General features: G+C 39.1%; 3 protein-coding genes and 1 non-coding gene across 4 annotated transcripts; 2 read left to right on the forward strand and 2 right to left on the reverse strand.

The window, feature by feature from the left end:
• The first annotated feature begins 11,299 nt into the window (after positions 1 to 11,299).
• Trnav-uac lies at positions 11,300 to 11,372 on the forward strand. Its single transcript has one exon. It is a non-coding gene; the product is annotated as a tRNA-Val (tRNA).
• A 1,828-nt stretch (positions 11,373 to 13,200) lies between these two features.
• On the forward strand, positions 13,201 to 38,407 carry Rs1 (retinoschisin 1). Its single transcript, XM_027432703.2, has 6 exons — positions 13,201 to 13,252; positions 23,939 to 24,030; positions 26,463 to 26,568; positions 35,142 to 35,283; positions 35,747 to 35,942; positions 38,255 to 38,407. Exons 1-6 carry the CDS (start codon positions 13,201 to 13,203, stop codon positions 38,405 to 38,407), a joined length of 741 nt encoding a protein of 246 aa, XP_027288504.1.
• A 12,736-nt stretch (positions 38,408 to 51,143) lies between these two features.
• Cdkl5 (cyclin dependent kinase like 5) lies at positions 51,144 to 237,994 on the reverse strand. The gene is made up of 19 exons (XM_027432769.2): positions 237,901 to 237,994; positions 235,449 to 235,501; positions 175,712 to 175,932; positions 172,598 to 172,632; positions 125,335 to 125,380; positions 115,018 to 115,154; positions 110,732 to 110,852; positions 107,167 to 107,226; positions 104,298 to 104,388; positions 100,258 to 100,447; positions 92,531 to 92,611; positions 87,373 to 87,524; positions 80,864 to 81,830; positions 77,153 to 77,254; positions 76,600 to 76,705; positions 70,459 to 70,582; positions 64,701 to 64,800; positions 58,975 to 59,094; positions 51,144 to 51,541 (listed from the first exon to the last, which is right to left on the reverse strand). The coding sequence occupies exons 3-19, from the start codon at positions 175,773 to 175,775 to the stop codon at positions 51,155 to 51,157; spliced, it is 2,883 nt and encodes a 960-aa protein (XP_027288570.1). The 5' UTR covers positions 175,776 to 175,932; positions 235,449 to 235,501; positions 237,901 to 237,994; the 3' UTR covers positions 51,144 to 51,154.
• On the reverse strand, positions 149,957 to 152,894 carry LOC113837663 (gap junction alpha-6 protein-like). The gene has a single exon (XM_027432767.2). It carries the CDS (start codon positions 152,386 to 152,388, stop codon positions 151,432 to 151,434), a length of 957 nt encoding a protein of 318 aa, XP_027288568.2. The 5' UTR covers positions 152,389 to 152,894; the 3' UTR covers positions 149,957 to 151,431.
• Positions 237,995 to 288,358: the final 50,364 nt, after the last annotated feature.

Raw genomic sequence — 288,358 nt, forward strand, 5'->3', positions numbered from 1 at the left:
CTCCGTGGATAGAGGCATACGCTGCCAAACCTGATGATCTGAGTTTGATTCCCAAGATCTACATGGTAAAAAGAGACAGCCAACTCCCACAAGTTGTCCTCTGACCTCATGTGCTATATACCACATATACCAAAACATGAACTTCACAAGAGTTGAACCAAATTAACCAAAGAGAGGAAGCAGATTAAAAGCCTAAATGGTCCTTGCCAAGCCAGTGCTCACTAGATCCATCTATCCACTAAGGGCTCTTACCTGTTCCTTCTAGGTTTTCTGTTTCACACAGGCTCAAGGAAGCTAGACTCCCTAGATCTTCATTTTACTGGTGGCTGAGTCTTTCAGCCTGACCTGCAGGCTCAGGACACAGCCCATCTTCAAGTTTACAGACCTTACTCAGCTTTCCCTGGCCTTGTCTGGAATCTTGCAGAGAAAAAATTCTAGAATGACTCTTTAATAGGTTGCCTTGACAACCTCACAATGTAGGAGATATGACAGTATCTGTCAATGAAATGTGGGCAATGTAACCCAGATGAGAGAACTACTTCTGGCTTATGAAAAGGTTCTTTAAGCCTTATTTGATCATCATTACCTCCTTTACAACCGTGTGTGTGTGTGTGTGTGTGTGTGTGTGTGTGTGTGTGAGAGAGAGAGAGAGAGAGAGAGAGAGAGAGAGAGAGAGAGAGAGAGAGAGAGAGAAAGAGAGAGAGAGGTGGGGGGAGAGAGAGTTCATGAACATGGGAAAATAAAGAACAGTTTCTTAGGGAAATGTCAAAATTATTAGTTAAAACATGCCCTGTGGAAGAGCCATAGCTTTGTTTTAAAAATTCTTTCTACTTCTTCAGACGACTAAGAGTCTATGACAAGGTCTTTGAGAAAGTTTTTAAAGCATTTTCTTTTTAGAGCACTTATTCTTATCTTGGTATAATTCATGTATTCATTCAACAAGTATTTGTTGAGGATCTATTGTATGCCACACACTTTTGTAGCCCCAAGAATAGAACAGCTGATAAAATTAACAACGTCTCTTCCCTCTTGACGTTTAAAGTCTTGTGGGGAAATATATATTAAATAATTAAAACTTTCAGTTGCAAAACAAACAAATCAGGGATGCATATCGCAAGAACAAATTAAGAGGTAAGGGAAAGCTGGGCATGATGGCATACACCTTTAATCCCAGAACTTTCCAGGCAGAAGCAGGCGGATCTCTAACCTGGAGCAGGTAAATGGAGTCTCTAATCTGAGGTCTTTAAAAGTAGGATGTTTCCTAAAGCTGAATTTTTTTTTCCAATACAGGGGTATAAACCTAGGGCCTCACACATGCTAGGTTAGCACTCTACCAGTACCTCCACCACCTCCACCACCACCACCACCACCACCACCAGTACTTGCTTGCACTTTCCCTTCCCCAATGGATCTTTGAGACAGGGTCTCTGTTGTTTTCAGAGTGTTGAACACTCAATGTTCTCTGAGTTCACTCAGGCTCTTCTGAGACTCACTAAGTAGCACAGGCTTGCCTTGAACTCACGGTGATTCTCCTGTCCTTATCTCCCTAGCTGGGACTGCATTTCAGAAGTGCATAACCATGTCTGTCTCTTTCATGACTTTTGAAGTCAAACTATATTATGCAATTGCCTTGAGAATTGTTATGTTGCATAGTCAGTAATATCACCAAAATAAGTTATTAGTCATGTAGCGAAACTTGGTTAATTTGTCCCAGGGAGGTGGGCTGTCATTCTTATTCAGTGAAAGGCCTAATTTACAAAACAGTTTTAAGGAAATGGAGCATAAAGTAATCTGATGTCATTTACTTCTAGAAAGTTCCTTATATTTAACGACCCATTCCCCTTAACAGGTAATTAGAACTTTCATTTTCTGAATGAAGCTCTGCATTTATGAAGCTAAAAAATGACCTTTTATATTGTTTTGTTTAATAAGGGTCTTGCTATGTAGGCCTGGCTAGCCTGAAATACACATGTAGCCTGCTACTGACTGAGACTCATTGCAATTTTCCTGCTTCAGTCCAGCTAGGACGCATGTGAGCCACAAGGCCTGGCTCCCTCTAAACATTGTTACGCTTATTTAGGTGGGGACATGTGCCACAGCATGAGTGTGGAGGTCAGAAGACAACTTGCCAGAGTGTGTTCTCTCCTACAATGTGGTTCCCTGGGATCAAACCTAGGTCTTCAGGCTTGTAGGGAGGCAACTTAACTCACTGAGCCATCTCTTGGGCCCTTCACTTCCCTTTTGAATCTCTGTTGCTTACTACTGAACACAATTCCCGCTGATATGCCATGTTCCTGCTAGTGTGGTGACAACAAAAGAACACTATGCAATCAAGTTGGTAAGAAATTCAAGATGTTTTTCTTAATTTTTTTTTATTAAGAAAATAAGAAGATCGTGAAGTTAATGTAGGGCCTAGAACAAAATATAGTCTTTCTAAAAGTTAAAAATGATATTACAGCATCGACCCCAGATGCTACCTGGGAGGCCAGTACAAGACTGATCCAGCCCCCTGAACATGGATGCCAATAAGGAGGCCTCTGCACTCCAGGGAGCCCCTGGTGGTGGATTAGTATTTTTCCCTGGTGCAAGAAGGGATTTGAGATCCCATCCCACATGAAGGGTTACACTGTGACCCTGGAATCATGGGGAAGGGCCCAGGCCCAGCCCAGGAAGATTTGGTGGACTTTGCAGAGCCCCCATTGAGGGCCCTACCCTGCCTGGGGAGTGGTGGGTGGATGGGGTGGGGGTAGGTTGGAGGAGGAGGAGGGATGGGGGTGAGGGGAGGGAGAGGGAGAACGGACTTACATGTGAAACAAGCTTGTTCCCTAACTTGAATTAATAAAAAAAAAAAAAGAAAAAAATGAAATGACAGATTTTGAAGATCCCACATGGAAGGCCTCACCCTCCCTGGGGAGCTGGAAGGGGATGAGATAGTGGGTTAGTAGGGGGCAGGGGAGGAAGGGAGGGAGAAGGAACTGGGATTGAAATGTAAAACAAGCTTGTTTCTAATTTAAATAAAAAATAAATAAATAAAAATTAAAAATGAAGTTCTCACTACATGAAAAATAGGATGTAGGATGATTAAGAAAGAGAACTAGGATTAAGTTCTTTATAATTTTAAGAAAGTATCAGTTCTGCCACTTACAACCTTTAGCAATTTATATAATCCCCTCTGGGCCTCAGCTTCTTCTTTTTATAAATGAACACTAGCTGTCCATGCAGAGGACTTAGGTTCTATTTCCAGCATCCACATGGCAGTTCAAAACAGTCTGTAACTCCAGTTCTAGGGGATGCAGCACCCTCTTTTGGCTTCTGCAGGCACTGCATGCACATGGTACACAGATGTTCAGGGAAACCTCCCATACACATAAAATAAAAATATTTTTAAATGAAGATAATATTTAAAGAGAAAAATTTCAGTAGAAAATTATTATAAGTTATAAAGTGTTACATATGCTTGAGAGATAGAGGACAAAGTTAAGCTGCATATTTCTTGGTTTCATATCCCATAGCATCTTAAAAAAACAACCCTTTAGTGTTCGACTTTGGCTATTTTATTAATTAAAGCTATATACTTCCTCTAACCAATATACTTGTAAAATGGTATAAGTAGTACTTGGTTTATATTAGTCCACAAATATAATTATTCCCTTGCCTTCTTGACTAGAACCTCAATTTTCCCTTTTGAAATCAACCTTCTTCAGATTCTCAGATGTGTGTTTTTGCATGAGATTGATACCATGCCACACTAGCTGTGGGTTCTGATGACTTATGTCAATTAATATAGTCCACTTCCCAAGAAATGGCGATTGTTCAGGGTTGGGCATATATCTCAGACTCTTCTCCTGCTAGAGGATTTGGACAAAATACATAACTAGAGAGGGAACATGAGTGAATCTCAGGGCTCCTAGAAAGACAATTGGGACCAAGACTCAACATACTCACCCAAGTATGGTGCTCTGAACAATGCTGTCACTATGAGGACAGTCTACTGAGAGGGTGAACTTAATACATGGAGAAGGGAAGATCTAAAAAGGTCAGAGAAATGGAACAGGATCATAAATCTCTATCAAATCTTACCTTGGGAATTTTAAGTCAGATTTGTTTGAAACTTGTTTTGCAAAGTCAGTTTGGATGGGATGTCCTATCATTTGGAACTACAGAAATTGCTGTGTTTGTATGTGTAATAGTGTGCGTGTGCACATGTGTAAATGAGGGTCAAAGTTGGGTGTCTTAATCATTTCTCCACCTTCTTACTTTGTGTGTGTGTGTGTGTGTGTGTGTGTGTGTGTGGTGAGTGTATGTGGTAAATGTGTGTTGTAAGTGTATGTGGTGAGTGGGGGGGCTTCTATGTGCCATGGTGCACGTGTAGAGATCACAAGACAACTGTGTGGAGTTATTCTTCTTCCACCTTTATATGGGTTCCAGGGATCAAACTCAAGTTGTCAGGCTTACATGGCAAGTGCCTTTGCCTTTTACACTATCTCACCAGCCCTTCACCTTATCTTTTGAGACTGTTTCTCTCTGTCTTTTGTCTCCCCAGCACTGACTTTACAGGTGCATACTACTATACCAGCTGTTTACATAGGTGCTAGGAATACAAACTCAGGTCCTCATGCTTGCATAGTAGCAAATACTTTACCAACTGGGCCATCTCCTTATCCCCCAAAATACATTTTTAAAACATGGGCTGCTTATTTAAAAGGAAACTTCCTTAACTCTGATCCAGTGCATTTACTTAATGAGATCTACAGTTGAGCTCAATATAAATGTATGTGCAAATCTCCTTTTTTCAGCAGAAAGGTAAAAATATCAGTGATAAAAATCCATAATATATTTGCAATTATGTATATTCATTCAAATTTCTATTTGAAAAGACAGAGTCAGCCAGTTGAAAGTGTGGTTCTGTTTTTTGTAAACATGTCCAGGAGAACTCCATTAAGAACGGTTTTAGAGTGAACATTCAACCCAGAGGCAGCTACTGGAAACTAATGACGAATAGTAAAATAATATTCATAGACAGTTGTCATGGCAGCTGGCTCATTTTGTACAAAATAGAACCCATTGCATTTTAGCAGGCTTTAGCCCTGGAAAACTGCTAGCCTGAAGACAGCCTTTACCTGAGTTTTTGTTGTTGTTGTTTTTAATCTATTCATTGATCTTGGTTTTATTATTGTACATAGCCTTCAGACTATAATTGTATTTTTAAATCCCAAATATTTTAAATCACCAATAAAAAATATACATATGATTTGGGTTGAAGAACATGTGCACCACTGTTGAAATCTTTCCATCAGGCTATGGGGACTAGCTTAGCAGCAGCTTCGATTGTGTACACAGCTGAATTCATGTGGACACTTGAACAAGACAGTAAGTGTCGAGGAAGTAGAAGGACCTGCATATTTCACTGGATGCTTTCAGATGTTGTGCTTTAAGATATGCACTATGGAAGTGGGGAGTAGCTGATTTTTCTTGTATCTACTTACGTGGTCCCAGGAGAGTGACCTTAGGAATTAGGGGTAGCTTGACAACTGAGAAAAGGGGTGATAAGGTATTTAGGGCTGATATATTTCTATAATGGCTGTTTATATATAATCTCATCTCATTGAATGTGATTGTAGATAATTTGGAAGATTATAAATAGCTAGTCTCGAGAGGAATATGATACAGAGTATTTCAATATTAAGACAGGCTCTTGTCTATCAGTCACACTGTCTCCTATCCCATCTGCCTTTTTCTCTTTGCATTTCCTCTCTAAGATAAAGGACACATGGCCATAATCATTATAAAAATCAATTTATCATCCTAAATTAGGAAATTCATACAAGCCATTATCTTCCATTGACACTAGTTCTTTGAGTTAACTATTGTTCATTAAACTTCTCGAGATGGGACATGTCTTAGGCTTTAAAAAAAACCTCCAACACCATCCAACACTGTGATCCAAGACACATTAGCCACATAAGCAGAGACACGGAACAGTCCATCAGCAGATCGTGAGCAGATTAAAGACATCGTCAAAGTGATATAGGAAACAGCTACCAGTGGGAAATATGGGAATCATCAATCAGTAGGGTTTGGATTTCCCTCATATAACTGAAACTCCCACTAAAAAGTTTTATTTTTATCATATAACAAGAAGTCTGATAGTAGGAAATGCAGCTGTTTTCCTTCTTTCTACCAAACTATGTAGTTTTCTTCTAATACTTGCCCACTCATGATCACAACAGCCCATCTACTGCTAGCATGCCACAAAAATTCTGGACAGAAAGAGAATGGCCAGTGTTAGTAGGATAATGTTGTAGTTCACAGCAGTTCTCAAATACAGCAAGGTCAAGGTATAGAACTAATGCAAAAATGGCACATGCCAACAGTCTACTTCCTTTTCAAGAAAATGTTTTGGATGCCCACAGACCTCTGATTGGCCAGAATTATGTCACATCATCTCTCCCAGCTGTGAGGGACTTGGGAAATCAAACTGTTTTAATGAAACATTACAAAATCAAAATTAAGCTGTGTAATGCAGTTAAATACAGTTTAGGGAGTTTAAACACGGCCTGATTTTCAAATCCTGCTCCTTTAATGTACTAGCTGTGTGACTGAGTTGAGTTGCCCAGTTATTCTATGCTTTAGTTTTCTCCCCTGTAAACTAGGCATAATAGTTTTTCCCCCCTTAGGGCTGTTGTGAGGATTAAAGGAGTTAATTCATTCTCTAACTTCTGCCCCACCCCCTTCTCTCAATAAATGTTTCTTTTTTAAAAAAATAATGAATATAATTTATCTAGAGCAGGGTTTTTCAACCACAACACTTGTTTTGTTTTCAAGACAGGGTTTCTCTGTGTAGCTTTGGAGCCTGTCCTAGAACTAGCTCTGTGACACTTCTGTCATTGAGGCCAAGTAATTCTTTCTAGTGAGGAAATCTTCTGTGCTTTGGGGGGTATTAAACAGCATCCTTGCCCTTTATCCACTAGATGTCAACAGCATTCTTCTCCCACTCATGACAAAGGGAAGGATCCCAGGCATTGTCAAAGAAGCCTTATAAGACATGCCCTCCCCCAAGGCACTTTGAATTGTCACAACTAGGTGCTAAGGGTGGGTGCTGTAGGCATTTAGTAAATAGAGGCTAGGGATGCTGCAAAACACATTAATGCTTATTACACAGTCCAGTCCACAGGGCTGTGATGAGAAAACACTAAATAAAGAAGTATACTAGACCAAAGACAGGGGCAGGTGGTCCTTGGAGTTCTCTTCAGATTGCTTTCATTTTTTCTCTCCAGATTTGGGGAGGAGATACAGGTGGTATTGGGAGAGGAGACTAAAACTGTCTTGTGGAGGAGTGTCTTAGTTACTATTCTATTGCCATGAAGAGACACCATAATCAAGGCAAATATTATAAAAGAAAGCATTTAATTGGGGGCTTGTTTACAGTTTTAGAAGGTTAGTCCATGATCATCATGGTGGGGAACAGACAGGTTTGGCTCTGGAGCAGTAGCTGAGAGCTTCGAATCCTGATCTACGGGTAGCAGGGAGTGAGTGAGAAAGAGACACTGGGCCTGGCATTGGCTTTGGAAACCTCAAAGCCCACACCCAGTGATAGACCTCTTCCAACAAGGCCACACCTCCTAATCCTCCTCAAATAGTTCCACTAACCAGAGACCAAGAATTCAAACATATAAGCCTTTGGGGGCCGTTCTCATTCAAACCACCATAGGGAAGTAGAGAGCAAATGCCTAAAGTAGCCACCAAGCTGGCTACTCAAGTTCACTTGAGATATGTAGCAATGAGTTTAATATAAAACCACTCATCCTGGGTTTATGTTTTCCTTGGGCCAGAGGCAGTATATCAAGTTGAATTGAAGAGATTCTACTTTTGCCAACAGTTCAAGGAAGCAGCCTGGTATAGTGGTACACTCCTGTAATCTCAAAATTCTGGAGGCAGAGGCATATATATTAGTTCAAGTTCAAGGCCAAATGGTCTCCATGTCAAGTTTCAGGCCAGACATAGCTTCAAGGTGAGACCCTGTCTTAAAAAAATAAAAAAACATCCAGGCATGGTGGCACATGCCTTTGGTCCCAGTACTCAGGAGGCAGAGTCAGGTGGTCTCTAAGTTCAAGGCCAGCCTGGTCTACACAGCAAGTTTCAGGCCAGCCAAGTTTACATAGAGAGACCCAGTCTCAAAATACTAATAAGACGAACATGAACACACACAAACACATACACACACACACACACACACACACACACACACACACACCCCTGGAAGCAATAAACCAGACAAAAAGTGATAAAAATGGCTAGAGAATCTGAGCTGAATGAGAGAACAGATATAAGGAACTATGGAAAAATAAGACTCAAAAGCAATAAGAGTGTGTTGCAGAAGGTAGTTTCAAAGTATTTTGAACATGGTGGGCTAGACGAGGTAAAGTAAGCTATGCCATTTTGTAGTAGTGATTTGCTTTCCCTACTAAATACTCAGTTCTCATTAAGAACAGTGAGACATTCTGCAAAGGCAATCAGATAAACTAGGATTCCTAACTGTGGCTAGGGTTTCTTAAATGAAATTGCTTTCCATCAATAAAGGCAAACACCAGGGAAGCAACACAAACCATCTGAGAAATCAGGGAACACCAAACCTCTAGTCTTCATTATTAATTTATTTGCATATCTTTCCTATAGTTGTTCAGACACACAGGGGTGTCAGGCCTCACACATTTAACTTAGAAAATGGAAACTCCAGGCAGAACCATCATTGGAGACCTCACCAAGTTGAAAGTCATCAGCAATTGTTTTTAGCATGCTCATAGCTCCTACATTTGAGAATCTTGTTTAAAAAATGCAAAAGAGTACTTGAGAGGTAGAGGCAGGCAGATCTCTGTGAGTTTGAGGTCAGCCTGGTTTACAAAATGGGTTTCAGGACAGCCAGAGCCACATAGAGAAACCCTGTCTTAAAAAACAAAACAAAAAATGCAAAATATTAAAATATGCATATCTACTTCCCTACTTTCACACGGAGAAAATACACAAGAAGTCAAACCACTCTTAGGAGAACATGTAGCCTTTACGGACTTGATCCTTGTACATTCTCTTAAGTGTCGGCAGTTTGAGTACCAATCCAGCCCCACCACTCGTCAGCTGAAAGGTCATGGATAAGGTACTTCAACCCCTCCACTTCAATTCCTTCAACTTAAAAACTGGAGATAATAATGCGTGGCTACCTCACAGGGCTATTACCCAAGAGTAATGTGAGAGTACTTTGTAAGCTAGCTTGTTCTTGACTAAAAATAGTCATTGTGACTATACTTTGAGAAAGACAAGGAGAGTCTTCCCTTCCAGTTAGAATGAAGAAAAGGAAAAGAAAAAACAAATTTCTTCAAAGGCAGAAATCTCTGTTGCATGCATTAGTGGAGCTCCAGTTTCATTTGTACATTAAGTCTAAGTGCAGAGACTTGGCTAAAATTTGTACCTGGCAAATGACCTTTATAGCCAAGGGCAGAGTTGGAAATCTGGGGGGTGGGGAAACAAAGAGGCACAAACCAAAGCACAACTGGCATGTATAATTTTAGGGCCAATTCTTGGCCATCTTCTTTTAAATTAATAGAGGGTTTGGAAATAGGTGGGTTATAGCCACTGATGAGTAGGAAGCACAGCTTCTGTGAATTCATTTCTCAGCTGATGGCCGGCCACTCATGACTATTTCATAGCTAACAACTAGGCATCAAGTATTCAGAAGGCCTTACAAAAATGTGTCAAAGAAAAGGGAGGCTGGAGTGGGAGACATAGCTCAGCTGGTAAAATGCTTGCCTAACATACATAAAGCCCTGGGTTCAATCTTCAGACCTCATAAAACTGACCATGGTGACATCTGCCTATAATCATAGACCTTGGGAGGTAGAGGCAGGAGGATATGAAGTTATCCTTGTCTACACAGTCAGTTTGAGAGCAATTTGGACTACATGAGATCTAGCTTTAAAAACAACAAACTCACTAAGTTTGCCTTTAACTAGGTCTGTGAGAAAACAAAAGCTAACAACTGTCTGGAAATTGAAGTGCATATTTAGATCCAGCATGAAAGTAGCGATGTCTAGTCCAACCACTGTGTTTCAGAAAGGAGATGAGAAATAGCATGTTGAGCTGACCAGCTTGAGTTCATAGTTGATAAATAGCAACAGTGGAACTAAAATTCCACTCACCCCCACATTTGTGTTCCCTCCATCCTCCTCCTCACCCTACCCTGTTTCTTCCCTCAGCATTATCAGCAAAACAGGGTTTGGTGGAAGGGTGTTATTTACAATCAGTACCATATCTCCGTTATCCTGCCAGCCTCAAAGGAAGATGCCAGGAGAAGGGATAACTGCCAGCCCCCAGGTCATGTCCACCAGGATGGTTAAAGACCTCCCCACAATGGTTTTTAGTAGGTTTTCAAGCTTGAGAGTGGTGAGCAATCCTAGTATGGCGACAAAGACCCATTCAGAAACCCCAGAGAAGGCAAAATGACACAATATAAAGCAAGCCAAGCCCTTGGTGATGGAGAGTCCCAACATTTTACATTTCTTGCAGAGCGCTGGCTATCATTTGAATTCTTCATAACCTAACAGACACTGGACAATCATTTTCATTTTGCACCAGGCCTCTCAAGTTATGTGATGCGGCTGGTGCTATTTCCTCTGTGACAACCACACAACCCCTACTTCTAGCCCTAGACAAATGGGACTGAGAATTTTATCCCTTAGGTGACTTCACGGAGGGAATGTTAGGAAAGGTAAGAGGGCTGCAGCCTTGGACCTTTTCCACTCCTGGCAAGTCAGATGCCATCATAAACATGAGCCCAACCACACTGTGCAGTACCTGATTCTTCAGCTTGGGCAGCTGCTTTCTAGTCCTCGATGGCCAGAGCTAAGAGCCTAGACGCTGCCGCAAGCGGCGAGCTTGTAATGACTTCCTTCCAACAGGGTAACTCAGTCCCTTCGCTCTAAGTGGGAAAGGAAGGCACAGCTGAGGGAAGGTGCCAGGGGCAGCGGTGCCTAAACAGGGTAAACCTCGACCCTTCGAAGGGCCTTGCCACTGCTGAGGGAAAGTTTGGACTCAGGAAGTTAGAGTGACCCGGGTTTCGGGAGGCCACGACTCTGGGGCCACAAGGTGGCCTATCTGCCAGAACTCCTGAGGCAACGGCTCAAAATCCACTTTGAATTCCGCGCCTTTGAGAAGGGGCGGGGCCACGGCGGAAGGCAGGGTTTCCTGTGGAACGTCTGCGTCTGATTGTCTGCTATGAATAGACTTATAAGCAGAAAGGTAGCCGTGCGGTTCCATAGTGTAGCGGTTATCACGTCTGCTTTACACGCAGAAGGTCCTGGGTTCGAGCCCCAGTGGAACCACGTTTTCTCAGACGCAGCCAGTCTGAAACAATTTCTTTTCTTTCTTCTACCTGTATTTTTCCTGTCACTTTTATATCACCTCTTCTCCACCAAGACTGCAGCCACTATCTCCAGATCCAAGAATTAACTCAGAGTGGAGGCAGGGCGATTTGGAACTTTAGCTGCTGTTTACCCCACCTCCCAGGTTCTCAGGGACACCCGACAATGAGCGCCTCGCAGCATCCATTCCTCCAGAGACAGAACAAGTTGACCCTCAAAACTTCCCACGAAAATACGTCAACATAGCCACGCTTTCATGGCAGCTGAAGTTTTTAAAGGCTGATTATGATTAAGGATTTAATATCTTATTCAACTCTGTAATATCTTATTCAACTCTAAAATACAGAGCCAGAACAAAAGCATAGTCCTTTTCAATGTAGCTGGAGGGTTAGTGGAATGAATATTCTTTTTTAAATAAGAATTCATATACAAAAGTGTCATGATTTTAAACGTATTAATTAAATGTCGTCTTTGACAGTTTCATACATGTATATAACGCATCCTGATTACTCTCACTCCTCACCTATTTGTTGACTGATGACTGAAGGGTTTTGCTCATATTATTACAGTTCTGTTGCAGGGAGGAGTACTTCTTTCGAGGGGGTGAAGAGACGTTTTTATCTTTGACAAAAGTATGAGTGAAAGGTTTCTGGGGTCCCGGGGATCAAGGGTAAGATGATGGCAGCAGAGAACGAATTAAACGGGGAAAGAGAAACTTTAGGGTTTTCTGTTTGTTTGTTTGTTTGTTTCTTGGCTTCTCCCATCCCCAGTTTTGATTATACAGTGTATAAATTTACATCTTTTTCTAACTCAAAAAAATATACTGTGATTTTCCGGTTAACAGTCAATTTACTCTTTTTAAAACCTCAACCATTAAAATGCACAGTTAGTACTGTTAAGTATTCATGTGGCTGGGAACACATTTCCAGAAATTTTTCATGCAAAACTGAAACTCTACATCCATTCACCTTGTTTCTCCATCAATTTTACTTTCAATGGCCATGTAATAATGGTAGCTGAGTTTGCCAGACATTGACCAGTACTTTGTTTTGTTTTGTGAGGCGGAGAATCAAGCAAGGCTCTCCATCTTAAGCTAAGCCACATCTCCAGCCTTGCTATGTGTTTTGTGACATCATCCCATTTCAACCTCAACAGGATCCTGTGAAGTAGCTATTATTATCATCATTTTACAGACAAAAAAAATTGCCTTGAGGTCACACCATTGTGTGCAAGTGGGATTTCCTCCCAGATCAATTTGGAAATCTGTGCGTTTAGCCAGCTTCCTAACTTTGGACATTCTGATTGTTACCATGTTGTCATGAACATAAGTAATTCAACACTGCACATCCTTGTGTATAAATGAGCCACCGGCACCAAATACAGTGCTTTCCTGAGAGAGCAGATGTCCACATAACGCCAAGTTCTGGGAGAGAACACTATGACACTTTCTACAAACAGGCTGTGAGTTCAAGGTCACTCCCTGGAAAATGATGCTAGAGAAAGAATTAGGGACCCAGGTCCGAACTCCAGTTTCTGTTGTTGATTTACATTTAAAGGGACTAGCACCAGTCTCTTCTTTGCTAAACCAACCTACGGGTCAACAATATCTTCTGAGACTTCCTGTTGAGGCAGGGAACTGTGTGGGTTAACTAGAGGAGGGCTGAGTGGAAGACCTAAGAACTAACTGGAATAAGATGCTTAGTGGGGCCAGTGGCTCAAGTTAATCACCTGCTCCTAGGCCAGCTCCCCACTTCAGTTAGACAGAGCTGTGGCCAAGGACAAGGGGAAAATGACACGCAAGATCGAAGGCTTCTTCTTATTACTTCTCTTTGGCTATGAAGGTATGTGCTATTCTGCCATTGACATTTATTAAATATTTAATAATGTGATTAATTAAGAAAATGACAGAAATAAAACCTGACTAATAAAAATTATTGGATAACAACATGACAATTTTCTAACAGGTTATTAATTTCAAAAGTAATTTTTGTGTGGCTATGTTTGTCACTGTCTTGCTGCTGGCTTCCTGGTTCCATGAGGAGCCTTCTAAAGTTCAAATGACGCTTGTAATCCAACAGAAAGAAAGAAAAGCATTGAAATTTGTATAAAGCAAGTGTAAATTGCAGCAATTAATGAGAAATCATGTATTCTTGGAAAGTTAGGAGGCAAAGTTAGAGCAATTATAGAATATAATATTCTAAACCTATTACTGAGGGTTAAGGATGAAGCTATTAATAGTTCCGCTGGGATAAGTGTAAACTAGGACTGTCCCAGGCAAATCAGGACAAAGGGTCACCGTAGTTTAAATATGGATTAGCATAAGGCCAAGTACCACTGGAGTCTGATAGAAGTCTAATAAAATAATTCAAAGAGAGTCAATAAAGCCCAAAGACTCAATATACTCCGTGACTTTTAAATTTCTAAATGTGGACCTGGCAGGCATGATCTACTTAAATAAGAACAGATTAAAGCCAAATCTCTAAAATGTCAATCAAATAAACTTAAAATTCTCTCTCAATCTTAGAAATAATACTTTCATGCCTCTCTCAACTCTCAAGCACCTATCAATTCAGAATTCCTTTTAAAGTTCATACTTTCAAATATTAAAATTGGTTGAAGGGCTGGGGATGTAGCTCAGTGGTACAGCCCTGCCCAGTCTTCATGAGTCCCTGGGTTCAATCCCCATAAGTATTAAAACAAACAAACAAACAAACAAACAAAAGCCCTGCTTTATCCTTTATGGGGGGTAGCTACACATATCTGCAATCCTAGTAAAGGGCAAACTAAAGCAGTACGGTCATGAGTTCAATGCCAACCACAGCTACTTAAGTTTGAGGTCAGCCTGGGCAACCTGAGACCCTATATCAAAACAGGGAGGAAGTCTAGGCTACATAGGAAGGTCTTGTCTGGGATGGAGAAAAAAAAAAGGAAGGAGGGAAGGAAGGGAGAGGGAGGAGGGAGGGAGGGAGGGAGGAGGGAGGGGGAGGGAGGGAGGGAGGGAGGGAGGGAGGGAGGGAGGGTGTTGATTGAATTACTTTTTGTGGACATTGTGTATTTATGACTGTTCCAGGGAAGAGGAGTCCTCTCTCCTCTTCAAGTGTCAATCAGACAAGAGGAATACACATAAGGGTCAGAATTCTTGGCTTATACCATTCTCTTCCATTTTCTCCAATATAAATAAATAAATACATGTAATATATTAGAATTGCATAGTATAATTATAACTGTAATTATATAATCATAATATAATAGTTATATAATTATGATATATGATAGATAGTAAAGTACTCATTTTCATGAACTAGTAGTCATGAAATAAAAAAATTTTCTCATGAAAATAAAAATCTCAAGGTCATACTGCAAACCCTAAGATATGGGGCTTTTTCTTAGTTTTCTTTTTAAATTCTTATCGTTATTTTGATGCAGGGTCCCATACTGAAGCCCAGGATAGCCTTCAACTCACCATGTGGTCCAGGCTGGATGTGACTGCATAGCAATCAGCCTGCTTCCACCTCCTGAGTGCTGAGATTACAGGCATGAACCACCACACCCAATTTCTAAGATATGTTTTTAAGGAAGGTTCATGCAACCAGGTATCTGAGTTCCATCCTGGCCCTTTGTAATTAAGAGTCAGAAATTTGTGTCTTTTGTTTGTTTATTTATTTATTCATTTGTTTTTTCATACCTGGAGATGGAGCCCATGGTCCTGTGCATTCTAAACAATGGCTCTATCCCTGAGATACATACCCACTTTTCCCAGGAGCTTTTCCAGGCTTTCTGATATTTACAGGTTTTGTTGCTTCTCTTTGTTCCTTGTCCATTTCTCACAAAACAAGCTCTAAGCAAAGTCTTTGATCCAGAGACCCCTGGATCTCAGACAGAAATTCACAGTGCTCACACTTAATTTCTCTTTCACATGGTTGGCATTGAGATTCATCTGTTTGTTACTCTGTTCTTTCAATAGTCTTTTGTCTGGGGTTGGAGAGACAGATTAGTCTGTAAAGTGCTTACAGCTCATGCACGAAGGGTTCGATCCCCAGAACCCTTGTTAAAAAAGCTCCCCTAGACATGGGAGCTGAAGAGGTGGCTTAGCAGGTAAGAACACCTCAGGAGAGGACCTGAGTTTGATTCCCAGTGCTCTGGAACTGCAGTTCCAGGAGCTCAAACAGCTCCTTCTAACCTCCTCAGGCCCCAAGCATGGTGCATATGAATGCTGATAAAACACAAATACACATAAAATGAAAAATAAATAATTCAGAAAAAAGCCAAACATAATAATACATGCTTAAACGCCAGTGCTAGAGAATCAGATGTCTGAGCCTTGTTGGCCTGCTAGCCTAGCCTACTGGGTAAGCTCCAAGCCACCCTGGAAAGTCCCTCTCTCCAAAAAGGGGATGGAAAGTAAAAGATGACTCTTGAGGAATGACATCCATGGTTATCCCTGGCCTCAACAGGTGCAATACAAACCCATGTCTGAATATCTGCAACACAGTAAATGTTAGAAATTGGCACTCAGAATCAGAATAAGTCCCCACATCTAACAATGTTGTCCATTGGCCCTCCTTGCCTGTCTAAGTTACTTTTCTATTGCTGTTCTAATGCACCATGACCAAGGCAACTTATAGAAGAAACAGTTTATTAGGACCTTACAGTTATGGAGGTTGAGGCAATGACTGTCATAGCAAGGAGTTGGCAGCAGTTAGGCAGAGTGCTGGAGTGTATATCTTTTTTTTCCTCTTTTTTTTTTTATTAATTCATGTTAGGGAACAAGCTTGTTTCACATGTAAGTCCCTTCTACCTTTCCCTCCCCTCACCCCCATCTCTCCTCCCCCACGAGAGTGTATATCTTGAGACAGTCACAAAACTGAGAGACACCTAACTGGGCCTGGTGTGAGCTTGTCTCCAATGACACATCTGCTCCAACAAGGCCACATCTCCTAATCCTTCCCAAACAATTCCACCAACTGGGAACCAAGTATTCAAATATATAAGCCTATGGGGGCCATTTTTATTCAAATCAGTACACTGCCCCATGGATAGAAGTCCTCTAAACACGTGTGTGTGTGTGTGTGTGTGTGTGTGTGTGTGTGTGTGTGTGTGTGTGTGTGTGTGTGAAAGTCCCAGTGATCTGATCCTCCTGTGTGTGTGAGAGAGTGTGTGTGTGTCCCACTCATCTGATCCTCCTGTGTGTATATGTGTGTGTGTGTTAGACAGAGAGAGAGAGAGAGAGAGAGAGAGAGAGAGAGAGAGAGAGAGAGAGAGAGAGTCAGAGTCCCACTGATCTGATCCTCCTACCTCCATCTATCCCCACAGCACTGGTGCTGCAGGTTCAGCTTTTTACATAGGTACAAGGATCCAAACTCCAGTCCTCATGGCTGCACAGCAAATACTCTTAACCACTAATCCATTTCTTTAGCCCCTAATACATCTTTAAATTAGACCATCCTCTCATCATCAATAACAAAAGACAAACTGTTGAAAGCAGAAGAGGGCAGGACTTTTTGCTATCCTACAATTTACTAAACCTTATGCATGGCCGAGGAGCTCCAGAGGCCATACATACCATCTGTCCAAGTAGAAGGGTTGAGTGGGAAGAGTTGGGACGTATACATTCTCTTACCCACCTAACCCAGGCCCTCCACCCCTCACCCTACTTAGAAGGAAACAAACCAGCCCAAAATGGACAGTGTGACTTGGTGGCCTTCTGTGTACTCCACCCAGAGCCAACATAGATATTTGGGAAACAGAGCAAATACAAGACACAATGGCTGCACTTAATCAGTTTATAATCCAGATGGAGGCACACACATGGGAAAGACACATTCGGTTGAACAGTGGGAACCCAAGCACAAAGGTTACTTGGCTCATTTATTCTTTTCTGTTTCTATTCTTTGATGTTAGCAGCTTCTTATCATTGTAAAATAAGATTAGTGAATGGTCTTCATTTCTGCACTGGATGAAGGTTCATTTGGGAGCACACATACAATCACATTAAGACAACCACTGATGACATAGAACCAAGTTGAGGTTCTATTTATCTTCCACTGTGCATTGTGGCTCCTATGCAATTTGATTATCAAAACATCCATCCTATTAAAATATGTTAGTCCATTCTTTGATTATATTTATTGTATAAAAGCAGAGGGAGTTATCCAGCCTCATCTTACAGGTAACTGTCCCTTTTGTGTGTGTGTGTGACAGCCATCGGACATTGCAGGTTTTTGTAAAAAGCAACTTTTTAAGACTTATTTTATTTGTTTTTTTTGAGACAAGGTTTCTCTGCTTTTAATTATGTGTATGGGGAGCAGTATGTGCATCATCTGCACGCAGATGCTTTTGGATGCAAGAGGCATCAGATCCCATTGAGCCAGAGTGACAGGCAGTCGTGAGCCACCAGAAATAGGTGCTGAGAATAGAGCTGGGATTCCTGCAAAAGCAGAAATGCTCTCTTAACCTCTGAGTCATCTCTCCAGCCAAAAGCAACTTTCTTTTGAGGTGTGGTTTATGTGCCATTTAATTCATCCACTTAAAGGGTACAATTCAATAGTTTTTCACATACTTACAGGTTTGTAGCACATAAGATCTAAATTTTAGAACATTTTCATCACTACAGATATTGAATAAATATTTACTCCCTATTCTCCCCATCCCCCAACCCCAGCCCCTGGCATCCACAAATTCCCTTTCTGTCTATAGATTTGCCTTTTCTAGACTTCACACTGAAATGGTATTACACGACATGTGGTCTTTTGTCTTTTGCTTGCAGTGTGTCTGTGAGGTTCATCTGTGTTGAAGCATGAAAGGATAACAGATTTACCCATGAATGTGCCTGTCGCTTAAAATAGCAACACTTTCACACCAGAAGCAATTTCCTTCTTTCTTCTTCCCAAGAGGGACATTATTGCAGCCTGTTGGTTTTCTCCCCTGTCTTTATTCGTGTTTCTAAAGCAGATTAAGGGGATGGTTGTTTTTTTTTTTTTAATCATTCATAGTTTTATGCCTTTCTCCAGTGCTTTGTCTGATTCTATGGGAGTGAATATTGTATTTGGTAAGACTCAATCAAAAAAAAAACAACAAAATAATCTCTTCTTTGTGTCTCTTTCCTCTTGGGCTTGCAGGATTCAGAGGTGTGCAGAGAAATAAGCATGCCTTGATTTACTTTTTTTTTTTTGCTGTGGTAACAAGGGTTTCCTCTTTGGATAAAAAGGGCACACACGCCCATACTGCACAAACCTAGGATGAACATGTGTCAGACATCACCTTTGAACATGCTCTGGGGGCATGAGAACAACCTGAGTATGTAGAAAATGATGCAACCACATGATAGAAATCTTTGATGATTTTTCTTCTAACGGTGGCCTCCCCCTTTCTCTCTTTCCAAACACTGTTATATTCTGTTATATGCTGTAGACAAAAAGAGAAAGCTTTATGCTTTTATTCCCCAGTTGTTTTGGTGATTAAATCATTTTGGGGATTTGCAACAGCTACAGCTACTTTCGTTCCCTGCTCCCTTGGTGACAGCGTTTTCTGTAAAATGCCTGCTGTTCCTTCTTTCTCTGCTCATTTTCATAGGAATTTGGCACCTTAGAATCCCAGGCTGCCTGCAGACAAATGCTTGCTAGGGAGGGGAGCCAGTGGGTGGGGGAACCTGCAAGAAATCAGAACCAAATTTAATGAAGCATAGGAATAAACTCTGACACCATGCCTGCCTAATGGCTAGAAGGATGTGGAAGTACCTGAAGGCCATTTGTTGAACCTCTTGTGACTGTGGGTTGGCTCACCTGAGGTTTAGTAGATGTTCTTTGGTGACAGATTTGGATTTTGATCCCCTCTCTTTTATTTCTCCACAAAAGTCTTGACAAATTGATGTTTATGCAATCAGTAGGACTTCTGGGAAGCCGTCTTTTGGCTATCCCAGCTTGATTTGAGGGTGAGAGGTAGAGCATAGTGCCTTCTCATTAATATCTCCCAAGTAGACAGGTGCTAATCACTCATTCTCTGGGGCTAGGGATATGTATATCATATAGTTCAGGCTGGCTACAAGCTGGGTTTGAACTCACTATGAGGTGGGGGAAGGCCCTGAGCTTCATGGTCTTCCTGCTTCCGTTTCTCAAGTGCTGGAATTATGGCTGTGAATGCCATAATGTCCAGTTTATGTGGTGCTAAGGATCAAACTCAAGTGGTATCTAGTTTTTTGGGACTTCATATTAAAGCACTCCCATTGTTGAAGACAGACAGCCTAACCACAGCCCAGGAATGATTTAATCACCTCCCAAATCCTCCATCTCCTGATGCTATCACATTGGTGAACAGATTTCAATATAGGAATTGAGCAGGTGGGGAGGGGAATCCAAACAATTAGAACACAGTGAGTACTCTGGTGAACTCCTACAAAAATGGCCTTCCCAAACTCAGCATGGAGCCAAATGTCTGTAATCTCAGCACTCAGTAGGGTAGATGTTGAGTAATTAAGACCCCCAAGACCAGCAGTGGTTCCATAATAAGTCTGATACCACCATAGCCTATATGAGACCCTGTATCAAAAAACTCAACACAGAAACAACAAAAATGGCATTCCTCCACATTCATTGCTACCCTACAGGGGTAATTCTGCCTGTAACAGGTGACTAGCAGTGGAAGATTTGAAGACCTGGAAGAAGATAGACTTCTGGGCTGTGCCCATGGTGTGTACTTCAACTCTTAGGCTGTAATGGAAGCTAAGGAAACGTATCTCTTTAATCTAGTAAGATTCAGGGTCAGTGACTTCATTGGCAGCCACCACATGGCTAACTCTTCTAGGACCTTGTTCCTCTGTATCAGACTTATTATATTCCAGTTCAAGGTCACAGTGAGTACACCGAGATGGCCATAGAACAAGGAAATATGTGTTTGTTAACTGGTAGCTTTTATAATCATGATGAAAAAGATGAGTGTCTACTCTCAAGCTATAAGCTTTTTCATGGGCATCAGATTATCTTTTTAAATAACAAAGAGGTTAAAGGAGGGCCTTATGGTTCCCATTGTCTACACTCAGGCTTCTTTTGAAAAGGTTTACAGTAGGTATGCATTGTTTTCTAGTCAGAACAGAAATAAAGGGATTTGTTTTGTTGAAAAGAAGTAGAGCTTTGGTACTAACGAGGAGAATATGAATATATTTTACTTATTCATTCTAAGGTTCATGGTTCAGACTTCTTATGACAAATGACAGATTAATAAAAGCATGCAAATTTGGGCTAATGAGAGAGCTCAGCCGGGAAAGTTCCTGACATGCAAGTATGAAGACTTCCCCAGAAATCAAATAAGAAATCTGTGCACAGTGTGGAAGAGGAGACAGGAGGTTCCCTGGGGTTTACTGAACAGCTAAACTAGCCTATTTGTCCATTTCCAGGCCACCAAGAGAACTATCTTTTAAAAAGTGTGTGTGTGTGGGGGGCGGTAGATGGCTCTTGAGGAATATCTGAGGCATGCAAATTTACTTATTAAGTAAGCAGAGGTGGGAGAAAAGAACAATTATTCACTGTTGCTGGGTGTGTAAACTGGTGTAGCCACTATGGAAATCAATATAGATGTCTCTCTCCCCTACCAAAAAACAAAACAACGTCCCCCCCAAAAAAAACCCTTAAACTGGAACTACAATATGATCCAGGAAACAGGAAACATTCCTGTTTCCTAAAGGACTCTAAGTCAACCTGTGACAGAGACACCATACACAAGCAGGGTGCACACCTTTAATCCCAGCACTTCGGAGACAGCGACAGGCAGACATCTGTGAGTTCAGGGGTAGCCTTGGTGTGTTCCAGGATAGCCATGGCTACATAGGGAAACCCTGTCTCAAAGACGGTGGCCGGGTGGATGCTGCTACTTACAATTTACTTTAGCCACCACAGTTGAAGGACTTAAACCTGTTACTGCTAAATTTTACACCTTCAGTGTTCCCAGATTACTTCCATGGAATTTATATTTTGTTGTATTTTAATATCTCTTGTATACTATACAAAAACCTCAAAAAGAACTTCCAACCAATAGCTCAACCCAAAATAACCTTTTGGTCATTGTTTTAATTCTTTTTTATGTGCATGTGTGTTTTGTCTGTCTGTATGTCTGTGTGTTACTTGTATGCCTGGTGTCCTCAGAAGCCAGAAGAAGGTCTCCTGGAACAAGAGTTATAGATGACTGTATGCCACCATGTGGGTGCTGGGAATTGAACCCGGGTCCTTAGGAAGAGTGCTCAGTGTTCTTAATTCCAGCCCTAGTTGTTTGTTTATGAGGCAGGATTTTGCTAGGTAGTCCAGGCTGGTTTTAAACTTTCTCTTTTAATGAGACAGGATCTCATGTGTCCCAGGCTTGCCTCAAACTTTCCATGCAGCAGAAGATGGCTTTAGACTCCTGACCATCCTGCTTCTTTCTCTTAGAGTGCTGAGATTACAGTCATGTGCCACCACGCCAGACTTTTCTTAACATGAATGTGGCACAGCAAGGAAACTGGAAATCAATCCCTAGGTAGCATGTTTAGGCAGACAGTAGAAGGAGGAGGAAAAGGAAGAGGTGGAAGGGGAGGAAAGGCAACAGGAAGAGAAAGAGGGGGGGGGGAAACAAAGGCGGAAGACAAAGACTTAATCAGTAAAGGAAAAGGTTAAAAAGAAAAGGAAAATGGAGTACACCGCTGTTTAGAGAAGAGGTTCTCACCACCCTTCTGAGGGGTCAAATGACTTTCACAGGGGTCATTCATCTAAGACCATCAGAAAACACAGATATTTATATTATAATTTACAACTGTAGCAAAATTATAGTTAAGTTATGAAATATCAACACAAATAATTTTATGGTTGGGGTCACTACAACATGAGGAACTGTACTAAAGGATCAAAGCATTAAACAGGTTTAGAGAATAAACTCCCAAATGTATTTTTAATGTTGTAGCTTCATTCTTTATTGTGCATACATGCCACATTTGCTTTATCCATTTCTCTGTTGATGACCATTTAGACCACTTCTTTATCATGGCTACTGTAACTAGTGCTCAATAAACATGGGTGTGCAAGTGTCTGTGGTATGTGGTATGACCAGCTGCCTCAGGATCCTGCTACCACAGCTATGCTGCTCTTACCACCATTGCACCCCGCTGGCCATGATAGACTGCTCCCTCAAACTATTAGCCAAAAGAAAGCCTGCCTTAGGTTGCTTTCTGCAGAGGGTTAGTCACAACATGGAGAAAGTAACAAATGCTGATCATTTTGTTAAATGACAGGTCTATACCACTAAAGAAGAAGAATCAAATTTTCTTCCTTTCCCATATGTCTCCTGAGACTGTGTTGATTCTGATCCACCATTTAATTCCTGACACCAAATCTGTTTTTTAAAATGCACACAGAAAACTGACTGAAGGGCTGGGTGGGGGATGTAGTTCAGTTCATAGAAGGTTTGCCTAGCTTCAATGAATTAAACCTACAGTACCACATAAACAGGTTTGGGGGTGCATGCCTTTAATCCTAGCAATTGGAAGGTGGAAGCAGGAAGATCTAGATTTCAATGTCATTCTTGACAAAAGAGCAAATTGGAGGCAATCCATGACATGTGATACATAAGACTCTGTCTTTCAAAAAAAGAATGAAGGAAGAGAGAAAGAGAATAAGGAGGAAGAGGAAGAGGAGGAGGAGGGTGACTGAGGGGCTGGGGATGTAATTCAGTGATAAATTTGAGGATTAGCATGTTCCAGGCTCTGGATTCCCCTAAACAAATCTAGCAAACAAAACTGACTGGAGGCAGCTGAGGAAGGCTGGGAGTGAGGTGATCTGCCTCAGGGACAGTCCAGTACCAAACAATTGGCCCTGAAAAATACATAAAAATGCCATTATGTGATATATATATATATATATAATATATATATATATTATATTTATATTGTACTAACATGCAATAAACATTAGTGGAAAAAACGCCATGAATTTGAAGGAGAGTGGGGAGGTGTAAATGGGAGGGTTTGGAGAGAGGAAAGGGAAGGAAGCAATGTAATTATATTATCATCTTAAAAATTAAAAAAAGGCTTTTCTGAAAAAAGGAGGATACTGGAAAGGTTTATGTTGGAATGCTAATGGTGTTGACAATGGCAGTGAGAAATAAAGGCGTGCTGGGGCTATTAGGCAGCTCTGCAAATAAAGCCAAGGCCAATGGGCTGAATTCAATCCTTGGAATCCACATGGTAGGAGAGAACCAGACTTCTGTAAGTTGTCATCTGGTCTTCACACTGGTGCAATGGTCCCCTTACTCCCCCACTTCACCCACCCCTCCCACATAAACAAATGAACAAATGTAGTTTAAAAAAGAAAGGTATATTGTGTCCTGCTTTGTCATATTGATGTATCTTCCATAATTTTATAAGGAACAAAAATAATAATTGCCATCCTTTTTTACATCATTTCCCAGCATTTGTGGAAGCATCTCTTGGTGAACGTGTCCTGAGCTGGACTTCTTCCATAATGAGCTTCTTACCTTTCATGGCATTGTTTTCATTTCGCTTTTCCATGCAGTCAATGATTCTATGGAATTTCTCTCTTTTTGTAATTTCATTTTTCCTCTCCTGTTCTTTTGCTCAGCCACATTGGGATTATCATCGACAGAGGTATGTTATAGTAAGAAGGCTAGAATTCCCATCATTATTGTTTTTGAAGTAAAACTAATGTACGAGTCTAGCACTATTTGGGGGAGAGTGATGAGATGAAATCTAGGGTCCTGTACATGCTAAGCAAGTGATTTGCATTGAACTACATACACATGAAGCCTGAGAGTTTTTTTTTCAAATGTATATTATTTTATGTGTGTGTGGGGTATGAGGAGTGTGTACATGATTACATGCATTTGAAGGTGAGAGAAATACTTCAAATGTCTTCCTCTATTGTTCTATCCCTTGAGACAGGCTCTCTCACTAAACTGGAAGCTTCCTTTTTTGGCTAGGTTGGCTGGTCATGAGCTACCTAAATCACCGGTCTTTATCCCCCCTACACTGGAGCCACGCCCAGCTTTCTACCTGGGTGCTGCAGATTTGAACTCAGGTCCTTGGATTCACACAGCAAATCCTCTTACCCACTGAGGCATCTTCCCAACCCCTTCTCAAATGTATTTTAAAAAAGTTTTAGACTGAGATTAGGCCTATCATTCCAGCACTCAGTAAGTGGAGACACTCAAGGCTAGCCTGGCTGCACAGTGAGTTCCAAGCAAGCCTGGGCTACAAAGTGAGTCTCTGACTAAAAAAAGAAGAAAGGCAGGAAGGGTGGGGGAGAAGCTAACAACCTAACTCAGTTGTTAGTGCTTATCTAGCATCCGTGGTCCAGCACTACATTAAACTGGATGTGGTGGTGGCTGTCGGTAATCCCAGAACTCTAGAAATAGAAGCAGGTGTCAAGGTCTTCTTTGACTACATAGAGAGTTCAAGGCCAGTCTGGAATATGTGAGAACCCGTCTCAAGAAAATAAGAAAAACAAAACCAAAATCAAAAATCTAAAAAACACCCACACAGACCTATTTTAGGTACTTTTGCTCATGCTAGGCAATCGATTTAACACTTAATCACACCCTTAGTAAGATTGGTGGGGCTTCTTTGTTCTTGGTATAAGATTTTTCTATGTAGCCCAGATACCACACCAAGTTAGGTTGGCATCTGTTTTACTGTTGTTATTGTTGCTTTTTGTTTTTTTGAGGCAGATTTTCATGTAGCCCAGGCTGGCCTGAAACTTGATATATATCTGATGATAATCTTGAACTCTTGATCCTCCTATCTCTATCTCCCAAGTGTTGGGATTACAGTCATGTACTACCACAGATAGTTTTAAAATCAGGTGCCTAGATAGGACCTTCCAGGGAGCATGAAGAGTCCAACCTTGTACTTGAACTCCATCCCCAAGAAGGTGAATGTTAACCTTGTGTGCAGAGGTAGCCCTGGGAGATAATTAGCTGGTTATCTATAGTGACAGACATTTACTTATTTAGAATCAAAGATGAGAAGGGCATAGTAGAACATGTCTTTGATCTCAGCGTTTGGGATATAGAGGCAAGGGTATCAGGAGGTTCAAAGCCATCCTTGGCTACACAGAAAGTTGGAGGTCAGTCAGTCTGTGCTGAATGAGATACTGCCTTGAAACAAAACAAAAGGTGAATGGGAGGATGGCTCATTTGGTAAGTTGATTGCCTTTTGTACACAAGAACGTGTGTTCAATCGGTAGAACTCGTAAAAAGCTTCTGGGGGCAGGGAAGTGGTGGTGGACTCCTTTAATCCCAGCACTTGGGAGGCAGAGGCAGGTGGATCTCTGTGAATCCAAGGCCAGCCTGGACTACAAAGAGAGTTCCAGGACAGTCTCCAAAGCTATAGAGAAACCCTGTCTCAAAAAACAATTCTGGGCATGTTGACAGGAGCTTGCAATTCCAGTGCTGGGGAGGTGGAGACAGGAGAATCCTAGAGCATGCTGGCCAACCAGTCTTGCCTAATTGGAGAGCTCCAGACAGATAAAAGACCCTGCCTCAAAGGAAGTAGATGGAATTCCTGAGAAAGACATCCAAAGTTGTTCTCTAGCCTCCAAACAATGAATATAACAAGCACACATGTACCCGAACATGTGCCCATGAACATACACATTTTTTTTTAAAAAAAGAATATAGAGCTGGGCTGTATGTCAGTAGGTACAATGTTTGCTTAGCATGCATGAAGAAGCTCTTGATTTGATCCCAAACACCATATAAACTGGGCAAGGTGGCACCTGTCTATAAGCCCAGCACTCAGGGGTAGAGACAGGAGGATTGGGAGTTCAAGGTCAAGGTCAAGGTCATCCTCTGCTAGATAGTGAATTTAAAGTCAGCCTGGGATACATGAGAGACCTTGTCTAAAAACAGCAACAACCCAAGCAGAAAAAGTAACATGGAATCAAAGTGGCCACTGCGTGTGTTCAGAGCTACACACCTTAAGGAGTGAGTCTGACCTTTGCAAATAAACTACTTGTGGTACATTGGCCAATCGTCTTTGACTATGACTTTTGTGACTTGTGCCACTCTGACTGGCTGCAGGATGAGGGCGAGGACCCCTGGTACCACAAAGCATGCAAGTGTGACTGCCAGGGAGGAGCCAATGCTCTGTGGTCTGCTGGAGCTGCCTCTTTAGACTGTATTCCAGGTGAGTGGCTCAACACCCTAGCAGTCCTCCGTCCACAGCCTAATCCGTCGGCTCTGTTTGTGCTTTCCCCCTGCTCACTTGTGAGCACTGGCCACTGCTTCAACACACTTCCTTCCCCTGGCTTGCCTGAGATGGTCAGGTAAGATCCAACTGTCAATGCAATCTGAAAATAACTCAAGAGTAGAGGGGAGTCTCCTTCTTAGGGGTATCAGAAGAAGGGGCAGGTTCAGTGTCCTGCGATCGATGAGTAGTCCACAGTATGTACTTGCAGTCAGGCTGCCTCCGAGTCAGCTTGGAGGATAGGGAGGGGAAGAATCTGGAAAAACAAGTTGCTTCAGTTCAGAAACCAAATTACTATTGTTTCATGGATTTTCAGAGTTCAGCCAAAATGGAGGAACTCTGCAAAATGGTATGGTCTTGGCTGATATTTAATTCTGACATTGTGGGTTTGGAAGTAGCCACAGACATTACGTAAACACATAAGCATGGCTGTGTCCCAGTAACATTTTATAATAAAGCAGGCAATGGTGAACCCAGGTATAGTGGTACAAACCTGTGGTCCCAACACTTGGGAGGAAGAGGCAGGAGGATCAAGAGTTTGAGAGCAGCCTGGACTACATAGTGAGACACTGTCACTAACAAACAAAACAAATAGGTGATGAGTCATACTTGATTTAGAGTTACAGTTTGGTGACTCTGCTCTGTGGGGCTGTTAGGAGGAATAAATAGGACAAGGCATCATTGTGTTGAACTTGGCCAACTGCAGCCTTTAATAGACATTAGTTCTTTTGTTTGGTTGCCTCCTAGGAGTTCACACTAAGAAATTAGAGCAGACTTGCAGAGGCTTGCACTGTCCCTGCAAATATTTGCAAGGCTTAATCCTTTCCATGGCCCAGGGCCAATTGTTCATGAAACTGGCCTGGCCATCCCTCTCCTGGTTATGACAGGGCCCTTCAGTCTCATTTTCTCAACAGAAACTTAGTCTCTTCGAGAACTGTGAGGTCAAGATGGGGAACAGGAAGGCTGTTCGGTGACATGGGGCTTTCCCCAGGGATGCTGTCCATTACGTTTGATGTCAGGGGCTCCTGCAGCTGTTAAATGTTGGTCTGATCTGTCCAGTCTTAAGGGACCTTTGCTAGTGATGCATGGATAAATCTGTTCAATGACTTCAGCCACACACTTACCATGTGCTGGGCATTGATAAAGTCAGGAACAAAGGCTTTGGCTTCACCATCGTGAGATTTACCATTTAGTGGAAATGGCTACATTTTTTTCTGCTGTGGATGGGGAGATATGCCTCCTCCCAAATGGAAGACCCTCTAACCCAGTGGTTTTTAACCTTCCTAAGGCTGCAATCCTTTAATACAGTTCCTCGTGTTGTGGTGATCCCCCAACCATAAATTATTTCATTGCTCTTTATAACTGTAATTTTGCTACTGTTATGAATCATAATGTAAATATCTCATATGCAGGATATCTGATATGCAACCCCGTGAAAAGGTCATTTGATCCTCCAAAGAAGTCAAGACTCACAGGTTGAGAACTGCTGGACTAATCCTACCTGCACCAGCACTCTTTACTCTTATGCCCAAAGGGGAAGAATCACAATGGGGTACAGGTCAAGGGTGCAGGTGTCACTGTTTTTGTTAGGAAGCAAAAGGATTTGAGAGGGCCAGGAAGCAAAGCATCGAGTGAGTCCACCCTCCACAATCTCCTGTGGTGACAAAGAGCCATCTCTCCCAGCTAGACTGCTAAGTCTGGGCCTACTGTTTTCTTGCCCTTGCCAACCTGTGGGGGCAGTCTGAGGTAGTTCTTTTCTCCTGCAATAAAGATGGAGGCTTTATTAGAACAGTCTTTCTGCACAATTCAATCTGCTACACTTAGAAACAGGAATACATATAAAGGTATGCCCACCCATAAAGTAAGAAGCTGACTAGGGGAAAGGGCTTTCTTTGTTGGAAGCCAGCTGGAGCCTGCCAAGACTAGCTTTGTTGTTTTCCTCAGAGCCCTGTCTTCTCTTACCTGGTCAGCTTGACTATTACACCTGCTGCTGTAAACACTTTTTCATTCTCTCTCAGGGTGTCTGACCTTGCCATTTGGAGCCTAACATTTGTTTTAACTAAAACATCTTCAGTAGGGACATGAGATCTACTGGAACTTCACTCCAAAGAAGCTTCTTGGGAAGTAGACAGAGGGCTGGGGATGTGGCTCTGTTGGCAGAGTGCCTGCATAGCACATACAAAGCCCTGGGTTCCAACTTTAGGCTCATGATCCCAGCACTCTGGAGGTAGAAGCAGGAGGACCATTATTTCAAGACCATAGTCAGTGCTACAGAGTGTTTTGAAGCCAGCCTGGATTACATAAGACACTGTGTCAAAAAATAAATGCAGAGGGCCAAGGTGCCTGCTGACTGGACTCATACAACAGAAGGAGAGGGCAACTGTTTCAAGTTGTTGGCCTCTGACCTCCACATATGCACTGGCATCCAAACGAGTGCTAGGGCACACTCTCTTCAACCCTCTACCCAAATAAATAAATACATTAAAATACAGAAGTAAAAACCAGAAAAGAAATTGGGCAAGGACTTTTTATGGGGATTGGCTTTATTAAATCAATCAACTGAGGAGCTGAGAAAGTCCTACTTTAGCTCTTTGGTCCCATACGCAGTTGCCATGAACTTGAGTTTCTAACATGATACTGTATCTTAGTGTAAGTGTCCTCTTCATAGTGTTTATTTTTCTAACTACACAGATACTTTCAGAGAGAAAGAAAAAAACACATCAGTGTGAAATAATTGATTCATTGTGTTAACTGGCTGTTCTGTGAATGAAAAGATTCAAGGTAGCAGGACTAGTCTCAAGCTTCCAGAAGTCATTTGTTGGTCACTGTTTCAGTTTCTCATGGAATGCCAAGAACACCACTTCATCTGTCTGGATCTTGATATTGAGTGCTTCCATCAGGGCTTGCCTTAGGAGGGAAGATTCTAGAAAGCACAGAAGTATGGGTACTGTCACTCAGAGATGCCCAGAAAGCCCACAGGGGTACTTAGGTTAAAGTCTAGGGGCTCCACCCACAGACCAGAAGGCCAGGGACTTTTAGCTTCAGCTAAAACTATTACAAATACCAATTCTGCCTTTTTCACAGCTGAGCTAAGATTTTCCTGGCCTCCTGAAGATGGGGTACAGCAGGGTGGGGGCATGCAAAAGCCTAAGAAATCCAAGGGGTCAGGCTAGGGATCGAGCTCAGGGGTAGAACAGTTGCCTCACATGTGTGAAGTCCCAGGTTCAATCCTCACCACTACAAAAAAAACAAAAACAAAAACAAAATAATCCAATGGTTCCTTACTAATTTACTTTCACTCAGATTTATATTCTACGCAAATGCACATGTATAGTCTTTTACAAATATTATTCTGTTTTACTATTCTACCTTCTGTTATTGTTATATGTTTTCCATTCTAAGACACACAGAGTAATATTCACAGTTCTTAGCAATTTCCTGTTAGAAATGTTCCTGAGCTGCCATGCCCTCTGTTTTTTAAGACAGGATCTCATCGGGCCAAGGATGACCTTGAACTCTTGATTGTCCTGAGAGGTGGAATAGTAGGCATGTCCCAACAGGATTAGTTTTCTTTGGGTTTCTTTAGGCTAACTTTGTTTTCTTTTGTGGTGCTGGGGACTGACCCTAGAGCCTCACACATGCTAGGCAAGAACACAATCAGTGAGCGACACACCAGGACCCTGTACATGTGAAAAAAGGACTCTACCACTGAGCAACATCCCTACTTTTACTTTGGCCCTCAATGGTCTTTATAAATGAGGCTGGACCTCGTGTTTACAGACCCATAAAATATAGACTGAATACAGCAACTAACATGTTAAGTATGTTAGTAACCCATTCCACATATACCCGTACATATAAAGGGTCACTCGAGCCAAAAAAAAATGTAAGTTTTTCCTTTAAGAATAAAATGACCACAGAAAGCAATGCAATAGAGGCTGGTGATTTGAGATGGGTCAGTGCATGAATGTTTTCTGTGCAAGCTTGAGGACCTGGGTTTCAGTTCCCAGCATCCACATTGAAAAATGTGTTGTACACCTTTAATCCTCAGCCCTCAGCAGGCAGAGGCTGGTGGATCTCTGTGAGTTCCAGGACAGATTCCAAAGCTACACAGAGAAACCCTGAGTCAAACAAACAAACAAACAACAAAAAACACCACCAGCAACAAAACTGGGCGTCACAAGGTAAGTGTGGAGGCACACACTTTCAATTCCAGCACCCAGGAGGTAGAAATAGGCAGGTTTATGAGCTTTAGGCCATACATAGTGAGTTGCAGGCTAGCCAGCACTACAAAGTGAAACCTGATCAAAACAACAAACCCCCTAAACAAACAAAAACTAGGCATTACTGTATACGTAACCTTAGCATTGGTGAATGGAGACAGATTCTGGGAGCTTGGTGGCTAGCCAGCCAGCTAAAACAAAACACCAAGCTTCAGTTCAGTGAGAGACACTGTCTTAAGGGAATAAGGCAGAGAGTGATAAAGAAATTCACCCAACATCTTCTGCTCTCCACATGGGCACGTGCACTTGTGGCACACATGCATACATACAACACACACACACACACACACACACACACACACACACACACACACTCCAGTGTAGTAGCTGTTTACAATAAAATAACTGCAGAAATTTGGGGAGGTAATGTTCTTTGTGGGTCCAACAAGGATCTGCCCTTTGAAGCTTGCAAGAACTGCCTGGGGGTGAGGTCTGGGCCCTACAGGAAGTGTATAGCTGCTTATGGTGGAACCTCTCCCCACACCACATTTCCCTAGAATCCCCAGATGGTTTCCTGAGGGTGTCCAGAGGGCTAACTCATCCTTGGTCCCATTCCTCAGTGGAACCATGTCTCCAGTGAACTCAGGCCTCCACATGGTCCCTTTTGCCTCAACTGTGGCTGTCACCTCATCATTTAACTTCCTGATTGTGAAAGATGCTGTCAGTTGGGTAGGTGGAGGGGAGGACAGACAAGTACAGGGGTGTTGGATTTCTGCCATGGTAAGTCCAAAGAAAAACACAAAAAGCTGAGAAAGAATCCATCTAGCGTCATAAATTTACCCCACTACACCAACCAGTATTACAGCCTGCTCTTTTTTCGCTCAGCACTGTACTCTTCAAAGTCTACAGTTGCCAAACATGACTTCACTTTATCTTTTCCCAAATGACTCAAGGCAATATTGCTATGATGCCCATTCACAGGTGAGGATCAGGCTCAGAGGGCATTAAGAACTAAGTTCACTGGCACTGGGCAGGCCTCCTTAGTCTTGACTGCTCATTATAATCACCTGTGGCTCTGGGGTCCTACTCTACTCTAATCCCAGCAAGAGAATCTACAGGAATGTGCTGGAGCACTGGTATGCCTGAAGCTCCCTGGGTGACTACAGGGTGCAGATCAGACTGAGCCCTCTTGGTCTGTAGTCTTTGCTGTGTGCCTTCTTGAAGGTGTCAAAGCCCGAGACCCAGAGCACTAGACAGGAAGTAGTGTGACACAGAGCCAGCATGGATTATAAAGGACACCAAGTTTCTTTGGTCCGTCCAGGTGGCATTATTCGAGGGGTAGCAAGACAAGGCTTAGAGCCTAGCAGTTAGGCACAGGATCCTGGAGGCCACATGAAGCCCAGTTACTTGCCCTGGAGAATGAGTACAGCCTAGATAAATGTGTCTTTCTTTTATTTCTTTCTTTCTTCTTTTTCATTTCTTTCTCTTAGTTTTTTTTTGAGACAGGGTCTCAAGTATTCCAGGCTGGCCTTGGAACTCACTATGTAGCCAAGGATGTCTTTGAACTCCTCTGTCCTCCTGCTCTAACTCCCATACAGGTGTGTCCAACTACTCCCAGGCTCTGAGGATGGAACCAGGTAAGCTCTCTACCAACCAAGCTATATCCCAGGTCTCCAAACAAGTGAACCACACAATCTCGGTAGCTGCACCAGCCCTTCCAGGTCTGAGGGCACTGCCACTGTAAGTCTTTAGCTTACTCCTGTCACCTGATTGATGTGGAAAACAAAGCAAGAGAGTCACTGAGAGGTAAATGGAAAGAGCAAAGTGCCACAAACAGGGACTGGAAAGTGGTTTCCTTTTTTTTCTGCCAGCCCCCCTTCCCGCCCCCCCCCCCCCGCTAGTACATGGCCCTGAAGAGAAAGGGTGAAAAAGCAAAGGAATGTGGTCATTAGATGTTCAAAGCAGAGCTGACGGGAGATATCTGGTTAGAATTTGACAGAGAAAGGCTGGAAATGCCGCTCATTTGGTAATGTGCTTGGCATGTTTTCCTTCATAGTTAACAAAGAAAAAAAACCTGACAAACTAAAGAACCAGAGGAGGCAGGTGGGTGTACACCTATAATTTCAGCATTTTTGAGGTGAAGGAAGAAAGATCAAGGCCAGACTTAACTACATAGCAAGTGTTCATAGTGAGTTTGAGGCCAGCCTGGGCTACATAAGATCTTGTCCTCCCCAAACCAAACTAAAACAGATTGACAGGTGAAGGCCCAATAAAACCCTGTTTTCTGCCATTGGGATCTTCCCCCACCTTTTGGTACCTTGACCCTGTCTTGGAGGCTGGAAGGGTGTTGGGGGCTGGGTGTTTGGCTCTCTCAGTCCACCAGCCCACAAAATGCCTTCCTTGGCAAGCCAAAGCTTTTTAAATGCACTTTGAAAATATGCTTGTTAAAAATACTCCACTCTGGGAGTGGAGTCCTAGACACCGCATTCCTAATAAGCTCCCCTAATGATTTGGCCACACCAGGTGGTGATTGAGTGCCTCATAAAAGCACCGATCCTCTCTCCTGAAAACTGGCATGATTTTAATAGACTCCAAGGCCTTGAGTACTTGATAAACTACAAATGCTGTCCCCTCAGCCCTGGCCCCACTGAGATGCACATACAGGTAGAAAGGAAGCTAAGCTATCCTAGCCTGAAGCCTGCTGCTATTCTGTCTATGGTATCTCAGGGCAGGGCCATTTCTGAAGGTGGTGTGTGTGTGTGTGTGTGTGTGTGTGTGTGTGTGTGTGTGTGTGTGTGTGTGTATGTGTGTTGGAGATGGAGCCTTGTGCATGCTACCACTGATCTACAGCCCCAGTCTGTTTTACTGCATTTGGGAAGTTCATCCCCAAAGGAGACTCAAACATTCCCTGTTAGTTAATGTTCCAGCAAATATACATCTTTAGCTTGAACTTAGATTTATACATGGAGAGCATAATTTCATTTCCCTTATTTGGAATTCATCATTCTTGAGTAGGAAATGAGGTAAGTGGGGGTGAATACATGTATACAAGGTTATCTTTTGTTTTCTATAGGATTTCAGTTAGGAACTGGATTAGGATTCAAGTAAGAGATTGCCTACGTAAGTGGCTTATCGAATTACTTTTGCACTGACATGCAGTAAAAGGACTAGGGGTTAGAGAGTTAAATAAGGATAGTCAGGCTAGGGATCCTGCAGGTCCCCCCAGAATGCAAGTGACCTGCAGTTGCACCAGCTATCATGACTACCTTTTGTAGGGGACAAAGAGAAAACTTGACCAGACAACTCTTATATTCTCTTACATTTCCCCAGTCAGAAGTTATGTCATGTAGTCACTTCTAACTTTGAGAAACTCTGGGAAAGATGTTAAAATTTGTGGATGTGTTTCACCTATTATTTATTTATTTATTTATTTATTTATTTATTTAGAAGGCAAGAGATGTTGCTGAGAACAGATGCTCTGTTGTCAATTGGCAAGGAACCCAATGCTGGTTTTAATGTGAGGACTTACGTAAAAAGGGAAGGGATCAGCAGGCAACTGGGCTATAAGGACCACTTTGGCTGTTCCCATTTGGAAGAAAGTAGTCCCTTCCAGCTGTTGCCTATTCATAGTCATCCTTTATTTTTCTTCAGACAGTGAGAAAATGACAATTTACAAGAAGTCAGTCTCTGTATGTAATTGCCATTTTTGTTGCTCACCATTGTTTTCTTCCTATAATTGGCTTCATCTGCTGCTCAAGAACAATTAGAGACCCTAATGTTCTTATTCGGCACAGTTCAACCTGTGATAATGAGGGAACTAAAGCTGGACGCCTGGCATTTCAATGTGCTATTTCACTGAGCACCTCTTGGCATTTAGGTCTCTAAGTTGATGAGGGAGGTGATGCATTTCTCACACACCCCCAATGAGGTTGCCATAGAACCAGCTCCCCATGCTTTTCTGGATGGTGAGAGAATGTCTCTATGGCAATCCCTTTACTTCAGCTCAACATTATCCCATGTGAGCACTTAATAGGGGCAGGTCCAGCTCTCTGCATCCAGTACTATGCTGAGAAATGAAGTGTCTTCCACTTGCAAACTGTCAATGTTTCTGCTTTGTTCTTTAAGCCATTTCTTGTTGGAGTTCTGGGATAGGGAGTTCATTCCTTCTTTGAGATGAGATTTCAATACTTTCTCAGGGCAGCCCAGAGAAGCAGGGACTCCACACATACACATGCCACCACTCTGGCTAGAGATTTGGGTGTTTGAGTGTGTGTTGTTTTTCCTCCTCAGAATGCCCATATCACAAGCCCTTGGGTTTCGAGTCAGGGGAGGTCACGCCAGATCAGATCACCTGCTCCAACCCAGAGCAGTATGTGGGCTGGTATTCCTCATGGACAGCAAACAAGGCCCGGCTCAACAGCCAAGGCTTCGGGTAAGTAGGGCAGTCAGCCTAGGTGGAGTCATTTTTTTTTTAAAGATGTGCTTTGAAAAATTAGGTCTGTCTTATAATGGATGGCACAGAGAGCACTTATTCAATAAACCTTGACCGAGTGCCTTGCTGTGCCAAGGACTGTGAGTACAGTGGTGGCAGGATGGGTGAGTTCCTTGGCATTGGAGGCACACAGAGAAGAGGGGAGACAGATCATTAGCACATCCCCGAACACCTGATTATTCAGCTCAAGGGATGAATACTATTGGGGGGGGGGATGAAGAAGGAAAGAAAGACCTCATCTATTGAACATGCCAGGGAAATCTTTCCTAAGGAAAAGACATGAGGGTTCCCAGAGTTGGGATGATTCTCTTAGTCCTAGTAGCCCCTCAAAATCTGGTACCTGCTAGCTTTTTCCAGACATTTATAGAGGATGGATCCTGGTAATTTGGTGTGTTCTTGGCAGGTGTGCTTGGCTTTCCAAGTATCAGGATAGTAGCCAGTGGCTACAGATAGATTTGAAGGAGATCAAGGTGATTTCGGGGATCCTTACCCAAGGACGCTGTGATATAGATGAGTGGATGACAAAGTACAGTGTGCAATATAGGACTGATGAACGCCTGAACTGGATTTACTATAAGGATCAGACTGGAAACAATCGGGTAAGTGGGACTCACTCCAAGTCATCTTCAGCTCACACCCCTTGAGATTTGTCCCAGCCTTATGCTCCTGCTGCCCATGTCTGTGTCAGAGCACTGACCTCTCTGCGTGTTGGGTCATCTGTGTCCATCTCCACTGTGTGATCTGCTCTCTTTCCCAGATATAGCCTGGGTGACTAGCAGTTTGTAAATAGATGCTGCTCCTTTGTGCAAAAGAGCTATTTTTCTAGTTCTCAGTGTCAGCCTATAGTCACTTGAAAACACTACCCTGGCTATTTGGTCTGTTCCAAACTCACTGGATCATTGACTGTGGGTCTTCATGGGCCTGACTTACCTGTTATCACTCATTTGTATAGTCATGGCCTCTTCTTACTATTGACTGAGACTGACAGCTGCAAAGGACACCCAGAACGTTAGCCTCTTTGAGGCTAGAGAGATGGCTTAGCAGAGTCCAGTTCCCAGCACCCAGATCATAACGTTCCAGGGGATCAGATGCTTCTGGCTTCCAAAGACATCTGCATTCCCTTGCACATAGCCACACAGAGACACATATGCATACACATAATAGTAAAAGAAATACTAAAAAAGTTTGAAAATGCTAGTAATGGCTAACATTAAGATGAACTAATATTAATAGCCTAAATGGCTACTTAAAAGATGGCATCAGTCCAGACACACTTAACCTATTAATCCTTGCAGACTGAGCTCTAGATCTTCATTGTGAACTAAACACATTAAGCACCTGGCTGTCTTTACAATCAGTAAAAATGAATTTAAAACTTACTAGCTGTTTGGAATTGTTAACCCATTTTTTTTGCCCAACAGCAAGGAGCTCTTCAGGCTATTTCCTAACTCTCTCCTTCCCTCTCAATGTGTAGCCCAGGCTGGTCCTGATCCTTTAGCCTCACTCTCCTGGATGCTGGGATTATAGGTACATACCACCACTTCTAGTTCTCCTCAGATTACTTTAGACATTTAATCAGATTAGGTAGATATGTATGACTAATAATTAGAATGTCTTATAGTTCATGGTAACAATTTGCATAGTCAGTCAGTCACAGGCTGAAGTTTTGAGGAGTTTGACATAATGGGAAAAACCATTTTGATGCTTATTTTTTTGAGATAGGGTTTCATGTATCCCACACTGGTCTCCAATTTGCTATGTGGCTGGGGATAATCTTAAACTTCTGCTCCTCCTGCCTCTAGCCATCATGGACAGTTTATGAGGTAATGGGGATCAGAACCCAGAATTTTGTGTTTGGTAGTCAAGCACACTACCAATTGGGCTACATCTCCAGCACCTCCAAATTTCATTTTCTGGCCTTACCAGTTAGTGGTATTTTCCAAAAGACATTAAAATTCCTTTTTAAGCCTTGTGCTTCTGGAGGCCTTGCTGGTGCTCCGAAGATGGCACTCCACTCCATTCACAAAGTCTCAGGTCCTAGTCCATCAACTCCTCTTCACCTCCTTCTGACTTGACTATGCTCAAGGACAAACCACTTCAAGAGAAGGCAGCTCAGGCCTTGTTGCTAGGAAGAAAGGCAAGATCATCACAAACAAGGCCCGCCTATTTTGAGGCTGGATAAAGCTAAGTGCAGCAGTTAAATATTTTTAGGAGAAAGTTACAGGAGGAGATGAAATGCTCTTATGTCATGGAGCAGAACACTGTGACCCTGGAAAGAGGATGAAGAATTCAGAAATAGTGTTAAGTACCCGAAACATTTTATGTTGCTTCCTGAAAAACATTAAGCAAGCCTTTTATCTCTTTATATCAACACCACCTTCTCCTTTCCAGAGATTTTCCTCTAGTTTTTGTCTGTTTGTAAAAATATATTTTTCCAAGCCTAAAAGGCACTTGTCACTTGGAATAGAGTAGAAACACATTAAGCTTTGCCTTCCAACTTCAGAGCCAGGCACAGGTTTGACTTGAGTGCATCTGGATATCTTTGGAACATGTGAACATCTCTCTTGTGTTGGACGGATCCTTTCGAACCTTTTTTTTTGTCAAAGTGCAAAGGATTAAAATGGAAAATTGGTGAAGAGTCAAGAGACATATTCTAGCAACCATACAATTGGTCTATCTGTGATGACAGAAATATTCATATCTACACTGGCCATCATCTACTGGTCATATATAGCTGCTGACCACTTTAAATGTAGCTAATATGGGCTGGGCAGGTGGTACTGTGGTAGAAACTTGCTTGCACATACAAGGCCATGGCAACACACACACACACACACACACACACACACACACACACACACACACACTTGTGTGTGGCTAATATATGATCAGATTTGCTCCCTCTGTTTAGGTCTTCTATGGAAACTCGGACCGGAGTTCTACAGTCCAGAATTTACTGCGCCCCCCCATCATTTCCCGCTTCATCCGACTGATCCCTCTAGGCTGGCATGTCCGAATTGCCATCCGGATGGAGCTACTTGAGTGTGCCAGCAAGTGTGCCTGATGCCCATTTCAGCTCAGTCCTTCCACAATGGGAAGAGCTTGGTGGGGGTTGGGAGAGCACCTGGCATACCACTGTGGTGAACAGGGAGGGCTATATCTTATAAGCACTTTAAAATGTAGATCTGGATAGAGAATATTTCATTTTTTAAAAAGATATAGTTTCCAATTTCAATGGAAGAAAGAGAAAAAAAAATGAGCATTTCCACAACGTGGCCAAAGAAAATAAGAACAAAGAAATTATCTCTCAAAGCAATTTTCTTACATAAACCTAAATAGCAGGGATAATTTCTGCTCTTGTTCCCTCTTTTTCTTTTTCTCTCAGTGACACTGTCAAAGGTGCAGACCCAGGGGAACACAAAGCAGCTCTGATCATTTGAAAATTCTCTTTGGCTCGTACCTCATTCAGAACAGGAGAATATGATTTTGCAAAGCCTCACATAAATGCTGAAGGCTTGTCCTTAAAACTTTCATTAAATATTGACGAGAGAGGCCTGGAAACAAGTATGAAGGCATGAATAAAGCAGAGGGGAGCCTGTAGCATAGCCCAGGAGTCTGTAAACAGCAACTGACCAACCAACCAACCAACCCAACTAACCAGCCAGCCAGCCAGCCAAGGCTCTGCCTCTTGGAATTGGTTTTTGCCTGGAAGGGGTTTGGGCTTTTAGCCACAGGCCTGAGGGGTTTAGGGCTGGCTGGAGTTCCTTTTACATATAGCTCCATTCTACAACCCATTCAGCTAGCTGTCAATCTATGGTTACCAGGAAATGAATACAAGGAACAGGCTGCATGTGTGTGGGTAGTGAGGTTTCCTTTACATAGAGGAAGCCCAAATGACTAGACTATATCACACCTTCTTTACCTATGGCTACAACAAGAAATTGAACACACTTTGAAACAGCTGAGGCAAGACATATCTCTGGCTACTGAGAGGAGACCATGCTTTGTGGGAAGGGGTCAGAGCATGGTCATAGAGGACTGTGTGGTGATGGCTCAGTCAGTAAAGTGCTTGCTGTACTAGCATAAGGACTTGAGTTTATATTCCTAGAATCCATGTAAAAAGCTAGGCATGGACAGTATGGTGGAGCATGCCTTTAATCTCAGCATTTGGAAAGGCAGAGGCAGGCAGATCTCTGTGAGTTCAAGGCCAGCCTGGTCTACATAGCAGTTCCAAGCCAGTCAAGGCTACACAGTGAGACCCTGTCTCTAGGGAAAAAAAAACTAGACATAGCGGGCCATACCTGTAAATTTTAGGACTAGGAGGCAGATAGAGATGGAAGGATTCCTAGAGCTTGCTGGCCAGTCAGTCTAGCCTAATCAATAAATAAGCTCCAGGTTCACTAACAGACCCTGTCTCAAAAAATAAAAGTGAGGAACAATTGAGATACCAGATGTGAACCTCTGTCCCAAATGCTCGCGCGCACGCACGCACGCACGCGCGCGCGCGCGCGCGCGCGCGCACACACACACACACACACACACACACACACACACACACATACGAGCAGAAGAGCCTACAGCTTCTCTGTGAGATGCTTCTCCCCTCCAGCCTCTGTCTGGCCCACTCAAACATGCTTGCTCCCACATGGTATTTGAAACCTCTTTGGGTAGGAATGGGCTTGGCTCGTCATTCTTTGGCTGGAGTAGCTCATTTAACAGGGAGCTTTGGAACCTGAGAGAATAACTACTGGTTTGGGTCTCATTTCCCACCTGTATCTCATGCTGTGTTTGAGGCCCTTCTCTGGGAGAGGCATGTGGGGAGAAGCTGCCAATCCAGAGCATAAGGACCCTCCAAAGACAAGGGCCTGGCCTCACACACACAGTGTAGCCTTGGTTAGCTGCTCTTTTCTCTGTGATAACCTTTCATTTCTAGATATTAAAGGGATTTCATGGACTCCCACTAACATGGCCTGGGATGGCTGGACTTGGTGGCTTACATCTTTAATCCCAGCACTTGGGAGACACAGACATGTGGATCTCTGTGAGTTCAAGGTCAGTTCTACAGAGCAAGCTCCAGGCCAGCCAAGGCTACAAACTGATCAATCAGTCAATCAATCAAATGACCTTGCATGTCACATTCTTCTCAGTGAATGGAGCAACTTCTCCAATTTCCTACCTAATATTTTGGAGTTCCACAGGTATGTGTGTGTGTGGAGGGGGTGGCATTGCACAATGACATTCCTAGTGTTACAACATATGTACAAATCCATTTTGGATGAAATTCCTGAATGCAGACTCTTATTTGGAAAACTGAACTACTTTTTTCATCACACTGAGTAACTGTTAGAGAGAAAATGGCAATAACTTAAGAGTACTGATCAGGGAAAAGGGTGTGAGGCATGGATAAAGACTCATCAAATAACAGTTCATATCATAAATTTGTTTGATAGTAGTTTTATTAAGTTTACATAAACAGCCCTTATCCACTTGAGGTGTATAATTCAATGACAGTATATTCAGACTTGTGCAGTCATTACAAGTAACTTTAGACTATTCTTGTCACCCCAGAGAGAATCCTCTGCCATGAGCCATCATCCACCCCAGCCTTAGGTTACTTGTAATTCATTTGCTACCTGAATGTAGATTTTCCCTATTCTGGGCATTTTCCCACATAAATGGAATCCTATATTTATGGAATGTGACTGGTTTCTTGTACATCATGTTTGTAAAATCCATGTGTTGGAGAAGTACTTTTTCCCTTTTTGCTACTATCATTCCATGTAGGGATATTCAATTATTATCTATCCATTCATCTGGGTGGTTTCCACTTTGGGGCTGTTATGCATAATGCTGCTATATGTACATTTATGTGTAAATTTTTGTGTGGACATGTTTTATCTTCAGTAAACATACACTGGGAATTGTTGGGTCACTTGGTGACTCCATGCTTATGAAGAACTACTTTCCCAGGTGGCTGCATCATTTTGTTTCCACTAGTAATGTATGAAGGTTCCAATCTCTCCACATCTTCAGAAATGCTTCCTGTCTTCCATTAGCTCCATTCTAGGATGCATGAGGTGGCATTCCATTGTGATTTTGATTTGCATTTCCCTAATAACCAATGGTATTGAGCATCTTTTCAAGTGACCATTTGCATATCTTTGGAGAAATGTCTATTCAGACCCTTTGCCCTTTTTAAAATTTCAATTCATCTATCCATTAAGAGTTCTTTGTATATTCTACATATAATTCTCTCATGCAAACATTTCTTCCATCTTGTTTTTGTTGTTGAGACAGGATCTCACTGTGTAGCCCTGGCTAGCCTGGAACTCACGATGTAGACCAGGATGACCTGGAACTCACAGAGATCCTTCTGCCTCTGCCTCCCAAGTTCTGGGATTATGGGTCACCACATATGGCTTTTCTTTTTTAAAACTCTCTTGGTGAAATCCTTTGAAGCACAACAAACTCTAAATTTTAAGGAAGTCCAACTTTCCTGTTGCTTCTTTTGGTGTATTATCTGAGAAACTACTTCCAAGTCTAGGGTCAAGAAGGTTTTGAAATTATTTAAAAACATCTCCTTCCATCCTCGGCATGTCAATATGCAGTTGTGCTGGTCTCTTTGTGGAAATCCTTTCCCCTGAAAATGGTCTTTGTACCCTTGCCAAAACCAACTGGCCCAGAATATGAGGGTTTTCTTTGGGCTTAATAATTCTATTACTTCATAGTTTGCATTACTGTAGCATTGTAGGAAGTTATGAAATTAAGATATGTGAGTCTTTCAATTTGTCTTTTTCAAGATTGTCCTTGCTATTCTGGGTTCCTTATATTTCTAAATAAATATATCTGAAGCCAGCCAGGGGTTTCACAATGGGAAATGCTTACAATCTCAGAATTGAATAGACAATGGGACACTAAGATCTGTAAAACATGTATCTTATGTACTTTGCTTTCAACAGAACACAGATTATTTACTTCATTAAATTTGTGACAGGATATATTAAAAACTATTATTGAAAGAAACCTGGAGCCCCGATAAATGGTCTTTGTACACTAACAATCATGCTATTAAACCAAAAAATGTTTGTAATATCATTTCTCTTAGGGGGTGAGCAATTCAATAAAATTATATAATGGAGAAAACCCACTCATATCATGGCATATTTTGTGTATTTTTAATACTAAATTTTGGGTTATACATGGAAGATTTTGTATTTTATGGTTTTGATGACCTAATCAAGGGTCTCATACATGCTAGGTAAATGCTCTAGTACTAAGTTCCATCTGCAGCCTTCAGATTAAAACAAAACAAAGTAGTGAAACACTCAACATTTTGCATACTTTTAATTATGAAGCATTAAATAATGTTATTAAGAAAAAATTGGAAGTGATTCTGGTACTTGATGTGGGAGGTTATATAGACAAAGGTATTTCGAAGTAGAGAAACTGCTATGAATCAGGTCTCAGAGCCAAGAAGACTATATCCCTTAAGTAAGCTTTTGAATGATTGCTGACAGATGTACACCTCTCTGACCACATGAAGTGCAGTGGTAGAGGACAGCTGAAGAATACCTTATAAGGGCTTCTGCTTCCCCCTGCAAGTCTAAGAACAGTCCCAAGTTGAATTTATTTTTTATATGAAGAGCAAATAGAATACATGTCCCTAATGTACTAACCACAAAGCTCACCATAGCCTCCTTTCCATAGTCAGTGAAATTTCTTTCTAGTTTGTAAGATTGATGATTGATTGGAGTGTGTGTGTGTCCATACAGCCACCCAATGTGGGTACTAGGATCTGAACTCAGGCCCTCTAGAGCAGCAGCAGCAAAGCTCTTAACTAGCAAGCCATCTCTCCAGCCTCCCTTCTCAACTTTGGGAAATGTCAACTAAGGCACAAATACAAAGCATGATGTTATGCTAGTCAGCATTTACCAAATTTCTGTTAAATGTCTGGCAGCATCTCGTTTAGATGTTTACAACAACCTTATGTTATAGATACTAGCAGTGTTTCCATTTAAAGGCAAAGAAACTAAGACACAGGGAAGCTAAGTACGTATGTTACCTCAAGTTATGTCAGTGTTAAGCGATAAATCCACTAAGTCTAACTGTCAATTTAACCACTTTGTCAGCATCCCTAGATGTTAAATCAGTCACTGGGAGATGTGAAGATGATACATGAATTGGTGTGAGCTTTTAGAAAAAAGTTGTTATACTATAAAAGTTGTTATTGGCATGGTGGCTCATGCCTATAAACATAGGAGGTGGAGGCAGGATTACCAGGAGTTCAAGATTATTCTCAGATAATTGTGAGTTGGAAGCTAGACTGAGCTACGTAAGATTTTTCCAAGATGAAACAGAACAAACAAAAACCCCATACACTTGATTTAGTCTCCATTTCTTACGAAACAGGGTCCTCTGACCTCCATACACTTGCTGTGGCACATACATGCCTACACTCAGTGACAGACAAACACATAGAATATGAAGTTCTGAGTTTTAGCTCTCACCTCCTTTAGAGATATATAAAACTAGAGAATAACTGACATATAAAATACCATGAATTTGAAGTTTCTGTCTCCCTACTGAACAGTACACAGTTATGCCTCCACCTGGACTATAAAGTGAAAAGATGTAGCCATTGTGCCTGTATTTATCCTGTCTCCAGGAGCATTCCCCCTTGGCTCAAGATAGTATGCACAGTTGGCCTAAACCAGTCAACTCTGTCTGTGCATATTATCTAGCTATTTCTGTGGCTGTATACACAGAGTTCTGTGGAAGTAACAAAGCTCTTATGACCCACAGAGCCTATTTACTATTTGACCTTTCTGGAAGAGGTCAAACCCTGTCAACCCCGGCTCCTCTAAAAAAAAAATGCAATCTTTCAGAGCTGACCATCTTTTCTTCATAGCACTAAGCATACCAGGTTAGTATCTCTCTTCATCCTCAAATTACAAAGTGAGCACCAAATGATACAGATGACAACACTCAAGTGTGAAAGAAACCAAAGTTTTCACAATACCATAAGGGGAAAAGAACTTTATAAATAGAAAAAAATCATTAGGTAACAGGATTTGCTTTACTTTACATTAATTTCTCTCCTTTAAACTGATTACAGCTTCAAAGGCCCATTGCCTCTCATTTGAATTTGAACACATTCTTGTTTACAAAGAAAGAATTAAAATGGAACCGCTTGCTTGTTCAAAGGCAAGAAGGACCACAGTGCTCAAGATTGGGAAAGCCTGGCAGTCACATCAGTCAGTGCAAAATCTGCATTTTATTAAAGACATGTGGGAAGATCCATTCAAAAATACATTGTGCTCAGTAAAAATTAACCATTTCATGCTGTTAATGAAGGTTACCATGGAGTAGATATTTGTAGAATATGTACAGCAACAATAGAAATTTTACAGAAGTTTAGAATGGAATACATGCCAGAAAAAACTTGATAAGATGTACCAACACATGATACAAAGAGTTATAGAAACACTTTACAAATGATTCATAATTAGCTTGTGAGGAATTTTAAGTATTCAACACTTTAAATTCAGTTTGAATTCAAAAATTAAAAAGATTAACAACCACATCACACCCTTGCCACAGTAAAAATTATGGAATACACTTTATATAATGGATTATAAAGTCTGTGCAATTAAGAATGTCCACTGATTCTTTATCTACCACACCTCAGATGGCATATCCCTCTGGCTTATCCCTATTTATGTTTTTAAGAATGAACAGGGGTCTCAATGTCACCCTGTCCTGTGCCTTCCCAGATTACCCCCTTCAAACTTAGTAAAGATTGAAGAAGTTCTGATAATTGTCTAAGTATATACAGAATAACTACCTGAATTCAGAATGGCACAAAGCAATTCTTGGAGACTGAACTCTAGAGTAACTATTTTGTTTGGCTTAATTGTCTCTGTTCATCATTGCAAATTTGTAGTGAGAATTTACTTCTTTCTATCACCACATCACCGCTCCTCCCCCAGCCCAACTCCATCACTGCCCAAAGAGTAAACAAGGAGAGGGAGAGGGACTAGTGACTAGAACCCACTGAGCATTCCTAGGGAAAATGGATTTTCTGCGAACTTTACTTTCCACTTTAGGAAAATTGAAGCCAGTGTGGAGAATATACATTCTCCAGAAGGAAAAGCATCGTCTTTCTCATGAAACTCTACTGAGTTGAACCAGAGCTTTTGATGATTCTGGCAAGAAACACTTTAATCCCCAAACAGGGACCAAAGTCAAGGCATCTACCTTTCGATTCCTGGGTTTCTTCGGATTAGACCTGAAGCACAGCACTAGGACAAGCTTGTCTATGCCTGAAACGACTCACAACAGCCTTCTGGGAAGGGAAATCCCTAAGTCAAGGAAGTCCTGAAGGATTCTCAGCGGGTCTGCCAAACAGGAGGGGACACGGAGGGACAGATAAGGCCTCTTTCTCCCTGATACTCTGCCTGGGAAGAGCAGCAAACAAGGCAACTTCTAATCTGCATACAACACGGAGACTGATTTCAGATTCCCAAGGAGGACCAATTGGACCGAGGATCAAAGGGGCTGGCTGGAGAGAGCTTACCCTTGTGAGAAATGAAGGGCCTTAGAAGTGAAACCAGTTTCACTCCTGGAAGTTCCGCTGGCCCTACAAATCCAGCATACATACTATGACAATTTTATTTTTTCTGGCAAAACAAGAGACAAACCTCCCTTAAATGTGGGAGTAAACAGTTGAATGAAAATACAAGGCAGGTCAAGATCATATTTAACAGCCTACAGTAAATAGAAAGAAAGGTGGGTCATGCCCAGAGAGGATAAAGATGGAGTAGGGACCAGGCCAAATGCTGATGAATTAACAAAGCACTGTGGGCAACAATGATTTATGTAAGTAACTGATTTGCACAAAGTCTACCATCTTGTATAGTACATTCAATTAAAAAAAAATCGCATGGGCAATAGGCCCAGAGTTTCCTAGCCACCTGACTTTTCCCTTTGGGTATATACAAACAGATAAGGGGCTTCATTTTCTTGCATGGCTCCTCATTCATGGTTTCCAAGACTGAATATTAATCAGTTGAACCAGACCTCAAGATAGTCTAGATTTCAGCTGGTCAAGAAGCAAAAGAGGAAACCACAACCACTTACAGGTTTGGATATTTTGTTTGATTGATTTTTATTTTCTGTTAATCTGCCCTTTTATAATTTGGTAGGGACCTTCTCCTAAGAGTCTGGTCCCAGAGATTAATGACATTTGTACTATCTTTTCTGCAGTCTCTTTTAAAGAAACCGGAACTGTTAATTCTTAAACCATAAATGAGCTTCAATGAACTTTTATTGGTGATGAAATGAAGGCAAGGAAATATCCCATTGCTTTCTGACTTGAATTAGTTAAACATGCCACAGTCCCAGTTCATAGAAGTAGGCATCTATGGATCTTCATACCCACATAGTGGAGTTCAATAGCCCACTCTAATGAAGCAGGTAATGAACTTCTAGATGCAAAAGCAATGGTGTCCAGAACAGGTTCTGAGCGTAAGAGATACGCAGTTTTGCTGAGTCCAAGCTCAGCCCCAGCAGTGACTTCCAATGAGCTACTTATTGTCCTTGCCAAAAGTTCTGTTACCAAGAACTAGGTGAACAGAATGGACAAAGCCTTCTACACACTGGAAAAGTAATCCTCTGGCCTTTAAAAAAATTATACACATATGAGTTATTCTCAATACATGGCTAGAAGAAAATAAATGGCTTTTTTCCTTATTTACTCTAAAGACTAGTTTAAGTGAGGATACTATGATATCAACTAAGAGGTACTGGGAAGGGAAAATGGGATAGCATTTCCTAGTGGAGTCCACTAATTTTCTGATTAGGAACATGCTAAACTGGCTAAATCTACAACCACAACATACTTTTATAATACACAGCATGACTAGAGACTGACCAGCATAGGTCTTCTTAGAATTAAAGTATACAACTGCATATGGTGAGTCTTAAAGCATGTTTTAAAACAGATTTAACCAAAGCATACAGCACAATACTTCTAGAATAGCCACATCACAACCACCAATAAAGAGTTTTGCTTCTAATCGGTCTGCCATATGCTAATATTTGTAAAGAGCTATTAAATGACTTGAATAAAAACAAAGACATTTTCTTTCGGTAGACACAGCTGAAAGCCATGATGCCTTTGAGCAGTTGGTAAAAATCATGCCAATCTGCCAGGCTGTTGCTTGCTTCTAAATATAAGCCTCATGGCTAAGAAAGATTTCCTAAGGCGGCTAACCTAGAATTTAAGTTCTCAAACATATATAAAGTAACTCTGGTTTCCTCCCAAAGTATGCACCTTTTAGCAGGTCCAAGACAATGGAAACGAACAATAGGATTGCAAGGATTTGAGAACAGTGGTAGAGGATTTGTAAAGACAATTCGATGTTGAGGAATTCACTTCTGCAGTTATATAGCCTGGAAAGCCTGGGGCCAGAGGCAAGTTCTGCAGAGTGGTTGACCTGGAATGGTCTCGGGCAGGACTTCTAAACAATGGCACTAGTTTTGGGCCGGGACACTCCGAAGAATGTCTAGCAACATCCCTGGCCTCTACTCACTAGATGCTAGTAGCAGCCCAAGACAACCAAATGCCTCCAGACATTGCCAATTGTGCCCTGGGGGACAAAACTACCCTTGGCTGAGAAGTGCTGCTGTAAAGACAGCTCACTTGAGCCTCTTGGCATGGGGCACTCTCTTCTGGTCTGGGGCTCTGGAGAGGGTCCTTAATTTCAGTCAAGACTGAACAAAGATCAGTTAAAGTTTACGTAGAACTTCAGAGAAGAAAGAGAGGATGGTAGAGAAGTGAAAATAGAAAAACAGTGGAGCCAAGGTTCTTTTCAAAAGGAGATCAGCAGTAACTTCCTAACACAAAGTACCTCATAAGCCTTCAATTCAACCTTTGTGTCCTTTAGGGTGTCAGGGCAGATAATAGAACATGGATGTCATCAATTCCCCCTTCTAAAGAAAATGTGGGGGTTTGTGACTTTCAGTCAACTGCTTCCTGCCATGGATGGCATCTTTTTGAGGCCAATGAATGACCTACCAGAGGGGGAAGTGACAGTTAAAAGCTAAGAGAGGGCCTATTAGATCTGAGAGGAAATGTTCCTGCCCCTATCTGTGAGCAGGAAGAGAATGAATGGGATTGTAGATTCACTTACAGCTTATTGAGGATCAAGGAAAAGTCAGAACAGACAAGAGCTAAGAAGAAGATAAAAGAGCTAGCTCAGAAACAGTAGTTGAAAACATTGTAGCTATTTTCTGGCTCAAATCTGGGAATGTAGGAAAAATAACTTATTGACTTCATCAGTTAGGATTAGTTTGCTCTAGGTAGAAGGCAATTATTCTAGCCCTTCTTGGAAGAACCACCATGAATATAAATGTTCTGCAAACATTTGAGATCCCAGTGTTAGCAAAGATGACAACATGGGAAACCAGCCCCTTGGTGATGACAAGCCACTAATGCCACAGCATGGCAATGGGACCTCACAGTTCCTAAGCACACAGCACAGTGAGAAGTCTTTCCAGAGGAAACAAAATGTAATTTCTGATTTGCAGGGGGAAGGGGAGAAAGGGATACAAGTTACGGATCTGGTATGAAAAAGAAGAAGATTAAATATATACATTTTAGTGTTACTATATCCAGGCAAAAACTGCTGAGGGTCTACCTCACTTGGATAACCAAAGAGTTGCCTGGGAAAAGCCAGGATTCAGAGCTACCCAGACAGTACTGAACTGGTAAGAAAAACGAGATAGGAAAAGAACTCAAGAGCATGCAAAATTAATAAAATTGTTTCCATGATAGTACCCAGTTGAGTTTCATTTTAGTGCCTATTATACTTATTAAAATTAAATAAAAGCACCTTAAAATGACCTCTATATATAATCAATACACATCATTATAGTATTTATATAAATATGCAATATGCACACAATTTAAGCTTCAAAGAATCTAAGACCTTTATAATCTTCATAATCATCAGTGCTATGATTCTCAAAATCCCAGGGAAGGGTTGACAGTAACTCAGCATATTTCAGTGACAGCTGACTTTATTTGGGACTGACACTCTCAGAATTCTGGAACAAGTAGTAAATACTGAAAAGTTACCGCTTTGAGGGATGGGAGTGATCTCTAAAAGTCTTATTGCTAAGAGACTACTTTAAAAACTCTATGACTATTGATAGACGATGGTGTTGAGGTGTTTATCTTTTTCAAAGATGGTCAAGACAGGTGGGTATAATGCTTGCTGGCCAGAGGCCTTTATGATATTAATACTAACTTGGGAGTTGGAAGTGATCAAATGAGGGAAGGATAGGTCCTGTTATGATGGATGGGGTGTATGTATATACAGGTATACATGATGACCTTGATATAAATGGACAGTCCCAGGAAGGAAAAAAGGATATAGCAATTTTCTCTACATCTGGAATTGCTTCAGGAGCCTTTTAAATATATTAGAAGAGCAACAACAATAACAACAACAACAACAACAACAAAAAAGCATTTAGAAGAAGAAATGCCATACACATAGCTCATATCCCACCTGGAGGCAAGAATCTCCAGGAGGGCAGACAGCATTCAGGAGCATAGAGCTGGTTTGCAAGATCCGCAGACAGGTGCCTCTTACAACCTCACAACAAGGCAAATCTTTGGTCTACACTCTAACACTAATGCTAAGTGGAAGAGCACATTCTCTGCAAAGACCCATGCGTACCACTTCTGTCTATCCTCTCCTGTGCAAGTTAATATCCCTGGACATATATGAGAGCCACGTGTCTGAGGACAGAAGTGAGGCTTGCTGGGATCCTTATTGGCTTATCTAACGTTCTTCTGTAGGCCTGAAAAGAGATGCTGCATTTGTCTGCTACCAAGGATCATGTCTAGAGGCTACTGCTGGGGCCAAAAAGTTGAGCAAAGTTCATACTGTTACAGTCACATGTAGCCACAATTCAACTCCCTTTATTTTAAGTATAATACTCACTTCATATCACAAATGTATAAAAATATGGCAGATAGTGTCATAACGATACTTTCTTTAAATGAATATATTTATAAAACAGACAGTTATTTACTGTATATATATTTATATATAGAATAAAATACTCCTGATGCAATATATAAATGTTACTGTTTAGTTTTTATAGAAACTACTGTAGCTGTCCCACTGCTTCACAATGTTTCAAACAGCTCAAAATAACTTTACGTTATAACATAAAAGGTATGATTATAACAGTACAATATTAATTATAAATAAATGTTACAAATCCTATCAAATATGGAAGCTTAGAAAACAATTTAAGACATACAGTTCATCTGCTAACCCTTCAAAGGGGTACTCCTAGATTACAATAAACCCCACATTTAGTCTAGTCAGAAAAAAATATGTGGTAAGGGCATCGGTCAACATGAATTTTCTATCCCTCACAGCCAGGACAAAACCTGGCTTCCCCAAGTTCAACAGAGATTGCACAAAAGCTGGAATGTAACGGGGAAAAACTGGCAAGAATTTCTTCTTCCTCAATGGCACAATCTATCCATTTTCACACAAGACCTATGGGGAGTGGTGATCCCTAAGGAACTCCCTAGGCTCTAAGATCCCTGACTAGCATTTGTGACTGTGAGGAGCCAAACAGCCCCCCTCAACACAATATTGCACACACCTTCATAAAGCTGAAAATACTGGCTTACTACCCTGGCCCAGCCCATTTCCCAGCCCACCCTGAACCCCCCTCCCAACTGGCTTCTCTCCCCCCACCCCTGCCCCCATCCCAGCATAAATTACAAGGCTGTCTCTTTTAAATCATTCAGATTTGGCATTCGTGAGCGATTTGTTCTGTTATAAGGGTGCCCATTTGGCCCACTCTTGGCACCCAGCTGTTCGGAATAGGAAGGCCCTTCTGTGGCACTCCTGGTCACAGAGGACACATGCCATCCAGGATCCATCTGACCTGGCAGCTGAAGGGCTGGCCTGCCCTTTGGCGTAGGCTCCTGCCGGATGTTGCTGCTCCCACCAGAGGCCTGGCTCAGGGGGTGAATCCGAATTTCTGAGAAGGAATTTTTGGTTTGTTGAGCTGTTAAGGGCTGGAAACGAGGATCTGAAGAAGCCGGGTGATTGGTCGATGAAGAGAGATGTAACAGCTTTCGAAGGGATTTTAGTGGTTGGCTCTGAAAGGAAGATTAAGGTGTACACAAGGTTTAATTTAGAGTAGGTGAGGGAGCTGGGAGGACATGGAGTTTGGGTACAAGATAACTAAACAGAGGCAGGAAGGGAGAACATATGGCTGGAGAGGCAAGTCCAGCTCTATCTGGTCTCTAGGTTTCCTCAAACAAGATTTTAGTAACTACCTTTTAAATCAGGCCTAAAAATCTAGAGAAAATAACTAGAACTACTCAAAGGTAGCACCTGAAAGTCAGGGCTCCTTTGATCTGGCTGCATCCTGTCTTTACCCAGAAAGCAGAAGGAACAAGAGATAGAGGCATGTCTCTCCTTTTTCAGAAGACTTCCCAAGTAAGTGTTTCATTTGTATTTTATCAGTGTTAGGATTAATTTCAATTGTCAACTGACTAGATTTAGAATCCCTGTGGAAGGGATGGAGAGATAGCTCAGCGGTTAAGAGCATTGGCTGTTCTTCCAGAGGACCTAAGTTCAATTCCCAGCACCCACGAGGCAGCTCACAACTGTCTGTAACTCCAGTTCTAGGGGATCCAGCATCCTCACACAGACATATATGCAGGCAAAACTCAAATGTACATAAACAAAAAATAAAAATAAATTTGGGATCCCTGAATGTGGATGGCACAATCCCATGGGCTGGTGTCCTCGATTACATACAAGGAAAAAGTAGGTTGAACACTGGTATTCATGACTCTCTTTTTCTTGATTGCGGATACCATGTGATCTGTTGTCATACCTTCTTCACTGTGATGGACTGTACCCTCAATCTGTGAAGGTATTTTGTCACAGCAATGGGAAAAGTAATTAATACAATTCGATAGAACTTGGACATCAAACCACATTTAGCTGCAAGAGAAGCTGGGAAATGTAGTGTTTTAGGTAGCACCGAAGCTAGTTAAAAGTTATATAGCACTTCTTTCTTATTTGTTGGATGTTTCCTTTCTCTTGATACTATCTTCATGTTCTATGTTGTACTTTTACTTTTACTTTTTCATTTTCATCTTTTGGGATGGGAATGGGAACAGTTTGGGCACTAAAAATACAGAGCATTTATTTCAACTGCTCACAGAAACACTGGTTAATGGACTTCCTGCCTGAAGAATGGCTGCTGGTCAAAGGCGTTACTGGGTACAGTGGAGGGAGACTGGTGTGAAAGCAGAAGGCTAGGTTCTGCCCCTCACTGGCCAACTATCTCCAGGTAACTCCTGAGCTTTAAGTTTCTCAATTGTGAAAGATAATGCTTTTTCCTCTTCCTCTATCTTTAGCACGAGGTGCAGGAGAGCCACTAGCAGAAGAGGCTTAGAAAGTCAGGTATGGCAGCATATGATTGCAGTCGCTGATAGATACTTGGGAGGGTGAGAGAAGAGAATTATACATTTGAGGATAATTTGGGTAACTTCTCAAGAGACTCTAAAAAACAAAACAAAACAAACAAACCAACCACCACCACCACCACCACCACCACAACCACCACCACCACCACCACCACCACCACCCGCCCCCCTCCACACACATGAAAAACAACCCATAAAGAAACCAACCTGCCATTGAAGTTCCTCTAGCTGGTAAACCTCAGAGTACTTTTATCCTGAGTGCCATGGTATAAGCCACATGCATTATAGCTATCAGTCAACTCTGAATAACACTGATAATCTCTAGGAAAACTGTGAAATTTGAAGAAACAGGGTACTAACAACAAAGGTAATTGAACTGAGAATCAACTCAAGGACAATGAGCTTCCAGAGAAACACCATCCATGGTTGTTCCAAAGAAAGCTGTAGGGTCCCCCCAGGAGGTGGCAGAGTATTCTACACATCAGACACTCAAAGGAGCTCTTTCTCTACAATCATCCCTTTTATATTGCCCAGGGTAGCCTCCAACTCTTGATCATCTCTGCTCCTTGTCTTTATGTAGCCCAGTCTGGCCTGGATCTCTGTATTTAGCCCACGATACTCTCAAACTGTTCATACTCCTGTCTCCAACTCCCATGTTGACCATGTTGTTCGGCACCATTCCTGACTACTTTTTCTTTTTTATTAAAATGAAAAAATGAGTCTTTCCTTGCTGGGAGCCATGGCAAAGGTAACCTTAGACCTGTAAGAGACTTAGCAACCCTTCCTCCCATGCACTCTCCAACATAGCTAGCCTCCTGCCTTATCTATACCTGTATTCTCCAACCTTGCTAGCATCCTGCACTCTCCTCTTCCTTTCAAGGACTCATGCTTCCTTTCAAGGGACATTCTGGGGTTTGATTATCAGGCAAACGGCCTCTTCCTGCCAGGTTCCCGCCCTGCCAAGCTTCCGGCTTCAACCACTATATAAGGTCTCTGAGAAAAATAAAATTTTGCAGCTTGATCAGAAAGCCTGTCTTGCTGTTGTTTCTTGTGTCTCTTTTGCCCATCATTTCAGGTACTCTGGTGATGCAGCACATCGGGGTGTGAGCTCGAGTGGTGCCCCAATGACTGGGGCATTTCCTAGTGAATTTTATAAAGTTATCAAACAATCATAACAATCCAGAATCAGCTGGAGATGTGAAGTTACTAGAAAAGGGCTCCTTAGCATCAGGCCCTCAGACATTTGTGTTCTTAGTTTGAATAATCCAAAACAATTAGAATATCTGATTCTCTATGCCCCCTTAACCCTCAGAATAGATTATTCTCTAAGTGCAAAATATAAATGACCAGGCAAAGAGAATGGCAATTTTGGGGAACTCCTTTTTATAGCTCCAAGTAAAAGATTATAGTGAAACAAGTCAGACCTATGATCTTGCAGTGGGACATAAAGGAGGGAGGATTGTTCCAGAACAGTTTGGGTTACACAGCAAATTGCAGGGCAACCTGAACTAACTGGTGAAATATTTTGTTAAGAACAAAAGAACAGATTTCTGCAGGATCCAACATACCCAGAGACTCCCAAGTCCCTGGTATCAGTCCTGTCTCCATTCACCGGACCAGGTAGTCCAGGGGCTGTTTCCAGTCTGGCTTCTGCTGCCCTGCTTGGGGACACCTGAGGCCAGGGGACTGCTCACAAGATTCGAATTCGGCAGGATCCAACATACCCAGAGACTGCCAAGGCCCCAGTACTAGTCTTGCCTCCATCCATGAGAAGAGTACAGACATCAGAGTATTGGATCTGTTTGCACCTACCAGAAGGGAAACTTGGTCCCATACCCACCAGGAGAGGAAGAGACTCCTGCTACACCCACCAGAAGAAAGGATGGGAAAAAGACAATATAAAAGCACATTCAACAACAGAAAATCCAATATGACAACACTGGAGACTAGAAACCATACACCACCAAGACCTGAATATCACAATGCAGATGAACCAGAAGAGAATGACCTTAAAAACATCTTCATGAAAATTATAGAGGGTCTCAAAGAGGATATGAGAAAATCCCTTAAAGAAATGGAAGAAAAAACAAACAAAAAATACAAGATATCAACAAATCATTCAAGGCAACACTTCAAGACCTAAAAACTTAAATAGAGACAATAAAGAAAGCACAATCTGAAGGAATGCTGGAAATAGAAAAGCTGGATAAATGATCAGAAACTATAGATGCAAGCATAGCCAACAGAATACAAGAGAAGGAAGAGAGAATCTCAGGAATTGAAGACACACTAGGAGAAATAGACTCATCAACTAAAGAAAATCTTAAGTCCAACAAATCCCTAACCCAAAATTCCTAGGAAATATGGGATACCATGAAAAGACCGAACCTAAGAATAATAGGTGTAGAAGAAGGTGAAGAAACCCAACTCAAAGGCGCAGAAAACATATTCAACAAAATTATAGAAGAAAACTTTCCCAACTTAAAGAAAGACATGCCAATGAAAGTACAAGAAGCCTACAGAACACCAAATAGAGTGGACCACAAAAGAAAGTCCCCTTGCCACATAATAATTAAAACACCAAGCGTACAGAATAAGAAAGAATATTAAGAGCAGCAAAGGAAAAAGGCCAAGTAACATATAAAGGCAAACCTATCAAAATTACACCTGACATTTTCATGGAAACTCTGAAAGCCAGAAGGTCCTGGATAGATATTCTATCTACAATAAGAGACCATGGATGCCAGCCCAGACTACTATACCCAGCAAAGCTTTCAATCAATATAGATGGAGAAAACAAGATATTCCATGACAAAACCATATTCAAACAATACATATCCACCAATCCAGCCACATAGAAAGTTCTGGAAGGAAAACTGCAACCCAAGGCAGTTAACTACAACCAGAAAAATATAGGCAATAGATAATCCCACTTTACCAACAGCCAAAAGATAAAAGAAATGGAAACCTACACAAAATTTTACCACCATCACCAAATCCAAAACAAACAAGCATGAACAATCAGTGGTCATTAATATCCCTCAATATTAATGGTCTTAACTCGCTTATAAAAAGACACAAGTTAGCAGAATGGATAAGAAGACAGAATGCATCCTTTTGTTACACATAATAAATACACCTCAACTTCAAAGATAGACCCAAGAATTAAGGGTTGGGAAAAGATTTTCCAATCAAATGGACCCAAGAAGCAAGCAGGGGTAGCAATCCTAATATCCAACAAATTGGACTTTAAACTAAAATCAATCAAAAGAGATGAAGGAGGTCACTTCTTACTCATCACAGGAGAAATCCATCAGGATGAAGTCTCAATTCTGAACATTTATACCCCAAATACAAAGGCATTCACATTCATAAAAGAAACATTACTAAAACTCAAATCATACATAAAACCTCACACACTTACAGTGGTAGACTTCAACACTACACTCTCACCACTAGACAGGAGCACCAGACAGAAACTTAACAAAGAAACAAAGGAACTAATAGAAGTTACGGCCCAATTGGGTTTAACAGACATCTATAGAACATTCCCTCCAAATACAAAAGTACGTACCTAATTCTCAGCACCACATGGAACCTTCTCTAAAATCAAACACATACTTGGCAACATAGCAAACCTTAACAGGTACAAAAAAGTTAAAATAACCCCCTGTATCTTATCAGACTACTATGCTTTAAAGTTAGAATTCAACAACAACAACTCATTGCTGAAAACCTACAAACTCATGGAAATTAAATAACGCCCAATTGCACAATTCCTGGGTCAAGGAAGAAATAAAAAAAAAATAAAGATTTCCTAGAATTCAACGAGAATGTGGACACCACATACCCAAACTTATGGGACACTTTGAAAGCAGTACTAACAGGAAAGTTCATAGTGCTAAGTGCCCACATGAAGAAACAGGAGAATAGTCACACTAGAGAATTAATAGCACAACTGAAAGCTCTAGAAACACAAAGAAGGCAATGTACCCCAGAGGAGTAGACACCAGGAAGTAATCAAACTGAGAGCTGATATCAATAAAGTGGAAACAAGGAGAACAATACAAAGAATCAATATAATGAAGAGTTGGTTCTTCGAGAAAAGATAGACAAATCTTTATCCAAACTTACCAAATGGCAGAGAGTGAACATGCAAATTAATAAAATCAGGATTGAAAAGAGGGACATAACAACAGACACAGAGGAAATCCAGAGAATCATCAGGTCATACTTTGAAAAACCTGTATTCCTCAAAATTCGAAAATTTAAAGAAATGGACAACTTTCTTGATAGATTTCACTTACCAAAGTTAAATCAAGGACAGATAAGCAACTTATATAGACCTATAAACCCTAATGAAATAGAAGCAGTCATCAAAAGTCTCCCAAGGAAAAGAAGCCCAGGGCCAGATGGCTTCAGTGCAGAATTCTACCAGAAATTCAAGGAACAGCTAATACTAATTTTCCTCAAAGTATTCCACACAATAGAAGCAGAAGGGTCATTGCCATACTCTTCTTATGAGGCTTCAATAACCTTGGTACCCAAGCCACACAAAGACACAACTAAGAAAGAGAACTACAGACCAATATCCCTCAAGAACATTGATACGAAACTTAGACAGGCAAGGAGGGAGCAGAAAGGTAGAGTCTGGGGAAGAATAGAAGAAAACAAGAAAAGAGATACCATAACAGAGGGAGACATTTAAGTTTAAAGAGAAATAAGGCACTAGGGAAATGTCTGGAGAACTACAAAGATGACACCAACTAACAATCTAAGCAACAGAGGAGAGGTCACCTTAAATGCCCTCCCCTAATAATTAGTTTGTTATATGTCATCCTATAGCCTTCATCCAGCAGCTGGTGGAAGTAGAAGTAGACACCCACAGCTAATCACTGAACTGAACTGGATCCAGTTGCAGAGGACGAGTGATGAGCAAAGGGGTCCAGACTAGGCTGGTGAAACACACAGAACCAGCTGATCTGAACAATGGGGAGCCCTTGTTCCCTAAGCTGATAGCTAGTAAACCAGTACAGGACTGATTCAGACCCCAGGAATGTGGGCGTCAGTGAGGAGACCTCGGAAATCCATGGGGCCTCCTGTAGTAGATCAGTACTAGGTGTGGACTTTGGAGGCTCATTTGACATAGAGGGATACTTCCTGAGCCAAGACACATGGGGATGGTCCTAGGCCCTATCCCAAAGGATATGACATACTCTGAAGACCCCCCCCCCATGGAAGGCCTCATTCTCCCTGTGGAGCAGAAAGGGTACGTGATAAGTAGGGTTTTAGTTGGGGGGGTAGTAGGGGAGGAGGGGAGGGAAAGGGAACTGGGATTGACATGTAAAACAATCTTGTTCCTAATTCAAATAAAAAAGAACAAAAGAATAAAACAAAGCTATTAAAAGTAGAGCCACTGTTTCTAAATTGCAAAAATTTGGTTAAAATAAACATGGTAGATTATGTTACTATGTTTATTATTATTGGGTACTGGAGAGATACTGAAATATTGCCAATTAGAGTAACTTTTTAAAAGAGATATGTTACTTGAAAAAAAATTTTAAGTTCTCCATTATGGCAAGGAAATGTAACCCCATGTTACTATGTAATATGCAATTCCTAATGTAAGTGTTTGACTGCTTTTATAAAACACAGTTTGGATTCCAGAATTTGAAATATTCTTTCAAGAAATCTCTCTACTATCTGGTTTTCAAGGCCCAATTTATATGCTAGCATCTTAAAGTTTATCTTAATCCTCTTACAACCTGGATTTGACTTTCCCCAATATTTTGTAACACACCTTACTTTTTACTAAGATCCTCACGAATCTTTGTCTTCTGAGCTGTAACCTATTTGTGGGCTAGGACTATTTCTTCTTCATCTCTCTACATTTCCCCCCTGTCTTCCACAGCTATATAGTGGGGGCTAACTCTGTTCCCAATGGGAAAGGAATCACTGACAAAATCATCCCGACTTCCAAAATGCATCAAGGCTACTCGTTAGGGTCTTTGCAGGAGGCTAAAATTTTTCTTCTTTGCCTTTACATCACAAGACATACTGTAACCTGAAAATTGGTGAGCTGAACTCACCTGGGTCTGTAGATCTGAGAGCTTCTCAGGTCGCCACTCCTTTGGTCTGCTGCTTGCAGTGCTAGAAGAATGAATGGCTTTCTGTAAAGTCAGAAGATCAGGACCATCAGTATTGGGTACCTAGAGGGAAAAACGGAGGATTCAACAAGCATACCAATAACCCTAATTAAGATATACAACCACACCCAAGAGGATACCCAAACCAAAAATTAAATTGAACTAAACCAAAATTCAAAAGAGGGAGAAAGAACCAAACAGACCCAGTAAGTAAACCAAAACTCTTCAAATGTTCATAATGCAAATGGTTCTAGTTAAATTCTGCTGCCTTCTTAATAATTTTCCCTTCATCAGGAAAAATTGGCAGATGTCATGCACTTGGTTAAAACCTTAACCCTAAAGCATTCCCATGCTGTTAGTTTCAGTAGCTGTAAGAGAGAGCAATTAAAGTGGACTGGACCAGGAACTGCTGTAGTATCCTCATTCCATACTGTAGTTAGGTTATGAACCAGTTCAATAAAAAAAATCATGCTGGGAATATGATGCAAACTCTGTATTTGATGTTGCCAAAGAAGTCTAGGGAACTTTCAGGGAGAGATATGGTTTGAATCATAGTCCCAAACTGCCCAGTAAATCTGGGTCTGGCATTGTACACTTAGAAACTGCTGGAAATTTATGCCACAAATTCTGAATGAATGCAATTTGTCTATTCAATGACTTTGGTGGACAAAGGAGAGTTGTGCCAAATGCCAAACAAAAGCCATGGCTTTACACTTATTGACCAGTAAAAGCTAGAGGTAGGTAAGGAAAGAGCAGGTTATCAACTAGTACAAGCTGCTTTTTTTTCATGGAGCCTGCTAGGTCAATTAATTTGGTCAGTTCAAACTTGGTTTCAAAGAGACAAACTGCCAACCAAATGGTAACAAGGTCCATGCAGTAAGTCAAGTGCAAAGACATTTGTTGACTGTAAATGTTAATTGGATTCTTTACAGGAATTAAAGGACTTCATGAATGCTGTCTGCCAACAATTGGCTAATCAGTACATCCAAAACAGCCTTACTAGTTTGTTTAATAGGCTATGCTTCAACATCTTTAACCAATGCAGAAAACCCAGACTAGATACAGATATATAATACATATATAATATATATATATGTATTATATATATCCATATATCCCAGTGAATTTATGGAACTGGCTCAGGTACTTAACTAGCACAAAGAGAATATGACCCCATGAAAATAAGACATGCTGTTGTCATCAGTAAAACAAGTTTACTGGAGCAGTTTTCAGGGCTACTATACGTAAAAACGGGTACCATGGGTGGAGTGACTACAGGAAGCTTTTTCAAAGAAGAACTATGCTTTAAATGATTCTTTGAATTAAAAAGAGGAAAGAGGGATTTCTTGATGGTTGGATTCTCCCCGTTGGTGGACTCAGTCTGTAATATAAGATACAAATGAGCTAATTGCAAAAAGAAAAAAAATAAGTAAAATAAATAGGTGCTTTAATTGAAGCTACTAGCCCTTGGTAGTCCTCAAATGATTAAATATTAACACTCATGAAAAAAATCTCTGTGCTATGCATCTAGAGAGACTATTTGTTATTTTTCGAATGGAAACAATAATGTAAGTTTAGGAATGTACAAAAATTTTCATAGCCTATACCATGGTTATGAGCAATAGTCAAGGAATGCCTAGAGATCTTTAGGCATCTGCTTACATTATGCTTACTAAAGAACATATTTATTATCAAAATAAGACTATTATGAAGAATTGTGTTTAATGAGTTACTGATGAACTTCGGTCATTTCCTAATTGTTAGGGCTTCAGTAACTAAGAGATGGCTTGTTGATTGTAAAAGAAAATATGCTTTAAGTCATTTTGAACTTCTTGGTCAATTATCTTGAGCCAATAAATATCACTTGGAAGGGGATTACCACTGTTGTGGGATACTAAGATTAAGTAAGTAGCCCTAGTCTACACTGTTAGAAATATATACCTCATTTAAAACATCTGGCACAATTCTGAATTCTGGTTTTCAAGCAAAGAGACAAAAGTTTATCTTCAGGGTTGGTAAGGTGGATCAGTGGGGCACTTGGCAACCTGAGTTTGATTCCCAGAACCCACACAAAGGTCAAAACAGAGAAGGGACTCCACAAAGTTGTGCTCTGATCTCTATATACTGTAGATCCTTTGTACCCTCCACCCCTCTCTCTCTCTCTCTCTCTCTCTCTCTCTCTCTCTTTCTCTCTCTCTCTCTCTCACACACACACACACACACACACACACACACACACTTACTCACTCATACTAAATTCTTTTTTTCAAAGATTTATTCATTTACAGTGTTCTACCTGCTGTTGTCCTTGCAGGCTAGAAGATGGCACCAGATCTCATCACATTTATTTGTGAGCCACCATGTGGTTGCTGGGAATTGAACTCAGGTCCTCTGGAAGGGCAGTCAGTGCTCTTAACCTCTGAGCCATCTCTCTAGCCCCACAATAAATTCTTTTAAAAGTTCAATATTTAAATTGAAGTGTCATTTCAAGTTGAGATACTAAGTAAGATACAATTACAAAATTGGCAAAGGCATCATATACTCTGAGGGCTTATGTAACTCCCTGCTTATACATGTGAAGCTAGATTCTCCAAGGCACTCTCCAGACTTGCTTGAGTCTAAGCAGGCACCTTTACAACACAGAATTATCTTGGGCACCTCTTTTCTCTCTTTTTGCTGCCTCAATGGTCAGAGAACAAAAATGTATAAAGCAATCTGTGTAAATACCTGAGTTTTCCTGCTTTAATGACAAAAGCCCTGTACAGGAGTTTAACATGGATTGCCAAGAAGACTAGCAGGGAGCTCTCAGAGGCCTTTCACAGGGAACCCAGTTTTAGTCCTTCCAACTCATTGTGTGACTTTGGACAGGTCACCACTTGCCTGGTGAGCCTCCTATACTAGTAAACTAGATTTATGATACACCTACATGGTATCCTATGTTCATCTGGCATTGGATTTCGACTTCTTGGAATCTTATGTAAAAGTTTCAATGCCTTCAATTTTTTGGTTTGTTCTACTTAGTTTTCTTTTTACTACACGTTAGAAAGTAAAAACAAGTTTCCTTTAGTTACATTTGAATGTTTATTCAAAGGAAGCAGAGTTAATTCAATGCCAGGCTTCAGTGCCTGAAGTCTGGCACTCTGTATGTAGTGCTCTTTGAAAATCTGACTCTAGATTCCAAAGCCCTTACACGTTTTTTCTTAATTAAAAAATGGAGAGGTATAAAAACTTTTGGCTTGGAAAACTTAAGGCATTATAATCTGTGGAAAGCTATTCCGCAGTTAATATAAATATCTAATCAAAAGTTTAAGGGGAGAGAATGCTAGAGAATGATAATTTTTCTATTACCCTAACTTATATAACTAACTACTCAAATATCAAATCTTGAAAAATCTAGTTACGCAAGAATTATATACTTTGCTTAGCCAGTCAGGCAAGGGCTTTAGGTTTAAAGTTGATCTAAGGCAGACAAGCATTAAAATCTAAACTTATACACAAAACAGCCTCAATTCTTCTATCTTTCCTATTTTCTACAACTTAATCACATCACTGGACTGTAGGCACGTAGTTAACAAAACCCCCACAATTTGTAACAGTGGCCAAGAAGAAGTATCTGAAGGGTAATGTATGACGGAAATATGTTTTATAGACAATGGCAGTTTAAATTTTTTTAGCACTTAAGATATTTTAAGCATGCTGAAGCAAATCAAGCCTATTTCTTCATTTCTTAATCCAGTTTCAGCAACAAGTGTAGTTGAGTGGCATTTTGATTTGACATTTCAATCTAGGCAAGTTTCAGTTAGAGATATAGGTGCCCTTTTCCACCCCCATGAACATTTCAGAAATACCATGTAACCATTAAAATGAAGAGGTAAAACACACACACACACACACACACACACACACACACACAGAGAGAGAGAGAGAGAGAGAGAGAGAGAGAGAGAGAGAGACAGAGACAGAGACAGAGAGAGACAGAGAGACAGAGACAGAGACAGAGACAGAGGGGAGAATGAGTTAAATGCCAGAATAAAAAATTGCACTAGGATGGGTACTATTATTTAAGACAAGTCACACTCATGATCACACACACAACACACCCCTTTCCTTCACAAATGTATGCACAGGCTAAAAAGCTACAGGGAAATACTGAAATCCTAATATTATTTGTGGTAGGTTGGACAAGATTAAGAATGATGTTTTCTTTTTTCACATTTTTTCCATAATGAAATATTTTGTTGCTGTGGGTAGTGATGGCTCTGGCTACCCTGAAGCTCACTATGCAGACCAGGCTGGTCACAAATGCTCTCAGGGATCTATCTGCCTGCTTATGCCTCCTGAGTGCTGGGATTAAATACTTGAAATACCATGGCCCAGCCCACTTCTGGCTTGAAGTCTTTTATTTTGAATGAAATACTTACATTTAATAAGCAAGTGAAAGAATGCTTTATAGAGGTCTAAATTTAAAGGGGACTTAAAATATTGTTAGGGGATGGAGAGAGATGGCTCGGGTTTTAAGAGGAATTAGCTGCTCTTCCAGAGGGCCTACGTCCGAGTCCTAGAACCCATCTGGCAGTTCACAAAGGCTTCTAACTCTAATTTTGGAGAATCCTATGCCCTCTTCTGGTTTCCATGGGCACCAAGTAGTGAACAAACATATATAGGTAAAACAGTAGTAACACATGTAGTAAAAACAAACAAAAACCACTTTTAACATCTTTCAAACATCTGAGACAAATACCCGTACTATGAGTTACAAACTTTCCTACTATAACTAAAGAAGACATCTTTAGTTACCACTAAGCTATAATTTCTAATTTTCATGTCTTGAAGGGTCTCAGAAGCATTTAGTTTATTCATAAAGTCAATGAAGCCTATGTGACAGGCCATTTTGATTAGTCAATTTTCTTTAAATGAATGAGAGTAAATCTTGTGTGAAGTAAAGCTAAGACTAAGACCCAAGTCCAAACCATTGAAAATGGCTAACTCAATGTTACTTAGTCGTGAGGGTACCATAGAAGGGAACCAGGCTTCTTTTGAGTGAACTGCCCTTACTGCTCTCCTGGAGGCTTGTTCCTCCTCCCTGCTTCGCTCATGTAGGTCCAAACACTGATGAGTACAATCAAGTGGAGCTGGGCTGCTGTTCAGATGCGGAATTCTCCAGTGTCTCAGGTGTAGCCTGTTTCCCAATGCCCTCATAAGTGAAGCACCTTTTCTTACTAAAGCAAGCCCCAAAATGTCAGATGAAATTGCATCTCTGTAGCTAGATAAGCTAGGGAAGGATAAGGGATGATGGTTATTTATGAATTTCATGATTTAAATGTGAACCAAAACCACTTCGTAAGTTTTTGTATATCTTTATCCTCACAGAGAGAAACAAATCCCATGTCCCCAGTTTTTACAGGAATCTAAATTCACATGGATAAGAAACTCATTGAGAGAGGCTTGAAGCATTTTCTCACCCAGATTAAATTTCTTCTACTTTCTGAGATTCTTCTGAATCTAGAAAAGGCTTTCTGAGAGGACGGTAGTGTAAGACGTCAGACAAAAGCATCTACAACATATTCACATTAAGAAATCAAATCTGATTGCTCCTTGTAGACTGTAAAATGTATCTACAGAATAATACAGAAACCGATGTCATATACAGAAATTAGTCATGTACTTACTGCTTGAGATTTCTTCTTTTTCTTTTTCATTGACCTGAAAAAGCCTTGCTTCTCCTTTTCTTTGAGTTGATCAGAATGACTAATATTTTCAGGACTTTTCCTAAATGAGAAGACATTTTTATCATTTGGATATTTGAATCTCTTGCCACTGTATGACAAACATAATGAAGACTGAAAATGTGTGATACCAGATTCAATCAGCCATGAAAAATTGAGCCCACAGGTAAAGGTCCTCTAAAAGGCATAGGAGGAACTCAATCTAATCAGCATGGAGAATGGCTGTTCATTGGCACAGGCTTGATCACACTAGCAATTTGAGCACTATTACAAATGATCTGTAACTGCACTTTGGGACCATTTTCCTGCTGCTGGAAGTCTCTGAATTAGAGATTCTCTAAAATGCATGGCTTAGAGGATGCCTCCTCGGTAACCCTCCAAGGTAAAGAACAGAAACATTTTCAATACCTTCAGTTTTCTATTTACCGTTTAAAAACAAGCTCAACAAGCTTATTATTAGTAGCTTGCCAAGTTACTAAACAAAAAAATCAATGCTGCTATAGAAACATTATAAACAGAAGTAAAATTTGCACCAGACTGGAAAATTCATATTTATTTATTAAACCTTTAACCTATTACACCTAAATAAAATAAAAGTACTCAAGAAAAACATGTATACACAATGAATGCTCTAACAGAGTATGTTGGGGAGGGGAGGAGAACACTTCTACCTGAAAATACTGATGTTAAAATTGATACCACAGGTAACACTAGGCATTTTAATAAAAATAGAATATATTCAAAATAGGAAACAAGGCAGGTGTGGTGGCATATGCCTGTAACCCCAGCACTTAGGAGGCTGACACAGAAAGAGCAAATTGAAGGCCAGCCAGGCTATCTGCTAAGACTGACTCTGAAACAAAAACGCACTTTCCAAAAAAAAAAAAAATCCTAAAAGAGGAGAAAGAAGAAAAAGAGGGGTGGGGTGTGCAGAGAACATTCTTGATTTTGGCTCATACTCTTTAAAAAGCAACTGAACTGGTATTATTCTTGAACAAAAACACATATTTACATATTCCCTAAAAGCAAGAGTGGTAGCATTGTTAAAAATCAGTTAATTTATATTCATGGTTTCAGAATACCTAACAGTGTTGAAGTGATTATAATATCTAAGAAAATATGAGCAAAGCAGCACCCAGCTTATTTTATTAAAATATGTAAGTCAGAAAACTTCTAAATAAACCATTACTGTTTGCATGGCAGAAAACACAATGAAGCTATTAAAAATAAATCACATCTTCAAAGAATATTCACTGACATGAAAGAATATTTAAACTACGATATTAAGTAAAAATATAATGATTTCAAGTTTTCTACATCAGATAAGTCCAAGTACATGACAAGAAAGTATATAGGTTATGCACATGAACTTTTAATATTATTTGTTTATTTAATTTTTGAAGATGTATTTATTTTATGTGTTTGAATATTTATTCTGTTTGTATTTATGTGTACTACGGGTGTGCCTGGAGCCCACGGAGGTCAGAAGAGGGTAAAAGATTCCTTGGAATTGGGGTCATGGATAATTGTGAACCACCATTTGTACTGGGAACCAAACCAGGATCCTTTGCAGGAACAATAGGTGTTCTTAACTCCTGAGCCATTCCTCCAGCCCCTAAATGCACTTTTTAAAATGCAGGAAGAAATTATAATAAAAATCTTGGCTAGAGATGTGGCTCTGTGGAAGAGCACTTGTGCAACATTCACAAGACCCTGGATTTCCATTGCAAGCACTGGGGAACAAAAATAGGCCCAGCCTTATGGCATATGCTTGTATTCCTAACTATGACCAATGTGGGAGGATTGCTGTAGCACATGTGTTTGAGAACAGTGGGTAACAAAGCAATATCCCCCCTTCTCAAAAAGAACCCCCAAAACCTTTAAAAGCTCTATGTAATAAAATTATTGATATTCTTTTTAATTTGAGAACAAATACATACTATAAGTCATTAACAAAGTGTTATACAGCACGGATTATTTTAGGGTTGGGAATATAGCTCAATTGGTGCTGATGTAGCTAAATTGGTGGAATGTGTACCTAGCATACACAAAGCCCTGTAATTGACCCCAGAATCATAAAACTCACACATGATGGCACACACCTGTAATCCTGGCACCCAGGAGCACCACAGGTGCTCTTGAAATCCACTATAACTTGCGATTGTAAGCATCACTTAATAAGTTCCAAGTTCTGAAGCACAAGTTCTACGATTCAATTCAGCCATACTGTAACTAATTTGGGAACTCAGACAGTGCATTCTAACTTAGAAAGCTAGAAGGTTTAGATGTGGTTGCATGGGTGCGAATGGGATGGTAGAAAGTTACAGGTTTTCTAAATGCAGTTGGTGTATTGTTGGGGAAAATACTCTTTTCATGAATGAAATTTCAGGGGCCAAATGGCATTAGAGTAGAATTTTAGTGCTAACAGGAATGGAAAGAAGGCTGGAGATGCCACTTCTAGGAGGAAGTAGACTTCTGCCTGGAAAGATAAAAGTCTAGCCAGGATGAAGTAGAGAATATGCAAGTGAGACACTGGAGAAGTTGAGAGTAAGAAGAGGAAGGGGGCAGGAAACAATTCAGAATTTGCACTTTGGCACTGAAAAGTTGGTTCTGGGAAACAGAAGATGGATCAAAGACCCTTCCCAGGGCCTTTAAGGCAGTGGATAAACTGCAGTCCAGGTGGGGCAGGAGGAATGAAGACTTAAACATTTTCAAGCTGAAGCAGAGCAGGCACTAGTATTGAGATCTAGGCAGGGAAAGATTCTAGGGTACAAAAGAAAAAGGGAAAGAAATTACCATTGAACAAGATGAAAACTAGGACTGGAGCATAAGTATGTTTGCATCACGACAGATAGAAGAAATTAAGCCTGAGCAAAAAAGGGGAGACACAAAGAAAGAACAAAGCAAAACTACAGAAACATACACAGAAAAGCCAAAGTGATCAGCCTGAGAGAGGAAGAGAAAGAAAGGGAGAGAGAGTGGCTATGGGGAACACAGGCAGGCACTTGGAAAGCTGGGTGGGTGCACCTAGAAGAAGGCACCTAAACAAGCAGCATTGGGCCAACCAGGCAAGACTGGTGACTATTTCCCTATCTGGATTTGTAGCCCCTCTAATTTCACCCCAGTACAGTGGGCCGCTTTGGGTGTCACATGAATTTCAGAGAAGGAAGCTTTGAGAAGGGGAGTGCATCCAGTGACCTAGCTCATCCCCTTAAGTAGTAGCTCTAGTCAAAGTAGTATCGGGGAGGACATACGACAAAGGATGAACAGGCATCTGTTCTTACACAAAACTGTGACTCCTATGTCATCCAGCCCAAGAATTATTCCCATTAAGGGAGTCAAGACAAATGAGGAAAGTTCAAAAATTCATTGTAATCAAGGAAGGGAGGAATTAAAACAAAAGCTGACTTAAAGTTAATCAAAGTTTATTTAGTATTGTATTAGATATTAGAGATACCGAGAAATCAATCAAGGAGCTGATGTCTCACTCACACTGCTCCCAGACTTATGGTGCAAAGACAGTGGGGCTTTTGGACTTCAGTATAATCCCTCTGGAAGCAGCGCATGGAGAGCCAATGAAGAGGTGGGGAGCATTGCTCTGTCACTTCCTCTGCCTTATCCCCTTCCCTAGGAGTAACTAGAGTAGTCACCTCTTGTGTGAACAAGAAAGTCAGTGAATGATTCTCTGAGAAAAACTGACTGACAAGCTATAATGGACACAATATATTCATAACCCTGTAAAAAAAAAAGCCCCATCACTATTCAAGTGAGTTTCACAGTTCTTTACTTTACCAGTTAGATTTTGAATGAACTCAGTTAATCAATTTTTAACCCAATTTTGGTGGCAGTTTTCTATTTATTTATTTATAGTAAAGGAAATGTCATTTATTTCATGAGCATGCACTCTAAATGGATACCTATGATGCACAAAATTTTCACATGTCCATGAAATGATAAACACACCTGCTTTTGCCCCATAGCTATTGCTTGTGATCTTTCTCCCCTCTGCACAGTGTATTGTTAGTTGGAACCACATCTCATCCTAATGACCTCAGTACTAACCGATAAAACTGGGCATGAGGAGGAATAAATAGCTTCCAAGTGAGGATTGAAGTGTCATCCTATTAGTAAAGATGATGCATCTGGCTGTATTGTTTATTTTTCTTGTTCTGAGTTATTTTGGCTTATCTCCCATTTCTTAAGTGGCTTCGAGACAACCGAGATGGCCAGAGTAACAGCTCTGGGTGTTAAACTACAGTAACTATTTATTGCTTTTTAGTATGAATGACATAGTACCTTGATCTTTCCATTGCAGAGAAATATGTATACTGTACAAATATTCTCTTCCCAGAAGAAATTTAAAGTGGTATTATCACAGAAACAGATTAGCCTGAGGATATGTGATGATGTAAGAACAGGATTTTACCATGTTTGTCTAATAAGACTTTTATGTTTGTGTTATCAAATGCATAGTTCTCTCAGATATGAAGAATATGGCAAACCAAAGAGATCTTGGTCAAGAAAAAAATCAAGATGAGTTAAGCTTCATTAAAGACTACATCATGTTAGATGTGATGCATAAAGGAGGTGTGCCATAGAAGCATTATCAGAAGGAGTAGAGAGTCAATTCACAGCTGCGAATTCTGGAATCTTCTTGGACCACATAATAGTAATATTAGAGTAAGAATGACTTGATGACATCTTGGCTAAAGATTAACATCCCAGCTATACTTCTGATTCTTTTCAAAACAACATATATATATATATATGTATATATATACAAATATACATACATATATATATATATATATATATATATATATATATATATCTTCTTATATTTCCACACTTTATCCACTCTAAGAATATTCATCCTCTCCCAAAAATCAAAAACTCCACGCACACACACACACACACACACACACACCACACACACACACACAGAAAAACCACACTGACACTTGGATTTTTTTTGGATTTTTCTTTTTTGCGGATTAGCACAGATCAGACTTTTAAAGTTTTAAAGGCACAGCAAGGGAATTTTACCAGCAGTTTTGAAGTCAGTCTATACCTTTTATTTATAACTCTATTTAAAGAGATTGTTTGATTCTTATTTTAATGAACAACCAAGTGTTCTCTCAGTACTATTTTCTTTATCTTTTCTCCTTCTAAAAGTGGTCTTGTCAACCAAAAAAACAAAAAATATAGTTTAATATTACACACACTACACAAAGACACACAAGTAGGCACATTTTTTGCTAGAAAGCAGTTGGTTTAAATGACATTTATAAAATGTAAAAATAATCCTAAATATGATAGATTAGACATTTTTAATTTTTTGACACATTTTTTGTATTTTTTATAATAATTCTATAATATGCTGTATTCTGTGTTAATGGTGCAAGGTCATTTAGGTACAATTTTAGTGTGTGTTTTACTTATAAGTGAGAGCAGAGTTTTCATGTACTTGATATATGATGAAACACTTATTGGAATAATTGAGTTTTTCTTTTACATGCTATTTAGTAGAAATTTTGAACTTAAAAAGAAACTATAAAATCCAACATATAATGTTTTCCTTATTCTTAACAAAGAAAGGCCTAGTAGGAAAAAGAACACTAAAAAGTTTACCCTGAATGTCTTTGAATGCACAAATCTACAGGCAGTAAAACAACGAGTAAGAACAAATCAAAACGCTCACCATGGATCAAATCCTGGTTGTCGTTTTGAATGATTGGTACCAGAGCTGCTATCAGATGGCAGAGAAGAAACTCGGGTAGATACATTATTTTCATGGAAGGAATTGTCTGGTCGTGGAGATGGCACTGAATGAAGAAGAACAAAAAGTTACTGAGGTACTTTCCTGCTTGAAGTACCTGTAATGTTATTTCACTGCATTTTCTTTCACACAAAGTCATAGTCCGGAACTGCTTTTCTGGAACTTCTGTTTCTTGAGAGTGGAGGTGGTCCAGGCAAGTTTCCCTCCTCAGCTCCTTACATGGTAACCTGCAGGGGTCAGTTATAAAGATTTCCAAACAGAAACCTGGGATGTCAGCTGATACACTGCAAAGCATTTGTTCACATTGTAAAATGGGACATCATCTAAAGTATGAGCTACCCCATCCCTACACCATGTTCTTTGACATTATTTGAAGTTGAGTCTTTTGTTGTTGTTGTTTTTCAATACGGGGTTTCTCTGTGGCTTTGGAGGCTGTCCTAGAACTCACTCTGTAGACCAGGCTGGTCTCGAACTCACAGAGATTCGCCTACTTCTGCCTCCCAAGTGCTGGGATTAAAGGCGTGAGCCACCACCACTCAGCTGAGTCTTCTTTATTATTACACATCCAACTATGCAAAATCTATTCTTAGCCCAATATCATCCTTAACAATTTGTGTACCAGGTCACATAAATTACAGTCTAAGCCCTGACAATGCAATGGTATGCCACTTAGATCTTTAGATTATTAGGAAATTTGGTCATTTGCACAAAACTAATTTGATATACATTCTCATGCAAAAATGAACAAAAATATAAACTATAATGTATTGAGTGATTTTTGCTTTGGGGAAAGGGGTAACCAAATTTTGTCAATTTTTAAAGTTGGCTGTTCTATAAATTTCATCACAAATGTAATATGCACATTGTATATCAAGATCAGTGACACCAACCAAGCAAGTGCTATATGTAATGACAGTGCTGAAGAGGCTGAGCCAGGAGAACTGACATGAGTTCAAGGCCAAACTAGGTTAGAGTGAGTTCTAGGTCATCCTGGCTGGGTTACAATATGGGATGTTGTCCCAAAACAACAATATATTTGTGTATTTATACAGTGAATTACACACATGTATTATAGTTTTTAGGTAAATAGTATGATTCCTTGTCACTTTTTCAGATGTTATTATTGCTATTTTACCCACCTTCTTCTTCTTTTTTTTATTTCAACTCTCCCTCCTTAAAGAGGCCCCCTCTTACATTTCCCTGATCAGATCACTTATACCCTGCTATTACCTTCTCCACTGCTCCCTAACCCCTTATCTTGACAATGCTTCCATTTTAGTTTCCTGGTTGCGGAACAGAGCACAAAGATCCGTGAGTTGGAAATGAACTAAATGCCCCCTCCCTGAGGACTAGCTCTCATGGTACCAGAAGGTGCCATACAAGCTTCCAAAGGAGGGAGTTGGAGAACCAACAGTTCTACTGTAGTGGTTTGAAGAAGAATGGCTCATAGATTTGAATGCTTGGTCACCAGGGAGTGGAACTATTAGGAGGTGTGGCTTTGGAGTAAGTATGGCTTTGTTGGATGAATTGTGTCATTGGGGGATGAACTTTGAGGTTTTCAGATACTCAAGCCAGGCCCATTCCTTTCTATTCCTGCTGCATACAGATCTGGATGTATAACTCTTAACTGCCTCTCCAGTACCATGTCTGCCCTTTGTGCCACCATGCTTCCAGCCACAATGACAATGAACTAACCTTAGAAATGTAAACAAGTTCCAATGAAATGTTTTCCTTTATGAGAGTTGCTGTTTTCATGGTATCTCTTCATAGCAATAGAAACCCTAAGACCCATAGGTATTACCACAGCGGTAATACCTATGAACCAGCATGGCACAATAACCCCAAGGATGCAGTAGTGTCATGCATACCTTGGCAGTAACCAACAGCTCTCTAATTACACTGAAGACTGGCTCAATAAGAGTAAAACCATCCCTGGTACTAGAAACCTACCTAACTACTCAGTGCTAGTGAAGTCATGGTTATTGGAGGAGAATCTACAGCTACTAATTCAATAAATCATCACAACCCCTAACAACAATCTATAAACATTTGTCCTTATACCCACAGATAAGTGTAGTCCCCACCCCTCATCAAGGAAACATCTCTTTTCAATAGATGGAGACCTCTACAGAAAACCACAACCAATCAAAATACACAGGAGTGGAGCCTAGTCTTAATGGATACATCTATAATACATTCCTGAACCTGATGTTTTGGAAATATTGTGGAAGAATGGGTAAATAGATTTTAAGAGGTACAGAAGTTGGAAATTTGCTGTGAGATTGTATCTCCTAGGAACATAAGACACTACATCCATAAAATCTCACCAACACACCCAAATGTGAGTTGAACAATGACAACATCAAAGGATATGCCAAAGTGGACATGGAAAAGCCCAGAAGGCCTCAATCATACACAAAGAACTATAGTCAATTGAGGAAAGCTAGGAGCAAGAGAGGTGTCAAAAGGGCAGCCCTGAAAACATACATACAAGTAACATTATATGAGCTGAGCATGTTTTATTTAGGAATATATATTATATATATACACACACATACATATACACAATAAAATTAATGGAAAAAAATGGAACATGAATTTGAATGAGAACAAGGTAGAACATATGGGAGGGTTTGGAGGGAAGAAAGGGAAGGGAAAATTTTGTAATTATAATCTCAAAAATAAAATTAAAACAACAAAAAGTGACACCATTTCATTTGCTTCTGAATAAGAAAGAATGAGCCTATTTTAGAAACATCTGTTTAGATATATCTAGAAACATCTTTCATTTTTTAAAAAAACACTAGTTTTCTCTAGGACTTCCCAGTATCATTGAAATAACACATGTTTCCAGGTGTTTCATTTAGTTGAAACTTTCCCTTATATTTCTGAACTTTTAAAAATTAAAACATTCTACTTGCCAAATCTCCAAGAAGATTATGTGTGGTAGAATATTATTTTAAGGTGTGCTACTTTTGTTTATGCTGTGGAACATCTGTTTAATGATGTAAAATGTGTTACTTTTGTTTATGCTGCATTTGTTTAACTGTGTGAAGCTGTGATTCTTTGCCTTTTTAAAACACCTGATGGTTTAATAAACAGCTGAACAGCCAGTAGTGAGACAGGAGCAAGGACAGGTAGGGCTGGCAGGCAGACAGTATAAATAGAAGGAGAAACACACACGAATGAGAAGATCAAGGAGAGAACAAGGAGAGGAGCACATCAGGGGCCAGCCACCCAACCACTCAGCCACTCAGTCACCCAGCCAACCATGGAGTAAGAAAGGAAAGTAAGACATACAGAAGTAAGATAAAAGATAAAAGCCCAGAAGGAAATGGTAGATGGGTTAATTTAATTTTTTTGAGACAGGGTATCTTTGTGTAGCTTTGGAGCCTATACTGGCACTCACTCTATAGACCAGGCTGGCCTTGAACTCACAGAAATCCACCTGCCTCTGCCTCGGGTTAATTTAAGAAAAGCTGGCAAGCAAGAAGCCAAGCTAAGACCAGGTACTCTAAGTAATAATAAGACTCTGTGTGATTTATTTGGGAGCTGGGTGGTGAGCCCCTCAAAAAGCCAAAAGAGAAAAAACAACCACTACAATTATGAGATAAAGGAGGTGTTTTTTCCATATTAATTAATTCAATCCATTTGTAACCAAAATAGTATTTCCAAAAGTCAAAGACTAATTCATTGATTTTAAACTCTACTTCCATTTTATTTTAAAGTATTTCATCTACTGAGCATGATAGCACACACCTATAATTCCAGCACTTGAAACATAGAGACAGGAGGATAGAAGTCAGCTGGAAGCCAACCTGGTCTACAGTGTTAGACCCTTTCCACTCCCAAAGACAGGTATTTTCTACAGTCATCGGTAGAAACAACAAAGAATATGACATTTTAGAAGAAAAACTTATACTGAAGATGTTCTTACATACAAGACAAAGATTTTTAACTTTAATCTGAATTAAAAGCCATCATGGAATGGGGGAAATCATAAGAAGCATATTTGATGCCTAGTGCTTTTCCAAAGGTAGAGCTGGGAGGGGCCATAGTAGCCTAATCATATATACATATATTCCTGAATAACACTTCTATGTATTCTTTCGGCTTAGATTCCTAATTTTAACAAGCAAACAATTGTCTGTGTCCCCTCTGACCCTAATTTCTGAACTTCTCCAGCTGTCTTTCTAAAACAACAGAAGGAGCAGGAAGTCAGGCAATGTGAACTTAAAAAGTCAAGACTGTGGTTGAGTCTTACAGGCTTTGTACACTGAGCCTCCTGTCCACTTCTCCACCAAGACACTGGGATTCTCAAATATTTGGTACTTTATCATCACATGATTACAACATAAAGAGGTTGCCTTTTTCCATTAACTTTCTCCTAAATTCACAGAACCTCAAAAACATCTGTCTTAGTCATCTGTTCAACAACAAAGAATATTTTTAAAGCTATGTAAATATTCTTGAATGTTTCCTTTAATTCAATTAATAAATATTTATGAAGCTGTGTGAGGCAGTCCCTGCCTCCCTCTTTCCTTTCCTCCTTTTCTCCCTCTGGGGATCAAACCCAGAGTTCCACACATGCTAGGCAAGGACTCTATCACTGATCTCCATCTCCATCCTGAGAATTCAGAATATTCAGGACATTCAGAACCTTGCAGAGAAACTAGTGCAATGTGGTCTGCATTGTATCACAGACATAGACAAGGGACCACGAACTGAACAGAGAAGAAACACTTCTGGAGTGGGACAGGGAAGACTGTCACAGTGGAGAGGATCTTAAAGAAAATAGAAAAAACAACTGGTGCCAACAAGAGAGTAGTGTGTTTCAGGCCATGAGAAATCCAGGTATGACTGGGAACTTGTGGGTGGAGGTAGGTAGGTGGCAGCCAGAATGGACTACAAGAATATGACCATAAACAGCCTGGAATGTCATCACAGAGAATTCAGATTTTATTCTGCTGTCAAGAGAAGGGCATTGAAAGGTCTCTCAAGTTAGAGCTAAGGTATTGGAGCACAAGTTAGAGCTAAGGTATTTGGAGCACAATTATGGGGTAATATAGTGCCATTATCTGACTGCTCCACAGAATAATTACACTTACTGGTGATCTGTGTTGTCAAAGTGAGAAGGAGGGTAGATATTATTATCTACCACATTCTAGGCATGTCCAAATTTTTGGTATTACAACAGCACATTATGATGTATAAAGTTAACACTCTAGAAATGCACAATCAATTATTTTTAAAAATTTCAAACTGGGTGTGTTGGCATACACTTTTACATACAACAGCAGGAGGCAGAGATAGGCAAATTTCTTTGAGTTTAAGGTCAGTTTGGTCTACATATATAGTTCCAGGCCAACCCAGGTCTACAAAGTGAGACCCAGGTCTACAAAGTGAGACCCTGCTGCAAAATAAAAATTAAAAATTTCCTCATATATGGGGCTGGCAAGATAGCAGGATAAAGATGATTGTCACCAGGCCTCATAGCCTGAGACTGACCCCCAGCACCCTACATGGTGAAAAAAAAAGAACTGAGTACTACAAGTTGTCCTCTGACCTCCACAGTTATACCATGACATTTGTATCCCCAGTTCAAAAATAAATACATAGAATTTTTCAAATTCTCATGTTTTATGTATGTTTATAGTTTAGTGCTGAGCTGTGTTCATCCTATCAGCTACATGTTGCGACACTATGCATATGGGTGGCAGGTTAGGGCTGTTTTGGAGGCCAAACTGTGCTGGACACAAAGAGACATAGGTAAATGTCAAATGAATGAATGGGTATGGTCAATATCTACCTTCAGAGGAGCATTATGAGGACCGTTTGGATGGATGTCCTGGAGACAGACCCCAGTCAGGGGCTCAAACAGAAGACACAAGGGACCGAATGAAGATGTTGAAAACAGTGGCAAAGAGAACTGTTAGATGGTGGCAATGCACGGAAGAATGCTGTTGGTCTGAAGTCCACTAGTGAAAACATAGTGGTGGACAATGAAAGGATGTGCTCAGCAGAAAATAGAGGAGGATTCTAGTAAATACGGGGTTAGCTTACCTCTATAAAAGCTACCAACTCTCCTTGGGACAGGATCATTGTACAGATGCCGATTTTCTTTGGGAGCGGTGCCATCGTCAGAGTGTGGGTCATGGTACACTCCACCCTGAGGCAGGAAACAAGGTTATAAAAGTTAAACCATGGATTGATGGTGATTAAAGCTCAGAACAAAGTCTAACCAGTGTCTTTTTTTTATAATTTTAAAGGAAAACTCGAGCTTATGTCATGAAGAAAACTACTAACCAAGTCAGTACAATTTATTCAGGGGAAAATTGGGTACAGATAAACTTCAAAAGCTAGGGTGTAATGCTGCCCAGTGAATGGTCCTTACAGACCACCATAAGATGTAGCAACTCTGGTCCTGCCTCAGTGTGATGTGACAGACTTTGTTGATTCCCCATGGGAGGCCTCACTGTCTCTGGGGAGTGGGATAGGGGGAAGGTGGGGGCGGGGTTGGGGGGAAGCTGGAAGAGGGTGAACTAGGATTGGTATGTAAAATAAAAAAGAATGTTTTAACAAAGAAAAAAAGATATAGAAACTTGAGAGCTCAAACCTCAGACTTCTGACGGGTGTGGAATGAAGAGGTGCCTTCTCTGGAGGATTCTTTAACAGAAGGTCTCGCCACAGTCATCTCTGGAGGAAGCTGTTCTCCAGGCTGCAAGTCAAACACAAAAAGATTTGTAGAAGCTTCCTACCCTTACGGAAGCAAACTCATCATGGTCTTCATTTAGTTAGGACCTTAACCAGCTACAATAAAGATCATGGAGTGGCTTCAACGTAACTCATTCCATGAAACGTAAAGTATTTGATGGGTGTAAAATAAGGCCAACAAATATTGACAGGCCGAAAGTGAGATTTTTCATTAAAGTTAAGGCAAGTAAGGAATGCATTAGTCTGAAAATAGTTAAATTAATTCTTTAAACAAAAGAAATCACCTTTCTATCTAGACAGTAACAGCTCTAAGCAGCATTATGCTTAGAGATTCTATCAGTCACTCTAAAAGTGCGTTTACAGATTTTAGGCTGTGTTCTCTGAAAGGAAAGATGCAGAGGCAAAAGTATTTTTCTAGGAGACTAACAGTATATACAAATGAAAGTAAATGTTTTGTGAATGCAAAAAAGAAAAAGAATAACCCCTCTTAATGATTTTTGTCTTAAGAGTCCTCAACTCCTATAGTCTATGGTTCTTCTTACTCCTTCATCTTCTTCAGGACAGCAGCTCATCTGATTAGTGCATTTCTTAGGAATGACCATGAGGGTGCCTATCTCTAGAGACGCTCCCACTACCTAGCTCCCTCTCAAGTCACTGAGTCATAACCCCAGCACTGTAGAGTTCTTAACAGTGCCCGAGGTGAAGGAAAATACATCACATTTTCTACCCTGGGTAGGAGGATTAAGGAACACAATTAGAAGGAGTTAGATGCATCCAGCTTCTATATATTATGCATAAAAGTATCTCAAGCCTAGATGATATACAGAAAAATGTTTTAATTTAAAAACTGAAATAAGATTTGGTATTTCTCCCCCTTCCTTCCCACCACCATATTTAGAGTATTCTGGAAAGAAATTCATTTGGTATAGCCTTTCTTCTTTCTACTTTGCCACCTGCACTGTTGATAAAGGCCCAGAGAAAGATTTTTTAAGGAAATGAGTTATTTACATTTAAACTAAATTCAGTGAGGGTCCCCATGGTTTTGAAAGTGGCTATAATACTTTACATAAGAATGAGTGTCATGATTTACTCACCACTCTTGTTACCTTGCAAGTCAACCAGCCCCCTTCTAGTCTTTAATTGTTGCCTTTCTCAAGTCTTGGCACTGCACCTCCTGAACTGGACTTAAGTAACAGCTGGATCTGTGCTGAGCCCCAGCAATTGTTTATAATTAGCTTATGATCACTATGTTCACAGAAATTCTTTTTTCTGAATTCTCAGAGAGCCAGTGATTTATCCATTTTCCAAGGGAGACTGCCTTTTGTTTTTCTTTTCTGTTTGACACTTGCCTTGATGCCAACACAGTCTGCTTGGTTTTGACTTCCAATTCCCTTCTATGGGCAGTGGCCAGGTCCTAGAGTTCTTTCTAGACACTCTAGATTATCTTATCTCTACAGGGGGTTCTCAAGGCCACACTGTCCATTCCCATAACTCCATTTAAAGCCCCTGCAAATACTCACCTCCTGCCCCACCCTTAACTGGCACCAGGCCATCCTGCCAACATTTTTATACTTGGGGACCTGGAGACTCTCAGAATCCCAGTTTGACTTTGAACTACTAGTTAGGGAAAGTTGGGCAGCTCACCCACCTCCTGTGAGCCTCATCTGAGAGGAAAAATGTTGGATTAAGAAGTTTATAAATCCCCATTCCAACTCTGAAAAGGCATTCCTAGGACAGAAACCCTGAAGGCTTCCTTCACTGCTGCAGTGGGGTAGTCCTGTTGTGTCTACTTTTGCACAGTCCTTGAGATTCACTCTGCTTCCATACTGGCACTCAATTTTGAATACCCTCTTCACCCCATGTGACAATTGTTCAACTCTTACATTTTCATTCTAATAATGTGAAGCCAGTTGGGATCTATGTGGCGCCAAGTCTTCTTGGAATATCTTTCCTCTTTTCAATCCTCTTTCCTGCTACTTTTCTCCCCACGTGAAATCTCAACCTTCCTCAAAGCACCTCATCAGATTCTACCTCCTCTGGGAGCCTCCAACAGGGCCCAGGCTGGACAGACAGAATTGCTTCCACTTTTCCTTTGACACACAAGTACACTTCTGTGTGGCTACTGGAATGAAGTTCTACAATATTAGAACAAATCATTTGTTGCCAAATGTCCCCTGCCATTTAACATACTTCAAAATAATAGGGACACTTTAATTTCATCTTTCCAATCAGGGCAGCTTCACTCTTTTTTTTTATTTTTATAAACTTTATTTTGTGTGCATTGGTGTGAAGATGTCAGATCCCCTGGAACTGGAGTTACAAACAGTTGTGAGCTGCCATGTGGGTGCTGAGAATTGGAACCGGGCCCTCAAAAAGAGCTTCCAGTGCTCTTAGCCACTGAGCCACCTCTCCAGCCCCTCAGCTTCACTCTTCAGCCATTTATCTGTCTACACAGAAGCCATTTCTGTGTAGCTGCACTGAAGCCATTTCTAACTGTTCCTGCTCACAGTGATTTCTCCCTGTTTTCTATGCCTATTCGTAGCCAGGGCTCTATTAATATAGGCCTTAGTGATTTCATAATTTAGCAGGTAAAATGCTTCCCTGCAAACCCAATGACCTGAGTTAGATCCCTAGAATCTACATAAAAATGGTCAGAGAGAACCAACTTGACAAACTTATCCTATGGCTTTCTCATGCATATCATATGTACATTCCTTGTCCCATTCCATATACATATACATGATAATGAAAAATACATAATTAGGAAAAAAACAGGGGCCAGAGAGATGGTGCAGTAATTAAGAGCATGAACTTCCCTTGCAGAGGACCTGAGTTTTATTCCTAGGTCCCATGATGGGCAGCTCACCAACTTCCTGTTACTTCAGCTACAAAGGTGTATGATATCTCTGGCCTCTGCAGGTACCTGCACTTATGTGTACATACCTAGACACAAATATACACATAAACACATCGTTTAAAAACCTTTTAAAATCCAAAAGACTGGGGAATTTTCATTTACCCTGGCCAGAAGTTAAATTTATCTAGTTTAAGCTAAATAAAATTCAGTCAAGACACTTGGTATTAGCAAAAAGAAGTTTAAACAAATATGGTTTAGAAAGATACCCAAAAACACACCCAAAATTTTGAAGTAACTAAAAGGGAATTCATATTTCAGTAAAAAATAGCAAAATGTCAGAAAGGAACATTTAAAAATAGATTACTAAAACCAAACTTGAGATGTCTTGAGCACTCAATAACTGATTTAAACATTTAAACAATAAATATTATTTTTGAGACAGGGTTTCACTGTGTAGTTCTGGCTGGCTTGTGACTCTCAATGTAGATTAGGCTAGCCTCAAACTCACAAAGATCTACCTGTCTATGCCTCCCAAGTTCTTAAGTGTTGGGATGTGCCTTTGTATCTGCCACTACACACACTATCTATACACAGCTAAATTATTACTATTTTTAACAGAAATAATCCAAAGATTGCTTTCATTCACTGTCCCAATGAAAGCAAGGGTGATTGCAGTAGGAAAACTGCATAGCAACCTTATAAATATTTCTTGTAACACTTTCCAAAGATAAACCACCAGACAGATCAAAGTGATACCTGGGGTGATAAGAGCTGCAAGCTGTTTGCTCTGGCCGCCATCCCTTGCCCTATGCTCAAGCTTCCATCAAGGCCTTTAGCTCTCACTTTGTCTCGGGTCACATACATGGAATGCCTGTGAGGTCGTTGCTGAGAGGAGAAGGGGCTGGTGTAGCCTAGCCCATAAGAAAATGATTCATGGGGTGCCGACAGAGAATGTGAATGGCTGCTGTCCATGTGTTCAGGCAGCTTCAACTCTTCCATGGTTTTTGAGTGTCTGGTGGCAGTTCGGCGTGAGTCCAGAGTGCCCTCATTTCGGTTATTTCTACCTGAAGGGCTGAGCAAAGTTCTCGTGTCACTGTGCCTGGTAGGGGTTGGGCTGGTGGGAGAGTTCAAGTCCAAGCAACTGGATGGGAAGTAGCGACTGGTATTAGTGTCTGTGATTTGGGCTCTGGCTTCTGAAAGGTTGCTCACAGACTTAGAGTCACTCAATGCCCCATGGCTTTTGGCCTTCGTCCTGTAAGATGGACTCCTGGAGGACTGGGGGATGGTGTCAATGTAGCTGTGTCGACTCTGCTTCTCACTAGGCTGCAGCGTCCCAGCTTTGCTCTGGGAGCTTTCCATGAATGAGTGCCTGTTCTGCTGAGATCTGCTGCTGGACTTGAGGTACTTGGTGCCTGGACCTTCTGAAGGCTTTGGGTCAATACTGAAGTCAAACTCGGTTTTAGACTTGGCTTCTTTGGGGCTGAGAAGGTGTGGTATGTTGTTGTTTGTGTGATCTTTGCTGGAGGACCCTGGCTGGGTGCTTGCTTGGTAGGTTTTGGTGTGCATCGGACTGAGAGTAGCTCCAGCAAGGTTTCCATTCAGGAAGCTTTCATTTGCAGGAAGGCCTTCATCAGCCCGGGGCAGACCCACACTTAGGTTCTGAATGTCCTTGCTGTTGGATCTGTGATGAGTCTGTAAAGCAGCTCCCTTGCTGGATTGGTTTCTATGTTTAAAACAAAAGAGGCAGATCAGTTTCCTTCAATAGGGGGCAAACAGTATAATGCTGAAAACAAATAAATAAGAAATCAGTAAAGCAAAAAGAACATACTAAAGATACTGGGAAGGCACAGGAACACTGTGAAGGAAGGAGTGGAAAGAATTAAGAGCTGGAGGATGGGGAAGGAATGCTACTTTCCAGATCTGACATGGCTGCTGAACTATAATCTTTACCCAGAGAGGTAAAGGGAGAGGGGGGTCATAGTCTTTGGTGGTGTAACCACTGATGCATTGCTCCCACTCAAGCTAACAATCCCTTACATGTTCATGAAGGCAACCATAATTAAATGCTGTAGGCTGGGCACACACAGAGCATGAAAGTCACACAGGGACTTGGGAAGAAGGAATTTGTTGGAAGAGTAAGAGGATGAGAAGATAATAGGAACATTTTAATCAGAGAATAGTGTGTGCGTGAGAGAGAGAGATTGTAAAAGTAATTTTTCTAAAGAGGTGAAAAATGACTATAATCACTAACCCTCTCAAATATGTCTCTATCAATAACAAGTAAGTTTCTCAGACTAAGTCACTCAGCAATAAAGCACTTTCTGATGAAGTTGTTTTGGCATCCTTAAATGCTTGTCTAACTTGCTGGCTGCCAACATAGTCACTGAGAGTCAGGTAAAATATGCTTTGGCTATGACTGTCTGGATCAGCATAGCTAGTAAGAAGAAGACAGCTAGCAGACTGTTGAAAACCCTTCCTTCTGCTTCAATGGCAGAAGGCAACACTTAGACTTGAAGGTTACTGTGTTCCTTGAACTTCATTTTGTTTGTAAAAGCTGTAGGCTGCCTCAGATACACACTCACAGTAACTACACACACTTGCCAACAGCTCATCGTCAGCCTGTATGGTCAATGAGTGAGAATTTGAATGATGTAGAAGAAAATGACACCCTGAAAGAAATGTGACCTGACTAGTGAGGCTTGTTGGAAAACATGATGATCTGTGTTTATGTTTTAGAGAAGTAGCAATTACTTGGGACTCTTGAGATAGTTCCTTGTACATTAAACAGAAATGCATCACTAACTGTTCAGATATTTCTGTGTAAACTAAACAGGAATCCTATATTGGAACACGGGGTCTTAAGTGATAATTGCTTGGTAAAAGACACAATTTAGTCTCTTCTTCATTTTACACCTCATTATTCCAAAGTGACTGAGCCCTTCTTTAGGACTCAAAGCTTCATTTCCTACCTAGTGTAATATACAAATAGCCACCCAGAGAGAACCCTTGTCTTCTGTTTGAAAGCTGAAATTGACATTCAAGAAGTCAGCTTGTTCCATTATAACTAATCAAAGAATGAGACTGTCGGCTTGAGATAGGTTCAGAAGTTAGTAATAATTTACACAATTCCACTTTTTCTTACTGTGAATTAAGAAAACATTGCAAATATTACTACTGGTGAAGATGGATCATTCTGGACGAATTTATTTCCATCAGATACTAATTGGAAGAAAAGTCCTTTTGGACTGCTGTTGCTATTTTATAAGAATGGCAACCCTTAAAATTATGCCTTCCCATTTCCCCAGATTTAGAAAGGAATTACAAAGGAAACTTAAGTTTTGTTTTCTGTTAAATGATGTATAGAACATATCTCCAGTTTAATAAACTATGGTTCCATACACAATAGTGTCATTTGCAAGACTGATTACAGGGATGGTAAAAGAATTTAACACACATACATGCATGCACTCACACATACATGCTCACGTGCACATGTACGCACACACACCCAGCATTGGGATAGAAAGAAAGAAATGGGAGGATTTATTGAAATACATTACAGATGGTACCCTGGGCAAGCTCTGGGACAGAGAGGAACTAGTGTTAGGATGAAGGACAAGTTCTTTTTTGTGATAGTCCAAAGGAAACTGACTAGCTCTTATTGGATGACGCATCTGTGTCATATCTAGATGACTAGTAGACATTTTATTAATTTTCTAAGAAATAAATTGTGCTTTTTTATTTTCAGCCTAGCTCTTAATGGCTGAGTCCTCTCTCTAGCCCAGCTGTTTCTTCTCCTTCATATTAGTTACCTGTGTACAGACATTGAGAGTTACTAGGAGCCAGGCTCTAGATAATTTGCTCTAAGACACAGTGTAACTAGGAATTATTATGCTTATTATGGTTAATGCTGACAAGATAATGGTCCTGCTTGTAGACAGACAGTAGCCCTTTTCTGAGATCCACCTGCTCTGATATTATAAAGGCTCAGCAGTGCACTCCATCCAACAGCAGCATCCAGCCAGTCTATATATCCTAAAGGCATCAGGTTTTAAACCACCAGAATACCCTGATTACTTACATCTTGGTAACTGAAAAATATCTCAGCAACTTTCCAAAGACTGAATTATGATATATGGTTTTATTCACAGATATTATCTGGGTAAGTATGTTGGCTCTTCTCCACTCCTCTATCCATTCCTAGGCCTCAAGAGCACAGCACTAGAGACTAGGTCCCTCAGGCTCCTACCATCTGGTAGGACTGAGCTGGAGAAGGAAGTATCACAGGAAAAGGGAGATGGAGGCTGGGGGTGGAGACAGACTTCCCTGTTTCTTCCTGGCCAGGCACCCTGACTCAAGTCCTAGTTCAATCCTTCCACAGGACTCTTTGTGCCAAACTCTAGCTCTCCCTGGAATCATATTTTCTCCATTTTTCTACAGATGAAGATACAACAATGACAGAAGTTCTTTAACTTCAAAAGAGGACCAGGGAGGGATAAAGAACAGTGAAGAAATCCGTTAGATCTGCTAGAACCCTTAGATTTATTACTATAGAAGTCTACATGTGATCTTATACACATTCACAGCAATATAAGAGAAAGAAAGCTATAATGTTAAGGTGGAAATAATTGTCAAAGATCCAGATTTGTCATAAATAAACAACTACTCTTCATGTTTCCATCTCAGAATTAATTGGAAGCTACTGAACTCTAGACAGAATAATTTCTATGTAGAAAGGGCATCGCATTATCTCCACATTGGAGCTCTGCCAAAGCACAACAATGAAAAGCAGCTTTGAAAATTCCATAGATCTCTTCCATACACAACTCCAAAAAATCTGTATTAAACTGCCAACCATTTACAAAGATTTAATGTATAAATCACTCCATCACTTGTTTGTTTTCAAGACGGGGCCTCATGTTGTCTACATTAGCCTCAAACTGCTCAAGGCTAGCATTGAATTCACAATTCTTCTTCTTCCACTTCCTGAGTGCTGGAATTACATGTGTGCACTACTGTCTGGCTATAAATCACTCTCAAATGGTTGGCAGAGTAGATAAATGGATAGACAGTTAGTGTGTTTACGTAAAATAAGTTTAAAAACAAAGATAGCCAGGCATGATGATACAAATCTATAACCCCAGCATTTAGGAGGCTGAAGGATAGCTACAAGTTCAAGGCCATACTGGCACATCCCATAAACAAACAAGCAAGCAGAGACAGAGGCACAAACTATATTAATAGGGGGCAGGTGATAAAGCAGGACTATTGAGATGACTGGCACAGTCAAAATGACAACATACCATGCACAAGGTGAAAGGAACCTGAGAAGAGCCTGAAGGTGACAAGCAGTGGCTGAATAATGACTGAGTCCACTACCTCCTAGAGACAAAATGGCTTGGGATGTGGGGTGACAGTGCATCTCCAGGGACAGAGCAGAAGAGTATGTGAGTGACAACCAACAGATATAAGTTATGGACACATCTAAAATGCTCCGAAGGCCTGTGTTGAGACACCATCTAGAATTCCTATATCTGGCAAGATAGGCTTCCATGGAGTAAGTATGGACCACAGACAAGAGTGGCATCAGATGATGTAAGATTACTAAAAGAAAAACCACTTAGGACTTCCCCCTTCGATATATTCAATATAATATCAAGACATGAAAATGAACTCTTACAGAAAATTTTATCTACTAACAATTCCTACTGTCAAAGTTAGTCTTTGCTAGACTAATATACAGGCCTCCTTTCAGACTACAGATTATACCAATGATGACTACAGAACAAGTCACAAATTTATCATTGGTCAACCAAACTTTACATCATTGGGATAATTTTCTTTGTAAACGTAAATTATGGAAGTCATGTGTTGTTTCAAATAGCAGGGAGACTAAAAGCCATAAACCAAGCCAGGCATGATCCCAGAGAAGATACAATAATAATGTTAACCAGCCAAGTACAAAGGAGTAACCAAATCATGACAGTTACTTCAAGGCTTAGTATACTAAAAGCTTGTGGATGGGAACAGTGAACAAACCAGCTAAGTAAGAATGGCTGAAAGCTGTGCCAGAATAAGTAGCTGTCTTGAAGAGTAAACAGCTCTGCAACAGTTACACTTTCACAGCTAAGCAGAGCAAATTCAGGACCAATGCTTCTCTTAACCTATGGAAGCCCTCCAAGGCCTCAAAGTGCTAGGTCTTGACCTTTCAAAATTCCAGTCTATTAAGAATAGTTTTCCATATACAGAAGGAATTTGTGCATGTGTGGTAGTATTAAAATTTTAAAAGCTTCATTGTTTTTGATTTCTTAAGTGAAACAAATTATGTCTATGTCCCATATCTAAAAATCCTCAGATGTCAAAATCGGGTTCTAGAGGAAGTAGGAAGATAGGGAGGTTGTGCAGAACACCATTTTCCTGGAAATGCAGTGACAGAATTGGGGAGTGTCAGGGCATGGAAGGTATCTGACTGATTCAATAGAGGGGAAGAGAAAGAAGAAGGGAGAGGAAGAGAGGGAGAAGAGGGGGAGGGGAGGAGAAGGAGAGGAAGAGACAAGTTTTCAGTCAGATGTGGTGACAAGTCTGTAATCCTGGTACTCAGGAAGGGCAGGTAGGAGGAACTCAGCAAGCCCGAAGCATGTTTGACTACCTAATGAGTTTCTCAGGGCCAGGAATACAGGTATGCCCAAGCAAGAAAAACATATTTTAAAATTATGTTCAAAAACCGATTTTATAATGTACTACTTTTAATTATTGACTTCACTCTTTTCATATGCTTATTTTTATTAACAAAAAACCAACACTTAATTTCTCAACTCAATGATTGAAAGGCAAGAACAATAAAATCACAAAACCCTTCTAAAGAGGCTGCCTATTTGATTCAGTTGCAGTGTTCCCACATATGTGTTCAGTGTCTTCTTTTCCTTCCAGGAACCCCTTTCACCTGTCATTTACACAAAATCTTCTAGGTTAATGCTTAATGCTGTCTGTGATTCTGGAAACCTCCTGAGTTGCTAACTCAATGCTATCTTTCCAAGGGAATGCATAGGTTTTCATCATATACTTGTTAAGTACAAGAAAGTCTTTAAGAGTCCCACACAACTCTTTAATTATAGTTCTGAATCACGTAATAGGCATGCAGAAGATATTTTTGAATAAAGAGGGCTTTCCTTCTTTTCTCTAATTGCATAATTTTAGCAGCCACCTCTTCCACCTACTTATAAGACCATGACTGCATTTGTATTTCCTTAGAAGGGCATATTTACCTATTAGACAGTGTGCTGCTTTCCACATGATAAGGTTTCCTTTTCGTTGACCTTGAAGGAGAGCGATCCAAAAGTCTCTGGGTTTGAAATGTAGGGTGATTCAAACACTGCTCTGTCAAGTATCTGTCAGCTGGGTCCAACTTCAGTAAATTCTTAGAAGAGTGTAGGAATAGAAAGAACAAAGTTGAATATAAAGTTTTCTAATTATCTTATCTTTTCTTCCTAGAAAAGAAATATGTGGTCACTGCAAAATACCTAGCAACAAGGAAAGAAACAAAATCATCCAAATCACCCACAGTCTCACAATTATAGTCCTCCTGGTAGAAATCATTCTAGCCCTGCTTGGGAATACCATATATAGTCTTCTGCTATAATACTTGGCTCATGATATACACTTGTTTTTAGATCCCATTCTTTTCATCTACTTATAAAAACATATAACTTAAACATTTAAAAATATTTTAATAAGCATATGTTTGCATTATTCATATTTCTACTGTCTTCAAGACACCCAGTTATTCTCTCTGGAGACAGCTCACATCACTAGTTCCCTGTGCATTATACATGAGGTATATTCTGCACATACTTTCATCTGATTCTTTACATATTACCCCAATAGCTGTAAGCATGCAACTGTATGTATTTAGTTTCCCTTCCACTTAGCATACAATGTTGAGATCATTCTGTAAAGTGCAGAGCTTTAACTGTGTATGTTTTATAGTTTGTTTCCAGAATTCCCAAATGACAAATAGTGACATTGTTTCCTTTTTACAATATGCTTTTTGGGAAGGGTGGGGATTGAAGGCAAGGCCTTGTGCATGCTAAGCAACTGCATTACAACTAAGCTACATCCTCAGACCTTACATCAAGGCTTTAAATGATTGCGTGGAAGCTTGTGTTATAGGTCTATTATGATTTACTTATCAGGCATCCTACTACTAGACATTTGAATGATAGCCACTTATGGCTAATACTATGACAAAAACAAAAAACACTTGAAGTTGGATTCTTTTTTCTTTTCTTCTTATTTTCTGAGACAGGGTTTCTCTGTGGCTTTGGAGGCTGTCCTGGAACTAGCTCTTGCAGACCAGGCTGGTCTCAAACTCATAGAGATCCGCCTGTCTCTGCCTCCCCAGTGCTGGGATTAAAGGCGTGCACCACCATTGCCCAGCTGAAGTCTGATGGATTCTTAAAGGTGGCAATGGTAGGTATGCAAAGCTTTAAAGTATCTTTTCTTCATTCTGATAAATTACCACTTAGGAAGGTTGTTTCAAATTATACTCTTCTCACAAAGAATAGGAGTCTATCACTTTCTAGGTACTCTCACCAACAATAGGTATTCTCATTCTTCTTAGTAGTTGTAAATTGGATATTTAAAAGATGCTAGTTCATAGCTTTTTGTTTAAAATTACGTGTGTGTGTGTGTGTGTGTGTGTGTGTGTGTGAGAGAGAGAGAGAGAGAGAGAGAGAGAGAGAGAGAGAGAGAGAGAGAGAGAAAGAGAGAGAGAGAGAGAGAGAGAAGAGAGAGAGAGAGAGAGAGAGAGAGAGAGACAGCATGCAAACCACATGTGTGCAATTGCCCTCAGAGGCTGGACCACTTGGAACTGAAGTTACAGATGGTTGTGAGTTGTTCAATATAGGTGCTAGGAAACAAACATGGGTCCACTGCAAGAGCAACAAGTGCCTTTAGCCACTGAATCACTAGTTACTTACATATTCTCTTCATTCATTTTGCTGTTTCTGTAGCCATCCTTACTTAGTTCTAAGTGTTCTTTGTTCAGTAAGACACTAACCCTCTGTTTTATGTTGAATGCACTGGAATTTTCACAACTGAAATGTGTTCACCCAAAATTATTTATCCTAGCTGGACACGATTTTTTATTTTGATTTATAAAATTATCAAATATCTAAAAACAATAACCAACATACCCCAACACAACATAATAAAGTACTTAAGTTCACTCTTCTAGGTATTTGTTATTTTCTCTCAGAAAAAGGAAGAAGGGTAAAATTCCAACATTCACAAATTCACTTCTAGTTCAGTTTTGTCTTATCCATAACTAATATCTTTAGTTAACTACTGAGAGCAAATTTGCTTCTACTAAGCCAGACTTCAATTTCAACCTAGCACTACAGAACATTTCAATTCTGGTCCTACCAGACACTGACATATCTATTTTGATCCAAAGATTCTAATTATTGAAACTCAACCACTAATTACATGCAAGTGAATTTATATCCATATTAATTCAGACACAATTGCAAACTTATTTCAATTCTTTTTTCCCTTATTATAGAACAAAAACCGTAATGGTTTTAACTAGTATTTCCAACAGTTTACCACTAAAATGGTTTCAAGTATAAGATGCTCATTAAAAAGAAAATCAGCCCCTAAGAAGTCTTTTTAAATTCAAAACACGTATGATGTTTTGTAAGTGTTGGTGCTGTTTTAACTTCTTCAATATCATATAGAAGTTACTGTACACACAAAAGCTATGTTCATATGCTATGGATGTAATTACTTTAAAGCATGAAGACCATATCAGGACAGTATGAAATTTACCTAGCTAATGGTTTAAAAAATTTAGCATGTGTGTGTGGGGAGGCCTCATCATTTTTTAAAACTAACATGAAATGAATACAATTATTATAGTTATTTTTAAATTATTAAGGGCATGGATGTGCATTAATTTTAGTGATTTTTATCTCTACTAAAATGGCAGCTATAAAGATGAGATAAACATTTTAAGTATTAGATGTGGACACAATTAACATACATTTAGGGAGCAGTAAAGAGACCAACTAAAAGGACAATGGAGGCTTTTCATTTTTAAAAGAATGGTGGTGGTGGTGGTGGTGGTGGTGGTGGTGGTGGTGGTGGTGGTGTGTGTGTGTGTGTGTGTGTGTATGTAAATCAATAATAATTAGGCAATGTTAATCAGTGACAGAAATCAAAATTATGGATTCTGAGTGGGCCAGGAGGGTAAGGCCTAGGAAGGATCCAAAGGAGGCTTCTAAGATATTAACTAAGTTTCTATGTCTCAATCCAGGTAAGGTAACAAAAATATGTTTACATTTATAAAATCTCAGAGATGTAGACCTAATTTGAGTACTTTTGAATGGGTAGTACATGTATGCATGTGTGTGTTTTGCATGAATGTATGTCTATATGCCTATTCATATAGTGCCTGCCATGGTCAGAAGAGGGCATCTGATCCTCCAGAACTGGAGTTAAAAATGGTTGTGAGCTGCCATGTGGATGCTGGAAACTGAACCTGGGTCCTCTGGAAGGGTAGCCAGTGCACTGAGTCATGTCTCCAGGCTACTAACTTTGTATTTCAATAAAACACTTACTTACTTTTAGAGAACAGTGACAATAAATATATTAAATATTAGGAATTGGAATGTTTACTTGCCAAGCCCTTTCCTCCCTCCAAACCCTTCCATATAGCCCTCTCCACTCTCTTTCAAATTCATGGCCTCTTTTTCTCAGTAATCATCATTGAATTTTTAACTAAAGGAAAAAAAAGACAAAAGTCAGAAAACATAAAATTGTATTTAATTCAATTTTCTACTCTGTTACATTTATATTTTAAAAGTTACTTGATGAGTAAAGCCCAAATTGACAAGCATTGGGTACATGAAAGAAGGTATTGGCAAAACCCACTGATTTACCCAATACTTTATGTCTAATTAAATTGAGTGTTGAGGGTTCATTAGAAAAAATAGCAGTTCTCAATCTGTGTTAATAACATCAGTGCTTTATTAGAGTTTCACACAACACAGTATTTGGTATTTAATTAAATTTGGGAAATGTTGAGACAGAAATGCTTTACTGTGAGATTTCTGAAATCCATTATAGGTTAATGAATGCTGTGTATCTCTAGAAAGGGTGCATGGTATGTGGCCTCTCCCAAATGCCAAAGGCCCTCCTCCACACTTCCCCCACACCTACTTACACTGCTCCCTGGGACAGAGGTGAACATACCCTAAAACACAGCAAAGTTCTAAGAACACAGCTCAGCAACTTGCCACTGCACTAAGTATGTCTTTTACAGATTTTAACACAGTGTAGCCCCCACATTTTGACAGCTGAATGAAGGAGCATAAAACAAAACTGATTCATAATCAAGCATTGAAGTTCTACTCTGAAACAATCAATGTTTGCCTATACATTTACTACCTGAAATGAAAACTGGGAAAATATGAAAAATAGTTTTTACTCAAGGGACTACAGTCTACTGAGGTGGAAAAATCTCTGCTTGCTTATTTTTGAGACAGGGTCTTTGTAGCTCAAGCTAGCCTCAAACTTAGAGCAGTCCCCCTGTCTCACCCTCCAAAATTCTGACACTATAAGCATGTGCTACCATGACCAGCAAGAAAATCTTTAATAATTTGGGGGCTGGATAGGTGGCTTAGTGGTTAAGAGCACTGGAACCTCTTACAGAAGACCTGGATTTGATTCCTAGCACCCACATCGGCTACTCACAATTTTTCCACCTCCAGTTCCAAGAGACCTGATGCCTTCTTTTGGCCTCTGTAGGCACTGCATGACATGGTATAAAGACAGGCATGCAGACAAAATACACACACAATAAAACTTAATCCTAAAAATAGAATTTTGAGGATATTTTAGTAGTTTGGAGTAGGCTATCTTTTGATAGGAGGAACATCAAGTCATGATATTAGTAGTCCCTCTGATACATCTAAAGAAATGTCAGAAAGAGCAATCTACCTAGGGGAGAAGAGGCCCAGTCAGAGGAAACAAAAGAATTAGATTCACCGATTAAATCTACATAAACCATGAATAGCCTTCAATGTTGTATAAAAATAATTGTAGGATCTTTTGTCTTACAACATTCACTTTATGATTTGTTTTAAAACGTAAATGTGAGTAGTTCTTGAGTGCCAACAAATTTTCATTTTTCTGCCCATTTTAGGAAAATAATTTTACTTGCTCTTCTCTAGATGGACTAAGACAACACCAGATTCCTGTTGCAATTATAAATAAATTACATGCCTTTTAACATGACATACTCCCCATTAAACATCTATTAGCAAAACATTTAATTCATAAAAGCAGGCTATGGTCCCAAGTAGGCAAAGGAGAATACACAAACCAAAGGACTTTTATTTTGTAGAAACATACTTTTCTTACCTTCATAAGGTCAAGTAAAACACTATTTAAAATTCCAAGGTATCTTCTCTCTAAAGACTGAGGATGGTTAACAGCTGGAAACTGGAAGGACAACAGAGCATGGATGTTAGCATTTGGGGAAGGATATGTGTACATACATTTGTGGGGGTTACACAAGGCAGTGTTTGGACAGAAATCATTGGCCTAGTATCAATCCAAAGTCAAATTACTATTTGTATATAGATGTTTACAAAGTGTAGTCAGAAATAGGTTGATAACCGGTAGTTTATTGGGGGAAAGTACTCTTTTCATGTCTATATATTTAGATATGAATTAATAGGACCAAATATTAAATATTGGGAAAACTTACAGGTGAAAGACGATACTTAAAACTAGACAGACAATATTGAAGCTCACAAAATGAATAAAAGTCCGAGCCTGTGTATTTAATAGAATCTTGTCCGCTTATACAACTTGCTTCTAAAACAATTTATAGACAAACTGTCTGGTTCAACAGACAATTCTCACTACTGACAGAACTAACAGAAGGGCCATAATGTGATATCATATAAAGATGCCTTGGCCTTTCCACAAGAATGTGTAATTGACTTCTGAAAATGGAGACATAAGAAAGGAAAAAAGGAAGCAAGAGGCTAGAACTCAAAAGGCTCCATTTGAAATTGTGAATTTAGGCACCTGTCCTATTATTGCTTTTAGTATACTCTTTTAATGATCTATTTTAAAAATCTTATTTTAAAACTGTAACTGAAGGCAAATATAGGCACATAGATCAACAAATTCATTTCTAAATAAAGTAAGAGGAGTTAAAGCTTTTGATGTTGTATATCCTTTCTTCTACCAATCCACACCTGGCAATTTCTTGAGTGGTATTGAAGCACTTAGTAAGACACTGGCAGAACCCAAGCATTTATACACCTTCCAAATGTTGAGTGCTAGTTTTCTTGTAATATACATTTCCTTTATACCAACATATGAACATTTAAAAGTATAAACATTCTTAAACATGCTGAATAAAAGGACAGAGGGACTACTATATAGGATAATCAAACAAAATACTAAGAAATATTTATGCTACCATCACTGTCTTATATTCTGTAGGGCAAGAGACATACTTGAAAAAAGAAGGAATTGATTAACTGTGCATCTGTAAATGAGAGGCAAAAGCCAGGCATGGTGTCATACACCTGTAGTCTCCGCACTCAAAGAGTTTGAGGCCAGTCTGGGATACATAGTGAGAACCTGTGGCTGTAGAAGATCCTGTGGCTATCTTGAGCTCAACTTTGAAAGAAAGACAGGGAAAGCATTTTAAGTATTATTATCCTTTCATTTTAGAGATAAGGAAAATGATCAGAAAGTTCAAATAACTGGTTCAAGGAAAGCTACATAATTAATTAACAGAAGTACTATTTGCATCCCAGCCTGTGATTCAAACCCTCATTCTTTCTAAAATGAAGTACCTCTCCCAAGGGAGTTGAAGTTCCTTTTGATGCTACTTAAGCATTATCAGCCTAAAGGGTGATGCACCTCTCACACCATGATAGAAGACTCTCTACCAGTACATTTTAATAAAGACTTTTCTTCTAAGGTCTGTATTATTGTACCACATACCATCCTGTTCTTTCCCCAAGAATGACATTTCACTGATAAGACAATTAATTCTGAAAGCTAAAAGATCTTAGAAAGATCACAATAAATAAAACTGACCAGGACAGGGAGTTCTCTGTGAGATTGTGTCTCCTAGTAATGTCAGGCGCTACATGCATAAAGTCTCACCAACATGGACATCTAAACATCTGAACAAGGAGGACATAAATAAACATGCTAATGTGGACAAGGAAAGTTAACATGGCTTCAACCCTGCACAAGGAACTACAGACAACTAAGGAATGTTGAGAGCAGGAGAGATAGCTTTTCCCAGAGAAGAGCACACAAATTAGTTATACCAGACCAAACTCTGGTCAGCTCTGAAAATATACATATAAGTAACAATATATAGATTGAAAAGGTTATAAGAACACACACTCACATCGTGAATTTGAAAAAAAGAGCAAGGACTGGTACACAGGAGGGTTTGGAGGGAAGAAAGGGAAGGGGGAATTACATTATAATGCAATTACATTATAACCTTCAAATATATAAAAATTAAAATAAAAAAGACCAGGCAAACTCCCAACTTAAAAAACATAATGTATATTCTGTTGAATGAAATGTTATTCTAATATGAGATCATTCAACATATAGCCAAAGCTGGAGCATACAATTTAAAACTATATCCTAGGTTTTCTAGTTTCTTAATCATTTGGTTAATAAAATACAATGTGAGTACCTCTTTACTGAGCACTGGCTATACACAATGTCCTGGTCTGGGCCTTTTGTTCATTTGCAGTGCTAGTGATGGAACCCAGGGCTATGGGGCTGCAGGCATGCTAGGCAAACACTCTACTGTGTAGATATACCCTGAACCTTAGGGCACTTCTCATAGATAATTTCATCATCATCATAATCTATCACTATTTCACATGAGAAGAAAAGAGAGTCACAAGAATTAAATAGCTTCTGGAAGTTACCAATGGTAGTAAATACAGGGACTCTAATGGTCTACTTCCACTATGGTACAATGTAATTATTTTTCCAAATAATGAATATAATTAGAATGGCATGTTGTGGATTTTCCAGTCTCTATCTATGTGGATCCAAATACACATATGCTGGATTTGTTACTGGTTTGTTCATGGTTTGCAGCAAATGTAGTTCATGGGCCCTATGTGCTTAGCTATCTGTCACAGACAGTCTCAAAATGTAAAGGACAACTTTTCCCTTTAAAGACATTAAACCTCTAAATTGACTGCACTAATTTCGTTAAGACACCATGAACACTTCAGAATAAAATACAAATGTAGTAAAGTCTATAAAAATCAAACTGTCTCAGAAGCAGCAATCTTCTCGAAGGATATTTACAAATAGAGCTGTCACATGTTACTTAGCATTCTATAGACACCTTTGTTTAGTGAGGAGGTCTGTGAACAGACAGTACCACATACAAAAGAGAAAAAGATGATTTTGTGGGTCCTCTAAATTTGAATGTGGCCTCCAATTCAAAAGTGATTTATTCTTCAAATACCCACCTTAAATTTTAAATCTGCTATAAACTGTTCTAATGAAATGCCAGATATGATTTCTAACTTTCCAGAATGTGTGACATGCTCATGGTCCAAATCACAATGAAATATGTTAGCAGCAGAACAATGGAGTGCAATGCAGTGCATTATGCTTTCTTATAAATTTATAGTTTACTCATTAATTTAGTAAGAAATTAATTTTGTGTTTTATACCAGTAGTTTTGGTTTGGTTTTGTTTTCCTCTGTGAAATTCCCATATCTATGTGGCATAAGCATAGCTTATAATACCTGCACTGGAGATGTTGAAATCATGAGGGCAAGGCAATATGGATTACATAGTTTCAGGCCAGTCCTGGAAATCTAGTAAGACTCTGTCTCCAAAAATCTAGCTTCTATGAAGAACTAAAACAACAAAAACAAAACAAAAAACACCAGACACCCAAACTCCAGATCATTCATTCAATCAACAAATGGGTAAATGAACTGAATATATTTCTCAAAAGAAGATACACAAAAAGCCAATAAATATTTGAAAAAAAAAGTTCAACAACCTTAGCCATGAGCGAACTGCCAATTAAAACTGTCTTGAGATTCTATCTTATTTGAGGCAAGCTTAAGAAAACAACAGCAAATGCTGGTGAGATGTGGGGAAAGAGGAACCCTCATTTACTGCTAATAGGAATGTAAACTTGTGCAGCTACTATAGAACTTAATATGGAGGGTCCTCAAAAAAGCAGAAAACTACCATCTGACCTATCAGCTACACCATTCTTGGGTATCTGCTCAAAAGGAATTGACAGTGGCACACCACAGAGTTACCAGAATATCCATATTTAATGCAGCACTAGTCACAATAGCTAAGATACAGATCCAGCCTAGATGCCTACCAAAGATGAATAGATAAAACATGACATATATGCACAATGGAATCTTATTTGGTCATTAAGCAAATTGAAATTATGCCAGCTGTAGAGAAATGGATGAATGGAAGATAATCATGTGGAATAAAATAAGCCACATTCAAGAAAGCAAATATAACCTTTCCTTTCATATGTGGAATGTAGATTTCATTATGAGGCAGAAGAGAGAGGTCTGACAGAGAGGGAGATGAGACAAGCCAGGATATTGGGAGACAAAGAATGTATCATGTTTCTTTTCATATGCAGAATCTAGTTGTGTGTGTGTGTGTGTGTGTGTGTGTGTGTGTGTGTGTGTGTGTGTAGAAAGCAAGAAGAGGACTATCTGGGGGAGGGTTAGGTCAAAGGGACCAGCAAGAGAAGGGAGGAGGAAGGATGGGGGAGGGCAATGAGGGTGATGAATAAGAGCAAGATCACAGAGAAAATTATTTTGCATGCTAATAGAAAAAAGAAAGTTGGGGGGACAAAGAAAAGAAAATGTCTTTTAAATAATAATTCCTTATTTTCTAAGTTATTGAGCAGGTCTAGAAATGTCAAAATCTGCTCACCATTCAGATTCTGCGGCATAGACCTTCCAATCAGGCCTGTAATAAATCAACTAGTAGACCAAGTTTAAATGACATTATGATCCTTCAGCCAACTATTTATTCAACACTAGGTGTACTATTATGAATGGAGCAGTTTCCTTCCTCAAGAAATTCATGAGTCTGGTAAGGAGGCATATTTGCAATGAGTGTGCAATGGGTACGACAGAAAAGATCAAAGTGCTATAGGAGCTTCAAACAGCCTAGATGAATACTCTAGAAGGGATTCACAGGTGTCTAGGTCAGTGCTTGGAGCACTAGAGATGTGACAGTACAGCACTACAGAAGACGCATGCCATACCAAACAAATGGTGGGAGATTCTCGGTGGCCTGAGACTATAGCACAGAGATCAGGACAGGTGATGATGAGGCCAGAGGGCCTTTAATGCTATTCGAATGAATCTAACTTTTAACAGAAATCACAGGAAGTTCTAAGCAAAGGGAGACATTTAAATGTGTGGTTTGAGAGAAAGTTGAAGAGATCAGTTTGAAAATAACTCAGGTAAGGATGATGGGGTAAATGAAGCATTAGCAGCAGAGAGAAAGGAAATGCAATTGAATTTGAGTGCTGATGGCACAGGCTCATCCATTCAGGCAGTGAGCGTCTACTGCACACGTGATGGTTAAGTGTTAATTGTCATCTTGACAGAAAACTAGAATTTCCTGGCAGAGGGGCCTCCAGGCATGTCTGTGTGGGTTATCTTGATTACCTCAATTGATGTGGAAAGGCCCTGGACTATATAACATGGAGAAAGGGAACTGAGCAATAGTTTGTCTCTCTGCTTCTTGACTGAAGACACAGTGTGACCTGCTCCCTCAATCAAGTTCCTCCAGTTGTGACTTCCCTACCACAACTGACTGTAATCAAAACTCTGAGCCAAAATAAACCCTCTCTCCCTTAAGTTGCTTTTGTCAGGGTATTTTATCACAGCAACAGGAAAAGAAACCAAGACAATGTGTACTAGGTTCTATGTTTATTGTTCTAGCATCTAGTATAACATTAAGCACTAAACTGACAACATAGGCAATTTCTGTCCTTGGAAACTTACAAACAGATGAAATAATTCCACGTAGGACAGTCATGGTAGCACATGCCTTTAATCCCAGCACTTGGGAGGCAGGGGCAGGAGGCTCTCCGTGAGTTCGAGGCCACCATGGTCTACAAAGAGAGTTCCAGGACATCAAGGGTTACACAGAGAATCCCTGTCTTGAAAAACTTTTAAAAAAAACTAAAAAAAGAAATAATTCCATGTTATGTTCAGTGGTATGATGGGGGGAAAGAGAGGTACTATAGGGGAAACCATGGAGAGCCATCAGAGAGAGGAGAGACTCTTTGGGTTGAAATTACAGAACTCAAAGAGGATATGCAAGGCAAGAATGTTTCCAGAAGAAGAAACCACTAGTCCCAAGTTCATAAGTACCAGACCCTTGGGATGCCTACAGAGGTCTAAGAATAGGCAAGTGTGTTGAGAATCTAGAGGGAGGTGAATGGAGACAGGTATGAGACAAGGTCAGAGAACCAATCATGCAAGGCCTCACAGACTATGACAGAGCGCATGGACTGATTCTCGGTGAAAACAGTAATTCAGTAATTATGACTACCTTTATTTTATTTGTGAATATAGTATTTGCCTTTCTGTTAGACCAAGAGCAGGTCCTAATTTATTGTCACATTTTCAGCATCTGGTATGAGAAATAACTGTTGAGCTAATTTGTTGAACTATATACTATCTGTAAACTAATCAGTGGTCTCAATTTGGCTAATACAAGCAAACATAAAAGGAGAAAAACTAGTCTAAAGTAACTTAGGAACATTTGGAAGAGGAAGTGAAAGGAAAAAGGAGAGAGAGGAATGAAAAAGTATATACACCTCACTTTGTTCATTTCTTTCAAGAGTGCTGATCTAAGTAGGAGCTGGAGCTGTGTTGTATATTCACATGTGAGCAGTAGTTTTCTCAAACAGAGCCTAACTGAGGTCCAGAAAGTCAAAGATAAAAAACAAAGTGCTTTACAAATGGCAAATGACATCATGAAATTTGTCATACCATGATAGTTGATGGTTGCTGAGGGAAGAAGAGTCATTTTCCTTTGGGGCAAAGCTGCTAGTGGGTCACTCATATACACATGGGAAGCACTAACTTGACTCATGGGGTTATCAATAACAACAAGGACAAAAATAACGGAGGACATGAAGTTTAGAGGGAGATGATGTGGGGAGACACTAGGGAGGTAATGTTGGAGGGAGGTAATGATAGTTGGACATGGTTGAAATACGTTGTATGAATATGCAATATTTTCAAAGGATAAAAAATTTAAAACATAATAGCATTGTTTGAGAATTATACATCTGCAGTGGAAAAGAAGATAAAAGAAGGTATGATGAAATTGTTTAGTAGTTTCTACAATGACTGCAAATTGACACATTGGCTCAAAGGAGTACTTAAAAACTTAAGCTGCTTTTGGGGATAGATGGAAATGAATAGTCCATAAATCACTCGTCATTCTGATAAGGTACCTCTGGCAGTTATATGTTCCTTATTTGGGAAAAGTTCATGGTTTGGAAAATGTTTTTCATTGTATTATCAGCAAATAAGTCTTGCACAAAGGTAGTAAGTCTAAGAAAATCTGTCCAAGACTCTGACTTCTACAGAGATTTGATGTTCCACTGTCAATGTGCAAGAAATATCTGTGGAGCAGACCCTCTAAATTTGTAGAATGCAAGTACTCATGGCCATCTTCAAGTCACCACAAATGCACTCACCTAAGTAAACAACAGCACATTCCTATATTTCAGAGATGCTTAAAATTTTGAATGAAGAAACAGTGTAAGAAAGGTTTGGAATAAAATAATGTACATGCTAAATAGATTTTGAAAAATCAAACTTTACAGGTAAGAAAAAAAGACATTAGCAGCTCCTGCTTTCCAAATTTGCCATTTTAAAATTTAACAAATACTATATAGGCTTCAGAAATAAAATATTATAGTGAGAATTAAAAAGACTGTGATAAGATTGTGCAATGTGTAGCTTAGCATTCCATTGTGCAACGAACAGCACATTAAATACTGCCAGATTGATTCCATTTTGGATTTTAGCAAAGCCTCTTACCCGGAGCCCATGGAAACGAGGATTACTATAGAAGAGCTTCATCTGCTCAGATGGAAGTGGTCCTAGCACCTTCTGAATAGTAAAGAGTTGGTCGATTTCACTTTCTCCAGGAAATAAGGGCTGTCCATCACTAAGCTCCCCAAGAATACAGCCCACTGACCACATGTCCACGGACTTTCCATAGGGAGCTCTGAAAAGCAAAAGAAGAGACAGTCTTAGCAATTGAAGATACAAAATGGTCTAATAATTCCCAACTTATTTTGGAACAATATATGATTTAAAACATGCATGCATGTACTTAAGGAATTTAAAGGGGTCACTAGCAAAAGTAAAACTGGAAAGAAGGAATTAGAGCTATCTGAATAAAAATTCAGAACACAAGTCCATAACCCACACTCAAAAAGAAATCAATTTAAACACAATTGAGTTAGTACATACTAATTTGAAATCTAGGTATATCTTGAACACAAATGGCTTTAATAAACTCTAATGGAGTGTACACATTGGATAAGAACACCTTGCTTAGGGAATGTAATGTTCCCAAGAAATGTATTTCCAAACAATAACACTTTAAGCTTTAGTCTGGTAGAACATGTCATTACTTAGAATGTGACATTCGCCTTATATATCTTAAACAAATACTGAATGTTATTTAACTTCTGATTGCTTGGTATCACAATTTCCAACAGCTAAGATGATTACTTGACTATAACTGTATTTTAAATGAGGCATTCTGATAGCTACTTCTATCAAATAATGTTTTAATGTACTTAAGGGTTTATAGCTCTCTTTTAGGAACTAAATCACTACAGAGCTTTAAAAGGAGAGTTTGCTACAAATGGAGGCCATAAATGAAAATCTAAGGCTCCCCAAAACAGCCTTATGGCTTGGTACCTAAAACCTAAAACAAAATTATTTATGACAGTTTAAACACAAACTATATATACAGTTTCAAACATAAATAATCCAAATGAAATTCTAGAATGCCATAATGATAATATAAAAATTTAAATCTAAAGCACTATTAGCATACAGAATATATTTAGGTTAATATAAGTTACTGCAACAATAACTCAGTATTTCATTAATCTCATTGCCTTCCCCCTGACACACAAAAAATCTAAAACCATGAGGAAAGATCATTTCAACATTTTGGTAGCTTTCTGGACAATTGAGCATATTTAAAAATACTATTTGAGATAAAAAACTTGTCTTAATAGCAGTAGACTGAGAAACCTATGGAAGAAAATTTCATGCTTGTGACAAGCTATTTTAATCCTATCATCTAATTTGAATACTTTATAATGAAACTAGTTTTGGACATTAAGGACAAAGTCTTTGGAATGTGTAAACATGTAGACTCTTAATATTAAACCAAATACCAACTGATTTCAATGAAATTTCCACACAAATATGGAACTTAAGTATGGAACTTAAACTACAACATAACAATTCAACTGAACTCAAGTTGGCTGTACTGTGCTTATCTACTTTTAGCAACTATCAAATATATCTAAACATAACCTTGGTTTTCCAATGGGTACCATTAGAGAACAAATGTTCTCTAAAGATTCATAATAAAGCTATCCTCATAATACATTCCGTGGGTCTACTTTATAGACAAAAATCACATTTTAAAGACTTCTGCAACACATGGGCTCTTGGTTGCAGTTCTAAGAATGATCTACTTCCTACTCTTCATTGGCAAACAATGTCCTGTAAATTCAAATTACAAATCCCTCAAAAGAATATGATACAGTCCAGTGAGCCACAAAAGTACACAGGAGAAATGCAGATAGATACAAAGAAAACCAATCCTAAGTCAAAGGTCAAAAATTAGGACAAGAAGCTGGGGAGATGGCTCAGTGGGTAAAGGGCTTGCTAAGCAAGCATGAGAACCTGAGTTTTGATCTCTAGTACCCACATAAACATCTGCATGTGGTAGTAGATACTTGTAATGCCAGCATTGGGAAACAGAGACAAAAGGATCCCGGGAGCTCACTGGCCAGCCAGTCTAGCCAGCCAAATGAGCTCCAGGTTCAGCAAAAGACCCTGTCTCAAAGAAATAATGAGAATAATACAGGAAGATACCCAATGCCAACCTCTGACCTGCCCATATGCATTCATGGTGGCACACACACACACACACACACACACACACACACACACACACACACACACACACACACACACACACACTAACACAGAAATTTAATTTATAACTTGGTTCATTCAAATGATGAGACAATATGGTGACTAACTATGATTAATTTTCAGGATAAAGCAAGCTTTTGATTTAAGAGAATAATAAAGGATTTTAAAACATCAATAGTATTTATTGACTCTAGATCAGGAATAAATCAAGAATTGCCTCAGATAGTGGCTGGTAAACGTTAGAAAATGAATAGTTAACATCCAATAAACTCTCAGTGAGCAATACATATAGTCACTAGTGGTATTAAGAAGGACTACAGAAATTTATATTATTATTACATAAAAGGTATCTTTTAGGAATTAAATTTCTCATATTCTTCCAGATACAAATGTGTTACATGAAAGAAATGTGGTAAAACCTACAATTTGTGTAGTTTTCATTATTTACCAACATGACTAATTTTATTTGTTAGAGGGTGTTTCCTTTCTCTGTTATTGGTTTCCAAAAAAGAAACTATGGCTATGAAAAATGAGAAAATACTACAACTAGAATAGGTAGAAAATTAATAATGAGAATATGTGATGGAGATGCAGACTTCAAGCTCCTTGGCTGTAAAGTTAAAATACACAAAACAGATGAATGACAGGACACTGATAGCAGAAAGGTGAGCAAAGTGGATGAATGTGGAGATGTGGCTGACAGGAATCTGAAATGTAGGTCTAATATGAATACCCATTTATCATCAAACAAAGTTTACATCATTCAGAAGAATACTAAAAATTGGTTCAGTATTTACCCCATATCTAGCCAAAAGGCTGAATGTAAACTTAAACGTGTGTCTAATGTATCAACAGATAAGCCAGAAGGTTAAACCATCCTCTTGTAAGTCTTTAATACTTCTTTTAAGAGGTAGTGGGGCTGGAGAGATGGCTCAGTGGTTAAGAGCACTGGTTACTCTTCCAGAGGATCCAGGTTCGGTTCCCAGCATCCACATGGCAGCTAAAATTGTCTGTAACTCCAGTTCCAGGGGACCCAATGGACATAAAATTTTAAAAAATAATTTAAAAAGAGGTAAGATTTGTTTATCCATACTTTGAATTAGGGCTTGGTCATGAGACTTGCCTTGTCCAATAAGGCAAATGAAGTACAAACAGGGGCTTGGAAAGCACCTTTGCTTTAGGGCTGAACACCATGTTACACATAATTCTCGTATCACATTTAGAAACCTGGACTAGCTTACTGAAAGATAAGTCCTGATGGATACATGATGTTCTGTCAGGGGCTAGGAGTTAGTATAGTGCCTGCCTTGCAAAAACTAAGGACCTGAATTCAGTCTCTAGAATACACATAAAAATGCCAGGCATGCTGCTGCATGCACACTTGTAATCCCAGCACTGGCAAGGCAGAGACAGCAGGATCCCCAGGGTTCACTGTCCAGGCAGCCTACCCTAACTGACACATTACAGGCCAGCAAGATACCTTGTCTCAGAAGTGACTGGATGCCTGAAGAATGACATTCTGGCCTCTATGTGCACATACAACCCCCTCCACTGACACACACATGTAGAGAAAAACAAAAGGTCTATCAGACACCAACCAAAGCCCTCTCCAACAACTAGCTCCCAGTCCATCTGCCAGCTAACTAGCTACCATCAGAGTGAATCCAAGAGAGTCAGGTCATAGGTACTTAGAACTGTGATAAATAAAATGAAGCTTGTTTCTTAGCATTAAGTTCTTAGTTCTCTGTCTCTGTGTGTATTTTTTAATAGTGAATATGCAACTCATATATTTAAGTAACCCAATTTTTTATTTTCCATAAGTGATCCCAATACAAATGATAAAGAAACAATGAATGTGTATAGCCCTATTTAGGAAGGTAACTCACCCAAGTAATAGCTCTGGTGACCGGTACCACCTTGTAGCCACATACTCTGTGTAATTCGCATTATTGCCTTCTGAGAGATTTCGAGCAAAACCTGAAAAAAAAATAGCAATTTCCTGTTGGCTAGTTCACCTCTAGTAATACTTTCAAAGAATACCAAAAGAACATAGTGACTAACATTAAACAGACTGTTTATTAAGAATGTCTTTATTTGAACTAGTTAATAATTAATAGTGTTCATGTGTTAAAGCACATGATGAATTTGCTATAGACTCAATTTTTCCTCCATGCCAAAGAGATCCATGTTTTCAAATACACCCTGTGATTTTGTAAGCATTTGAAGCCGTATTTTTAAATAGGCTCTCCTAAAATTTTCAATTTAAAATTGAGTCCTCATTAGGGCCAGAAGTCAGTCACACAAGCATTAATTCTATGTGAGACCTACATAGTATTGTGTATTTACTGTTGTTGAGCAGTTCCAGTCATTAAGTAAACAATTAACAGTTGGCACTGATAGAAACATGTAGGCTGAAAATTACTCTCAGCCCTTGATGTTGTAGAAGCAACTTAGGGGTATCTTAATTACCTTTTAGATGGTTAGCATTGTTTTTGTTCCTCACTCTTTCCAAAGGTTTAAGACCAAAAAATGAAACAGTAGGATAAATTAATAACCCATCTAACTCACCAAATGAAACAGAGTTTCACCACCAGGGGTTATAGAGAATGAAAACATTAAGAGTGAAGTAAAAAATTAAGGTTAGTGTCAATGTGAGAAGCAAAAATTAGTGTTTCTTAAAGTCAAACAGTAAAAAATGAAATGAAACAAGAGCAGAAGACAAAGCCCCTAACTTCAGCTAATCAATTCTTCTTACTGAAGCATTTGCTGAATAACTATGTGCAATTCTGAATGAGGCTCTTCAAGCCAGACAAAGGAGTTGCCTCTCTTCTAGGGAAGGCAATTAATTAGGAAGTCCTTGATGGGACCCACAGGACATAGGATGCCACATGGAGTGCTGCCAGAAGGAACTTTCTGACCACTTTTTAAAGCAATAATGCTAGAGAAACAGTACTCTTTCCCCATTATTAACCATTCTGCAGGCATTTCTTTTGTATTTATACCTGTTTTTTAATCTTCAGTCATCTTGAACCTTAATGTGGAATCATAGAGGCCTAGTAAATAGAGTACAGGGGACAGAGAGTCTTCTGACCCTTTGGGAGGTAATCCCAATTATAGACAGGAACTCATAAATAGACAGTATTCTTGGAAACCAGTGGAGGCCAGAAGAGGGAAGTCACATACCCTGAAACTGGAGTTATAGGTAGTCCTGAGCTGCCTTGTGGAAGCTGCCTTGGGAACTGAACCCAGGTCTTTTTCAAGAGCAAGAAGCGCTTTTAATCACCGAGCCATTTCTCCAGTTCCCAATAATATTTTAAAGAGTTGCCATTTTTCACAATGTAGATCAGGTCAAAGGACAATTGCAAAAGCTGACCTCCTGGGACTGGGAATTATATTCAGCTGGTAGTCTCTTCCTAGCATGGAGGAATCCCTGGGTTCTACCTCCAACATTGCATAAACTGGGTGTGGCAGCACATGATTATAATCTCAAGACTCAAGAAGTGAAGGCAGATGGATCAGAAGTTCAGGGCCACCCTTAGTTACATAGTGAGCTGAGGTCATTCTGGGATACATGCGATCCTATTTCATAATAAAATAATGATTTAAGTATTTAAATCAACTGTTGAAAACTAAAGATAACTCAAAAATTTTAGTTGTCTGTTTCTTTTTGTAAATGCTGCTTTCTGGCATTTTTCGAGACATGACCTAAACACTATTAACTCAGGATTTTAAAACTTTTCTAAATTATTTAAAATATTTAACACCATTTAAAATAGAATTATCCACATGAGAAACAATACAGATTTTCACTAGCAGTATAGTTTTTAGAAGTTTTCCTATATATTTGATAAATAAGAGTTTTGTACACAATTAGCCATTTTACTCATTGAACATTTAACAGAAACAAATGGATGTGTTCTAAAAACGGCTTCAATCTTATAAATACAAATACTGTATACATACCATACATAAGTGTGAATACATATGTACATGTATCTAGTGGTTATGACTAAATGTAGAATAATTTCTATCAGTATACAAAATATTTTATCCTGTTCTAACCAGGAATCTATACTGATGGTTTAAAGAAAACTCTTAATTCTAGGGTCATTTGGTAAATTACTCTCTTTTTTCATCTTTTAAAAATTTATTTTACATACCAACCATAGTTTCCCCTCCCTCCTCCCCTCCTGTTCCCCCTGCCATCCACTCCTCCTTATTCACTTAGATGGGGTAAGGCTTCCCATGGGAATCAACAAAGCATGACATATCAAGTTGAGGCAGGACCAAATCCTTCCCCTTGCATCAAGGCTGGGTGAGGTGTCCCACCATAGGGAATAGATACCAAAGAGCTAGCTCATGAATCAGGGAAAGGTCATGGTCACACTGTTGGGGGACCCAGAAAATACCAAGCTGTACAACTGTCACCCAGATGCAGAAGACCTAGGTTGGTCCCATGCCAGCTCCCTAGCTGTTGGTACATCACTCTTATATGACACACAAATATTTGCTTCAAACTATTTTCCATTAAACAAATAACTGCATATTTTGTTAAAATTGTAGATAATATACCATACAACAAAGAGAACGCAAAGCCATCCCAGCCATCAACTGTCAGCATATGACCAAAATGAATGCTTTTCTACTAATTTTATTCAAAATATAAGATAAATTTTAATATATCTTTAAAAGCTACCCATGTAGTACATTAAATTAACCCTGTCAATACTGGGGTTCAATTTCTTTTTGACTCACCAAAGTCGCATAGTTTCAGGACATCATTGTGGCTGATTAAGAGATTTTCAGGCTTTATATCTAGAATACCAAGATTAAAAACCAGTAAGTAAAAATGTTTTATTTTCTGCTGATTGATACTTACAGTGCTACAATGGCATCTATTTAAAATCATCCAAGCAGGATTAGAAAGCTGGGCAGTGTAAAGAAGAGGAAGACATTTTATGCTGCTACAAAAAAGTTTCAATTTCTTTTTAAGAGATACGCAGACTACAATTACCAAGAAGATCCCTAAAATTTAAGAAACTTAGCTCCCTTTTTCTGCTTAGGATTGAACCTAGAGCCTAAAGTATCCTAGAGCCTTCATCCAGTAGCTGATGGAAGCAGAGGTAGACACCCACAGCTAAACACTGAGCTGAACTTTGGAACATAGTTGCAGAGAGGGAGGAGTGAAGAGCAAAGAGGTCTGGACCAGGCTGGTGCAACCCACAGAAACAGCTGACCTGAACAAGGGGAGCACATGGACCCCAGACTGCTGTCTGGGAGGCCAGCATGGGAATGATCCAGACCCCTGAACGTGGATGTCAATGAGGAGGCCTCGGCACTCTATGGGGTCCCTGTAAGTGAACCAGTATTTATCCCTGGTGTAAGAAGGGATTTTGGGAGCCCATCCCACATGAAGGGATACTCTCTCAGCCTGGAAACTTGGGGGAGGGCTTAGGCCCTGCCCAGGATGATATGACAGACTTTGGGGAACCCCCATGAGGGCCTTACCCTCCCTGGGGAGCAGAGGGGGGATGAGGTTGGGAGCTGGTGAGGGGTTGGGGGAGAGGGGAGGGAGAGGGAGAAGGGATTGACATGTGAAGCAAGCTTGTTCCTAATTTGAACTAATAAAAAATAGAAAAAGAAAACATTTTAGGTTCAATCTCCACAAATTTGTATTATTATATTTTATGAAACAAAAATAGTTCCATTAACTATATTAGCATAAATTTAACTATTTAAAAATTCCTTACAGAATTAAGGTGTTTTTTTCCCCAAGAGATTATTTTTTGTTAGTTCAAATTAGAAACAATCTTGCTTCACATGTCAATCCCTTCTCCGGCTCCCTTCCCTCCCCCCCAGAAACCTCCTACCAGTCCCCACCCCATCCCCCTCCACTCCCCAGGGAGGTAGGACCCTCCATGGGGGCTCCCCAAAGTCTACCACATCATCCTGGGCCAGGCCTAGGTCCTTCCCCATGTGTCCAGGCCAAGAGAGCATCTCTTCACATGGGATGGTCTCTTAAGGTCCCTTCTTAACACCCGGGAAAAATACTGATCCACTACCAGGGGCCCCATAGAGTGCCGAGGCCTCCTCATTGACATCAACTGACATCAATGTGTACTGGCCCCCCAGACAGCAGTCTGGGGTCCATGTGCTCCCTCTTGTTCAGGACAGCTGTTTCTGTTGGTTTTACCAGCCTGGTCCTGACCCCTTTGATCTTCATTCCTCCCTCTCTGCAACTAGGTTCCAGAGTTCAGTGTATATCTGTGGGTGTCTGCCTCTGCTTCCATCAGCCACTGGATGAGGGACCTATGATGGCATATAAAGTAGTCATCAGTCTCATTATAGGGGAATGGCATTTACGGTAGCCTCTCCACCATTGCCTAGATTGTCAGTTGGTGTCATCCTTGTAGATCCCTGGAAATCTCCCTAGTGCCAGATCTCTCCTCAGACCTATAATGACTCCCTCTGTTATGGTATCTCTCATGCTGCTCTCCTCTATTCTTCCCCGACTCAACCTTTCTGCTCCTCCATTTCCTAAAATGTTTAAATCCAAGTGTTATCTTAAAAAATATACACACCAGTAGTTCAACCGTATAATATTATATTGGAGGAAAACTATTAAAAAAAGTTTTCTGTATACTTCCTATATTCACATTTAGCTTTTCCATATTTAGCTTTTCCATGTGGCTTACAACTAACAGTCAAGATTTCAGTTCTTTTCCCAATGGATCATGTAAAGATGTGATAGGAGTTGAAGAGCAGAAATTTTCAGAAAATGATGTTTAACTATCCCACTGAGAGGCATCTTACAATTTTATTTGTTGACATATAGTCTCATGTATCTCAGAATTGCCTCCAACTCCTATGTATTCAAAGATGACGTTGAATTTCCAATCCTGTCTCTACTTCCCAAATGCTGAGAATATAGGTATACTGCCATGCTCAGCTACAACTTTGTTTTTATAGTACAGTAGTTACCATTTATATTACATGGTAGACGTAAAAATGAGGTGAATACACAGGTAGTGGAATGTAAAGATTTCCCAATCATGGAATTGTGTTTTCCAGTACTGGAGATCAAAGCAAAATACACATGCTGGTCAAGAAGCACTTTACCATTTACAGTCCCAGCTCAGAATTATTTTTCCTACCATTTAATCAATCACAGTTCTATAACGGGGATCCACTTGATTTGGCTCTTCATTAACATACTAAACTGTAACACAGACTGTCTTTAGAACCACTACCTAAGACACTAGATGCCCAGTTCACTTGGGGATTTATCCACAACATACAATCTTGATAATAGGGTAACTACTATCATAGTCAAATAGTAGAAGTTGAAAATTTTCATAATAACTTTCAGCTACTTTTAAAAGTAAGACTACTTTAAAGGTGATTATTCTTCCATATTTGTACAGATAAATTAGTATACTACTACTAATAAGAAGTAGATATATCAACATTTTCTGATGACCATTTTAGCTTCATTATTATCAAATTGTGTCTCATTGCTGTAAAGTTTCCAGTGTAAATGAGATTATTAGAAAACAGATATTAAACAAAATGCCACCAAGCAAATAATTTTCCTTATTGCTGAAATCACTGACTTTGTGGTGCTTAAGTAATAGTGATATAGTTTAGAGAAGTATATAATCATGGTCCATACAAGAACAATTATACCTTCAATCTAGAGACCAGGGGCACTTTCTATCAACAGGGAGCAGAAATCAGTAGGTGAAGATACATACTAGAGATTACTGATCTAAGACAGAATGAAAGGAAAGCTGTACTGGAGGGTCAGTGACTTAAGACCACTTATACAGCCTTCTTTTGAATTGGTTCAATTCTCTGGTCTATCTGTAAGACACAAAGGCTATGGAAATTGTCCATCTGCCTCTGGATTCCACCCAGAGAAAGCTTCAAAATTTGCATCTGCTGACTCAGTATTGCCACAGTCACAGCAGACTCAGTTATACAAATAGAGATAGCACCACAATATCCAAATAAAACCTGTATGCTGCTGGGCGTTGGTGGCACACACCTTTAATTCCAGCACTTGGGAGGCAGAGGCAGATGGATCTCTGTGAGTTCGAGGCCAGCCTGGTCTCCAGAGTGAGTGCCAGGATAGGCTCCAAAGCTACACAGAAAAAACACTGTCTCGAAAAACGAAAGAAAAAAAAGAGTGAAGGGCTTCCCATATCTTTACTTATAAAAATGCCTAACTTAAATTTAAATAGTAATATTCTTAAAACAGTAAGTCTTTAACTTTAGCTGATTTATTTAGTACTTTTTATTTCAAAAGTCCTACACTCACCTCTATGGACAATATCATTCTTGTGGCACCAGTGAATAGCTTTGATTAGTTGGTAGATATAACTTTTCACTTTTTCAGGTGGAACTCCATTTGGCATTTCTTCCAGCAATTCAAGCATATTCTAAAAGTAAATACAGAGCCATTCATCTTCAAAATTAGGCAAGCCTATCAATTATGTACTAATAATCTATAGCCCTTAGATAAGGATTCATCCAATATACAGCATGCATTTTTTGTTTTGCAATTAATATACAACTTAGTTTGTGGTGGACCAGGATAGTGCATTAAATAAGTTTTCCTTTAAGAGAAATTACATTTTTTTACTCCTTACTGCTGCCTCTAACACTGAGAGGGGGAAGGGAGAAAGAGAAAGGTGGGAGAAAGAGAGAGAAGAATTAATAGATTTATATATTTGGTATAAAAATTGAAACAGGGTAGAAAATAACCATTGAGGGCCAGTGGGATATCTCAGCAGGTGAAGACACTTGATGCCTAATTGATGCAAACCTGACAACTTGAATTTGATCCTGAAATTCAAGTAAATGTGGAAGGTGACAACTAACTCCACAAAATTGTCCTTGGGCCTTTACATGTGTACTGTTGCAACCCCCAAATACATAAATTAAATAAATATTTTAAAGGAGAAAATATTGTTAAAGTAACACACAAATCCCAAATAATTCAAAATTGTCAATCCGGAGTCAGAGACTATTTTGTATAAAGTTCATGCAAAATTTTCTGGTAAGTCAGATATTGTGGTGCATGTCTATCACTCCAGCACTTAGAAGACATTACATAGTGAGACCCTGTCTCCAAAAACAACAGAAATGCTAACCCAAAACTTCATTTAGCCAGCCATCATTGTATTACCATATTATCCAAATATTCTCCATCTCTTCTGCAAAACACAATCAATAGGGCTCACAGTACAACCATAGCTTACTGTTGTGAGGTACCCATATAGAGAAGGAGCTTAAAAAGGGTAACCTGGGGATACACAGAGGCACAGATACTGCTCCTAGGCTCAGGAAGTCACATCATCTTCATCACAATGCTCAGATGTTTGCCTTTTTCACTACTGGCATGTACACTGATGGCACATAGTAACAATGGGTAAATTGCTGGAACATTAATAGGAATCAAGGCAATGTAATTTTCAATTCAAATGGCCCTTGACACTCCATTAAAGAACAAAATATCAGTTAGCTAAGGATTCCCTTTATGAAGCAGTAGAAAAGCATTGCTTTTATGAAATTTTATTGTATATGTTGTAATAGTTAATTTTTGACTGCCAAGTTGACACGATTGAGAAGGGAGTCTCAGTGAGGGATTGCCTAGTTATGGACGGCCTGTGAGCAGGTCTGTAGGGGATTGTCATGACTACTTTCAGTGATGTGGAAAGACCCAGCTTGAATGTGCACGACACTATTCCTGGGTTTGGGGCTCTGAACTATAGAAAAAGTACAGAAAGCTAGCTTAGCACTTAGTTATGCATTAGAATGCATGAATTCATTTCTTTCTACACCTGATTGTGGATATGATATGACTAGTTGCTTCAAGCTTTTGTTGCTGTGACTTCCCTCCACTGACAGAATATAACTTGGACTTCTATGTGAAAATAAACCTCTTTAATGTTTCTTTAAAAAGAGCGTTGCTGCACATATGAAAAACATGTTTAATCATTCAGAAATACCTAACAAAGGAGAGCTACAAAACACATTACTGTCTAGTCAATGGTGACAGACACGCATAAAGCATGGGTAAGGAACAGGTGCTGGCAACCGATAATCATAAATACTGACAGGTTCTGCACAAAGATTGCTTTCTAGTTTTTTGAGCCTTTGCTTCCATTTAAAGATGCATTTATGGGCATGTTGTATGCAACAAAGACCAGCGAGAAATTTAATCAGAAGATCAATATGCAAAACACCTCAACCTACCTCTATAGAGGATTCAATATATATTTATGGTTTCAGTTAAAATATCAAAAGATATTTGCAGCTTTTTAAACATCTCTCTGCAAATTGTCTTTTTCCAATGAACAAATACATAGGAGATGCCAAGAACAAGGAGGCACAGGAAGGCTGAATAGTACAGAAAGGATGTTTATCTCTCAGTTTGTGTTCTATTCAAGGTTCCTAAGCAGCAGAGATACTATCATTCTCCACAGCCATTTTTCCTTACTCTATAGGGAATGCAGTTTTCAACCACAGACTTAGATACTCTGAATGACAAGTACATTTCCTCTCTGCCTTGCAGTAAGTGTGACCATGTAACTATATACAAGCTAACAGGATGTGACAGCTGGAGTTGACACTAAAGACAAGGGAGCAGAGCTGCCCCTCGGTCCTATGCTATCTCCCATTGCATGTTTGTGAGGAAAAAAGAGATTCTCGTTTTGTTTAAGGCATTGTAATTGTGTCTCGGCCAACAGCTTCCTATCTGGTTTGAGCATCTTTCTCTTTATGCTCCTGAGAATCACTGTAGATTTCCAGGCACTGTCACTGCTGGGCAGGTATAATGGTTAATAGGGGCAGGGAAGGAAACCCAGGTCTCAGTGTCAGAAGGTTGCAATACTGGTCGCAGCACTGTCACTTGGGAGCAGAGAGATCTCAGGCATGTCAACTTGCTTCTCCCAGAGAAAAAACAGATATGCAGAAGAGATATCTCTATTTGATAAATTGTTATTTATCATAAACTACTACCATGAATACAACAGAAATAGAGAGAGACTGAAATACTAGATGTGTCAAATTTTATTATTATTTGGCAGTGAAAGCTAAAATTTGCACAAGCATTTGTAATAACTAGAAAATAAACAATCTGTTTGTTTTTTCTATAACCCTAATACAGCAATATTTCTCTTAAAACACAAAATTTTTAGTTTTATTTTGATAGAGAAATACCAAAATTAACACAGCAAAAAAGATTTTGGAAAGCAACATACAATAACTGATTTAAAAAGGCAAAGCCTTCACTGGGTATATTAACCACACTGAATGGTGGCCAGCAGTAGATGGTCAACATAAAATAAACTCTATATTTTGGTAAACTTTTTGTCTCATATTGCTTTGGCTATTCTTTGTCTTACTAGTCATTTGCTTGTATATTGTGGTTTCCAATTTTGTTTTGGGGGATCTTATTTTGTGTGTGAGTGTGTGTGTGTGTGTGTGTACACTTCTTTTTTAATTCTATTTTTATTGTTGTCACTTGCCTGTTTGTTTTCTAAAGAGAAAGAAGAGGCATGGAGTTGGGTGGACCAGGAGGTGGGAAGGAGCTAGGAGGAGTTGGGGAGGGAAAACCCATAATCAGAACATATATGAAAAACTTATTTTACATAAATATATATAAATAAGATGAGAATAAGTCTTGTATATTTTAAATTGTGCTAATAACTATTATTTTGATATGGTTTATTTAAAAAATACTTTGTAAATGCTCAACTCAATGTCACATTAGCAGGTCAGGTCTTGAAAACATTGCTTTCTTGTCACTTACATCATAATAAACACCAGGGAATTGACCGAACAGCAAACAGCAGCCTCTACAGTTTTAATTTGTGTTAGGTAACAGCCCATGAAATCATTAGAAGCCACCTATTCACACATCAACAAAACCTTCAACAGGCTCCTGTGCTTCCAATTTTTCCTACTGTAATCAGCTGAAACCAACTGCTCAATCCGTAGCTCTCTAAGAAATTCAGAGACAGCTAACATTTTGCCCTTAGGTCACAATATGAAAACATTCATTAATGAGTTAACATTCTTTACAAAGTGCTACTAGTGATCTTAACAGCAGCTTCAGGCCTTACCTTACAATTCCCTCAAGAAAGGCAGAGTACTGGCAGTTCAAAAAAGACTGTCTCTGCTTTGGTCATTCATCATCCTATGTCTGACGGAAGGACCCAGGTCCTGCTTGCATGGATCTGGTCTGTGCCTCTACCATCCGTTATCATTCTGTCCATTCGCCCATTTCTCTCACAGAGCTTTTGTTTATATTTAATTGAAATAAAACTAATCTGAAAACCACTTGCTGTACATAGACTAAGACTTCAGGAACCATACCACTACACTGTTTAAACTTAAGATCATTTGAATGCCTCTACATCGTACAAAATCCCTAAATCTATTTCAGGACATCTAGTGACTGTGGGAGCTATTCTCATTTTTAAGACCCTCAGATTATGAACCCACTGATAGGTCATACTAAGTAACACTAGTTTCTTCAATGGTGTCAAAAACAAACAAAAATAACGTGAATCTGCACACTGGAGATTCATGACTTACTTTCTCAACATATTCAAACACCAGGTAGAGTTTCCCTCTCCGACGAAAGGCCTCCTTCAGCTCCACGATGTTTTCCTGCTTGAGAGTGCGAAGCATTTTAAGCTCTCGTAAAGTCGTTTCCTTGACTTCTTCATTTTCTAGATTCCAGGCAATGGTGAAGAGAAAATACATTAAAGCTTTCAAAGCTACCATTCAAAGAATTTTAAGAGCATTGACAACATCTTCTACTTAAGAAGTCCACAGATAGAACATCAACATGTTTTCTTGGTGAGAGAAAGAAAATGAGAAACTTAAAGAAAAGGCTGAGTTGGATCTGGTGGTGCACAGTTATAGTCCCAGCACTTAGGAAGCTGAGGCTGGAGGATGGAAAATTCCAGGCCAGCCTGGGCTATAAGGTACCAAAAAAGCCCCAAACCAAATGAACGACAAAGAAAAGGCTTCTTCAAACAGCTCAAACCCATTTTTTTGCTTGTATTTTCTTTTTGTTATACCAAACCATAGATTTACAGATATAGTATATGAATTCATCATCATTTCAGCCCTAACATACTATATTGGGGAAGAAAATGTTTAAAAGGGTTCTGAGATTCAACCCCATCAATGTACAGAGGAGACTCTGTGTCCAGTTCGTGTAGCACTTGATATCTTATGGTTGGCTTCAAGTTTTAGCTTAAAAGAGCATTTTATTCTCCAGGCTGCGTGTGAATCACCTCAGTGAGCACAGGTTGTGCATCAGACATTCATGATGCAGTGTCATGGCCAAATCACAGGGAATTCTTAAGAGTGTCTATTTCTCTGAACAGCTGCTGCCGTGGGCTCCTACTGCCTTCCCATGGCATATCCATCTGTACATCCCAGATGGTGTAGCTGTTCTGGGATAGAGAACTTATGCTGTACCAGTACCTGCCCTTCCATACCATCAACTTCCACTTGTGATAACCTCCATAGATAAGGACGAAGGACAGAAGTCACGTTAGTGGTAATGGATTAATGGGCAGGCAAACAAGAGCCTAATATTTCACTTTAAATATGTGCTTATGATAGCTTCAGAGGTAACTGGGAAATTCTAAGTAGTGTGTTTTCAATAATTATGTTCAAGAATGCAGGTTCCTAATTCCCAAGTCTCTAGTTGGAAAACTGAACCTGTTTTAAATTTGTGACAAATTCATTCAGAGGCAAACGGAATTGATATGAGACTCTTTATGGTCTTTGTTTAACCCACTTAATATGAATATTCATAGTCTATGCTATAGAAATATGCCTTGACTACAGGGTGCTATATAACATGCCATATTTCCACCCTAAAACTTTGAAATTATGAATTCAAAACACATTTAGTCTCAAGGCTTTGGCTAGGAGCCAGAATCCAGACTTGTGAGATTATGTTGTGGGGACCTCAATCTCAAGCATATCTTTAAATCTTAAGAGAAAGAAACTGAAATTCTGGGGCAGGTACAGGAAAACCTATGGCTTTCAGGAAGGCATGCTGTGTATACAAGACACCCAACAGGGAAAAAGCTGACTGGGGGATGGGATGGGGAAAGGGAAAGATTCTAAATGCAGAGTGAAATACATATCATCTGATTTTCTGTCCAACCTCCTCATCCAGCCCTTCTCCAAAATGAGTTTAAAGAAGAGGCTGGTAAAAAAAAAGAGGCTGGTAGAAATGGCTTTGTGGAATTGCTGAATCCATGACAATCAGGAAACATAGTCAATATTTCTCTGTGCCCTGGTTATATAAGTAAGGTACTCTTCAGCTGGAAAACTGTTGGAGATTGCTGGAACCCAGGTTAGTAAAGGACATTAATGCTGCCTGTGCAGATAAGAAGCAACAGTAGAGAAGGCCAACAGTAGCAGAAGCAGTGACCCATCCCCGAGTGAGGGAGAACTGGACAGTGAATCCCACATGGCAGGAAGTATGGGAGACATGCAACTGGAGACTTGGTGAATTTGTGAAGGGGCAAAACACTAGCTGTTGTATAAGTCAGTGGTCTTCATTACTGCAGAGTACTACAGCGGCCCCAGCTACTAAGGCCTAGGGACAACCACCAGCCTCCACAAGAAACTTTATCAGGGTCTCCAATTTCATGTCCTCTGCATCTTAGTCTTTTAGTTGCCCAAACAGCTCTAACCTTTGTCAGCATGGGGCCATTTTACCTGTTCTCTAGGCCCAGAATGTTCAGTTTTCTACCCTGGCTCTTGGCAGCACTGATTCTTTCAGGAGTTTTAGTAAAATTTCATTCCTCAAGGGGATTCCCCAGATCCTAAAGTAGGATGACTCCCCTCATGCTACTGGCTTTCTTCTCACAGATCAGCTCATGTTTCTTGATGTAAGTGTAGTGTCCCTGACCTGGAATGCTTAGGACCAAGAAGTATTTCAAATTTTATATATTTCTGATTCATGTGTATTTTTGTGTGTGTACGCATGTATGTGTGTGTGTAGGGTGTCTTTGTTGTGTGGTGTGTGTGTGTGTGTGTGTGTGTGTGTGTGTGTGTGTGTGTGTGTGTGTGTGTTGAGATATCTTGGGATTTGAACTCAACTTCCAATGCAAAATTCATTTACCTTTCATCTATCTGTATCCTGAAGGCAGCTTTATACCATGTTTTCAGTGTGCTTATGTTTTGACTCAAACATATCACATGAGGTTAAGTAGGAAATTTCCCACTTGTAGCATCAGACAAGCACTCAATGAGTTGTATATCTGAATACATTTCACATTTTGGACTTTGGGACTGAGGCTGCTCAACATGCTACCTATTGCTTCCTGATTAAGCTCTTCTGTCCAATATGTACTCAACTTTGCAGAACTGTGAACAATGAGAGCTTCCTAATAGAGACGCTCAAGCTGGGCCTGTGAGGAGATCTTTGTGCATATATGCCTAGCTCTCCCGGACTTCAGATATAGGCAGAAGACAAGGAAGGGGTAGCCAACAATTAAAACACTTTGTCCCCTCAATTTTGAGTAGAGTGCTTTCACCTTTTATTTTGAAGACTTTGAAAGGGCTGCTTGTGAGATAATGTGTAAGACAGAATTTATTTTTCCTTACTCTTCTCTGACCCTGATTTTTTCTAGAATATGAAAAATGGGGACTCCAGAAAACTAACAGTACTTAGGGTCAATAGTGGGTATGTCTGTATACAAAATCCTTAAGAGGATCAACAAGCTATACTGGAGCTGAGCACAAAGTTTCTAAGTAAACAGAGCTGGTATCTCTTCCCTAATCAAGTGCTCAGGCATTTAAAAAGCAAGCAAAAAGAGGGTGTTGTGCACTATTATGAAGTTGGGGCAGTTTCATTGTGCTAATAGAAAAAGTGACTGATAAATGTCCAAATTAAAATAGCAATGATAGAAGGAACATTGGAATAGAATTATGGAGATCTGGATTTAGATTCTGCCTTTTAAGCAATTTACGCTGTTACATGCAACCATGAGCAAGGCACTTACATTTTCATCAGTAAATAAATCTAGTACTTTGTGATTTTTTTCATTAAAGTATTTCTGATTATAGACCTTTCGTAAAAAATAAATCTAATAATATGTGTTTTTATTAAAGTTTTTCTTACTATTTTTGGTTGTGAGTCTAGCCTTTAATGGCTGAGCCATCTCTCCAGCCAAAGCCTTTCTGATGATAAACCTCACTGAATTTTGGTAATTGAAAAATACATCATTCATTTATACTTTCTCCACCTAAGTGGAGTTATAAAAAGATAAAGGTTATATTCTGAAAGTCTATAAAGAGAGAAAGAAGATAAATCATTTTTCAAAAAGAAGCACATACTAAACCAGGCCTGGTGGCACAAGCTTGTAATCCTGGGTAATTGGAAGGCTAAAGCAGGAGGATTTCAAGTTTAAGGCCAGTATAGGCAACTTCCTGAGACCTTGTCTCTAAATAAAAAGTAAAACAAACAAACAAACAAACAAATAAATAAATAAATAAATAGTAAAAAAGAAGGCCTGGGATATAGCTTGGTGGTATAGCTTTTTGAGCATTGCAAGCCATTAGTTCAATTCTCAGTACTAACAGGAGGGGGGGGGTGAGGCACATGGGAACATCACTTAGGACGTAATATGCAAAAATAACCTCATTTGAGCTGCCTTTTAAGGAAATGAGGCTCCTTTATGCCAGCCATAAGCAAGCAGCAAAGCGTCAGACTGTAATGACTGGGAACAGGCAGGAAATGGAATTATTAATTCCTGAAGTGCGAGCAAACTATGCACCTGTCATTATTTGGAATGTCCTATAATTTTGTTTCTGTGAGTACTTTTAAGGTTTCTAGCCTGCTCTACACGTGATAGTGAAAATTGTAGTACTAAATGATGAGATGATGGAGAAAGTTAATGTACACTCCACCAACACATGCCCTTCTTCTAAAACACCACTAGCTAAGATAATTCTTTTTTTTTTTTTTGGTTTTTTGAGACAGGGTTTCTCTGTGGCTTTGGAGGCTGTCTTAGACCTAGCTCTTGTAGACCAAGCTGGTCTACAACTCACAGAGAGCCTCCTGCCTCTGCCTCATGAGTGCTGGGGATAAAGGCGTGCGCCACCACTGCCCGGCTCCTAAGATAATTCTTATGTGCTATGTATGCTATTTTCTCCAGTTTATAAATAAAGAATTGAACCCTAAAAAGGATAACTAACTTCCTAGGGTGTATGGTCTCAGAGATACATTCAACCTCATGTTTTGAGTTGAACATCAGGACTTTGGTGGCAAGGTATATCACAGTGAAGTGTGGAGAGTGAGTCACAACATCTAGGTTGATACCTAGATTTTGTAAGTCACAAAGCCAAAGAACATAGTCTAGCCAGGAGAAATAAATAGTCAGTGAAGCTCTGAGGTCTTCAGAAACAGACCAGCTCTTCATCTATAAACTGGAACTGCAGTTATGTTGGTTTATTCTAAAGGCCTCTCCTAGTTCTAAAAGTCAATGTTTCTGTACCTAATAATGAGAATGCTTAACCAATCTCATCATAAGGCACCACCGAAGAAAGTCAAGAACATCTATAAAGCTAGCACTCAGAAGGCTGAGACAGGAGGACTGCTACAAGTTCAAAAGCACCCTTGGCTAAACAGTGAGTTCTAGACCAGCATTGACTTTAGAGAAAGATTCTTTTTCAAAATATAGAGAAGAGGGAAGAGGCAGGGATAGGAAAGAGAGAGGGAGAGAGCGAGGAAGAAAGAAAGAAAGAAAGAAAGGAAAGAAAGAAAGAAAGAAAGAAAGAAAGAAAGAAAGAAAGAAAGAAAGAAAGAAAATTTAATTTCAGGCTATCCTGGGCTACAAAGCAATATTTTGTATTGTTTTCTTTCAAACAAAACAAAAATAGTTACCATCGGAGGGGGCTGTCAAAGTCAAAAGCAACTATGGAAAAGTTATGTGCAGTAAGCATACAATCCAACCTAGTAAGGACAAAGTGACAGGAACAAAAAAAAAGATGCCAAGTAAGAACAAACAAAAATCTGACCTACTTCTGTAGGCTAACCATTGAGTCAAGTTAACACACCTAAAACACTGAGAGATTCACTAAAATAAAAGATAGCAGTTTTTAAGAAGAAAGCTCACAGGAGCAAAAGAAATTCAAAGATAAGTCAGCGATGAAAAGAAAAATTCAAAGATCAGCAGAAACTCTATTGTAACCCTATTTTTACAGAACCGTGGGTTTGGAAAAGAAATCCAGGAATAGCTGTAACCTACTTTATGAAATCACAAACCTGACATCTTTGTATAGCCAAAGAGGCCCCCCAAACAGACCTTTAAACAGATATAATGAAAAAGAAAAGCCAATCCATCCTTGAACAAAACCATAGGGGTACCATGTTTGATTTTGGTTGCTCTGATTGAAGAAGACAGGATAGCAGCAGCAGGGCAATCAGTGTGGCCATGGAGGCTTGAATGGTGATGTTACTGTTTTATGTACCAAAAAAGACAGAGACGCTTCAATCTTTAGAGATGAAGGACAAGGTAGAGAGAAAATTTATGAACTCACAAAAGGTGCAGAAATGTCACCAAATCTTACAGGAATCCCTGAGGTTTGAAAGAGATCTGGTTTGGGCATAAAAAGTGTGATAGTAGCAGGAGTAGCTAGGGTGTACAGCTCATTTCATCGAATTATTTATGCAATAAAGGTTGGAAATTTTGTTTCAAGGCCACTGTTACACAGAATTCAGGTTCTTGAATTTTAGAATTCATGACTTCTTGTTTTATAGCATCATACAAAGTGAAGAGATCAGCGTTGAGTTTTCTAATCTCTAGGTAAAAGAATGGAATCACTAGAAGGAAAACTAAATGATTAAACATTTCATAATAATTAAATAAATAAATATACTCATTTCAAGAGAAAACTATTTGTCTATAGAAAAAAAGCAACAAAAATAAAATGCCAGCAATTTTATTTGATATAAAAGCAGAGAAATGACCTAGCACCACCCCACCCTGACCCACAATTAAACATGAGGCCATGTGCTACATAAGAAGTTTTCATTCATCAAAGAAACGTAACAGCCCAAAGAATTAAAAGGAGGGTCAAAATATAAGTAAAAAATAAATTCTGACTACAAATTCTCCTAAAGGTTTAATAGACCCTATTTTTAATTATTGCTATTCCACAACCACCAAATTTAAATTGGCATTCCTAGATTATTCAATAAATTTGGCTTATGTCTTTATAGAGGAATGATGACCCAAGGCCAGTGAGATGGCTCAGGGCCTCTAAGATTTGGTGATCTGAGTTTGATCCTAGGACAAGGAGAAAACTGACAGCCAAAGTTGTCCTATGATCTCCAGACACCAGATATGGCACAAATTCACTAAACACATACAAAAAACCAACAAATGGAACTAAGAACTATGATATGACAGCAATATATTACCAGCTGATTACCAAATGTCAATGTTCAAGACTGCAGTTATAGAAGGGTAAAGAGAATTTAGCTAAAATAATTATTATACACAACCTGAAAAATATCTTTTAACCAAAGAATCCCCCATATCTTTGGAGTTTATGGTTAGTTTTTGTTCTCAGAAGATCCAAATAATGAAAAGAATTAATTCAGTAGGACCTCTGACTGGTTAGATATTTGACATTTAATTTTCTCTATGGAAACATACATGAAAAGACAAATTGATACCATCATTCAGACTATTGTTAACAATTCTCTTTGAAATGCCAGATTTATGATGTGTCAAGAAGCAGAAACCATTAAAAAAACTAATAAAGGAAGTGGTCTCAGATAAAAATTTGTTGTTACTTAAACATATCTTTTATTTGGGGGTGGCAGCGGTAGCTGGGAATTGAATCCAAGACTACCACTGAGCCACACACCCACTCTATACTCTTTCACTTAACAAAAGTTTCTGTCTTTATCCAGAGTACTAAAGTCAGGGATACTCCTAGGCAAAGACACTGATAAATGATTTGACAGAATGAATTGCATCAGTTGATAATCAGGGAACAAAAACTTAAAAGTGTGTGTGTGGTAAAGGGAGTGGAGAGATAGTTCAGAGCTTAAGAGTACTTGCTGTTCTTGAAGGACGCTAGTTTGATTCCCAGCACCCACATGGTGTTTCACAACTACCCATAACTCAGTTCTAGGGAAGTCAATGCTCTGTTCTTACCTCAATGTTCAGCAGACACATACATGGTATACATACACACATGTAGACAAAACACTCATAGATACAAAATAAAAGTAATTCTAAAACACTTTTTAAAACTTAAACATGAAGACAGACATGTTAAAAGAGAAAACTGACAGCCTTTTGCTGTATTTTGAGTTAGTATGAAAATTTAGTGTAAAAATTGACTTCCTTCTTAAAAGGTAATACCCAGTCCTCCTAAGAACCAATCTAGCACACAGTTGCTACTATGATCAAAATTGCATTTATTTGAAATCAAATTTCAAAATTGAAATTTCAAAATTGAAATTCAAAATTGAAATTGAAAATCAAACTTATTTTCATAATTTCAGCCTTTTATTTACTATGAAAATTTGGGTCTTATTTTAAACAGTAATCAGTTATTCTTGGATAATAAAAATATTTTTCACTAAAAAGTGGTCCACTTGAAAACATTTTAAAATAAAATAATAATATACTTCATTTAAGTTAAATTAATTTTAATCTAAATTTGAAATTAAAATTTTTATTTAAATTAACTTTAAAAATACAATATTTCAAAAAAATTATATAATTTTTAGATCCGTATCATCTCAACAGGACAGTAGGACATTATTATAATCTTTTAAAGCTACCAGAATATAGTATATATTCTCAAACACACTCCCCACATATCATCAGTTAGAGACTATTAAGAAACATTAATGTGAATGGCAGTCAGATCAAGCACAGGTCCCATTTCAACTTAAGTTTAACATTGCTTTTATAGAATTATTTCATTTATTTTCTCAAAGATTTTGGAATGTTTGATTTAGAATAATCACCACTATAATATTAATTTTCTAATAACTAATAAAAAGAGTCATTAAGGGCTACTAGACAATGAGAATACTATTATCAGAACACTTATTTTTATTATAATAGACCTGGTTGAAATTTAGATAATAAAAGATATTTTGAATTATAATAGTTTACAAAGGAGCTCAATAGACAACTTCATCTATATGAAACTATTCACGTATAATTCACACTCCAAAAGAGTTGGTCACCAGACATGTATCATTTCTTTCTTTTAAGTAAGACAGTATTCTTGCTAGGGTATCAGGTTAAAGATACAGAGGACAGTATTAGATCTCTTGGGGTTTTAAGCAAGCTTAGGCTATATGAGACCCTATGACAGAAAAAACAATTGAAGATCTGCCGACAATTATTACTTTTGAGCTTGCCAATGTGGCCTTAGAGGTAAATACAGACTCAAATGTCTCTATACACATACAAGGGCAGTGCTTTGATCTTCTGCTGCAATCACTCTTTTTAGATCATCATATGTCTCTGGATCACTTGTCATTTGTCTAAAGTCAGTGCTCAATGAGCCTATTTCCAATGGTCTCATAGTGGGTTTGCCAAGGGCAACTACTTCCATTAGATCACAGGCACATAGGCACATAGGCACATAGTTCCAAGATACAACCTGCCAGAATAAACTAAAAAGTTTTCCCAGTGCCTTCCTTTAAGATTGTCCTTACAATGGCTGCTCAGGGTCCTGAGTAATATGCACGTGCTCCACATAAGTAGTGCATCATAGTTGAGTTATATCAAATGTTGTGGAAGCTTTCCTAGGCTTTCATTAGCAAGCCCTCCTTATTATGCCACATTTTCTAAGTATCTGAGGTGAGGATCATGTGACTCTTCGTAAATATAAAAGCTGGTGTGTTAAAGTGCTTAGTCAATGTGCACCAAGGAAGCCAGGATATGTTGCTGTCCCAGGCTTCACATTAGATGGAGGCTGATACAGATACCTGCCCATTTTCATGTGGCAGGCTGCAATTCAATGTCATGATCCACTATTTTTAAATGTTTTATTTATTTATTTTTTATTTTTAAGGCTTTACATAAACCAGGCAAAGCAGAAAACAGTACCTCATTAACACAAGAGTTTGTGAGACTTTTTGCTTCACTATAGTATAGTATGTGTATGGAAACTGGGTTAGCATTTAGAAAGTATTCTTACTGGGGTCTCTGTACTAAGAATTATGAAAAACTTCTGCCTAAAGCTCTATAAAAACCATATACACTTTCATTGCCATCCTTCTTTGTCTGGGTAAAAGATAACAGCTAAGGTTTCTAAGCAAATGCACTAGTAAAATATTTTATTTGAAACTTTCTGGCCCAGCAGAGAATTTTAATACTCCATTTGAAACAGTCTAGAAGTGTGTTCAAGACCCCCAAATATGGTATTTCTTATTGAAACGCTTTTATTCTCTCAATAAATGACTCTAAATATAAAAATTTCCCATCTCTATACTGCCTCCCACTTATCCTTGTATTTCTTGCTATGACTAGGAGCTGGAGAACACAAATGCCCAATCTCTCTCAGCACCCACTACTTGTGGGAACTACAGATGCATTTGCTTTTAATCAGCTTTTCCATTGTAATCTACATAGATTTCATGGAAACATGTAGTTAAGGAGACATTTATCTAGCCTTTGGAGCACAAAATGCCACCCTTGATTCCAAATTAAAATAGATGCTCTAGTATCATGAGGTATTGTATATTTCAAAGTAAAGCATGAAAATAAATAAGTTACATTTACTCCCTGAGATAATGATTTTAAAATCACAGGGCTAGGATCTAACCAACTAAACCCTACCTGTCTCACATTTTAGTTACAAAAAATTACAGAAGTAAAAGTGCATATATACCTTCACTGTCCTTGAATTTCTTGATTGCCACAATTTCATGTGTTTCCTGGAAAGGAAAAAAAGCAGAGTGAAAATCATTCTTCAATCCCAACTGGGGACCCAATTATCTGGGACAGCAGAGCAAAGACACAGATCACCATCTCCATCCACCATTTCTTTGTTTCAAAATCTTCCCTTATGACCCTGAAGACATTGCCAAGGATGGAGAACAGGGAAGTGGCAAGAGGCAAAGAACAGACACTGCCATTATACACATGAAACATAAATCTGAACTGTCAATATCTTCAAAAGTACAGAGGCTGTAAAAGAAATAAAACAAAGACACCTAGAACTATTCATATAACAGTGTGGTATATTTTCTTCAGTAATTTTTATCAACTTGGAATCATAATATTATATGCTCTATTTTATACTGTTGTGTATGTCACCTCATATTTAGTAAGCAAAATTTATTCCTATTGGTAAATAACTGTTTAAAGTTCCATTCGTAATAGATGATCATTTAAACAGTCTATCAATGAATATCCTCCAACAGGGACATTTTCATTTCCAGAGCAAATGCTGTAGATGGTTCAAATGCCAGGAATGCTGAAGGCTACTAAGACATAACGCCAAGCTGACGTACCTGAACACACCACTTTCATAGTTCCCTTGAGCAGTGTATAATAAATATCCAGTTCATGATCAGTGCCAAAACAACGTATCATTACTTAAAAGAATATTTTTAATTCACTGATAATAGCAGATAAGGTTTTTTTCTAAAAATTTTTGCTTACATTTGGTTATTTATTGGGGGATTGGGGATGCCTGCCACAGTGCAAGTGAAGAGGTCAGAGAAAAATTGATGGGGGCTGGTTCTTTATTTCCATCATGGAAGTCCCAAGGATCAAACTCAGGTTGTTCTGTTTGGCAGCAAGTATCTTTATCCATTAGGCCATCTTGCTGGCCCTGACTAGAGAAGTTTTTCTATTACCTGGCAAATAAAATGAACTCTACCAGGGTTGTTTGTTTGTTCATTTGTTTTTAGTGATACATGAGTGAAAACTTGTTGGCAAACTGAACTACTTAAGGTTATTATTGTAGAGTATAATACAAGACCAAATTTGATATAAAGGGCCTTTGTAATTAATGCTCATCATTTTTGTGCCCCAAGACCTTACTTGAACATGGTTATTTATTCATATTTATGCATTTTGATATTTTAGTGATTTCATTCCTTAAATATTTATCCAATTATAATTTACTTTAGTACATGAAAAAGTGAGCAACTTCATATTTAATATAATTTCTAAATGTTGAACCCATTTTCCCAGGCCCTTTAGTGATAATTTGTAACTGTTACGTCTTAGCATTCTTATAGACACATTCTAGAATTACTTTCAGAGCTTTTTTTGTCTGGTGTAGGCTACTTACTATCTATTCTTACACCAGACCACTTTAAGTTACTGGTACCTTAAACTTTTACATTAACCTGGAGTTCCAGATTCTGGTTTTCTTGTCACTTTACTGAATCAAACTAAGAACAGGTTTTGGCTGTTAAACTAACTATAGGTATATGGACTATTATGTCAACTTCATTTACATATTCAGTGACTTCATCATTTCCTAAAAGTCCTTTTTCTCCAATGGTTTTCATATATTTAAATGCTTCATTTGCATTAGTTTTTGTTCCATCACAAATGCATCTCTGAATAGTTTTCTGAGGCACTTCCCTATTTTCCTATCATGTGAACACCTTCACCCATGCAGCAAGTGAGCAGGTTCAGAATTTATGGAATGGCTTGACATGCAGAGTAGTGGCAGAAGGCATGCTTACCATGTGTGAGGCTAAAAAGAAAATGTGAGAAAGGAGGGAAGGAGGGAGGGAGTGAGGGAGAGAGGAAAGGAAGTTTAATTAGTTTGGGGGAGGGGAACCTTACATTCTTACAATTTTCTGTATGCTTGTAGCAAAACCCTGGAAGTGCCACTCACATCAGGAACACTGGAAATCTAGATGCTTATTAGGAATGAAATGTCTTGCAAGAAATCCATATAGTAGCTATTTTTTTTCAAGAGGAAAAGAATTAAAGGGTTTAAAAGAAGGCGTAGTCATGCTGGGGAGATAGTTTAGTTGGTAAAGTGCTTTGCCACTCAAACATGAGTCTTTGAATTCGATCCCCATAATCCATGTTAAAAAAAAGTAAGGTGTAGTGGCATGAGTTTGTAAGCTCAGCACCAGGGAGGTGGAGACAGGCATAACCCTGAGGCCAGCCTAGCCTACTTGATGAGCTTCATGCCAGTGAGAGACCCTGTCTAAAATAAACAAGGTGTTTGGCACCTGATGAATGACATCTGAGGTTGTCACCTGGCCACCCTCCTACCCCAAACATGTGCATCTCTCCTATCCCACAAAGGCCTGCTGTTTTCTAACATAAATTATACTGACCACACAGAAGGCTCCAAACAGAGAGCAAAGAATGCCATAATGGTCTCTGGTTTTTAGAAAAGAAGTCTGGGTCCACTATGTTTTTATTCCAAAGTAGATAACTTGTTTTTTAACTTACTTATTTTTTTACACCTGGATTATCTTAGGTCATTTCTTTTCCTTGAAATATATTGAAATCATCTGCCTATATTGGAGAAGAAATCCACGTGTTTGTGTTCTGAAATAATAGCTGAAAAGTATTCATGTTCATAAGAGTTTCTTCTAATAGCCTTAAAATTTGTTTCTACTTCAATTTTCTAAGTAATTTCCACTATACCTTTCATAACTGCTTAATCTGTTTTTCTCAGTATTACATCACCAATTCCTACTGTATCAGGTACACGGTAGATATTTGATATTTAGTGACCATTCAATGAGTGATTTATTCAAAAATCAGTGAATTATTCAAATGTAACCAATTTTGTTCTTCATATGTTCTATTTTAGGTTTCTTCATCTTCCTTTATGTCAGTCAAGTCCTGAATTTGTCGCCTTGGTTCAGTTTATTCTACATTTTACAGGGCAAATCTCCACTGTTCCCTTTCAGGTGACAAAGCAGATGTCTTGAAATCATCTGTTTGTTAGACAAAAGCTGTTTGCAAGACTGGGTGCTGCTTCTCAATCTCAAGGCAACATTTTATTTGACTCCTCTTTTCATAGTCCTCCTGTACCCACACCCTGTTTTTTACCTCATGCTTATTACCAAGATAGAAAGAAATTCATCATGAATGGTACCTGGCAACAAACAAACTGGATAGATTGAGTTTTCAGCCACCTGAACTTGAAATAAAGATGGGTGTACTCAGAGCCTGATTTCAAAATTGATGCCTAACAAATACCCTCCTCATTGCTCTTGACTGGTTTGAACTTAGACTATCTAGGAAGGGTTCTGCATACAACAAGCCAAATGAACACATGCCATTTGCTCTTTCCTGTGTAGGCTCTAGAGAACCTTGGTATTGGTGGCTCCCACATTTCTCTATGGATGCTATACATCTCTTCCAAGCCGCCTTCTCTATATTTGCCTTACTTTATGTATTTGGGACACATTAGTCTCTGAAATGATCTGGGAATATGGATGTTAAATGGGCTAGTGGGAAACTGAGAACTCCAGTTGCTTGCTGGCCAGCCTCTCTAAACATTGGTGCAGGTCTTTTCCTGCTCCTTTTGGCTATTTTTTTCTTTTTTTTGCCTCAGCGGGTTTCACAAAGCATAATAAATAACATGACATTCAAGACTGCTTTTTAATCTACTCTTACTAATGAAATTCTCCCTGGAGTTTGTCACCAATCTTTGTATTTTTTTTTTCAATTTGCAGAACTATTTAAAGTTTCTGTTTTTTTCTTTAAATTACCTTCATGGGTTCTTAATGGAGAGGCAGGAAGTGACATGCCAAATGTTATTACTAGTTCTACCACTATCCTGTGATGGTATACATAATATCAGTGTGGGCAAGTAAGAAAATACATGAAAATGACTGAAGAACGTGTGGTTTAAATTCAGTTTATTCCCCCAAGCATGCCATTGCCCCCACAACGTCTGCAACAGAATGTCACCAGCTGTAGTTAGCAAGATAGACATAATCTGTTTCTTGTTTCAGTGTCCTGCTTTATTTTTAAAATGAAGCACTTCAAAGCAGACAGACATTTTAAGCAGTAAACTAAGAATGAGATAAAATATATCTACAATTCATTAATGGTAATTCCATATCTCATCCTTTATTCTACCTCAAAATTGGACTTAAGATTACTTTAGAATGCAAAGAAACAAAGATACTTTTTATTTATTTTATTTATTTTTTTTTTTGATTTTTCGAGACAGAGTTTCTCTGTGTAGCTTTGGAGCCTATCCTGGCACTCGCTCTGGAGACCAGGCTGGCCTCGAACTCACAGAGATCTGCCTGCCTCTTCCTCCCTAGTGCTGGGATTAAAGGCGTGCACCACCAACGCCTGGTGAGATAATTTATGGATAAAGATTTCTGGATTATACTATCTCTGTTGAGGCATTTCATGTTTCTTAGGATAAGTTTTCTTCAGTGAAAGGCAAAAAATTCAAGCAGGGTGTGGTGCCACAGGCTTGTAATTTCAGCATTCAGGACTTAGAGGTACGAGTTTGGAGACCAATGTGGCTTACATGAGACTGCCTCAAAAAAGAAAAAAAGGCAAGGAAAGGGAGGGGGAGGAGAAAAATGAAAAAAATGTATGTTATGAGTAGTAACTAACAGAAAATATGTGGAAGGCCTTTAGTTATTCTTTAATCAAATCTCAACTCCAGAAAAGAAGAGTTAGGCCACACACAGCAGTGTACACCTGTGACCCCTAGCACTCAGCAGGCTGAGGGACAGCAGTGCAAAGCTCCACAGTGAGTTCTAGGCCACAGTGAAACTCCGTCTTTTAAAAGCTACAAGTTGGTTAATGTATTATCAACTTGGGCAACCATAACAAACTACCACAAGTTGTGCAACTTTAAAAATAAAAATTTTATTTCTTACATTTCTGGAAAAAAGATCTTAACTCCATTCAAAAAACAAACAAGCCTCCAGTCATAGTGGATAGATACTTGTGAATATAATTCACTCCTGTTGCTGAGTATCTAAAGCTCCCAAGTCATTTTGCTTTCTAGGTTAAAACATGCAGCATGCTGCATAATACAGCAGGAGAAAGAAATCACCAATCCTATTTTAGTCCAGTAGTCAGGGATTAAGCTATTTCAAAGGTTATACTCAATAATTAAATTTCTAATTATTCTCCAAGGAAGTCCTTTCTTAGGAGAAATGCTTTTCTTCATCTAAATGTAAAGAATACAATTTGATAACCAAGGTATATTAAGTCATTCTACATTTATATGTAAAGTTCTCCAACAGTCTGTGTTCACACATTCACATGCCCATTCAGGAGAAACAAAACCTTACAGTCATAGACTTACTTAATTGTCCAGTATGAGACCTGAAAAGGCAAATTTACTTACTCTTTTTTAAAGGCAGGAGATCATGTAGCCAAGGCTAGCCTTCAACACCTGATCATCCTGCTTTTGCCTCTCATAATACAAGGCCACGATAAGCTTTATTTTAGATTGTCATTTTTAAGATTTCTTTTTTGTGTCAGGACCCATGCTAAATACTTCCCATTGATTATTTCATGCAATCCTCAAATTACTACTCTGAGGATGTTGCCCTACCCCTTTTAGAGATGAGGATGCTAAAGGGAACAAATGAGAAAAAAAAGACACATAAGCAGGAAGAGGCCATTCTGAAATCTGTTAACTATGTATGCTGACCTAAAGCAGAGAAATAAAGATGCTGAGTTTCATGGTATAAAAGTATAAGCTAAGAGTACCAAGATCACATAGCTAAGAGATAGAAGAAATGTGATTTCAAATCAAATTGATTCTGGATGTCATTTAACAAGCGTGTTATGATGCCTTTTCAAACAACAACATGTGTTGTAAAATAAACTCTCTCTCTCTCTCTCTCTCTCTCTCTCTCTCTCTCTCTCTCTCTCTCTCACACACACACACACACACCAGTACACCTACCACTTACCAAGGAGGGACATTACTTCAATTCTATGGTTTTTTTTGAAATGCATCTTAACACTAACAAATATTTCCAGATAGTTTTCCAATCATGCTGTTATTATCTTATTAAAGTATTTATATTAAAATATATTTCTATTAAAGAAAATATACAAATACTTCATTATTTCCATTATTATTCTTTCACTTTTATGAAAACCTTCAAAAATAACAGACTGAAATTGTGTTTTACATAATGAACAAAACTATAAAATCAAAGTAATCTCAAGCACGAGATGAATTCTACAGCACATGGACTGCATGTGCACTGTCTCCTCCACAGAGATACAAGACATTATTTATTATATACAATAATAAAAGCTAGAGTATGTGGCCTATATTGGCTTCCTACCATTGTTTGTTTGTTTACATGGATTGTTTAGCTGGAGTTACCACTAAGTTAAAGTATTTGAGACTAAATCAGGAAGGAAACAATAGAGTATAGACGGGAAGAAAGACATCTGAATCTGTCAATTAACAAATGCCCGCTGGGTCTCTGCTATTGGTAAGGTTGTCTGCTGCATCAGTGTTTGACATGAGGGAGTAAATGAAGCTGGCGCGTGTACACAGAAGCTTATAACATGCTGTTTAACAGTGCATGAGAGTTAGTTGAAAATGCATGAGAGAAGCTGAAAAGTGCAACGGATGCTGTATGAGAGATACCACAGGACTGAAAACGGGGTAATCATGCAAATGTACAAAAAGGCTTGCACACTCCTTTCACACTTGGCACTTGACCACATCTTTGGGTTCTTTGCTTTTCATTTCACCCTTGCTTTTTGAAATGTAAAACATCACAAATTTAGCTTTGTTCATTCCCACTTGCCTCTTTCAATAGGCAATTTTTAAAGCAAAACAAAAGGTTTTTGTTGTTCATTTATTTCTTTATTGCGGTAGTGGTAGTGAGGATGGGGGTGGAGTTGGAGGTGGTGATGGTGGAGGGGGTGGTGGTGGGGGGGTGCTAAGAGGTGGGAGTTGGTAGAGGTAGTGGTGATGGGGGTGGGTGGTAGGGTGGTGGTGGTGGGAACGTGGTGGTGGTGGTGCTGACTGTGTAGAAGTCAGAACACAACCCGGAGGACTCAGTTTTCTCCTTCCACCAAGTGAGTCCTGAATATTGAACTCAAAGGATCAGGCTTGGTAGCAGGTGCTTTTGTCTACTGAGTTACAAAACTGGTCCTCTCCAGAGGTAACTTATCCTGAGATTGGGATGCATCATTTACTACCACAGATTTTTTCTACAACTTTTGTCTCTACAATAAAAAAAAAAGTACTCCTTTCCCAGAACATCTTGGACTGCTTCTAGTAATCATATAGGAGAAGATATACACAGGTGCTGCTATTCATCCTACAGTGCATAGGATAGTCCCTACAACACGAAATTATCCAGCACCAAATGCCAATACTGTTGCTACTCACTTTAAATATTCATTTTAAAATAGTTAATTCATAACTTTTGTTCATTCATTTTTAACAATTTTGTGGTGTTCCCTTGTAGATATTGTCCCTTTAAAAACAATTTAAAAAAAAAAACCAAAAAACTCAGTCTAGATACACGGAAGAGGGCCTAGGCCCTGCCCCAAATGGGAGGCCTCACCCTCCCTGGGGAGTGGACAGGGGTGGAGTGGAGTGGGATGGGGGTTAGGGAGCATGGAAAGACAGGAGGCAGAGGGAACTGAGATTGGTATGTAAACTAAGATTGTTTTTAATTTAAATAAAACACTGGTCACCTAGCAGATGTGGTGGTGTACACCTTCAATTCCAGCACTTGGGAAGTAGAGGCAGGTGGATCTCTGTGAGTTTGAGGCCAGCCAGATCTACACAGTGGGTTCATGACACTCATGACTACACAGTGAGACCAAGTCTCAAAAAAACAAAACAAAACAAAGCCCTAAACCCCAAACCAACCAACGAAACCAAAAGCCCCTACTCTACCCTACTTTTTAAACTGATTACTCTTTAAGGGCCTGCCTGTCACCTGGAAAGGGTTAGAATCATCTGATATCAGGCAAAGTTTTCCTGACAGATTTAATATATTAATTACTATATTTAATATAATATAATTAATTAATATGCTATAAAAGAATTTTAAATGTTTTAATTTTATTTTTCAATGTTTTAATTGAAATAGAATTATATAACTTCCCCTCCAACCCCTCCCTCAAAATCCTCCTCCATCTTCCTATTCTCAATTTGATAGCCTTTTTTCTTATGTTAGCATATATATATATATTATATAATATATATATATATATATATATAGTGTGTGTGTGTGTGTGTGTGTGTGTGTGTGTGTGTGTGTGTGTGTGTGCATGTGGTTTCAAGGCTGACTACCCCATACTGGATAACCAATAAAGGGACTTATCTCTGGAAGATGATAATACTCCTTCTCCCAACAGTCAATAGTTACCTATAGTTCTTTGTTTAAGGATGAGACGCCATGAAACATCTTCACTCATTTAAATAAAATAATAGTTACTTTTACAATGACTCCATTAAAATATTGTATGACAAAATATACCATAAGTGAGGCTGCAGAGAGAGCTCAGTGGGTGAGAACTCTTCCAGAGGACCAGAGCTTGGTTCCCAGCACCCACATGAATGGCTTACAATTACCTAAAACACTAGTTCCAAGGGATCCAAAGCCCTCTTCTGGTGTCCATGGGTACTGCATACATGTGGTGCACATACATGAACATGGAACATACATATACACTCAAGAACACACACACACACACACACACATATATGTGTGTGTGTGTGTGTGTGTGTGTGTGTGTATCAAAAGCTGTTAAAATGTATTATTTACTTTTCTGTTGAAAATTCAGAGATGCTTTTCATTTGGCCAAATCAATTTAACTAAGAACCACCACCTACACCAAGAGCCAGCAAAATAGCTAATAAGGATAACATTGTTGAGATAGTCCCACAAGTACTGGTATAAACTTGGAACTGCTCTCAATCTGAATTTATTTATACACCAAGAATAATTTCAGGAAAACTTTGATATTTAGTAAGAAATATAAGGAAAAATCAATATATTTATGACTTCATGCTCAGACTCTAAAATGAGCAATTTTATGAAAATATTAATACTTTATTAAGAACATAACCAAAATAGATATGAAGAATACTTTCCATGTTTTTTCTTGTTTTGTTTTGTTTTTCTTTTCTTTTTGACACCTGCAGGAAAGGTCTCATGTACCCTAGGCAGACCTCAAACATGCTGTGTAGCTGAGTATAACTTCGAACTTTTGATCCTCCAGCCTCTACCTTCACAGTTCAAGGATCACAGACATGTACTACTACACTTGTGTACAGTGCCTATGGATGCCACAAGAAGGCATCAGATCACCTGAAACTGGAGTTATATACAGTTGTAAGTCACCATGTGGATACTGGTAACTGAACTAGAGCTCTCTGTAAGAGCAAGTGCTCTTAACTATTGAGCTGTCTCTCTAGCTCCCCTCCCCACCATTTTTAAAGACAGGGTCTGTCACAGAAATTGAAACTCATCAATTTGGCTGGGCTGACTGGCCAAAAAGCTTCAGGGTTACAACTGTCTCTGCTCTCTGAGCCTACCCCCAGTGCTGAGGTTACAGGCAGTCACTAAGCCCTTCATTTTTATGTAGGTTCTGAGGACCCAAACTCAGGTCTTCATGACTCCATGACAGGTACCTCATCAACTGGCTGACTAAACCATCTCCACATCACAATACCCATGCTCTTTTTTTCTGATGAGGTGCTGGGGATGAGACCCAGAGCTCTGTACATGCTAAACAAGCACTCTATCAACTGAAACATATCTCAGGCTGAGAAATGGCATTTTAAAGTGACACTTTCTCCAGAGAAAAGAAAAACTGTCTTCAAGCTAAGTCAGTGATAAAATTCCTATGTAACATTTTCTATTTTTTCTTTTAGTTCCATAAAACATAGACTACCTTCTACCCTCAATAAGCCATATAGGCCCTCCATGAATATTTAGTTGAGACATAAAATGGGAGTACAAAAGTATAATTTATTCAGACAGAATGCCTAATCATTCTCAAAATGTTCCTCTACTAAACCTGGACCTGTTCCCAATTCCAAATCTCAGTGAATGCTAGCCAGAAATTTTAGGATCCCTCTTCCTGTCTCCTACATCTGCATCTCCAAATATATCTAGTTTATCATCAAATGACAGTGGCTTTTATCAAATACATCTTTCCAAATGTATATGAACACTCCCATTATAGGTCAATCCTTTAGCACCCTCACTCCTGAATGCTCACCCCCAGCAAACAGGACCTTGTTTGGAAAAAGAATTCCAATTTAGTGATATCCCCTTAAAATGCTCCCCAACCCACATTGACTTAAAAAAACGTTATCATCACCACCACCACCCCGCCCTCGGGGCAACATTTGGTGGCAATACCATTTGGTGATCAGAACATGGGACAACCCTCTATTCTCCCTTCTCCAGTCACAAATGCTTGCCAAGCTGCAGATATTTTCTCCCTGCTCTCCCAATACCTGGCTGTTCCTCTTGCCCCAACCCCACTCAAGTTCTCATGCATGTTTCACAGCCCCTAAAAAGGCTGAAACCCAGGTGTTCTCTTGGAACATGCCTTTTATTCATCACCCATTTGAAATGTTTGCTTTAACAGGCTTCTAGTACATTATCAAGGCCTGATTCTTCACTAGAGCAATTTTGTAAGTGATAAATGACTGCACGACTCTTCTTTTTTGTTGGTGCATGACTCTTCTTTACAGACATTCAGTAGCAAAAGGCAAATGTTTACAGACTACAAATGTTTAACTGTACTGAGTGTATTGAAAACACAGATCCTGATGACCCAGGTCATCCTTCTCATTGGGTTTCATTTACTAGTTTAACAAAGAATTGCCTTTTCCTGCAATAATTAAAAAAGAAAAAGAAAAGAGCTATGTCTTGGCACACAAGGAAAGGCAAACCAACACTAAAGAAATATACACATTTCTGGATTGGTTTTCTTTTCTTTCTTTTCCTTTTCTTGTTGTTGCTGAGGATCAAACCCAGGAGCTTGAACACACTAAATAAATTTCCTACCACCAATGCCATTTCTGGCTTTGTTTGTTTTGGCTTTTAAGACACAGTACTCCCTAGGAAAAACAGGAGAACAAATCTGTTCTTCTGACTTTTATAATGTTTTAAAAAATGAAGATAATTCAAAGAGACATAATATAATATTCCTCATATTTGGCCCTGGTCCTCACCTATCCTTTAGAGGGCAGGAATTTAAATTAGCTCTTAAAGTGAAGAAAAAAAAAAATGATGTCCTTTGCTACTACTTGACTGCCCTGACCTCCTGAAGGTCTTTCAAATGCACTTCAAAACTGTCATTGTTTTCCTCTGTCAATATTGCTTTCACATCAGGGCTGTGAAATGGCTGAATGTGCTGTTTCCAATATATCAGGTTTATTAATTAGAAATTATTACTCAAACCCTGGTGGTGGTGGCGCACGCCTTTAATCCCAGCACTCAGGAGGCAGAGGCAGGTCAATCTCTGAGTTTGAGGCCAGCCTGGTTTACAGAGCTAGTTCCAAACAGCCAAAGTGACATAGTGAGACTGCTTTAAAATAAAAATAAAATCATAAATTGAGACTTTTGGCTGGGCATGGTGGCTTATGCCTTTAATCCCCATACTCAGGAGACAGAGACAGGCAGATCTCTGAGTTTGAGGCCAGCTTAGTCTACAAAGTGAGTTCCCGGACAGCCAGGGCTACACAGAGAAACCTTGTCTGAAATACCCCCCCCACACACACACCAAAAATATATTATTCAATTATGTACTTTTCTCCCTGAGACAATAAAATGGTTCTTTTTTGAGTTAGTGAGCTGACTTAGCAGGTAAAGGTACTTGCTACACAAGCATAGTGACCTGATTTCAATCCTGATGTAAAAGTGTAAGGAGACAAACTAACTCCACAAAGTGGCTCTTTGACCTTCACATCAGTACCATGGCACACAAGCAACCCCCCCATATACTCCCACACAAATAAAAAATTGAAAATATTTTTTTAAGGACAGGGCTTCTCTATATATCTCTGACTGTCATGGAACTTGCTATGTAGACAAGGCTGTCCTGGAACTCACATAGATCTACCTGCCTCTGCCTCTGCCTCTCAAGTGCTGTGATTAAAGGCATCTGTCACCCTATCAGGATTAATTTTTTAAAGGTTTTCTTCCACAGTCACCTGTATTCTAATCTGTGGTAAAGTTGTGAAATTTGCTTTAGTCTGGCAAAATGAAAAACAAATAACTATTGATATCATACATTTGTACCATCTGAGACATTACCAGTATTGGAACAGTCATAAGATTGCTAGCTGGCTAATAGTTACGGAGCTTATGTAGTATAGCATCTCTTAAGTTCTTGGGGTATTTGGCATCTCACAGTACTGAGAATGAAGTTGAACTATTTTTATTTCTACAACAAAAATCAAAGTTTCTGAGAAAGCTGGCTGACATTTAAGTGCCCAAAACTATCAGATCAAAATAGATAAAACATATAAAAGATAGACTGCTTAATTGAAAGACACACACAAACCCACACACCAAAGTAAGCTTCTGTGAGCATTGCTACTATGACCCAGTGTTCACTGTCACAGTGGGTCAGAATCAACCTGACCCGACACTGCCTTGTAATGGCAAAGGATGACATAAGGAGACATGTTTACAGGGAAACAAGGAACTAAAAACAGATTCACCTTGTTGTGTATAAATACATAGACATGTTGTTTTTTGTTGTTTTGTGGGCTATGATGAAACTTGGGACCTTTCACAAGCTAGGCAACTGCTCTACCACTGAGCTACAGCCACAGCTCTAGTGGGTACACTTTTGTATATAGATTATACCGCAAAAAAGGTAGATTTAAGATGTATGGCTTACGGTGGGAGATGCAGCTCACTAGTAGAGTGCTTCCCCAGCATGTACAAGGCTGTAGGTCCAATCTCTAGTACAATTAAAATAAACAAACAAACAAAAGGTTTAAAAAGAATACACCTAATAGCTACAGATTAATGTAAACTTACCAACATGGTTATATAGAGAAGGTAATAAAATGTTCAAAAACTGAAATCTAGCTATCAAGATGAAAAATAAAATACACAAACAGTTTTCACTACCCCCCCCAAAGAAAAGAGCATATCTTTAAAGAGAAAGAGAAAGAGACAAACTAGGTGTGGTAGCCTATAATCCCAGCTAGTCTGGAGGCTGAGGAGGAAGGATTGACAGCTTGAAGTCAGCCTGAGATTCACAGAAAACACCCCATCTGAGGAGAGAATGGTGATGAAGAGAAACAAACGTCCTTTCAAAATAATCTAGCTCTATATTAAAAGATTGTGCAAAGAGAGATATTTGATCTTCATATGATCCACACCTTTATACACTATATACAGATGTCCTCAAACAACCTTGGATATAGCAAATACAGATTTTAATGTCAGCAAATGAATGAAAATTTCAGAGACTATGAGGTAGTGATGCCTGTCAGGTTGCCTTCAGTTAAGTGGTATTAACCACCTCTGCCTGAACTGCAGCAATCATGCAATTGCATGAACATTTCATTGCACCCTTATTTTATAACAATAAGGAGGTAATGAGAAAATGAAAGTCCCACTTTGAGTGATCAAATAATTGAAACCAAGATGGCATTAATTAGGCAAACCCAACAAGGCAGTCTATAACCTCAATCAAACAATCACCAGACTTAAATGACATTCAATTGTGATAGGTGAATACAAAATTTAAATTTAAATGCAGAATATATTTCATCAAAGACTACCTTGCTGTGGCAGCAACAGTAGCTTATAACATACTAAATCCAAGTTGTACCAAGAAAATGTAGTTTTTCAGTTTTCTGTAAGTAGTTTAATTTGGTTTTTAAAAGTACCATACCTTACCTTGAACTAGTGAATTACTCCTTCCTAGTTATAGAGTCTTTTGGGTAAATATTCAGACTTTTTAGATCTTTCTCCCTGCTTCTATTAAGACACGAACTTGGTTATATGGAGTGGTGAGGAAAAGGAAACTCACTGTAATAAATCAGGGGCTTTCTGGTCCCTAAGAAGTTCTTTCTGGGCTTCAACCCCTGATGCCTCTGTTGAGCTCCAAGGGATACATATCAACTCTGGAGAGCTCTTAGCTCAAAGCATGGGAGTATGGCCCAGTTGGTTAAGGTCCCTCTCAGTTTTGTTGGTGCTAAAGACATCTAGACTAGAATCTCATTTGCATTTACCTTTGGTCACCAATGTGATGTTGCTATCAGCCTGTGCCTCAAATACAATTTCCCCACTGATGGTACCACTAGCTTTCAACCCAACTACATGAGATACATGTTCTTTTGAGATCCTTAGAAACTGCTCACAAGCTAAAGGAACACCAGGAGGCCTCTACTAGACTTTTTTTTCTGCTGTCGCTGCTCCAGTTGTGATGAGGCAACTTTGGAGAGTACACTTTCCAAGAGGGGAATGAGAGATATGCTTCCTTCACTTTTGGCAATAACTTCAACATATTCAATTTTCTGAAGTGGGAATACTGGAAATGTCAGCATATACTTACCTACTCTAACTTGTCCTTTTCTTTCTATATATTTGAAAGGACAATCTTTCACTTCTCCTTTAATTTGCAAATGGAATCCTCCTAGAAAGTAGCATCCATGCTTCCCCCCCTACCATGGTTATGATAAAGCAAAGGTCAGGAGAGAAATTCCAATATATTGTCTATCTTAGTTAGGGTTTCTATTACTGTGAAGAGAAACCGTGAAAATGGTAACTCTTATAAAGGAAAACATCTAATGAGGCTGGCTTACAGTACAGAGGTTTAGTCCATTATCAATATGGTAGGAGATAGCTGCATATAGGCAGACATGATGTTAGAGAAGGAGCTGCTACGTGTTGATCTGCAGGTAAAGGAAATAGACTAATACACTGGGCAGTATCTTGAGCATAGAGACCTTAAAGCCCCCAACACAGTGAGACACTTCCTCCACACCTACTCCAACAAAGCCACATCTCCTAATAGTACTATTCCCTTTTGGGGCCATTTTCTTTCAGACCACTACATTGACCATGGATATATTAGCAGGTTATCTGAAAATTACTATATTAGATGCAGAAATTTTTAGGTATATTGATAGAAGAACAACCAAATTCCTTTGAAATCTTAAAATTATGGACAGATGATCAACATAGAAAATACATGGTCCTTGGGGTGGAGAGATGATTCCGTGGTTAAGAGATTGTGCTGTTCTTGCAAAGGACCTAAGGTTGGTTCACAATTGCCTGTAACTCCAGCTCCAGAGGATTTGATACTCTCTCCTGACCTCTTCGGGCACTATACTCGTGGGCATATTTTACATAGACAGGTACACACACATACACACAATTTAAAATAAAGGAAATTAAAAATGGTTCAAATAAAGAGAAAATGTTATTTCTCACTTACTATAGTAAGAATATCTTTCTACAGATTCCTTTATAAGGGGCACTCACTGTCTAATTTTCTTGTGATGCTTCTCCTGTACATTGTGGAGGTAACACTGAAGTCTTAATATCTGCAGCTATTTGTGGGTAAACAATGTATAGAAAGCTAGCAACAGCTATGGAGCAAGTGTCTGACTGTTTCTGGGGGAACACTAGCAACAAAAAAATATCCAGGGGTACCCACACATTTACACCTTCTGCTAAAGTTAGAGGCAGAAGAGCTAAAATGGTTACAAATTAATGTATGTTTTGCAATTGTTCATCAACACTCCGATAAATCCCCCCCCCCTCTCTCTCTCTCTCTCTCTCTCTCTCTCTGTGTGTGTGTGTGTGTGTGTGTGTGTGTGTGTGTGTGTGTGTGTGATCTATTCAGTCTGGATTTGGGAAAATGTCAAACTACCCTAGGTTTATATTCTCCTATAAAATATGACAAGTGGACTCTCTTAAACAAGGCCAACATGTCATTGGTTATTTTTCTCCAATTCATTGGAAATATGTGTGGCTTGGGAGGTCATAGACCCAAGGTAGTTAGATATTGCTATTGTTCCACAAAATAAACAGGATTTGGCGATGAAACTGTCCTCTAAAGAATTTTATTTATACCCATGGATTAGTGCTGCCATCAACTCTTGTCAGAGAAGCTCCATTTACAGTGGGCAGTGATCATTATAGAGACTCAAAAGTGGTCAAAGTAGTAAGAACAAAGGACTCAGCCATAAGTGACATCAATAACACCCCTCCAAGGCTCAAAGAACACAGCAAAAAGAGGATGGAAATATAAGAGCCAAATGAAGGAGTGGAATTAGGTGAAAGCTGTCTTTGGAACACAACAATGCAGTTGAACTTGACCTCACAATAGTTGTGCTTACATGTGCAAGGCTGGGCCTGTCAACATCCTGCTACAGGCAGCAAACACAAAAGGCCAAGGCCCCATATAGAAGGACCTATAGGCAGATAATGGTAGCTGCTTAGGGGGGTGTCAAGAAGACTCACCTCTACCTGAGTATATATAGATAGTAAATAGTCTCTGGGGGAGGAAGAGACATTTTTTGGTGGTATAATCATTGGTAGAGAGCCCATGCTCTTAAAAATAGTCCCCTACCCAGGATCTTATAAGAAATCCTAAGAAAATGCAATGGGTCAAAAAGAAAATGAAACAGAAAGAAGGCTAGCTGGAAAGGGGGATCAGCTAGGACTAGAAGGAGAATAAAAGAGAGTAATGGGAGTATAAATGATAAAAATATATTACATATGCATATGAAAATATCTTACTGAAGCCCCTTCCTTTTTTCCCTTCATTGAAAACAGATATTTTTTCTCACACAATATATCTTGATTATTGTTTTGCCTTCCTCTATTCTTCCCAGTTCCTCCCCACCTTCCCTCTCTATCTGGATCTGCTCCCTTTCTGTCTCTCATTAGTAAACAACAGGCTTCTAAGGGATGATAATAAAAAACCAAATGAAAATATAATAAGATTTTTAAAAAACTATCACAATAAACATAACGAAAACAGCCCAAGAGAGGACTCAAGAACCAGAGACCCACTCATTCACACACTCAGGAATCCCACAAAAACATTAAACTGGAAGCCACAGAGGATCTGGATTCAATTTCTAGTACTCACTGGTGGCTCACTTCCAGTTCCAGGCCCTATGCACTCTTCTGATCTCCTCATGTCCGTTCTGATCTCCTCAGGTACTAGCACTCATGTGGATATATATATATATATATATATATATGCAAAACACACATACACATTAAAGAAAGACACTGTTCAAAGTGTCTCATTTAGCGAAGATTCCTCATGCCTTATTATGCATTGTTTAAAAACTAGAAAATCCCATCTTTGTGTTCTCTTACCATAAAAAGAGTATCAAATATAAAGCAACAGATTGTGGTATTTTTAAAAAAGCATTTGGTTTTCATATTCAATCCCCCATTATCTTACATATGAACTACATCACATTAAAAATCTAGAAAATGAACTACTTATTATAATCACATATGGATGCTTAATGACCTAGTCATGTCACTGTAAGCACTAAAGATAAACAGAAGACAAATTCCCCAATGTGGCAATACCAACAGAACAATAGTGGCCTGTAAGTATTTATTAGTTCAATGATATTAGAGAAATAGCCAAATAACAGTATAAATTTGAATCAAAATTTTGTGTCTGGTTATCTAATGTCAACAAAATCACTGAATATAAAGAATTCAAACCAACAACAAAACAAAAAGTAACAATACACCCAAACAAATAATTGAACTTTAAAATATGGACAATAGACTTTGACAGACATCTCTCAAAAGGCGGGATATAAATAGTAAAAAGGAATATGAAAAAAATGCTCAACAGCACTACTCTCCAGGGAAATGCAAATCAAAATTACACTTAGAAATGGTTCAGTGGTTAAGAATGCTGTGGTTACTTTTCTAGAGAACCCAGGTTTGATTCCTGGTGCCTTTAGAGGCCAGAAGAGGGCAATGGATTCCACTGGAGCTGGAATGTTGGACAGCTGTGAGCCACCATGTGGGTGCTGGGAATCAAGCCTTATTCAAGTAAGAATGACTATCATCAAAAAGACAATGGACATGAAGTGCTAGGGGAACACACAGAAAAGGGAAAACATACACAATGTTGCTATAAATGTAAATTAGCATAGGCATCATAGAAAAACAGAATGAAGATTCCCCATAAAAAGTAGATCTTCCACATGGTCTAGCAGCCCCACTGCTGACTACATATATAAAAGAAATGAAATCAATAAGGAATATAGACATCTGCAACATTATTCATAATAGTGAAGGTAAGCATGCATAAATGGATGAACAGAAAATAGACATGTACATATACATAATAAAATACTATGTTGCCATAAAGAGAAGGAATCATGGCATTCGAGACAACATATAAGGAATTAAAAGTCATTGTGCTAGGTGAAATAAGAGAAGCATAGAAAGTACCATATTATTTCATTCATATTTGGATATAAAAGTGTGGACTTTATAGGATAAAAACAATATCAGTGAGTAATATGTTTAAAATCCTCTTCAAACACCATTATCAAAGGCCTCAATGAGATCACAAATTTTTATCTTTTAAAGTGCCCCTTCTGACACATCTAATTACATGCAGTTTCTCAACTGAGTCTTTATATATACTTGTTTCCATCTGTTCATACTTTGCTTCAAGTATTTATTCATTCTCCATTCATTCATTCATTCATTGACAATTTGTAAGCTTCTACTGTGTGATAGGCACTGTGCTAACAGTGCAAGGGGACTCTTCTCATGGAGGTCACATTCTGGAAGGAAAAGCAAAAGACAAAACAAGAACACCAGGGTTGGGTATGTGGCTCAGTGGTAGAATGTTTGTCTAGAATGCATGATTTGACCCTTAATATAGATGATGGTAACAGCTTATGAGAGAAAACAGAGATGGGACAATTTCACAGTATCTGTGGAGGGGATTTCAAGGAAGTAACACATTTTAGCTTTATTTAAATAATAGTAAGTCATCTACACTGCTAGTTCATTCCTCTTTGACCTTCAAATCCTTTGGGAAGCATTTTCAGGGCCTTCTATCTTGTTCTGTGACTTCTTTTTTCATGATCTCCAGCACTCAGTCTACGCTTCCAGCAAAGAACTTCCCTATGGCTGAGATGTGGCCTCACTTCCTAAGCTAGACAACAACTAACATTTGTGAGAATAGGAGCCTTATTTTACCAAATCTGGACCACAATGCCTAGCAGAAAGGCCCTCTAAAAGGATGAGATGGGCCAGTTGGACATGCCAGTTTTGTTGTTATTTTGTTTTGCTTTTTTTGGAGACAGAGGCCTACTTTGTAATCCAGGCAGACCCCCACTTTGTTGCAATCACCCTGCCTCAGCCTCCCACATGTTGGGATTGCAGGTATGAGCCACTGTGATTGGCTAGTATACTCGCTTTAAGTATCTCTGATGAAATTTTCAGTGATCACGAAGAAATGAGAAAAAGGACATCCTAGACAAGGAAATGAGACAAGAAATTTTAACTAAAAACTCCGAGAAAAGTAAAGACTGAAATACTACTTTGTTAAAAGGATGAACTAAATCTAAGCTTTAAAAACAATAACTTATTTTTGTACATTGTTCATTCTCTGGCAGACTGAATTCCTCAAGGACACAGAGAAGAAGCCATGGCTGTATTGTTTGAGCCTTTTTCTCCCATAAGTAAGCTCTCTATAGTTGCTGATCATGCCCTTCACATCCTTTGTCCCAAAAGCACAGCAAAGTGTCTGCTTAGTAAATTAATTTGAAGTTTTAAGATTCATCCTTGTGGTTTGTCTTTAACTAGGACAAAGACTCTCCTTACATCAAGAAATTACATTCAAATTGTGTGGTCAATGAAGTCATATGAATTTGAAAAATTCCTCCTTCAGTTATCACAATGGGTTAAGTGCTTCAAGAGATTTAAGAGAAAAATGAGAAATTTTGGAAAAAATGTAAATTAACAGAAGACTTTGGAGAAAAATATACATTATTTTGTAACAAAACAGCAGAAAATTTATATTCAGTACTCTGTATTTTTGTGGCATAGAACAAACTGTTAAGACATAGTACCAAGTACATGGGGTTGTATGTAAATGGGGGAAAATGAAATGTTTTTTGCTGAAAAGACAAGGTAAAGGGAAGCTTGGATCTTTTCTAATAGAGGAACATGACTGACTTATAATTGCTTCACAGAAGTCCTTGAGTTAGAGTCTAAAATCATCATGTATAATATTAACATACTAGCTTTGAATTATGTCCTTCTAGTTATTCTGTATTTGGACAAAAATGAAGCTGAAGTATTAGAATTGATCAGAAGACATAAAAATATGATATAGAATAAATATACATGTCAGAAACCATATGTTAAAATTTCTATCAATTAATAAACAGTCATACATCACATTTCTTTCTTTCTTTCTTTCTTTCTTTCTTTCTTTCTTTCTTTCTTTCTTTTTTTGGTTTTTCGAGACAGGGTTTCTCTGTGTAGCTTTGAAGCCTATCCTGGCATTCGCTCTGGAAACCAGGCTGGCCTCGAACTCACAGAGATCTGCCTGCCTCTGCCTCCTGAGTGCTGGAATTAAAGGTGTGTACCACCAACGCCCGGCCACACATCACATTTCTAACAAAATTTTGTTTTCTACTTTCAAAACAAACCAGGTCCTTTCTCCTACTAAGGCTGCCAAGTCTATCTACATGGTTTCTTGGGAGGCTGGGGAAAACCAAGCCCAGTCTTTCTTATTGGAAACATTCTTTAAGAATAGTTGACTGTGGCCGGGTGTTGGTCGCACCCGCCTTTAATCCCAGCACTCTGGAGGCAGAGGCAGGCAGATCTCTGTGAGTTCGAGGCCAGCCTGGTCTCCAGAGTGAGTGCCAGGATAGGCTCCAAAGCTATATAGAGAAACCATGTCTCTCGAAAAAAAAAACCAAGGAGAGAGGAGGAGGAGGAGGAGGAGGAGGAGGGAGGAGGAGGAGGAGGAGGAGGAGGAGGAGGAGGAGGAGGAGGAAGAAGAAGAAGAAGAAGAAGAAGAAGAAGAAGAAGAAGAAGAAGAAGAAGAAGAAGAAGAAGAAGAAGAAGAAGAGTTGACTGTGTGGCCTCTTCTTTCAGACATATCTACCACTCCTGATTTCAAGCTAATGAAAATGGTGACATAAAACTCAAAGGCCATCACACCTCCAGAAAGGGACAAGAACTTCAGCTTGATTGCCAGACTGCAGGAATTTAAATCCTGGCTCTAGCACATACTACTAAACTGAGGGGCCTGAAGGGCATTAATCACCTCTTGGTACCTCAATCTGCTTGTCAAGAAAACTGGGTCTAAACTGGATGGTGGTAGCATATGGATTTAATCCCAGTAGTCAGGAGGCAGAGGCAGGCAGATGTCTGTGAATTCAAGGCCAGCCTGGTCTACAGAGTGAGTTCCAGGACAGCGAAGTCTACACAGAGAAATCCTGTCTCAACAAACAAAAAAAAAAGAGAAAGAAAGAGGGGGTAGGGATGGAGGGAGGGAGGGAGAGAAGGAAGGAAGGAAGGAAGGAAGGAAGGAAGGAAGGAAGGAAGGAAGGAAGGAAGGAAGGAAGGAAGGAGGAACACAGGGTCTAATTGATGGTTCATATTCCTGGGGGTACTATTAGTATTAAATGACCTAAGTTAAATAAAATTCTCTGCTTATAAGCATTCACAAACACCAAAAGTGAGTTCCCAAGTATGTCCATAGGACCTGGTGCTACATCCTAAGGTCTGGGTCCTCTTCCCCTTAGGGAGACTGCTAACCCTTGCTGTTATTTGTAAGCTAAACCTCACTATGGTGGTGGAACTGAACATCCCTGTCCAACAGACCACAGAACTGAGAGCTACACCAGGATTGGCAGACCACTGGGCTATAACACTTCCACGCCATACCTGTGAGCCATGGTAGGGCTCTAGGACTACTGACTGGAGGTACTTGCAGAGACTTTTGCCATCTGATCTCTAAGTACATCGCCTGAGGAGCTGAAGCTAGTGATGCTCTGTTTGCTAGACAGCAGCTCTCTCAAAGGGCTTAATAGCAACCCAAGTAAAACATAATGATAACCAAGATAACTACATGTCACTAAGCACAAGACCCCTTAGTGTGTGTCTAACACCTTGCCAGCCAGCAAGAAGGGAAAGATCTTCAATAACATCACAAGCCAGGGAGTTCAAACCTAGTTTTATTTTAAAACTATAGAACTGTAAACTGAATGTGGCAGTGCATGCCTGTAATATTAGCACTTGGGAAAGTGAGAAGGCAGCTTGAGAGTTTAATACCAGCTCAGGACACAAGCAACACTTTGTCACAAGCAAACAATCAGTTGTGTATGTGTTCAATCATGACACAAAAAACAAACAAACAAAAAAGAAAACAAAAGTTGTTCACTAGGGTCAAGGAACAAATTAAATTTATTTCACAGGTTTCTGAACTTCACAAAACTATGAGCTATTTCCAAACCAGGACTATAGATAGCCAAGGGTCTACTGCAGTTTCCCGATAAAAGTAAGTTTGAAGAATAAACTAACATTATCATATAAAATATTCCTTATAGCCAGGTATGCTAGTGTACACCTGTAATTTCAGCACTTGGGAGGCTGGGGCAATGGGATTATGAGTTTGAAGCCACTCTGTGCTACACAGTACATTCAAGGTAAACCTGAGCCACACAGATATACAGACCCTATTTCAAAAATAATTTTTAAAGTGTTGCTTATAGACTTTATTTGGGGATCTTTATTATAACACACAGACACATACACACACAGACACACACAGACACACACACACACACACACACACACACACACACACACACACACACACACACTTCTAGCTCTGGCCCAGAAAGAATGACCACATTCCTCCCGGGTTCTCCAGCTGGTAACAACCTCTGGCCTCCACATGTGCCAGCTTATATAATTTGTTTAAATAGCATCCTTGAAATTACAAAACTATACTGGTTTAATAAAGATTAGGAATTTCCAAGGGCCGGGGATAAGGAAAAGATGTGGCTATGACTATAAAAAGGTAGTATTGCTAAAACTACTGTGTATTTTGACTGTAGTGGACACACAGCTCTAGACAAGTTATAAACCACTCTACACAAATTATAAAGTCATACATAACTAAACTCAATGAGTGTATATAAAATTGCTGAAATCTGAAAGTTAATGGATTATGTCAATGTTAATTTTCTACCTATGAAATTATGCTAAAAGTTAACAGGTATAATGGTGCACACTTCTAATTCTAGTAGATGGGAGGTAGAAGCAGAAAAAATTAGAAGTTCAAAGTCACCCTTAGCTACATACTGAGTTCAAGACCATCAGGAGGCTACAAACACAAACAAAAAATAAACAGTAAAAGTTGGTGGTGTAGCTCAGTGGCAGAGTGCTAGCCTGGCATACACAAAGCCATGGGAAAAATCTGCAGCACTGTATAAACCAAGCATGGTGGCATACAGTATTAATATCAGCACTAAGGAGGGAAAGGCAAGAGGATCAGAAGTTCAAGGTCATCTTCAGCTTCATAGTAAAGCATCACAGCTTCAAGACCAGATTGGCATACATGACACCCAGTTCTATAACATTCTTAAAAACACTTATTTGGCCAGATGTGATAGTACACACTTTTAATCCCAACACTATGGAGGCAAAATCAGGTGGATCTCTGTGAGTTCAAAGCCAGTCTTATCTACATAGCAAGTTCCTTAAAGGCAAAATCCAAACCAAACAGGGCTACAAAGAGAGACCTTGTCTCCAAAAAAGCTACTATTGAATATAACGATACGCAGAACCTGTTATTTCTTACAATTATGTTTGAATCTGCAATTATCTCAGAGTAAAATGTGTAAAGAAAACAAGCAAGCTACAAGTGAAAATGAATGAAACAGGTATAAGGGGTGGCAGTGGCAGTGCCCAATCTGATTCTAAGGCTTCAGAAGTTTTGCAGTGTCCGAAGGCACAAGGCCCATTACTAAGTAACTGATTAATCTTCACAAACCACTTCTAAAAAGAAAATCTGAAACTCATCATTTAACTAGGAGGCTAGGTTTTCCAAATAAATCTGTGTCAGTTGTCAGAAGCAGAAGTTATAAACTACAGGTTTGATGGTCTGTTCCTGTGTTCTCCATTTCCCCCAGTTGCCTAGAGTGGGAAGATGCTTAATGATGAGAGTACATCCCTTAAAAAGGAAGGGAAAAAACCCAACTACATTCTTTTTGCATATCTGGAAGTCTTGGATATACCCATGATTCTATTACATAAAATGAAGAATGCTGATCCTAGAATCATGTCACAAGAGTCACTCCACCTGAATTTCAAAAACTGTGATTACATCCTATTTTGGTTCATGGGCAGGAGGTGGGGGAAATGTCTCACACTGTAGTCCAAGCTAGCCTAGAACACTCTGCAATTGCCTTTGCCCTCATGAGCCACCACACCCAGCTTAGTTTGCTTAAATTAAGATACACCAATGAAGAGTTCAAAAGACCAGTCAGAAGCTATCAGAGGAGGAATACAAATGGACCACTCTCTCACAACTTTATTGAATAAAGAATTCTCTAGAATAAGATATGATAGGCCTGTATTGCATGAAACAAAGCTGAACATGACAGCAGTTTAACATCAAATGATAAGCAAATTAATATTTCTTGAATAAAATTGTGTGTGGAGCAAGAACAAAAGTCAAATCACCTGTGGAATATTTTAAAAGGCATTAGAAGAAATGGTTAGCATTTATTTTACATGTTCCAAATCAATTACACAGGTATTTCACAAACCTCCCTCACCCTCTCCTGCCTTCCAAAAAAACTCTTAATATGAATATGAAAAATGCCAGTCATCCCAGGAGACTGCCAAACTCACAGCACAAGTTTACATCTGAATTAATAGGCATTATTTAGAACAAAGCCAAGAATGACCATTATTGCCAAATTCATGTAGGCACATTTCATAGTTCACCTCTAAGCATTTCTTTAAGTTTGTAGTATTCACAAGTGTTGTTTTCTGTACAACTGTTACATTTCAGGGCTCTGACTCTATCTTGGAATGGAAAAATAAATTGTGTCAGCAATAGGATTGCTGCTAGAATATACAAGAGAAAAACAAAACTCATTACAATTAATAGAATTATTACATATTATTCAATAAATTGGGGGATGCATCTTAAGGGAAAGGATCATTTACTTTTACATAGGAATTAAACAGTTTAAACATAGTACGGGCCCAAACAATAAAATCCAAGAGAAAGGCTCAACTTTCAATGGTATATATGTATTATTTTAAAATGTAGGTTTGTGAATTTACACTGTATCTGCTTCTACAGACAAATAATAAGTCACTCTTCCCCATACACAGAACAATTCTAGGGTAACATGGGAGATGAAAGGCCCTTTTACATTACTTAATACAAGTTAAATTTGGACTAAAAGTTCTTTGAGTCAACCATTTTATTTAGTTCATTTGTTTAAGTGACTATTTCTTTATTCTTCTGCTACTGGAGGTCTCACAAATGCTAGACAAATCATCTACCACTGGGCTAGATTTCTAAGCCTCCAGAGTCAAGCACTTTATAAATACTAACACATGTCTTGGTTACAAGTTTCTTCCACTCCCTATCGCAGACTCTTTCGGTCTAATGCCTTTGTATCTGCTAGTTCTCACAATTGAGGCCATTGAACATCATCCGTACTGAAGCTTGGGTACACTTTCTACTACACTTTGATTGTCTTCAGCAACTAAGCAAAATCACAATGTATTTAAGCATAAATCGCAGTACCTAGGATATCAGGCTGCTGTTGTTGTGACCCCCGCTACTGCTGGATAGCTGCTACTCTACAGCGTTAGTGTTCAGTATCTTTGTTTTGCTTTTCTCTCCACCCAAACCCTCTGAGAATTCTACTTATCATCAGGGCGAAGAAAAGGCTGAGTGCAAGCCAAAAGGTTACTTCCTGCTTATCCTTCCCCCTTTCACTCTGTTATGCACCGTAACTGACATGATTTTGCTCACTTTAAATATAGACTGAAGAATGATCCTCAGGAATCACCTGATCCTTAGGAAGCATGTTAGGGAGAACTCTTGTTGAGGACACATGGGAAACGCTCTGTAGGTCAGTTGTACCACAGTAAACCTCATCATGATTTCTCACACAATTCTTAATGGCCTTAAGTAAAACATAGAACAGCTCAATGACATTCAAGACTAAAGACACCAGGGACACTACCAGCATGAAGATGATGAAGATGTTTTTTTCTGTGGGTCGAGAGAGGAAGCAGTCCACCTGATGAGGGCAAGGAGGGTATTCACAAATGTAAATTTCCTTCAGGGTAAAACCATAAACGTACCACTGGATCAGCAAGAAGGACACCTCAAAGACAGACTTGAAGAAGATACTGAGTATGTAGGTTAGCAGCAACCTGCCTCTAATTTTCATGTTACTCTGTTCTTCACTGCCACACTTGAACTTCTTTACTTCAGTTTTCCTCGAGTGCATTTCCACACTGGTGCCATTCAAATGAACAACTCCAAGTTCCTTCTCTTGCTTGTTCAACTTCTCTTTCTGACGAATCGCATAGAACACATGTGCCAGGTATAAGAGTGTAGGCACAGACACGAATATGATCTGTAGGACCCAGAGGCGCACATGAGAGATCGGAAAAGCTTCGTCGTAGCAGACATTTTCACAACCAGGCTGTTGAGTGTTGCAATGGAACTTAAGCTGCTCATCACTCCAGGCTGACTCGATGGCAGTCCCCAGGAGTAGGATTCGGAAAATGAAAAGGACCTTGAGCCATACCTTTCCTCCAGCTGTGGAGTAGGGTTGGACCTTTTCTAGGAGCTGGTCTAAGGCACTCCAGTTACCCATGTTGAGCATTCCTTGTTCTTGCATTTGAAAGGGAAGTAGGCACGCCAAGTGATTGCACGCCTTGGAGGATGAAGTAAATGACAAAGTAAGTTCAAGAGTCATACCTGCCTAAACTTTAAAAGCCTGCTGCTGTTTGGTACCTTCCTCATACCTTCTCCTAATAAAAGAAAATTGCTGACACCAGGTAAAAGCTTATGTGAATTCATGTTTATAAATGGAACGTGTTCCTACAACAGAACATATGTGTATCTATAATGAAACAAGTTACATAATTGGGGAAACAGATAAATGTAAAGGTCTTCCTCATTTCAATATAAAACAATCTCTAAAAATAATGGGTCAACTCTTTGGCATATTAACAATTCATACTCATATACTGATTGATGCAGCTTCAGAAGTTGGACCAACATTTCTCAAAGAGAGACAATGATATTCATTCATCCATTATTTATTGTCTACTAGGTAAAATGTACTATAATAGGCATGGGCTCTTACTGGTGAGTAAAGCAGAATATACTTGTGGAATGTGCAATCAACTGGTGAAAAGCAGATCATTTCAAATATGGTGTTTTGCTGGTACATGACAGTAATCTCCAGCCCTCAGAAGACTAAAGTGGAAGGAACACTCAGAGTTCTAGGCCTACCTCTGCTACCTAGTGAATTCCAGACCAGCCTGGGATACCTATTGAGTTATCCTGAGCTACAGAGTGAGTGAAAGCTTGTCTCAAAAAGTATAACATTTTATTAAATATATGATATAATTTATTACAAGTCATTTTATAATTCCAAAAGGAATCAAGAAACCTAGTGTAAGCTATATCTTACACCTTAATTTCAGAAACAGCTGTATGTGATATCTTATAATCAAAGGATGTCTCAGTGAACAAGTGAATATACAATAGTTGCAAATGTAAATGGATGCTGAGAAGATAACAACCAGGAGGCACTGACAAAGAGTAAGGTAAGAAAGCCCCAGCCAGAATGATTAGAGGTAGCAAGACACGAAATAAGAAAATTATTGCCAGATGTGAAAGAAACAGCAGAGATTTGAAAGGTAAAGAATTTGCTATATTCAAAGAATTAAAAGGCAGGAAGTTAAGGTAGCTGTTGAACAAGTGGGTAGTGTAAGGGATGAGAGTCACAGAACAGTTATGTCAGATACCACTTATCAGCAGAAAAGCCTGAATGCTGATACAAAGATTACACTGTGAAACTAGGACAAGACCAAGGCCATTGAAGAAATTACAAATGGGTTTCCAAGGCTTGCAGGGCAAGCGGGAAGGTTGGCAGGACAGGATTAGAGCAAGGAACATGGAGATTAGTAAAAGGATGAGGACTTGGTACTAATAATGTTGAAGTGAGCTTTGGTGGAAACACAATGTAAAGAGGGTGTCAAAAATGGTGGGGACCTGGAGAGATGGCACAGCAGTCAGGAGGATGTAATTATGCTATATGAAGAGTTTAAGATGAAAGCATTTTCAGGAGGAGCATTGAGACCATCCCTAGCGTGGGTGAAAACTAGTATGAGGCAAAATATGAGCTGAGCAGTTCTGAAGACTTGCTAGTCTTCAACCATTTCCTCCCTAGAGCCCCTACTCTTTTGTGACAAAGTCCTCAAAGCAAAAGCAGAGTGCAGGGCTTTCTGCCTCCAATTCAGAGAATAATAAATGAGTCTCACCATGATTGGGCCACAGATAATTTTTACATAACAAATAACTAATATTTTAATTACCCCGCAATGTAGCAAATCATTTATAAAGTAATTTTATCTGCTGAGTTAAAAACTATATTCATCATAGTTAACATTTTAATTCATCTCCTTCAAAAAACATTTTTTCCAAGATACAGATAGTTATGTAAACAATTGGGTATAATAAAACAGGGAAAAAATTTCTCAACACTAACACAGTAAGACTTTGCCAATTAATAACCAATTTTAGACACTATACAACTAATTTGTGTCTTGGTTTAATCACCATTCCTCACAGTACTTTCTGTGGGAAAACCAAAATTTAAAATAAACCCTAGAAAAGGGGTGGGGTTAACAAAATTTACAGCGTGTCAATCACCCGAGATTTGTTGCAACTGTTACCCAAGAATAAGAACTGAAGCTTCCCCAAATTAAAATTATTAGCAAGTTATCAAATTATAAGGCTTCAAAGTATGCAAAGTACTTTCTCAGCTGGATAAATAACACATTTTAGATGAACTGTGCTCTGTTGCACAGATTATAAAAGTAGTCCTATTAAGCTAAAGTCACCAAGATCTAGAGTTTATAATTAGTTCATTCCTCAGGGCTAATTGAAAACAAGTCATTGGCAGTATAAGATTTCCACATTTATTCTCATTCATTTGTCACATTTAAACAGGGCTGAGTCTCTAGAGATTTGGAAGTGCCTTAGAAATTGAGTTACTTTTGCAAAAACAAATAGGGTGAAATAGTAAAGAAAAATCCCCAGAACTACTTTAGCATATTCTATAAAAGGTAGCTGACAAATCAAAAACAATGCTGGGGGGTAATCAAGAGTCATAATATTTTTAATTAATTCAGGGCACATTTCTTAGCAATTTTCAAGAACTGTGTGAAGTTCTTAAGCTTTTCACATATTTTGTTCTGAAAAAGTTCTTACTAAACATATGAAAATAGAGATCTAAGATTCAAAAGGATGAAAATAACTGAGGATGAGTCATCTTAGCTAAGCAAATGGTTCACAGCAAAATTGAAAACCCTCTTGCAGAACATTATTTTTAAACTGGACAAGATCTTTCTAATTTTAAAATATAAACGTAGGACTTCCAGTTTCAGCTCCAACACATGCAGTGCTTAGATATATCACCATTCCTGCCATTACAGCAAGAAAAACCCTAAGAAATTGAAAATTGGCAAATTTGCTCCAACCCACCAGAGAACCGAGGACACAAAACAGCCCCCTACCTCAAGATGGGCAAATACATGCAATCACACCCAAGACACTTACCTGAGGCACAAGACTCTAAGGGAAAGTATTAGCAAAGCAAATAACCCTGAAAATGCCAAGTGAGAGAAGCTCCTGCAGTGAGAGTTCCAAAAGACCCTCCTACTCCAGAGCTTTGCCTCCAACAATCTCACCACTCTCTGACTCTGAAATCTCCTCCCCTTCGTAGGAGAGGAAAAGTAACCATTCTAAAACATTCCCAGAAGTAAGAGCCAATAAGAATTTCTACACGAATGGACTTTGGGGGCCCGTTCTCCATGCAGGGATACTCCCTCAGCCTACATGCTCAGGGGAGGGCCTAGGCCCTGCCCCAAATGATGTGACAGACTTGATGATCTCCCATGGGAGGTCTCACCCTCCCTGGGGAGTGCATAGCTAGCGGGGTGGGATGGGGATGTTGCTGGGGAGCATGGGAGGGAGAGGGAACTGGGATTGTATGTAAAATGAGATTGTTTCTAATTTAAATGAAAATTTATATAAAAAGTTCTTCCTTGCTAGGCATGGTGGTGCCTGCCTTTAATGCCAGCACTTGAGACACAGAGGCAGTTTTAGGCCAGCCTGGGAGTTCCAGGACAGCCACAGCTACACAGAGACCCTGTCTCAAAACAAAAACAAAAACAAACAAACAAAAACCCACAAAACTCCCCTTTGTGGAAGGAGAATGTAAGCATTTTTTAAATGCACACTGGAGAAAGCAACAGTTTTCAAGTAAATTCACTCTTGTTGCCCAGGCACACTTGTGCTTGGAATCTCCTGCCTCAGCCTCTCAAATAGCCAGGATTGCAAGTCTGTCCATCTGGCCCAGTTCAAATACATTCAGAATGTTCTTCAATAACAAGGGCCAAAACCCCCAACAAAATATATCAGAAGCTTAGGTCCCCTGGAAGAAGGGGAATTAATTAGCTCTAGTCCACGTGTTCCTTGTTTCACCAACACAAGGGGAAAAGAGAAGCAGCAGCCCTAACAATACAGCCAAGGGCTTGTGCCCAACTGAAGCCCTACATTACAAAGCACTTTCCCCATCTTATTCTCTCCCACCATTTCAACAGGAATCCAGTACAGAACAATGGATCATCACCAAAAAGTGGTGCAAGCAAGACACCTATTTAAAGCTCTTAGGGAAAGGAAAGGGCCTAAGGGTAGAAAAAAACCAAAAAGGCACTAGAACAGTGGTCCTCAACCTGTGGATCTCAACCCCTTCAGGGGCCGCATATCAGATATCCTGCATATCAGATATTTACATTGATTCATAACAGTAGCAAAATTAATTATGAAGTGGAAATGAAAATCATTTTATGGTTGGGGTCAGCACAACATGAGGAACTGTATTAACTGTTCACAGCATTAGGAAGGTTGAGAGACACTGCAGTAGCAACTAAATGTCTACCATTAGAAATGGGCCAGGGAAGTGACATAGCTCAGCAGGTAAGGGTGGTTGCTGCTAACCCTGAGAACCCGAGTCACATTCCCAGAACTCACATGTTCTTTTAATTATTTTTATGTGCAATGGTGTTTTGCCTGCATGCATGTCTGTGTGAAGGTGTCAGATCCTCTGGAACTGGAATTACAGACAGTTGTGAGCTGCCATGTGGGTGCTGGGGACTGAACCAGGGTCCCGTGGAAGAGTAGCTAGTGCTCTTAATGCTGAGCCATCTCTCTAAGCTGAATTCACTTGTTTGAAGTCAGGTTCAATCCCTGCAAACTGCCCTCTGACCTCATCATGTGCAGCCACACACTTGCATGCATGCACATATACAAAGTGAATGAATGAAGGAATGAAAGAATGAATGAAAAAATTTTAATGGCTCAGTTCCTGACTGAGGAACATAAACCCTTTACTAAAGGCCTATTTATTTCAGTTTGTATCACCCAATATACCATATCCAGTGTGCGAACACACACAACACAAGGTATGCAAAAGGGGAAGAAAACCTATCTGAATAGAAAAATAAGCATCAGAACCAGATGAAGATGAGGCACAGACTTGAGGATTATCACATAAGGAATTTAAAATAACTAAGAATAAACCAAGTATTATGGTACATGCCTGGGCACTCAGAAAGCTGATGCAGGAGGACCACTAGTTTTTTTTCTATTTTTTAATTTAAATTAGAAACAAGCTTCATTTACATGTCAATCCCAGTTCCCCTCTCCCCTCCTCCCTTGCCCCCCACTGACCCTCTATCCCATTCCCCTTTCTGCTCCCCAGGGAGGGTGAGGCCTTCCATGTCTGTCACATCATTTGGAGCAGGGCCTAGGCTCTCCCCTGTGTGTCTAGGCTGAGAGAGTATCTCTCTATGTGGAATGGGCTTCCAAAGTCCATTCGTATAGTTTAAGGCCAACCAAAGCTACATAGTGAGACACTATGTCAAACAAAACCAAAACTATGATTAATGTATTAAGAACTCAAAAGTATGCCTTTAATTCCAGCACTTGAGAGGGAAATGTAGGCAGATGGCTCTCCGAGTTTAAGGCCAGCTTGGGATACACAGTAAGACCCTATACCTCAAAAAGAAATATGAATGTATCGAAAGAAAGGAGAGGGATCAACTTTCCTAACCCTCTATAACTACCCAAAGGCTTACAGCAACAGAAAAAGCTTGTTGAAGGAGCTGATTGTGATAAGAAAGCACTGTGCTTTCAACTCCCCCACCTCACACTATAGCTCACAAAGAGAAGAGAAACAGAACAGCATATTCTTCTGTCTGATAAAAGGCCTTTTATTTTAGAAGGATCTTTGCTATGTTATCCAGGCTGGTCTGAAACTCAAAAGTTCTTTTCACCTTGGCCTCCAGAGTAGCTGGGCCTTGAGTGTGAACTGGACAACAAGCATTCATTGCCATGCCTGCTTAAGGTTATTTTTGAACACTGTAGCTAACATTATGCACTAGAAAGGTAATGGTAATGGAAAGCCTTTCTCTGAACACTGGGAACAAGACAAGACAACCTGTTTTGCTTACTTTCACAAGTTTGTACTTGAAGTTCTAGCTATATCAAATGGGCTAGACAAAGAAATAAAAACATCCAACTTGGAAATGAATAAGGAAAACTATCCATTTTTACAAATGAAAATCCCAAAGAATCTATAAAACAAAAAAATCTATTAGAACTAATAAAGTTGGCAAAGTTGCAGAAAATAAGATCAAAACACAAAACCCAGAAAGCCTCAAAGCGTTAAACATGTAGTTACCATATGACCCAGGAATTCTGCTACTAAGTATACATCCCAAAGTACTGAGAACAAGTACTTGGATCCTTGTATGTAAATCAGTGTTCATAATAGCCAAAGATGGAAACAACTTAAGTGTCTATCAGCAAATGTATAGATTGGAAAATGTGAGACATACATATACAATACATACATGATAATACAATGCAGCACTACAAGAATGAAGATCTCATATGTACAACATGAATGAAATATATGATCAAATGGAAGAAACCAGGTAAAAAATATTGTACTATTCCAGAAACACAAAATATCTACAATAAGCAAAAGTCACTGAAAAGGAAAAGAAGCTTGAAGAAGTTACTAAGTGCCGGGGTAGAGTAGGAAAAAATATGGGAGATAGTGCTTAATTAGCTCCACTTATCTATTTAGGCTTGTGAAAAAGATTGAAAACAGACAGTGGTGCTGTTTTCATATCACTGAGAATGAAATAAGTGTCACTGAATTGTACACCCAACTTAAAATCGTAAATTTTGTTATATAACTTTCACCACAATTAAAAATAAACAGGAGTATTGCTATATACTACAAACAATCTTAAACAGAAATTAAGAGATCAATTTCAGTTACAAAAGCATGAAAATTAATAAATGAATAAATAAAATACTTGGGGATAAATTTCAGATTCCATGCAACCTCTATCAAAATTCCAATAGTTTCCCCATCTCCAATAATGGAAAAGCTGATCTTAAAATCAATATGGCAGCACAAGGTGTTTCAATATACAAAAGAGTATTGAAGTGATGAGTTGGAAGACTCAGACTTTCTGATTTCAAATTTTATTACACAGTTGTGATAATCAAGATAATTTGGCATTGGCATGAAGACAGGCACAAAGCCCAATGGACAAAAATTCATGAAATTCAACACCCACCCCCACTACTACACATACACATCTATGGCCAAGTGATTTTCAACAAAGGTGCCAATACAAGTAAATGGAAGAAAACTGTCTGTTCAACAAAAGGTACTAGTACAACTGGATATTTACATGTAAAAGAATGAAAATAAGAGCCAGATGTAGTGGCTCATGACTGTAATCCCAGCACTTAGGATGTGGAAACTAGGAGATTAGACATTCAAAGTCAAATCTTAGTCAAAGTTGAGTTGGAAGGCAGCCTGGACTATTTGAGACCCAGTCTGAAAGAAACCAAAAGCAGGGGCTTGGCACTTTACATTGTAAATAAAGTGCCTGCCACAGAAATATAAGGACAGTCCTACTTCAGATCTTCAACACTCACATAAAGTCAGACCTAGCTGCACAAATACATAACAGTACATGCAAACATGTACATGGGGTATAGGGGTATTCCGGAAGCTTGCTGGCTAGCCAGTTTAGCCAACTGCTGAACACCAAGTTCAGTAAGAGACAATGTCTCAAGAAGTAAGGTGGAGCTGGGCATGGTGATGCATACCTTTAATCTCAGTACTGGGGAGGCAGTGGCAGGCAGATCTCTGTAAATTTCAGAGCATCCTGGTCTATATAGGGAGTTCTAGGACAGCCACGGATTCATATTGAGACCCCGTCTCAAAAAAAGTAAGTAGATGCTATAGAGGAACACACCTGGCATGTACACATACACAAGCACACAAAATATATACAGTACAGCACACACACACACACACACACACACACACACACACACGGTCTAGAGGGGTGGCTCAGTAGTTAGGAGCACTAGCAGCTCTTCTAGAAGTTCAGGGTTGGATTCCCAACACCCACATGATGGCTCACAACCATCTATATCTCCCATTCCAGAGGAGCCAATGCTCTCTTTTGGCCTCTGTGTGGACTGCATGCATGTGGTAGATAGACACATGCACATTAAATTAATTAACTAATTAATTAAAAATGAAATTAAGGTTGGACCTCTACATTACACTATAGAAAAATCATACAAACATTAACTCAAAATAGATCAAGTACCCAATAAATAGAATAGCTAAAATTACACTAGTATTCAATTAAATAGATAAAAGCACATCTAAAATTTCACATCCTTGGATTTCAGTGTTTTTTATGCAATAAATAAAGGAAAAGTAAATAATATATTATCAAAATTAAAATCTTTTGTACATCAATGATATTCACAAGAATATAAAAAGACCACCTACAGAATGAGAGAAAATACCTGCAAACCACATACCTGATGAGAAACTTAAACTCAACAAAAAAGACAAATCAATTTAAAAATGGGCTTTTACAGGCAGATTTCTGTAAGTTCCAGCACAGCCTGGGCTACATAGTGATCTTATAGAGCTCTTGCCTTTAAAAATGGTTGAAGAGACAATTCTATAAAGAAAATATACAAATGACTGGACAGATGGCTCAGTGGTTAAGAGTACTTGCTGTGCAATCATAAGGACCAGAGATCAGATTCCTACAACCATGTAACAAACAGGTGTCCCTGCAAAAGCCTATAACAGTCCAGCTCTAGGGAGACAGAAACAGGAGGATTTGCCGGCTTCCAGCCTAGCTAAGACACAAGTTCAGGAAGGGATCCGGTCTTAAATAACAGATAGAGAATGATTAAGGAAGATGCCTGATACCTTCTCCAGGCTCTTTCATGTAATAGACAAGAATACATGCACATGCATACATTTATATGCATACATAAATTCACACACACAAATAAATCTTTTTGAAAAAGAAGATGGTATACAAATGACCAATAAGTTCATGAAAAGATGTTCAACATGACCAACCATAGGGAAGAGTAAATCAAAACAACAAGAAGTACTACTTTACATCCAGTGGGATTGGCAACAATGTTTAAAAAGGGAAATAAAGTGAAGATGTGGAAAAACTGGAGCCTGCCTACATTGCTGGTGGGAATATAGAGTGGTGCTGCTGCTATGGAAACCAGTTAGGCAGTTCCTCAGAAAAGTTAAACATAGACTTTCCATATGATAGTGTCTCCAATACTAGGTATACACCCTAGAGAACTGAAAACAGAACCTCTAATACTTGCACAGGACTGTTCACAGCAGCATTATTCATAATAGCCAACAGGAAGAAATGACCAAACATCCATACACTAAAAATACATAAACAAAACATAGTAGATGCAAACAATATAGCGAAATGTCAATCAGGCATGATAAAGAATGGAGCATTGATTCATGGTACAATGTGGATGAACCTCAAAAAACTTTGTTAAGCAAAGGAAATCAAATTCAAAAGTCACATGCCATACAATTTCTCATATATCAAATATTCAGAATATCTAAACCCATAAACACAAAAAGCATATCCAACTGCTAGGAGGAGAGTTGAAACAGGGAGTTTACACTTACATATAGAGTATTCTTTTAGGGATACAAAAAATAATTTGAAGCTTGAAAGACTGTGAATATACTAAATGTCACGAAAATGTGCATTTGAAAATGGCTAAATTATGTAATGTGAATTGTGTATTAACTGGGGGTGGGCTGTGTCTTAACTACCAGTTCTACCAAGATTCAAACTTGCTTTGGGACTTAGGAAATTAAACTACTTAAGACTCATTGTCCCCCACATAAAAGATAATTCTTTCTAACTTAGTTAAGAGGTAAAGCGGCTAACATAATACATGGATGAGAGACTTTAAACAAGAGTTATTGTTGTCTTATTAATGTATTTGTTTTTACTTGACTTAAACAAGAAAGATTTTCAATTGTTTTTTTCTCAAATGAATTTTATTTATTTATTCAGAACGTCCTTTTAAACCAAAGAGACTGCTCATCGTTCTCAAGAAGAGTGTATTGTGCTTTGTTCATCTTTGGGTTGAACAACAGCTATTACATGGAACTGATTGGACAAGCATGAATAGTTTGTATATGCCTATATGCCTGATTCCCAGAACACTCTACTTCTCTGTTTGATGTTAATATATGAAAGAGGTAACTACACCAAACTTTCCTAGTAACTACTTAAATAATTTACCCAAATCCAAATAAAAGGAAAAGTAATTTTCAATGGAAATCCACCATCTTATTAGCATTAATTCCTTAGGCTCCAAGAAACGAATAGAAATTGAGATTGGTGGTTCACTGAGACCACTATGCTATTCCTGCCATATTCTCCTAGTTAAGGGTTGCTTAACAATAGACATAAGCAAATTCCTCTGTAAAAGCCACATGATAAGTATTTTGAGCTTCATGGGTCACATAATACATCTACTCAGTTCTTTAACTGTATCACAAAAGCATCCACAGAAATAACACATATGAGTGAGTAAGGCTGTGTTCCAACAAAGCATAATGTATTTATCAAGTAGATTGTTGGCCTGATTTGGCCCATGTGTGGTAGTTTGCAAACCCCAGATCTACACTCTTGGGGCAAATTCTCTTACCCATCCTAATACAGTGGCCTTAAACTTGAAGGAAATGACTAGGGCCTATGGCTCAAGTTTCCACTGTGTCATCTGAGTTCAATAACCCATCATTACCTACAAGGACTCTAAGCCCTTGGATTTTGTAAACAGAGGCTCTCACTATACTATTCTCACTCAGAGTGCCATCAGCTAATGGTGCTACTTCCTAATTCTATTCTCAACTGGGTGGCAGTCGTCTTATGGGGCACTGGGAAATACTATAATAACCTTTGGTTTTATTACTGACAAGAGTTTTTCATAAGCAGTCTTAAATAGAGAACTTGGGGGGGCGGGGTTCACACTATCCTTTCAATTGCCATCTTAGATTCTTTAAGACAGACCTCCAGATTCTCTGGATCCCCCATGGAGGGCCTCACCCTCCCTGGGGAGCAGAAGGGGGATGGGGTGGGGGGGTTGGTGGAGGGGGGAGGAGGAGGGGAGGGAGAGGGAGCTGGGATTGACATGTGAAGCAGGCTTGTTTCTAATTTAAATAATAAAAAAAGACCGACCTCCCTAAACTATATTTGAAGCTCCCTGGCAATGGAAAAGGTAATCTTTTATGTGTTAATTCAGCTAGGCTAGACTAATGTTCTCACAAGAATTAATTCTTACTGAATTTAGAACAGTACCTTTCTAGCTAAGTAGCTGATATTTTGTTATCACTCAATAGATTTGTTTTCTTAAGCAGATATTTGTTCAATTTTGCCTCATAATGTCAAGCCTAGAACACACTGCTTTGAGTACAGAAGGTAGATTTGAAAAAAAAGTTGGATCAGTGAGACAGCTCAGCAGGTGAAGGTATTTACCTACCAAGCCTAGCAACTTGAGTTCAATTCTTAGAACCTATACAATGCTAGAAAGAAAAAACGGACTCCATAGTTGCCCTCTGATCCTTATACATTCATGTGACACAAGACACCCCAACATGTGTGTCCATGCATGCATATATGAAGGGTATGTTTTTAAGTTCTTGATTTTTTCCAAATGAAAACACTTTAGTATATGAAATCTTTAAATTAAGAAATATTAAAGTTCAAAAGTATCAGAATATAAATGATAGCTACTAATTATAAGTATTTGGAGCTAGATTTTTTTTTGTAGGAATACATCTACCCTGCATTACTTTTTCCAGTCATTGGTTTCAACAACTGATGGACTATACTTATTAAGAATATCCACTAAATGGTCATTTGTTAATTATCTTTTTCTTATATTATCAATGTATTTCAAGCCTTGGGAAAAATAATTCATACTGACTTTTTTTTTTGATTTTTCGAGACAGGGTTTCTCTGTGTATCTTTGGAGCCTATCCTGTCACTCGCTCTGGAGACCAGGCTGGCCTCGAACTCACAGAGATCCGCCTGCCTCTACCTCCGAGTGCTGGGATTAAAGGCATGCGCCACCAAAGCCCGGCATAAACTACTAAAGTTTTGAAGAAAAGCAGCATTAAGAGATGTATAAATTATTTAATCATAGACCTTTATCAGAGATAAGAAATCATTTTTTTTCACTAAAATGGGTGCTTGTTTGTTTTGTTCTCTTCTCCCTCCCTCCCTCCCTTCCTTCCTTTGTTTCTTTCTTTCCAAGACAGAGTTTCTATGTGTATCCCTGGCTGTCCTGGAACTTGATTTGTAGACCAGGCTGGTCTCAAACTCACAGATAATCCACTTGTCTCTGCCTTCCAAGTGCTGGGATTAAAAGTGCGTCTCCACCATTACTCAGCTTGAAATTACTCATCTTAAGGAGATGTAGAATGAATGTTCTTGTCTTTGAATTAATTATGATTTGCATAAAAGGATATTTAAAACTCAACCTATATATGCTCAATAAAGAGTAACTTTGATTGAAATGAGAAAACTGAAACAAAGCATATAGAAGATCAGTGATACAAATAAAGCGGGATATGGTCCCAAACAAGAGACCCAACATGATCCTGATGATTTGAATTTGGTTAACTGGAAAATCAGCCTAGAGAACAAATCCTCTATGGAGCGGGCAGGGGTAGAAGTGATACTTTAGAAATGGAGTCAGGGCCAGGCATGTTGGTGTAGGCCTCAATACCAGCACATGGGAGGCAGGAACAGGCAGAGTCTATATATCAGGTTCCAGGCCAGTCAGCACTAAATAGCAAATACTTACCTGACAGACAGATAGAAAAGGAAGAAAGAGATCAAGATCTGCTAAGCAAATTGGGAGCATGGGAAGAGGGGAAGGGAGCTAGGAGAATGAGAAGGGGAGAAGAAGAGGGATGCAGAGGACATGAGGGAGCAAAAAGTTTGAGGCAGGGGAAGAATCGATGATAACAAGAATAGAGATATCATAATAGAGGGAGACATTTTTGGTTTACAGAGAAATCAGGCACTAGGGAAATGTCTGGAGATCTACAAAGATGACACCAGCTAACAATCTAAGCAACGGAGGAGAGGCTACCTTAAATGCCCTCCTATGATTATGAGATTGATGACTGACTTATATGCCATCGTATAGCCTTCATCCAGCAGCTGGTGGAAGTAGAAGCAGACACCCACAACTAATCACCGAACTGAACTGGAACCCAGATGCAGAGAAGGAAGAGTGAAGAGCACAGGGGTCCAGACCAGGCTGGTGAAACCCACAGAAACAGCTGACCTGAACATCTGGGAACTCTTGCTCCCCAGACTGATACCTGGAATACCAGCATGGAACTGACACAGACCCCAGGAACATGGGTTTCTGTGAGGAAACCTCAGAAATCTACAGGACCTCCTGTAGAAGTTCAGTACTTATCCTTGGCATAGGTGTGGACTTTGGGAGCCCATTCCATATAGAGGGATACTCCCTGAGCCAAGACACATGGGGGGTGGGCCTAGGCCCTATCCCAAAGGATACAATAGACACTGATGACACCCTATGGAAGGCCTCACCATCCAGGGGGAGCAGAAAGGATATGTGATAGATAGGGTTTTAGTGGGGGGAGGGCGTAGGGGAGGACGAGTGGGAGAAGGGAACTGGGATTATCATATAAAACAATTCTGTTTCTAACTCAAATAAAAAAAGTTGAAAAAAAGGAAGAAAGATAGAAAAGGAAAGATAAAGCAAGCAAGCAAACAAAAACCTGAGACAATGAGACAAAATCTTCAGTATAGACAGAACTAGTACTGGGTAATTCTAATGTGAGTATTTTTTATTAACTAAGAAATAAACATAAAACCAAATCTAGATGAGGCTAAAGAAGATTAAAGCAACTAGGAAGCAAGAGAAGGTCCAAATTTTTCTAGTTCCCTAAAGATGTCAGATCTATATGGAAAATAATACACAACTCATTATTCCTTTTGTTAATAAGATAATGGAAATAAGGGTAGCTTTTCCTATCAATAGATTAGTAGAAGGGCTTGGTGGCTCATGTTTGTAATTCTTATACATCAGCAACTAGAGCAGAAAGAAGCCACAAGTCCAAGGCCATTCTGTACTATATAGTGAGTTCCAGTATATTACATTGTCTCAAAAAGAAATAAGTAAATAAATAAAAACTAGCAGGTTCTGAAATATAAGACATAACTACAAAGAAATAAGAGTTTAATGAATGTCTGACAGTATTTCAGAAAATTAATTAGATCAGCACAAAAAAAAAAAAAAAAAAAACAGGTCAAGAGCAGAAACCAAATGAACTAATGGATCTATATGAGTGCCTCTGTAAAAGAGGACAAAAGATATTTTTCTTTATTAATGATTCCTATTATCTTTGCTCTGAACTTGAAGCCCAGTGATGTCTCATTAATCTTCATAACCTGTAGTAAATTAATGTCATTTAAGAGAATAAATCCTTTAAAATTGATTATGATGAAAAAATGCAAAATTATTTCCAGCTTTTTACAATCTTTATTACAACCCTAAGCATCTTTGTGATTTTAATTAATAAAACTTTTGCACACAAGAAGCAGGAACTTTGATATTATTTAAACAAAGAGGAAAGCAATGATGGGGAAAATAATAAAACAAACTTCTATTCTACCTGACTGTCTTATCTCTTTGATCTTTGTTTTAAAATTGTAATTCACATATGAAGCTTAAAACTAAAACTTAAAGGAAAAGATTTGCTTTATTTAATGTAGTTTTAAAAAACAAGTTAGTTTTGTTTTAGTAGAAAATACTGCATGGCTTCAGATGGCAGCCATTTACCCAAAGTAAATATATCCCCCTAAAGTATAAAGAAGCTGTTAAACTGGAGATTGGTCATTGGCTTTTCCTCAAATATTGCTTTAATATAGTTTGATGTTTAAAAAGGCTACAGATTCTTTTGTTTTGGAGAAAGGCAAAAAGAATCACTACATATGCTCCTGTAAGGTGTAATAGTTCATACCTGAATTCTAGCTCTTAGAAGGATAATGTAGAAGGATTGCTACATCTTTGAGGCCAACTTAATCTACACAACAAATTCCAGGGCATCCTAGGCTACAGAGTGAGACACTATCTTTAAAAAAAGAAAGAAAAGAAAAGTAAAAGTATGCTGTTAAACAATTAAGTCTGGTAGGCACGATGGCTCAAGCCTATATTTCTAGCACTCAGGTAGCTGAGGCAGGAGGACCAAGGCTATCCAGGGTTCATAATGAGTTTCTGGAAAGCCTGGATTACATTATGAGGACAGCTCCTATCTAAAAAAAAGCAAATTTTAAAAAAGACCAATGAAGCCTTACAACAAAAGATAAACCATAACAATTGAGTAATAACCACGAATGTCTCCTCAGTACAGAGAAATAAAGGTATTTGTTACTAGTGTCTTAGTTAGGGTTACTATTGCTGTGATGAAACACCGTGACAAAAAGCAGTTTAGGCAAGAAAGGGTTTATTCACTCACAGTCCCATATAACAGTTCACTATCAAAAGCAGTGAGGACAGGCACTCAGAGGCAGGAGCTGATGCAGAGGCCATGGAGGGGAGCTGCTTACTGGCTTGTTCCTCATAGCTTGTTCAGCCTTCTTTCTTATAGAACCCAAGAATACCAGCCCAGGAGTGGCATCAAACATAGTGAGCTGGACTCTCACACATTAATCATCAATCAAGAAAAGGCCTCACAAGCTTGTCTAAATCTGATATTATGGAGAAATATCAATTGAGATTCCCTCCTCTCAATGAATCTAGCTTGTGTCAAGTTGATGTAAAACTAGCCAGCACAACTAGTGAATAATTAATTCTATACTGCCTACCACAATCTCACTTTTTCAACACTCAAAGGAGAAAAATGGCACATTCTAGATTGCCTATCTACTAAAAAAGAGAAAGAAAAAGAAAAAATATCTTGTGACCATTTCACTTAGAGATTATTTAATAAATGGCTCATTGCAATACATGCATTTGTTCATCTGTCAATCCTCGTCATCATAGGTCCTGCTATAACGTTTAGACTACTGATGAATACTGTTTCAAGACCTTCCTTCTTAGTTTCCTTTAGACTTACCAGTTTCAATAGCCCATTCATTCAGCTCCGCACTCCCTCATGTAAGCATCTTATCATTCAAAACTCCATCTCCCTCTCAATTTCCCTACTTTTGGGGGTAGAACAAAGCCTGGTTTCACCACTTCACAGATAACTGATTATGGGCTTCCTAGGGCCCATTTATTACTGATTTCCTATCTGTAAAATGGGAACAAGGACAGAATTGTGGAGACTGAAGCATTTGCAGAGTGTCTAATACATGACAGTGCTTAATATGTGGTATCTATTACTGGGCTTATTTTTAACATTTGTAATATACTTTAGAGTAAGTGTGTGTGTGTGTGTGCACTTACGTACATGAATGCAGGTGCCTACAGAGGCTAGAAACGTCGGATGCACCTGGAGCTAGAGTTACAGACTTGTAAGCCTTCTGATTTGGATACTGGGAAACAAACTCAGGTCTTCACGAAGAGCAGAGGGGTGGGAGGGATCACACACATATGAATAAAAAGAAAACCACCAAGGTATCTGTATAGAGTAAAAGTAAAAAACACTGTGTCTTCCAAATATGAGTAGTCATAAGGCATAATAAACATAAGCTTGGTACTCATTGCTAATACCTTTTCAGATACATGCCAATGTGTACACATAACAACAAACAGAAGCTATAAGAAAGCACAAGCTGTATATTTTTAATTGGGCACCATTTATCTGAATAAACAAAAAAGGGAGTGTGAGATAGCACAACATATAAAACCACTTGCCACCAAACCTAACTTTAATCCCCAGAACCCATGTTGTAGAAAGAGAAAACCCACTCCTGCAAATTGCCCTTTGGCCTCCACATTTATACTGTGTTATGCCACACAACGATCAATCAATCAGTCAGTCATTCAGTCAATCAATCAATCAATCAATCAAGTAAGCATGCATGGTCTCCTGTAAGTCACCTACAAGAGCCTTAGGTGCTGGAGTCAAGAGACGAACACACCGATTTGCTATTAAATATTAATTGGTTAGCCCTGAAAACATATATACAATAAACATACAAACTAAGCAGGTTGTATTTATGTGTATATGTACATGTATGTATGTATGTATGTATGTATGTATGTATGTATGTATGTAAAATAATTAATGAAAAAAAGACACCATAAATTTGAAAGAGAAAGAAGAGGGATATATGGGAGGGTTTGAAGGGAGGAAAAAGAAGGTGGGAAATGATGCAATTATAATCTCTAAAAGAAATAGTTTTTAAAAAAAAACAAGTAGACCCTTTGGCATGGAATAGCCTATCATATTATGTTTAAAAAAGACAAGGCATACGTGACCTCTAAACCTCTTACCAGCGCACATATCTAAAGTGACTTTTTTCATACTTGCTTAGATATACAATATATTATGAATTATTTAATTACATAGAACATATTATTATGATGTTTATTATAATAATTATGTATATATTTATACCTAACAATAGCTGATATATGCTTAAGAAACAGGCCTACTGTATAAAAAAATCATATAGATGTAATGCATAAACTTTTAAGCATCTCACTAACATGTTAGCTATGCAAATATATTAGCACAGTTATTTTTCATATAATGAACACAATAAAGAGGATCACATATTTTAACTATAACATGAACTCCATAGTAATCTGTTCATTTGATTCTAAAGTATAAATCCTATGAGGCGCATCAGATTCTCTATTTTTATATAATGGAGCATGATTTGAAGGTCTGATTTTAGCTAGGAAAGGATATACTCTAACAAGTCAAGCGACTAAACAGCTGCTGATGCTAAAAGAGTTTCATATTATTCTTAGTTAGGCACTAATTTATGCTTTAAATTTTCCATCCTGCGATAATCTTTTTAGATGCATGAAAAGGAAAAGCAACAATACTTTGAATGCTGATCTGAGTCTCTCGTTTAGTAAAGAGCAGGAGAAAATAAATTTTAGATCCAAGTCCAGGCTGCCTGGCTTGAACCTGGAATCCCTTATCTTCCTACCTCCATCTCCCAAGTTCTGGGACTACAGGTGTGTGCCATCATGCCTGCTTTGTGCTATACTGTGGATTGAATCTAGGTGTTCCTGTGTGCCAGGCAATTATAAGCACTCTACCATATGAGCTACACCTCCAGCTGGACTATTTTGTTTTTATCTTTCCATTTACTTGTTTGTTAGAACATTGTCTTTACATATACTTGGTTTTGATAACATATAGTACCAGCAAGATGGGCCTTAAGGAAAGTGGATGGGAGTAGGCATCCTCTGCTATTGGGAAAGCCACTTTGAATGTAAACTATGATTCCTCGTAACTGTATGTATAGCATTTTGAATTACAAGGGTAAAAATACCATGGTTTTCTTGCCCTTATGGTCTATATGAAAAGTTACTTTAAAAACTATTTTTAGTTTTCTGCAATAAAATTGCATCTTGCTGAGTGTGATGGTGCATACTTTGTAGCCTAATTGAAGGTAGAGGCAGGAGGATTAAGAATTACAACCTACGTATGAAGTTTGATGATAGTTTGGACTACATGAGACCCTCTCTCAAACCACCCCTCCCCCCAAAAGTCAAAAGACAAAGAAAGGCTGAAGGTCAATGGGTAATAAAAACTAGCAGAAAATATTTATAGTACATATATATATATACATATATATATAATGCATTAGAAAAACAAATGATACATATGTATGTACACACATGCTAGACATGCCTGTATGGTTCAAAACCTACCACTAGGACTGAGTACAGATGTAGCTCACTTATACAGTACTTGTCTCATATTCACAAGAGCCCTGGGTTCAATCCCTAACACTGCATAACCCGGCTTCCATGGCACACAACTGTTAATCCTAGCACTCTACTGGTAGAGACAAGAGATTAGAAGTTCAATGTCATCCATTCTGGCCTGGGAATTTTGAGGCCATGTCTCAAAAGATAATAATAAAAAAGTAAAACCCACAGATGAGAACTAAATCTTCTATTTACAATGTTGTACAAAATAGAGCCACTACAGAAAGTATTACATTTACAAGACTCAAATTGAACTTGGAGACTAACTCCCTATTTTTCACAAGTAATACCTCCCTCACCCAGGCATTCTGTTTTGAAGCTTTGGAAATGTATTATAAGTCAAGGAAACTCATTAAAAGAAGAGCATTTCACTAGGGAACTTTCCATTTGTTTAATTTCAAACTATAGTAATACTTCTTAACAAGGTATTCAAGGTACTAAATTTATTTTGATTGCATTTATTTTAAATTCTTAATCATCCTTAATCAAGAGCCAGTAGCATTCAGTTTTTGAGGATTAGTTACTGACAAAGAGCTACAGATAACTTTTCAACATAAAAGTAATTCAAACATCCAAATCCAAGAATTGAGAAGTCATTATATCAAAATAGATCCATGATGTATAACAAAAACCATACTGTCATGGATCCTAAAACCAAAAGGTAGCAAGTATTTATAAGAAAAAGCCAACGTAAAAGCTTTTATTAATATTGATGGGTGATAGATTCAAATGTTAAATGTTTTGAGTCCAATAGTTGAACTCATTTCAAACCCAAAGTAAAAAATAAATCACAAAATAGTTAAGCTTTGATCTTAAAATTAAAACAAAATAACATGATGCCAAATACTAATATTTTGACTGGATACATTCATATAGAAAAACATTTTACATATTTAAAATTGTTGCAATTTCAATACTTAGCATCTTAAATTTAGCCTCTGAGCAAGACACATTCACTAAATAATAGCTATGAAACTTCAAGTGACTTTATTAATAAACTTACAATTGCTGCGTTCAAACACCTTTAATAAGATTGATTTTGAAAGTGATCAACTAACTATAGGCAGTACTCATAACCATATACTATTATTCCAAATCCCAGTACACAGCCAAACATCTACCCACTCACTACCTTTCAAAACCTAGATGGGAATCCATCAAATAATCAACTGGGTCTGCATGAAAATCACACAAGATTCCTCCTCCTCACTTCTGAGTAGCTGAATATAAATTTAATATGCCACTGTCTTGCTTCCTTGTTTCCATCCAACCTCATTCTTCCCATTATATAACATTTCATAAATATACTGGCTTAAAAATAAGATGTAACTGGATAAAAAAGCTAACAATCACTTACCATGATCATGTTTACGCCCGAAATTGCCTTTTCTCTGGGTTCACATATCAATTCTATTTCATTGAGTCACTACTGAACCAGACAATTTTAATTACATGCCCATATATAAAGAACACTGTGTTAGTTTCAAAACAGCTGAAATAATACATATTTTTCCTTGTGAAAATCATGTACTTGCCTTGTGTCTGCATTTAAGTACAACTCCATAGGCTCCTATAATTAAAAAGAAGTAAGCAATCAGAGACATGCATACAAACTGTACTTCTATATTTATCTTGTTTATGAGCATATGTTAGAATAACAACACCTATGACAATATTCTAGAATGATAAAATCATGAGACACATACAAACAGAGCATGGATCCGTTAGTATGTTTTTTATAAACCAAGGGTATAGACAAGTCATTGCTTCCAATAAATACTTTGAAATGTTTCTTTTTAAAAAGATATCTTCACTATACACATTTATTATTTTAGGCAAAGGGGGTCAAATAAATACATAGATTACAGGGCTATGAGACTGTGTGAATTTGGAGTCTAAGGCAAGATGACAGCCATCAGCATGAGGCCATCCTGGACCACACAGTGAGTACCAAGTTAACCAGGGGTACACAACAAGACAGCATCCCCCCAAAAAAGGTATACAACAAGACAACATGTCAAAAATAAAAAGACTTTTTGAACAAATAAAAATCACCTCAACAGGTTCTAGGGAACTTAAAACTTAAAAGCTACTAATTTCCCCAAGAGCAAAGTCAAACGAAGAGCCTACCCAAATAAGCTCTCTCTCCTAGGAGTCACATAGGGTCCTATGTCCAGTCTCTCTCTCTCTCTCTCTCTCTCTCTCTCTCTCTCTCTCTCTCTCTCTCTCTCTCTCTCTCTCTCTCTCTCACACACACACACACACACACATACACACACAACCAGCCTCAGTAATCCCATTAAATAGTAAGAGTTTTACCCTTCTAACCACAAAAGCTCAGTTTATGGGCATAGGCCCAGGGAACTCCCACTTTCTTTGGTTTATTCTGACATGATCTCTTCTTATCTCTTGAGTTAGTCATCCTACTATGTAGGTGGTAAACTCGACTGGTTAGTGGCAGAACAAAGAAACAATACCTTAGCAGGAAAGTTCCTAGAAAATTGAGATGAAAGCTACAATGTGAACAATTCCAATTAAAAGAATCAAAGCATCTGGGTGTTGGTGATATATGCCTTTAGTTCCAACACTTGGGAGGCAGAGGCAGGCAGATCTCTTGAGTCAGCCTGATCTACAGAGTGAGTTCCAGGACAGCCAGGGTTACAGACAGAGAAACCCTGTCTCAAAAAATAAAACAATAACAAGCAAAAATAATCAAGACATAACATATATAATGGAGCTCTACAGAAACATCACAAACATTTTTGTTTCCACAAAGGTACATCCTAAATGCAACTATGAGAAGGGGGTGGACTTGAGTGAGATGAAACTAGTAAATATGTCTCTAAGAGTCTAAGCCACCTTAAAGTGGCTCCTTCATTTTGGTGGAGAGGCATGAATCTTAGACTCATAGTTAAGGTGGATCCAGCAATTACAATCATCCAAACTAACTCCACAATCATCAGGAATCAGCCAATCTACAGAAACTTTTCTATGAGGCAAAAATGCATCATCTAGGTCATAGGAACATATACCTGACAGAATGCACTTCCTACCCCCAAACCAACTGAGTTAGTTTACAAAGAAAAAGGAACAACAATGCCTGACTATAACTTAAACAAACAGCCTTGCAATTTTGGCTAATCTAAACCAATACTTAAGATTTTTATTAATAGATACTTAGAAAAAGAAGGTTATAATCTACACAGTCAGACCCAAACTTTGGAACATTCTAATAGTGTTCCGTCTACCTGCCCTTCTCCCTGTATCGCGTAAGTCTTTAACTGCAATAGCTTTGAAAAATAAAATTGGAAAAAGCAGCATTTAAAACTTATATTTTACATTTGTTTACATATAGGGGAGTGCATGCATGCCACAGTGCATGTGGAGGTGAGAGGACACTCTGTGGAGTCAGTTTTCGCCTTTCCTCTTGTGGGTCCTGGGATAGAACTCAGGTTCTCAGGATTGGTGGCAAAAACCTTTACTGGCTAAGCAAGCTTGCTGGCCCAAAAAGGCAAATTTTATAAAACAGGTAAGCAATTGCGAATGAATTTTCATTACATAACATCAATGAAGGGAAGAAAAGGAGTTGACTAGTGAAGGAAGAAGGACCATTTCTCTTTGGTGTGGTTTGAACTTTAGACCTTGAAACAAGCATCTAATTAATAATCAGACTCTCATTGGCTCTATTTATTTGAGAAGGATTTGGTAACCTAATATTAAAATCTTGAAGAGCTCTGTAAAATGTTTAAATTTTTGAAATTCAAATCTTCTTTTTAAAACTAAAATATAAAATTTTGTAATAACTGTTTTTTATAAATACTAAGAAACCACATTTTCACTGATATTCTAATTTTTAGAAATTTCTGTAAAGTTATCTAAGAGTTAAAATGACTAAGCAAGAAAATTAGGGTAATTACCTTTATCTAGGATTCTAGTTTTGAAAAATGAATTACACTTTATCAAATCAATAGTATCTTTGGTCATAAAGCATCATGCTATGAACTACAAGGAAGAAAAATTAATAGCATTAAAACCATAACATGCATACTGATTTAAGATGTTAAACAATATAACCAAACTGTGTCCCTAAAAGCTTATAAACTATGGTCTGTCATTCTCAAAGAAATGGAAGTCATTTATCTATTTGTTTGCCATATAGTAAATTAAAGTTGGCATACACTAATAAAATTTAAGTTATCTAAAATAAGCCTAAATGATATAAAATGTAAAAATAATAAAGATACATAGACTAAAGAAACTATACTAGTGAAAAGAATATAGTTTTAAAATATCCCTGATTGCCAGGTATGCTGGCATACATCTTTAATCCCAGCACTCCAGAGGCAGAGGCAGGCAGATCTCTGAGTTCAAGACCAGCCTATTCTACAGAGTGAGTTTCAGGACATCAAAGGCTACATAGAGAGACTTGGTCTCAAAAAATATCTATTAAACTTTAAGGAGTTTTTAACTGTTACTGGTTTTCACTTGGAGAATAAGACCCAGATAGTTGAAGAACAGTTTTATTTTTATTACTGTACACATAGGTGCACATCTGAACTGATATGCTAAATTAACGGAATCTAAATAAGATTTGGTGACAGATAAAATGATATAATGCTCCAAAGTTCAAAGGTGAAATTCCAACTTACCTTCACCTACAACCCCAAGGATCTCAAATTTATTCATCACATTACCAATGTTAGGAATCTTCATGAAGACAAACTCCTCTTTTGATGTAAGCCACAAAACATGGCATCAAAAAAGGATCTTTAGAAAAAAGTTATTCAGTAAGCAGAAAAAAATGTCCTGACGAATAATGCTTGGCAAGGAACTCTCACATTTGTGCAATGGTGAAGTAATAAGTGAATCTCTGAAAGAACAAACACAATGAAACACCATTAGTATTATGTTATAATACTCAACATATTATATCCTTTCTAAATGTTTTTAAATCCATGTTAATATTTCATATGCTATTTAAGAAGTAGGAAGAGAGAAGCTCAAATAAAATGAATCTCTCATAACCACAATTAAGAGGAAACCAGTTAACTATTGAAATTGGTACTTTGCCCAATGTCCTCACTCTAAAACCAAAAACAAACATTGTACCCAACCACGTAGATCTTAGACATTTTCTTTAACAGTGACAGGACATTTTTTAAAGACAAGAGTCTCACCATGTAGCCCTGGCTGGAACTCGGAGATTCACATGCTTCTGACATACCTGTGCTGGAGTTCTGAGACTCAGGAGCCAAGCTAAACTGACTCATATTGGCCATATGGGTAATATCTCAACAATAAAAAATAATATATTGACAAATTATAATCTGTAGACTAAAATAAAAATGTAGTTATAAATAAATGCAGAGGAAGCTTTTTATGAAGTTTTATAACAAATAATAAAGGTAGTGATAGAATTACAAATCTCCATTTGGCAATCACTCTGGTAATAATTGCTTCGGGCAAGTGTCATCAATATGTGTTAAAACTTATAGTTGAAGTTATAGGAAAAGCAATATATCTTGTCTCAAACTATCTACCCACAAGGCACCTATTACTTACAAAAAGACAAAGTATAATTTTAATAGTGAAGAATCCTGCCAGGCACAGCCATAATTAAGTAATCAAAGTCAATATGGTCAATAGTGGAAGAAACCAACATTATGTCTCCCGATAGAACAGATCACAGCACAACTTCTGTGGCAATTCTACCAGAAATGTAAAGTCTAAATCTAGCCAGATGTGGTGGTAAATGACTGTCATTTCAGCACTTGGGATGCTGAAGAAGGAGGATCAGGAGTTCATACCTAGCCTCAGACAAATTGCGAGTTCAAGATCAAAACCAAACAGACAAAATTTAAATGCTTACAGATTAGACAGTACTGAGTTTGATAATACTAAGGTTATAGAAAACAATGTGCTAGTTTTTGTTTGTTTGTGGTAGTGCTTTTATTTAAAAAATAACTTTCCCTGCTTCTACAAACAATAACTGAGTTTAAAAGAAGACAATGTTATAAAAGAAAGAAATCTAAACTAAGAAATTTTTGTTGCCTGTAGAATCTCAACCTTAAAAAAATATAAGAGTACCCCATGTAATATGTAGACAGGAAGTATCCTCTCAAACATGATGGTGGAAATGTAAACTAGGACAAGACTTCCAAAGAATTAGAATGTCCATAATTAAATGATTTAAATATTCTTACCCTGATAAAGATATGTGACCATACAGAACCTGCAATAGCTAGCTAGCCATTGTGAAATACCACTTTAATCTGAACACTCAGGAGGCAGAGACAAAGGCAGGAGGATCTCTGTGTGTTCAAGGATAGTCAGGTCTATACAGTGAGATGCTGTCTCAAACAAAACCAAACAAAACAAAAAGCATAAAACAAGCAAAACACACACAATCAAAAGCAAAAAACCTGCAACCAATAGTCTTAAATGTGAATTATCACACACAAGTTTTGCTTTAATTAAATACACTGGGCTCAGTAGTTTAGAGAACTTTGTTCTTGCAAAGGATCCAAGTTTGGTTCCCAGCACCTACACAGGCTGCCCACAAGTGCATACAACCCCAGCTCAATGGGATCCACTGCCATCTTCTGGCCTTCTGGAGCACTACACTCATTTGTACAATGAAAACAAATAAAAATAAAATCTTTAAAAATAAATATTAAGTTAGCCCAGTCTCAAAAAGAAAAAAATGGCATGTACTCACTCATATATGGATTTTAGATCTAGAGCAAAGAAGTAGCAGCCTACAATCCACACTGCCAGAGAAGTTAAGAAAGAAGGAGGACCCTAAGAGAGACACACAGGGTCCCCTGGAGAAGAGGAAAGGGACAAGATCTCCTAAGCTAATGGGGATCATGGGGGGGGAGAGGGAGTTAGAAGAAAGAGAAGGGAAGAAGGGGAGGGAAGAGGAGGACAGGAGGGAGAAGGAAGATCTAGTCAGGGGAAGAATGGAGGAGAGTAAGAAAAGGGATACCAGCATAGAGGGAGCCATTTTAGTTTTAAAGAGAATTCTGGCACTAGGGAAATGTCCAGAGATCTACAAGGTGGACCCCAACTAACAATCTAAGCAACAGTCGAGAGGCTACCTTAAAAGCCCTTCTCCAGGGAAAAGGGTTACCATCCCCTGAGCAAATTGAGAACATGGGAAGAGGGGGGAGGAAGCTACGAGAGTGAGAAGGGAAGAAAAGGAAGGATGCAGAGGTCATGAGGAAGCAGAAATTTTGAGTCAGGTGTAGATTAGAAGAAAGGACATATGATAGGTAGGATTTTAGTTGGGGGGTGGTAGAGGAGGAAGGGAGGGAGAAGGGAACTGGGATCGTCATGTAATTCAATCTTGTTTGTAATTCAAATATATAAAAAATAAATAAAAATAAAAAACCCTTCTCCAATAATGAGATTGATGACTACCTTATATGCCATCCTAGAGCCTTCATCCAGTAGCTGATGGAAGCAGAAGCAGACACCCACAGCAAAACACTGAGCTGAACTCCTGGAATCCAGTTGCAGAGAGGAAGGGGTGATGAGCAAAGGGGTCAAGAGCAGGCTGGAGAAACCCACAGAAACAGCTGACCTGATCAAGGGGTTGCTCATGGACCCCAGACTGATAGCTGGGAAACCAGCATAGGACTGACTGTTCCAGACCGCTGAAGGAGGAAGTCAATTTTGAGGTCTGAACAATCTATGGGGCCACTGGTAGTGGATCAGTATTTACCCTAGTACACAAATGAACTTTAGGAGTCCTTTCCTCATAGAGGAATACACTCGCAGCCTAGACACACTGGGGAAGGGTCTAGGCCCTGTTCCAAATGATATGGCAGACTTTGAAGATCACCAAGGAAGGCCTCACCCTCCCTGGGGAGCAGAAAGGCATTGGGATTGGGGGATTGGGGGGTTGGTGGGAGGCAGGGGAGGAGGGGAGGGAGAGGGAACTGAGATTGACATGTAAAGAAACTTGTTTCTAATTTAAATAAAAACAGAAAAATAAAAAATATTAAAAATATAACAATGGGAGCTCACAAACAATGGACTGACAGCTCAGGAACCTACATGAGACTGAACTAGACCCTCTGAATGTGTGTGACAGTTATGTGACTTGATCTGTTGGGGGGTTGCTAGCAGTGGCACCAGGACTAGTTCATCCAGGGGCATGAACTGGATTTTTGGAGCCCACTCCCTATGGTGGGATACTTGCTCAGCCTTCATGCTGGGGGGGGGGCTTGGTCCTGCCTCAACTTGGTATGTCGACTTTGTTGAATCCCCAAGGAAGGCCTTACCCCTCTGAGGAATGAATGGGGGTGGGAAAGGTGGGAGATGGGAGGGCAGGAGAAGGGGAGGGAGAACTGGTGTTGGTATGTAATCCAATTTTTTACATAAATAAATAAATAAATGTATAACAATGAACTCTACCTATCCATACTTATTTTTCAATATTATTAAAACATCTTGTTAGGTTCCAGGCCTCCAGCAAAGCACGTTGTACATGTATACACATAAATTGACAAAATGTAAATGGTTCAAAAGACAACTACAGATATTATTTATAAATTTAAAGGAGATCAGAAATGGCGATACATTCCTATGATTCCAGCATTCAGGGAGCCACCCTGGATAGCAAAGTGAGAACCTTTACAAACAAACAAACAAATAAACAAATTAGAGGGGCTGACAATGGCTCAGATAATACAAAGGATTTTTAACTTTGCAACTTGAAGTTAACTCCTGGGATTACATGATGAAAGGAAAGAACCAACTACTAAGGATGACCACTCATGTATACATACACAGAAACAATAACTAAAAGTTAAAATGTGAAAAATGGGGAACTAGTAAGGGAAAGGAAGCGAGATAAGAGATGGGAAGAGAAAGGAGGGGCGGGGAGGGGAGAGGAGGAGAGGTGAGGGGCTCTTTAAGACATGATGGTGAGAATATCTACTTGTCTGCACTACATGAGATTCTTATTTTTCAATTTTCTGATTCCATAGGCAGCAAAGGCAATTTCTTTGTTTATATTTATTTCTTCCTCTTAAAAATAGTTATTGTTTGCAGAAGTAGGATAAGAAGGAATGAGGAGGGGAAGGGAAGGGAAGGAAAACAAAATTGACAGTATAACTAGCGAGCTGTTAGAAGTTTAAGTGCCTAACAAGACAGCTAAACATAGGCTTCATATATAAATATCAATTAATATTTGTAAACATCAGTTAAAAAACTAAGATTGTTATATAGTAGACCACATTTACAAGAACAAAAAGAAAAATTTAGGATTTTACTTGACAAAGGGTATTTAAGATATCTAATGCAATTACATAAAACTTTATTCAAATGCATTAAAGAAAACCTAAATAAATAAAAATTATTCAAATTTTAAGGCTAACATGGTTCAATGCTACAAAAATGGCAATTCATTTCATGTTAATCCATACAGTCAATGCAATTCTAATCAAACAAGCTTATTTCAAAGACTACATAGAAGAGCAGAGTTATACAAGTAGAAGCGATACTCTCTTTTTATAAGGAGAAAGGGATAAATGAATGGAAGTCAGCCCTAGGCAGGAGGATCTGACTGAATACTCTGCAGAACATACTGAGAGTTGTAACAGAACTATAGAAATTAATCAGGTGTTCTTGGCACCAGATTGGCAAATTAAGACTGTAACAAATGTGAACACAAAGTATAAGCAGTATCAATAATCATACAATATCCCTACAACTTCTTCCAATTCTGATGGGACTCAGAGTAACATTTTACAGTTAAGTCAGATCAAGTTACTTCTCACTCAAAACTCTAGAATGACTACGCACATTATTAAAAGGAAAAGTTGTAGTCCATCTATAAGCCACATGCCTTGCCCACCTGTCCTCTGAAAACATCTCCTAGTTCCCAATTTGGGTTTCTTGGCTCCAATCACACTGACCACCTTTCACTATACTTTATTCACAAAACTAATACATTTTTGCTCCATCTAAGTCAGTGGTTCTCAACCTTCCTAAGGCTTTGGCCCTTTAATACAATACCTCATGTTGTGCTGCCCACACCCCAACCATAAAAATATTTTCATTGCTACTACAGTTTTGCTACTGCCATGTATCATGATGTATTTTTGTAAACAGAAGCTTGCCAAAGGGGTTGAAACCCACAGGTTGAGAACCACTGCTTTAAGAGTTTACTATATATTCAGTAAAAAATTATGTTACAATCATTTGTTGCAGTTGTCTTTGAGGATGAAGGTCACAAAATCTATAGCCTAAGCAGGACTCTAACTCATGGCAATCCCCCTTCCTCGGTCTCTCGAGTGCTGGGATATCAGTTGTACAGTGTTACACTTTGAAAAAGAAAACCAAATATTCTATGAATTCATTTAACAATTCATTTCCAGACTGTCTCCCATGTTCCAGAGAACAGGTAAATAAGACCAACAAGGGAAGGTGAGAGGTACTTGCAACCCAAGCTTGACAATCTGAGCTCAGATCCCTATTGGCCACGGTGGAAGACTAGACGTCTGACCTCTACTCTCAAGTCAGAATAGTAAATACACACATATACATATCATACAGACATAGTAATAATTAACTGACTGACTGAAAAGACACACAAGGCCCCAGTGAATAAATAAGCCAGACCCCCCCCATAGAACCTTTCACTGTACAGAGGGAAGAAAACTCCAAGATAATGATATAAATAGACAAAGGAAGAAAATCGGACTGATTGCTCAAACTCTCGGGGGGGGGGGGCTCATCTATGAATGTGATGTTTGAGATGGCAATGAGAAGAAACCAGCCATATGGAGATGCACGACAATGATGCCCAGATGAAAGATGCTGCTCAGGGTGTTTCTAAAAGTTAGTCTTCACTTTCCAAGGGTGGTTTGAAGGAACCAGGAAACATCTAAACATCTTCTTTTCAGACAATTATGCTGTAGTTCATTTCAAAGGAACTGAGGTAAAATTTAATGATCTCCACAAAGAAGGCCCAACACCCAAAGCAGGTAGGACAGCAGCAGTAAACACAGGAAAGGTTAGCGCCTAGTCCCTGTGACAATCCAAAGGAAGTAAACTGAGAATTCCAATTTAATATGCCAGTGAATACATAACAAAGGTGTCAAAACCTGTGTTTTAACTACCGGTATTCATACAGAGACAAAAACCCTGTGCCAAATTTAACTGAATAGCACTGATTAATCTTGAAAGAGAAAAATGGTATGAAAACGAAGACACTTTAGCTTCTGTTAACGGCAAATTATATAACTGGGATGAAATGTGTCTTTGAGGACAAATACAAATGCTGGGGAAAATACTTTAAAAAAAAGAACTTGAAAGCTCTGATAGGTAACAAGATTATAAAGAAGTATCTGGCTAGAATCAAGGCAAAAGAATAGAACCTGGAGAGGTAGTCCAAACCACTCTAAACTGTTTTGATCCCTTTTGGAATTTGAAGATACAGAAAAAAATGAAAGAAAAACAGGCTGCTTATGAAATCCTTACAAATATAGGGGCACAAAAATCAAAGACAAGGGTGTTTCAAAAGGAGAAAGCTTGGCACATCACCACTCATTTGAACCTGAAGCCCAAAAGAGCTAGCTATAGTCTCAGGACAAAGGAAACCAGCAATACGTCAGCCCTTGGGCAGACCAGAACTGTGCCCTTATACCATCCCAATGATCTATATAAAGCCTCCAATGTACCTTGGACTAAGATGGTTCCACATTCAGATCGATGGTATCACTACTTGTCTTAGGTAAAGTAAAAGGAGGAGTTTTGGCAGGGGGAAGACAGTACCAATCTAGACCTCATAATAGGGTCACACATCATTTCTCATTTACAGTGTACAGAATAAAAACAAAGATGGCCAGAAATGTAAGGTGAGACCCCACAAGAAACAACTAAAATAGAAAGTGACTCACAAGGGTCTAGAATATTCATATTCAAATAACCAAGAATAACCCATGACATAACTATAGGATGAAAGTAGACTATGTAGAGAGAACCTATTTGCAAAAAGAAAAATATACAAGAGGCAGAGTATCAACCTCAATGTCCTGAACAGAAAACTCAAGTCAGGGTTCACTTCTGCCCCACAGACTTGTGAGCTAATACATATGGGTCAATTTAGAGGTAACCTGTTATCCATCAGAAAACCAATAAAAACAATACCATCATTTGTTGTTTTATGTACAATTTAAAACAAAAACTAAACTCTAAACCATATTAAGTAGGCATGTATGTGGTTATGTTTGCTACAAAAAAATCAGGATACTAATTACCTCTGGAGAAGAGACACATACCAAGATGGTCTTTTGGTGGTGGTGTTTCTGTTTCTTAATTGCTGGCTTAATTAACAATTCACTTATAATTATTCACTATTGTATATTTGTGTTTTAGGAATTTCTAAGCAGTGATATTCAATAATAAAACATGTTTTAAGAATTCACAATGATTAATTAAGACACCATATACTTTTCGATTCTTAGCTATTTATATGGAGGCAAAAGAGAGTTCTGACTAAAGATGACAGCACTGCGGTAAGAGCAGTGCAGTAATAACTTAAACAAAAAGCTTATGTCCTTTCTCTCCCTGAGGCTTAGGTTCCACACCCTGTCCTATGTCTAGTGTTAGAAACAAAGCCAAAATAGCCTCAGGGGTAGATAAATTGGAGAGTGATTACTTCAAAAATCACACAGGATGAGGAGCCAATGAAGAAACTGAGCTTGTCTTCTATGAAAAACGACTGACCTCTAGTCTGAGCTTGATAAGAACGAAGGAGTAATCTTGAGATTTCAGGGAATAGAATTAAGATTGCTGGTAGAAGTAAAAAAAAGAAACAGATTTCAGCTCAGTAGTGATTAGGCAAGGTTCGGTCATAAATATCCACTCTATTCACTTTGGTCATATTTGTCAGACGCCTGCAATAGGCCGCTCAATGCTACAAAGGCTTTCAGATACACTGGGGGACACTGGCCTGACTATTACTTTCATGAAGCTAGGGGGATGTTGGCAACAAACAAACATGATAATTTAGAGTGACAATTATAAAAAATTAAAGTTAAGGCAGATGATGACAGGGAAGTTTCCTTTAAACAGGTGGTCTGAGAAGGATCTGCAAGAGAAATCTCGCTCTGTTCCATGGAAAGCAGCAAGCCATGGCTGTAAGAAGAGCATTCAAGGCCATACAAAGAAGAACTTGATAAGCTGGAGAACAGAGAAGGTCTGTGTATCTAAAACAGAGCCAACACAGAGGAGACCAGCAGGTGGCAGGAAGGGGTGGCCGTGAACAGTTTCTCCCAACAGAAAGGAGTCTTGCACTGAACTAGATGCCCTCTACAGTACCTTCCAAAGCAAACACTTTAGATTACTGGCCATTCACTTCATAAACAAATGACCAATGACTCACAGTAATAAATAACACCTAGAATAATGAGAATTTAAAAATTACATTTAATTATTCACAGAGAGAGAGAGAGAGAGAGAGAGAGAGAGAGAGAGAGAGAGAGAGAATACACATGCTGCATGTCATGGCATAAGTGTGGAGATCAGGCAGCAATTTAGAGAATTCCCTTTTCCCCCTCCACCATGTGGGCTCTGAGGATCAAACTCAGGAGTCAGGTTTGTGTGACAAGTGCCTTTACCACTGAGCTATCTCATCAGCCCTAGAATTAAACACTCTTATTTCTGCATTGCAAGTAAGCAGGTAGTTACAAGAACCGACAGAAAGATAAGGCTTAGAGTTTATTTCATAAATTACGAGCACTGAATTTAAAAGCTGCCTGGGCCTTGAATGTTTCCTTCGTTGCTGAAATTATAATCTTCATCTCAACAAATCTTTTCTTCTTTTCAAAGAGAGTACAAAATCAGTTGAATCATGAGTTTTGTTTTTGTCCCTGGCATTGTTTTTATACATACAAATGAGGAAACCATTTTGTCACTGAAGATTGCACAGGAATAAATTTGGTACAATACTAAATTTGTTAAAATAGAAGACGTTAAATGATGTAAAAAGCATCTTAAAACTCAGGATCCATGAATAAAAGGAAACCATTTCTACAGAAAACACAACCCTGTGAAAATCTTCCAAATTACCTTCTTGTGGGGACTTTTCACATCTAAATGAGAAAAAAGATAGTGCACTCTAGTTTTCTTCCTAGATAGGACCATCTGACCCTCAACTAAAAGGGTCTCCAATCTGCTTTACTTTCTCAATAGCACAAAGTAATTTGATTTATTAATCTACACTCTAAAATTCAGTTCCTATTATTAAAGCAAACAGATACTTGGTAAGCATGAGTTACACATAAATTGCTACAGTAAAAATTTCAAACTAACAAACATGTATCTTGCTTTGTCCTTTACAATCTCTCTGCAAAGAAGGGAATGCTATAACCCATTAGCAATTTGCTCCTCATTTTCCCATCACTGCCAATTCTACCAAACTCCAAGCCCTTCCAAAGAAGGCTTTGGTGATCAGATTGAAAAAAGGAAGTTAAAATAGGGCAGGAGAAACTCCGAGACCATACTAATAGTATACTGACCAGGTAAGATACCTTACAAGTTAAAATTATTTTTTAAAGTACCTATGTGAAAAATATAAAGACCTATTTTAGCAAGGCTAGCATGAAGTAATAGATTGTGAACTCCAAATCCTAAATAACCAAGTTTTTAAAAACTTACCAAGCTGGTAATTCCCTAGATTTGTACATTGGTATGCATCAGAAAATGTGACCCAAGTTACTTTGTCTCCTACTCCACTAAAACAAAACCAAACAGAACTAAAAAAAAAAAAAACAACAACAACCTTAAGTTTTATAAAAGGAAGCCTGGTGGTTGTGGTGCACACCTGTAAGTTACTTTGTCTCCTACTCCAAGAAAACAAAACCAAACAGAACAACAACAACAAAAAACAACAACCTTAAGTTTTTAAAAAAAGGAAGTCTGGTGGTTGTGGTGCACACCTTTAATCCCAGCACTTGGGAGGCAGGATCTCTGTGAGTCTGAGGCCAGCCTGGTCTACAGAGAGAATTCTAGGACAGAGAAACCCTGTCTCAAACAAACAACAACAAAATAACAACCAACAAATATTTAAAAGGGGTGGAAGGAACCTAAGTCCAAGACAGTTTAAAGAATACTGAGTTTGGGGGCTGGAGAGGTGGCTCAATGGTTAAGAATACTTGCTGTTCTTCCAGAGGAACTGAGTGCAGTTCCTAGCACCCATGTTAGGTGGCTCACAACCCCTGCAACTCCAGCTCTAAGGGATAAATGCCCAAGGACTAAGTAGGTGCCTGTGCTTGTAGAGGTCAGGGGACAATATCCAAGAGCAGGTTCTGTCTTTCCACCATGTAAGTTCTGAGATCACAATGAGGTCATCAGGTTTGGCAACAAGTACCTTTACTCATGGCCCAAAACTATTTATTTTAAATGCTATAGTTTTTATCATAGGGTATAAGGAGAGTCCAAAAAGGAATGGCAGAGACATAGGGATGATATGACAATGCGATTGTTCATATTTTGAAGAGAAAGACAATACAAGGCTCCATTTTACCCACATTCCATCTGAGTTTAGATAGTCATAAAAACGAAAAGAAGAAAAATAGAAAATGAGAACCTGAGGGAGAAAATCTACTTATATTACAGACTCAATGACCCAACAAATAAATGTTCCTAGACATTCTGTTCAATTAACAGTATAAGCCCAATTTATTTATTTGTTTATTTTTTGAGATTAATATAATTACATCATTACCCCTTCCCTTTCCTTCCTACAAATCCTACCATATAGCCCTCCTTGCTCTCTTTCAACTTCATTGCCTCTTTTTTCATTAATTGTTGTTTTATACAAACACACACACACACACACACACACACACACACACACACACACAAATACATAAATAGAACCTGTTCAGTCTGTATAATGTTACTTGTTTGTATGTTTTCAGGGCTGACCATCTAGTATTGGATAACCAATTAGTGTGCAATTAGTGCTGAGCCTGCAGGTAAAGGCACTAGTTAAGTCTGATGACCTAAATTCAACCCCCATTTGAGTTTAATCTCTAGAATCCACATATTAGAAGGACAGAACCAACTACTGAAAGTTCCCCTCTGATTTTTATATGCACATTCATGAACATACCCACATGCTTGTATGTATGCATGTGTATAACATACACATACAAAAAATCAAGTTTAAGATTGATTAAAATAATAAAGAAATTAGTAGTCACAGAAAACAAAGCTGGCTCTTCAGTATATAAAATGTTATGCGGATATATATATATATATATATATATATATATATATATATTGAAAACTGAAATTTAGGGCCAGTGAAATAGCTGAGTGGGCAAAGGTGCTTGCTGCTAAGGCTGACAAACTGGGTGGGTCCTGGTGATCAAGCCCAATAGTTGTCCTCTAACCTCTCTGTGTATGTACACAGGCATGTATGTGTGTGCACAGGCACCCACACACACAATAAATAAATAAATAAATGTAAAAATAATCATACTGATGTGATTTTGCAGATTGACAATTAAGAGTAGACATACCATATTGCTGAGAACCTGAGGAAATTAAGTTTGCTCATTCAATACTAGTAGAAAACTATATTGACACAATTTCTGACAAAATCTTTCAAAATTAGAGACAAACATCTTGACACAGACATAACATTTCTAGGAGTCTGTCCTCAGAAATGTCCACAAACACATAGATATGGTGCACACACGAATTAATCACCATAACACACATACATTAAAAACAAATCTTTTCAAACCACACAGTAGAGGTTACTAGTCCTAAAGACACCATACAATTTCAAAAATCAACAACACGGGAAACTGAAAGCTTCCAGGCTACAGTGTTAACACACTGATGAACTGACATTCTCATCTCATCTCTACACTCCCGGTCCTGGAAATCACATAATACATTCTCAAACCTAGATTTCTCTCACCAAAACAAATGATCAAATTTATGCTTGACCTTGACTAATTTTAACCTCCTAGTTGAAGTCTAAGGCCCCTCTGTTAGATGATCTCTGTGTTTCCTTCTTGTTTTCAATTCCATAAATTCATTTCGAAGCACTTGGAGCCTTGCAAACTGAAATGGCTACTAAAATTCTCCAATAATAAATATCAGTTCATAAGGGGCCAATATGAAATCTATAAAGTCTGTCCATACCCCTTCTTTTCATTACAGTCCTAAATCACTTACCAGGTAAATCTTTGGAGCAATTGAGTACATCTCACTTTAAAACAAGGGAAGGAAAAGGGTGATTACTTTTCAGAATGTTTTAGAGAAACAGCCAAACCAGAATAAATAGAATACTGCCAGCCAAACAGCTGGTGATTAAGCTAGCCCTGTGAGGGTCACTTATGTTAAAGATGAAAAACAAGTGTCAATAATAACTAGACAGTAGCAACTTTGCCAGGCATCAAGAGGAAGCCAGGGATATTTTCCAAATTGACTGAAAGTTAATTTGCATAAAGATACTTGTGTTCTATTTTTTAAAAATATTCAGAAAATCATGCAGGAAATAAACCTTACACTTCCTCAGCTGTCTGTGCTGAAGGGTAAGTAAAATTCCTTTGAACAAATAATAGTAAAAAATACAAGCAGGTTTTTTAAGACCAATAAATGATGTAAGCAATCAAATTCAAAAGATAAAACATAAGGAAAAGAAAAGATAGGTTCTTTTCCCTCAAGCAGATTACAATTTTAAGAAAGGCCAAAACAAGACTAAGAGCAGTCTGGCATTCCCATCCTCCCACACATCAGCTTGATGTGGAGCTGAGCAATCTCTAGGAGCTTGAGTTTGTTTTCATTTGTAAACCAGAGATACCTGCTCTGACCTGTGGGGTTTTCCCTGACAGTGTGGGGTTTTCCCGACAGATCTGCATAACATCTTTTAAAATACTATTTTATACCAGTTCTCTGACTCTACCAGCCACTACCATACAATTCAATTCATAGGTTAAAGGGCTTATTCCAACAAGACTGCCCCATTTCAAACACCAGCCTCTGGTTATATGACATGACTAAAAATTCAGGGGTTTCCACACCTTCTCCCTGGGTTCTAACTTTGCTCAAGAACTCGAGAAGATGTTACTTACATTCATTGCTTTCTTATTAAAGGTTATATAACCATGAAACAGCCTGAAGGAAGATCTTCACAGGGCAAGAATTGTGAGGCATGGGACAGTGGCGCTTCCATGACTTCTCAGGGCATGTCTTCTCTTAGAACCTCTGTGTTCTTTACCAAGCTAGAAACTCCCAAACATGTCATTTAAGAACTTAGAGCATTGTCTGTTCTTGCAGAGGACCTGAATTCAATTCCCAGCACTTGCATGGTGGTTCAAAACCATCTATAACTCCAACTCCAAGGGATTCAACACCTTCTTGCCTCCATATGCACTGTACACTTGTGCACAGATATGCAAGTGGGCAAAATACCTTTACACATAAAGTAGGGTTTGTTTATTTGTCTGTTTTAAACTTTGTTTTGTTTTAAACTTTACTGACTTCAGAAAGTCAGTAAACTGCTTGCCTTGGAAATGCAAGATCTACAAGATCTAAAAAAGTTGACAGGTTCTAGGACAATGAGACATTCTGTCTCAATCAAGAAAAATGTGATGGCACTATTGATGCTGGAGGCTGTTCTCCGATTCACACACACACACACACACACACACACACACACACACACACACACACACACACACACACGGACATATGCATGCTCACATATGGAGTGATGATACCAGAATGATGAATGAAACATTAAACATTGTACTCAATTGTAAAATATCATGTAGGTGCTGAGAATTAAACTCAGGTCCTCTGGAAGAGTAGTAAGCTTAACCACTGAGCCATAATCTTTCCAGGCCCAAATTTTTCAGTGTTGTTCAATTTAATAACAGAGCCTTATAAATGATTTAATGAGTAACAGAAGTGGCAAGACTAAAATACTACTTGGGTTTAAAGTTTTGTTTTTTTTTCTGGTAAAATCCCACACACACAAACACTTAAAAGCTAATGAGCTTGACATGTCCGTAATCCCAACATTTAGCACAAAGTTCAAGGCCAGTCTGGGGCTACATATCAAGACTGACTCCTCCTCCCATCCTCCCAAAGTGCCAATGATATTTTTATGAATTTACTATCTCTTTTGGGTTTTGACATAAATTATTTGTGTCATTTGGGAAACCCCCTTAAGTGAAAATTTCTAATTATTAGATAAATCCAGCCAGGAGGTGGTGATGCAAGCCTTTAATCCCAGCACTGGGGAGGCAAAAGCAGGTTGATCTCTGTGAGTTTGAGGCCAGCCTGGTCTACAGAGCACATTCCAGGACAGCCAAAGCTACACAGAGAAAGCGTGTCTCGAAAAACCAAAAGATGATAAATCCCACTCTAGAGATATTTGCTTTATTTCTGTCATTTACTGTGTTATACTGCTGTTATTAGCCAATTAATGAGAAGTTGTTCTTTTTTATGGCTACCATGCATCAGAGGTTTTATGTATATAACCTCAATCTTCCTTATTAGCCTATGTGCAGATACTATTATTTCCTCTTAGTGAATAAAAAACAGGATGAAAGAGATAAAAAAGGACTTGGTTTTGGTCATATAATTGATGAAAGATGGCGCTCAGATTTGTCAGTACTCTCTGAAAGAGAAGAGTTAGGAAGTTTGAGTCAACAAGCAGTGCGTGGGGACTGACTGTCATCTTAATAGGCCTTCAATTGTTGAAATAATGATATCTCATCTTCTATGGAAGACATATCAACGTGAGGAAACTAGGCAGTCACTTGTGGTATTTAAAATTATTAGACTATGTTAACCTGACTAACTGAAACAGCAGATAAGACAGTATTTACATTTGGAATGTGTATGGGTCTTTATAAGGGACAGAATCTTGCGCCTATCGTTAATTAAAGTAGGAGTTATTCTGAGAAAAATGATGATCCCATGATGAGACATGGGCTCCATGGTCATCAGGAAGCTGTGCTATGCTTCACCTATTCTGCTATCTGTCAAAAGATGCTTATGACCTGCATATGAACTTTCTTTCTTCATTGTTGGAATGAATGTACAGGATTTGTTCCAGCTCTCAGATTCTGTGAGTCCCTGAACAGGAAAGTGATGGCTGGCATTTCAAAGGGCTTTACAATGTTTTCTGCATGGAATTAAAGTCATAAATAATTAAACTTGTGCAACTGTAAAATGTATTATGGATAATCTACACAGAGACAGTAATATTGTTTAACAGTTTATTTCCTGCATTATAAACATACATGCTCAATTCTTATTTATGAATTATTAAAACAGCTAATTCCAAGCCTGTTACTTTTCTTTGATTTCATCATTTGTTCATAAATGTGGACAGTTATTAATTTCTTCAGTTAACAGGCAGAAAAGAACTGAAATGGAATTTTTGAGCACTTCAGAGAGTTTTGACAAGAAAGATAATGAAACTAAGATCTATTTACCCTATGACAAAACCTTGAAAATTCTTAATATATTTTGTGGTGTATTTCTTTTAATTTAGTGCCTATTTTGTATGTATGAACTAGGCTCTGGGGTATGATATCTGCCTTTTAGGAAATTATAATTTGCCTAAAGGAAATAGATATGTAGCCAAAACATTTAAATAAGTACATGAGGAAAACCCTATAAGAGGCAAGGGTAAGAATTTATAGCCTTTTGCCTTTTTGTAATCATTGGAATTAATAAAACTTAAGAAACTTAATAAAGAAAGAAACTGGGTTTTGAGAGAACAATTTCTAATTGTACAGAGTAGAGAAGTCATAATTTACTCTTATTACTTCATTGTCACTTAATTATTAGTTATTTATGAACTGGGCAACATCCAATGTATGAAACAGAAAGGAAAGATGGTGAGATGACTCAGCAGGTAAAGGCGTTTCCTGCTGCCTCACTGACAAATGGAGTTCAATCTCTGGAACCCACATACTTGAAGAGGAGAATCAATTTCCAGAAGTTAACCTCTGACTTCCATATACACACATGCCCACACACATACACAAAATAAATATATAAGTGTAAACTTAAAAAAGAAAGGAATTCTAATGTGTTCCTTTATTTAACAAAGAGGTTGAGTTTTATAAAAATGTTAGCAATTTTTCTTCTTCTTTTTTTTTCTTAATGAGATTTGACTATCACCTCTTCTGTATTCTCAGGTCACATTAGAAATGAGGAAGTCTGAATGAAGTCTGGAAACTTTATTAGCAACAAATCAATAATCACTGCAAATCATGGTTTATATATTGTAATATATACTACTAATGTAAGACGGTAATAGGAGAGGCATATGGGAACTCCACTCACTACTTTGCTATATTTCCTTAAACTGAAAACTATCTTAAATTTTGGACTTAACTATTTTAAAAACTCACTAAAGATAAGACTCCACATATTTTAGCTGTCAGAAGAATCAGTGAACTTGTAAACTGTACTGACAAAGATTATGCAATATGAAGAAGAAAACAGAATCAGAATGAAGAAAAATGAGCAGACCTCAGAAAGACATGGGCTATCTTTGAGTACACTGATTAGACAACTGTATGTGTCACCTTCACTGAACCACAAAATCCAAGATATTTGTTTAAACATTATTCTGGCTATGTCAGTGAAGATTTTCTGAAGGAGATTAATACATATGTTTAATATATAATATGTACATGTATATATGTATATATGTAAACACACATACATATACACATATTTAGTAAAGCAGATTGCATTCCCAAACATGGGCACATCTTATTCAGTCTATTGAAGGCCTAAATAGAATAAAAAGCTAATTAGGTAAGAAATAATTTTGACAGTCAGATCACCAAGTATCGAGGAACATGGGTCTTCTTCTAATTTTAGACTAAAATGAACTTTAACATCATTAGCTAGCCTGGTTCTCAGTCTTTCATATTATAAATCTTGAGACTTCTAGGCTTCCAAAATTGCATAGTTAATTCCTTCTTTTAAAAGGTACACTATTACACATACACAACCTACAGATACATATAACAACATATATTTATATATGAAGTGATTCCAGAAGAAATAAACAGAAAAATATATTGAAGAAATGAGATTGAGAATTTCATAAGTTCAATAAAAATATTTGTCTACACACCTGTGGTGGTTTGAATAAAAATGGTCTCCATAGGCTCATAGTGTCACTGGGGGTTGGCTTTGAGTTTTCAAAAGTCCATGTCAGGCCCAATTTTTTCTCCTCTCTCCTCTCTCTCTCCTGCCTCTCCTCTTTCCTTCTCTCCTCTCTCTCTCCCTCTATCCCTCATTCCCTCTCTGCCTCCTCTCTGCCTCTCTGTCTATGGATAAGGATGAAATAAGAACAAAAATAAGCAGACCTCAGAAAATATGAACAACATTTGAGTATACTGTGTTAGTTAATTGTATGTGTCAACTTCACTGAACCACAAAAATCCCAGGTATTTGTTTAAGCATTATTCTGGTCATGTTACAAAAATCCTAGATATTTATTTAAACATCCTGGCCATGCCATCTACTGTAGCTCCAGAGCATGAGTGCCATGGTCTCTCTTCACAGCAACAGAAAAGTGACTATGACAATATCTAAGAACCTTAATAAACTTCAAATGGGATATAAGATCCACAACCAGACACATACTCAAAATACTGAAAAAACAGAACATGGTAAAAGAGGCAAAAGGAAAAGCAACTTGTCGCATACAAGGTACCCTCAGCAAGCTTAACAGCTAATTTCTGGTTAGAAACAACAGAAATCAAGACTAGTACATGCGTGGAGTCCCAACACTCCAGGATGCTGAAGGCAGGGGGAATAACCCCATGTTTAAAGCCAACCAAGTCTATATAAGGAGTTTCAAACCATCTGGGGCCACATAGCAAGACCATGTCAAAGAAGGGAGGAAGGAAGTGAGAGAGGAAAGAAAAGGGGGCAGCGGGGTGACAGATTTTGTCAGAGTATTTTGTCACAATAACAGGAAAGAAACTAAGGCAGTAGCAGTCCAAATTGGCCTCAACTTGGCAGCAATCCTCTTGCCTAAGCACAATGGGTGCTGGCATTACAGGCATGCACCACCACACCTTGCTAAATGCACACTAATACTTGAATTAGGCTATCATTATCTCTTTTGTGCAAATATCTGGGTAAATGGTTCCTGAGTTTTCCATCTCATAGTCCAAAGAAAGCTTTCACATTTTGTCTGCATCCCAGTCACAGAAAAAAAAGAAGTGGGGTGCAGAGAAAGTAAAACTCTTTTCTTGTTAGGGGGAAACACAGAAGATGTCCCCCACATTTCCATTCATATCCTACTAGCTAAGACTTACTCCTGTACCTGCACCTGCCTGCAAAGTATACCAGGAAATGTTTTTTTTTAACCTGGATGACAAATGTCTGCTTGTCAATTACTATATTAAAAGCAAACAGATCCTGGAAAGCCAACTATAAATGCACTAAATATTCTAAAACAATATCTAAGCTGTAACTCTCTAGACTATTTCAGTCAGTATCAATAAACATTCTTTAACAAAACTAGAAAGGATTCTCTGTGTGGGGTGGGGTAAGGAATTAAATGAAAAGGAAACTAATTTACCCATTATGAAATGCAGGAAAATAATAAATGCCAATTATTTCAGAACTTTCAATTTTATCCTACTCTTACCCCTCTCCACTATGAACCATCCATTTAAAAAATTAGTAGGAATGTATATTATATACATATTGGAGAAGACAGAAGGCCAACTCAGAACATGAGCCATATTGTGAGTGTCCAAGAACAAGCAACTACTTAATTTTGCTGGCTGAATATATAAACACAGCTGAAAAAAATTATGAGGTTCTGTAATTCAAAGAGCCTCAATATCCTCAAATTAAAATCTTTTGAAAAAGTCCATCTCCTTTTATTCACAACTGATAATGTTTAACATTCCAGAAGGATTGGTTTATTATTTTTAACCCCAAATCCACCAAAGACTATTTAAAGTTAATCATATTTAATTTTATAACTGGTTTCTCTCCAAAATTAGAATGTTATTACCTATGTGGAAATTGCTTGGTGGCACTGTAAAGCTTCAACAACAATGAGGGAAAAAATCGGTACATAAAATGTAGTTAAATTACATGGTGAAGTGCATTAGGAAAAGAATGGTGTTGATAAAAAAGACAAGAAAAGCCATCCAAAATACAGCATTTTAAATTCTCCAGTGATTATGACAGCTTATGAACATTTTCTCAATAAATACCATGAGAACATAAGAAAACATGTTTTCTTTCTTTGTTTCTTTTTGGTTGTTGCTGGATATATAACTCAGGACCTAGTCCATGCTTGTCATGTGTTCCCACTGCCACTGAGGTATACCCTGGAGCCAGAAATGGAAACCATTTCCATCTGATGAGAGGTAAACCAAAAGATATGCTCAAAATAAGACGGTCAATGTACTGGATCATTTTATGGAGAAGCTGGTCAAACTGGCAACTATTTCCTCAAACTGCCTTCCCTATATGATGTACATGGAAATACAGATAACCAGTCTTGGAAAACATTCATCATTACACAGACAAATCAAATGTAGAGGTACATGACATCTTCCATATCCTCCTGATTCCCCTCTCGTTCCCTCTGCATCCAGTCCTTCCTCTGAGCTGGCCAACAGGAACCAAGGTCCCCAAAACATATGCTTGGCTGTGGGCTGTGGACTCAGAGAAAATACCGCCCACAGACATCTCTGCAAAAAGATACATTGCAATAGCACTTTCATGGCTGTACATATTTAGTTTCTAAAAATTTTCTGAGTAAACCATCATTTATCAACCTTCGCCCATGCTATTAGAGGACCTATTAAGTGAGTAGTGTTTGCTTCCCATATATTCACAACCAAGTGCTATTTATAATGATAATAATATAGACAGATTACAGTAATAAATGGTCTTCTCCCACAATGTTCACAGTGGTTCCATTTATCTGATTGAATCACCATATACTCAATATTAAGCAATTAATTTGGAATCCACCCATACTGACAGAATGAGTTTAAATACTGAAATCCCCCTTTCTGTTACTGCTAAGCTAAATTTTTCCAGAAATAACTAGTTTCACTTCATTTACTTCTTTTTTTTTAACATGTATTTACTTGTGAGTGTATATATAGGGGGTATACATGTGAAGGTCAGAGAACACCTTACAAGGGTTAGTTCACTCCTTCTACTACATGGGTTCTAGGGCTCCAATTCAGGTCATCAGGCTTGGTAGCAAGCACCTTTATCCACTGAGCCATCTGGCCAGCCCTGCTCTATTATTTTTATCTTTAGTTACTTCCCTATATATAGCACATAAAAACACCTATTACATAATCTAACCATATTTATTCAAAGTGGTTTTAACAAGAATAATGTGTTAACATTTCAGTTTTAAGTGCTATTTGAACATTTTTTTCTTTTGAAGACTTAATAAAAGAAATGGATTAAAAATTAATAGTTTTAAATACATGTTCTCTAAAGCAAGCTTAAGAATTCTAATTATAAAATTATAAAAATGCAGTTGAGATTGTTAGCATGCCTATAATCCTAACAGTACTTAGAAGGCTGAGGCAGGAATATCATGAGTTCAAGGCCAGAAAAACAGGAAGCCATGAGAAATATTTTCTCTCTCCAAAAGAAATGAGTATAACTAACCAACTAAATGCTGAACTAGACACTGAAATGTCTGGATCACCAATTCTCTCTCTCTCTCTCTCTCTCTCTCTCTCTCTCTCTCTCTCTCTCTCTCTCTCTGTGTGTGTGTGTGTGTGTGTGTTTTACATGTATGTGTCATATGCACAGCCAAATGTATGTGTGTAGATGCAAAGATATTTGCATGATATGTGAGTACTTGTCTCTAGACACCTAAAGTTGACCTTAAATGTCTTGTTTGATAACTATTTATTAAGGCAGGGTTTCTCACTGAACCCAGAGATGGTCACTAAGAGTCATTTTAGCTAGCCAGCTTGCCCCATGGATTCTGTCTGGGTCTCCTGAATGCTGGAATTGCAGGTGGGTGCCACACCTGCCTCATTTTTTACACATGTTCTTGGGATTTGAACTCCAATCCTCATGATTCTGTGGCAAGTGCTTTATCTACTGAGCCACCTCCACAGCCTTAACTTTTCTTAAATCAACTTTTCTAAAGCTCCCTAATGGTCTATTTGGATTCTTTTCGATTTACTTATTTAATTTAATTTAATTTTATATGTATAAATGTTTTTGCTTGTGTGTATAAATACCCACATGTATGCTGGTGTCCAAAGTCAGAAGAAGCCATTGAATGTCCACTAATCAAAGTTGGGGGTGGCTGTGAGCCACCATGTGGGTAACTGGGAACTGAACCCTGGTCTTCAAAAAAAAGAAGCAATGCTCTTAACAATGCTCTCTGCAGTCCCCTCTATTTGGATCTTACCGATCATAACTGCCTAATACACTCTTATAAACATATTAAATTACCAACTATATCTTTCACAACTGTAACAGTAAGCATTCTATAGTGATCCTACCCCATTCAAGAACATAAAAAAATCAAAGTTAGAAAGATATTCTGCCATGATTAAGAACAATTAGTAAATACCAGATTCATGAGCTAATGTCTGATATACTACTTGTAACTGAGAAAATTTATTATATATTAAAATACCTCCCTATAAAATATGTATTCAGGTAGGGGAGAGGATGATTGGGAGATAGTCATGCCAATAAATAAACAGAAGAGTTTTTTTCATTCTTTGTTTAAAAGAAGCCAACCTAAGATATATTTGAAATTACTTTATATAGAGAAGCTGAGAGGAAACAATTTTGGATGATGGTGTTATTCTATAGAAACATGTATAAACTGTACAAGCAGCTGTGCTTTCTGAAGTCCCACTTCTAGATCCCTTCCTCTAAGACAGTAGAAAATGTATGTTTAGGGAAGAAAGGATTTGTTTAGCTCAGTGCATAAATTTACAACTCAAGAAAGGCACACACAACTAATAAAATGATCTAGTAAGACACTCCTGGGAAAACAAAAGGCAGCTTACTCCATGTGGCTTCCTTTAGAATCCTTCAGTTTACTACTGCATAGATTCATTTTATATTTCCTGTGAAGGAAATTTCTAGTTAAATCATCAGAACAGTCTGAAGAGCATCCATAACATTCTGAATTAATTAATTTAAGGTCATTTTTTTTACTTAGATGGGTCTCACATCCCATTCATCTGCTGATTATAATTACAGCCATCACTATTTTTTTCAAACTTGAAATCTGCAAACTGAATTCAAATACATCATGCTCTAAAATTAGAATAAGATTTTACTCTAAACTTGTTATTAAAATATTTTAATCTAGAGGAATAAAATTACTTAACCAGCTAGTTTGGTCAAGGAAAAACTTAGTTTTTGAAAACTGAGCTCATCTGAGGAACATTTAAGAGTTTCTAGAAGTCTTCTTAAGTCTTAATGATGAATCACACATACCCCTGACATTATCATGTGTAAAGGGCTGCAAAAGACAAAAAAAAGGAAGGGTGAGGAAAGATACTACTGTCCTTCCACAAAACTACAGTTAGTTTTGGCTTACCCACTCTTATAATTCCCAAATAATCAATGGAGGCTGTACTCATCCATCCAAAATGTCATGTGACCAAAAAATAAAATTATCACATAAGCACAGTACTTAGCTCATCAGTCTCATGAGTTGTCATTTTCTATCCCATCTATATACCTATATTGTGTTTTTGTTAAAAATCTCAATCATGAGGTTCAGGATCTCCTCCCATGGACATTACCTACAGAAATAATCTGCCTTTAGTTACCATCTGGTTCTTGAAAGGCTGCCTAATACCCAATGATTTTTCTCTACTGTGGAAATTTTGGACATAGTCTCACTCTGTAATCCCTGGATGGCCTATAGCTCACTATGTAGCCCAAGCTTGTATGGAACTCATAGCAATCCTCCTTCAGCCTTTCAAGTACAGGCTTACAGTTATGAAGCACGATTGCATACTCCATTGACTTGACTTTGGCAGGCCATAATGGCCCACAGAGTTCTTTTTCTCACTAGTATGACATAGCCAAGGACAATCCATAGTAATACTTGATCCCTCAGTTGTAACTAAACAAGTTACTACTCAACTTGGAATTTTCCTCTGCAAACAGTACCTGATATTGCTCACACTGACACACATATGCTACTTCTCTCCCCATGCAATTTCTAGGGTTCCTGCAGTTCCTATCTCTATTGGCACCATGCAGCATTACAAGAGCAAAGCAATGTCTCCTGCAAATATGGAAATCTCCCTTGAATACCTCCTATGGGAGAGTATTAAGAATAATGACTAAGAAACAATTTACTACAGATGCCCTGTGGCTTTACTAGTGACACTATTGCTTGGCATAAGTTTTTTAACTACTGGCAACCTTTTATCTATAACTCCTTTACACCCATAGTGCTCTCAAAACAAAATTTTAAACATTAAAAATATTGTACTTGATTTGTTTAGGTAGCTTTCAGGAATATTTGTATCATTATTGTTAACATTTGTGGTATTATGAACTTTAGTTCAGTCTCATGGCTATTGAGGTCCCCCAAAGAATTGGGTTTATAGTCAACAATAATTCAGAAATGAAAATAGAATGCAGTTTTAATTTTTCATTCATGAAGAATTTTAGTTTCTAGTAATGCTAACTAGCCAATTTAAACAAGGAAAAAAACTGGGCAAAACGTGAGGTCAGGGAAAGAAGAAAATCTACACGGCTGAGCATGGTGACAAGGGCATATAATCCCATCACTCAGGAGGCTGAATTCAACAAGAGAATCACATGTTCAATGCCAGCCTGAGCCACATAGTTAAGCTCCAGGCCAGTATTGGTTTTATTTTTATTTTTTGCAGATTTTTTTATTTGAATTAGAAACAAGATTGTTTTACATGACAATCCCAGTTCCCTTCTCCCTCCAGTCCTCCCCTACCACCCCCCAACTATAACCCTATCTATCACATATCCTTCCTGCTCCCCCTGGATGGTAAGGCCTTCCATAGGGTGTCATCAGAGTCTATTGTATCATTTGGGATAGGGCCTAGGCCCACCCCTGTGTGTCATGGCTCAGGGAGTATTCCTCTATGTGGAATGGGCTCCCAAAGTCCACACCTATGCTAGGGATAAGTACTGAACTATAGATTTCCCAGGTTTCCTCACCAGTATTGGTTTTATAGACATAGACAAGATCTTCACTCAAAAAATAAATAAACAATACCCATGATCTGGTTGTGCAGCTCATGACAGTACTACAGAGCATGGTCAAGAGTGGCTTAGCCCAGGCTGGCACCAACTTCACTGGGAGTCTACTCCATTCCCTGATTATTAGATCTGTTAAAATATCTGGAGTCCTAAGAAAGCGTCAGTCACAGTATGATGCCTTTTGGGGTTGGAACTGGCATAATATTACTGACATTTTTCTTACCTTAATTTATTTAATTTCTGCATTTTGCAAAAGAAAAGGATATAAAGTGGGTAAATTTTTATTATAAGAAAAATATTTCCCTTCCTCTATAATAATAACTAGAAGGAAAATAAAAGATAGAAATTGAAGAAAATCAAGCTATCATTACTCACAAATTACAAAGATAAAAAATTTAAAAAACTGGCTTACAAATTAGGGAAGAAATGAATGCTATCAACATAAGGAATACATAAGTTAGCATTAATTTCTATATGCAAATGATAGCATTAAAATAGAATTTTAAGTGGATAAGGTGGTAAACATTTGTAACCCAAGCTCTCAGGAGGTGAAGGTAGGCTAATTAGAAGTTCAGTGTCATTTTCAGACACATAGACAGCTCGGAGCTAGCTCGGACTACCTGTGAAAAAGACTAAAATTCATCACATACATGTATAAAACTATCAAAAAATCAATGGATAAAACTATCAGAAAAGTCAACTGATTTTTTAAAAAGACTAAAATGCACCAGGCATTGTGGCACATGCCTGTAATCTAAGCTGAAGTATAAGGACAGCTGCATAGTTCCAGGTCAGCCAGGAATACATAGCAAAGCTCTGTCTTAAATAAAATATGGGGGTCATAGAGATAGCTAATAAGGTAAAGACACTTGGCTCCAAGCCAGAAAATCTGAGTTTGATTCCTGGAACCTACAGGGCAGAAGACTCCCACAAACTGTCCTCTGACCACAGACGTACCATCTCTCTCTCTCTCTCTCTCTCTCTCTCTCTCTCTCTCTCTCTCTCTCTCCTCTCTCTCACACACACACACACACACACACACACACACACACTAAACAAAGGGCTATAGAGGTGGCTAGGTGATTAAGAACACTGGCTGTTCTTCCAGAGGACCCAGGTTCTATTTCCAAAACCCACATGGCAGCTCATCAACTTTCTGTAACTCCAGTTCCAGGGATCTGACTCCTTTTGGCATCCATGAGCAAGAAGCACACAAGTGATACACTTGATAGGCATACATACAAATAAAACACCCATACATGTTTTAAAATGTAAAATAAACAAAATTTTAAAGTAAGTAAAGTTAAATAATAAAATGAAAATAATCCTTTTAAAAATTAAAGGAGACTTTAAAAAATGAAAGGATTTTCCATGCTAAAGTTTACCATTGTGATGTCACTTATGTATTGATTGGGATTATATTGGGTGTGTAGGTAATACTAAAAATTTGTTAGGGCTATTTACAGGCTAATTTGAAAATGTATACAGGAAGCAAATTGTCATGACAAACAGGACACCCCTGTAGAAGAACAAAAGGACTTTTAGACTATCAAGATGCATTATAAAGCTCAATCATGGAGACAGTACAATGAGACAAACAGATGAAAGAACAGAAAGAAAAAGCCAGAAATAGATCATGCAAGAAATAGATGTTGGTAGAGCAGATCTTTCCAATAAACAATGTTCATATGATGTCCATAAGGAAAACAGAGATTAAATGATCTCTAATTCATACAAAGCATAAATATTAATTTTCTAAATCTAAAAGAAAAAATGAAGTCTTTCTTTCTTCCTTCCTTCCTTCCTTCCTTCCTTTCTTTCTTTCTTTCTTTCTTTCTTTCTTTCTTTCTTTCTTTCTTTCTTTCTTTCCTTTTTTTGGTTTCTCAAGACAGGGTTTCTCTCTGAAGCTCCGGCTGTCCTGGAACTAGTTCTATGACCAGGTTGCCTCTGTTTCCAGAGTACTGGGATTAAAGGTGTGTGCCACCACACCAGGCTAAAAGATTAAGTTCTTATAAATAACGTGATAACATGAGTAACAATCACAAAATACATTATTAAACACTGAACAACATTAAAATTACAAATGTGTTTGTCAAAAGAGAGTAAACAGGTAAGCCACAAAGAAAGTAGACATTATGGATAATCATATTTTTAAAGGTCATCCATATGGTGATAAGAAGATCAACTTTTACTCAATAATTATATTGACTTTAAATTCTCTCTATATAATATACTCATACTACCTGAATCTAGGGAGACCTCACCATGACCTGTCATTTTAAAGCACATCCACCTTTAGCACACCACTCACTTGGAAGTTTCCCCAAGTTTATGTGCTCAGGTGGGTAAAGTTACATTAGTGTTGGCTTTGTGACAATTCATTTATGTCTCATATAGCTTGATATTTTTCATTTCTCATGAATCACTATAAAGAAGCTCACAAAGAAATCAACAAATGATTTACAAACTGAGAGACATACTGAATATCCTTAACATGTTAGCAAAAGAAAACAGATAATAGCTGTATGAATAGGCCTATCCAAAAAAAAAAAGAAATCACTATCTTAAAGGTGAATGAACAGTGGTCCAATCTCACCAGTAGTCACTTAAATACAAGATAAATGAGGTAGAACCCCAGAACTTGGAAGACAAAGGTAGAAAGGATCAGGAGTTTGGTTCAAAACCAACCCAGGCTACATGAAATTGTCTCATAAAAAGAAACATAAATAAGATACAAAGAAGAAAGCATGTTTAGTACAGGTAGACAAGATGGCACATCAGGCAAAAGGACTTGTCACAAAAGCCTGACAAATGACCTGAATCCAATCCCTGGAAAATACAGTGGAAAGATAGAACTGACTCCCAAAAATTTTCCTCTGCCCTACACTCCACATGCACATAGACACTGTAGCACATCTGCACACTCACCCACAATAACAGTGATGGTAATAATAATAATAACAAAGTAGGTTTTGAGACAGGGTTTTACTATGTAGTACTGGCTGTCTTCAGATTTAGTATGTAGACTAGGCTAGCCTTAGAACTCACAGAGATCTGCTTTCCCCTACCACCCACCCTCCAAATTTTCAATTTTGGGATTAAAAGCATGTGCTATCATGCTTGTCTAAGTAAGCTTTACAGGAAATCATGCTTAACCTAGTAAACTGATAATGATTAAAGTAACTGAAAAATATCTAGTGCTCTAGCAGGTGACAGGAAATGTATGTTCACACTCACAGTAGGTAGGAATATAAAATATTCTGGAGAATAATCCAGCAATTGGTATTAAACATTTTAAATGTATATATAACACCTGATGAACAATAAAATGTACTTCTACTGACCAGAGGGATGGATTAACAGTTAAAAGCATTTGGCTGTTCTTCCTGAGGACCTGGGTTCAATTCCCAACACCCAGTTTGTTAACTACAGTTCTAGGAGATCCAATGTTCTTTTCTAGCCTCCACAGGCATCAAGTACATGTGTGGTATAGACATATATGTAGGCAAATGCCAATACACATAAAATAAAGAATTTTTTAAAAATATAAGAAACCATGTTTTGTTTTTCAAGATAAGGTTTCTCTGTGTAGCCCTGATGTCCTGGAACTAGCTCTGTAGACCAGGCTGGTCTTGAACTCAGAGCTATACCTGCCTCTACCTCCAAGTACTGAAATACAGGTTTCCAACATCATGCTTGGATGAAACCATTTTTTTAAAATTGTACTTTTAGAGACTTATCCTCAGGAGATTATCTGACAAATAGCCAAAGATTGATAGTATAGTGTTATTCATAAAATCAAAAACCAACCTAAAATGATTGGATAAATGTCATATAAAGAAATGCATCATCATAACTTAGTCAGATATGATGGCTTATACCTGTAATCTCAGAACCTAACAGGTAGAGGCAGGAGGATCAGTAAGTTCAATACCAAGGCCAGCCTGGGCTACATAGTGAGATGTCTCAAAAGGCAAACACATAAGTGTTAATCTATAATTACTGATATAGAAGAATGACCACAAACTAGTACAGGCCTGCAATCAATCCTAGCACTTGGGAGGCTAAGTTAGACTGTTTCAATAAGGGGAAGGACAGGCAGAGGAGTGGCCATATATCTTAAGAGGAGGGGGCTTGCCACAGAAGATGGTATTTTTATAAATGAACAAAAAACTTACAAAACTAAGAAATGTACAAACTATCTCACATTTTAATTGTTATTTTTAGAACCCCCATAAGCAACTGCCTATTTAACGTAGAATTCTAAAATTTGCTAGATAGTATTATGCCCAGTATTAATTGGGTTTTTGTTTATTTTGTTTATTCCACCTTTCTTTTAAGAAAGGATTCCTCAGCCAGGCACAGTGGCGCACACTGTTAATCCCAGTACTAGGGAGAATGAGTTCTAGAACAGCCAGGGCTAAACAAAAAAAAACTTTGTCCTGAAAAAAAGAAAACAAAAAAAGAAAGAAAGAAAACAGAGAGAAAGAAAGAAACGGATTATCTATGAAACCCTGGCTGGCCTGGCACTCACTACACCGACCAGGCTGGCCTGAAACCTGTGGATACTTTTCCCAGTTTTGTCTCCTTAGTGCTAGGATTCTAGGTGTTTGCTACCACACCTGCTTTCATTGATTCTTTTAAGACAGAAGAATAACAATGAAATTCTAATAAAAGCCACATGGTTTATCTTTTCCCTTCTTTATAGTTGGGAGTTCTTCTTTCCAGTCCAGCAGCTACCACATCATGCATTTCAGAATGTCTTGTTCCAGATTTCGCATAAAATGGATGCAGACAGGACGTTTTTTGTAATCACACCAAAAGAAATTGCAATCTTTACCAATTAGATGCTTGTATAAACATTCTGTCTCTCAAATATAAAATCCACCAATTTCCAAACACACATTGACCTGGGTATACTCTTACGGGTGGAACGCTGACATGTGTTTAAGATCACTTGTCTAAGAAATTTTGGTTGCAGAACTGTATAATTCCACGTATACCGAACTGAATTTAAATAAACAACTGTGAACTCATAAATATTTAAACAGAATCATGGCTTGCTTATCTCAGTAAAGTGGGATTTAAGACAACTCTCCTTTCCTTTTCACCTTCTCTCAAGTCCCTATGTTTCCTACATTGAGGTTATATCGTGGAGTTTAGGGAGGTATCTTTACTTGTAGAAAACATTCTTTCCCTCCCTAGCCCACTTTCTAGACCATGTGACATACTCTGCCTGTGTGGCTTTTGCAAGTTCCACAGTCCTGTCTCCATACCCAGGTTCAAGGCCTCAGCTTATAAGGTTCAAAGTTGCCTGTTTCCTGACACTGAGCCAATAGCCTCCAGACCGGCCCATCCCAACTATGGTGCTCCTTTGCAGTGGTCTCCTTTCAAGTTCCAAGGATCCCATGCCCTTAACTTACCTTCACTATTTCCAGTATCCCTCAGGGGAGTTGGTTGGTTGGTTGATCTGGTTTGCTTTGGGAGATAGTCTCATTTTGTAGCTCAGTAAGGTCTCACCTCATGATCCCCTCCCTGCCTTAGCTCGCTATGGCTGGATTCCAGGCATGTGCCACTACCATGCCAAGTTTAATAACCCTCAGTTATGACTCTACAAAATTCTCAGGTTATTGTTCCAAAAGTATCTCCTGGGCTGTCCTATCCTTTGCTAACATCTATATGCTCATACCCTGACACTATGGATCCCCATTAAAGCATTTCCCTTTTTGTTCATCTCTCCCTTCTTCAATCCCCACTCTGCTACAAAGGGCAGTTTACTATTCTCTGTCCAGGTAAGTACAGACCAATGAGAATGGTTCTCAAATTTTAGTGTATCGAAATTAACTAAAGGTGTTGTTAAAACCCAGATTTTACAGATCAGGTTTGTGAAGGGTACCAAGAATCTGTACTTCTAACAAGTCTGCAGGAGGTTGCTGATGCTCCTAATCTGGGACCACACACTAGAGAACAATTTGGTATATATCATACTTGCCATTTCATGAGCCCATCAAACAAATCCCTTCACCTAGCATATAACACAAACCAAAATCCTCTCCAAATTGACCTCATATATTGTCCCTCTCACATGAAGCCTTGCAGGATACCATCTCCTCTCTGCAACTCAAATCAGATTTGATACAGAAGACACAGGGCACCTTACTTGTAATTCTAGTGGCAACAATTGCTGTTCTTGTAAGTATTATGTGTCTCCTATCCTGACTAGATGAGATTACGAGGTTAGGAAACTTATTCTGATCAGTCATTAGATGTGGAAATTCATAAGACAAAACCTTGTAAATACCAAAATTCCAGCTTGAAACTTGCCAACTTACTATACTGAACTTGACTGAATTAAACTTAAAGAAGAGGCTGGAGGGAGAGTTCAGTAGTAGAGACCTTACCTAGCATGTTTAAGGCTGAGTTTGGTCCCAGCACCACAAAATTAATTAATAAAAAAACTTTCAGGATACTGTTAATCTTCACTTTCTTATATACTTCACATCATAAGTCCTCAAACACTTACCATAGATACTAACAATAAACAAAGTACACTGTATCACTCCCATAACAGAAAGCAAAAGGAGCCCAACATTCAATAAAATTGAATTACCAAGAGAGAAAGGAGTTTCACCAGAGCATGTGGTTGGAAGGTTAATCAAGAATGCCCATGGAAGAAAAGAATGCCCTTGGTGTTTGTACTGTTTAAAGGCAATTTAAACAACAGAATAGGTCTGCATTTATTTTTAGGTTTATTTGTGTTTCCACAGATCTGGGACATGTGGGGAAAGAAATAGATATAAAAATCCATACATGACTAAACCTTAATCTCTTGGAATCAAAACAAAAGCAACAGGAATTAGTCTGCCTACCTTGAAAACTGTTTGTCATTAAATCCTTGTGCTATAGCTTAGCAACTTCTCTCTTGGGTATGTAACATAGACAAATGAAAGCATCTGCCCACCTTTTGCTAGCCAAATGAGAGAAGCTACCTAGATGATCATTAGCAGGAGAATAGATAGACTGGTTTTATGCAAAAGAAACAAGAAAAAAGATTTACAAACACTTCCCTCAAATCATTGCAAACCACACTCACCAAATAAGAAATAAATCCATGGGAATTAATGGCTCATGTAATTCTTTCCATCTGTAGTACTACAAATACCTAATTTGAAATTTTTCATTGTGGTATACATCCCATCAAACCATAACCTTCTAACATAATAGACTTCTGTAACACAAAAAATAAAAGACCCAGAGACAGATATTGGGGTTCAAGCTTCAAGCTGAAGATCAGAGAAGCAAAGCAACCGAGCCAGTAGATCTTACCTCTACCCATCTGAAACCGCAATCCTGTCTCTACAAATCCTCAGAGGCAAAAGCTCTCAGTTCCTGTCTCCTCCTCCTTTTATTCCTTTCTCTGCCGAGCCATATCACTCCTGTCTCCACCTCCCTAGTGCTGGAATTAAACGCATGTGATCACCTTTGTGTGAGCTGTTTCTTTTAGGACTGGGTCAATTTGTGTATTTAGTATGTCCTTAAACTAACAGAGATCTACCACTTAATCCTGAGTCCTGGGATTAAAGGTATATGCCACCACTGCCTGAATAGCTAGTATGGCTGCTGGGATTATAGGTGTGTATGACCACTGCCTGACCTCTACAGCTGGTGGCTGGCTTTGCTTTCTGAATCCTCAGGCAAGCTTTAATAAATCATAAATAATATATCATCACAGGTTTCCTTGAATCCCACTCCATAAGTGATAAAAGCCTATGCAAAAATCCTCAAACATTTAATGCAATAAAATTTGTTGTAAACAAAGAAATTAACCTCTGTTACAAAGGATACTAGGACAAGCACAGTGGCACACATCTGCAATCTCAACACTCAGGAAGCTGAGGCAAAATGCTTGTAAATTCCATGCTACAGAGATCTGTCTCCAAAATAAATTGGAAAGAAACACAAGTAACATACAGACTGAGCAAGGTATGGGTGTGTGTGTGTGTGTGTGTGTGAAAACCTCCATAAATTTGAACAAGGAGGGGGTACATGGGAATGGATGGGGGAGGAAAGGGAAGGGAAGGATGCCTTGATATATTATAATTTCAAAAAACTGTTATAAAAAGAAACAAAGAAAAAAAGAACACCAATTTGGCTAAGGTATAAAATGTGGAGCTTTCCTCCCTTCCATCTGAGCTCATTTTTGCTCCATCTTTTTTTCCTCCCCTGGTACCTACCGTTTCACATTGTTCCATGCAATGGTAAAACCAAAGATAAGTCCCTTACATGCTTAAAGGAAGAAATACATGTAGTAATAACACCAGGGAGCAAGGAACTAATGCCTTTTCCAACCCTCCAGGTACAAGGGTAGAACCACATTCTAAACCAGTACTATCTAAAGCAATGGTTCTCACCCTGGGGGTTGTGACCCCTTTGGGTCATATATCAGATATTTATATTATGAATTAAAACAGTTGCAAAAATTACAATTATATGGTTGAGGATCACCACAACATGAGGAACTGTATTAAAGGGTCCCAGCATTAGGAAGGGTGAGAACCACTGCTCTAAAAGGACATTCGGTAATAATGGCAATGCTTTACTATCTATACTGCCCAATAAATGTGGTAACCACTACTCAAATGTTGCTATTGGCAACATGAATTGTGCCTAGTGAAGCTGACAAATTAAATCTTTTAATTTTAAGTAATTTAGGCTAAAATTTAATGTCTAAGTAAGTTACATTTAAATAGCCATATGTGGCTACAGCTACCACATTTGCCAGTATACTATTATACATACTTTTACCATAATACGTGTCATGGATATAGTACAGCTCCCCAGTTATGACCTGAAAAGTATATTAAACATACATGCCAGGATTTGGACTCTTCTAGATTTCAGCAATGCTAAAACACAGGGAAGAAAATACTCCTTCAGACAAAAGAAACGCAGCAATTGTTTTCTAAGCTGCTTCTTAAAGCTAAGCATCCTGTGGGGAATGACTTACTATAGCCTGTCCATGCCTATGATAGCACATAGAGAAATCGGTCAATAAACTGTCAAAATAAGTCAGTCTTAGGGTCTCTCACTCTCTTTCCCCATCTCCCCACACCCCCATCTATTATTCTAAGAACAAGAACTTGGATCCGATTATTTCTATTTCTAACATCTATTGAATGGTTAGAATACACTATGCACTAAATCCTTGGGTTTGATAGGGTGGGAAGAATGGTACAGCTACAACTACATCATGAAGACAAAGCAAAACTTGACAACTAAATGTGGACTTGAAGAGAAAACTCTTATACCATGAACAGAAAAAGGAGTGTCTGGAAGATAAGACATGTTTGGGGAATAAAACTAAATTTCAGAAAAATAACATGTTGCTCTTACTCTTAGAAAATGATACTATGGCTATTTTAAGACCTACAAGGATGTAACTTGCCTTCCAGAAGTTGCAATCCAGTAAAGATATGTTATGTGTTTAACCAGAGTGTTGTTAAGAGGCCTATAGATGAAGAGTTATGATGTACAAAAATGACAAAAACATATTCCTGAAGCCTAAGTTTAGGGTTAGACGAGCAGTTCTCAGCCTTCCTAATGCTGTGACCCTGGACTAAAGTTCTTCATGCCAAAAATATCTTTCATTCAGTTTTTTGGACTGGACCAACTATGTCTGAAACATTAAATACAAAAATTACATGAAGCCGGCATTGGTGGCCATGCCTTTAATCCCAGCACTCGGGAGGCAGAGGCAGGTGGATCTCTGTGAGTTCAAGGCCAGCCTGGTCTCCAAAGCGAGTGTCAGGGTAGGCTCCAAAGCCACAGAGAAACCCTGTCTCGGGGAAAAAAAAATAAAAAACTACATGAAGGAAGAACTCATAGAAAGAGCAAAAGATTTAGTGAACTGCCCCTGAAAAGTGCTAAAAAATAAAGGACTGTGCAAGATGTTTCCCATGCCCACACAAGGAAGAAAGCATGAACGTTTGAAGTCGGGGTAACCTCTTCTTGGGGGAAAAGGCTTCACAGTGTAATCAAGCGAAAGTGGTGATTCTCTCCAGGCATTCTGAATGCTAGTTACCTTCTGGCAAGATTCTTTTAAGCATGTTATTCATGGTTAATGGGCCTTTTAAAAAGAAGAAAGGGTATTACAAAAGCCAATTTACACTGTGCACTAGTCTTCCGCAGGTCTAACAGACCTGACCTACTGTTACCAACGCCCCCACCAACCTCTACAAAACAAAAGGGCTGAGAACAATTGAATCTATGTGTTTTCACTAAAAGTTAACTCACCTTTACACTGTTTTTTTTTAAACTTTCCTTTGTTTTCTGAGTCAGTTTCTCCCTCTGTAGCCCAAAATGTCCCTGGAACCCACTTTGTAGCCCAAGCTAGCCTGTAACTTGCAGTAATCCTCCTTCTTCAGACTCTCAGGTGCTAGGATTACAAACCTGAGCCACAGTCAGGCAGTGGTGGTGCACGCCTTTAATCCCAGCTCCAAAGCCACAGAGAAACCCTGTCTCAAAAAACAAAACAAAACAAAAAAACCCCAAAACCCAAAACAAACAAACAAACAAACCCTGAGCCACAACTCCCAGCTCCACACTACTGCTCCCTTAAATGGTGCTATATGCTTAACATCCACGTCAGTTGCATTTCTTCCTGTCTGTCAAGTCTTCTTATGACAATCACTGCATGTTTTTCAATTAAGCAGTATGAAAACCAACTGAAAGAGAGTTGCCTTTTCGGTAAAAATCACGTTGGATGCTTTGGCAAGATTCAACAAAGGTGATGAATCACTTTTAAAATGTGACTGTCAAATTAGATATGGGTTAGATAATATTTAAAAAAACCAGAGAACTGTAAAAACATCAATCTGTACTAGATGATTTCTTCAATCGTCGAAATTATTTTTCATGTACACAAATTAAAACTGGATCGACTGTTGCAACAGGATACATTGTGGACATAGTTCATACAATAAAGTTTACACAGACCTTTGGCCATCGGAAAATAGCCTTGGATCTGCATCAACATTGGTGAAGACACATGTGTTAGAGGGCTGGAGAGATGACCCAGCAGTTAAGAACACATATCACTCTTGAAGGAGAGCACCCAAGTCAGGCAGTTAACATCACCTATAATTCCAGCTCCGGGGGATGTAACACCCTCTTCTGGTTTCCAAATGCACCTCCAATTGCACACACACACACACACACACACACACACACACTCCTTTCTCTCTCCTCCCCTCTCATAATACTGTCACATAAGACATACTTTACAGCAATATAAGTTTATATGCATTTTTGGTTACATAGAACATAAGCAACCTTAAAGATTTATTCAGCCAGGTGTGGGAGTGCACATCTGGAACCTCAGTACTTAGAAGACATGCCTTTGTGAGTTACAAGGCAAGATCCTGTCATTCTTTCTCTAAAAAAAAATAATTATTGACTACAATCCATCAAAGGAACAGGATTCGCATAAGAAACATCTACATTCTTAGTGCTCATTCCTTCAACGCTATACACGAAGGCCATCCTTCAAAGAAAAGCCCAAAACTGATGCTACACCATGACTGCTTTTAAGCTTAAACCAAATTCGTTGTAGAAAATAAAGGTCTATTATTATTTTCTCCTTTTGATATCAATTCTCAAAACAAAATGGAGCTGAAGATCATACCTCAGGGGTACACACTCATCTAAATGTATAGGTCTATGAGTTTGAGCCCCACCATGCAGGTAAAGGAGGTAAAGGTTCTCAGTGAGTTACTGCACGTATACAACTTACAGTGACAAGCATTTGAAATGGTACGTTTCTCTACAAGATCTGTGAAGATGATACCCAGTTTAAGGAAAGATAAATAATAAAGATAAAATAATGTTTAAACTTGATTTTCACATAAATGACACATCAACAAATCACCACTGCCACACTACATTGCACATAGATGAATCACCTATAAAACTCAGACATCCACAGAAGTCTTTTTTAAAACTATCACATCATCCAACTGTAAGAACTGGAATACATGAAAACTTTACTCAGCTGTTAGGACAATATAAGTGCTCAATAAATGTTTGCTGGTTTCAAGAAACACTAAAACAGTGGTCCTCAACCTTCTTAATGCTACGACACTTTAATATAGTTCCTTATGTTGTGGTGACTCCCAACCACAAAATTATTTCATTGCTACTTCATAACTGTAATTTTGCTACTGTTATGAATCATAATATAAATATTTTTGGAGATAGAGGTTTGTCAACTCACCTGCTGAGAACCACTGCACAAAACCCTAATCAAGATTCTAAGGTAATAGAAGACAGCAAGCAAAATGAGACAATTCAGATTCATAATTACCAAATGAGCTATACAAATAAAATGGCTACCGATATTTAACAGTGTTTATTAGACTAGGAAGGTCATGTTTTACACTAAAGATAGTGTTTGAACTAGGCCTGAAAAAATGGGTGTGGCCAAAAATAAGAGGTAACAAAGTTTGATTTAAAAGACTGAGGATGAGGACTAGGGAATATAAATCAGCGGGCAGAGTATTTATCTAGCAGTGTGTGCCCTTAGGTTCAATTCCCAACACTGCATACAAAACAAAACAAAAACCCTAAAGATTACTATAGTGGTAAGAATAGCATTACATCAGCCGGGCAGTGATGGTGCACACCTTTGATCCCAGCACTCGGGAGGCAGAGGCAGGCGGATCTCTGTGAGTTCGGGACCAGCCTGGTCTACAAGAGCTAGTTCCAGGACAGCCTCCAAAGCCACAGAGAAACCCTGTCTCACAACACACACACACACACACACACACACACACACACACACACACACACACACACACACACACACACAAAGAATAGCATTACATCATTTCCATAGTGCTTTTATGTTTACTAATTTGGATTCCTTAGAAGTAGAATTATGGGTGATTATGAGCCACCACGAGTACTTTGAATCACCCAGGTCCTCTGCAAAAGTAGCCAGTGCTCTTAATCACTGAGCTCTCTCTCCAGCCCTCCCCCCAAAAAACACAATTAAAGGAAAAGAGGCCTAGGAACACAAAGAATCCATAGGTCTTACAAAACAAAGCTAAGAATCTTGGGTTTTAGAATGCAAACTTTGGGGACAGTGATATAATGTGTTCACATATACAAGCAAAAACTAAGTCCATGACAATTTGTCCACATACAAATAAAAATGAGGATACTAGCAGCAATTTTAAAAAATGGAACATTCATTTCTTTGTTCTGCAAACATTTACTGTACAAATACTCTATGCTAGTCAGATGTAAGAAATACTACAGTGAACCAAAACAGACACTGAGCCATCACTCCACCCACATTTTTGTTAAGATTTTTTGTATTTTTATGTTATTAGATTTATTTATTATGTGTGTAGCTCACATGTGCACACCATAGCACACATGTGTTGGTCAGGGGGTAAATCAGTTCTCTCTTTCCACCATGTGTATCTTCAAGATTGAACTCAAGTAGTCAGGCTTGGTGGCAAACACATTTACCTACTGATTCATCTCAGGCAGACCTCCCCCTCTCCTTTTTTAAAAGTACAATAAATTGGTCATTTATCCTGACCCCAAACTTAGGAAGTCCCTTACAATATGTAGCCAAGCCTGAAATATCTAACCCTCTTGACTCAGCTTCCTGAATACAAGTGTGTACAACTATGACTGCTTTAATCATTGAATTTTAATATTCCTATTAAGCAGATGACATATGCAGGGACAATAACAAAATAGGAAGAAGTAGACATACAAGGAGAACAAGAGGAGGTATATAGGAGGGTTTGAAGGGATTAAAGAGAAGGGAGAAATGTTGTAATTAAATTACTATCTCAAAAATAAAATAATAAAAGTAATGAATTGTGTTTGCTTTGGGAGTTGGTGAATGGTTTGGCTGTCTGTGTGTCAAGATAGACTCATGTAGTCTATGTTAGCCTCAAATCACTATATATCTGGGAATAATTTTTAACTTCTGATATTCCTGCCTCCACCTCCCAAACACTGGGGTTATTAATACAAGCATATGACACCTCAACCAGCTTTTAATGTACCAGTTAATAACATACTATTTACTCATTCAACAAATATTTAACACCAACCGAGTTTGGGAATATAATGGTTAGCATTTTTGTGCATCTCAATATATTCTATTTTCACCTGTTAGAAACTGGGCAGATCACCCTTCAAGGCCCCCAAACATAAAATGGAGCTAATAGCTACTCTTACAGAGATGTAATGGAGTAAATGTGGCAAACCAACCTTTAAAGTATTCTGTGCTCAAATGAAATGACATAGCTGAAAGACTGAAACAGTTTCAGAACAGCATGCTAAAAAGGCAGGAAGGGTGAGTTAGAAATAGAAAACATGTATACTAACCTAATGTTTATCCTGGGGTAGGAAACAGCCTTAAATATCTCTGTATTCCTTCATGTATCAAGGCTTCAGTAAACACATGATGTTTTTTCTATCTAAGGTATGGAAATCTATAGCTATTTTAATAATCTGACAATGAAGAAAGAATGAATGGAGAAAGAATGAACTAGTGCATATTAGGCAGTCAATATTGTTCTGGGTAATGTACTGTTTAGCTTTCAAAGTCACCTTGAGAGGTACGTTTTTGTTACTATTGTTTTTTTGAGACAGGATCTCACTGTATGTGGTGTGTACTATCCAACCACAGAATCGAGGTTGGATTCTGTGATAGTTGGTTTTTGTTAACTTGACCCAGACCTAGACATAGCTAGGAAGATGGGATCTCGACTGAAGAACTGCTTCCATTAGACTGGATTATGGGCTTGTCTTTGAGGCATTTTCTTGGTTGCTAAATGATGTAGGAGAGCCCAGCCGACTGTGGGTTGTGCCCTGGCACATGTGAGCCTGGGCAATATAAGAAAGGTAGCTGAGCAAGTCAGTAAGTAGCACTTCTCCATGGTTTCTGCGTCAAACTTCTGCCTTGAGTTCTTGTCTTGACTTCCCTCAATAATGGACTATACTAGGAACTAAAATAAACCCTTTCCTCTCCCAAGCTGCTTTTGGTCAGAAGTTTGTTTTATACTTTTAGCTTTTTATTGTTTGGGTGTGTGTGTGTGTGTGTGTGTGTGTGTGTGTATGGTGTGTGTGTGTGTGTGTGTGTGTGTGTGTGTGTGTGTTTAGTTTGTACTGAAAAAATTAACAAAACCCTGCAAAAGGGGAGAAAGTTTTTCAGTAATTAACATGAAAAGAGAGTACAGAAAGAAAAAATATTAACAGCCAATGAATGACCCATGCTCAATTCCACTAGTAATTCTGAAAATACAACAAAAAACAATCATCCAGCCCAACATGACACAAATTTTTAACAGGTAACTTTTGTTCAGGTGACTTAGCAACAACATTTCTGCCTGACTTCCCAGAGGTGTGGCACAGCTCCATGGGAATCATCCACCATTGCCCACAGCAATTCTAAAGGCTATAAGAGCCACACTTAAAAAAAGTACAGACAAGAAAAATAAGTGTAACAATACACAAGAATTTGCTTTAAAAGTCATATTCTGCCATGATGTCCACAACAGAGTAAAAAATGCATTGAGGCATGGGGCCCAGAGGTTCTACTTTAAAATGGCTGACTAGGGCTGAAGCTGCAGCTCTGCTAGTACAGGGCTTATCTAGCATGAAGCCCTAGGTTAATCAGGCATAGGAGCTCAAGCCTGTAATCCCTGCACTGAGGACATGGAAGCAGGAAGTTCAGGAATTCAACATCATCCTTGGCCACATAACAAGTTCCAGGACAGCCTCAGCTATACAAGATTGGCTCAAAATTTTTCAAAAAATGCTAATAGAATAAAATATCTAGACAAACAGATTTACCTTTCTCCTTACATTAAAACCCAATGAGATAAGCAAAAAGAAATCCAGAGTAAACCTGAAAATCTAACTGTACCAGGCAGATCAGTGAAGAATTACAAGAAGCTGCAAAAAGGAGTAAGATGGAATAAATTATAAAACACCAACAAATTCAAGAACCCAAAGCTTTGTGTAAAGAAAAGAGGCATGCTCTGAAAACATACATTTCTCCAAAAGAATCTTTGAGAGATAATACAATTAGAGGCAGTAGAGACTAAGAAAAGGAAAGAATCAAGCAAGTCACATGATTGCAGAGCTGGGAACACCAGTGCCAGGATCCTTTCCTATTCTCTTTCAATAGGACTAATGCTATAGCATTCACCCAGTCCTGCTTCTGTAAATGACATCCAAGACCAGGAATATTCCTCAGTAATGGTGATGCCTTAAAATTGGAACAAGGCACTAATTAACTAACTTTCCTAAGGAATGGGAGTCTTACAACCGTATCAATTGAAGAAAGCAACCCACATACACTCTGCAAAAACAATTTTGCTCAAGGCATAGTGGTGCTTCTCTATGACCTAGCCCTCAAGAGGTGGAAACAGGAGGATCATGACGTCAATACTAGCCTTATCTACATAGACTATATGAGATCCTGTCTCAAACTAACACTCAGAAGAGGGAAGCAAGTGGATCTCTGTGACTCTGGGGCCAGCTTGGGCTACACTATGAGTTCCAGACTAGCCAATGGCGCACGTCTTTAATCCCAGCACTTGGGAGGCAGAGGCAGGCGGATCTCTGTGAGTTCAAGGCCAGCCTGGTCTCCAGAGCGAGTGCCAGGATAGGCTCCAAAGCTACACAGAGAAGCCCTGTCTTGCAAAAAACCAAAACCAAAACAAAACAAAAATTAGGGGTGTGTGTGTGTGTGTGTGTGTGTGTGTGTGTGTGTGTGACAGTGAGAGAGAGAGAGAGAGAGAGAGAGAGAGAGAGAGAGAGAGAGAGAGAGACATGCATAGTTGAATATAGTGGGCAGAAGGCATCAGATTCCCTAGAGCTGGAGCTACAGGCAGTTGTAAGTCAATCATGTGGACCCTGGGAACCTACCTGGGATCCTCTGCAAGAGCAGTAGGTGCTTATAACTACTGAGTCATCTCACCAGCTCTCAGGAAAGGTATTCTAGGATGAGATCCTTAGGAATAAGAATACGGGCAGAGAAAACAGGAGCCAAAAGTGAAACTAAGGATTCAACAAGATTACTCAACCTCAGCACTGCCAACATTTGAGAAGAGGCAATTTTGTTATGGGCAGTTAGCTTATACAACCGAGGATGTTTGCCAGCACTCTTGGCCTCTACCCTCAAGATGTCCTGAGAGCAAAAATTCTTCCTCCCCATTGAGAACTCAATGAGAACAAGATAGGGAGAAAAAGAAGGAATAAACAATTGGAAAAGACACTTGAAATAGCTGCAGTGAAGCTGAGGCTCCCTGGCAAGGGCCTAGTCTCAAGCGGCAGTCAAGCTTCAAACAGTATGTCATCTGGAAAAGATTAGAAGAAATGGGAAGGTCTAAGTAGAGAAACTGGTTTATTTAAAGATGATTTCAGGAGCTGAAGAAAATAAGACAGAACAGTGAAGTCTCTTGGTGGAAAGAAGGCAAGGTTACCACTAAGTCATCATGAACGGTGATGACTTAGTAGCAAGTACGAAACTAGTGAAGAGGATCTATAACAATCAATGGAAAAATCAACTACTATGGTTTAAATGTCCATTCCAAAACTCATGTCAAGATGTAGTTCACATTATAACAGTGTTAAGAGGTGGGATCTTGCTGAATGTGGTAGCCTGTGCCTTTAATCCCAGCATTATAGAGACAGAGGCCAGTAGATCTCTATGAATTCAAGTCTAGCATGATTTACCAGGACAGCCAGGCCCACACAGAGAGAAGGAAAAGAAAAAAGATATGGAGGTATTTAAGAATTGTTTAGGTCATGAGAACTCTCCTACGAGAATGAATTGATGTCATTATTAAGAGAGTGGCTACTGATTAAAAAGATGTCCTTCCTCTTTCAATATTGTGTTTACATGTGCTTCTGCCATGGGTTCACACAGCACTAATGATCTCAATACACACTGGAACCCTATTTTTTGACTTCCCAGCCTCCAAAAACATGAGTCAAATAATATAGGAGTGTGTTATAGCAGTAGAAAATGGACCCAGTGGTGTTAGGCACCATTACATATACCATTCTGAAAATCTTAAAATTCATTTTCCAACAGAAGTCATCTTTTATGTACCAATTTAGTCCAGAAAAAAATAAAAAATCTGTATACATGTAAACCATATAGTGAAAAGAACAGAATCATGAGGGTTGCACTTTGGAAACTAACCTTTAAAAAACAAAAGTTTCTACTGGAGATCATAAACTATGTTCCACAAAATCATGTAACTGCTCAAAGATAGAAAATGTCTGTGGTTGTAACTTCTTCCTGGTTTTTAACCGGATGAACTGGTTAGTGACATGGTCGGAAGAAAATAAAAATAGGAACAAGTGAGACAAGTATGTACAGTACATTATACACAATTTTCCACAAGACAAAGACCTGATTCTTCCTGGCTCCTAAACCAAGAACTACAAAGTCAAGAAGCTGAAGAATCTGTCTCAAGTCAGGGTGCATGGGAAAGAAGCTGGATTTGAACCACCAGTAAGGACAAAGATATCTCTGAGTGAAAAAAGAAAAGCTCCACACATCAGTGCCAAGAGAGAGCGATCAAAACAGGAAGCCATGAAAAAGAAGAGTCCCTTCCTCCTGAGAATCTGATTTACATTTCTTACTGGCTAAGAGGAACAAATCTCAACAATGACCAAAGGGCTGCAAGATGGTCTTCAGAAACAATTTATAGGCTCTTCTGAGTAATACCTCAAAGAATATTTAAAACACTTAAGTAATAATCATACTTCACAACCTAGGCATAGGCAGACACTTTCAAAGTTAACAAATATTGCAAACCACATACAGAAGCAAGCAAAAGGTCTGAAGGAAACGGGGGAAGATAAATGAGGGACTTCCTTCTTCAAGAAGGAATAAAAAATATTTCAAGGGAAAGTTCAATATAACTATATTTTTAAGTGTTAAAAGAAAAGAAATTGGTGAGTTGTAAGATCAATGACAAGAAATTTGCTACAGTTAGTACTCATGTTACTGCCCATCCCACTGCACCTCACAGTATACTCAATAAACTTATACTTTCTTTTTTTTGAAGGTGCCAAGAAGTCACCCAGAAGAAGTAAACTTTGAATATTAAAATAGTAAAGAACAATTTGGGCTGAAGTGATGGCTCAGTTGGTAAAGCACTTGCATCCTATGCATGAGGAACTGAGTTCAACTCCCCAGAACCCAAGTACCCAACTTCAAACTATGAGTGTGGCGGTGTGCCCTGGAAAGGCAAAATAGATGGATCTTAGGACTTTCCAGTCAGCCTAGCCAAGCTCCATGCCAATGAGAGATCTCAGGGGAAAAAAAGCTGTGTCAGGGGAGGGAAGGAAACTAAAAAGGTAAAAGACACTTGCCACAAAGCATAAGAACATGAGTTCAACACTGGTAACAAACATAAAGGTGGATGGAAATAGCCGACTCCATAAAGTTGTCCTACAACCTCCACATGTGTACAGCGTGGCATTTGCTCTCTCTCTGTCTCTCTATCTCTATGTCTCTCTGTCTCTGTCTCTCTCTGTCTCTGTCTCTCTCTGTCTCTCACACACACACACATGCACGCACGCGCGAGAGGGAGTGGGAAGTAGAGGGATGGAGGAAGGGAGGGAGGGTGGGAGGGGCAGGGAGAAAGATAAAATATACAATGAAATTCTAACATCTAAATAATAGCTCCAGAAAAGGAAAATGGAAGGGAAACAATGTTTTTAAAGATCACAAGCACAACTGATAATATCAGGAGTCCTCAGACTGACAGAGTACACCAAATAAATGCAAGATAAATAAGAACAAATCCATGGCTAAAGATAGTGTAAGAAACTACAGAACAAAAACCAAAAAACAAAGGCTTCAAAGGAGGCCCAAGGAAAAAATAATGATCTGCCTACTAGGAAACTACAAATGAACTACTACAGACTTCTCATTAACAAGACTTGTCAAAACACACGAGGCTCACATTGTCAGTGTGTAGAGGGAAAACAATTGTCAACCTGAAATTCTATTCCCTGTTTAGCAATCATTTGAAAGAAAACATGAAGTAGGGACATTTTCAGAAACATTAAGAACAGATTTACTACTAATGGACAGTTACCGAAAGAGCTACTTAAGAATATTACATAGACAGAATGTGACGTTCTCTGAAGGAGCTGCATGTGTATTGAAGAACCTGCAGACAGCCTGACTTTGGCTAGGTACAACACTGGGATTATAGAGAGATGGGATGTTTCAGGTCAAGAACCAAATTATTTGGGGTTACTATTTGTCCCTTTTTACTAGCCTACTTGTGACGTAAAACTTCTTAAATTTAGATAAAACTCTTATAATACATCACTAAGCTTACCATGTCTAGTCCCCTCAACACTAAAGCTGATACTGTAAAAAATACATCCAAGGCTCACAATTTACCCCACCTCCCTGGAACCCCACCTATGTGTTTTATAAGCAAATCAATTCATAAAAATTCATACTCTTTTCTATGGCAGAACAGGTCATTCAGAATAACATGAATATGTTACTCATATTTGGCTCCTTTCATTAAAGCTTGCATGTTGACAAAAGGAAACCTGAGCCAATGAGATAGAAATGGGGTAAATGAAGAATGGTGAGCAAACAAATATGAAGAACATACTGGTGAATAAATATCCACTACTTTTATAGGCTTAAGGTAGTTTAATTGAAGTAAAATTAACATAGAAGAAATATTATCATGAAAGAGGCCACCAGGGTTAGGAATAACCATTCTAAAATCTCGGTCTTATTTAGGACAGTAGGAATAAGAATTAAATTCAGATTTAACTAGCTTTGTAAGTTAAAATCTTAAGCATAACTACATTTCTGACCCAATACAGAGCAACCAGTTGGCTCAAAAAGTACAAAAACAGGGAGAGAGGAGACAATATGGTGTTTACCTGGTATAGACTGCAAGCGAACAGCCAAAAACGAGTATGGAACAGGTGGCAAAGTTGTGAAAGCCTGATGTGGTTTTCTGAAGGGGCAGTGTGAAACTGCTGGGGGCTGCAGAGTTGGGGAGCCCCAATCTTCTGCAGGATCTTGAGCCTCCAGCCACCAACCCCTGCCCATACCCCACAGGCACTGAGGCAAAGGAAAGAGCCTTAAGGTCACCCATTGTGATGCAGTCTTATGATGCAGGCTGCACAATAGTGCCTGAGGAACAAGGCACTCCCCTGAGATCATCCCCATGTCCTTCAGAGAAAGCAAAGACACTTATTACTTTTCTCCACTTGTATCCTTAAGATCTAGGTGAAAGCTACCAGCAATGGGGAGTGGGAGGGTGCTATATCCTCCTCCAGGAGTGGGACAGGATTCCACAGAGGCCAACAGAACAGCCAGAGGGGCAAGACCCAGGGGACTTCAACATAAATCTAAGGCTTAATCAGAAAAAGAGGCCACGTCCCACTGCTCCACCCAGCTAAAGAACTTCCAGAGACAGTAAGGCAAAATTCAAAGGAAAGAAAAACAAGAGCCTGTAAAAAAAGAAACTTGCCAAGGCACAAATCAAAGAGGAGACTCAAAATTTTGAATGTAGCAGATACTAACATAACCTCTGAGGCAAAGTATCACCAGAGAATTTGAAGCCCGAGGTACTCTAAGGGAAACCACACTGATGGGGGGGGGGCGCTGATGACAGCCTAACTCTTAACTGGATTAACTCAAATCCCAGCATTAAAGGTCTAGCAGAAAGAAAGACATGCACATGCAAAACATAAAATTATGTACCTCCATCTCTAGCATTGTACACAGTAAGTCAGCACTGCAATCATTTATGAGAAAATTAAACCACAAGGCAAAAGAGAACACAAAGAAACAAATGCTCAGAAAACATAAAAGAACCAGCCGTAAAGATACTGAAAACAGTTCAAATACTGTATGTTGGGGGCTCTGGCCCCAAAAAAGAACAACATGAAAAATCGGATGGGTAATTCCAGCAGAGAAATGTTAACTGTAAAGAGGAACCAAATTAAAAATGCCACTAATGGAATGCTACCATTTAAGAGAGATGAAGAGTTACTTCAAGGGGCTCGCCAACAGACTCAACTCAGCCAAGGAAAATAATGAATTTGAATCTGGGAGAATAACAACGGCAGTGGGTGATAAAAGGAAAGATGTATGGGACAGTATCAAAAGTCCTGGCATAATATAACTAAGATTATGGAAAGAAGAGAGAATAGGACAGAAATACTAGAAGAAATAATGGCTAAAAAAATTCCCCCATCTAACCACAAATGCTAGATAATCCAAGAAAAGGAAGATAAACAACAAAAAATGTAATAAATCACATACACTTCGACATTACCACCATTACTTAGTAACACTAAAGACTAAATTTCCAAAGCCCTGCCACTGCCACTCCTTCAAAGCTGGGGGCTGGAGAGATGGCTCAGTGGTTAGAAGAGCACTTAACTGTTCTTTCAAACCACCTGGGCTGGATTCCCAGGATCCACGTGATAGTTCACAATTGCCTTTGATGCCAGATCCAACAGATCTGAAAATTTCTGCTGGCCTCCATGTGTATGTACATGATACACATAAACTCACACAGGCACACATGCATACACATAAATTAAAAATATAAGTATTTAAAGAAACCCCCTCTATCAGCATGATTTACAAGTCATTAATTCATTATGATCACCATTATATAATACTCACTCTGTCCAGTTCTCCACTGTGTAACTTACTATTGAAACCTGTCACAAGCCTGTACTCTTACAGTTATCAGCTTTGGCCTTCTCATCTGCTGTACTATAAGCACTGGCAGAAAAGTTTTTAGTGCCCGATAGGGAGCCATCAGCACCTACTCATGTGCCAACGTGGGTCCAAGGATAGCACAATTATTTCCATAGGTATTTCTACAGGGGGAGCAGAAAGGGAGATTCACTAGATAGGTACCTAACACAGAGGAGAAGACAGCAAACAAGAACATCCTGGCATGAGGAGAACGGAGAGGTCAGAAAAGGGCAGGACATCTTTTACAGGAGAAATGTCTATTGAACATTTCCTATGTGCCACATGCAGAGACTATACCATGCCACCATGGAGTTTACAGCTCAAAACAAATATCATGGGCTTTTCCATTTCCTTAAGGCCCAATACTATTTAAATTACTGGTTCTAATATTCACACTCTTCTGCCACAATGAAAGGAAACCAAAATCCTAGGACAATGTAAGGCATGCAATACTTGCCATCATAGAGCTTTCATCCAGTAGCTGATGGAAGCAGAAGCAAAGATTCACAGCTAAACACTGAGCCGAACTCCTGGAATCCAGTTGTAGAGAGGGAGGAGTGATGAGCAAAGGGGTCAAGACCATGCTGGGGAAACCCACAGAAACAGCTGACCTGAGCAAGTGGGAGCTCATGGACTCCAGACTGACAGCTGGGGAACCAGCATAGGACCGAACTAGGCCCCCTTGAATGTGGGTGTCAGTTGAGGGACTTGGGCAGTCTATAGGGCCTCTGGCAGTGGAACCAGCATTTATTCCTAATGCAAGAACTGGCTTTTTGGAGGGATACCTTGCTCACCCTAGATACAGCAGGGAGGGCTTAGGCCCTGCCACAAATGATGTGACAGACTTTGATGATTTCCCATGGGAGGTCTCACCCTCCCTGAGGAGTGGATGGGGGTGGGATGGGGAGATGGTGGGGGGGAGTGGAAAGACAAGAAAGAGAGGAAACTGGGAATGGTATGTAAAATAAGACTTTATTAATTTTTAAAAAATTTAAATATTTAAATTTAAAGCAATACATGAATTCACATCTTTGTTGTGCAAATTCTCCTAGGTTTACATACTTATTTATAGACCCATGTCTTGAATATATCCTCTTAAGGCCCATTCCTTTTACCTGACATTTCTGGGCCTCTCTTAAGATTCTTTGCACCCACTCTCAAACCACTTTGTCCCTTTATTTATTTTGCCTTAAGTCTGCCTTGGCCACTTGTACCCTGCTTTTCCATTTGAATGTGCTATTACCCAGTGCTTTAGTCACTGTATTTGACCTCTCCTGCTGGTTTGCAGAACATCACCAGTGCTTATATTGATGTCAACATTCTCTCAGTTGCCTGAACAATAACAATGACATTCAAACTGTTCCCTTAGCACAAGGTCATCCAAGAAAGTTTCCATTTCTTTTACCAACCCTGCACATACAGAGACAGAGAGACTTCAAAACCTCTAAACCAAGAATATTAACTCTGAAGACTAGAGAAACCACTGGGACAAAAACATTGGTTTCACACCCTAAATTTAGAAAAGAAGCAATTATTTTGAAGTACATGCCATGGGCTGAACAAAACTGAAAAAAAAATTGACATAAACCATTTTCCAACTCTTCAAGTCAATACCACCTTGGGAACAAGGGAGGGCCACCAAACAAGGGAGGAGGGAAGGCAGGCAAGCAGACTGAACAGGTCCAAGACAGTTCAACAAAGCCTAAGAACTCATGCCAAAAGTAAGCTAAGTTTAAGGCTACATCAAAATGTATGTTGCAAAGGAAATCCTAGAAGAAGGAGGTGATGATGCTGTGGTTGTTCTTTGCATATGTAGAGGGGGAAAGAGGCAACAGCAGTATTTAATACATATAGGAGCTAACAATTTTAAACCAAGGAAGACCTGAACCCTCATGCAGTCAACAGGCAAACAAAATTTTTGCATGGCTGAAGATATCCTTTGAAAACAATCTAAATATCTTGCATGGCACCTGTAATTCAAAGGCATCCTCTGCTAAAAGCAAGGCTACTTGAGACTTTATTTTTTTTTAAAAAGCATCTCCTAAACACGTTAGGGTGCTTACTGCAGAACAATGGAACAAATAAGGATATTCAAAATAGCATGTCTTCATAGCTTGCACATACCTAAGTTAACCTGTACACCAAAAAGTCTGACACATGGACTTGGGCAATGGCTCAGTGGGTTAAGTGCATATGGCCTAGGTTCAGATCCCTAGCATCCCTATATAAAGGCCAAGTGTGGCCCTTCTTGGCCCTAACTTCACAGCTGCTGGGGTTCTGGGATCATAAGACAAGAAGATTGGCTCAGGGGTGCTTGCCAGTCACACAAGGTTAAAGTGGAGAGTGACAGAGCAGGATATCAGAAATTCTCCTCTGGTTTACATCATACACTTACACTTGTGTATATACAGTGAAAAGAAAGAAGAATAAAAGTCTGACACAGAACAGTTTCATATAAAAGACAAGGTCACAAAGGAACCAGATTTGAAATGGTACTCTTCCTGAAGTTGGATGCCCCTAAACAATATTAACAAAATTACCTAAAGACACTGTAAGTGCATTAAAAAATTACAAACTAGGGGAAAAACAGCATATATGTTGAGAAATATTAAACCAGATCCAAGATGTTGTGTTTAAAAACACAAAAGAATTCTAATTTAATGTTGATATTTAATAAAATGCTTCATTAAGACATTAAATGTCTTCAGCAGATAAATGGGATAAGGGAGAACCAGGAGAGTTTTAAGTTTAAACAAGGGAGAGAGATGAAACTGTTAGAAAAATATTTTACTTCAGTTATAAATAGAAATGACGTTCCTATATAAGGTTAACGACATGGTGAAGAAGAAAAGGAATCTTTCAAAAAGTAAAGGCAGTTTCTAAAAAAAAAACAACGAAAAGACTACCACAGATGACAATCAATCAAGGAAGCAGTTGCAAAAATTTTAATGAGATGAGAAGAATATTTTACCTTGCAGAGATTATGACCTTTCTGGCAAACTGTTAAGATTCCACTGAGCTGAAATTCTTGGCTTTTTGCAGCCCTGCATTTCACATCACACCTCTGCTTAAAACCTTCAATAGTTTCCCAGGAGACAGATGGGGGGGGCACTATACTGAGACTATGAAAATCTTCAAGATCTGGCCTCTGCCTATTTGTGTTCTGTCTTTGGCTTTCTCCTTTCTAGCCATTTTAGGATTCTTCCCTTTTAAAATTACTTTTAATCAGCATACAAATAGGCTGGAGAGAGGACAGTTAAGGCCATTTGCTGATCTTGCAAAGGATCAAGTTCCTAGCACCTACATGGTGGCTCACAACCATCTGTAACTCCAGCTTCAGGGAATCTGAAGCCCTCTTCTGGCACCAGGCACACATGTGGTGTACATACATGCATACAGGCAAAAACAAGCATACACATAAAATAAACAAAAAATTAGCATACAAGGGAAGTAAATATCATTATGGCATTTTCGTTGAAATGTTTTTAATTTTATTTTAAATTACATATATGGGGGATATGTGCACATGAGTGGTCAGGATTCTAGAAGAAGGGATGGGATCCCCTGGAGTTAAGAGTTACAGGCTGTTGTTAGCTGACTGACATGGGTGCTAGGAACTGACCTTGAACAGTATGTACTGTTAATCACTGAGCCATCTCTCCAGCCCCTCATTTTATGGCATTTTCAAGCAATGCAGTTTTCTGATATATTCTCTTTCTCCTCTATTTCCCCCCTCCTTTTCACCTTCTCTCTACATCTCCCCTAGTCTCCTTTCAGCTCTCATGTCACATCAGCACCTTTTTACCTCCTCCAGGTCGCCTTTCTACTTTTAACCATTTATATACATACATATATACATAACAAACTATGATGGCAAAGATCATGTTTTTCAAAAGCCTCTAAGTCTCTCTTTACCTCAGGGCATTTGTGCCTACTCTTTTGGAATACTATTCCCCCAATTAATAATCCCTCTTGTCTTTAAAAGTTTCCTCAGGGTGGGGTGATCTTCCAGTCAACTCTCAGAATACATTATCCACCTCAACCATGTTATTTGTTCTCACAGGTGACTTCCTCCCTCTGTCTCTTAGAGGGCAGGGCCACTGTAAGTACTCATTAAGTATTTGTTAAATGAAGCAAAGACAGATCTCAGAATGTAAGATGGGTTATTTTACAAAGAACTGATGCTGTATGAAATACCAATTTGCACAAAATTAATTTTTGTTTACCTCAATCAATTTCAATAAGCACAATTAAGATCTGTCTTTTCAGTGATGCTCCCTTGAGAAGCCAAGACCCTCACTTGTGCATCTTATTTTTCCATGAGTGCCTTTTTATTAACCACTCCCCTACACACCTGCCACCCACCACCACCACCCACCACCACCACCACCACCACCACCACCACCACCACCACCACCATCACCACCACCCTTAAATCTATGTTTAAAACTACTTTGGGGGGCTGGAGAGAAAGATCAGTAATTAAGAGCACTGGCTGCTCTTCCAGAGGTCCTGAGTGCAAATCCCAGCACTGATATGGCAGCTCAGAACCATCTGTAACTCCGATTGCAGGGGATCTAATGCCCTTTTCTGGTTTCCATCAGCATGCATGTGTACACAGACATACCAGTAAACAAAACACCCACACACATAGACATGAATCTTTTTAAAAATCCCTTTTAATAAACTCCAAGTCGGCTTCAAAAGACAATAAAGAAAACCTTTTTCATATATGTATTGTACAACTTTATTTTTGAATTTAGTTATGATATTACTGTTAATAATTACTGGCAATTTCAGTCTGTATGTTCCCAAGTAGCTGACAAAGCAGGGTATAGTGTATGGGAATGTGGATAAATTCTAGGGTATGTCTCATCTGAACCAACTCTGGCAATCTCCAAAAAATTCTACTTCTCAGGAAACTAGTTTCTACAGCTGGCCAATGTCAGGGTAATTCAGCAAATCCAATCCAACAAGTTTTCTTCAGCTATCAATTGTCACCATTTTGTGGAGGATAGAACTGTATGCACATGTACCTACTCTTGTGGACACATGTGTGTACCTAAGTGTTCACATATGTATGGAAACAAGAGGCCAACATCTGGTGACTTCATCTACCATTCTGCATTCAATGAAAAAAAAAGTCTCTCATTGAATTTGGAGATCATTGATTCAACTAGACTAGCTGGCCCACAAACATCTGGGATTAACCTATCTCCTCTCCAACACAACTCCAAACTCTTCATTTATTTTTTAATTGAAAATAGATTTTTTTCATACAGAATATTCTGATTACAGTTTCCTATCCCTGAGCTCCTCCCAGATTCTCCCTATCTCCCTAGCACACAACTCTATCTTTCTTTCTCTCTCTCATTAGAAAATAGACATCTAAAAATAATAATAAAACAAAATTAAAACCAGAATAGGGCAAAACAAACAGAAAAGGAGCCAAAGAAAAATATCACAAGTAATGCATAGAGACACAGAGATACACACATTTGAACACACAGAAAACCCATAAAAACAAAATTGGAAACCAAAAGATCTGTATGGTATAAATAAATAAACAAATGAATGAATAGGCCCAGACAGCATTATTAAACAAAACAAAAAAAACCCTCCAAAAATACAATTGAGTTCATTTTTTTAAACATGAGTGCTAAGAACTGATCTCAGATCCTCATGCTTGTATGACAAGTATTTTACCAACTGGCCATCTCTCTAGCCTCATGTATCACCATTTTTATTTGCCGTATCTTCCTGTATGTTTAATCTGATTATTGCAACTTATTTCATTTTGCCAAGAATCTAATCTTTAGGCATAATACAAAGATCTGTAACTGCAGCTTACCTAAAATAATTGAAGGCAATTTATTCTAAAAACCAGGCCAGTGAGATGATTCAGCAGGTAAAATTGCTTTTGGCCAAGCCTGACAACCATAGATCAATCCCAAGAACCCACACAGTGGAGTGAAGAAGCAACCACTGAAAACTACTATTTGACCTTTACAATTCGATGCACAGGTGCATGTACACACAGAATATTTATAAATATTTATGTATTTATAAATAAATAAGGGCTGGAGAGATTGCTTAGTGGTTAAGAGACAGTGCTGCTCTTGCACAGAACATGGGTTCAATCCCCAGAACCCACATTCTAGTTCTAGGGAACCAATTCCTCTGGCATTCTTGGGTCTCTATATTCATGTACTGATACACAAACACACATGCACACATACACACACATACATATACACAATTGAAAAGTAAAATATATATTTTAAAAATAAATAATTTAAAAACGTATTCCTCCATTAGCACCCAGAAACCTGTTTTTTGTTTGTTTGTTTGTTTGTTTTGCTATTAAAAATCACTACCTATCTAAAGTTATTACAGGGCTGGAAAATGGCTCAACAGTTAAGAAGACTTGATGCTCCTACAAAGGACCTAGGTTCCTTTTCCAGCACCCATATTAGACAACTCACAGCTGCTTGCAACTCCAGTTCTAAGGGATATGATGCCCTCTTCTGGATTCTGCAGCCACTGTATATACAAGATACACCCAGGAACTCACACATGCACATACAAAACATAAAACAAATAAGTCATTTCCAGCAATTACTTCACATGCTACTATTTGATACTAGAAAAGATATGAAACTATCAAACAGAAACATATTCATAACTATTAAAATAAAAATCAATACTATTTCAAACCAGTTTTGACTGAATTGACAGTAGTCTACTACTATCAGACTAGCATTATTTGTCTAATTTGTTATTACAAATTCAGACACAAGCTACTATACAGAGTTACTGGTTTATCTGCCTAGCACTCATCGGGATCACTTTCCCACAAGAATTGTTATCCAAAAGTTAGACACCATTTTCCAAACACTTCCAACCAAATCATTACCCTTTATTATGTATGCTTAACAGATAACACGTAAACTACACTATGAGCAGTCCACACGTACATTATCAACACACTGAGCAAAGACCAATACTTCACAATGTGGCAGAAGTTAGCCATGCTGTACAGTTTTACCATAATCTATGTTCCCAAGCTGGCGTTACTCTCCAGTCCACATAAATGGTAACTGAGAAGAAAATGATGCAAGTAGGAAAGCCAGATCTGTCCATTGTGAAGCAACAATGAAAATAGAAAATGTTTGAGTATCTGAATACAATGAAGGCTGCTCTATGGCAAGTACAGCAGAGATTATCTGTCAAGGACAATCAGAGCTCAGGTAAGAGCCCAAATAGTAAACTACACAATGTCACTGGCTCAGTATCAAGAAAACTAATTACTGTGCCCATAGTCTTACATCTGAAAATGATTTTTCCTTATACAATAATTGTATGATTTTTCCCTCAATTTATTTTCTGTGCATCTCTAATATATCACCAAGAACAATGCTATTTCATTAGCTAGCAGGTAGAATGTTTGCCCAGCTTGTTTGAGACAACAGATTTGATCCCAGCACCAAATAAATAGGGTGATGTACACCTGTAATCCCAGTATCCAGAAGAAAAGTAATTGAAGGCCAGCTTTGGCTATCTAGAGATTTAATGATCATCATGGGCTACATGAGACCTTATCTCAAAAAATAATTAAAAATAAAAATCTACAAACACAAGGTAACTTGTGTCATTTGTAGTATAGTCCTTCATATTGTACTAAGGATCATGCTTAGGCAAAAACATGAAACAAGTCTGAGAGGTGGCTCAGTAGGTAAAAAAAAAATTGCCACTAAGCCTAATGAATTCAATCCTCAAGACTCACATACTGGAGGAGAGGACTGATTCCTGAAAGTTGCCCTGTGACCTTCACATGCATGTTCACATACTCACATATACACAGAAACAAACACACTACATAAATAAATGAAATAAAATTTTTTAAGACTGAAACACAAAAAATATGATGTATAAGTAGTTATGTTTTAAAGGCATCTTTTAAGATGTTACTGGTGTCTGGTGACTAAGAGTCCTAGTTGAAGCAGGTAAACAGGTTTACAAAAACCATATCTGAAGGAGAGATTTTTTTAGAATGATTTAACTATTCTGAAAATTAGTAGTAGTAGCTATAGAACTACATAAATTTGGCCAGGCATTGGTGGCACACGCCAGCACTTGGGAGACAGAGGAAGGCAGATCTCTGTGAGTTCAAGGCCAGCCTGGTCTCCAGAGCGAGTGCCAGGATAGGCTCCAAAGCTTCACAGAGAAACCCTGTCTCAAACAAACAAACAAACAAACAAAAAAGAACTACATAAATTTATTTAAAATGTTCATTAGTATACATTTATAGGAGATAAATTTGCTTGGTGTGGTGGCGTATGCCTTAATCCCATCACTTGAAGCAGAGACAAGTGGAGCTCTGTGAGTTCGAGGCCAGCCTGGCCTACAGAGTGAGTTCCAGGACAGCCAGGGCTACACAGAGAAACCCTGTCTCAAAAAACAAAAGTGTTAAACTGTAGGCTGGAATTCTGTACTTTGTAGAGAAATCAACAAAAATTGTCAAGGCTCCAACATCCCTCTGATTCAGCCAAGATTTTTGGTCCTTAGGGTCTATAATATTCATCACTAAATGACAGAATTGATTTTTATCAGCTAAAAAACAAAGATGGTATGTTCTTTTCTTCTTTCACATGAACCTCTAAGTGTTCTTTGAAACTAAGCTTCAACAGTTTGTCTCTCTTAATGATTGATGGGTCTTGCTTTAAAAATAATCTAGCTTGTTGAAGCCCAATCCTTAGGGTGGGATGCCAAGCTCAGTGGCAGAAGGACTATGATATAATCCCCAGTACACAAGCTAGTTTTTTGGAGCCCATTCCCTATGGTGGGATGCCTTAATGAATGGGAGAAAGGCCTGGCCCTGCCCCAACCTATTGTGCTAGACTATGTTGACGTCTCATGGGAGCCCTTAACTGTGAGGAGGAGTGAACTGGGGGTAGCTAGGGGGGAGGTGAGGGGGATGGGAGGAGGTGAGGGGGTCAGGAGGAGGGGTGGAAGGAGAACTGTGGTTGGAATGTAAAATGAAACAAAAAAATAAAAAATGTGAAAAAAGAAAAACAAAAGAAATATAATAATATAGCTGGTGAGATAGCTCAGCCTGTGAAAGTACTGGCTACCAAGCCTTACCACCTAAGTGCAAGTACTGAGGTCCACATGGTACAATGAGAAAACAGTTTCCTGCCAAGTTATCCTCTTGCCTACACACAAATGCCATAGAATGTGTATTACTACCACCCCCTACACACAAAATAAGTAACACCATCACCATTATTACTACCACCACAAACTTTTAAGTAGAAAAAGACCTTTAAAAAGGGTCATATGGCTGGCTTTAAACTCACTATGTAGCCAAGGACCTTGATGATCTAATGTTATTATTTCCCAAGTCCTAGGATTACAGGCACGTGCCACCATTCACAGTTTATGCTGGGCTAATACTTGGGGCTTCCTGAATGCTAGAGATTATAGATCTATGCCACTACCTCCTGTTTATGTGGTACCAGGGATCCAACCCAGGGCTTTGTGAAAGGTTGGAAAGTACTCTCCCAAAAATGCTACATCTCAACTCCAAAATTCTACTTTCAATGAAAATATTTCATTAGAGTTCAATCTCCATGTATTAAGCAACAAAAATGATGCTGGGAGTGGTGGCACATGCCTTAAATCTCAGAACTTGGGAGGCAGAGGCAGGTGGATCTCTGTGAGTACAAGTCCAGTGTGGTCTACAGAGCGAGTTCCAGGACAGTCAAGAATGTTACACAGAGAAACTCCATCTCAAAAAAAAAAAAGGAGAAACAAAGAACAAGAATAAGGGCCCAGAGATATGGCTCAGTGGTTGGAATGGCTTGCTGCACTGTTCTTCCAAAGGACCAGAGTTCAGTTTAGGCAGTTCAAAACTTCCTATAACTCCAGCTCCAGGGATCTGAAAACCCTCTTGTGGCCTCTTGGATATCAACACACACATACACATAAATAAAAAAAAATAAAGAAACAAGAATGATGTACCTCTTTAAACTTTACCTTTCAATTTTATTTTACTTTAAATCATTATAATTACTGAAAAGATGTCAATCTGCAAATTACAACAACTGCCACTTCAAAAGCACATCTAGCCAGGCCTGGTAGTTCAGACTGGTAATTGCAGGTATGGGCAGAATTCTGCATCAAGGCAAGAAAAGATTGTTCAAGTCCTGACTGGGATACAAAGGGTGAATTTAAGGCCCACTTGAATAACTTAATAGAAGCCTGCATTAGGGAAGAAAAGGAGGATTAGGAGGATACTATTAGGATTATAGCTAGTAGAAGAGTACTTGTCTAGAATGTGCAATACCCTGGGTTCAATCCCTAGCAACACATACACAAAAAAGACAAAACTGAATTTCAACGGGTATCCTCATAGCCTTTATTAGTATAGTAAATTTAATCAGCCAGTGAAAAGCTACAATGAATATGCATAAACATGAAGCACCCAGTGTTTAACTAGAAACAATTATCTCATTTGGACATACATAATTATATGTACAACTTTCATTTATGAAGGAATCAAACCAACAAGGCTGTGCTGCAAAAAGTCTATACTTCTGGTTGTCCAAACCAGAAGTCTTGCTAGATCCAGTCCCCTATGTCACAAAAGGCCAGGAAGCCTTACCAATAAGCCCATCAAACCCAGGAAGCAAATTTATGCCTCCAGGACTCCCCAGGCACAATGTACAGAATGAACTCAAAACAGGCTTTAGGAACCACACTCTTATAAAGAGGCAGAAAGCAGGGCTTGGAAAAGCACAATTTCAAGTCAGACCGGTTTGGATGGCAATTTTGCCTCTTCTGCTGACTAGCTAGCTAATACATGCAGATTATTTTTGAGCCTATCTGACATATATATGAGAAATAAGAAAAATATCTATCTTGGAGAAAGGCTGTGAGCACACATGCATACATGTGAATAAATAATTTGCCATAGCATCTGGTATTCCATAAGGCTCAATGGATGTAGCATTTTAAGACTTATAGTGAGCAGACTATACAAAAGAAAGACTGTACCCAAAACTTGACTCTGGTGGGAACTACCCCCAAAACAAAAGTTTTTAAGTAAAAGGCTTAATTCAAAGTGTTAACAAATTTCCAAGAGACTGGTCCTTTTAACCAAATAAATAATTTTCTGTTAATTCCCAAATCTGAAATATCTGTTAACCATATCTTTAGGTAGAAAGCCCTTGATCTCAGGTTTCATATCCACTGACAGAACTGCTTCCTAAATTCCTATCTTCATATGAAGAAATGTATAAACTCAAATGAGAAATGAGACCCAATCTTTGAGTAATTCACTAAGGAAAATTCTCAAAAATATAAATAATTACATCTAGTAATCCCAGCACTTGGGAAACTGAGGCGGGATGACTGCTACAAGTTCCAGGCCATCCTGAGATCCATAGTGAGTTAATTCCAAGCCAACCTTGACTGAAAATGAGAACCTGTCTAAAAATTAAAAATCCAAATGCCAAAACTGTTTTTTTAACTGATTTTCAATGTTGGGTTTTAGTTAAAAGCAGAGTAGATACTCTACAGAGAGCTTAAATGCATACTACTGTCCCTCTCCACTCTGGTACTAGGGATCCAATCCAGGGCCATGTACTCTGCCTCTGAGTTACATCTCCAGCTCTAAATATTGTCTTTTGATTGCATTTTTTTCCTAAGTTGAAATATGTGGTCCAACTGACACAATTATCCGATAGTAAACAACCTTTGACATTTTATCTTCTCCTCTGTCAAGGAATATGAGTTTGCCAAAAATAAAACGTTATGATCTAAAATTATCTGATTCTGAGTGAAGTCTTTTCTAATCAGAAAACAACTAAATATTTCAAATCTTGCTGGTTTTGCACTAAAGTTAAAGATCATATAAATGATCTCCCTTCTGTTTCAGATCTATGCAAGTGGATTGCTTTGCTCATTTTAAACACCTTATGTTATTATTTAACATCAATTTGTCATATTGGAGTGTCAAACTCTCACACTAACTGCCAAACTAAAAATTTTATATTAGCACACCTTCGAATACCAAAACACTAAAAATCCTACTAAAATAAAGGCTATAATCACCAAAGCTGTCAAAATGGAAGAAGAAAAAATGCAAATTATACTGAAAAGCTAACTTTCAGTATGAGGAGCTGCTGTCATTTCCAACAATTCAACTATGCCCGAGAATCTCTCATAGATTGAAGAACCAGGCTTGGGGCAATGCATACTTATAGGAATTTTTCACCTCTGTATTTAAGGTTTGTAGTGTAAGAATACTGCACCTTCGAAACAGAAAACGCCACTCAAAGTCTGGTTCTTCTCAAATGTGGAATATCTGGAACAGAATACATTTAATTCTCAATCAGTCAACCTTCTATTATTTATGTGAGATGGCCCTGCAATTTATCTCAATGGAAACCTTTCCTTTATAAACCCCAGGGAGCAGAGTAGATGCCTCTGATTTAAATAACTCCAAAAATATATGCTGGCAGATTTAGTTAGGACCCCTGCATAAACAACAACAAAATCAAAACCCTGAGGGGGGCTTTAAGAAGTCCCTAATCTTGAATAAATTATAAGACTGAGCAATAACAAAAGTAATGCTCCCAGGGAAAGGGATTTTATTTCTGAATATTTTTCTAATATATCAAGTTATTTTTATTAAAAAAAATCGGCTTAGAATCTATGCTAAATCAACACAATAAGAACAGCAAACTGTTTCTATTTCTACCTATCAAATAAACCATTGCACTGATTATGTTCAAAAGGCAAGCCAATTCAAAAGGATTTGATGTCCTTTCCAAAAGAGAAACCCTCTTCCCAAACACTCAGAAATGGTGGATTATTAAACACTCTTGGAATGGTTAACTTATTTAGCATGCCTCTTTTGGAGTTCTATTCTTTAATGCAGCTAAATGGTTATTTTTTTCTCCCTAATTAGGTTCCCCTGTACTTGTGCAATGCCCAGCACACACACTGTTGGCAGCTTTAGTTCTACAGCTTCTCTCTTCTGGCTCCTTCTCCTCTCACCTACCCTTCTTACCCCACCCCATCCCACCCCCCCAAAAAGATTTCCTTCCCAAATGTTCTCCTCTCTGCATTTATCAACAGAAACACCCACTGGTGGTGTCAAACTGGTAATACTGCTGCAGGCTTCCTTACTCCCATTTCAGCGTCAACGCCAAAAATGCTCCAACCTAAAATAGTACATTTAATAAAGAATTGAAAAGGCTTCCTAGGTACTTAAATGCCATATTCTCGGAAAGATGGAGGTCTTTTACATTTTTATTATTAATGAACTGTAGTTGGGTTGTTAAATGTAAGATCATACTCTCCTTTTCAACACCAGATATACAGGGGTAAGGAACCACAGCATCTTCACATATTAAGAAAATATTTTTAAACACTTAAAAGAATTAAAAACGAATTTACAGCTAAATGTTATGCACTTTGTAATTCCAAAGTGACACCAGCAAAAATGTCATTTTTGTAACCCTACAGCAAGAAAGAAACAAACTGGAAGTGTTCCAGCAGATGTTACCTAAAACCCTAATCCTATATTCTATACATATTTATGCCTCTTGTTTTCAGTCAAATGCTCTCAGACAAATTAAATTGTGTAATCTTTTGTACTGCCTACATAACCATTACATTCAAACAAGCCTAAATCAGATGCACGGAAAGAAATTATTCTGTGTCAATACCTTCTAAAATCAGCTTAAATTTCAGCCAATTAAAAATAAATTGTGTTAACAGAATACTGATCTGCAACTACTTAAATATCACAGCATCCTTCTAGTCTGTCTGGAGAGATACTAAGGTCAGGCTTTTCTTATTCAAGCATCTGTGCCATACCACTCAAGTGAAGCGGAAAAAAAAATCTCAAGGAAGATCTGCTTTTACACTGAAATATGTCCATGTTATTTTTTACCCCAACATGGGCACCAAAAAAAAAAGAAAGAAAGAAATTAAGAGAAAAGAAAAAAGAAAGAACGAACGAAAAGAAAAAAAAGAGAAAAAAAATGTGCCAATTCGAGAAGGACCTGTTCGTTCTGGCAGATGGTTCCAAACCCCAGGATTCAATTTCTATGAAGGTCCAAAGGGTAGGAAGGTCTGAGAAGGGGTCAATTTCTGCTTGTCTGCCAGCACGCCAGCCGTGAACTTCACAGCAATGCCTGAAAACTTGTCCCGTGGAAGGTGGCAGAAACCTGCGGGGCTGCAGGCGGGGCGCTCGCCCACCCTCCCGGGCAGCCAAGGTCAGAAGGACCAGGGCTAAGAGTCGAAGCTGCCAGCGGGTCCCGGGCTCTTTGGTAACTTGGGCGAGGGGTTTGGGGCTCTCCTTGGCACTAGCGGAAAAGGGCTTCCCTCGCCGCAAACCCCGGAGAGCCCTAGCCACGGGGGCGGCGGGGTGGGGACACCGCAGACCTGCAGCAAAGGGGAGTCCCGCCGGGTCTGGACTCGACCCACTGTCCCTCTAGCATAGCTCCTCTGTCCCCAGGCACCAAAATCCCCAGTCCCAGCCCTACTGGGAAGCCCCTCGAGACTCGCGATGGGTCGCCTAGGGAGACTCCAGCTTGGGACGCCCTCGCCGTGTCGCCCCGTTGTGGAGGGACCGGCGCCTCCGCCCCTTCTGTCACCCTCCTGAGTGGACCGACGACTGGGTTCTCTCTAGGGACAAACTGGTGGACACACTGACAACGTGAGACAGCCTGACGGTCGGATGCAACTACTCACCCTGCCGAGTCCCCCGCCTCTAGTGGGCAAGCCTCCACTCCCGCGGCCGCCCTCACCGCTTTACCTTCCCTAGCGGCAGAGACAAGTAATCGAAACCTCCGGCCCCGCCCTCTTGCCGGGGCGAACGCGCAGCCTAATTTGCTGATTGCCACGCCCCGGTCTGCCCATTCGAACCAATCGGCAAGTTACTCCCATCCCGCTAGGTCCCGCCTTGTCCCCGCCTACTTTTGATAGGCGCCAATGAAGAGAAAGCGCTCGTGCTCGGGTTCGGGCTCGCGCGCACCGCCCACGCCGCTCGTTCTCGAATCCCCGAAATCCTAGAACGCGGGTTTCTTGTACTAACTCTCTGCTACGCGAACGCGCTTATGCGCGCTCACGACGCTCCTCCTGGCGCACCAGGTTTGGTTGCCCGGCCAAGCCCTAGCAACCTGGGCTGAAGGCTGGGAGGGGCGGTGCTAGAGCTGAGAGCTTATGTGGGGAGGGGGAAGTGAGGGAGGAATGGGGGGGAGATCGTGACTGAGAGAGGGGTGGTGGATGCGAGGGTTGGTGGGGGTGAGGAGGTCCGGGAATCCACCTGTCACTGTGGTGGAAAAAAAAAAGGGGGAATCCTTCCTGCAGCGCAGCTATCCTGGCCTCCCTCCCTGGGGACCTGTGCGCGGAGCGGGTGGAGGGCGGGGAGCACATTTCGGGCGGGAGCCCGGGCTTTGCTTGAAAATAAAGGACGAAGGTTGACTCATCTCGGTCGTTGGTTTTAAAAAAAATGATATCGAAGTCTATTGCCGCTGCCTAACTGTTGCAGTTGTGCGTGCACCCGCGCGCAAACACATTCTTATGCACGTTCATCTAGCAGCCTGCGATCCCCTGGGGTGACTTAAGAGCAAAGAACTGGCAGCCGGAGGATTCCTTACACAGCAGCTGGACGCGTGCAAACCGTGGCGGCTGCGCCTGCAGCAGCAACCCACAACTCTACTCTGGTCCGATGCTCTGCCTTACGAGATTCCCAAGCTGGTTAAAAAAAAAAAAAAAAAAAAAAAAGCAATGAAGTCATCGTCGGGCCAGTAGAAATATAATGATCTTAATACCTACCGTACCTACCGTGCATGGATAAGGTTTCCAATCAGGATGACTAGGGGATGAGATACAGATACAGTCCCAGTGCACTTTAAAGACAAAAAGAAAGAAAGAAAGAAAGAAAGAAAGAAAGAAAGAAAGAAAGAAAGAAAGAAAGAAAGAAAGACGGTTTTGTTAAAGACGTTGCAGACAAATCTATGAAAAGCTTTTGATGATTTCAACACACTTTTAAAAACAGAGAAAGAATAAGGATTTTCTGGGTTTGGGGAAGGGACAGAAAATAGGGAATGTATGAGGTCGAAATGCCACCAAATCAGAAATAGCAGTTTGTAATAGGAAATAGATATCTTGGATAAAATCTGTTTAATCTACTCTTGTCTTGACTCTGGTAATGACAGGTAGCTATGTAATGGGTTTGTCCACTCGATGCCAAGCCAAAAAGATTTTCGTTTTCATAACATAGTGAATATTTAATAAGCAATTGAAAGCATCTACTTTCTCAGGAAGCATATTAGCCAATTTTCCAGGTAGGAGCAGTGGATTAACAGTGAGGGAAAATGGAGTCAGGCTCTGCAGAGGCTCCTGCCTCCTCCAGTTGCAAAATAACAGTGCTGTGACCTCATGCTTCACCCACGTGGAGCCAGAATTCCTGGGACAATCACTGCATTATCATCCCCCTGTCAATGCCTTTGTACTGGAAATTCCAGCAGCATTGCCTTGAAATCATATGAAGGAAGCTTTAGCTGAATAGATTGAGAAGAAGGTAAGGGGGAAAAACAATAGAACGCCCACAGATTTAAGTTCAATGTCGTTTTAAGTAGCTATATTAGATGTTTTCCAATGTGCCATACCATGGACAAACACAGCCTTTCATGGAGGTACGGTTACTTTGATCTGGTTTTCAGCACTGGTGTATTGGAGTCACATCCAGTTCAGTTAATTCCTCTTTTGATAGAAAACTAGACATTTTAAGTGTTTTTAAGAAATACCATGCTGTCATTTACCTGAGGCCTTTTCTTATGTAAAAAGAGCAGTAATAGTTCCCTGCAAATGCCTGCTGCTATGTTAAGAATTCTACAGATATTCAAGGCTGACAGAGAAAATACAGGCTATCTCCATAAATTTGAATTTTATATAAACAAATAACTTTTAATACATGTTTTTTTTTATCCCAAATACATTCAGGACAAGTCTAAAAGACTGAGTAAGCCTTTTAATCACTGTCCAAAAAGAATTTATGAAATGCCCTTCTTGGGCAAACTAAACAAATTTGTAGTATTTGTAGAAAGGGATACACATACTGAAAAAATGAGTTGTTATTTATCTGAAATTCACGTTTCAATGGGTATCCTCTGTTTTTATTTGCTACACTGGACAACCCGAGAGGGTTACACACATTATCTCTAATCCTCACATGTCTCAGCAAGAGTCTCACCATTTCCAGATGGAGAACCAGCTTCAGAGCCTCCTCAGCATCTATTTGCTCCCTCTTCCTTCTAACGGAACCCCCACTGTTTTCAGATATTCAGCCCCTCCACACATGGAGAGATTGAGTCCAAACTCATTTCAGTCAATCCGTATGTGGCTTGATTAGACTAAAAGAAAAAGCTTAGCATCCCATGATTTGAAAGAGAGATTTTTGCCCTTATACCTTCTGGATGAACAAGGCAGTCATTTTGTAATTGAAAGCCCGCCTTAAGTCAAAGCCTACATACTAATTAAGGTAAAATTTTAAAAAGCCAGAAAGGGAAATTAAAAAGTAGGTTCTTGACAACAGGAGCATTTATGAAATAACCATCTGGGCCTAAACTTCATGATACAGTCTGGGTCTGCTGCAAAGCAGAAGAATCAAACCGATGGGTGAATTGGTAGTGCTTGTAGGCAGAAGGGCACATCAGTAAGTGTTTGCCCTGTTCAGAGCCCAAATCATGCCAAATCTTACATGATTTTATTCAAAGTTTATGACACATGCAAAGAAAAAGTAAAGAAATAAACAAATAGGGTGTGGTGGCACACCTATGCAATGCCATCACTTAAAGACAGAAGCAGGAGGATCACAGCAAGTTCAAGGCCACTCACCGTCTACATAGCGAGTGCCAGGTCAGTCAAGGCCTCACAAATGAGACCTTGTCTCAACAAACAAAGCAAAAACTAAATATAAAGTTTATGTTGTTTAAGGAAATGCCATTTAAAAAAGTCAAGTCAGTATTTTAAGCTTTCGAAGTCTCCATCTTTGTTCTCTAAGCTTAGCCACAAATAGTGTAGAAGGAACATGAATTTTGGGCCTCAACACTCTGGTACTCTTCTATACCTTTAACACATCATTTTGAATTGTGGGTACAGTTTCCAAAAATATTCAAGAAGAGACTTTCCGCTGAGAAGCCCAAGTTCATGCTTCTGGGTGTGTCTTATTCTTTTCCCCTTTTTATTAACATCTGTGCTTAAAAATATCCCTCAGATCTCCTTTTGCGGCTAGTAAGGCGATTCAGAATATAAAGTACTCACTGCTCAAGCATGAGGGGGCTAAGTTCATTCTCAGCACCCACATAAAAAGCCAAGCCTGGTAACAAAGGTTTTCTTGAGGGTTTCCAATCTACGGCTGGGAAGTCAGAGACTCATGAATCCCTGGGCTAACTAGTCAGCCAAACTAGCCTAATTTGTGAGTCCCAGTCTCAAAAAATTATACATCTCCTTATTAACAATACCCCTGGACTTGATACATGTGTACACATGCACACACACTCACACTCAAAAATTCCCCCTTTAAATAAACTCCAACTCTGCTTCAAAAACAAAACAGGCAGGGCATTGTAGCATATGGCTTTAATCACAGTGCTTGGGAGACAGAGAAAGGCAGATTTCTGTGAGTTCAAGGCCAGTCTGGTTCCCTTATAGCAAAGTTACAAGGAAGAAAATGCTTTAAAATGTAGCTTTTCTGACATGAGCTGTGTCTGTACACTCTGCCTTGATTGTCACCACCACAGATAGTGAAAAGTCGACCAGAGCAAGTAAAAACATTGTCACATTGTCACCTATTCTAAATTAAAAATGAAATGTTGACCTTCTTGACTTATGCATTATAATCCCTTCTCTTGTGAGGATTGAGGCAGGACTTAATAACTTTAGGCCAACCTGGGATATATGAGTGAGAGCCTGTCTAAAAAGAAAAATAATAAAAATGGGCCAAGGATGTAATGCAGTTGGTAGTGAATTTGCCTGGCATATATAAAGCCCTGGGCTGGATCTCCAGCACCAAATAAATCAGGACTGGTGGTGCACAGCTGTGATTCCAGCACTCTGGAGGTAAAAGCCAGAAGATCAGTAACTTAAGGCCATCCTTGGCTACACAGCTAGTTCCAGGCCTGCCTGGACTACATGATTAAAAACAAAAGGAAGGAAGGGCCAGAGAAAGTAGAAGCAAACCACAGAATAGAGTGCTATATAAAAGCTACCTCAGCTAAAACTAAGAAAGGGCAGCTTGCCTGGCTTCAAATTCTAGCTTCAGTTATGGCCTTTTATAAGTTGCTCAGTTTCTGTGTGCCTCAGTTTCCTCTTCTATAAAATGAATGCAGTATTTGTGCTTACCTCACGTGTAGGTGGGTGACTATGAAATGACTAACAAAACACCTGGCCTGTAGTAAGGACTTTGTAAGCTTTGGTTGTTATTCAACAGGTTCCATTCTGTGGACTATTTATAAACTTGAAGCATTTTTCCCTATAATCAACACTCTGAATCCTAATTTATGGCAAATTTGCCTGTCATGTCCCTTTACATCTTGGCTGATTCTTCTGACTTTTGGGTCTTTCTCATCTATTAAAAATCAATCCAGTTTCACCAGGCAGTGGTGACACATGCCTTTAGCCCCAGCATTTGGGAGGTAGAGGTAGGCAGGTAGATATCTGTGAGGTCAAGGCCAGTCTGGTCTACAGAGCAAGTTCCAGGACAGCAATAAAAAATCAATTACTAGAATGCTGCATTGGATTGAAACCCCCAATTTCAGTGGGTAATGAAATAAATGTGCCATGAGAGTAGAAGGAGGAATATCTGGGGGAAGGAAGGGAACCGGCTAGAGCAATACAGAACTCATGATGGCAGATGGAGGTGGTAGAGACAGTTGGAAAAGGAGATAAGTTAGAACAAACTATACACATACAATGACAGAGCCATAATGAATGAAACAGTTACTTTAAAAAGTCATCTTTTGGAGCCAGAGATATCCTGCACTTGGTGGAGTGCTTGTCTAGTATGCATGAAACCTTGCATTGAACTCCTAGCACTGCATTACTGGATTGTAGTAATATATGCCTGGAATCCCATCACTCAGGATCAGAAATTCAACGTTATCCTTGGCTACACATCTGGTTTGAGGTCAGCTTCATTATACAAGAGAACCTGTCTCAAAAAAAATAGTTAGCCAAGTGGTGGTGGTGCACGCCTTTGATCCCAGCACTTTGGAGGCAGAGGCAGGTGGATCTCTGTGAGTTCAATACCAGTCTGGTCTACACAGTGAGTTCCAGGACAGCCAAGGCTACACAGAGAAGCCCTGTCTTGAAAACTATTTTTAAAAATTTCAAACATACACAAACTTTTTTTTTTAAATCCCAAATAAACAGTAATAAAAATCCCACTCCCACCTTTTCCCTTCTCACCATCACCACCCTACCAGGCTTGGGACTAAAGGCAAATGAAGTGATCAGGAGTTAGGATTGGCCTTTCCTTTGTACTCCAGTTCCTTGGGATGTATTTTCAGTTCCCTCACCAAACTTAATGTCTCTGGCCATAGAGTTTTTAGGAAGCAGAGGGGAGAAGGAATCACTGACCTGTATCTTAAGAACACACAAAAGAGACTTGATAAATTGGCTCAGCTGGTGAAGGCATTGGCTGCAAAGCCTGATGTCTTGAGTTGAATCTCCAGGATCCACCTGGTAGAAGGAAAGTCCAGTTCCCACTAGTTGTCTCTCTCTCTCTCTCTCTCTCTCTCTCTCTCTCTCTCTCTCTCTCTCTCTCTCTCTCTCTCTCTCACACACACACACACACACACACACACACTACATTTTATTAATGTAAAAATAACCCACAAACCCCCCTATATACTTGCTCTCATCTAACAAAATATGCCAAAATTGATAGGCATGAGTGGTTCTGATGTAACACTATGTCATAAATGATGTTTGTTTTTATTCTCTTTTTTAAATTGTTCACTAAGGGGGAAGGCAGGTGCATGTCACTAGGACACTCAAGATGCCCATGGGGTGAGGAAATGACTTTTTCCAGAGGACATGAGAGTAGCAATCTTGGAAGAAGATTTCCAGCCTGTCTATATTTCAACCTCATGAAAAGGCTCAAGAAAGAACTATTTCACTAAGCCACTTATGAATTTATAATCCTCAGAAACTATGAGATGACAAAAACATGTTGTTTGAAGTCACCCATTTTGTTCTAATTTGTTATGCTGCAATCCTAACTAATGTATGTGGTTCCTATCTCCACTTTACAGGTGACGTTTTATTAACCTGCCCTATATTACCCATGCAGTAGGCAGCAGAAACAGGCCCCATGTGTCTGACCCAAGAAGCTGAACCCCCTAGTCATTAGGCTATACCCTCGTTTCAGTAGGAACCACCTAAATGCTGTTCTGTCCCGGGAGCTTCCCTTATGGTGTCTCATTTACTCCCACAACAGCTATGCACAAGAGATTACTTTCTGCCTTTCAAAAGTTATCTAATTAAAGCTTTTGGGGAAGTCAAATGGTAACAGTGTACAGAAAAGTGGATGGGTGAGCTCTGTGATACTGTTGTCCTCCCACACCAGACAAGGTCTCACTGTGCAGCCCAATCTGGCCGAGAACTCTCAATTCTCCTGCCTCAACCTCCTGGCAACTGTGATCACAAGCATGTTCCACTAATCCCACGCTATCCATTTCATTTTCATTCATTGTTTTCTTGCTTAGCTCAAGTGCAAGGTGACTTAATGAGCATCTTACTAATATCAATCCCTTACAGGATTTTGATAGTGTGAAATGATACCAAATAATGCCTTTTCCTTTTATATGCAAAGGTAGAGGAAGATAGACTATATAACATTATCATACCCCATATTTTAATTAAAAATGGGAAAACATTTTGAAAGCAGCATTTAATTTTTTACAAAAAATAAATGACTCCACAGAATGTAAGTGCTAAAAGAAATAAAACGTTGTGCTTTTTCTTTTAGTTTTAATAACAGACCTGACTCAATGCAATTTTATAAGCTCTTTATAAGGCATGTTATAATTCTAGGACAGTTATATAAAAGCACACACAATGGGGCTGGGAATGTAGCTCAGTTGGTAGAGTGTTTGCTTACCACACACAAACCCCTTAGTTCAATCCCCAGAAGTACATAAACTGATCATGGTACCATACCCCAGTAATCTTTGCACTCAGGATGGGGAGTGTGGGGGCAGAATGATCAGAAGTTCATTCTTAGCTACATAGCAAGTGAAAAGCCATCCTGCACTCCATAAAACAAAAAGAACATTAATTAAAAAAAGGTGCTCTAATTAGTGACACATACCTGTATATAAGTTTTCAGGAGCAGAGGCAGGAGGCCTGCCCACAACTTCCAGGCCAGGCAGGGAAATCCTTTCTAACCAGCAGCAACAAAGAAAAAAGTATGGATTGAGCTTTGTTGGTTTTGAGTTGTTTTCCTGATACCTAGCATGGGGCATGACAATCAATAAGCATCTGCTGAATTAATCTATTAATTAGCTTATCTGTATTCCCACACATTCACAAATTATAGGCTCTGTTAACATACACAGAGGGAAATCAGGGATCCAGGCAAAGCACTGATAAATATATGTTAACAGACAAAAAATGAAAGAAAAACACAATTTGGGGTCATCCCATTTGTAGGAGGTAGATTGGAATGAAAAGATGGACTTACAGCCAGCTTTCTTGGACTGCCAGCCCCCAAATCATGACACAGAGACATATTATTAATTATGAATGTCTGGCCTTAGCTTAGGCTTGTTTACAGCAATTTTTAAAAAAACTTAAATTAACCTATTTCTATTAATCTATGTGCTGCTAGGGATCATTTACCTCAATCTACATTGTGTCCATTCTGCTTTTCTGCTTCCTCCATGTCTATCTGTCTGGCCCCAGTTGGCTTGTTTGACCCTGGCTGACTCTTCTTTTCTCTCTGCCTGTCAGCTCCACCTATCCCTCCTCTGCCTAGCTATTGGGCATTCAACTTTTTATCAGACCCATTACGTGTCTTAGGCAGGCAAGGTAAAACAGCAACACATCTTTATATAGTTAAATAAATGCAGCATAAACAAAACAACACATCTTTACATAGTTAAACAAATATTCTTGTTTTGTTTTGTTTTGTTTTTTGAGACAGTACTTCTCTGTGTAGCCGTTGCATTCCTGGAACTCACTTTGTAGACCAGTCTGGCCTCCAACTCACAGAGATCCACCTGCCTCTGCATCCCCTGTGCTGGGATTAAAAGTGTGCACCACCACTGCCCAGATCTTAGTCTATTCCACATTTCCCACTTTTTGTCTAAATAAAAAGGAAAAGTTTTAATTTTAACATAGTAAAACTATAAGAAAAATTATCAAAATATCCAGTTCATTTGTATTTGGCAAATTCAGATAAAATACTCCATTATTTATCCTATCTTGGTGAGTACAAAGTTTTGTACCTAATTTACTTTCTGTCATAACTAATGAAAACTCTATCTAGTCTTCAACTCCATCAAAGATCCCAGAAGGATATAATATTACCTGAGTAAACAGAGAGTTCACTGCAAACCACACCCAAAACTATAGAAATGACAGCGACATCTGGCTGCCTGGACAGTCACCTCAAGGTTCCTCTTCAATTTTTGGGCATCCATCTTTGGCCTATAGGCAGACTTTTCTATGATGAAAGAATTTTGAAGGACTATCCTGCTTGATCTTGGCAAAATTCAGCAGTAATTTTCCTTTGTGTCCTGCATCTTCAGTTTGGGCTGCATAAGTATAATACTCCAAACAAGAGTAGAAACATACATACAAATTTAAAGTGAGTAGTCAAGGCAAGGACTTCGAAGCCCATCACCCTTTTATGAAGTAGATTGTTGCTGCCAGGAGCAGACATGTCTTACTGTCATGAAAAACCTTAGGTTATTAAACATCTTATATGCTATATTATGTAGGTCTCTGGGAATGTGATATATAATTAAGAAATACAGTTTAATCATCATCTGTAATAATCAAAGTTGTAGTTATGTCCTCTAGACTGCTTCCTATTGTCTGGGGATGATGGCATCTTTAGGGGACACTGAGAAAATTAAGATAATGGTCAAGTCCTCGGGAAAAATGAGTTGTAACATTTGTTATCCAGTGTCATAACTGTTCCCATGCAGAGGGATCAGTATACACATCATCTGTCTTATAGTTTTTCTTGGTTTATTCCTTTATGTCTGTAGCCAAGCTTTTCTGGATGTGTCTCCCCTCCCACCCCTGCCACATCAAACCTGATCTCTAGCAACATTGAAGAAATCCACAGTCTTATATTTCCTGTGGAAATAAAGGCATAATCTCTCCCACAATGCAATACACTTTCTGGATTCCATTTTAAAGTGAAGACATCCCTAATGTTATCTAGGCTTGTTTAATTCAGCAGTCCCTTTTACAATCCAATGTCTTTCAGCAGCTGTTGCTCACCTATCAGCATTCAAAAAATTCAAAGTCAACAAAACACCATACAGGATCCAGACTCACTGTGCATTTCCTATCTTTATGTTGCTTTTTACTTTACTTTCTCTTTAAAGGCTATACTTTATTATTTTAAAACTATTTTTTCCTATGTGACTGACTATACCAATTTTCTTTTCTTCCTTAAGCACCTGTGCACATTTTAAAACATACTGTAACCTATTTAGAGGTTTCTTTTTTGGTCTGGACCTGCTTTATTTTGTACCTTAACATTCTCAGATGGTGTGAGCCAAACTTTAAACTCGAAGCACAGCTTTGCACTGAATACTGGCTCCACCCCTTGGGTATATGAGAGCCTTAAGACTGCAAGCCTGGCAGAGAGCTACATACAACTGGGAGCTACATTTAACCAGGAGCTTTCTGCACTGTGGCAGGAATTTTTTACTTAGCTTGTTGTTTTTACTTAATTTGCTGGGTGCTCAAGTGCTCACTGTATAGCAGAGCAATATCTCTGTACACTAAGAGCACTGGGCTACTAGGAAACTATGTTTTGCTTAGTTTTTCCAGCTTACTCAGGCCTTATGTAGAAATAGGTGGCCTGTGGTGGGTGCCAAATTTAGCCAGCTTCTTGAACCACAAGCCCTAAATCATGGCATGAAACCTTATTAATTATGAATGTTCTGCCTTCGCTTAGGCTTGTTTCTAGCTAGCGTCTTTTTAAAACTTAAATTAACCCATTTCTATTAATCTATTTGCTTCCCTGAGACTCATTTACCTCAGTCTACATACTATCCATTCTGCTTTCCTGCTTCTTCCATGCCTGGCTGACTAGCTGGCTGGGCCCCAGCTGGATGGCCCTTGGCTGGTTGGATGTCTCTTCTTTTCTCTCTACCAGACAGCCCTGCCTATCACTCATCTGCCTACCTAGGAAGGGTAGGCAGCTTTTCAGCTTTTCATTAGACCAATTAGCTGTTCAGCTTTTTATTAGACCAATTAGGTGCCTTAGGCAGGCAAGGTAAAATAGCAACATTCTTTACATATTTAAACAATTGCAGCATAAACAAATGCAACATATCTTTACATAGTTAAATAAATATTCTATTCCATAGCATGCAAAGGCTAATTTTGGTTGTCAACTTAATACACCTGCAAAGAGAAACTCAAGTGAATAATTTCTTATTCATTGGCATGAGGACATGTTTGTGGAACATTTCCTTGATTGCTAATTGGTGTAGGAAGGCCCAGATCATTGTGCACAGTTCCATTTCTAGGCAGGTGGGCATAGGCTGTATACGAAAGGTAGCTGAACATGAACCTGGGAGCAAGCCGGTAAGCAGCATTCTTCCTCAGCTTCTGCCTCCGTTTCTGATTCCAGGTTCCTGCCCTGATTTTCTTCCATGATAAACTGTTACCTAGAACTGCAAAATGAAATAAACTCTTTCCTTCCAAAGTTCTTTTTACTTGTGATATTTATCACAGTGACAGAAAGCAAACTGTAACAACAGGCAGCAGAGTTGTGGAACAAACCTGACCCTTCTGTGCCTCAAGTGTGATGATGACTCATTTTATTCGTCAGCTTGAACAGGCAAAGGAATGTCAAGATATTTGGTAAAACAGTATTTGTGGGTATGTAGGGATGTTTTCTAGACAAGATTTGTATTTGAATCACAAGACTAAAGGGAGAAGGCACACCATCCCTAATCTGTTGAGGGCCCATATAGAACATAATGTGAGAGGAAGGGGGAACTTACTGTCTTTGTCCCTGGCTGGAACTGGAGTTTTGCCCTTTGACACTAAACCTTGGTCCTGTGGAGACTAAAACACACACTAGTGGGCTATTTAGACTCTGAGTTCCTGGCCCTCCAGGCAGTGTCAGGCATGGGCCCCCCCTCATGGCATGGGTCTCAAGCTGGACCAGTTATTGGTTGGCCACTCCCATAAGTTCTGCACCACCTTTACTCTCCTAGCACATCTTGCAGGCCAAAGGTGTGGCTGGATTGGTGTCCCACTTCCTCCACTGGAAGTCTTGTCTGATTACAGAAGATGGCCAGTTCAGGTTCCATATCCCCCATTACTGGAAGTTTTCACTAGGGTCACCTCGATGGATTCCTGGGAGTTTCCCTTGCAATAGCATTCTACCTCACCCCCTAAGAGCCCCCCAGTTCCAGTCATCTATCCCAATACTCTCTCTCTCCACCACCTTACTTGATCCCTCATGTTTCCACCCTTACTCACTCCCAGTCCACCTTCAAAATCTTTCCTATTTACCCTTCCTAGGAAGATCTGTGTGTTCCCCTTGGGACTTCCTTGTTACCTAGCCTCTCTGGGTCTGTGGATTGCAACATGATTATCCCTTACTTTAAAGCTAATGTCCACTTATAAATGAGTACATACCAAACGTTTGGCTTTCTGGGTCTAGGATACCTCACTCAGGATGATTTATCTACTTCCATCCATTTGCCTTCAAATTCCAGGGTTTTAGTTTATTTGTTTGTTTGTTTGAGATGGCTTTTCTCTGTGTAGCCTTGCCTGTCCTGGAGCTCATTCTTACACCAGGCTGGCCTCAGACTCAGAGATCCCCCTGCCTCTGCTTCCTAAATTCTGGGATTAAAGGCGAGTGCCACTAATGCCCAGGAGGATGTTATTTTTTAGCAGCTGAGTAATACTCCATTGTGTAAATGTACCACATCTTCCTTATTCATTCTTTATTTGAAGGACATCTAGGTTGTTTCCAGTTTTGGCTATGATGAATAAAGCTGCTATGAATGTAGTTGAGCAAGTGTCATTGTGGTAGGATGGACTGTCCTTTGGATTTATGCCCAGTAGTGGAATATCTGGGTCTTGAGGTAGATGGACTCCCAGTTTTCTGAGAAATCACTATATTGATTTTCAAAGTGGCTCTGCAAGTTTGACGTGTTCTTAGATTTGGTTTGTGAGAATTTTATTGAGCATTTTTGCATTAATACTCATGAGGAAAATTGGTCTGTAACTACTTTTCTTTGATGAATCTTTATGTGGTTTGGGTATCAAGGTGACTGTGGCCTCGTGAAATGAATTTGTCAATATTACTTCTATTTCTAATTTGTGGAACAATTTGAGGAGTATTAATATTCACTCTTCTTTGAAAGTCTGGTTGAATTCTGTGCTAAAAACCATCTGGCTCTAGGCTTTTTTTGTGTTGGGAGTCTTTTAATGACTTTTTCTACTTCCTTAGGAGTTATAAGTTTATTTAGATTGTTTATCTGATCTTGATTTAACCTTTGTAAGTGGTAACTGTCATGAAAATTTTCCATTTATTTTAGATTTTTCAATTTTGTGGAGTACAGGTTTTTGAAGTATGACCCAATGATTCTTTGGATTTCCTCAGTGTCTGTTGTTATGTCCCCCTTTTCATTTCTGATTTTGTTAATTTGGATAATCTATCTTTTAGTTGGTTTGGATAAAGGTTTGTCTATCTTGTTGATTTAATCAAAGAACCAACTCTCTATTTCACTGATTCTTTGTATTGTTCCCTTTGTTTCTATTTTATTGATTTCAGCCCTCAGTAGTTTGATTATTTTCTGCCATCTACTCCTCTTGGGTGTGTCTGCTTCTTTTTGTTCTAGAACTTCCAGGTGTGCTATTAAGTCACTGGTGTGAGATTTCTCCACTTTCTTTATGAAGGAACTTAATGCTATAAACTTTTCTCTTAGCACCACTTTTATTGTGTCCCATAAGTTTGGGTATGTTACACATTCATTTTCACTGAATTCTAGAAAGTCATTTCTTTCTTTATTTCTACCTTGACCCTGTAATCATCAAGTAGAGAGTTGTTCAGTTTCCACGAGTTTGTAAGCTTTTTGCTGTTACTGTTGTTGAAATTCAGCTTTGACCCATGATGGTATGATAGGATGGATGGGTTATTTCAGTTTTCTTTTATCTGAGAGTTGCTTTGTGACCAAGAACATGCTCTATTTTGGAGAATGTTCCATGAGGTGCTGAGAAGATGTATTCTTTTGTGTTTGGGTGAAATGTTTTGTAGCTATCTGCTAGTTCCATTTGGTTCATAATGTCTATTAGCTCCAGTATTTTTCTGTTTACTTTTTGTCTGGATGACCTGTCCATTGGTGAGAATGGGTATTGAAGTCTTCCATTGTCAGTGTTTGAGGGCCGATACATGATTTTTGTTTTAGTAGTTTTTCCTTTACAAATGTGGGTGCCCTTGTGTCTTGGGGCATAGATGTTAAGAATGAAAAATTATCTTGGTGATCTTTCCTTTGGTGAGTATGAAGTGTCCTCTGTTTTTATTAACTTTTGTTTGAAGCATATTTTGTTAGATATTAGAATGGCTACAATAGCTTGTTTAATAGGTTCATTTACTTCGAAAATCTTTTTCCAACCCTTTACTCTGAGGTAATGTTTATCCTTGAAGTTGAGGTGTGTTTCTGCTATCTAGCAGAAGGATGGATCCTGCTTTTGAATCCAGTTTGTGTCTTTTTCTTGGGAAATTGACAACATTGATATTGAGAGATATCAATGATCTATGACTGATAATTCCTGTTATGTTGTTGTTGTTGGTAGTGATAATAGTAGTAATAATGGTAGGTGTGTGTGTGGGTGTGTGTGCGTTGTTTCCCTTTTGGGGGGGTTGCTGGTGTGAAATTATTTTTTGCCTGTGTTTTCATGGGTGTAGTTAATTTCCTTGGTTGGAGTTTTCCTTCCAGTATCATCTATAGGGCTGGATTTGTGGCTAGATATTGTTTACCTTTGACTTCATCACGGAATATCTTGTTTTCTCCATCTACGGTAATTGAAAGCTTTGGTGGGTTTACTAGTCTTGTCTGGCATCTGTGGTCTCTTAGAGGATGCAGGATATCTGTCCAGGCCCTTCGACTCTTGGAGGCACCATTGAGAAGTTGGGTGTAATTCTAATAGGTCTGCCTTTATGTGCTACTTGCCCCCTTTTCCGTTGCAGCTTTTTAATATTCTTTCTTTGTTCTGTCAGTTTAGTGTTTTGATTATTATGTTGTGAGGGGGCTTTCTTATCTGGTCCAATCTATTTGGTGTTCTGTAAGCTTCTTATACCTTTATAGGTATGCCCTTCTTTGGGTTGGGAATTTTTTTCTTCTATGATTTTGTTAAAAATATTTTTGTGAGGCCAGGTGTTGGTGGCGCATGCCTTTAATCCCAGCACTCAGGAGGCAGAGGCAGGCGGATCTCTGTGAGTTCGAGACCAGCCTGGTCTACAAGACCTAGTTCCAGGACAGCCTCCAAAGCCACAGAGAATATATATATATATATATATATATATATATATATATATATATATATATGTGTGTGTGTGTGTGTGTGTGTGTGTGTGTGTGTGTGTGCATTTGAACTGGGATTCTTAGGTTTGGTCTTTTCATGCTGTCCCAGGTTTCCTGAAAATTTTGTCTCAGAGATTTTTTAGATTCAACATTTGTTTAACTGATAAATCTATTTCTTCTATCGTATCTTCAATGACTGAGATTCTTTCTGCCATCACTTGTTTTCTGTTGGTGATGTTTGCATCTATAGTTCCTGTTCACTTACCCAGATTTTCTATTTACAGAATTCCCTCAGTCCGTGTTTTCATTATTGCTTCTATTTCTATTTTCAGTTCTTGAACAGTTTTATCCATTTCCTTCAACTTTTTTTCTTGGCTTTCTAGGATTTCTTTAATGGATTTATTCATTTCATCCAACTTTTTGTTTGTCTTTTCCTTGATTTCTTTAAGAGATTTATCCTCTTTAAGGATCTCTATCATCTTTATAAAGTTAGTTTAAAGGTCATTTTCTTATGCTTCAACTGTGTTGGAATATTCAGGGATTGCTGTACTAGAATGGCTGAGCTCTAGTGGTGACATATTACCCTGGCTGTTGATGACTATGTTCTTACACTGGCATCTAGGCATCTGGGTTTGGGGTGACTATAGGTCTAGGTGCCAATCTCTGAGTTTGTCTTTGTTGAATGTGTGTTTTGTTCCTTGGTTTCTGTTTCTGCTCTGGGATTCTGGCCGGATTTGTCCATGGTTGAGTAGATGATCTCCACATGAATTGGGAGCTAGACTTCTGGTGGCCAGGGTGGCCTCTGATTAAGCAGGGTGTTTCCACCTGAGTTAGGGCCTGGAGTTCTGGTAGCTGATGTGGCCACTCATCTAGCCTGGTATACTCTGGGTTTCTGGGTGCTAGTGTGGCCTCTGGTGAAGCAAGGAACAGGGGATCTGGGTAACTGTGTAGCCTCTATTGGAGCAAGAGGATTCTGCCTGGGTTCTGGGTGCTGGCATGGCCTCTGGTGGAGCAAGGAGCTTCCACACTGGAGGTGTGGGCTGGGATAGAGTCATGAGGAGAGGAGGGGATAATCTGGGCAGGTACGGGAGTGTGTGTTTGGTGGCCTGCAAGTGGGGTGGAGGGTCTTACCTAGGAATTTGGATACTGGCCTCTGGAGGAGCAGAGTGCTTCCACTGGAGGTGTGGGCCAGGAAAGGGTTCAATTTTTAATCAAAAGACACAGACTGACTGAATAGAACAAGAAAAAATCCATCTATCTGTTGTCTACAAGAAACACATTTTAGCATTAAAGATAAGCATCACCTTTGAATAAAAGAATGGACAGAAGTACTCAATAAAATGGGACCAGAAACCAAGGAGGCATCACTATTCTAATGTTTGATTAAATAGACTTCAAACAAAACTAATCAGAAGACATAAAAAGGGCACTGCATTCTAATCAAGGTAATGGCTAACCAAGAAGACATTACTATTCTAGACGTATATGCACCAAACTTTGGTGTATTTGGTTTCACTCAACATGTAGTACTGGATTTAAAGATACAGAATAACATGAACCCATGAATACTAGGTGATTTCAACACCCCACTATCTCCAATAGACTTTTGTCCTCTGGACAAAAAATAAACAGAGAAACATCAGAATCAATTGGCATCATGCATCAAGAGGACAACAGATATCTACAGAATACAAATACTAAAGAATAAGCAACCTACTCAGCAGCACACAGAAGTTTATCTAAAATATACTATACCCTGGGACACAAAACAAATCTTTAAAAATACAAAAACAGGGAAATAACTTGTAACCTTTTTGACTACAAGGCAATAAAATTCAAAATTGACAGCAAACAAACACCCTACTAAATACAAACTCATGAATATTAAACAGCTCATTACTGAATGATGAATAAATGAGTCAAAGAAGAAATCAAGAAAGGAATAAAACAATGTCCTAGAACTAAATGAAAATGAAAATAATACAACAAACCCTCTGGAAAACATTGAAAACAGTCCTATGAAAAAAAACTTATAGTTCTAAGTGCCTATAATAAAAAATCATAAATAGCATAAATAAATGACACAACGATGCAACTCTAAAAGTTGGAAAAACAAGAACAAAATAAATTCAAACCTAATAGATGGTAAGAAATAATAAAGATCAGATTTAAAATTAGTGAAACAGAAAGAAATAAAGCAATACATAGCAACAAATCTAAGTTGATCCTTTGAGATGATAAATGAGATTGACAGACTCTTTGCCCAACTAACCAAAAGAAAGAAAGAACTCAAATTAATTGAATCAGAAATGAATAGGAAAATATTACAACAGACCCCAAAGAAAGTGAGAATATTATAAGAGAATACCTTAAAAACTTGTAGTCCGTTACACTGGAAAACCTTTTTAAAAAGATGAATTTCTAGATTTAGCCAAACCATGAAAATTAAACCAAGAAGAAATCAACAACTTAAAGAGACCCATAACAAATGAGGAGATTGAAATAGTAATAAAAAGCCTTCCAACTAAAAAAAAGTCCAGTGCCAGATGGGCCAGATGGATTCACAGCAGAATTCTACCAGACATTCAAAGAAGATCTACAGCCAATCCTTTTAAAACTATTTTAAAAAATAGAAAGGGAAGGAGCATTCTCAAACTCCTCCTATGAAACCAGTATTCTAATACCAAAAACCAGGAAAATACACAACAACCACAAAAGAAAATTACAGGCCAGTATTTCTGATGGATATAGACTAAAAATATTTAATAAAATGTTTGCAAGCATAATACAAACATACAAAAAAAGATTATCTATCATAATCAAGTTTGCTTTTTCCCTGAAATTCAGGGATGGTTCAACATATGCAAGTCAGTAATTGCAATAAACCACATAAATGGACTTAAGGATATAAAACACAGGATCATTTCAATGATGCAGAAAATGCTATTGACAAAATTCAACAGACCTTCTAGAAAGACAACACAAAATGAACTCAATGGAGTTTTGGGAAATTTTATGTCTCATATTGCTTTGTCTAAGCATTTTTACCTTACTGGTCTTTTATTTATATATTATTATTTCTGATTTTGTATTTTTATGGATTTTCTGTGTGCTCACGTGTCTCTACATGTATGGGTTTATACCACTTTTTCTTTGTTTTTTCTTTTACCCATTTTTCTACCTGAGTATGTTGGGTTTTTTTTGAGAGAGAGAGAGAGAGAGAGAGAGAGAGAGAGAGAGAGAGAGAGAGAGAGAGATTAAATTGGATGGGTGGGAAGAGTCTTAGAGGAGATAGGGGAACCAGGACCAGAATATATTATAAGAAAAAAATCCATTTTAATAATGAAAAAGAAGTCCTTAAAAAGGTGTGATCTGTGGAGCCGGGTATTGGTGGTGCACACCTTTAATCCCAGCACTCTGGAGGCAGAGGCAGGTGGATCTCTGTGAGTTTGAGGCAAGCCTGGTCTACAAGAGCTAGTACCAGGACAGCCTCCAAAGCCACAGAGAAACCCTGTCTCGAAAAACCAAAAAAAAAAAAAAAAGGCACATTAAGTATTACCACAGAGAATAATCTTTACAGAATGGGCTTCTCCACAAATTTCTCCATTAAATTCTCAAACAATTTAAGTAAAATAAGAAAATATTGAGTTCACCTGATATATGATTTTATAAATCGTTAAATATATTTTTATAAAATAGATTGCAATACAAGACTCTCTACATTGAAAAACTGAACTAAAATACACTTATCAATTACTACAAGTTACTTTGAAACAAACACACCTTGATTGACAGGTAGAATTAGATGACTAGGTAGATAAATGATGCAGCAAATAAATGACAATTTTGGATCTAGGTGGATGGTACACATATGTACAAATCATAATTCTTTCAACTTCATTATTTAGAAAATTTTCATCATTTCCCAGGATAATCCTGAAATAAAGATCACTTAACTATTCCCCACATGCCTGTAAGATTTGTGCTGGGTCTATCTACATACCCTACCTGATTTCACCTTTGCGTTCATCATCACTTATAGTATATAACTTCCCCACAACTAACTTAAAGATACTTCCACATATGAATCAACTTCAAGACTTTTTCTCATGTATTCTTTTTATATCTATGCTTATCTATATCCTATTCTCTTCTCCACACCAGAGACGAGCTAGAATTATATGGATTGAGAAACCTAGCTGGTGCAGGGCATGGTGGTTCATATCTTCAAGTCCAGTGCTTGGGAGGTGGAGGTGAAACTAAGAGTTCAGGTTTATCAACCTCTGTCATATGGCTGTATAGCAAGTTTGAGGCCAGCCTGCACTGTATGTGATCCTGTCTCTCGTTTAAAACATAAAATAAACAAACTTAGCAAGACTAATTCCTTTTACCCCCAGAAAGCTGCTCAGATGAAACTATTAGTAAGAACAATCTTGCCAATATAAATCATTTCAAAGAACATTAGCTTCAGGGCTGGAGATGTAGCTCAGTAATTGAACAGTTGACTACAATGCACAAGGCTCTGGATTCAATCTTTATATCGTTAATAAATTAATAAGTCAATAAACAAGTACCTCTCAAATATAACTAGCAAGTTTAGAGAACGTAGAAAAATTACAAAAAATCACATGTATGAAAATGTCACAAATAAATGAATTTCTTTGCATACTGTGAAAAAGTATTAAATGACAATACAAAAACAAAACAACTTTATGAGGCTGGAAAATGTGGCTAAGTTGGTAGAGTTCTTATCTAGCATAAGTGAGGCCCTGGGTTTGATGACCAGCATAATCCCAACATGGTGGCACACATTGACAATCCCAACACATGAGTGTTGGAGGCAGGAGAATGAAAAATTCAAGGTAAACCTTGGCTACATAAGTTGTTTGAGGTCAGCCAAAAATACATGAAATCTTGTTGGAAAAAAATCTTTATAACTAGCATATTTGAACATGGGGAATTACTATAAATAAGCCCTACAACAGACCGTATTTTCACCAAAATGGCCAGAACAATACATTTCATCACACAAGTCCTCTGCACAGTGACTGACTTCCAAACCACTCCCATCTGGCGATGAGTATCTGAGTTCCTTCCTTTTGCATCTGGATAATGGTGTGCCTGAAGTAAAAATGACACTGATTTCCAAGACTAAGATATGAAAGGCAGCTTAACTTCCACTTGCTTCTCTTGGGGTGCTCATTATTTTATGAAGTTACTTTGTTATGAGGAAGCTTAAGCTGACAACTACTCCCAACTTACCAACCAGGTGAGGAAGCCACTTCTGGAAGTGCATCCTCCAGCCCTAGCCCAGCCACCCTAGCTGGTGCTGCCTGGAATAGAAATAACTCTACATACTTGCCCTGTTCACATTGCAGGTTTCTAATTAAACAATTGGAAGCCACTATACTTGAGAGGGAGTTTGTTATGTAGTAGTAGATAACTGTTCCAAGGGCTGGCGAACTGGTTCTGTAAATAAAGGACATTATCACACAAGCATGAGGACCTGTGTTTAGATCACTGGAACCCATGTAAAACTGAACACAGTAGTACACATCTGTAATCTTCCCAATTCTTCAGTGAGATGGGGGTGAAAATCCTTGGAAGTTTATGGGCCAGTTAGTCTGGCATGTACAGAAGTGAACAACAAAGATACCCTGTCTCAAACAGGATGGAAGCCAAAGGCAGAAACTTAGGATTGTTCTCTGACCTCCACAGGCATGCACCTGCACTCTCCCACTTAAACCTGCATATACACATACACAAATTGTTTTTAAAAGGTGATTTTTAACAGTACTTAAAACAAAACCTTTCATTTCCACACTCCAGCCTCCAAAATAAAAAGAAAATCATTTTTCTGTCCAAGTTGGAAACAAAGAATTTAAAACCAATTGACACCAACAATACAACCATTTCACTTAAACCAATTTTGTTAGTCTCTTGCATATTAATTTTTTCTTCTCCATCAAGAATCTCTAGCAAATGGCCAGGTTGGCTTGAGTTCATCCATCCAACAAAGACTAATGAGTGCTTTTCCCATAGAAAACACTGTATTTATCACAGTGGAGATACAGGAAAGGAGCAGCCAATCATCTGAAGCTATATTTTCCTGATTAGTTCTCTTCTAAACTGCTCAGACACATAGACACAATCAAAAAGTAATCAGGAAACACCAAGGGGTGAGGGAGCCCTGTTACTTGATAATTTGTAAATAGGGCAATCAAATCCTGAAACATTATATAGACTAACCAAATAAAAACAGAAGCTTGTTTCCTTAAGAATTAACTGCGCCTGCATAAAATATGTAACTTATAAATTTGGGGATACAAGTCAGACTTGGTGGCTTGTGCCTATCATTTAGGAGGCAGACATGGGAAGATAACCAAAAATTTGGAGGTCTGTCTGACCCATATAGAAAGTCTTCCAAGCCAGTCTGGATTACGTAGGAAAACCCTGTCTCAAAAAACCCAAATAATACGAAACAGAGCAAAGGACTTTGTGGGTAAGGTCGAAGCTTAGTGTTTATTCACCAGCGTTCAAGAAAAAGAATACCTAACTAGACACAAAGTTTAAGTGATTGCAATGTCATAGATGCCTTTAGAAGTCTTACCAATAGATTCATTGACATCAGGGAAAATCTAGGCAATATTGTTTATTTTAGGGGTCCCAGTCTCCCTCCCTTTCTGTCCACTTCCTCAGACTCCATATCATTCTTCATTTGGTATTTTCCCTTTCAAAAGTAGTTCTGAAGAAAAATACTTGAAAAACTCATTGAAGACAATCATCAGTGTTGATGTGATATGTGTAATTTTTCCTGACAGTTGACACTTTAACAGCAAAGTGACCCATCAGTAAAATTAGCAAAATCCCATTATGATAATCCAACATTCGGCATCATACATAGCAGTGAAAAAGCAGAAACAACTCAAATGTCTATGTTAGTCAGTGGAATGCTAAATAAAATGTAGTATATCCCTTCAATGAAATAGCACTAGGAAATACAAATAACTGTTTTGCTTTGTTATGTTTTGTGATTTCGATGCTGAGGATTGAATCCAGGATCTCAGTGCTGTGCCACATACATCACCCCCACCTCTTACCCAAGCAATAAAACCCTAATACATTCTACAACATGGATCAACCTTGACATTATTCTAAATAAAGGAAGTTAGACACAAAAGGCCACATACTATATGGTTTCATTTGTTCAAAATAGCCAGAATAGGCAAATTCATAGTGACACAGAGAGTAAACTGATCATTGCCTGAGGTTGGGGAGAATCGAAAAGAGACCAGAGAGGAATTTGGGGTTCTTTTTGAAATCCTGCTGAGTAAGAATTGGAGAAACTAGGGATAATAATTTAAGAAAGCCCTCTTTTTTATATATACAGTCAATTCCTATTTGTCATCCATTTTTGAGTGTCACACTAGATATTTTGATGCATAACCTTGAGCTAGGTTTGGTGAAATGCTTGTTTCCCTAGGAGCATTGAGTGTTGCAAAAGTTGGCTCAGCCACAAAGAGCAGCTGGGCCCGGAGGACCTGCATCCTTGATAATTAAGATAAGAGGCTATAAAGGTCATAATGGCCAACTCAGGCGGAAAAGCTAACTTCCTGGAGGCTGTAGTTGGACCTGCACAGCAGCTTCCCACTCCTGACCTACTCATCTTTGGTTCACAGGGGTTGACCCTAAGGGCACTTCTAATAATAAATATCCTGTGCTTGTGTTAGGGTCTGCATTCTTGGAAACACAACCTGTGACAAGCTCAATTAATCTCTCTCTCCTTCTCCTTCTCCTTCTCCCTCTTTCTCTCTCATACCCTTCTTCCCTCCCTCGTTCTTTCTTTTCTCCTTCCTTTCCTCCCTCCTTCTTTCCTTACTTCATCTTTCCTTCCTTCCTTCCTTCTTTCCTTTCTTTCATGGCCCCATTTTATTAAGTTTATGATATGGATGTTTTGCCTGCATATCTGTATACCACTTGTGTAGCCAATGACAGTGGAGGTCAGAAGAGGGCTTCTTGGAACTGGAACTACAGGTGTTTGTGAGCCACCATGTGGGTGCTGGGATTCAAACATGGGTTCTCTGAAAGAGCACTTAATTGCTGAGCAGTCTCTCCACAAACACACACCCCTTTTAAGACAGGGTCTCATGTATTCCAGGCTGGTTTTGAACTTGTAGCCCACAATGACTTTGAACTTATGATTGATCTTTCTGCCTCCATCTCTTGAGTGCTCGACACAGGCATGTGCCAGAACATCTGTTTGATGTGGTGTTAAGGGATCCCATCCAGAGCTTGGTGCAGGCTGGGCAAGCATTTTACGAACTGAGCTATATCCCAACCCAAATCTCAATTCTTATTTAAATTTTCACTACAATTTCATTTTACATTCATCAGAGAAAGGGACTATCATAGAGGAAAATAAGGAGTAGAAGGCGTTCCATTTAATTTTTAGATTATAATATATAATCACAACATTTCTCCCTTTCCTTTATTCCCTCTAACTCTCCTATATACCCTTCCTCATTCTCCTTCATATTCATGCCCTCTTTTTTCACAAATTGTATTGAATGCACATATATATATATATATATATATATATATATATATATAATGCATTGTGTGTGTGTGTGTGTGTGTGTGTGTGTGTGTGTGTATACATAAATATAACCTGCTCAGTCCATGTAATGGTTACTTGCATGTATGTTTTCAGAGAAAGGTTATAAAATACAGATAATTTTTCCATTAACTAACTACACAGTCTTAGCTAAGATCGTGTCCAAAGTCTCTCACCTCTCACAGAAACAATAAAAAAGTGAAAATTAAGCCTTCCTGGGCTGGCAGGATGGTTCATCAGGTCAAAGATATGTATTGTCAAGCTTAACAACTTTAGTTTGATCCCCAGGATCCACAAGATGGAAGGAGAGAACCAACTCCCAAACGTTGTCCTCTGACTGCCACAGAGTATACTCTATTCTAAGCTGGACTCAAACTTACTGTATAGCTGAGTATGACCCTCAACTCCTGATTCTAACTACCTTCATCTCCCAACATGCTGGTAATTGTGAGCATGTGCCATTATACCTTGTTATCGTTACCTTTTAAAAAATAGTTATGTTTTAAAATTACCTTTTATTTATGGTTTATGTAGGGCATGGGGCAGGGTACATATATGCCATAGTGTGCAGGTGGAGGTCAGAGAACAACTTGAGTGAGTCGGTTCTCTCCTTCCATCATGTGGGTTCCAGGGAATGATCTCAGAGTGTCAGGCTTGGCAAGGACAAGTGATCCTACCCTGAGCCATCTCTCCAGCTTCTGATGTTCACCTCTTTAAATCTATGTTTCTTCATGCTTAGTTAGAGTTCACAAAATATCAGACTTTGTTACCACAAAGAGAAATGAATGCATCTAGGCTTGTACTTATTCAGAAACCAAAAGGTTTCCCTGTCTCTCTAATATTGTTTCAAAATGTTTACTTTTGTAACGCTCAGTTGGGAAAAGAATTAGAGTTAGAGATGAGAATGTATGTAGTTCGGCTGTTAGAGGACTTGTGTAGCATTCTAAAAGCCTTGAGTTCAAGGCCCAGCACTGAATAAATATGGTGTGGTGACATAAGCCTCTAATTCTGGCATTCTGGAGGTGGAGGCAGCAGTATCAGAAGTTCAAGGTCATCTTCAGCAACATATGGAGTTGAAGGCCAATCTAAACTGCATTGCATCAAAGAAGCATACACACACACTCACATGCCAAGGTCCTGGGCTGAGAAATGGTTCAGTCTGTATAGAGGCTACTAAATTCAGGTATGGTCCTGAAATAAGATCCCCAACACACACGTAAAAGCCAGCTATGGTGATAAATGTTTGTAATGTTACTGCTGGTTCCAATTCTGGTGTGGTGGAGAATGGGGGCAGAATTAAGCAGACTTTCAGAGCTCGCTGAACAATCACTCTAATTAGTCAATGAGCTCTTGGTTCAGTGGCAGGCCTGTCTCAAAAATTAAGGTTGAGAGTAACCAAGGAAAGAAAAAAACAAGTATAATAAACCTCTGGCGCGCACGCGAGAGTGCGAGTGCACGCGCGCGCGCGCGCGCGCGCGCACACACACACACACACACACACACACACACACACACCACATGGGAGAGGGCAGGGAAAGTATGTTAATCAATTTCAGGGAACAAAGGTGCCATACTGACATCTGTTGGGCAATCCCCCATTTATACTTAATGCTTGAATTATTCTTTTAGTTTTGCTTTCTGTTTTGTCCAGTAAAAAGTATCGAGTTGAAATGGTACCTGTCCCTCACAAACCCGAGTTCTAATAATGTATAAATTACAGTCAGAATCCTTAACACATACTTCCTTTCCAGTTCAAAACATTTCACTTACAAACCCAGAGAAAAATCGGTTCTCTATGTAATTCAGACTCCATGTGGAAAATCATTCCTTGTACAACCCAGCCAGTCTCCACAAGGAACCACCTGACCTCCCTGACCAGGTGTCAGGGTAGGTCCAATTTGTAACTCCATAATACTTCTTAGAGTCCACTTTCTAACTTGCAACAGTTTTTCCACCCATAAGTCCCAAAAACTTAAAGGGAAGCTCAAAAACCCTCATTCACATATATATCACAAGCTAGAATTGGTGGCACAGGTCCGTGATCCCAGCACTCAGGAGACTGAGGTAGGATGTTTGAGACTTGGAGGCCAGCCTGGCCTTACAGCTAGCTTCTGCCTCCAAAATTAAACATCTACAACCAACAACTAACCTTCGTGGTTCTTCTCTCTCTCTCTCTCTCTCTCTCTCTCTCTTCTCTCTCTCTCTCTCTCTCTCTCTCTCTCTCTCTCCCTCTCTTCCTTCATTTATTTATTTCTTCAGGGTCTCACATATCCCAGGGTGGTCTCTATGTAGCCAAGGATAATCCTGAACTCCTGGTCCTCCTGTCTCTACCTCCTGGTGCTGGAATAACAGGAATGAGTCTCCATGTTTAGTTTATGTAATACTGCGGATCAAACGCTAGGCCTTGTGCATGCCAGGCAAATAGTCTACCAACTGAGTAATATCTCTAGGCTAGTTTTCTACACTTTAAACTGTCCTACATAGTTCCACCTGTAAACAGCTCTTACTCTCCTTTCCCAGGTGTTTTATAAGCCAGATGTGTTCCTTACAATTTTTCATACTTTACTACAAAGGTGGGGTCGTGTTTTTTCATAGAAAAGGTGTTTTAGATCATATTGTGTTGTCCCTAAATTTGTATGTTGAGGCCTCAATCTTCACTGTAACTGTATTTGAAGACTGGGCCTTTAAAGGAATAACTCAGCTGGGCGCTGGTGGCACACGCCTTTAATCCCAGCACTCGGGAAGCAGAGGCAGGTGGATCTCTGTGAGTTTGAGGCCAGCCTGGTCTCCAGAGCGAGTGCCAGGATTGGTTCCAAAGCTACACAGAGAAACCCTGTCTTGAAAAACCAAAAAAATAAAAAAGGAATAACTCAGGGCATGAGAAATGGTTCGTCAGTTAAAAGTACTTGTTGCTCTCACAGGGCACCTGGGTTCTGTTCCTTGAATTCACACGATGGTTTACAACCATCTGTAACTCCAGTTCCTGGAGATCTGATATTCTCTTCTGACCTCTGTGGGAGCCAGAACATGTACTGCACATGTAGACAAAAACATATGTATAGATATAAAATTAAAAAATCTAAAAATATTTTTTACAAAGAAAGTAACTATGATTCAATGAGTCCTTAATGGTGGATCTCTCCTCAGATATGACTGGTGTTTTCATTAGTAGATGAAGAGTCCCCAGGGATATGCTGGCATATAGAAGGCCATATAAGGATACAGCAAGAGGGTGGCCATTTGCAATCCAAGCAGAGAGGCTTCAAGAGACACAAAACCTGCAAACACCTTGATCTTGCATTTCTAGCTGCCAGAACTGTGAGAAAATATGCTTCTGCTGGCATGGTTACCAAGTCTGTGATATTTTGTTTCTGTGACACCAGCAGAACAATGCAAGGGACTAAGGGCAACAAATTGGCTGCCTCTTCTAAAGACTGTATATTCACATCAATATAATTTTATTTACAATGTACAGCTATTTAAGGTAGCCTGCATGGAGGTGAATACTGCTGAAATTACATGGAATATACTAGCTTTCCCTATGTCTCTTTCCATAACTAAATCCATCTGAAACCAATTTCATTTACTTTGAGCTATTTTCCTGTTCCATTCTGTGACCTCATTTCTCATTATTTCCCATCTCTGAAGCCTGCTCAGTCTTAAAAACAAACAAACGTACTGCCTGCTCCCTTTGGTCAGAGCCAGTTGGCCTGGACCACTCTATTTCCATGCACTTCTTGTTTGTTCCCCTCCATCAAAGAAAGGCTTGCACAGGAAGGGCATTTCCCTGCAAAACTCGATGGTCCCTCTACGTTTGGACAGTGAAACAAAGGGGAAACACTCTTTTGCTATATTACCCTGTTTAGGTTACTACAACAAAGTACCTACCATTCTCTGAGTACTTTTTTAATTAAAAAGAAAAAAATGTGTATGTGAAAGTGCATACCAGGACGTGCATGTTGAAGTTAGAAGACAAGTTGTAGAAGTAAGTTGCCTTCTTCCATCATGTGTGTTCCAGGGATTTAACTCAGATATTCAGAGTTGATGTCAGGTACCTTTACTCTCTCAACAGCTCCTGAAACACACACTCTCTCTCTCTCTCTCTCTCTCTCTCTCTCTCTCTCTCTCTCTCTCTCTCTCTCTCTCTGAGTGTGTGTGTGTGCTGAGAATTTAACCGAGGGGTTCATGCATCCAGGCAAGCACTGTTCCGTTGAACTACAACACCAACTCTATCTTTCAGTTGTGGAAGCCAGAAGTAGGGCATGAAGGTTAAAGGTAGCATTAATTCTTTCCAAGGTCAACAGGGAGAATCTGTTCCATGCCCATCTTGTAGCTTCTGGTGGCTTACTGGCAATTTGACATTTCTTGGCATGTGAAGATTTTACCTCAGTCTCTGCCTTCATCTTGACATGCTGTTCTCTCTGAGCCTTTGTCTGTGTCCAAATTATCCATTTTTATAAAGAGAGCAGTCATATTGGATTAGGGTCCCCTCTACTCTTTGATGATCTCATTTTAAATAACTGTATCTGCAATGACCCTATTTATTCATTCAGTCACATTTCAAGGGGGTGGGGATTAAGACTTCAGACTATGAATTTTAGGCAACATAATTCAATCCATAACGCCCACCTCATGCAAAAATATACTCAAAGGTTCCCAGAGCACTTTCAACCCATCTGCTTCTTACTGTTTCTTCACAAGAGATGAAGATGAACGAGCAAACGGCAGAAAAACAATGGTAGAGAAGCCATAGCATTTGTTCTGTTGCTGTTGTTTTGGAGCTACTTGTTTTGTGTTGTTTCAGTCAGGGTCTCAAGTGGCCAAGTCTAGTCACCAACTCACAATGTAGCCCAGGATTTGAATTTGTGATAATCTTGTCTCAACCTCCCAAGTCCTAGAATTACAGGCAAAAGCCTTCCATGATCAGATCAGCACTCCCCCCTCTCTCTCTCACACACATACACACACACACACACACACACACACACACACACCTACCTCTCTCTCTGGTTGTTCGAGACAGGGTTTCTCTGTGTAGCCTGACTGTCTTGGAATTCACTCTGTAGACCAGGCTTTCCTTGAATTCAGAGATCAGCCTGCCTCTACCCACCCCTGCCCCAGTGCTGGGATTAAGGTATGCACTGATATAGGCTGGCAACTTTTCTCATCTTAATACATTTTTGCTTGCTTATTTGTTTTAGACTGTCTTCTGTAGCCTAGGCTGATCTCAAGCTTACTATGTAACTGAGGCTGGCCTTGAAATCCTGATTCCCTTGCTTCTACCTCTTATGTACTGGGTTAATAGATGTGAGCCACTGTGCCAGGAAGCATACCATTTTAAAAGAGGATGTGTGAATGTATTGTCTCTGCAGTTCAGCTTTCTCAGTTGTGCTGTGGAGGATCTGGGGAGCAGTAAGTTGCCAAGAACCTTTAATACAAACAAAGATTCTTTAATGTATGAGAATTAAATACTTTCATTTCAATGATGAGTTGGGGTGAACCTAAACATCCAAGAATAAGTTTACTTGCTTGGCATGTGTTTTAGCTCTGGGTTCCATCCCCAACATCACAGAGGGAAAAAATCCAGTGTAGGAACTTTTACCCTGAGTAACGGGGCCCATAATACCTTCAAACTATTAACAAAATGTGGAGGTTTTCTTCACCTCTATGCCTTATATGGAACAACACACATTTTCTACCCAATTTTCAAAGAGACCACTATCCCTACAGTTCTATGCTCCAGTTGAGAGACTAAAAGAATCTTCTGTTCAGAAGAAGAGATTGGATGGTGAACAGGGAACTCCAAGTCCCTCCTGCAACAGGACAATGTGCTGAGGACATAATGTCCATGTACAGGGCTCCCTACTTGGCTTTTCCTCCTTGTCACTACTTGTGCTCTCATGCCAAATTTCCATTCACTCAGCCTGTGCCATGCTCCACTTTTGTTCCTGAGGTGATCCTGTGTGGTTTTGTGGGTCAATTCTCTTAAAGTCAGAACTGAATTTTCTGTTTTCTCATTATCTCCAACTTCTACCCTTAGTTTAAATCTGCATCTTCCAGGACACTAGTTTCCCAAAACTCCAAATCATCCCTTTGTCAGACATCAGAGTGTGTCATGGAGTCAGGTCTCATTTCTAGGCCTCTATACATCCTCCCATATTGGGTATTGAATAAAACTGTGGAGGGAGGTCAAGGATGAAGGCCCCAGGAGATTGCAGCAAAGGAGAGCAAGTCAGTTTTCAAGTATCTGTGGTCTGACCAAGCTCCCTGGGTTATGATGAGCTACAGGGACATATGTAGCTTAATAAAAAGATCTTTTCCAACTGTTTGAAACAGGGCATCAAGAATCCCAGACTGACCTCAAACAAACTCCCAATGTGGTTGAAAATGATTTTGAATTCATGATCTTCCTACTTCTGTCTCCTGAGTGCTGGCATTATAGCCATATGCTGTCATTGCCGGTTTATTTGGTGCAGGGGAACAAAGCCAGGGCTCTAGCATGCTAGACAAGCACTCTGCCAATTGAGTTACAGGCCCAGTCCCGAGTTTGATTTTTATTTCTTTTTTATTTTTCATAATGCTGGGGATGGAACTCAGGGCCTTGAGCATAATAGGCAAATACTCTGCCACTGAGACATAATCCCTAGTTCATATTTTAATTGGTAGCATGTAATATGAGGATTTGGGTTGTCTTTGGTGCTGTAACAGATTCCCTCCGCATTTATTCAATTTGATCATATTGATTTTTAAATTGTTAAATCCATTAAAGCATATGTAAGCAATACTACTTATTAGAGTTTTTAACAGTCAATGCATGAAAATTTCAAGGTTTCCATGAGAGATCAGCTTACACAATGATATATTTGGCATGGTGGCTTTCTCAGCTAATAATTTCTATTTAGGGAGCTGTTAATTACTTTGACAGAAATTTTTAAAAATAGTTTTAAACAAAAGAAAGGAGCCAGGAAGTTGTGGCACACACCTTTAATCCCAGCACTCAGGAGGCAGAAGCAGGCCGGTCTCTGTGAGTTCAAGACCAGCCTGATCTACAGAGCAAGTTCCAGAACAGCCAGGGTTACACAGAGTAACTCTGTCTCAAACAAATAAAAAGGAAGAAAGAAAACCCGTGTATAATGATATACCTGTAATTCTAGCACTAACAATTGAAGGCAAGAGTTCAACATTATCCTCATCCTTGGCTACAAAGGGAGTTCAAGGTCATCCTGAGAGATCCAACCAGAGAAAGAGGAGGAGGAGGAAAAGAAGAAAATCTTTTTTTTTTTTTTTGGTGCTCATGATTTAATATTGAGATTTTACTTTTTACTTTATATGTACGAGAGTTAGTCTGAATGTGAGTCTGTGCACAATAGAGCCAGAAGAGAATGTTGAATCCCCTGGGACCAGAGTTACAGACTGTGGGATACACCATGAAGGTGCTGGGAATCATCAAACCTAGATTCTCTAGAAGAGCAGCCAATGCTTTTAACTGCCGAGCCATCTCTATAGACCCTGGCACTCGTGATTTAATTTCTTCCTGCCTGCTTCAGATCCCATCGAGCCTACAAAGTCCCTTTCTAGTTTTTTAACCTATTTCAGTTCTTTCCACTGCTCCTCAATTATATGCAGGTCTCAACTATTCTGGAAAAGCCTTTCACTGCCTCCTCCTGTTGGATGCTAATTCTGTACTCTATTTGTCCACTTTTCATTGCTCCACCTCTTGAGCATGTGGCTAGTATACATTTCCTTTTATGCTAAAAACATCATGGTGCAGACAGAATGAGAACATGAAGGTAGTACAATAAAATAGTAACACGTAGCACTCTGGGTTTGCAAAATCTGATTCAACTGAGTAACTATGAATTATAGTTGCCACTGTTCTAGGCCCCAGCTAGCCAAATTGAATCAGATGTGGCAGGTTCATTAATCAACTTCAAGTCACAGACAGTAAAGGACACTGCCAATTTTGAAATCCAGTCATGTGGCATCAGAATGTCCTTTGGCAGAATTATTTGAGGACCAAAGGAAGGTCAAGAAATTCACTGTGAGGTTGCAGAGCAGAACATATGTAATTGGGTCACATTAAGCTAGATGAGGAATGAGAGAACTGGCTGTTCAGTTAGAACCTCTGGCTTGCCCCTGCATGATCTGGGAAGCCCTATTCCTGTCTCTCTTTCTCTTCAAACCCCACCTGCTCAGAGTCTCTGAACAAAGGGAAGGCATCAAAAAGCCCAGTTCTGCATTCTCGGCAGCTACTGCAGCTATCTCCTCTGAAGTTGTCAGCTGCCCAAGTCCCCACCTGTTAAAATAAGTCTTTACTCCAAAGCCACCCGATCCCTGATGCCACGAGGCAGCTTTCTGCCAGGCCGTCCAAGTTCTGCCCATTGCCATGAGTTTCTGTTTTGTATCAAGAAGCGAATTGATGTATATAGAATAAGAGAACAATTTGGGGACTGGCTTTGTCTTTTCTCGGCTCTTTCTTTCAAGGTGTACACCCTCTCACAATTGTTATTTTCCCATGGTTTCCTTTCCCAGTATGCATACATATACAAGCAAACATTTCTCTGCTAACTCTTATGCTTGAGTCCCACACAGCCAATGAAGACCTGCCTGACAGCAATCACTGGATGCTCCGGAAAAGAAATTGGCCCATACCTCCTCAGCTGCACTGGGTCAACTTACTCCGTTTCAACTGACACTCCGACCAGAGCTTCCACTACCGACTTCAATCAAGTTGAGGATTTCAACCTAGATCTTCAATCAAGTAAATCCCATCTAACATGGACTGGATATAATCCATTTGAGACTTTCGCTATACTAATATTTTCTTCCTACAGGACCACACGAGGCTATAGTCATCCCATTTCAGCTGAAAGTAACTTGAAGAATGCTATGCACCCTTTCCCCCCATTGTTGTCATTAAGGATAATATATGCACAGTTAAGGCTGCTTTCCTATTGTTTAGGCTTGGGATTGGAAGGAGGGGTTCAGGCTTGGACACCTCTTTCAGATGACTTTAGGGTTTAGCTGAAATAGACATAGTTAGGATGTGAAATAGCAGATTATTGTTTCTACTTGTATTTCACTTTTAGGACTGTTAATTTTGGATACTTTACACTGATAAGTTTTAATCCTCTTTTAGACTAAAAGGGGAATTGTAGGGAGACACCATAACCATGCTTCCTAAGGGCTGGCTACAAGTGTGTCCGACCATGCCAATCAGGGTGTGGTCAAGGTGAGGTTTAAAGGGATAGCCAAGGCACATGGTAGCCCTCTTTTGTCTGCTGCTTCTGCTCACTCTGGTTTCCTGTCAGTTGGCATTTACTTGTTAAAGATATTCTGACCATTATGGGCTACATATTAGTTATTCATCATAATACCCACCTACAGCATCCAGCTTTTGACCATATTTAGACACAAACCCAGCTTGTGCTGGACATGTCATCACCCCTTGCCTACAACCTGTATATTCTCCCTGCTTTAGTTTGGCTGTACAGCTTCTCCAGCTTCGATCTCTGGGACTGAAGAACTCACCTGAGAGTTGATTTGCTCAAATAAACCTGTTGCTATACTTTTTCAGTTGGGTTTGATTTGGCTTACTATGTCAGTGGAGAAACCTATTATGGTGGGAGGGGGACAGAAAACCTATTACTGGAAAAATGAAAGCTTCCTGGGATAATTAAAGGCTGGCAAACATTCTGGGTCCTGGGCATTGGTGAGTGTGCCCAGAGCTGAGAGGAAACTAGAGACTCTTTATTACAATGACTCAGTGAGTAAAAGTGCTTGCTGACAAGTGCTGATGACCTGAGTTTGATCTCCAAGACCCACACTGTAGCAGGAGAGATCCAAGTCCCTGTATGTTTTAGAATATTACTTTAACTAGGCAAAGATGTGTTATATTTGTTTGTGCTGCATTTGTTTAATTATGTAAAGATGTGCTGCATTTGTTTCACCTTGCCTGCCTAAGGCACCTGATTGGTCTAATAAAAAGCTGAATGGCCAATAGCTAGTAGGAGAGGGGAAGGCAAGGCTGGAAGGTAGAGAGAATAAGTAGGAGGAGAAATCTAGGCTGGGGTGGGGAAGAAGGAGGAGGAGAGAGTGAGGGAGAAAAAGAGGAAAATGCCCAGGGCCAAAAGCCAGGCAGCCACCAGTCAGACAGACATGGAGACAGCAGGAAAGTAAGAGATACAGAAAGAAAGAAAGCGAGAAAGGAAAGAAAGGAAGGAAGGAAGGAAGGAAGAGAGAGAGAGAGAGGAAGGAAGGAAGGAAGGAAGGAAGGAAGGAAGGAAGGAAGAAAGAAAGAAAGGAAGGAAAGTAATAAAGCCCCAAGGCAAAAAACGTAAAGAGAAACAGATTAAAATAAGAGCTAAGCTAAGGCTGAGCATTCAAAACTAATAAGAAGTCTCTGTTATGATTTGGGTGCTGGTTGGTGGCCCAAAAGGAAGTCTGTTACACCACTAGGTGTTTCTCTGACCCCTGAATATGAGCCATGACACTCATGTGAACTACATCTACCCCTTCCAAGCACCATGCTCACACAAGTGAATAAGTTTTAAAATGTAATTTAAGGGGCTGGAGAGATGGCTCAGAGGTTAAGAACACTGACTGCTCTTCCAGAGGTCCTGAATTCAATTCCCAGCAACCACGTGGTGGCTCACAACCATCTATAATGAGATTTGGTGCCAGAACACTGTGTACATAATAAAATCTTAAAAATAAAAATACCAAAGATGTGTTATATTTGCTGCCAGATGGTGGTGGCACATACCTTTAATCCCAGCACTTGGGAGGTAGAGGCAGGCAGATCTCTGTGAGTTCAAGACCAGTCTGGTCTACAAGTGCTAGTTCCAGGATAGACTCCAAAGCTACACAGAGAAATCCTGTCTCGAAAAACGGGAAAAAAAAAGACAAAGGAATTCTTCAAGCCACGATACTGCTCTGCTCATGATACTGGGTAAGCAAACAATTGTCCATGGGCTATAGAAAGCTGGTTGTCCTGTATGAGCCAGCATAGCCTCTTTCACTCTCTCTCTCTCTCTCTCTCTCTCTCTCTCTCTCTCTCTCTCTCTCTCTCTCTCTCTCTCTCTCTCCTTCTCCTCCTCCTCCTCCTCCTCTTCCTCCTCTTCCCTCCCTGCCTCCTTCCTAATCTCTTTCTGCCCCTCCCTCTCCTCCCATTGTTTTTTTTTTTTCTTTTGAGACCAACTTTCTCATAGCCAGGCTGGCCTTAAATTCACTATGTAGTAAAGGATGACCTTCAACTTTTGATTATGCAGTGCTGAGGATTAAGCCCAGAGACCAGGCATGCTAGAAAAACACTCTGTCAACTAAGATACATCCACAGGCCTCTTTGGGTTTTGTTCTTCTTTTCGTCTGTTTTGTTTTGTTTTGTTTTGAGAAAAGATTTTACTGAGTAGCTCTGGCTAGTCTAGAACTCACTAGTGCTGGAATTAAAGGCATTTGCACCATGTCTGGCTTTGTGGGTGTTTTTTGTTTTTGTTTTTTGTTTGGTTTGGTTTTGTTTTTGTTTTTGTTTTTTTGAAACAGGGTCTCTTGTAGTCCAGGTTGACCTTGAACTCAGTATCTAGTCAAGGTTATCCTTGAAGTCTTCTTTTTTTATTTGATTTTAATTTTAATTTTATATTAATGTGTGTTTTCCCCTACATGTATGTCTACATAGCATGAGTGTGTCTTGTGCCCATGGAGTCCAGAAGGGTATTGTGTCCCCTGGAACTGCAGGTACAGATGGTTGTGAGACATCATGTGGATTTTGGGAATGAAACTCATGACACTCCAGAAGAGCAGAAAGTGATCTAAACCACTGAGCTACTTCTCTAGTCCTCGGCCTTGACCTATTGATTTTTCTGCCTTCATCCCTAAATGCCGGGATTAGACAGATGAGTCACTATGTCACCCACCATCTACCCCTTTCTCTTTTCTCTGGTTTCTTTTAGCTTCTTGCTCTTTATTCTCTAAGAAAAGACCTATGGTGTACCTTTTTCCTCTCTTAATTACTCATCTAAAAAAAAAAAGAATTCAGCACTCAAATTTGATTTGGCAGCTCTGATTTGCCCGCAAGTCCTTGGTCTTGTAGCTCCTGCCTAATAGACTAGTCAGTTCAGCTAATGTATTTATTAGGTTTGAAATTCATCCTAATGAAATCTCCCTCTCCCTCTGTTGGTCTCTCACTCTCAGCCTTCCTTTCATCTTTGAAATGGAGTCTCACTGTGTTGGCAAGGTTGGCCTCAATTTACTGTGTAGGTGATTGTCTTGAATTTATATTCTACTAATCTGCCTCCCGGCTGCTAGGCTGCAGATGTATGCCACCATGTTCAGTTCATGTGATTTATGTTGTGCTAGGAACTGAACCCAGAGCTTTATTCATGCTCAGCAAGCACTGTACCAACAGGGCTACATCCTCTACTCTCAAATGCTCTTCTAATATTCTCAAAGCTGCCAAGCACTTTCAAGGCTATTGTTCTCAAGGATACTACTGTTCTCCTAAACTTCGGGAACCTCCTCAATTTCATTTAGTCCTTTGGATATACAGTTGTTGAGTTCTGCTAGTGATTTTCCTGGTTTCTTTTTATTTATTCTCTGATTTGCCATTGTGGGGCCTTGATCTCCTTTAAGCCCTTACCTCCACATGTCTTCCAACAATGGCCTTGGTCTCTGAATGTTTCTTCCATCTCTAGTTCTCTCTCTTCTTCAGTTTGTCATTTGTGGAGTTGCCAAGTGAATCTGTCTACATCACAGATTGGATTGTGTTACTGCCTAGCTAGGAAACGTTTATGACTGCCCACAGTCTACAACGAAAGATGCAGGCTCTTCATGGGATGGTGAGGGACTTTTAGGGGATGAGTTTTTGCCTGATAGACCAAGGCATGTGCAGAATAAGTCTGGTTAGTGGTTGGGGAAGGGACTTGCAGGTTTCATAGATTCCCGTTCCAACCTATTCTCCATCCTTAGCCATTTCTGTGAACTCTCACATACCTTACTGACAATTTAGGGTTCTGTTCTGTGAATTCATTGTATTTCCCATTTTTTTCTCTGTATAGATTGGTAAACCTCTTCCACAGCCACTATGCAAGTTCTAGCCAGTTTCCAAGACCCTGTTCTATCTCAACCCTTCTTTGAGGCTCCCTCAGCTCTCTGTCCCAGTGTTCTTTCCCTCTCCTGAATCTGAATGTCTTTATACCTTATCTATCTATCTATCTATCTATCTATCTATCTATCTATCTATCTATCTATCTAGTACCAAGAGTTGAACACAGGGCTTCACATGCTAGGCAAGTGTTCTAGTACTGAATTATATCCCCCAGCCCTTAAAAAACCTTTTTATTTTGAGTAAGAGTCTCACTAACTTGCCCAGGCTGGCAACTCACTCTGTAACCCAGGCAGGCCTTAAACTTGTGATCTTCTGGCTTCAGCTTTCTGAGGAGCCGAGAATACAGGCCTGTACCAGTAGGCCGAGTTTAGCATTTATTTATTTATTTATGTATTTATTTATTTATTTATTTATTATTTAATAGACTGTTTAGTGTGGGGGACTGAGAGAGTATGCGCATGGGGGCCAGATTTCAGCCTTGTGTACCATTTTTCAGGAGCCACCTATCTTGATCTCTTGAGAAGAGGTCACTCACTGAGACTTAGGAATCTAGTCTAGGTTGATCAATGAGCCCCCAGGGTCTGCTCAAATATTTGCCAACACAGTCAGCATTTTCATGAGGATTCTGAGGATTGAACTGAGAACCTTATGCTTGTGAGGCAACCTCTTTAATGACTGAGCTAGCTCCTCTGCCCTTAATGTGGGGTTTGTTGAAAATTGTGAGCTATAAAAGATTTCAAAATGGGCAATGACTAAAAATTAATTCAAAGTCAAAGCCATAATGAATGTGAAGCAATCCTGGCAGTGCTTGCAGAAATTATGTGACATTCCTGAAGACTTGGTTCTAAAAGTAGAACATGTACATGATATACATTATTATTACTGTACACAAAACTTTCAGTCCTTTCTTTTTGGTTTTTCATTGAGACGGGGTTTCTCTGTGTAACAGCCCTTGCTATCCTGGAACTCGCTCTGTAGACCAGGCTGGCCTGGAACTCACAGACCTGTCTCTGCTTCCTGAGTGGATGGGATTAAAGGCATGTACTACCACCACCTGGTTCAAACATTTCTACTCTTACAAAAAACATAATTCGTAGAAATAATGACATTTTCCTGATGTCATTCGTCAATATACAAGTATCAAGTTGATCTATATTTGTATTGTATAGTTGGAATGTTTGATTTAAAAAATGCTGTTTGATTGGCTGACTTGAGTTTAATAAAAATGAAACCATGGGTTGTAAAGATGGTTCAGCAGGATAGGGCACCTCTGCCCTTACTGCCAAGCCTAAGGACTAGACTTCAATTCTTGGAAACCCACATGGTAGCTGAATGAGTGAACTGACTCCTGAACTTATCCTCTGACTTCCACTGGCAATGTGCACTGTGGAACACATAGATCACACACCACACCTCCATACACAGGTCCCCAAAGTAATAGATGAAATGCAACAAACATTTTGAAAAATCATTAAGTGAATTTTGCTTTGGTACTAGAATAGAATTTCCAACACATTCTGAAACTATCCTAATCATATTTCTGCAACTTTGTACCATGTATTTGTATGAAGTAGCATTCTCCATTATTGACAGCTATAAAATCAAATATCAACCAACTCTAAAAAGTATTGAAGATGCTATGTGTCCTACAGCATCAGATATTTAGCCATGATTTAATTTTTATATAAAAATAAATATGTGCATTCATCTAATTAGTGTGCAAATTTCATTTTATCTTTGATAAATGATAAAAGTTGTGTACAACAAATATGCGTTTAAAAATGCATTTATTTATGCTATATTATCAGTGGTAGATTTGCTTTTCTGATTTGTATAACTATATACTAGCAGTAGCATGAAAATTTCATGGGTGAAAGGTGCTGATGATTTTTCCTTCTGTTTTTTTTTTATTAAATGTATTCATTTATTTTACATCCCAACCACAGTTTCCCCTTCCTTTTCTCCTTCTGTTCCCTCCCCCCACCTCCCCTCCATTCTCCCCATCCACTCCCCTCTGTTTCTGTTCAGATAGGGGTAGGACTCCAATGGTTGTCAACCAAACATGGCATATATCAAGTTGAGATAGGACTAACCTTCTCCCCTTATATTAGGACTGGACAAGGCAACCCAGTATAAGGGATAGGTCCCCAAAAGCCAGCTAAAGCATTAGGGACAGGCTCTGGTCCCACTGCATCCATGCATCCCCTTGTGTCCTTCTTGTCACCTAGCCTCTCTGGATCTGTGGGCCATGGCATGATATTCTTTACTTAACAGCTAATATCCACTTACAAGTGAGTACACACCATGTTTGCCTTTCTGGGTCTGGGTTACCTCACTCAGGATGATTTTTTCTAGTTCTATCTATTTACCTGCAAATTTCCTGAATGGCGCTAATGATAAGAAATGTTTAAGAAGTCCCGTTCTTGTGTCAAACACTATATCTTGTTATGGTATGTCAAAATGTCAGTTTCTATACATTTATGTATATCCGGTACCAAGCAAATATTGATAGATTGTATAAAAGTTACATCTGACACCTACCTACAAAGTAGTTAACTTTGTTAAATCATTTAAAGCATTTTAAGCATATAGAAAAGATGCCAAAGATCCAGAGAGAGGACTGTGTGTGTAAAGGCACCCACTCCTAAGTCTGAGTCTCAGAGAGACAAAGGAGCCAAACCACAGCCACCTTACCTACTCAACTTCCCAGCTGAAAAGAGACTGAGTGCCTGTCTCCTCCCACCTTATCACTTCCTCTCTCTGCCCAGCCATATCACTTCCTGTCTGTCTGTACAGACCCCCAGACCTCTATGATTAACTAGTGACTAGCTCGGTCCTCTGATCTTCAGGCAAGCTTTATTTGTTAGAGTATAAGCAAGATATCACTACACTACATAATGAATAAGACTGTAAACCCAGCACTTAAGAGGCAGAAGCAGTAGGATTGATAAAAGTTTCCAGAGGACTACATAGTGTATTTCAGGCTAGCCAGGGCCTGTAAGACCATAATCTGAAAAATAAATAAATAGCCAGGCAGTGGTGGCTTTAATCCCATCACTCAGGAGGCAGAGACAGGCTGATCTCTGTGAGTTCGAGGCCAGCCTGGTCTACAGAATGAGTTCCAGGACAGCCTCCACAACTACACAGAGAAACCCAGTCTCGAAATAAATAAATATGAAACCAAATCATCATGAAAAATTTACATACCACCTAAGAATGGGGTACTCTCCTGCAATCATATCACTCCAGAGTAGACAGGAAGATGAGGGGCTCAAGGTTAGCTTTTACTACAAAGTAACCTCATAGCTAATGTAGGCTATATGAGAACCTGTCTTTGAAAGAAAAAAAATTATCTGGCTATCTTACTGTCAACTAAGCAACAGGGCTCTGTTATCTTTCCTCTGGTCTTCTGCCATACTTCTTACAGTTAGAGTCAGTCTGAAAACAGAAGTGCTGGAAAGAATGGAGTCCTGCTAGTTGTTCTCTGATGCACACATGTGCATATGCACACACACACACACACACACGCACGCACGCACGCACGCACGCACGCACGCACGCACGCACGCACGCACGCACGCACGCACGCACACAGAGACACTAAATAAATACAGTTTTTTTAAAAGACACCAAAATGACACACAGTACTATTAGCACACACACCACTTTAACAGAGACTAAATATTTAACTAAATTCGGCTTAGAAATCTGGGGGTTGTGCATGGTTTCCAATACCTTTCATCCCAGCACTTAGTAGGCAGAGAGGCAAGTAAATTTCTGTGAGTGAGGCTAGCCTAGTCTACATAGAGGGTTCCAGGTCAGCGAGGGCTATGTAGTGAGACTGTCAAAAAACAAAACAAAACAATACCACATACACACACACTCAAAATGAATGGATGGATGGATGGATGGATGGATGGATGGATGAATAAATAAATAAAACCTGCCAAATTTTGCTTAGGAATTTTTAACAGAAAGAAGATAAAAACATCACAGAGAGCAATTAAATACCATTTCTCTGCCCCCAAGAAATGTATATGACTTGATTTTTCCTATCTCTCTCCAGAGACCTCCTGCACATGGAAGAAATTGACCCCTAAAGATTGTAACTTCCAAAGACCATTCTGATACTTAATACAGGTAAATGCATGTACCGTCCTTCCATAGAAGTTTTTGCCTTCTTTGATTCATTTTCCTATGAGCTTATATTATTTTTCATCATCCCAGAAGAATTCATTGGAGATGGAGATATTTTAAACAAGTCTGGATTGGGCTATTTGTTTTCCCAGCCTCTTCTGACACTGCCCCAAAGCATCAGAATTGTTTTTAGCTGTCCCCTAGTGCCATCTGCTGACAAACTAGCAGGCATCTGCAAGTACTTCACAGTGGAGTTTACAAGCATTTGCTTCTTCCTCCAAGGGGAAAGAAACCATACATCTCCTTAGTTAAATTAGGTCAGATTTATTTTGCATTTGTCTTGTTTTGCTGTTTCACTGAAGAATTCTTCTGCTTCCATATATCTGTCAACCTTTCAAAAGTTGTAGGCCAAACTGGTGTGATTACACAAGATAGCAAATCTCAACACTGGGGAGGCAGAGTAAGGAGGATCAGGAGCTCAAGAACAGCTTGGGCTATATGAGAACTTGTCTCAAACAAACAAACAAACAAACAAACAAACACAACACCCACATAAGAAAAAACAAAGGAGCCGTAATGATAGCTCTGCTGTTACTGTAAAGAGTGCTTGCTGCTCTTCAAAAGGATCTGAGTTTTATTCCCAGGATCCACATTGGATGGCCTACAACTGCTTATAATTCCAGTTCCATGGGATTTGATGCCTCCAAGGGCACCAAACACAAGTGTTCTTTCTGTGTCTCTGCCTCTCTTTTTCTCTCTCTCTTTCACATACAAAATTAAAAATAAAAAAGTTTGAATCATTAAAAATAGAGCAACAAAGGAAACAAACAAACAAAACCTTTCTACCAAGCCTGGAAACCTGAGTTCTATCCCTTGAACCCACGTGGTGGAAGGAAGAAAACTAACTTCCATAAATTGTCTTCTGACTTCTATACACACGCACTGTGGCATGGATGTGCCCCTACATATAATGTGCACACTAAAATAAATACATTTATAAAAGAGTAATAATTAACTTTTTAGATTAGCTAAGGTGGTATTGCTTATTGGGTGAACTCTATCTCAAGGGAGAATAGGCCTGAGCTAGCACGTACACGGTAAGGGTTTATGTGATGTCAGTTTCTCTGATGCTAGGGCCACATTTCAATTTTGGCAAGATAGAAGGGAAAAGATCACATGCCTGGATGGGTGACAATTTTGGGGAGGAGAAGGGAAATTTTGTGTTCTTCAACATGTGTCAACAGTGCTTTCTAGTTGACCCACAGTGCCATCTAGTGTCTGAAACACCAGGGAAACATCTAAACTCCAAAACAGGATTCAGTAGCAGTATTGGCCTGTAATCCCAACTCAGGAGGTGAATGTAGAAGAATCAGAAGGTCAAGGTTATTCTCTGCTACATATTGAGCTGAGGTCAACCTGGCTTATACAAGACCTTGTACAAACAAACAGGCAAACAAACAAAGTCCAAGAACAGAACCGTGAACCTAGTGGTGCAGTACATGCCTATAATCCTGACACCAAGAAGGCAGAGAAACTGGGACTTTTTGACAATCTGCTCTAGATGAATAGGTAAGCTCTAAATTTAGTGAGAAACCTTGTCTCAAAGTATAAGATTGCAAGTTATTGAGGGAGACACTGATATTGTCCTCTGGTTTATACACACATGTATCAGCATGCATTCATATATACATATAAGCATGTACACACACCCACACATCCCTCACATGAATCAATTTCTGGAGACCAGGGATTTGGTGGCATGTGCCTATAATCTAAGCCATCGGGGATTCAGAGCTTAGGTACTGAGTTCAAGACTCAAATCTAGCCTGGTCTACATGATATTCTGTCTCAAAAAAATTAAACTTCTGTTTTATGTTGTTTTTGTTTTTCGAGACAGGGTTTCTCTGTGTATGTAGCTTTGGAGCCTATCTTGGCACTCACTCTGGAGATCAGGCTGGCCTCGAACTCACAGAGATCTGTCTGCCTCTGCCTCTCCAGTGCTGGGATTAAAGGTATGCATCACAAACGCCCGGCCTAAACTTCTGTTTTAAAGTCACAAAATTTGTGATAACTAGTTACAACAGTTGTTAGAGATAAATATGGTATTGTTTAGAAATCCCACCTACTGCTGTCCAGTCCATGACACACAACACCAAAGAAGATGTAGAGAGAAAGAGAAGCAATTAAACAATTGGAGCTTTTCATTCCTCCTGGCTTTTATCACCCAAAATATAGAAATACCTTACATTGCAGGATTCACTCTCTTCCTTTGCAAACTAAAAGGGTAAGAGAGCTTGCCAGAAAATTTACTCTAAAAGTCTTTCTTAAATTAGTAAGTTATTAGGGGGCTTGGAAGATAGCTCAGTCAGTGTTTGCAATGCAAGTGAGAGTTTGGATCTCCAGCACCCATGCAAATGCTGGGCAGGGACAGTGGCACACTTGCTATCCTAGATAGCACTTAGATCCCTGGGGCAAGCTGACTAGCTGCAGAAGCTGACTAGATGAGCTCTAGGCTCAAGAGAGACCCTGTTTCAATAAATAAAGTAGAGCATTATCAAGGCAAAGGCCTGGTGTCAACCTCTGGCCTCCACATGCACTCTTACATACATCTGTGCATGCATATGGGCCCATACACATGAAAATATGCAAATCAGGATGGTCTCCAACTTGTGTTGCTCCTCTTGTCTCTGAGTATTGAGGTTATAAGAGTATGCCACTGTACTTTGTGTTGTTGTTATCACTGTATCTGAAGAATGTAACCACACTTCTTACCAATGACATGGTCTTTCATGGCACCCACCCCCTCACAAAAGTAAAACAATCTCCAGCTACATTAGGACACTAATTTTGCATCTGTTTTCTGATATTACCTCTTAGATTGCTTCTTTGCCAAGTTACTTTTTAATCTCCTTCAAAATTGGGTAAATTGAGAACATTGCTAGGAAAATTATCAATAGAATAAATATTCATCTAAAGCTATATATTTAAACCTCAGTTTCAGGACTCCAGTTCACATATGTAATTAAAATGGATAATAGCAGCTTGAATTCTCACTGGGTAGAGTCTCCGCAGGCCAATCTCTTTTATGGATCCCATTTAAAGTTTTCATTAATTACACATTTCATCTAATTATGACTCCAACTTCATGGTTCTCCTATCCTGTGTGCTCTGGATTTAAAGTCAGACCTGATATAGTGACTGTTCTCTATGTTCATGCTACATAAATTTTCTGGGACAAAGACTCTATACTAGGCTGGATTTGAAGTCCCCTTGCAGCCAAGAATGACCTTGAATTTCCGATCCTCTTGACAAATATGCAATGACACACCATGTTTGTGAGGTATCTAGGGCCTCATACATGCTAGGTAGGTAAGCACTCTACCAACTATGCTATATGTCTCTAGTCCCTATGTTAATCTTTGCTGTAGATAATTGGGTTTGTATCTTGAAATTCATCTTATCTGGAAAGCTCTTTAAAAACCTGTATTGCAGCTTCAGGTGGAGGGTGGTGCTGGGGGTGTGGAGTGGCGTGGTGGTGTATGACTTTAATCCCAGCAGAGGCAGAGGTAGAGGCAGGCAGATCTCTTGGAGTTCAGGGCCAACCTTGTCTACAGAGCAAGTTTTATGACAGCCAGGGCTACACAGAGAAACCTTGTCTCAAAAAAAAAAAACAACCAAAAATAAATAAATGTATTGTAGTGTGTGTGTGTGTGTGTGTGTGTGTGTGTGTGTGTGTGTGTGTGTGTGTGTGTGTGTGTTTGAATGCCAAAGCACACTTGTTCTTTCCTTCCACCGTGTGGATCCTGGGAAAGAACTCAGACCATCAGGCTTAGCAGCAAGTGGCTCTACCACTGTGTCATTTCACTGGCCCTTGTCTTGGGGACTCTTCCCTGCGAATGTTGCCACCATTAATGGGAGTCTGCAGCTCCAATGACTTGTCTCTCACCGGCCATCCTACCTGAGTTTGAGGGCCAAAGATGTGGGAAATACAGGTACTCCTCTATGCTTTACAGATAACAGCCCAGATGATGCAGCTTATGAAGACAGCTGCTCCTACAGCTCCACAACACTTAATCCCCAGGTGTTGATGCTAGAAATGGACGTGAATTTTACTTTTTCTGTCATGGCTTCTCTCAAAGGACTTTATAATGGAGTGGATGTCAGAATCTCTGAAGCTTAAAAACACTGATTTCACAGTAATTGAACACCTTTAAAATAGTCAATACCATGTGACACAGTGGCATAGAAGGTGGCTATAAGAGGTATAAGCTTAGCAGAAATTAGCACAGACAAAAACAGAGAGGAACATGGCCATATACCCAGCATATAGATACCACATGGGATAGGTAGATAGATGAAAGCTCTTAAATGTCCAACAGACTGGGATGTGAGATTTCTAAAGCATCAAATTGTGTAGCTTGATTTTCAGTGTTTGGAATCTTTATTTAGTATTGAGACAGGGTCTCATATATTCCCAGCTGGCCTTGAAATTATTATGTAGCTGACATTGGCCTTGAACTCTTGATCATCTTACCTTTCCCTTTCCACTGTTAGGGTTAAAGGTGTGTGACACTGTGCTCTGTTCGTGCAGTGCTGGGGATCAAACTAAGAGCTTTGTGAATGTTAGGGATACACTGAGCTACATGCCCAGCCTGAGTTTGTAAAACTTTTTCATTAAAAAAATTTAGTTTTTATTTATGCACGTGTCTGAGAGCAAGTGTGTGTGTGTGTGTGTGTGTGTGTGTGTGTGAGAGAGAGAGAGAGAGAGAGAGAGAGAGAGAGAGAGAGAGAGAGAGAGAGAGAGAGAGAGCACAAAGATGCCAAGAGGGCCTCAGAATCTTTGAGCTGGAGTTACAAGCAGTTGAGCCCCAAGCATTGTTTGGGGAACTAAACTTGGTTTTCAGGAAAAGCAGAAAGTATTCTTAACCACTGAGCAATATTTCTGGCCCCAACTTCTGAGTCTTGATGCCCTTAATTTCCTGGATGTTGAAGCTGTAATATGACTTTTAGTCTGCAGCCAGATGAACATTAGGCCAAATGTCATTTATCTTCAGTGCTTCTGTGGCTGATTCTGATCTCTAAAATGGAAATAAAGTGAACTTTTAAAGCAGTGGTCCTCAATCTGTGGCTTGCAACCCCTTTGGGAGGGGGGTAGAATGACCCTTTCACAGGAGTAGTCTAAGATCATCAGAAAACACAGATATTTACATTACGATTCATAACAGTAGCAAAATTACAGTTATGAAGTAGCAACAAAAATATTATGGCTGGGGGTCACCACAACATGAGGAACTATTTTAAAGGGTTGCAGCATTAGGAAGGATGAGAACCTCTGCTTTAAAGACAACCAACTGTTCAAAGTCAGAGATTTGATGTGTAGCTGGGGGAGGAGGTAGGTTTTTGAAGCTGACTAGATCCTTCTATGGTACCAGGCTTGGCCTAAAGATGAAACACATGTTTTATTATGTAATGCAGAAAAATACTCAAGGCAATAGAAGGAGGCAGGTTTTAAGATACAGTGAAAAATATTTTCCTCAAATGATTACTGTAGGCCACACCTAGTAATTACAATTAAACTTCATTAATGACTGCAAGAGCAACACTGAGTTTATCATTGAGCTGAAGTGTACCTTTATATTCTGTATAATGAAAAGGTTTGTTTTACAAATTAATTACTAGTGCAGACAAGATTATTGAGTGGAGAGATTGTTTCCAGTCCTTTCAGAGGCAACCATTTACATACCACATGTAAACATTTGATAAGTATAAGCACTCAGTATACTGAGTAGAATCTTATCTGCTTGCTAAAATGGGTTCCACAGATTGTCTTTTCAGCTCAGTTCAAGATGCTATGCTCTCTTAAAAGCACGAACATTGGTACTAGATAAAAATATTTTGGAGCTAGCTCAGCAGTTAAAGAGCATTGTATTCTAGTCCAGAGGACCAAATCCCAGCACTCACATGGCAGTTCACAACCATGTTGCTCTAGTTACAGGAGATATGATGTCCTCTTCTGGCCTCCTCAAATGCCAGGCATGCACATGGTACATAGACATATATTCAGGAAAACACAGATACACTTAAAAGATCAAATTAGTATAAAATATTCCTCTTATTATATTAGCAAATGTGTTATCACCTTATTGAGGTTGACTATAATAATAGAACAATAAGAGTCAGAGAGGAGAGAGAGAGAGAGAGAGAGAGAGAGAGAGAGAGAGAGAGAGAGAGAACTAACAGAGAACAGAGAATCACTTGGGCCTTTGAAACCTCAAAGCCCACCCTCAGTGATATACCTTCTCTAATTAGGCCACAACTCCTCCCAAACAGTCCCACCAATTGGGGACTGTGGTGGTTTTTAAAGAAAATGGCCCCCAAAGGGAGTGGCACTATTAGGAGGCATGGCCTTGTTAGAGGAAGTGTGCCACTGTAGGGTTGGGCTTTAATGTCTCTTTTGCTCAAGATTCCCTCAGTGTGACTTTCAGTTGACTTCCTGTTGATTTGAGTCAAGATTTAGGACTCTGAGCTCCAGCACCACATCTGCCTGTATGCCACCATGATTCCTGCCTTTATAATAATGGATTGAACCTTTGAAACTGTAAGCAAGCCACCCCAATTAAATGTTTTCATTTATAAGAGTTGCTGTGGTCCAGGGGAGGGCCTAGGCCCTATCCCAAAGGATATGACAGACTCTAAAGACCCCCCATGGAAGGCTCACCCCATGGAAGGCCTCAGTCTCCATGGGAGCAGAAATGGTTTTGGATAGGTAGGGTGTTAGTGGGGGGGGGGGGCAGGAGAGGAGGGGAGGAAGAGGGAACGGGGATTGACATGTAAAACAATCTTGTTTTTAATTTAAATAAAAACATTTAAAATAAAAAAAGAGTTGCTGTGGTCATGGTGTGTCTTCACAGCAATAAAACCCCTAATTAAGACAGGGACCAAGCACTCAAATATATGAAACTACCCCACATGAGGATCTGAGTTCAGTTCCCAGACCCATGACTTGGGTGCTGTTTTTAAAGCTTGGCATGGCAGTGTGTATCTGTAATCTCAGCACTTTCAAGATGGAGACAAGAGAATCCCTGGGCCAAATCTTCAGGCTTCATGTTTAATGAGAGACCCTGTCTCAAAAGAATAAGGTGAGCAAAAGAGAAAGAGTCCTGATGTTGACTTCTGGCTTTATATGTGCACGCACACGTTTGCATGCCCACCTGCATACGTTTATGCACACATAAACATGTATACCCATACTCAACCCCCCACAAAAGTCTGGATTGAGTTTATTGGGGTTTGCACGGGGAAAACTTGCTCTTTTCTCTACATCTCTCAAATGTCTTCATCTTCAAACTGTTTACTGAAAATGCCTTTTGGAACGTGCCACTTAACTCTTTTGTAATGCATCCTGTCACTCAGAAGTTCTCCACTTCCTTTGTTTCACCGTGTGAATTCTTCACCCCCACCTATTTCAGTATGTGCATTTGCTTGTCAGCATTAAGTTGGGTCCAGGTAGAAAGATTCATCTGAAACTTGGAAATTGGATTCCAGGCATGCACCACCTGTTGATGCTGTGCTGGGGATTGAAACCACAGTCTCATTTGTGCTAGGTAAGCACTCTACCAACTGATCTACATCCCCAACTCTCATCTCTCCTTTTAAACTGGAGTATTTTAAAGCAAGATATTAGGCATTATGATATTTAACAACTAAAGCCACAGACATCTAAAGTCAGCAATATTACTCTAATGAATAAGACGGATTTCTCCTGTAAATGCAATGCTATTATCATATCTAATAATCAATAATTCTTTACAATCATCTACTAACCATGTTATACTCAAATTCTTTGATAGTCTCAAAAATGCTTTTTAAAAACAATTGACTTATTTGAATAGGCTCTAATAAGGCCTATACATTATAATTTTATTTGAGACAGGATCTCACTATGTATCCCTATCTGGCCTGGAACTTCCTATGTAGACCAGGCTGGCCTCAAACTTGCAGAGATCCATTTTCCTCTGCCTCCTGACTGCTGTGACTAAAGGCATGTGCTACCACACCTGGATATACATTGTATTCCTTAAGTCTCTTAACTCTCAATCTTGTTCATATCAACTCCCACCCAATCTCATGAAGCACAGGCTGGCTTCAAACTCCTTCTTCTGCTAAAGATAAACTTGAATTCCTGATTCTTCTGCCTTTACCTCCAGATTACTAGAATCCAGGCACATTCCATTTTGCCAGGGGCCCTTAAATCCCTCTTGTTCCTTTATCCTCTGTATTTCTTATAAAGTATAAGTTAGAAACTGCCTTGCTTGGTTTAATGGTTTGGGGAGAATAGAGTATTTCATAGTTAACTGTGTACTCACATCGGTAGGCATATAATGTCTGTTGTCCCTTTCTTAATTGGCCAGTTGGTCCCCTTGTGGACAGTTCAATTTATTCTTTGTAAAGATATTCATCCTTTACAACCAGTGACTAATCATTTGGGAGATACCTTGACACTCATACTGTCTAGTTCCAAGGCATCCATTCTTCCAATGCTTTTATGTATCCCTTGATGATGATGGTGGTGGTGGCAATGATGATGATGGTGATGGTGATGAAATCTTAATTTAGACCAAACTGGCCTTTAGCTCACAGAGATCTATCTGCCTCTACATCTCAAATGCTGGGATTAAAAGTATGCATCAAGTTGGTCGGTTCCCTTGATGATTATTATGAACTGTATCAATTATTTCATTAGAACTTTATAGTTCCTTTATAGTTCCACTGCTCCTGTCAGGGTTTCCTTGAATAGCCTTGGCTGTCCTAAATCTAGCTCTGTAGACCAAGCTGGCCTTAAACTCACAGAGGTCTGCTCCACTCTGCCTCCTGAGTGGAATTAAAAGTGTGTGCTACCACAACCTGACCCAAAATTCTATGTTGAAAACTTTTATTTACCAACTAAGGTTATTTGGCAATCCTAAAACAGGATTAGACTACAGGTTTTTTCATGCAGGGAACATGTTTTTCTTTAAAGTCCTAATTCCCATGCTAATGAAAGCAATATTTGTACATCCATTAATGTCTCACCAGTTTACAAATCCATGCCCACCTAATGAGTCTTTCTCTGTACCACCTGCTCCCAAATTACCACATGGAGACTACTTATTAATTATGAAAGCTTGGCCAATTAGCTTAGGCTTGTCCCACTAGCTCTTATAACTTAAATTATATCATTTATTTTAATTTATGTGGTCTTGTGGCTCGCTACTTCATCTCTCTATACTGATCATGATGCTTCCTCTCTGTGGCTGGAGACCCCTCCTTCCTTCCTCTCTGAGTCATGTCTGTCCCCAAAAGTCCTTCCTAACCTCTTCCTGCCTAGATATTGGCCATTCAGCTAGTTATTAAACCAACCACAGTGATATATCTTGACACAATTTAAAGGAATATTTTACAACATGCCCATAAAAATTTAATGATTTTTTAAAATATATTTTTCTTCCCTCAGTTCTTTATTGGGTTATAGTTATGTCCTCTTCTCAATTTTTCTTTCTTCTTCCTGTCTTTCCT

The sequence above is a fragment of the Cricetulus griseus genome, chromosome X (genome assembly GCF_003668045.3).
Source record: "Cricetulus griseus strain 17A/GY chromosome X, alternate assembly CriGri-PICRH-1.0, whole genome shotgun sequence".
NCBI classification, from domain to species: domain Eukaryota; kingdom Metazoa; phylum Chordata; class Mammalia; order Rodentia; family Cricetidae; genus Cricetulus; species Cricetulus griseus.

Bases quoted from the DNA above. Each gene is read 5' to 3' on its own strand.
- Rs1 (XM_027432703.2), top strand. From the start codon at position 13,201: ATGACACGCAAGATCGAAGGCTTCTTCTTATTACTTCTCTTTGGCTAT. The intron at 24,031-26,462 runs GTATGTTATAGT...GACTGGCTGCAG, and splicing joins TGGGATTATCATCGACAGAG to GATGAGGGCGAGGACCCCTG. The intron at 35,943-38,254 runs GTAAGTGGGACT...CCCTCTGTTTAG, and splicing joins ATCAGACTGGAAACAATCGG to GTCTTCTATGGAAACTCGGA.
- LOC113837663 (XM_027432767.2), bottom strand. From the start codon at position 152,388: ATGACTCTTGAACTTACTTTGTCATTTACTTCATCCTCCAAGGCGTGC.
- Cdkl5 (XM_027432769.2), bottom strand. From the start codon at position 175,775: ATGAAGATTCCTAACATTGGTAATGTGATGAATAAATTTGAGATCCTT. The intron at 125,381-172,597 runs GCAAGTACATGA...TTTCCTTTCCAG, and splicing joins TACTTAAATGCAGACACAAG to GAAACACATGAAATTGTGGC. The intron at 87,525-92,530 runs GTAAGAAAAGTA...CACTCTTCTAAG, and splicing joins TTTTACTTGACCTTATGAAG to AATTTACTGAAGTTGGACCC.